We start from the raw sequence: 237090 nt of genomic DNA on the forward strand, positions 1-237090 counted from the left end.
AGGCTCTTAACACATAGTCATGCCGCTAGTTCTTTCTCGTTAATTAGGTATCAGCTCACCCACAAGTCACCCCCTTAAAAAGCTTTGCTTTTCTCTTCCCACCTCTGCTGAGCAATTACTACATGCCTGGCACGGTACCAAGTGCTCTAGATCTGTGAACCATTTAATACTTCCACCAACCCTATGAGGTGGGTACTGTAGGAGCTCAGAGAGGGCAAGGGACTTCCTCAAGGTCACACAGCTGAGGAGTTGTGGAAGTTGCGTTGCTTGGATTTGAACCCAGGCTTCCTCTAGAGCCCCATTCTTAATCCTAGGCTATGTTACTGTTCTGGTCACCCAGACTAAGATAGCATCCTCCCTGCCCCAGTCACTGTCACATATCCCTGTCTTATTTCCTTATTTTGTTTATCACTCACTGAAAATATCTTGTTCATTGTGTGTCTCCTGGCGTGAAGACGGGTTTTTTTTCCTCCTTATTTACCACCATAACAGCACAGTCAAGACAGGGCCTGGCACACAGTAGAAACCTTTAACTGAGTCATGTTAGCTGACTTTTTTTTAACCTTGAATTATTAGTTAAAAGTGTATACTGAAGTATGAATGGGTGAAATTATTTGATGCCTAAAATTTCCTTTGAAATACTCCAGTTAAAAAAAAAATAGCATCAGAGAAGAAATAAGATTCGCAAAATACTGACCATTGGGTAAGGTTGGGTGATAGATCAATGGGGTCATTTTACTATTCTCGCTGCTTTTGCATGCTTGAAAAGCTCCTTAATAAAGTAAAAACTATTTTTTCCCAAAGCCTGTCAATTGCTCTTAGGACAAGATAAACTTCAACCTTCAGGACACACAAAAGTCGTTTGCTGTCTCGGGGTAGGAAAAAGGAGGAAAACAAAGCTAGATGCAGCCAGTTTCTCCTGTCATGGGGACAAATGTTAGGAGATCCCAGGGGAGGCAATGACTAAATCATCCATGAAAGAAGAAAGGCTATCACAGGCCAAAAAGCAGTGGATTGGGGTTCCAAAGGATGCGCAGGAGTTTATTAGGCAAACCACAAAGGCATTCTAGACAGAGGGCACGGTCTATCCAAAAGCAAAAACATTTTAAGTGCCTGACACGCTGATTAAATTTGGATACTTTCAGCTGAACATTAAAGACAATTTATTAGGTTGCACTTATAAGATGATGAGAGGTACATGCTCCTGGATTGGTTAAGTCAGACTCTGTAGAATCATCAGGGACTCAGATTTCCTCCATGTCTTTGTTGTGCCCTCTTTAGCAAGTCTGGCAGCGTTGCCCTCAGGCTCACTGCCCTCAAGGCTCTGAGGACAACTTCCAAATGAAGAAGAAGTGGCATCTTTCTACCAAGAAGAAAACCCTTCTCAGAAGCCCCCAGCAGGCTTCCTCTTGTGTTTCACTGGCCAGGAATATATGAACCATCAGTGAGAAAACAGGACCACCATGACTAGCTTGGAATCGCCTTAATCCTCCTTTGGTGCTGGGCATGCCTCCCTTGAAGCACTGAGCCTCTGGAAAGGTAGGTAAAGGCTACATGGGGGCCCTGATGGGAGGCAAAGTCCAAAAATAGTGGGAATCCAGTGCAGTTTTTAAAAAGAAAGCGATTTGATTGGATCTGTGTCTTTTTAAAGGACATGCCTTGGGGAATAGGAAGTCAGGCATGAAGTCAGAAAGACCAGAGGGGATTGCCTGCTTCCAGGAGATGAGGGCTTAAATGTCTCCTATCTGCCCCTCCAGATCCTTTCTCCACCTTTCTCCCTGGCTCTCTGTAGCCCTCAGAGATTTGCCTACCTGGGCCACATTAAAGGCTCCTGTATCCTAGGCCTTCCAGCCGTTCAGCCAGTGGGCAGAACTGAGAGAACAGAGGAGGGAGTGAGAATGCATTTGGGGTGTTTATTCCCCAGTTCGCTCTACCGTGCCCACACCTATGTAACTAGTCCTTTATTAGACCTTCCTCCATTTGACCCAAATTTGATGTGTCATCCACTTCCTGCTGGGACCCTGATTGATTCAGGTAACAAGGGATCATGTTGTCAAGGGACCCCTGGCAGGTGAGGGAGACTTATCAGCCATTTGCTTCCTTCATCGTGTAGCCGACAGACTAGACCAGCTGTCAGCAGTAGAGCAGAGCTGCTGGCCTGGGCTATTCCACTCCCACCGTGTCGTTTCTGTAAGTTACAAGGGTCAGGAATAAAGGCATGAAACACCCTTCAAAATTTACCTTTTTCTCTTCAAGTAAAATTTTTGTTTGATTGCTTTCTTCCTAGCATTTCTATTAGAGAATAGAGGAAGCTTGCCCCTCAATGCCCCAAAGGAGAAAGTAAAGTTCTAACTAAATGTCATCCCTGTCATTTACCTTGGGATAAAAGAGGAGGTGGCCGCTTCAAAGGGGGTGAAGCAGGGAGCTGGTGCAGCCCACAGAGTGTAGTGAGCAAGAATCTTTCTCTCTGCACCTCCTGTTACGGGTTGAATTGTGCCCCATGCCAAAACATATGTTGAAGTCCTCACTCCCCATAATGTGGTGTTATATCTCAGAATGTGACCTTATTTAGAAATAGGATCTTTACAGAAGTAATCAAGTTAGAATGATGAGGTCACTAAAAGAATACATAGGCAACAAGCTCCTTGACATTGATCTTGGCAATGATTTTTTGTGATTGACACCAACGGCAAAGGCAACAAAAGCAAAAATAAACAAGGAGGGCTACATCAAACTACAAAGCTTCTGCATAGCCTAGGACACATGAGCAAAATGAAGAGGCAACCTACCAAATGGGAGAAAATAATTGCAATTCATAAATCTATAAGGGGTTAATATCCAAAATATATAAAAACGCATACAACTCAATAGTGAAAAAAAAAAAGATAGAGAGAAAAAGAGGATCTGTTTTTCCAAATAAAACATACAGATGGCCAACAGACACATGAAAAGATACTCAGCATCACTTACTGTCAGGGAAATGCAAATGAAAACCACAATGAAGTCACTTCACAGCTGTTATCAAAAAGACAAGAAATACCAAGTGTTGGTGAGGATGTGGAACAAAGGGAATCCTTGCGCACTGTTGGTGGGGATGTAAATTGGTGCAGCCACTATGGAAAACATTATGGAGGTTCCTCAAAAAAATGAATAGAACCACCACACGATACAGCAACTCCACTTATCCACAGGAAATGAAAATACTAACTTGAAAAGATGTAAGCACCCTCTACGTTCGTTGAAGTCTTATTTACAATAGCCAAGATATGGAAACAATCTAAATGTCCATTGATGGATGAACTGATAAAATGTGGTGTATATATACAATGGAATATGACTTGGCCATAAAAAGAATGAAACATTGCCATGGATGGAACTTGAGGGCATTATGCTAAGTGAATTAAGTCAAACAGAGAAAGACAAGTACCACATGACCTTGCTTACCTGTGGAATTTTAAAACAAACAAATAAATAAGACTCATAGATACAGAGAGCATTTTGGTGATTGCCAGGTGTGGGGGTTGGGGAGAGGGTAAAATGAATGAAGGTCGTTCAAATGTACAGACTTCCAGTTATAAATGAAATAAGTCAAGTGAAATACCTCAGTATATTTCTACAAATACTATATACCAAAAACTACAAAACATTGCTGAAATAAATCAAAGACGATCTTTTTAAAAATGGAGACACATACTGTGTTCAAGACTCAACATAGTAAAGGTGTCAGTTTTCTCCAAGCTGATCCATAGATGAATGCATTTCAAATCAGAATCCCAGCAAGACTTTTAATAAATAGACACAAGCTGATTCTAAGACATATATGGAGAAAGGCAAAGGAACTAAAATGGCAGAAACAATATTATGAAGAAAAATAAAGCTGGTAGCGTCACACTCCCCAGTTTTCTAGTAATCCAGAAGGTGTGATATTGGCAAGGGGACAGATACATAGATCAATGGAATAGAATGGAGAATTCAGAAATAGACCCACATAAATATGGCCAATTAAGTTTTGGCAAAAGTACAAAGGTAATTCATTGGTATTGGACCAATTTTTCAACAAATGGTGTTAACACAATCGGTCATTTGTATGTTCATGTCTGTTTTTGTAAACAAAACAAAAAAACCTCACCCTAAGCCTCACACCCTATACAAAAAATTAACTCAACTTGAGTGATAATGATGAGTCATACATTCATCAACTCAAAGAAATGTACCACTCTGGTGGGGTATTTTGATAATGTTGGCGCCTACGCATGTGTGGGGGCAGGTAGTCTGTAGAAAAATCTCTATCTTCTGCTTAATTTTGCTGTGACCCTAAAACTGCTTTTTTTAGAGTCTGTTTTTTTTTTAAAGAAAAAAAAAACCTCAAAATGACTGTAGATCTAAATGCAAAATATACAACTCTAAAAGAGAAGAAACAAGGGAAAATCTTTGTGACCTATGGTTAGGGAAGGTGTTCTTAGACGTGACACCAAAAGCATTATCCATAAAAAGAAAAAAAAGATAAAAATCAAAATTTAAAACTTTGCTCTGCCAAAGACACTGTTAAAAAAAATTAGAAGATAAGCCACAGACTGGAAGAAAATATTTGCAAATCACTTGCAAGATTTTTATCTTGTATCCAAAATACATAAGGAACTCTTAAAACTAAACAGTAAGAAAACAAATCATTTAAAAGTGGGGAAGAGACTTGAATAGTTACTCCACCAAAGAAGATATGCAGATGGCAAATAAGTACGTGAAAAGATGTTTGACCTCTTAGTCATTAGAGAAATGCAAATTAAAACCATGATGAGATATATACATCTATCTAAATGGCTAAAATAAAGATTGTTGACAATACCAACTTCTGGCAATGATGCAGAGCAACTGAAATTCTCATGCATTGCTAGTGGAAATACAAAATGGTACAGCAACGCTTGAAAAACAGTTTGACAGCTTCTTATGAAATTAAACATACATTCACCATATGACCCAGCAGTCCCACTCCAAGGTATTTACCCTAGAGAAATGGAATCTTAGGATCACAGAAAAATTGGTAATGAATGTTTATAGAAACCCCAGTTCAAAGTTGTCATAAGGGGTGGGTATAGCTCAGTAGTGGAGTGCTGTGCTTACATTGCACAAAGTCCTGGGTTCAATCCCCAGTACCTCCATTAAAAACAAACAAACAAACAAAAATGAAGTCATCATAAACTGGAAACAACTCAATATCCACCAAAAGAAGTGTATATTAAAACACTGTGATACATCTGTCCAATGACACGTTACCCAACAATAAAAATGAACCGAACTACAGATACACGCAACAAAACGGATGCATCTTAAAAATATTATGCCAAATGGGATACGCCAGACATCTAAAATTACATACTGTATGATTCCACTTCCATGACATTCTCAAAAGGACAAAATCACATGAATGGGTTATAGATCAGTGGTTGCCAGGGGTTAGAAGTGGGTGGAGGCTGTGACTACAACAGGAGAGCAGGAGGGAGTTGTTTGGAAGTGGTGGAGATAGAACTGTTCTGTCTTGATTCTCGTGGTTACGTGAATCTGTACATATGTTAAAACTCAGACCTATACACACCAGAAACATCAATTTTACTGTATATAATTTTTAAAAATTTACTCTGGTTAGAAAATACATGTATGATTTTAATACTTTGAAATTTGTTGAGACTTGTTTTATGGCCCAGGATGCGGGCTATTTTGGTAATGTCCCCAGTGCACATGAAAAGAATTTATATTCTTCACATTAGTGTGTTGTGTTCTATAAATGTCACTTAGGTCAAGTTGGAAAATAGTGTTCTTACAACTCTTCTACAGTTGTATTGGTTTATTTTTGTCTGCTTACTCTATCAGTTGTTGAGAGAATTGTTACCATTTCTGCCTATGATTGTTGGTTTGTCTCTGTCTCCTTTTAGTATGGTCAGCTTTTTTTTTTTACACATATTTTGAATTTGTTAGTTGCATACAAGTTTAAGCTTGTTTTGTATTCTTACTGAGTTGACTCTTTCATCATTATGAAATATCCTTCTTTATTTTTTGTAATACTTCTTGGCTTTAAAATAACCACACCAGGTTTCTTTTGGTTAGTGTTGACATGGTGTATCTTTTCCTAATCTTTTATTTCAGTTTTTCAGTGTCTTTATGTTTAGAATCTCTCTAATAAGCAGTATGTAATCAAGGCTTTTTAGGGTAATTTCCCTCTTCCACTTACATCCCTTGTCACCACCACTTCCTGATTTCCATCACTGTACATCAGTCTGTCTGTCCTTGGATTTCATATAAATGGAGTCATACAGATGGTTCTCTTTTATGTCTTCCTTCTTTCACTTGATATAATGGGTTTTTTTTTATGTTGATGAGTGTATCAGTAGTTCATTTTTCTTTATTGCTAACGGATAATCCACTGTGTGAATGTACCATGGTTTATTTATCCATTCTCCTTTTGATGAACATTTGGGTTATTTTGATGAACAGTATGAGGCTATTTAAATAAAGTTGCTATGCACATTTTTGTATTTGTCTTTATGTGGACATATGCTTTCACTTCTCTCATATCAACATCTAGGAGTGAAATTGCTAGGTTGCAGGGTGTGTGCACATTTAACCTTGTAAAGAGTTCTCCAAAGTGCTTGCATCATTTAATATTCTCCCAGGAATGCGTAAGAGTTCCATTTGTTGTATTTCCTTGGCAACATTTGGTGGTGCCTGTCCTTGATTTCCACGGATGGGGTTCAGAGCAGATATACCACTCTGGCACATGGATAATTTTGAGCTAAAAACAAGCAAGGATCAAAAGACTCTGAACCTTTGAGCTTTCCCCTTACTGCCTTAAAGAATTTAAGATAGGTGTGTCCCTGGAAGGCACTCTCACCATAGACAACATACATGGGAAGATATGAGTTAGGGGTGGAAGGGAGGAACTTAGCAAGGCCCATCTGCTCAAAGTCCTGTCTGTGTCCTGGCTGTGTTTTGGATGGCCCTGCAACATGTTTACCAAATGTCAACCCTTCATCTTCCTGTGAATTCCCTTCCTCCCCTATAAAGTCTCAGACCCCTACCTACCTCCTTCTCCTTATTCCAGAGTAATAGATACATCTTATCTGGCCTTTCTGTCTTTGGAATTCTACATGCCTATGTGGATTCCCCATGCACACATAATAAATTTTATTTTCTCCTGTTAATCTGCCTTATGTCATTTTAATTGCCAGCCCAGAGAGCTAAGAGGGGGAAGAGGAGGAAATTATCCTCCCCTGGACCCAACACTAGCATTCTAGTTATTGTGAAATAGTATTTCATTGTGGTTTTACTTTGTATTTTGCTAATGATTAAAAATGTTAAGCACCTTTTCGTAAGTATTGGCTGCTTATATGCCTTATTTCGTGATGTATGTCCTCTGGTCTTCTGCCCATTTTTCTTGGGTTGTTCATTTTTTAATTGTTGACTTGTTAATACAAATACATTATCAGCTATGTGAGCTGCAAGTATTTTTCCCAGCCTGTGGCTTGTCTCCTCATTTTTGTACTGGTGGATTTCAGTGAGCAGAAATTTTTAGCTTTGATGAATTTCAATTCATCAATTTTTCTTTATAGATAGTGCTTTTTGTATTCTTTCTAAGAAATCTTTACCTACCTCAGATCCATATATATTCCCCTGTATTTTCCTCCAGAAGATTTGTGGGTCTGAATTGTATGTTTAGATCTATGAACCATCTCAAATTAAGTTTTGTATTTATTATATAAAATTCATATTGTATGCCAAGATAAGAAAAACGTAAACAAAATTTTTCTCTGACCTTTTGGTCCTGTTCACTCTCCTTTAGTGTGAATTGTGCATCTGCGTTAAACAGACCTCCTTGGAAGATAATTTTCCTTCTTAATCTTGTAAGGGGTCAGGGTGACCCAGTACTTGCTCTGTACCTGTAGATCTGGATCATGTAAGCTCTCAGTACATTATTCAACATATATCCTTCGTCTCAAAAGATTTGTATAAATGTGCTTTGACCTCTACCGGGCTGAACAGTCCTCAGAGCTTTCTGAAAGACTGTCTCCTGGATCGTAATCCTTCAGGTCGGCTTGAATAAAATTTTCCCTTTCTTTCTTAGATCGACTACTGATTAGTGTTTTGGCGGCAGTATATAGAGTGAAATAGGGCTGAGGTTCTTTTTTTTTTAATAGTAGTTTGTGTCTACTAATCCCAGACTCCTAATTTATCCCTCCCCTCCCTTTCCCCTTTGGTAACCATATGTCTGTTTTCTATGTCTGAGAGTCTGTTTCTGTTATGTAAATAAGTTCACTTGTGTCATTTTTTTAATATTCCACATATAAATAATATTATATGATATTTGTCTGTCTAACATACTTCACTTAGAATGACAATCTTCAGGTCCACCCAAGTTGCTGCAAATGGCATTTCATTGTTTTTTTATGACTAGGTAGTATTCCATTGTATAAATATACCACAACTTCTTTATCTAATCATCTGTTGATGGACATTTAGGTTGCTTCCATGTCTTGGCTGTTGTAAATAGAGCTGCTATGAACATTGCGGTGCATGTATCTTTTCAAACTGGAGTTTTCTCCAGATATATGCCAAGGAGTGGGATTGCTGGATCTTATGGTACCTGTATTTTTAATTTTTTAAGGAATCACCATGCTGTTCTCCATAGTGGCTGCACCAAATTACATTCCCACCAACAGTGTAGGAGGATTCCCTTTTCTCCACACCTTATTCTGCATTTATCATTTGTAGACTTTTTAATGATGATGTTTTGACTGGTGTGAGGTGATACCTCATTGTAGTTTTGATTTGCATTTCTCTGATAGTTAGCAATGTTGAGCATCTTTTCATGTGCCTATTGGCCATCTGTATCTCATCGTTGGAGAAATGTCTGTTAGGTTTTCTGTCCATTTTTTGATTGGGTTGTGTGTTTCCTTATCTATGTCTTTTAAAATGCCTGCTGGAATTTCATAGGAATTGGTTAAGTCTGTGAATCAATGTAGAGATAATGGACATCTTCCAATCCATAAACATAGAATATCTCTCCCTTAATTTGGATCTTCTTTAATTTCTCAGAAATATTTTTGTTGTTTCCAGTGTAGAGACACTCCTGTTCAAAAGGAGAAAGAGAGGCACACAGGAGCCCACAGCAGTTCTGAAATCCATCAGGGCCTCTGCTGGTGGTTCCTTGAATGGGACGCCGGGCCAAGGAATTAATTCTCCATAATTCTCGGCTTTGCCATCAGGGGTCTTAGTTCCTTTTCAATGAAAGGTAGTTTGCATTTTTAGCTGAGTAGTTTTCTCTAGCTTTTCCGTGTAGATTGAAATTTGGGGGTCTTGACACCTTTTTTATTTTGTGTTGTTCCTATTGCTTTCAATCCACATTGGTGGTGTTTCTGCCACCACAATTCTCTTAAAAACTTTGTGGTCTCTTACATATCTTAGTGGGGCTTCCTATTGAACAAAGCCTCAAACACAAATATCTCCAGGACAGGTCTTTCTTTAATTTGGGTTTCTGCTGAGACTGCTTACAGACAATGTCCTTAAACTTCTTCGAAGCTATAATGTAGAAGATTCTCTAAGTAACTGCCTTAGGTCTTTCTAAGGTCTTAAAAGATTTTACATTCACCCTCTTGTTTCCATCTTTAAACTGTTTTTTTCTTCCTGGGGGTGCCCTGGATTTGATCTTTCCCCAAAAGATATTTCTTAATTTTCAAATCATTTTTCATCTGGAGAAACTGTGAATTTTCAAACCCAACAATTCCCAGCTCTCTTTTTAAAAACAGTTCTTCCTTTAGCTTATTTCACTCCTCCCACATTTTACTTTAAGCAGAAAGAAGAAACCAGGCGGCTCCTTTTTTTCTGCCTGAAAATCCTTTTAGTTACATCACCCATTTCATCGAGTGTATTTTCTACTTTCACATTACCACAGGCAACAATATTGCTAAAATTTCTTCCTCTAGATTGTAAGGATTTCCTTTCCTCTACTTTCCAGTAACATTTTACTCATTTTCTTTTAAGTCCTCACCAGAAGTTTCCCCAAAGGCCAGAAGATTTCTTCTGCTTGCCTGGCGGAGAACCCTTTTAAGCAGAGGTCTCAGAAGATGGCTCAAGCTACGGCTACCTGCTGTGCTGTCCACGTGGCGCACACGGAGCCCATGTTTCCTTATGAGGCACCCAGCGTATAGCAATGCAGGCTGCCCACTGCTCCTGCATTTTCCCCTTGTTTCCCTTTGTGCTTTGCTCAAATACGCCAGGGAACAAATCAGCAGGTCTGCTTCATACGACAATGTCCAAGAACATATGAGAAATTGTATTTAGTGGTTTCTTTGAGAATGCAGAGCTCACTCTTCCCATTACGAGACGAGAACTTGCCATTTGCAGCAGCACTTGCTGAGAAGGTCTCAAAACTGGATGCTGTGTTTAACAACAGCTGGTCCCAGCCCCCTGCCACTCAAAATGTGGTCCTTGAACCAGGGGTAATGGCTTCACCTGGGAGTTTATAAGAAATGCAGAAGCTCAGGCCCCACCCCAGACCTTCTGAATCAGATCTGCATGTTAGCAAGTTTCCAAGGTGCCTCGTGCACGTCCAGGTTTGAGAATTACTGGTCTAACCAAAGCTCAAGCAGAATGAGGACTGTGAGCTCTAGGCTAGACCCTCACTGCACCTCACTGAAGACTCCTTCCTCACCAATGAACAGGGGATTGTCTTAATGAATTGCTGACAGATGTCTGGACTCATTCCACACCATGCAGAGTGCAAAATCAATCCTTAAGGAGCCTAACTGCGATCACCCCCTACATTCTAGCACGTAAGATTCCTGGGTTCACCCCTTCAGGGAGCTCTCAGGGAATACCTTCACTGGTCAGAACTTCCCTGTCTGGCAAATGAATAAACTTGGCACTTGTTATGTTGATCACTGTAATGAACTTTGTTCTTCATTGGCAATTGCTGCTACAAAACGTTCCCATCACTGGCCTAAACACCTTGTCCAGGGCTGACTGTGGCCTAACCAGCATCACAAGGGTTTCCCTGATGAGAAGAATCACTGGGAAGATGAATTGTGAGGTGGGTACACAGAATGAGTTTGGGTTGAGTGAAGAGTAATCAGAAGGGAGAATGGCCTAGAAAAAGCGAACTGAACTATGACCACCTGTCAGAAGACAGCACATCCCCATCGGAGCTAAAATCATTGAGATTCAGATGATCGATAAGAACATCATTGAGATTCAGATGTAAATAGATGTAAACAAATCACTGAGATTCAGATTGATGTCTGCCTGGAAACCCCAATAATACTGGCTTGTTCTTTTTTTCACTACAATAGCACTACTTTTAGCCCACAAAACACTGAATGAGCCAGGCCCTCTCCAGTGGGTGCTAATGGGCACTGCTCTCCAATATCAATGTGCTTCAGAATCATGCTAGGAGCAGGCTCTTGGGCCCCACCCCCAGGGCTCTGATGAGCTGTCCAGGAATCTGTAATTTAAATAAACTCTCCAATCAATTGTAAGTATTCGTGTTTCAGAGAAAATTGGTTTTCGCTTCTCCGTCATGTATGAAGGATCTGGGGGCACAAGGTTCTCCACAGTAATCCCACCGAGAGGAAGGAAAGGGTCTTGTAGCCTGCATCCTGGCTCAACACACGACCTGTCACAGACTCCTGGAGGATGTTTGCTGAGGAAATGAGCCGAGGTCCCCACCCTACCTGCCCTGACACCGCGGAGTGGGCACCAAGGGAGGGAGTGGGCTCAGGCCAGCCCGCCTGGATGCAGAGTTCTGCTACCTTAGCCACGGACCCTTTCTTCCCCCTCACTGTGCCCTGGTTTCCTTGGATGTAAAATGAAGTCAACTAAACCCCGGAGTAAACACGTTACCATATGAAAACATGACAAATGGAGCCTGGCACAGAAGTGCATTCTCAATACAAGCGTAAGCTGGCCGTGATGGGTACTTTTATGCTGTTTACATGGGATGCCCATTATGCTTCAGGCACCTTGCTAAATGCTTGGTACACATCATCACATCTCGTCCCACCAACCCTTTGGGGCAGAGATTACTGTACCTATTTACCAGTGACGAAACAGACTCAGGGGAAATACCTGGCCCATGGTCACAGGTTGATGGAGCCAGATGTCTGTCTTCTGAGCTTTGCTGTGGCAGCTGTTTTCAAAGTGGGGTCCCTGGACCAAGAGCACAAGCGCATCATCATCACTGGAAACAGAAATACAAATCCCCCAACTCCGCCCCCAGACCAACAGAACCAAAAACTCTGATGGTGTAGCCAGCGCTCTTTGTTTTAACAAGCCTTGTAGGTGTCTGATTGAGTTCTCGTACAGATTAAAGGCTGAGGACCCCTGTGCTGAGGATGCTGGGTGATCTGGCCAAACCACATCATCTATAGTTCCCTGCATTTGGGAGGCTCACCAAGGCTTTTCAGTCTCTAAACACAGAAAATAAAATGAAGCAAGTGAACTTAACTGTATATCAAGTTGGAGACATCAACTTGAGCAGAGAAGAATTATTTTAAATGACTTTAAAAACATAAAGACTTAATGAGGAACCCTTCGTGGGATGTATCTTAAGGAAAAAAGAACTACAAAGCAAACCAAAGCTGAATTCAGTAACCATATTATGGTAACAGTCTTGTTATTGCTATTTTAGAACTGTTAAAAACAAGAGAACAGGAGAAAAAAGGTAAATGACTTTTCATGTGTTCAACAACAACAAAAGAAAATAGAAAAAAACCAGGAGAACAGGCCCAAAATGGAGTCGCTTGTGCTTAGCCCCATGTCACCAAACCAACACTTAATTCGTTTCAGCTGTTCTAGAAATGCTCCTCTTAATTGAGTTCATCAGGAATCATCCGATTGGTGACTCCCTTAAAAGAAGATGCCCCTAAAGGAAAGTGACCTTGCCACCACCAACTCCCTTTTTCCTAGTATAACTTCCTTGTTCCTGCTCTCTTCTGCCTGCAAAAGTCTTTCTTTTTACACAGCTCCTTGAAGCGCCTTCCTGTCTGTTAGATTGGATGCTGCCCAATTCATGAATGGTTGAATAAAGCCAATAACATCTTTAAACTGTACTTAGTTGAATTTCATCTTTTAACAGTTTTGGTGGCAGTGATGGGATCTGAAGGAGGTGTTAATACCCCCGAACCCGCAGTTCTTAGTCTTTCTCGCTATTTCCGAGGGCTGTAGGTAAGTTCTTCTCAGATCCCAGTTCTCCTTTCTTTGCACTGGGCTCCCAGTCTAATTGGCTTTCCAGTCCAGGGTTAACAGGTCAGTCTAGACTGATGGGAGGCTCCAGCAGAGTACCAGTCCCTAGCCCTTGGCAGTCCACAGTCCTGATCTGCTGGGTTTTGCTGGTTCTTTCCAAAGTTGCACTTTGGGAACTGCTGGCTTTGTTGGTGTGCACCTGAGGACCTTCCTTTTTTTTCCTTTTGCACAAGGCCTCCTTTTGATCAGCCTACAATACCTTCTCTTTGGTTATTGCTGGTGTCCACGGTTCTGATTCCTTGGTTACTGTTGATTTCTGTTCATGTGCACATGAGGCATAGGAGTAATAGATCTACTGTTAGTGGGAATCTCAGAAGCCAACCCACAAAAATTGGTGGGCATGGATCAAGCACTTTAAAGCTGTTAGAACCTAGAGATTATCATACTAAGTGAAGTAAGTCCGACAGAGGAAGACAAATAGCACATGATATCATTTATGTGTGGAACCTAAAAAAATGAGACAAATGAACTCATTTACAAAGCAAAAGCAGATTCACATTAGAGCACTCACCACCTAACTTCTAGACTCATGTGCTAGGATAAGTTGGTCACAGAACGGGTTATGTTGCTGGTGGATCCAACCGGTGTTCCAGGTTCTTGTCCCGTCCCAGAAAGAATTCAGAGACAAGACTTAGAGGTTAAAAAAAATAAAGTGAAGATTTATTAAAGGATGGATAATACACTCTCAAGGGGAGAGCGTGCAGGCTCAGGTGAGCACCTGCCCTGAGTTTCTATGGCAAGTGAGCTACATAGGGTATAAAATGTGCAGACTATTAATTGAGGAAGGAAGGGCTTGGGGTTGTATTTCCTGATTATCATCCCAACTCCACCTTCCCAAAGGGAGGAGGGATTTTTGTCCATTTTTAGTCTGGATCAGAAGTGTCATGGCATCAGTGCATGATGGGTATTTCTGACCTGCAAGGCTAATTTTATTGAAATGAGGGTATAATGAGCAAAAGGTTACATTCGGACACTGGAAATTCTTGCCTTTTCTGACCTTTCTTTGTTGGTCTCCAGGCCAAAAGGTGTGGCCCCTTATCAGTCCAAAGATTCCTGCTTTTCTTTCTCTGCCCAGGGACCCCTGGTGCTTACATGATATATGTTTTCCTGCATTTGACTTGTGCCCCTCCTTTCTGCCCAGTTCCTGCCATTTGGTCTGTGCCCCCCTTTCTCTGCTCATATCTAGCTATCTGCTTGCTCTAAAAGTTAGATTGATACTAGCTCACCTGCTACCCTCAACAAAATTTCTGTGCAACAAGATATACTGTAAAATGCCAGAGAAGTCCCTAACCCAGTGGCACATCCCTCTTAGGTATTAACTTGGCCCCAAGAAACCCAAGGCTTATCTAGAGAAATGGGAATCCTCAAGTTTCGAAGAGTTGAGGACACCACCTTCTAGCACAACTGCTTATTTCATATCTAAGAACTGTCGTCCCGGAAGCTATCTAGAAAAATTGCAAAAATCTTACTAAGATAACCTAGAACTAAAATGCCCATAATGGGGATCATTCCAGTTAGATAAGATCATTCATTTAAGAAGTGCACTTGAAAGTAAGGCTTCTCAGGTGAAAAAGAATATGAAAACGAATATATGTATGTTCATGTATGTCAACTGAAGTAAATGCGCAGCCTAGAAGTTGAGAGGTAGGTTTTATTTGGCGGGAGGACTCGAGCCTCTCAGAACGCCCTGAGGGACTGCTCTGAAGAGGTAGGGGAGGAGCTAGGATATACAGGAGCTTTACAACAAAGACCAGATAGTTGGAACAATAAAAGATTACTTGTTATCTAAAGAATACCAGGCATCTCATTCCTTTGACGAGCATCTAGCTATCTAGGGCCAGTATCTTGTCCTTTATTAGTCTGAGTCCCCTCAGAGTGCCCCACTGTGAGCCGCTGCAGAGGCTGGGCTGGAGGATTTTCTCCTCTAGGCGGGGGTGGTGGCTGATGACTTGATGGCTTCAGTGTTCTTTGTTCACTGATACGGTTTGCAATATTTTTCGTTCACATGTATGACTGAAGCATTGTGCTGCACACCAGAAATTGACACAACATTGTAAACTGACTATACTTCAATAAAAATATATATACTAGAAAAAAAAGAAAAGAAAGTAAAGTTTCCCAAATCAACAACCAGAATGGGATTTAATTGGCATTGAAGAAGCCTCCAAAAGTCTTCCAAGATTTCAAAACTGTGAAGGAAAAGCCCAGCTGGGCTAACAAGCTAAGTCACAAATCTAAGTGTGACAAGTGTCGGATTACTGATCTGAGTTCTGCTGGGCTAACTCGTAAATCTAAGTTAATAAGTGTCGGTTTGCTGATCCCCTGTTCATGTTTTTGTTAGTCAGCTGTATTTTCAAAGAGACATATCTGGCCTTGAAATGTCGGTTTGCTGCCTCACTGCCTCTACTTTTGTGATAATGATGTTGCTAAAGCTGGTCCATGCCTATTGGCCGAATACCCCAAGCTTGTACTTAACCCTATAAAACCTGATGCGCACGTCTTGGAGGCGCTCAGAGCTTAGAAGCAGAAGCCCCTCTGAGCCCGCCGGCGTAATAAATCCGAGTACTCCAACCCTCCGAGTGGTGCTTGCTTCTTGGCTGGCCTGTCATTTCCGTAACAAAACAGCTTCATTGAAAGATCCATTGCAAAAAGCTAATGAAAAGCTAAAGACGTAAGAAGTACCTAGAATAAGAGATAGAAGACCAGCGTGAGTCCTGCTACTCGCCCCTTGACCCCCTCTGCCTGAGTACTCACAGTCTGCTCATCCTCAACCTGACTTGCCATTCCTCTCTGAAGAGACTACAAGACGGTAAACAGTAGTCCTTCAAGTTAGTGACTGTATGGCTGCAACAGCTCCAAGGCCAGAAATCTAAAACACACGGGGATGTTTTATTTACTTGTTTTTCCTCTTTTTTTTCAAATGAAGGGGAGGTAATTTATTTATATTTGGAGGTGGTACCGGGGATTGAACCCAGGACCTCCTGCATGCTAAACAGGCACGCTACTGCTTGAGCTATACCCTCCCCTGCATGGGCGTGTTTTAAATTGAGAATTTAAACGGAGAACATAGGAATTTCTTGATTTCCATCTTAGTTGACGATCTTCTCCCTGATAGAAAGAAGGAAATTGGGGATAAAGTAGTTGGACGATGGGTCAGCCTATGAGATCATTCAAATTGCAACCCACGTCTTTTGTTTGTTTGTTTGTTTTCACTTTGTGTGTAACATTTAATAAGCTCAATCTAAATCCAGAATGATTTACATAAAAGGATGATGTTTATTTAAACAGAGCTCAATGCAACCCAGGTCTCTGAGGAATTAAAAACAGCCGTCCTAGTCTTACTACAAGAACAAAAGCCCACCCATCCTTTTTACCATTTCCCAAAACTGCCCTATTTATCTTTTCCGTAAAATTCTGAGTTTAGGAAACAAAAGTCTTTCCTGGAGGAATTTACATTCTTTTTCTGTGCCTTTTGAGATTTTAAAGTTCTAATTGCTCTTCTCTAGGAACTGAGGGCAACACTTTGAAATGCACCCTTCAGGGAGTTCATTCTTACCTGGAGGGGAAAAAAAGAGGAAAGGCTATGGTGAGAGAAGGTGCCTTTTAAGTAGTCTGCCTGGAAAGCAAAGATTTTGTGTCTTACCAAAATAATTTACTGTATTTGACTGTATTTACTGTTACATTTATCAGGCCTTTGATCACTTAAGAAAACCCTCAATCTTAAAAGAACTAAGGATTTGGGTTTTGGGTTTTTGTTTTTTTTTTACAATTATGTAACTTTCTGTACTTGCCTTTGAAGTCTTGTCACTCTGTTTAAATGGATATTTTTGACAAACTTCCCTTCTCAAAATCAAATTCTAAATGAAGTTTTTTTTTACCTTGAACCAACTTTGGGATTTTCCAAAGGGCCCCTAGAATATTTGTTCTCTCTCCCTATAGAAAGAGAAATGTTGAGCTAATTGGCTCATTTGATATGTTAAATTACATAGGAAACATTGTCATGTAAGAAGTGATGTTTAGCTTATATTTGTATGGGTATGTTATTAACACAAGTGTTCCAGAAATTATATAAAATTCCTAAGAATCTGATAGAATGTTATCAGTCATAATTCCAGTTATCTTATAAATGTTGGGTGTCAAAAAATGTAACGATGAATATATATATGTTCATGTATAACTTAAAATTTGTCCTCTACACTGGAATTTGATACAACATTGTAAAATGACTATAACTCAATAAAAAAAATGTAAAAAAAAATTGGGTGTCACAGAAATAACAAAATTTCCTTGTCAATTCCATTATAATAAACTCTCATCTGATCTCCAGCTGTGGGCATTTTAAAGTCCTTTTTCATTTACAGGCAATTATTGTTTTAATTTAATGCTTTTGCCAAAGTGAGATTCTTGGAAAGGACTCTACCAAGTAGTCTTGATCACTACCACCACTGCCAAATTACAAGGTGTCAAAACTTAGGTACATATTTCATAACTAAAGAAGACCCCGCCTGTCTGGCCCTGTGTAAACGCCAGAAACCCCAAAATCAAGTTGACTAGAAAGAGAGGTGGCCAATATTGAGGTAGACTGCTTCCTCCCAAGAAGTCAGATTAAGAATGTTTCCTTCCATCCCTCCTTCCTCCTCTGACCATCCTTTTCCTAATTCTTCCATCCTGAGGGTCTTTATGATTCTTTTCTCCACCTTTTGCCTTGTTCTGGCCTGGAAAGATAAGTATTCACATATCTCAGGCCATTTGCAAAGGAGGAAAAAACCCAACTGTTGGATTTGCTTTGATGCTGCTAATCCTGTCGTTCTTTATGCCTGCCACAAACTTCTCCTGATTTCCAGTGCCTCTGTTTCTCTGGAACAAGCTTGCTGGATAAACATTTCTGGAGAAGTGGAGACATAGTTACACGAAATACATGAAATGCAAAAACAGGCCAACTGGCTTAAGAAGTGTCCCAAGTTTTCTAGCTGGTTTGCATCATAGGGACCCTGGCTCACGAATACTCTCCAAACCATGGACATTGTTTTGTTGCTCATAATATTATTGTCTTCCTCATAAGCTTGGACGCTTAAAAATTTTTTTAATGCATGTGGGAAGCCATTGACAGATGGTCTCTAACTGACTCGAATGATGAAAGAGAACAGAAGGTAACCTGCTCCAAGAATACAAGCCTGACGTCACCGCCTATGACTACTACACTGAGACCAGACGAGGCAGTAGTAACTGTGGGTCATGTTAACACTGGATTTTTTTGACCAAACTTCTTGAATGATCACAGGATGATCAAAATGGGGAACTGTTGAAATAAATTTCTGGGCCAAAGATGGAGCCACTCCTGCCAAGGGTGCCATGTCAACAAACCAAAACTTAGATAACTTTTGTGTCTCTGTAAATGTTCTGCTTGATCAGAAACACAGTATATCTAGTCAGTCAACTCCAAACACCAAGCCAACTCTGGGCTCTATACTTACCTCCTTGTTCTTTATTCATTTTCTGTTTTTCTCTTCCTTGTTCCTTATTTTTTATCCTATGTAAGTGTCCTGCCTTCAGCCCCATTTTGCCGGTCTCTGGACCCTTTGGACAAACACTGGCCACTTCATGCAGTATTAAAGTTTGTTTTAACACCTGAAGTGTCTTTCTTAATCTTTATTTTTTTTCACATCACTAACCTGTTAGAGATAAATACTAAAGTATTCACAAATTAAATAATAAGATGTGCTTTAAAATAATGCTACTGGATGGGGAAACATTGATTAAACAAGATAGATTGGTATATGTTGATTATTTTTGATACCAGGTAATGGATGTATGAGTGTTCATTATACTATTGTCTCCATTTCCGTGAATGTTTGAAACACTCCATTAACAAAAAAAGAAAAATAATATGGGGCTTTTTTATCACAGAATTTCAAGCCAGTCATGAGCCCCGGTTTCTTCAATAAAATGGGCTGACTGTTGCAGCACTATAATCACAGGGTGTTGTGAGAAGCAGCGCAAGCAAACTGCCCTAGGAAATGCTATTTTATTAATACTTACTATTATTGCTATGGTTGCCAACACTAATTTGTTGCCCCCAAGAGTTCCCGCCTCGTCTCCGGTTATGGTTCATTGCACGCTTTTTTCCTGGTTCTTTCCCGTTAGTTCCCGCGCTGCCCACCCCCCACCCCCCAGTGGTTTAGCCCGACTTCCCCGGGAAACCCCGGGGTGGGCGGAGCACTAGGTTTCTGTGAGCGGCCGCGGTCCCCTCCGCGGAGACCGCTTGGACCGCTCCGCGTCGGGGTGGGCCGGCGATCGTGGGGCAAGGCGCGAGCCCTGGGCTCTGATTGGTCAGCGCCGGCGTAAACATCCGGCAGGGTGGGGCGGGGCCGGAAGTGGAAGTGGAAGGCGGTGGCTGAGGCGACTCGGGAGGTTCCGGACTCGGAGTGGGTCCCTCCAGGTGCCATGGGCCGGGCTGAGCCGTGCTGAGGGGGACGCGGGGCGCTGAAAGGGACGCGGGGCTAGGCCATGGCGGGCGCTCGGGCCGCCGCGGCCGCCTCGACGGGGTCCTCAGCTTCTTCGGGCAACCCGCAGCCGCAGGAGCCGGGGCTCGGAGAGCTGCTGGAGGAGTTCTCCCGGACTCAGTACCGGGCCAAGGACTGCAGCGGGACGGGCGGCTCAAAGGTGAGTCCGGAGTCGAGATAAGCAGGAGGGGAAGGTGTCTGGCTTGGGAAGTTTCTGAGGAAAGGCTGAGGTCAGGGGTCAGAGAAAGGAGAGAGAGGGAAAGTTCCCAGGGTCTGGAGCCCAAGAGTAAGGGTCGGGTTTAAAAACCTAAAAGGAGGAACTGGGGTCAGAATAAGCCAAGGAAAGATGACCTTTTGTTTGAGACAAGGAGTTTGGAGGAACCATGTTCAGAGATTAGGGAGGAGGAGCTGAGGAGGGTTATTCCCCTGCATCAGGTGTGAGGACCAAAGCCCTCAGGTCTAGATTTGAAAATGTCTAGAGGATTTCTTCAGGTTAGAGGGGAGAATGAAGGGGCTGGAGTGTTGGGGCAGAATGGAGCCAAGAGATAAACCGAGTGTGTCGCCTCCTTACACGGTTGCAGCATGACTTGAAAATTAGGCCCATCCCTTTCCTTCTCCCATAGAGCTGGAAGACAGCCCACACTCCCTCTGTTTCTTCATCAGAAGCAAGTCTCCTCTTTTTTCTTTTTACCCCTATCCTTGGGATTCCCTTCAGTCCCCTTATTGCCAGACTTGGAAGGCTTCCCATTCTAGGCACTGTCTGGCAGTCTGTTGGGAATCTTGCTGACTCTCCCATCTTTCATTCCACACGTGGTTTTGGCAGGTTTAGCATCAGGTTTTCCAGTGGGATTCTGTTTCCTGGGCCATGAAACTGCTTTGGCTCCAGGGGTTACCTATGCTGGGACATACTGTAGTTGGCATCTGCTAGTGTCTGGAGTGACCCAGGGAAGACTTGAGTAATGATGGCTCTTCCCCACTCTCCAAACGGGGAAGTATTTTTCAGTGCTTAGCCTGAGGACCACTTGTTTCAGCATCATCTGGGATCCTTATTAAAAAGAAAAGTTCCTTGGTCCCACCCGGTCCTACTGAGTGAGAATTTCTGAGAGTGGGAACCTGGAATTTGTATTTTTTAACAGGCTTCTTAATGATACTCATGTACTTTGAAATTCAAAGATTCCTAGTTTAAACCACTGTGAGTTTTTCTTTTCGCATTGGTCTTCTGGGTGACTAGAGGGTTAGTGGTTTTTGCTGGGCCCCTCTTCCATCTAACACACCCTTGAAGATTATGGTTGTCAGAAGTTATACCCGACTTTTCACTGTAGCTGGTGTTAAACTCTTGATCTCTTGCAGGTCTTTTGCAGATTTCTTGAGATGTTACAGATCTTACGTCTTTCTCTTAGTAGGTCTTCCCCTGAACTGAGTAAACAGGAGCAGTTTTAAGGGAGCTTTTTCTTCTATTTCATAAGCAAATTGTATTATCAGCTTTGTCTGCAGCTTGTACTCATTACACTAACTAGAGCTTCTAGGTGCTGATCTATGGCCGGAGAATGAGGAAGAATCTGCAGCCAAAGGAAGATAATGGATTAGTGCCAGTTAAAGTAAACCTAGAGCAAGAGTTCTTCATATTTTGTGGATTGTGGACCCTCTTCAGAATCTGAGGAAAGCTGTAATCCTGCCTTGAAATGCTTAACATACACAATTTCACTGCAGAATTGAGAGGATCGGAACTTTGGGTTCTTGACCCAGCAACATGTCTCTTTCCAGCACTGAATTATAATCACAGAGGCATGGTCATTCCCAGTGACCTCTCCAGGTCAAGGAACACCTAATTCTCACACTCAGAACCCCAGAATCTTCTTTATGCTCAGGTCTCCTCCTCTGTGCAGGTGGAGCGCATTGAGAAGAGGTGTCTGGAGCTGTTTGGCCGAGACTACTGTTACAGCGTGATCCAGAATGTGAATGGGGATATCTGTGGCCACTACCCCCAGCACATCGTGTTCCTGGAGTACGAGAGTTCTGAGAAGGAGAAAGACACGTGAGCATCATGTAACACAAGTGGGCCCATCCAGGGAGGCCTTGACAGTTCGTCCGCAGGGTCAGGAAGTCTGCAGCAGGGCAGGGCTGACTCACTTTCCCCAGGTGTTAAGCCTTATTGGCATCTCTGTTTTCTTTGGATAGATTGGCCAGGTAGCTCAGCGTAGAAGTCAGGGTTGGGAGTCTCAGCCATGGGCTCCTATTTCACTCCCATCCTGTAACTCATTGTTCTAAGAGCTGACTTCACGGCTCACCTCTCTGAACCTCAGTGTCCTTTTTAAAGAAAGTGTGAGTGAGAGGTATGCTTTGTCGACATGCTTAAGGGCAGTTAACCATATATAGATCCTAAGAGCATGAGGTCCAGGGTTAGACTGCTTCACTCTACATGCTGGCTGCCCCCCACTTGCTGGCTGTGTAACTAACTTGGGCAGATTATTAAACCTCTTTGTCTCAGTTTTCTCATCAGTAAGTTTCTACCTGTAGAGAAGTGGTTGGTGTATTTCCTGCTGATAAATGAGGTATTACAAGTCTGATGCGTTTGCTGTAAGAATTAGAAATAAGAACTACTAATTAAGTAAGTTTATTGAAGGCCTACCGGGACCTTAGTTCTTTCTGTCTTTCTGACAGCAATTCACACCTGAGCAGACACAGAGCACCTGGCCCAGGATGCAGCCCATAGGGAGTCAGTAAATGGTAGCAGGTGTTTGACACTGAAGTAATCACAACACTGAGGCTCCAGGAAGTACTTTATGTTGATCTCAAAGTATGTTCCCCTAGTCTCCCTGCTCGCTGTTGATTTGAAGGGAATTCTAGGAGCTGCTGACAATACTGTATCTGTGGAAGCCTGGCCCCATGGCTGCACTGTTAGGATGAGTGCTATGGTACAGCCACGTGGCAAAGGGCAGCAGCTCTCCCTACTCAGAACTTACCTGCCCGTGCACCCACGACCTGGCTAGAGATTCTGAATCTTGAGCACCAGAGCCACTGAATCAAAAATCACAGCGTAACGAGATGGCCCAGTGATTTGTATGCACAGTAAGGTTTGAAAAGCACTGTTGTGGAGGGGGAGGATATAGCTCGGTGCTCTACCACCACGGGCTTAGCATGCATGAAGTCCTGGGTTCAATCCCCAGCACCTCCATTAAATAAATACATAAATAAATAAACCTAATTACCTCCCCTCCCAAAAACAAAACAAACAAAACGTGCTGCTGTAGATAAACTGGGAAAAAGAGTCACTTCTGCCTGGGGGGGTGAGTGGGCAGGCCCTGTGATGGAGGTGCCTTTCAGCTGGAATTGGAAGGACGAGTAGGAAGTAGGAGTTTCCCTGAAATGTCCTTAGTGACCAGCTTGCGTAGGGTCTTGATCATCAGGCCTAGGAGAGTGGACTTGGGTGTTAGTGGTTATTGTGCTAGTGTCCCCTGAGCACTCGTCAAAATCACAAATTCCAGGGCCCCTGAATTGAAATTTCCAGAATCTACGTTCTCAGAGAGCTCCCTGGGTGAGTCTTAAATTTTCTGTAGCCTGGGAACCACAGTGGACCTGGGAAGGCTTTACAGCAGAGGAGGTGCCAGGTCGGAGGAATTTCCTCATCTGAGTGTGGTGTCTGTAAGTGTGCTCCCCCATAGGGTCGTGGTGGGTTCACTCAGAAGACGGAATGTCTTAAAAAAGCAGATGATGCAGCGATGATAGAAACTGTATGCCTGTCTCTTCTTTCTGTCACCACCACGGCCCTCCCACTTTGTCTAGCTGGGTTTTGCCTTACAGGCCATGACACTACCATATATCCAGACTGAGTTACACAGGGTAGAACTGGACTCAGGAAGTGATTTTGTCCCGTTAACCAGCCTCCCCAGTTTAGCTCATCATCTGGGAATGCAATCCAGGATAAGAATCTCTGAAAGGCCAAGACATGTGTTTGTCAACAAGACCAGCTGTTGCCATGTGGCCGACCCCAGGGATCCAGTTGGAAGCCCTACCAGAGAGATGAAGTCCCTTTACCTTTAGGTCTGGTGGGTAACAGACCAATAAATGAGCAATGACAGTTGGCCAGATAAGAAGGCCAGAATGAGGGCAAGTGAGGCACTGGGAGTTAGTAGTTAAAGTTCTTCCTCCAGTTCCAGCTCGTGTGTGTGTGTGGTAGGGGGCTGTTCTCCGACACCAGCTAGGGGTCCTGCAGTTCAACTCAGTTCTGATACTGTCTCCCCAGAGATAGCAGCAGATCCCACAAGACAAGCATGAATATACAAGCGCACTTTTATTCATTCAGATACACGCATCATGTGTCAGACACAGCTCAGTGCTTAGCTCAGTAAGAAAAAGATCCTATGGCCAAGAGATCACGAAAGTGAAAACAGGAACCACTGAGAACAGAAACTGAATTCGTTCCTTAAGCAGGGGACCCAGGAAAATAAACCACCAGCTAGCCTAACAAGAAAATGTGAAGTCTGACTTCACATGAGACTGCCCAGAGCCCCTAAGAGGGAAACCCTGGCCTGATATCTACCGCAGTTTTGTGGAGAGTTTGCTGAATCGAAGGATTCAACCTGGGAGAATCAAAGGCACTTTCAAGGCATTTAGAGCTGAGGGAGCTACTGGTGTGAGCTCGGTGAGAGTCCCTTGAATCAGATGGCCCTGACCACATCGATGCAAATGGCCTGGGGCCACCGGAACGTGAGAGGAAGACTGCTGTGAGCAGTACTGTGTGTGCTCTCTATTTTATATTCTCATGGCATCTGAGTTCAATTAGAAGGTTGTTTCATGGAGGTGCCTTTTTATTTCACAGAGGATCTAAGTGAGAGGAAGGTTGCAGAACTTGGTTTTCAGTGAGCAGTGTGTTTTCTAGGGCCTGGCTAGTTGGCTCAGGTCATCCTACAGGCGCCTTGAAGAGGCACCCTTGCCTCTTCAAGTTTGCCATTCTTCCTTTGAAAAAGGAAAAAATCTCCATTATAGAAATAACATCTTATGTAGTCACTTCTCTATTATTTGAATCGGTTATAGTAAGGATGTAATACTTTTGTGATTTAAAACAAAATAAAGATTTAATAAGAATGAAAAAGATAACATCTTAAATCAGAAATGAGAAAAATACACCATTGGAAGTGTAAGAACTCTTCCTTTATCTATCCCTTGTTCTCTTTCCAAGATCAGCAAACTTTTTGTCCAGGTGTTTATTTGAAGCCCCTTTTTAACTTCCAATTTGAAATCCTTACTTGTAGTTATTTTGTTAGTAACTGGCTTGAGAATATGTCTATGAAGGCTACTAAGAAATTAGCAGTGTTTTTGAAAGGCTATTAATGCCAACAGCATCCAGATATGCTTTAAAAAGTACCACAGATGTTTCGAAATCACTGAACTCACTCATTCTGAAATAGTCATTTGTGTGCACGTGCTGGGCAGTATCATGGGAGTCCTCGATGGACTGGGCCGTGGAAGGCATTAAACACCCTCAGGGACTTGACCTGGAAGCTCACCCCTTGTAGGGAGGGAGCATGAGTGACTTCCTCTCTCCTCGGTTACCCTGCCTAGCTGGGATAGCTTCCCACTCTCACTGTCCTGCCTCTTGTTTCTCTTGCTGCCAGAAGCTCTGGCTGGTTGATTTCGAGCTTTTTGTTAAGAATTGGTAGGTGAATCTATGAGAGTAGAGCCTTATTTTAGGGGTCTGCTGATCTGACATGATTTAATGTAGGGGTGACTTGCTTAATGTGAACCTATTTTTTTCACCTTCTAGAAGCTCCCTTACCAAACCTGTTGCATTAATGACTATGCTTCTCAGTGCCACCTGTAGCTTCTCTCCTGCTTCCTTTGCTCCAGCACTGGCTGCCCTGGTGGCCTTTTGGACTGTTAGAAGTATTTGGACTGTTGGTGAGGTAGAGGCTCACAGCCGTGTGGAATGTGAACCTTCATCTCATCCTGCCCTCTGAAAGTTCACAGAAATGGCCCTGTGATTTCCAGGGGGTCCCCAGCACACCTGTTTTCTTACTTTGGGAGTCAAAAACTGAACACTCTAGACATATTCAACATTTGGTTTGCTCTATGTATTTCTGTATTTTATATACGTCTTCAGGGTAGCTCACTTTGTTTTTCATCTTAAAGCGTCTGAAATCAGGATGATTTCAGTTTTAACATCTATAGTATAGCCTTTTTTTCTTTTCTTTTCCTGAAGAACTTTATATATCCATGGCCTAGAATTTAGGAATCTGAGCGTTTATTAAATGAGTATTCACACACACGCAGACCTAATGTGGAGTCTGCGTGAACACGCACACACACAGTGCACGTGCAGAAGCAGGCTGACCTGCCCCTCTCGCCCCCCGTTAGGTTTCAGAGCACTGTGCAAGTGAGCAAGTTGCAAGATCTGGTCAACCGCAGCAAGACAGCCAGGTGCAGGGGACGGTTCGTCTGCCCGGTGATCCTGTTCAAGGGCAAGGTAAGAACACGGCACGGCCTCGCACGCGCGCTCTGAGACCCTCTCGTGGGGGAACTGACTTAGTGCAGAGCAGAGGATCATCTTGTTCTTGGCATTCACCAGCCTAGTGTCAAGTGGTTACTGGGTCCCTGGTGCTCCGGGAAGCACAGAGAAGCAGACCAATTCTGATACCACTGTCGAGGACGAGTCTAGGTACGGGAGGGAGCATCCCACCAGAGTCCCCCACCCTACGTTCCCAGGCCAGGCTGCCTGGGTTCAGGTCCTGGCTGTGTTACTTCCTGCCTGTGCAAGGCCTTCCTCTCTGTGGACTGGGAAAAATAACCTCGCCTACATCAGAGGTTTATGAGTAGAGTAGATTAAGTGAGTTAATACATTGTTGTTTGTTCATTCCTTCAAGCATATCATTCACCAAGTGTTTACTGAATATGTATCATGTTCTGGGCGCTGCTTCAGGTCTTAAGATACATCAGCATATAAAGTAGACACAAGTCCTTACCCTCACGGGGCTTGTATTCTAGTGACTGATGTTAATTGGCTCCCCAGTATGATCTCATGCACCTCTTTATTATCCTTTGGTGTATTTGATGGTCCCATTTTGCAGATGAAACGAAGGCTCAAAGTGGTTCAATAGATTCCCCACGTTTACTTCACACAACCTGAGAGCTGGGGTTTAAACTTACGACACAACTCTCTCAGGCTGCCACACTGCAGGTGAGGGTCGCACGGCGTGGTGGGAGAAGACCTCCCTCCAACCAGGGCAGGCAGCAGTGTGGACGGACAGACATGGCCTCAAGAAGTGGGCGGGCGTGGTGCGGCCGAGGTGCTGGAGGATAAGCAGAATGCTGGCTGGCAGGAGGGAGGGAGGGTGCTCCCGAGGGGACAGGCATGAGGGAGGCCGGGAGACTCCCTGCCCGACTGGAGTGGAAGGTCCACCTCAGAGCCGAGGGTGGAAGGGAGTGAACACAGGAGGCTGACTGCGGCCGGGGTGTTTACATTTACCCGGAGAGCCTCTGATTTCTGAGCAGGGAAATGCAGGACGGAAATGGATTTTTTTGAGGAAGATTAATAATCCAGAAGGAGTGGACTAACGTGGGGAAGCCTGGAAGAGGGGAGGGGAGCAGGGACGTAGTGTCTCTTCATCTAACAGTGCCTGAGTGCGGGCACTCCAGTCCTGGTGGCTCACGGGCTCCGGCTCCAGCCTCCCAGTGTGAGTGGGCAAGGGCCAGGGCAGTGGGGAGGAGAGACACCAGGCTTGTTTCCGTCCCTTCGTGCGTTTCTCTCATAAAATGGAAGAAGGACAGATGTGAAAGGGGAGGTGGGAAAGCAGACTCGGCCGCAGGCCTCCATGGGCAGGTTGATTTTAGGGAGAAATATGTACGGAAGTTAAGTTCCAGAAATTGATCATCTTCAAGCTATTTATTCCCTCTTCCCCTCTGAAAGGTTGCTGTTCCTGTAAGTTATCAGAACTCCAGTGGAAGGACCACTGCTCCGTGGAGCATAGTGCTGGTCGCTAGAAATTAAGTAGGAAGTACCCAAACCAGTGTTGCCCAAAGTGTGTTCCGTAGAACAGTAGTTTTAAGGATATGCTTGTGAAAGGCATTACTTGTCTAGTAAGAGTGAGAAGTAACTCATCCTTGATCAGCCTGACCCCCGAGCTCCAGATTCATAAAGCACGTCAGTACGTGGACGTTGACATAGGAGAGGCTCTGAGAAGCCCGGGGTGGCTTTGTCTCGTCTGGTATTTCTCACCCGTTGGTCTGCAGACCTCAACGAAGGGACTTTTCTGAATGCACATGGGAAAGGCTGCCCTGACCAGCTTAGTGCAGAGGGACGGGATGGTGCGTTGTGAGCATTTACGGACCTGGCAGGCCTGGGAGAAAGAGTCCTCGGGCAGCGGATTGCGGAGGGAGGGCGATGAGTTGGAGGGATTATTGTGAGGAGACTGAGGCGGTAAGTGTTGCTGAGGGCTCTGCCGTTAATCCTGCTTTCTCCTGCCTTTGCTCCATCTTGTGCAGGAGGTGTGGTACCGTTTCACAGCCTGTAGCTTCCCCTGGCTCAGTTGGTGTTCACTTGCTGAATACCTGCTCATATGTGCTTTATTCCAGTTGTGTGTTTGAACACCTGTCGTCTCCCAGCACCTAGAAAAGTGCCCACCCAGCTTCTGAGTGCAAGCCCCGTAGGAAGACACTGGTCTTGGGGGAAGCAGTCGTGGACCCTGTGTTAGCTTCTAGGGGACAGAGGACTAAGATGGTCCTTGTCCCCATGGAGCTCAGCCAGTGGAGAAGGCAGACCCGTGAACTAGAAGGACCGTGTCTGCTGCTGTGAAGTGGGGAGCTAGCTGGTCCTCAGAGATGGGGCTCCCAGCGGGCCGGCGGTGGCAGCGGGGCTTGTTACCAGGACACCCTCGGAGGCACCTCCGCCTGCCGGCCTGGGGAGGGGAGCGGAGGGGTGTTCAGAAGTGTCTGCTTCCTGCTTCCTCCAAAACTCAGTTCACGGTGGCAAGTGTGGCTGAGGAACTAAATGTTTGATTTTATTTCATTTCAGTTAATTTACATCTTATACCTGAAGCAGTGTAGAGTATTTTTGGTAAAACACAACTTTATTTTGGGATGGGATTACATTTCCCTTTAAATGCTGAAAACATGCTAGTTGAGATGTGCTCTAAGTGTAAAAATGCACACTGGATTTTGAAGACTTAATCCAAAAATTGTAAAATATTAATAATTTTGTAAATGATAGTATGTTGATACAGTATTTTGTATTTATTGGGTTAAATAAGATAAATTATTAAAATTAAAAGAAAAACTTAGTTCAAGCATTTAAGGGTGAGATGTTCTCCTGTGCCGTTTTCCCTGTCAACTCTTGTATTTGACTTTTAGGTGATTAGAATTGGGACAAGTCGTCTTTCTCTTTGTTTCTTCCCTTAAGAGATGGGGAACAGAGGTCAGCCACATCTGTTTTGTGTGCCAAAGTTGGTTACTGCATTAGCAAAACCCGCAGAGCAACACTCCTCGTGCAGAATTAGCAGCCACTCCTAATTAGGTAAATGGAGAGCATTCAGAGGGCATCTTGCTTTTTCAGTCGGGAGCTAAGCTGAAAGTACAAAAATGGCAGATTATGGAGCCGTGAGGCCAGAGGACAGGGCCAGGAGTTACTCTCTCCAGTGGGTACAGCTTCCCCCAGGCGCTGGCTGGGGACTTTGCTGCCAAGGTACCAGAAAGACAGGGACAGGTCAGATCGAAGGGATGTGGAAGAGGAACTGGGAGCAGAGAGAGGAATCTGAAACTTGAAAAGAACTTAAGAAACAGTCTCAAAGCTCAGCAGCCAAAGAGGGGTGTGTCTCCTCTGAAGTTTTAGCAGAAATAATGCAAAGAAGAGTGAAATTTGGTGCCAGCAGCTTAGGTGATGCAGAAGGGTGGTATGGTCACACATACCAGTTGAACCACACACCCCTCACCCCCATTGTCTTGCTCTCAGGAATCAGACCACCCTTCTTCTGTTGGAATTTTGGGGGTCCTCAGCCTGGGAATTGGCCCTTCCCATCTGCAGCTCCCCATTGTGCTGCTCCTGATTGCCGGTCCCTCCAGAGTAGGGTCTGTTCTCGAGGCTGGGGATGGGGCCAGGGATGGACTTGAGAGCCCAGGAAGCCCTGGAGATGTAGGTAAACTCTAGTGTGTACATTTGTATCTGGGGATAGTTTGTTATCATTTTCATCAGATTTTCAAAGTGCTTTTGGACCCAGGACCCCCCCCAGAGTGTATCATGCTCGGGCCTCAGGAATCTCCACCCGAACCCTTCTTCAGAGGCTTCCCACGTTGGTCCTTGTGCCCGGCACTGACAAAGCGCCCCACCCCACCCCGGGTGTTAGGCAGGTGGCTTTTCTATTCCCTGCCCCCTCCTGCAGGCCGCTTACCTCAGAAAGCCGGGTGATGACAGCGGTTCTCACCACACCCCTTTCCTGTAGCCACAAAACCATTTCTTTCCCACTGCCTTACAGGTGGAGAAGGAGGAGCCCTCGGGCAGTATTTTGCAGTCTTCCAGGGACCCTCTGTACGTGGCTGGGCGGTGTGACCCTTTCAGAAACACCTTCAGCCTGTCCCAATGTAATCCCAGCCACCCTCACTGCTACCCCAGCCTTCAGCTACACCCTGTGATCACTGGACGTCTCCTCCCATTCCCCCAACCTCCTGGATCTCCTCAAACACAATTTATGAAGATTCAACCTTAAAATTTGACAGTGCAGTTCATGCCACTTGCCTGGTTTCTAGAATGATGAGGAAAAGAGTGAACGTATACGTAAGCACAGTGAGAGCTGCTCCATTTCCTTGATGTAGAATAAAGAAGATAAAATTTCTTGGGGGGAAAAAAAAGACCCTGACCATTTCTCCTGTAATCAGCCCTGCTACTTCAAAGGTTGCTCACCCCTGCACTGGACAGTTTGTTCCAGTGACGGTAAATGTATAGGCTTGGGAGGTCACTGAGCTGGCTCACATCCCAGCTTGCCCCTCACTGCCCCCTCCAGTGCCTCTCATTCGGGGGAGAGAACCCCTTGATAGTGGCTGGAGGTTAAATTCTAGGCATACTTCGGACTGACTGCTGTGTCCTGGGTGCTGAGAGAACTTTTGCGGCCTGCTCCTGCATCCGTTTTGCTGGCCTGGAATAATCAGAGTCCTGGGTGGTCCCCACACTGTGTGCTGTTCAGAAAAGCAGCTGACTGTTGGTCCGAGGGCACAGACTTCCAGTTATAAGATAACTAAGTTCTGCGGATCTAATGTTCAGCATGGCGATTATAGTTAATAATACTGTATTATATCCTGGAAAATTGCAGAGATGATCAGAAATGTTTTCGCCACAAAAAAGAAATGGTAATTATGTGCCAGGAGGCCACCGGTGGTAGTTGTGGCTGTGGTGGTAATGAATTTGCAGTATGTAAGTGTATCAGATCGGCATGTGGTACACCTGAAACTTACCCCATGTCACGTGTCGATTATATCTCAAGAAAGCTGGGGCAAACAGCCAGAAAACTCCGGAAAAGCATCTGATGCCGAAAATGCTGTTTTTCTCCCAGCACATTTGCAGGTCGGCTACGCTGGCTGGATGGGGAGAGCTGTACGGGCGCACTGGCTACAACTATATTTTCTCAGGTGAGTGCTGAGCCGCACCCCCTGTGACTAAGAACCAGAGCCCAGTCGTGGAGAGTAGTCACCTGCGGCTGCAGCCGTGGTGGTAGAGGGTGCGCATGAGCTGGGGTAGCCCAGGGGCCTTCCTTTCGTCACCTGAGGAGATGACTGGGGTGTGGAGGACTGCCGGGCTCGCGAGGCCTCTGATGCTGCGAGAGATGGGAGGGTGGTCCCTGGGGTGGCGCCTCGGGGAAGGAGGCTGGTGAGGACACCCCTGGGAGCCCCCCTGGGTGGTGCTGACCACAGGTTTCTCGGTAGGGGGTGCAGATGACGCCTGGGCAGACACGGAGGACATCACGGAGGAGGACTGTGCTCTTCGGTCAGTGCCAGGTTACGTGTCTGGGCTTGTGTTGGGGGTGGGCTGTCTGACCAGGCTGGTCGATTTCATACTGACTCTGTCGCTGGTCCAGGTGACTTGTGACTTTGTCCCTGGTCCAGGTTAGTGGATTGGCTCCCTTCCGCCCGCTGACAAGTCCGTGTCCCTGGAACAGGGTTGTTGAAGTCCATCCCACAGCTTCACCCGGAAGCTGACTTGATGGTACTCGCCAGGATCCCAGAGAGTGTGCACCAGCCCTGGGGTTCCTGGTACCATGGGTCCAAGACATTGCAGACACCTGTGTGTGTCTTCAAGCCCCACAGTTTCCAGGGTGTGGCACGGCACCCTGGCACCGAGGCCCAGGGCAGGGGGAGAGGTGGACACTTGGAGTTCCACGGCTGTGTGACGGGCGCTATAACAGCGGGATACAGAGGAGTGTGTTAGGGCCCCTTACATGGAGGGAATGGGCTGGCTCCCACTCGTCCTCCCTCCTTTCCACCTACCTCCTGTTCAAAGGCCTTGAGAAAACGACACTAATAGATATTTTGGAAAAGCTCCCTAGCATGGTCTGTACACATGGAAATCTTTAACTGGTGTAAAGCATCTCTGGAATGCACACCAGCACCCTAGTCAGGTCGGGTGCGCAAAATCACAGCTTGGTGCACGAAAAGGCATCTTGCTGTGCCCGGCTTCTGCTCGTTCATTCCAAGAGCAGCAGCTCTGGCTTGTGCTCAAGAATGTTCAGCTCTTCCCCCGAGATCAGATGACCTCTGCCCCAGCCAGGCCGTCTTCCGCAGCGTCCACTGTTCCTGGAGTCTGCTGGAGACAGTACAGCAGTGGGGAATAAAAAAATTATAATAATGGTGACTGTTTACTTGTTCTACTTTTGCCTTTATCTGTGTGACTGATCCAAAGGCAGCCTGGGGATTAGGAAAACGTTATCTTCTTGCGTCATAGGCTGTGTAAGTGGAGGGAATTCACTTGCTAATATTTCATAATCACTTGATAAAATAGCTCTAAAAAGTCCACCTCCCAACAAGATTTTCAGTCTGTTACATTATAAGTAAGTCATATGGCTAAAAACAGTCATAAATGGTGGAAAGGCAGCAGGGTAGAGAGAGAGAAACGAATGAAAGCTCAAAGATTCTATCAGCCACTAGCCTGCTGCTTTTTAGAACTCAGAGATTATCTTGAGTCTTCTGGCTTAACATCAAGCAGTGCCAAAAAGCCCTTTCCCGGTCCAGCTGCAGATTGCTCCTCTTTGAAGTTCATCCCAGAGAGCAGGATAATCTCTTAGAAAGTCACCTTTGCTGGAACCAGTGGTTCTGTCTTGGCCCTCCCTCCGTCTTCCAGAGAAGCGAAGCAGCAGCTCAACTGTAGAAGCAGTGATGCTCATACTTCCTCGAGCGCCCCCCACCCCACCCCAGCCTCTGGGAATGAACGCACAGTGCAGCCTCTCCCTCGGCTCTTTGTTTCAGAAGCTCCGACACGCATCTTTTTGATAAGGTCAGAGGATATGACATTAAGCTGCTCCGGTACCTGTCAGTCAAGTACATCTGTGACCTGATGGTGGAGAACAAGAAAGTGAAGTTTGGCGTGAAGTGAGTACAGGGTGCCCCCCATGAAGTGAGCAGAGGCTCGTGGGGTCGGGGATGGAGTCGAGCCGCTCCTCAGGGCGCACTGCATGCCCGGCCTTGCGCTGAGGGCTTTGTGTGCAGCCTCCTCTCTCTATCTTCACCTAGCCCTGCTAGGCAGGTTCTAGTGTCCTCCCCTTGGAGGGGAGAAACTTAAGCACAGAGAGGGTAAGTAACTTGCTTAAGGTGGTCCAGCTAGTACCAAGGGAGCCGGGAGTCTCCAGCCTGTGCCCTGCCACCAGCATGCCACCTCCGAGAGATGGGGATCTCTTTAAAGTGGAGTCAAAAAACCAGTACTTACTTGATTTTTATGTCCCGCATGGACCCCATCTTCACACGATAAGGCAAAATTTGAAAAAAATGGAGCCTGAGTTAGGGTGATGACATTGTGGGAGTTCTTTCAATGTGTTGTTTATTTTTTCATAATATTTACTTTTAATTATGCTGAGTTTGTCTTAGGCACACTGAGGCTGAGTTACAGATCAGCTGTCTGCAGATGCCTGACTCCTGTCCCTCCCTCGTCTGTCAGAATATTCCTGCATCTCCTGCAGATGCTGTTTGGGAGGTCCCCAGTGAGCTTGGGAGAAGATGGTAGAGGCAGGAGTCCCCTCAGGGCCCCTCCGACAGAGTCTCGGTTACTTGCTTTCTTCTGAGTCCGCCCTCCAGGTCGGGATGGCCGTGCAGCCTTGTTTGAGGCGTGGACAGAAGGTAGTCCTGCAACTTCGTGCCCCTGTTATGGGTGCTGTGGCCTTAGTGGGAGAGGAAGCTCTCTCTCCTGATCAGCCTGGGGAGCCGGCAGAGGAGTTACATTTCTTACTTGGTCAGAGTAAGCCCTGCTGAAGGGAGTCATTCCTTACTCTGAAGAGTAGGCTCTGTAGCCGGAGGAAGATCTTAGCGGTTGCGGTGCTCATGGGGGATGGTGATGCCATAACACGCTGTGTCCTGTCTTGTAGTGTAACCTCCTCCGAGAAGGTGGACAAAGCCCAGCGCTATGCCGACTTCACGCTCCTCTCCATCCCGTACCCAGGTAGGGGCTCGTCTCAGGGTCTAGTCGAGCGACAGGCTTCCTAGAACTGGGGGCTCTCGGAGTGACTCTGCACTTAGGTACACAGGTGCCCCTGAGCTTTCGGGGAGGATCTGATGTCAGTCAGCCTGGGACGCTGTGGTTCTGGTCCTCTGCTCTCGCACGTAGGGTAGGACGCTGGACGCTGTTCTGGAAGCGGCTTTCCCCTCAGAGGGGCCGGGTATCGAGTCCTGGCTCAGGTGCTCCCTGCTACAGCCTTGAGCGACTGACTTCACCTCAGGTGTTCTCAGGGGTCGCTGGGACTGGCTGAGCCTTAGCTCCAATTTCACTGTGAGTTTTACATGAAGTCGTGTTGGTCAGACTGCTCTGTGTGGGTAAAGTCCTGTTTCAATGTGAAGTGACAGTGTTAGTCCTCCAAGCCAGCGGCTCTGCGCTGGTGCTGTGGTGGTAGAGGACATGGGAGCTCTGCCCCAACTGTGCCTGGCTGGTGGCCTCGCCACGTCGCGGAGCACTTGGCTGTGTTGTCACCTGGCCGCGATTGTCTCCGGCGCACAGACGTGTGTGTGACTTGCGGCCAGGGCGGTGTTGTCTACACTAGAAGCTAACCTTGCATGGGTCCAGTTGTTAGCACTGCAGCTCTGACAGTACCTCCTGGTTCAGGGAGATAACATTTGAGCCCTAACATCAGTGTAAGACTCTGTCAACAGGCAACAGGAGGCAGACTCTTTCTCCTTGAAACCTCTCGGCCTCTCAGCACCCGCATCTGCCTTCAGTCCTGTGCTGGCTCTGGTCTGCCCGTCTTGGAGCCAAGTGGCCAATAGTAGGAGCCGCTGGTGACAGCAAGTTGCTGTGTAGCTGGGAGGCCTTCTCATCAGAACCTCAGGTTTATCCAGGGCTGCTGGTACCCCAACCATGACCCCTGGTCGCCTTGCTCTCTTACAGAGGCCTCCATAGGACTCTCTTCCTTCCTCTTCTCTGCTACCTTAGCATTTGGCTGCAGGTAGAGCTGGGCGTGGGTCCCAGCCCCAGCGCAGTGTCCTTGAATGAAACAAGTCCCTTAATTCTTCCTACATCTAATTCATCCTCTGTAGAGTGAGGATGAAGGTGCTTATTTCAGGGTAAAGTGCCTTACCTGCTCCTGGCAGGTGCTCGGTAAACACCAGGTGGAGTGACGGGTACGTGGGAGGAAAGGCTCACTCTGTGAGATGCAGACTGCGATGGTGACGCATTGGGCTCGGCGGCATCAGAGCTGGGTCACGACAGGGATGTCTCCCCACCACCCCGCTGGGGCTCCGCACTGGAGCCATTGGGTAGCTCTAAAGCTGGTTTTCAGACCAGGCTCCCAACTCTCAGGAGATGCTTGGGGCCCCAGACGGAAGTTACTCTGCTGAACAGGACAGGGCTGTCCTGACTGAGGAGTCAGGCATCACTCTATTTATATTCAGGTTTTAAGTAGGACTTGGTTTAGAAAAAAATTGTTTTGCTGCAGGACTGTAGCACAATATCCTTTCTGCTATAATTTGGCAACTTGTTACAGGACTTCAAAAATACTAACACCGTCTGACCCAGTTACTCATTGGGCCGTACTCCAGCTAGCCTGGGGCCAGAGGTGTTCATCCCGGTGTCGGTGTACCCCCATCAAACACGGGGAATGTTCTCATTAACCAGAATAATTACTGTCAGTGGCGGCAGACCCATCAATAGTAGAATGAGATATTACAGAGGCATAGAAAAATGCTTAAGGTGCTAATAAAGGAAGTTAAGTAGAACACTCTCAGCTATGTAAGAGAGAAGTGCTCACACAGAGGGGTAAGAAAGAAATAGGCCGGATGGTAAGATCATGCACTCTATGGTCTTCCCCTCCTTTCTTCCCCAAATATTTATATACTGCACCTAATAGTTGTGTGTATCGAGGAGTGGGTGAGGGGGATCAATGAAAATCAGAAAGCTGTGGGTGGGGGAGATGCTGTTGCACCCCGAGATTGGGGACCGGAGAGGCACTTTTTACTGGCTGTATTTACATTCTTGAGTTTCTTTGCATGCCTGTGTTGCTTCATAAGGAGGGAAGGAAACAATTACCATCATCCAAACCATGCCCAGAAATGCGCTTTGTTTCGGGGTCTCCGTTGAGCCCTCTGATGACTTTGAAGCCCAGACAGGAGCTGTGGTGGTGTTAGTTGTACTCTGTCAAACTAACCGAGGCTTAGAAACAGCCCTTGAAAATGAAAAGTGTTCTGGGAGCATTTCCTTCCAGGCACTGAAATAGATGGGGCCAAAAACTCCCCAGCACCAGTCTAATTGGTTTCCTTCTTGAGTGGGTGGCTGTTCTCACTTCACTTTTGATCCCAAACGTTGGCCTCTCAACAGGCTCAGAAGCCTATTCAGGTAATGAATGTCAAGGCGTTGCCCTTGGTACTAAGTCTATTTTAATTCTATTTCTCACAAAAAAATTACTTCTGCATCATACACTGGTCAGAGCTCAGCCTGGAGCCTGCCGTGTTGATTTGAGCACTCAAGTTTGGAAGACTGAGCACTTCACAGGAGCGCTGAGAAATAATCGGTGTCTCTTCTAAACCTGGGCTCATAAGCTCAAGGCCTCTGTCTGGTATTTATATTTCTTCTTTCTCCCAGTGAGTCGCCCAAGAATAGACTGAAGTGTTAGAGCTAAGAATTTTTTCCTGACTTGCCAGTGAGCAGTGAGGCCTAGGGGTGAGAAGGCAACAGTGTGCAGGATGAGGGCCAGGTCTGCACACCATGTGGGCTGGATCTCCAGACCATCCTTTCCGAAGGAACCCTTTCTTTCTTCCCTGGGATGGTCTCCGACAGGAGCGTGGCCCACGAACAGCTGGAGAATTCCATGTGATTGTTCTTGGTCCGTGGCTACTTGGACAGACTTGACAAGACTATTTTGTTGCCTTTGGGGACTTCACCAGACTTGGACGTGTGACCTCGGCCCTGTACCCCCGGAGTTTGTGCTGGCTCTGGTTGAGGAACTGAGAGCACCTGCAGGAAGCTGCTCTCGGGTCCCCTCTTGCACTTGGGACCACAGCCACCGAGCCCCAGGCCACTCACTGCCAGGGGCAGGGGTGTGCCTCGTTCTCCCAGGGCCATCGTGTGCTGTCATTTAGTGCCATTTGTAACAGTGCTGTGCCACCTGTTGTATATGTACTGTTTCATTTCATCCTTAACCACTTCACAAATGAGAAAATCAAGGCTTAGAGAAGTTACCTTGTTCCCAGTCACAGAGCGGAGTGAAAGGCTGAGGCTTGAAGCTGGAAATGTTTCCAAGGCCCTTTTCTCTCCACTCTTCTCTCTATTTCTGAGGCCTTACCCTGGTGGAGTTTCTGGTAAGTTTTCTAGTGGGTGATACAGAGAGCACCTGCTGGTGAGGCTTGTTGGAGGTGGACATGTCTCTCAGGCACCTGTCACGTTTCAGGCACTGTCCGTGGTCCTGTCCTGTGTGTTCTGGTGTTCCGTCCTCGCTGACAGTCTGCGAGGCTGGCACAGGCGGACCTCACTTGATTGCGCTTTGCTTTATTGTCCTTCACACGATGCATTTTTTTTTTTTTTAACAAAGTATATGTTTCTGGCAACCCTGTGTCAAGTCTTATCAGTGCCATTTTTCCAACCACATTTGCTCAATTCATGTCACTGTCACATTTTGGTAATTCTCACAATGTTTTGAACTTTTTCATTATTACTATATTTGTTACGGTGGCCCATGACCAGTGATTTTTAATGTCACTGAAGGCTCAGCTTCCAGTCAGCATTTTTTAACAGTAAAGTATTTTATACTTAAGGTATATATACTGGTTTTTTAAGACTTAGTGCTATTGCCCAGTTAATAGATTAGTGTAAACGTAACTTCTGTATGCTCTGGGAAACCAGAAAATTCATGCAACTTGATTTATTGCACAGTTCGCTTCACTGCTCTGGCCTGAGACCAGACCTGCAGTATCCCCGAGGTGCGCCTGTATCAGGGAGGAGGGAGGGAGTCCTTTGTGACTGGCAAGTGCTGCCAGGGCTCACGTAAGCCACGCTTTTTGTTTGCTGGCTGTTGGCACTTCGGAAACATGTAGGACAGAGGGGCTAGCAGTGAGGGAGAGGTGACCAACAGCGGGTGAGCACAGAGGTACGCAGGCTGGCGGTGCCCCCTTGGGAAGGCCTGTGACTAGAAGCCTAAGGGGCATGGGAGGCTGGTTCCTGGCTCCCGCCCATCAGGCCTGGTCCCCACTCGTGTCAGCTGGGGCCTCATCTGAAGCGTGTTGTGGAGAAGTGTGAGCTCATGGCCTCCGCCCCTCAGCACGTGGGGGCGTCTCAAGAGACTGGGCTAGGAAGGGTGGTGGTGTAACTCTGCCCTTCTCTTCCAGGCTGTGAATTTTTCAAGGAGTATAAGGATCGGGATTACATGGCTGAAGGGCTCATTTTTAACTGGAAGCAGGTATGAGTGGTGATACCGCACCTGGGTCCTGGGCTTCTCTGTGGAGGGAGGCCAGCTAGTAATCTTTGGGGGAAACAACTGCCCTTTTCCTTTCTCTTTCCCCCTTAAAATTTCTCCTTCTTTAAAGGAGTTTTCAGGCACAAGGTAGGATGCTCCACCATCTGTGTGAAGAGTGGGAGCAGCATTCTGGTCCTTCCGCAGTCACTGGGAGCGGGCACAGGACCTGCCCCAGGCCGAACACTGTGCTTGGTCACATGTATCTCAGCGGCAAACCCTTGAATGGCTGACTGAAAAGCTCCACTTGGCAGCAGCATTTGGTTCTTTTAAGTTTTAAGCTGTCACTTCCAAGGTGCTGCAGGCATCTGGCCTGGAGAGGGCAAGCACTGTGGAGGGACCTCCTGCCTGCCCGTGGTAGCCACAGCTCCAGGGCCTCCACGTGCCCTGTCACCGTGGCTTTTCCTGGTGGCCAGCCTGCGTCTCACGTGTCTTTCCGTCCCCAGGACTACGTCGACGCCCCTCTGAGCATCCCCGACTTCCTGACTTGCTCTCTGAACATTGACTGGAGCCAGTATCAGGTGAGGGGCCTGACTGGAGGGCAGTGTAAGGGAGGGAGTCAAGGGGACCCCAGGTGCGTGCCCCACAAGTCCCTCCGGCAGACGTCTGAAGGCCTAGCTCATGCCCTCTGACCTCTGGCAGCCTAGGAACAGAGCGGCTGCTTATCTGTGGAACTCTCTGATTTGCTCTCTGAGCTTTCTGAACATGCCTCCCTCAAAGATATGCTTCCACCAGGGCCTTCTGTTTCCAGAGGAGGGCCTCATGGAACCTGCTTTTCAAGCTCTGGGCTTCAGTGACTTTTCTCATTTTTCCTTTTAAATGCGTGTTTCGTCAGAGGAAGTGCAGAGCTACCTGACCTCATTTGATGATAGAAACCTTAAAATTCTTCCGATTGTGCGTCTCTCCTCTGTCACCATCTGCCAAGGGAGGGGCCCCGGTCTTACCGGATGGATCCACGTCTACCACATTTGGCTCACTGTCCAATCCCAGGGTTCCTTAGCAGTCTCCTTGCCACGTGTTTCAGCCAGGACAGGCAGCCTTGTTCTCCCCGCAGCCTTCCCCGCGTCCTTCCCTCTACTGGGCTGGCCCCTCCCAGCCTCCTCTTGTCTGGCTGACACACTGTCCAGTCCAGGAAGACGTCTCTGATGTGCCTCCTCTCCCCCATCGCCAGGGGCTTGAATGCCTACATTGACGTGCCCATTAACCCCAGGGCATGTCCATCTTGGAATTTTCCACTGGGTTGTAGTCACTGGTTTAGAGATCTGCTTCCCCATTTTTGCTAGACTGAGCTCCAGGAATTTGGGGAACCACGGCTTGTGCTTCTTAGCACCGGAATTGGCCTGGAGCTGGGAAGGCTGACCCATGAGTACCTAGAAGCATCCTGTTTCCCTCCTCTTTTCATCTACCCCAGGTTTGGACAGCTGCTGTCCAGCCTTGAGCTCGTCCTCTCTCCCAGAGGCCCGGCCCGCACGTTAGACAGCTCTGTGCTTCAGTGTAACCTTGAACTTTGTTATCCTGGTAGCAGGTGCTCTATAAAGACAGAGGCCGTGCTTGGCCTGTTTTGTCTTGTACATCCAGCCCCTGGTCACAGACTAGATGCTCTGTAACTATCTGAACAGGTTAGACTGCTGTTGGGTCTTCTCTCTACAGGAGAGCAGGCGGGTTGGTTCTTGTGCCCAGAAGCCTGGAGAAGGAACAGCCCGGGTGGGGCCCAGGCTGTACCGAGACAGGCAGAGTGGCCAGAGGAACCTGCTGGCCTCCTCCTGGGCTTGCTATGCTGAGCTCTAGTCGGGCCCAGCCCAGCCCACCTTCACCCCCCCTTCTGGCTCCGTTCTTTCCCCTGGTGCAGATGGACTGGATCTGAGAACTCCAAACTCTCTCAGTATGACATGACCATCGGGCTGTGTGAACAGTGTTGTATTGAAGCTGACAAGGGTGTCTCTCTCAGGGAAGGGTCCTGTGGTGTGAGAGGTTCTTAGTGGGTAGCGGCCCTGGATGTGACCCCCGCTTGCTCACCTCTTCTCACAAGGCTCTGTGGTCTTGAGCAGGTGACCTCACTGCCCTCTGAGAGTGGGGTCGATGACACCTGTTCCTGAGTTGCGGCGAGGGTCAGATACGATCGCTGCATGAATGTGTCCTCTGAACTGCGGTGCTGGACTGACGTAGGATGATGATTAGGAAGTAGGCTCCCAGCTTGCTGACTCGAGGGGGTGCACGCTGGTAACACTGCAGGCACAGGAGCAGGAGGGTAGGGCTTCCTCCCATGATGTCCGCCTCTGGTGTTGCTCAGCCACTTGGTCTCACTGGGCTCCTCTCCCCGCCTCTTCCTCAGCCAGGTGTGCGCTCTGCCCTTTCAGCCCCTTCAGCATGGAGTCCTCCTCCTCGGCCCCCAGGTCCGCCTGTCATCAGCTCCATTAGGCTGCTGCCAGGGCGCCCGGCTGGGGCTCTGGGCAAGGCCTCTTGACAGTCCACGCCTGTATCATGTGTGCCTTCCTGCAGCCATGCCAACCTCAGGCTGTACTGAATGGAATTGGCCACAACCCACAGCACCCCCGGGCTCTCCAACACTTACCCCAATGCTCAGTTCTCAAAACGCAGGCACTCCTCCCCCACGTCCACAGCCAAGTGCTGTCAATCCTCAGTCTCGCCCCAGTGAAACTCCCCCATCCTCGCCTCTGTCTCTGTGCCACTGGCCTGATGCAGGCCACCATCATCTCGGTGCACCTCCTGGCTGAGCGTGGGGCCACACTGAGGGGCGCCTGACTGGAAATAGGGACCATAAAGCATGTGAATAGGGCCTGGCAGAGAGCAGTGCTCAGGTGATGGGGCAAGATTGTCATAGTCCTCCCTTCTTTCAGAGCTGCCGCTGACTTTCCTGTTTTCCTTAGAATAAGCCCATGGACCCTTCCATGGCCCACCCAGCTCCACGGGGTCCAGGCTTGTTCTTGACTCACTGGCCATCCCCACCCTCCTCTCCTTCCACCACACTGGTGCCTTTCAGCCCCTTAAGGGGGCGTTGCTCTCTAGATTTGCACATGCGGTTATCTCTGCCAGAAACACTTGCCACCTTTCCCTCCCCCCTTTCCATATGCATGTCACCATCTCTGAAAAGCCTTTGTTAATGGTCCCTGTGGATTAGACTAGGCCCACCTTCCAATTACACGGTCCCTTGGCATCCTAGACGGTTCCTTTTAGTCAGCACACGTGCAGTGGTTCACTTGCCTTCCCTTCCCAGCAGCCCTCAATGATGTTCACAGCAGTGTTCCCAAGTGCACAAGCAGCCGCACGTGTGTGCAGCTGGATGGCATTCCACAGAGGGCTGCTCTTTCCCTCTGTGCCCCAAGACCCCCTCCAGTGGCTGCTGTTCCCCAAGGTGGCCCCTGACCAGGAACAGGTAGTGAATGTACTTTCTCCTGGTCCCAGAGCACTAAGCCTTAGGGATGCATAGATGCCAAAATGGCGCTGGGCTGACTTTAGGAAAAGAGGCAACAGCATAACCATCACCTGCATAGTAAGGATATTGGCCAGTGGCCACAGAAGGAAACTCCACAGAGAAGATAATGGGGCTGGGCCTCTGAAGGATGAGTAGGTGTTTGCCAGCCAGGAGAAGAGTACTTCAGGCATAGAAATATAAGCCAGATGCCTGGTACTCAGCTCTGCACCCAGAGGCTTCATGGACCACAGAGGATGAGAGAGTAGGAGGTGAGCCTGGATTTCAGTGCATTTCCCCGGTCCTCCTCACCTTCTGCAACCTCCTCAGACCTTCGTTTCCCACTGGTATCAGAGGAGGGGTTCCTGCAGCGTATCCTGTGACTACAGGGCTGGGTCCCTATGCCAGCTCGCTTAGCTGTGTGACCCTGGGCCTCTACCAATCCAGTGCTCCCCGGCCTGTGGTTCCTGCCCCAGCCCTGAACGCAGAGGCCAGCGGTGTCTGCCACCACTCGGTGGTCATGGTGTCCCCTTCAGATAGCCACTGTGGCTGTGGGACTCTGCCGACCTGCACGTGGCCGCCGCCTGCCGTCTCCTAGGCACCGCAGTCCTCCCCGCGGCCCTCTCGGGCCCCTGTGCCGTGGAGCCCGGCCTCGCTCCCGTGCTCCTCGCCCCCAGGAGTCACGGTGCGGAGGTCTGTCGGCAGAGGAGTGGAGAGACCCCCGAGCCCCTGTGGTAGTAACGCTGGTAGCGCAGCGCGCCAGCAGCCTTCTCCAGAGCTGCTGAAAGTGGGTCAGCACTCTCCAGGGGCCGTGGGAGGTCAGGTGAATGAGCCTTTTTTAAATTCCTGGGAAAACCATTCCAATCACAGGTGCTGTGCTCGCCCTCCCCGGGGGAGTGCTCTGTGGCGGGCGAACAGCGCCCCCTCTGCGCAGCCCCAGACACTGCCAGGCAGTCGCGGCGGGAGGCCGGTCGCGGCGGGAGGCCAGCCCCCGCCGGGGGAGGGGCCGCGGAACTGGGTCAGGCCCCTCCGCGGAGTTCGGGCTCCGAAGTGGACTACTTCTGAGTGTCGTGTCTAGACCTTCAGCTTGGCTACAGCAGAGGTTCCCATCTCCACGGCTCTTGCTTATTTTCCATCTCCCACCTCACGGGCCTCCTGTTAAAAGATTTTTGTCTGCCAAACAGACTGCTTTTGTTATTCATCAAAAGACAGAGTAGGCAGTGAGTAGCAGTAAAAAGCAAATGAAACGTGATTGATGAGAAGGTTGGTATTTTCCTTAATTTCTGTGATATGATAGCAGGTCAAGGAATGGCTCCTTCCATTTGGTGACAGTGGCCATGGGCTCAAGGCCCTTTGTTTGCTCCTTGCCCGGAGCCCAGGGCTCAGAGGAGGCTACCATCCAGCTACTGCTAGTGGGCGCGGGGCTGTGGGCTCCCCAGGCCCCTGCCCGGCGTCCCCGGGCCTCACCCTCACACTGGGTAAGCGTGCACCGAGGGAGGGGCTGTAGCTGGGGGTCAGGGAGAGGTGAGGAGTGAGATCTCAGTGAAACTGGAGTTTGGGACCTGTGGCCTTTGACTAAGAGACTTGAGTATTTGTTGCCTCAGAGTAACTCTTAATATGCTATTTTTCAAATACTTTAAATTCTCAGTCTGAGTTAAATACCTATTTCTAGACTCCTTTTATCTTTTTTCTCCAACAGAATTGGGACCTGGTGCAACAAACACAAAACTACCTGAAACTGCTGCTTTCCATAATCAACAGTGACGGTGAGTCGGCCTCTCCCCGCCTCAGGCCATTGGATCTTCTGGGTGTTTCCAGGTCATGACACCACGAATGCATTTACTGGGGCCACACACCTACCTTTTGCTCTATGGGAGAAGGATTTGGGGATTCCCTTGCCCATTGGCAGATTTATTTCATGTCTGCCAAACCCCAAAAAACAAAATTATGAACTTGTTACCATCTGAACCACACACAGGGCATTTGTGCCCTGGGTCAGCTGGCCTTTGAGCTTGGAGCATCAGCCATGTGTGTGGGGCTGCAGTGGCCTCTGTCTAGTTCAGAAAGGTGAGAGGAAGGCAGCCTGGCTTCTTCATGGGCACGCACTTAGTGTGGGGGCCTGTTCTCTGGATGGTGCTCTAGCTAGTTTGGCTGTTGCGGTTGGATTGGTCGGGCCTCCATGCTCAGTGTCCTAGGGTGGTCTGACTCCGACTCCCCGATGTCAGTCAGGACTTTTGTGGGGTTGCACTTGCTTGAACAAGGAGAAGTTAATACAACCAAGAAGGCCCAAGAGCAGAGCCAAGTGCCTAACAGATACCTCAGAGACTCTCCCTGTCTCATCCCAGTTGGGTTAGCTTCATGGCTGGCAACCATTACAGACTTGTGTCCTGACATCTTAACTCCCCCAAGGGAGATGGCTTCTGTCCCAGAGCTCATGATCATTGGCCCATTTTGGGTCAAATGCCCACCCTTGAACCAGTCACTGTGGCCAGGTTGGCAGAAACATCACACGCTGCCCCTGGAGCTAGGCTGGGGTTCCAGGGTGGCCTGGCTCTCACGCGAGGCCAGGGTGGTGGCACATCCCCTGCTCATCAGCCAATGTTTGCTTCTCTCCTGGGCCTCCTGGTCTGTGTCCCTGTAGACGACAGCGGACTCCTGGTACACTGTATCTCTGGCTGGGACCGGACCCCGCTCTTCATCTCTCTTCTGCGCCTTTCCTTGTGGGCTGTGAGTACGCGTGGGCTAGGCTGTTGGGGTCGGGCGCATTCAGAGGCCCTTTGGAAGTGCTGGGACTGTCTCTAGAAGGCAGATGAGATCTGAAGTGAGGGACCCCAAGTGTTTGGGTGTTGTGTTTAACCCTGTCCCTGGGGCTGTTGGGCAGCCTGTTTGTCATTGGGTCTGTGGTTGTGATTCAGTTCCTGAGACGAGGAGGGTCTGTCATGGGCACATCTCCCCGTCTCTTCCAGGACGGGCTCATCCACATGTCCCTGAAGCCTGCTGAGATCCTCTACCTGACCGTGGCCTACGACTGGTTCCTCTTTGGGTGAGCCTGTGGGGTGGGACCAGTGCCTTGGGAACCACCTGTCTGTGTGTGTAGGCGTGGTGGCTCCTGTGATAGGGTGGAAGGTGGGGGCAGTCCCACCCCTTTGGGGAGACAGAGGTGCTGGTCAGGCCCACCTGAGGCTGTGGTGCCAAAGCCATGGGCTGTCCTTGTGGCTCTGGTCCCCCTTTGTCCTTTATCCTCCTTTTCGGGCGCTGCTTGCTTTGATCTCCTCGCCTTCTTGTTTCAGGCACATGTTGGTAGATCGGCTCAGCAAAGGAGAGGAGGTGGGTACCGGCCACTCCGCAGGCACATGTCGGGGCTCCGTGGGCTCAGGCCCTTGCACTCACGAGAGGGACAGGATGACATCCTGTTTGGTGTCCACACTTGGGGGGCAGTTCCTTGCTGGTGTGTGCTGGGATCAGGCAGCGTGGTGGGAACAGCACCATACCACAGCCTGTGTCCTCCTCTCGTGGAGAAGACACGCACCTTTGACCTTTGTGTGTCGGTCCTCCTCCCCTGCTGTGCCATGCTGCTTACAGATGACCTTGTTTACAAGTCCTTTTCTGTGCCCCTCATGCTTGCAGCTAAAACCCGGGAGCTCTTTCCTGTCCTCTCTTCTCTCATCACACCCACCCACCCAACTTTTAAGCCCCAGGGCTGTCTGCAAGCAGGGTCCTGCCCACTGCTCGCCACCAGCCCAGGCCCAGACCAGGCACGGCCACGGGCTCCAGGCCCCCTTCCTGTCCACGCGCTGTCCCTCCTTCCTTCTCTCTGCCCTGTCCACGCCCCGTCCTTTTTGCTGCTTTTCGCACGTTGCCTCTTCTGTACACTTGTTTTTCAGCCTGTTTTCTCTGCACGCAGGCCTGGAGTCAGACCTGAGTTTAAGCCCTCCTTTGCCACTTATTACCTGGGTGACCTTGGGTAATGTGATTAACCTTGAGTCTCCCGGTGGTGCCACCCCTGCTGCCTCACGAAGGGAATGAGTCCAGAGGCCCAGTGTGGGAGCTGCACGCAGAGGTGGCTCTTTCCTGTCTGCCCCCTGTCCTCCCTCCCCTCATTGTCCTGAAGCATCTTTCTCACCCTCCTGAGGCTGCCTCTTTCTGGGCATCTTATCTGTGCCTCCTTTCGTTCCTCCCTCGCAGCTGCTCCCCCTCCCCTTCCAGCTCTCTCCCTCCGAGCACTTACCGCATCTGCCAGGGCTGCCGAGCTTAGAAGCCTGTTCCTCAGAGGCCTCCAGGACCTGTCAGACGCGGTGACTTTGGCATTGAAATTGGCACTTAAGGCCCTTTCGCAGCCTCTCATTTTGAGACTTACCAGTACTGGCACTCAAGAACATTCCCCCATCCCCAGAGCAGGCCTGATTCCGCCTTCAGAGACTCTGGGCACAGATAAGGCGGAGCCCAGTGGGGTCTGGATTCCAAGCCTGGCCATCTCTCAGCGTCAGCAAGAGGGTGTCCTCAGCTTGGGGGGCAGGTCTTCAGGGAGCAGGCTTTTCTCTTACCCCTCCTTTCCCTCCCCCCAGACACTCAAAACCCTGATACGTTAAAAAATAAAAACAAATGTAAAGCTGGGGCCTTTTAAACAGCGCTCTGTCCCCCTCTCTTGCCTTTGAGGTTCACAGAGCACATTAGCATATTAAAGACTAAGAAGCCTGTGGTGAAGACTCCTATTTAACTTTATATAAAAAACGTTTTCATGCTGACCTGCCCTGACCTGGGCACCCTCACTCCTTTCCCATTCTTTGAGGAAGTCCTTTATGGCTCTGGGATGCTGTGTAGGTATTACCCCAGGTGATGGGTTAATGGACTGCACCTTTCACAGTCACTGAGAAGTTTGTTTAAAAGCTGCAGAGATGATACCTGTGTGCACATCACACGGCCTGCTGGGCTCGGGTGCTGGCTGGAAGGGAGAAGAGAAAATTTGCTCACGGATGTGGGCTTGGGGATGCCGGGCCAGAGGCTAGGAGTCGCCCCCTGCCTTTGCCCTCCCCAGACCCACAGCTTCTGAACAGCGTGGGCTGTGGGCCGGACAGTGGCTGCCCTCACCCCTCGTTCTCCTGAACCTCTGTTCCTGGGTGTTTCCCTGCAGAGCTGCTCCCTGTCCCTCCCGTTGTGTTCCTGCTGGGTCCATTCATCTTGCCCCCAGATTCTCTCTCTCCCAGCTGTCCTTCCCTGTTGGCCTCTTGCCCTGGGGTCCTGAGGAGAGGCCGTGGGGAGAAGGTACTCTTCTCCTCGTCCTTTTCAATAGCGTGTGTCACATGCATGTTGAATTTGAACATGGTTTGAAACATCGCTGGCTTACCGTCTTGTGCTCTCTGGAGCCCCTTTTTTCCTTGTCTCAGCCCAAGCACGTCTGCCCAGCCTGCTGCGCCCTCTGTGAGCCCTACCATTTCTACACCAGAATGTCCGGGGGGGGTCTCCAAAGCTGGGGGGTGACCAGGGCCACTGCTGCCCTCTCCTGAGAGTTCTCCCACCTAGTTCTCCCCGGAGAAGGCGAACTTCTCACGTGCTGCCTTTTGGTGTCTTCTTCAGATTTTCTTCTTCTGCTTCAATTTTTTGAAGCATATCATCTCTGAGGAGTTCTCTGCTCTGAAGACACAGAGGTAAGGAGGACCTTGTCTCACACTGGAACCAAGGCTCCGGGAAGGGGTGAGCCAGGGCAGGCAGGGCCCTGTTCACCATCTGATCCTTGCCCCGCTTCCTGCATCTTGGCAGGCTGGCTTCTGTCCCTGCCTCCCCTCTGAGGGCAGGTAGCAGTACCTGGGGAGGACCAGTGGGTGAAGAGGCCCATCTCGTGACTAGGAGAGCAGGGTGCGTTGCTGCAGGGAAAACCAGCCCCAGGGCAGGGGGACGCCCAGCTCCCCGCGCCCCTGCTGAGGCAGAAGATTCTCCTGCCTGCGCTGACTGCTGCCCTCCCTGGGCTGCAGCCAAGGTGTGTCTGTGCAGCCCACCACTGGAGAGTGGTCTGCTTCCAGCCAAGGGGACGCAGGGGTCTTGCCTGGCGCTTGGTTTAGGGCCTCTGTGAGAGTTGGCGTCTTTGCTGCGTTCCCTTGCCTTCCAATCTGAGCTCTTGGTGTGTAGGGCCGGACTTGAACTGTGAACAAGCCCTAGGGGCCAAGCTGACAGGGAGGAGGCAGGCTTTCCTTGCCTCCCCGCAGTGGGCTTGGCCTTTTGCAGCTCTCTCGGTAGGACTTGTCTCCACGGGTTGCCAGTGAGTTGGAACTTCTTTCCCAGGTGGGCGGTGTAGCGGGGACAGAGGAGACGCTGGCCCAGTCTGGAATTCAGTATTCTGACTTCTGTTACAGGAGGAAGAGTTTGCCAGCCCGGGATGCAGGCTTCACCCTGGAAGATATCTGTATGCTGAGTGAGTCACAGACCCCAGCGGACTTCCTCTAGGCATCTTTCTTAGTACAGACCATGTAGAGACTGTTCCAGAAACTTCTTTTTTTCAGCTGTATGATGTGGAAGAGGTGAGGGACCTGTAGTAGGAGAGGATACTGTGCTGACCGATGGCACTGGCTTCTTTTCAGGGCGAAAGGACCGTGGCAGCACCACCAGCCTTGGTAGCGACTTCTCTCTGGTCATGGAGAGCTCCCCGGGAGCCGCCGGGAGCTTCACCTATGAGACCGTGGAGCTGGTCCCCGCAGGAACACAGACTCAGGCAGCTTGGTGAGGGGCCAGGCTGGAAGTAAGCTTGCTCACAGCTGTGGCCCAGGGCTGCCAGCTCCAGGGAGCCCCAGGAACAAAGGGGCCCCTGGCAGCAGGCCTGAGAGCTCAGTTCCATGCCCTGCTGTCTCTCTTGGGCCTCAGAGGCCAGCCATCTGGTTGCTGAGGGCACTGCCCTGGTGGCCCAAGAGCACAAAGGGCCGGAGCTCCCTGTGGATTGAAGAGCGAGGCTGCGGGGCTGGGCAGACAGGGTGGGGTGAGGGGAGGCTGGTGTGAAAGGGACTCCCTAGGGGAGCACCCTTGTAGCATTGGCCTGGGAGGTGGGGGGCCAGCTTAGAAAGAGAAGGAAAGGGGGGAGGACAAAATGATGATGGGGAGTTGGGAACCTGTTTGAGGGTCAGCTCCTTTGAGAATTTGATGATTTTTCTCCCCAAAGGGCTCAAGATATTGTACAACATTTAGAGGGAGAGGCAGTGACTGAAGTGTTAAGATTCCGTTCTCTAGCGTGTGCTCTGAGGCCAGTTGTGGTGATCCCACAGTCCCTCTGTGAAGACCCAGCTGTTGCTGACTGTGGCCGAGCCCAAGCTTGTGCTGCGTTGTGTGCCTGCTCCATTGTGGCATGTTTCCAGTGGAATAAAAACTGGTCCCTGAGATTCAGTACAGCGGCACACGGCTTGCCTGAGGTGGCCCCTTGGCCAACAGCCCTGTCTTTTCACTTCAGGAGGAAGAGCCACTCATCCTCTCCACAGAGTGTGCTCTGGAACCGGCCACCGCCCCCAGAGGACCGCCTGCCTTCCCACCAGGGGCTGGTAGAAGCCAAGTCCTCCAGCTCCTCATCCTCGAACCATTCTGACAACTTTTTCAGGATGGGTAGCAGTCCCCTGGAGGTCCCCAGGCCCAGGTGAGGAGCTCCAAAGTCCTCATGGTGGGGTGGCTAGCCCTTCCCTCTTAAGAAGTCTGGAGAGGGGTTCCAGCACCGCAATTGGTACCCGAGGTGATGTGGACAGGGGCATGTGGTCTGGTGGGCAGTCAGGAGGCCAGAGGGGATGACAGGCTTGCAGGCTCACCCACTGTTTGGAGGATGGTTTTATGTTTGGATACAGAGCAGGAGCTGGATTGTAGAGTGGTTTGAGACTCCTCCTTCCGGGAGCCCTGGCGGATGGGGAATCCAGAAGGTGCAGTAGTTGTGACGTGATGGGCAGGGAGTTGGGGCTGCCTCCAGCTGTTGCCTTTGCCGGGTCTCGGCACTCTGTGGATTCCACATGCCTTGTCTGAGTTGGTGAGGCACTGAGGGGAACAGACAGGGAGCTAGGCTAGGTGTGTGGCTAGGACAAACCTTGCGAGGCTGCCTACCTGGAAAGGGACAGGTGTGGCTGGAGGGTACTGCAGGAACAATGTTTCCTAGATGAGATTAAAGCTGAGCACAGGGGCTTAGGATTGAGGGATGGTCTGGCATTTGGGGAAAGCATTTCTTTTTTGTTTTTAATGCAGGGAGTAGTTAGATTTATTTATTTACTTGATGGAGGTGCTGGGGAACCCAGGACCGCGTGCCTGCTGGGCATGCACTCTACCACTGAGCTATATTCCCCGACCCCAAAGCATTTCTTAGCTGACCCCGTACCACTTTTTGCACGTCATAGACTCAGGAAAGAAATCCTGTGAATTACTTTGTTTTCTGAAGCCTTGAGAATGTCCCTTCTGGAGAGAACAAAGAACAGTATGCGACTTAAGAGGTCCTTAATAGATTCCAGGGAGAACAGGACGTTTAGCAGAAAGATGGTGCGCATTGGGGTCCACTCCAGATTCAAGCCCCACTCTGTCAGGTACTGCTCCAGAATTGTAGGTCTTTCCTTTAGCAGGCCTGTTACCAAAAAGGAAACTGAGCCCAGAGGTCACAATCAAATTATAAGGAAAGACCCCAGACTTCTGTAATTCTCCTCCCATCACTGTCCTCTGGTTTTTCCTTTCTGGGCAAAAGCAGACAATGGAGGAAGGTGGGGAAGAGCACCGTACCCCGTGGGCTGAGCGGTCAGCTGTAGGTGAGTAGGGGCTGCACTGGCCGGTGGGCTCCTGTGCGCTCTCTCACCTCTGGAGCTGAGCCCTTCGGCTCAGGGCATCACCGTGTCTGCGGCGCTGTAGCGGAGGCTGTTAAACAAGGGCCGTAACCCTTCTGCCCCCCCGGGCTTGGTGAAGGTGATGGAGCAGAAACAGTGCTGGGCAGACAAGCCCACGTGCCCATGCTCCGACACTTCCGCCGTCTGTGCCTTCCGCTGTGCCACCTTGTCCCCACGCCCCGCTTCCCGCAGGGCTGCTGTCGGGCTGCTGGCGGTCGGCTGCGGCCCTGATGACCCTTGCTGTTCTGGACAGGGGCTCTTGCCCATCGCCCCTGCCTCCTGCCTATGCAACGTTGCTGGACAACTAGGAAGGAAACCAGAAGATTCCCCCTGTCCTCTGGGTCCTGCCCTGGTCTTACCTGTCCAGTTGACGGTTCCCCCAGTCCCAAGGCAGCACCCCATCACCTCTTCCCACACCCGAGTTTTTAATCATTCCTTTCTGCCTGACAAAAGAACCTAGCTTCCAGTCTTGTGATAGTTTCCCTCAGTCTCACTGGTAGTCGGCCACCCTGGCCCCTCCTGATCTCACGGCACCGGGAGCTGGTCCCTGGTCCAGGCTGGGATCGCTGGACCAAAGTGGGGCACAAGGCCTTGGAGAGGCATGAAGTGGACTGCTGAGGTGTTTGATAGCTTTGCTGGTCTATTCTGGGAATGCCTGCTTGGAGTCAGGCGGGGGGACAAGGTTTTGAATTGGATGCCTGTTAGCCAGAGGTTTTGAAAGACTAGATTATTCAGATTCGGAGCATTCTAATTATGTATTTCCATTAACATTAAAATTAATTTAGTCTCTTTTATCTTAAAGTGCCTGAGGGATCCTGTCATTAGCTTTCCTGCATCTCTTAGGTAACAGTAGCCAATCAGCTTTTTAATGCAGCAGGGGAACTATATGGAAAGAAACCGTTTAGCAAAGCTCTCTGGCAGCCCAAATTCCCCTCATAATGTGAATTCTCTGGGTTTCATATGCTCCAGATTCCCAAATTCCACAAGCATTTTTCTTTTGAAACAGGACTTCCCTGTGAAAGGAATTGCTGAAGCTTTGTTCAGAGTTAAGAAATAAATAGATAAACGAGGTCCTACTGTATAGCACAGGAAACTATACTCAATGGTTGTGGTAACTTGTAATGAGAAAGACCATATACATATGTATAACTAAATCACTGTGCTATATACCAGAAACTAATACAATGTTGTAAATCAACTATACTTCAATTTTTTTTTAAGTTTTTTTAAAAAAATGAAGTATCAGTTTGGGAAGAAAGTTCTGTGGGGTGCTGATTCGTATCCAGTTCCCAGACCCATACCTCTCACTGGTAAGATTGGTGGCCCTTTTGCATTATTAGCTTCTAATTGAGCTGCGTTCTGGACCGTTGTTTTATCTCTCATCATCTGCAGGGCTGGGGGCTAGAGAGAGGCAGGACCAGTGCTCTGAGCTCACACGCCTGCCCAAGCCCTGGTCAGTAAGTCACCCGGCTCCGTGTGGTTTGGTCTCTGCTTCAGAGCCAGACATCTTTGGGGGTGGGGGTGCTGGCACATGCCTGAGGAGGGAGTGATGGTGCTACCGCTGAGCCCAGCTTGAAGTCGAGCCACCTGAAGAGCAGATGAACTTGACGGAAGGACACCCCGCAGCCTGGCTGAATAACTAAGTAGCAACGTAGGGACCGACCTCTGCTGCCCACCTGGCTGCTTTTCCCCATCCTCCACCCCCTACCAACTGCTTCATATGCAATGAGCTCGATCCAGGCTGTGTTTAAAGAGGCAAAGAAACCAGACTGCTTTCTGTTACACATAGGGTTCCTGGCCCATGTTTGATATGCTCTTGCATGAGGCTGCAGCTCCAGACCAGGGATGAGTGGCGGGAAGCCTAAACACGTTGCCAGCTTTAGACAAAAAGAAAATTTGGAGCCTCAAGAGACTTCTTGGGCTGTTGCAGGAATGCAGAGGGCCCTGGTTGAGACACACACCCGCCCCAACACTTGAAGTCCAGGCTCGGGAGAAGTGATGTTTCTTTTTTCAAATCTAGTAAAGCCTGTCCTAGCCATCTCTGAAATAAGATGTTCTGTGAGGTCAGATCTTTGTTGAACTGAAGGATTCTTCCCTGAGGCCTCATTCGCTGGGACAGAGGCTGTGGGACCGTAATCTGGAGGCCTGGAGGTGGTCAGGGGCAAGTATAGATTAGGTGACATCCAAGCTCTCTCATAGTCTTGGATCCTAGGTTTTGGCTCAAACATTCATTTCCTGTATGACTTCAGGCATGTCACTTGATAGCTTTGGGTTTCTGTTTTCTCATCAGAGGGTTAGGCAACTCCCGGGTCTTTCTTAGCTGTGAAGCTTCAAGCCCTTTATCAGATCAGGTGCTTTTAGAAGCAAACCCATCTTAAAGGAGTTTAAACAGTAAAGGAAAACTGTTGGTTCATGTGGAAAAATCCATTGGAAAAAATTCAGCCTCAGGCACAGCCTGATCAAGGCTCCAACTCCATTACCCTGTGGTTCTTTCCCCTTGCCGCCTTCCTTCCACATGCTAGCTTTGTCTTCTGGTCAGTTGCTCCACGTGCTTCCTTTCTCACATCCAGGGATCACATGAAGGCCTCTTTTCCAACTATTAATCAGAAATCTTGTGTTTTATTCCAGTTGGAAGTTCCATGCCAATCCCTGAGGCCCTACCCCCACCCCTTATCAGAAAGGAAGATCATTGTATTATGGGGCTAACATGGGTTTTGGTCAGACCTGGGTTTCGGTCCTGGCTTTGCCACTGGCAACTGTGTGACTTGCAAAAACTTTTCATCCCATCTTTAAAGTAGGGCTAGTGATCCTGGCCTCCGTAAATTTGAGTTTAAGTAAAATGATGGAGCAAAGTCCCTGGCACATGGTAAATACTTACCCTTTCCACAAAAGAATGTCAGGGCACTGGGCAGCTCAGTAAAAGGCCAGGCCAGGCACCTCAGGTCAGGCCTCTTTCTCTTTGCCTTCGCTGTGTGGACTGGGCCAGCTCTGCTTGTCTGGATGTACCCTGTTCCGAAAAGACTAGCTAAAACAGACCGGCCTGAGCTGGCTCACGGGGTTTGGGGAAGGATGGGAGTTGCAGCTCTGTTGCTGCTGTGAAGATGGGCCTAGGTCATATCGCTGAAGGGAGTGAAATGTTGGCAAGAATCCAACCTCCTGGGCAGAGGTCTGAGCCCGGGGGATGAGGGCAGGTGACCTTGGAAGCACTGTCAGCTCCACAGTATCCCATTTGAGGGTGGTTTGTCTCAGTGTTTCCTCTGGTCTTGTGGGTAGGTTGGTGAAGATGGAGCACAGACCTCTTGCTGCTGTGTTTGTGCTTGTAAGGGCACAGGGCAGAAGAGCGCGGGAGCTTCTTAAGGCTGACTGTGTTACCTGTGTACTGAGGCTAACTTGATGGTTTTCCCGCCTTTGACCAGGCAGGTGCAGGTGCTTCCTTTCAGTGACTGTTTCCTGTCACCTCAGGTGCTCCCTCTAGTCAGCTAGTCAGACTGGCACTTGGGAGTACCTCTGCTTAGCACAGCCCCTTGCTCTCAAAACCAGGAACTAAAACAGTTTTTGCAACCCCTTCTTTGACGAAAGCCTCAAGCAGGAAGAATCATTTGGAGCCTGTGTGCTCACTGTTAGAGAAGATGCAGAAGATGGCTGCTTCCTGAGATGGCTTTATGCCCCCTGGGATCACATAGCCACTTGCTATCTGTGCTGCCTCCTCCATGCTACAGCTGTCCCCTGCTGCTTAAAGCACGGTTCTTGCCTGGTGGTGCTACCTGCCAGACACAGGAGGTACAGGGGGCGAGCTTAGGGGACCAGGAATCCTTGCTGGGAGCTTCTCTGTAACCGTAGTCCATCTGTCTGCTGCTTTCCTGTTGGCAGTGTGTGTCTGGTAGTCTTGAGGGAGTGGGTTTGGAGCAAAGAAACTCCCATGTTCCCTGCCCCAGGATCCCTCATCACCCACCCCCAGCCTCCTCAGCCTCACATTCCTTTCATTCCCTCAACACTGCTGTTCAGCAGTTGTTTTCCCACAAACTGCTGAAACTGGAAAAGAAGCTCTACCTTAGAGTTTGAACAACAGATGAGATTTGTGGAGCCAGGCTGACCTCAAGAGGGGCTGTGCTGACTGAAGACCCCAGCATGACCCTGAGGAAGCGCCGGGCAGGCACCAGACTGTGGTGTGTGGCTTGCTCTTTCCTGGGCAGCTGTCTCTGATTTATGGACAGCTAAGGATCACCAAAGATACAGTGTCTGGCCTGAGCCCCCCCCCCCAAGTTTCTCTGCCTAAAAAGAAGGAAGCCCTGCTTTGTTGGTGACCAGGGCTTCCACCAGGTAGCAGACTGTGTCCTGTCTCATCCCCAGTGCTGCTCTCACACCTTCCAGAGAAGAGCAGGAACGGTGACTGTGACAAGTCTGTATGTTACAGAGGGTTCCAGTTCATGGCAGCTTTAATGTAGAAGGCCACCTGTTGTCCCTCGTCTTAGGGTGGCCTGTTGTAGGACAAATCTGTGATCAGGCTTGGCTTTAAGAGTCTCTTCCTGTGCTCACTAGCCGTGGGGCCTTGGGCAAGTGTCTTCACCTGTCTGGGCTGCCATTTCCCTGTCTCTTAAGATGGGGATGATTTCGGATCACCAGAGATGCAGTGCTGGCCAGAGTGCCCTCAGCTTGGCAGCTGCTTGAGGGTAAGACTGGCCTGATGACCCATGTGGACTGCACCTCAGGCTGGGAGCCCTTGACACCAGCCACCCGGGTGGGCCAAGGTCAATGAATTTTTCAGTTCCCCGCCCCCTATGCCACCGTTCATGCTTCTGCTCTGTTTCTGGGTCCCTACGGGAGCACCTTCTGCTATTCTTGAATTAAAGAATAAAGGGTCAGGCATCAAAGATGCTGCAGCTCTGGGGATTGGGACCTGGGATAGCTAATGGAAGGACCTTGTTTGATGTCTCCTTATCTCCTCCCGTTCCCCCGCCCTCACCGGCTGGGCTGCTGTCCAGACAGCAGAGAGGGTTTGGCTGTGAGTGGGGAGGAGGTGGCAGTGGTAGGTTCCCAGTGCAGCTTTCCTTTCCCTGCACCCCCAAACCTGCATCTGAAAAAGAACTGATGAAGCTGTCAAGTTGCCTGCCTGATTCATCCCTTCCCTCTGGGCATAGCCAGTGAGTTTGCTGGGTTGATGCTTGTGAATACAAACTATGGCTCCAGGAAGGCGCTGCCGAGGAGGAGGAGGGCCTTGGGGCTCCCATCACCTTAGTCTTCAATCTAGGTCACCACCCTCCACCATCCCCAAGAGGCTTATCTCACTCCTCTCCGACAGGACCTCGGAGGCTCTGGGTTCTGTGTCACCCACTCTGCCAGCCTGCGTGCCAGGGAGTGTGGGGCGATCGTGGTTCCTGGGGCATCCAGCCTTGCTCACTTCCTTTTCGTGCGGTTGAGATTTCACTTGCTTCGTTGGCCACCAGGACAGGCACACCCTGACCCTGGGCTCGGTGGCTGACTCCCCTCTGCCACCGTGCTTCGCGCTGGTTCTGCTGCTCCCGTCAGTCTTGGCGCGAGGCCTTATCCTCGCAGCTGAGCCTGCCTTCCAGTCTGTGGTCTTCTTTCTCGGTCACAACCTCTCCAGCCGTTTCTGCACTTTGGTGAAAGTTGTTGACTTTACAGATGCTCCAACAGACCCTTGTGGCCGTGTCCCAGGGCTGCCACAGCCCCCCCACCCCACCCCTCCAGGGCCTTCCGTCAGGCATATGACTGACTGCATCATCTCCCCTCTCTCTCCTCTCTGCCCCAGATCAGTGGACCATCCCCTGCCCGGATCCTCTCTCTCCACAGACTTTGGCAGCTGGCAGATGGTAACAGGCTGTGGCAGTATTCAGGAGCGGGCTGTCCTGCACGCAGACTCCTCTCTCCCTTTCAGCTTCCCGGATGAGCTCCCTAACAATTGTCTGTAAGTGTCTTGCTTGAGAAGGCAGGATGCCCCCCTGCCCACATCAAAAGCTGGTGAGCAGTCAAGAGTGCTGGCTAGGAGTGAGGCAGCAGCTGGCCCCAGGGAGCCGGCCTGGGCTCCCTGCCCCTCAGTGTCTCAGCTAAGTATACCTCGCTGCTCCTGGACCCTCATGGGCTGCTCAGGAAGTGCGTTGCGGTGTGTTCACTCTCTCGAGTCTCCAGAACCCATCCATGGGTGTCTTGGGGCACACCCTTAGGGAAAGCTGGCTGGGCTGTAACTATAGAAGATTCTATTTCTGTCCAAGGCTTTGCCTGACATGAGAAGCCTTTGAAAGCAGAACAGTGGGGTGGTGAAGGTAGGTGTATGGTAGAGACCAGAGCCACAATGGAGCTGGGTTAGCCCAAGGGCTGGGCTCCTCCCAAGCAAAACCAAGGTTTCTTTGCTGTCCCCTCCCCACTTTTGTCATCTGCTTTTGCCTCTGGTCAGGAAGGAAAATTGGATGGGGATTCTAAAGCCAAGGCCTGTAAAATTCTCTCCCCTCAGGGCTCCAGTCCTGGGATTCCAGCTCTTGCAGTACATCCACTTGAGCAGCCGCCTCCGTGGCAGCCACCTGCCCCCAGCCTGCTCTGTTGTTTCAGGGATGTCAGGCGGGGGAGAACCTCCAGCGGCCTGGGGGGCAGGATCTGCTGCTCGGCTGTGGTTGCCCGAGGACTCTCACTTCCCCCTTGGGCTGAATGGACTTCAGGGTGCTAGGTGTTTGTCACCACTACCAGAATCCAGCTCGTTCCCCCCAGTGCTGGCTGACTGGAGGCAAGTTGCTTTTGGGAGTTGAAAAGGGTCCCTGCTGAGGGCAGGCAGGGGCAGGCCTTGGGACTCCCGGATGGTGCTCATAGGTCCGGGCCTCGCAGCTAGGGAGTAGCCAGGGACTTCAGAGGCCACTGGCATCTGGCACAGCCTTCTCTGTAGCCAGATCCTTAAGCCAGAAGCAAGAGCTCTACTTCAGCAAGACAGCCTAAGAGCCAGTTCTGGAGGAAACAGATCTCTGCCCCTGCTTGATAGCGCTCCTCACTTACCTGACATTAGCCACCGAAATGGGCGACTCCAGCCCCAGATCCTAAAATTTATGCCTTGGGCAGCTCTCTGAGTTCCAGGCTGGCCCTCAGGTTCTGGATGGTTCCCAGAGGAGGGCTAGGTTCTGTGTGATCCCGTGGCTTCAAGATTGTAGGACCAGGGTGTGGTCAAGGTGGATTCCTGATGAGGTTGAACAGTATGTGGGTTCAGTATTTGGGCTTTGGTATCAGAAATTTGATCTAAATCCTAGCTGTTAACGCTCACCAGCTATGTCTTGGGGTATCAGCCTTGCCTTCTGAGCCTGCTGGCTCATCTCTTTGAGAGGGATTGGCACTGTGGTAGCTCTAATCTCTGCCTGCCTGTGTGTATTATCTGGGCTCCAGTTTTCTTGCCTCCAAATAGGTTGTGATCTCTCCCCCTTATACCTCCCAAAAATGGCGGGCACTGGACCTTTGGATATTCCCTGTGAATACAAAGTACTGATCTGAATTTCTCCTGGTTATGGTCTCCTGCCTGTGTGAAACCTAATTCGGAAGGGAAGAGGATCTGGGGCCACAAATCTCCCCCAAACGCCAGGAGAGCCTTTGGAGTTGTTCATGGTGTTGCAGGAATGCAGTATCAGCCCCATGTTCTTAGAGCTGCTGTGAGAGAGGTTTGACTTGCCTTGACCCTAGAACCTGCTGCTTCCAGCCCCGCCCCCGTCACTCCCACGGGTCTTCTTTCCTTGGGACTCTTCTCCCCACACTTACCCAGGACTGTCATTTATCCTCGTATCTCCATCTCCTTCCCCAGGCCCTGGGTGTAAGTCATTTGGGCTTGGAAACTGAGGGCATTGCTGCTGCTTCTGACAAATTCACAGGAGGACTTACCTAGGAGTTGGTCTTCTGTGGAAAATTTTGGAGTAATTTAGTGTTCAGGACTGGCCTTGTTGCTTAGGTGAATGGAAACGTGAGTGCTCATCCCTTGTAGATCTGTGACCTTTCCTCTGATTCCAAGTCCCTCCTACCCTTAGACTGCATAACTTTGAGTCCAGTGGTTGGCTCTGGCTGGTTCCTTAGGGCTTTTCTATTAAAGACCCTTCAAGTTACCATTCAGCCGCATATGGAATTCACACTTGGATAAGCCTGACTTTCATTCACTTGTTCCCCTTCTTGACTTACGATAAGTGTCTGTAGGGGCCAGGGAAGGAAAAGCAGATAGAATCAGAACAGGAATCCTGCTGGAGAAGTTTACCTTGGGACTACAGTGACTGAAGGGGTAGCTAGAGCCTCAGGGGTTTCTGGCAAGGACCCTGGCCTCCTCAGATAGAGACGGCAGCCTGAGAGCTGAGAGATAGTTTAAGAGGGGAACAGGGCCACATATTTGGGGCCTGAACCACAAGGGGGCTACAGCCACAGGGCAGATGCTGGCACTGGCTTAGGAGTAAGGATGTTGGATGCTGCTCCAGGGTAATGCATTCATTCTCTCTCCCTCCCTCACCACAGGCTTTCAGCCCTGAGTGAGCGGGAGACTCGGCTGCAGGAGGTGCGCTCAGCCTTCTTGGCTGCGTACAGCAGCACAGTGGGGCTTCGGGCAGCAGCCCCCAGCCCCTCCGGTGCCATCGGCGGCCTGCTGGAGCAGTTTGTCCGTGGTGTCGGACTTAGGGGCACCAGCAGCAGCACCTTGTGAAGCAGCCAGCCCACGACAGCTTCCTGCTCCTCTCACCTGAGCCCTGAGTGGAATCAAAGCCATGCCCAGCCAAGGGGTGCTTCAAAGTCAGGGGAGAGTCTCCTCCCCTTCTCCATCATGCACATGGCAGCCCCGAAGCTGAGCAGGGCTAAGGACATGGTTCTGCAAGCCCCAGCTTCCTGACTGGTTTCTGCCGCCCCACCTGTCACTGCCTCCCACCCACTCTAGTCTTTGATGAGATTCCTGTCAACTCTCAGAACTGTGTGGGGTTTCCCTGGGGCCTAGTGGAGGCCAAGACTTCACAAAAGATCTCCCTTCCCATTCTTGTTTCCTGGGGAGGAGGGGTCACCTGCACTGAGAATGAGGCAGTTTGACACATCACAAAATAAAATCAAAGTCTTTTTGAACAGCTACTTTTGGCATCATCATTTGGTTGCTGTCTTTGTGGAGTTACTTGGAAGATGCTCACTATCCTTTCTTGTGCTAAAAGTTATTTTTATGGAAGGGGGCAGATGAAGCAGGGTAGAGAACGGGAGACCTGGGCGTGCCTCTTAATTCCTGAGCCACGAGAGTCTCCGGGGAGATGGGGACAGGTAGTCACAGGTTGTTAAGGTGGAAGCAGTGGTCCTCAGGCCTGGGTGGGCCCTCGTCACCTAGGGAGCCTGTTTATTCCTGCAGATCTAGGGCTGCCTAAAATTTAGACTTGAAGTTGCTGAGATCTTCATTTCTCTGGGAAGAGGGTGGAGGGAATTTTCATTTTTAATAAGTACAGCAGACAGTCCACTCCTGGTACAGATGACCTGCAGCCCCTGCCATGAGGAGCCCTGCCTATAGTGAGGGGTTGGCTTCCGGGACTTTGGTGGCCTTAGGTGATGTGGGGAAGGTGGGTCTGGCTGCCCGCCACCCTCATCTACAGTATGACTTAAGAGTGGGTTGCATCCTCACAGGGTATGTGTGCGTCTCGAACACCATGGAGGGTTCAAAGACATGGGCAAAGAGCTTTGCACGGTGCTGTAACAGCCACCACTTACCCAGCTCTGACTCTTAATACAAAGGAGGTCATCAGCGTGAATGCCCAGAGGAAGGAAATAACACCAGTGAACATTTCTTGAGTACTTACTGTGTACAATCCCCTGTGCTTAAGTCCTTTCTGTGGATTATCTAAAATTTTACACCTCAAGTAGGTGCTATTATGGCTTTAGACTAGTGAGCTGACTGCCACAGAGATGTTGAGGAACTTGCCCAAGGTCACACAGCTAATAAGAACAAATGTGTAACTCTTCCTATTCTGAGGAGGGAGGGCAGCAGTGGGAAAGGGAAGCAGATTGTTGAGGGAGCAGCTCAGGAAGAGGAGTCTACCCCAGCAACCACCAGGCACCCTGAACCTTGAGCACCTCAGACAGCTCTCACGGGGGAGGGGGAGGGGCTTGGGTTTCATCCCAGTGGCAGACGGGCTCGAAGGACTATGCCATAGTGTGGGTTGGATTTCGGGTCCTGTAAGGTTCCTGGCAGGCTCGAGGTTGCTCCAATGGGGCGAGGGCCACCCGCAGGGCCGGGCGGGGCTGTGTTGCCATCTGGAGCCACTGCGCCGGCGGCCACAGTGAAGGCGCGAGCAACGAGAGCGCACGCAGGGCTGGAGGGAGTGCAGCCGCTGCCGGCGCCGCCGCCGCCGGCCCCGCCGCTGCCGCTGCCGCCTCCCCTAAACAGCCCCGGCCCTAGCAGCCCCCATGTCGCAGCTTCCCGCGGCTCCGGCCAGCAGACCAGCCATGTCTCTCAGCGGAGCCTCTGAGCGCAGCGTCCCGGCCACCAAGATTGAAATTACCGTGTCCTGCCGGTGAGCGGGCCACGCTGGGGAGGGCTTAGGCACCGCTCCAGCACCACCTCGCTTCGGGGCTTGGCGCGGACAGGGACTAGACCCCAGGGGAAGAAGAATCCGGGGCCAGAAAATCGCGGATGCAGACTCAGGGGAGTCGCTCGTGGACTTGGGGAGGGGGTTTCCTTGAATAGCCTCAATCGCAAAAGAGGTCTCAGCCTGCGGGCTCAAGGTGTGGGTCGCGGGGATCCAATAGGATATGGGCCCCACGAGGACAAAGTTCTGGGGGTAACCCTCTTTCCTGGGCCCTTGGAGGCAGTATGGACGTGTATGCGTCCAGTCCGCAGAGATACAGGTCTCAGGCTGAGATTTCCGGTGTTGTCCAGAGTGCTGACAACGCGGACTCCGGCTGGGGATAGTGAAGGGAGAGGGAGGAACAATTTGAACCCCATGCCTCCCCATGTACCCATCTCTGGGCAGGGTGGAGGCGATGGGCTCCAGGATGATCCACCCCTTGTCCGTCTGTCTGTCACTTTCTCTAGGAACCTGCTGGACCTCGACACCTTCTCCAAGTCCGACCCCAGTAGGCGTCGCCAGCGCCGGGAGGGGGGAATCTTGGGGTCCGGTTGCGACTGAGGGGCGGGGATGGGGTGCGGGCCAAACTGACGTCCTTCCCTCCCCGCCCCCACTCCCGCCTGCAGTGGTGGTGCTTTACATGCAGAGCCGGGCCAGCCAGGAATGGCGGGAGGTGAGACCTAGAGCCCTCACCCTGCCCAGAGCCGCCCCCGGGAATCACCCGCCCCCTTGCAGACTTTGCGCTGACTCTCTGCTCCCCATTCAGTTTGGACGGACCGAGGTGATCGACAACACGCTGAACCCAGACTTCCTGCGCAAATTCGTCCTCGACTATTTCTTTGAGGAAAAGCAAAACCTGCGCTTTGATGTGTGAGCCCCGCCCAGAATTCTGGCTTGGACCGCCCCCCTAACCTGGATCCTCCTCCCCCACGCCCACTTTGGTCACACTCTGAAGGGCTCCTCTCCAGCCTTAGCTCCGCCCCCAAGTCTAGGTTGGCCCTGCCCTTAGGTCAGATCCAACCTAGTTCACTTCCCAGGCTTGGTCTTGCCCTCCCAGTCAAGGACACTGCTCCGCCTCCGTCTAGGCCCCGCCCCTGACACGACCCCGCCCCCAGCAGGCCCCTGACTCCCCCTCGCCCCAGGCCTGACTCTGACCCTGACTCCTGCCTGAAGGAGGTCCTGGTTGAATTCGCGTCCAAGGCCACCCTCCCTCCACCCACAATTTTAACCAGGACTCGAAATCTGACAGCTTTTCCAGGCTCTCTCCCACCAGCCCCGCCCCACGTTGGTCCACTCTCTTTCCAGGTACAACGTCGACTCTAAAACCAACGCCTCCAAGCCGGTGAGCGACCATCCCCTTGCGGGTTGGCCGGGCACACATGCAGCGCTCAGTGTGTTAAACGACCCCCTTAGAACCCTCCTACCCCTCAAATCCGATTCGACCTTCTTCAGCCCCAAACCGCCCTCCCTGCCCTGCCCTCCTCTCCGGTTCCTGCTTTGGTTCCCCGCCCCCCCCCCCCGTGCCTTTTATTCACTTCTCCTCTTCCTTCTTGACTGCTGCTGGGGCTGCTGGGACCCTCAGAAGGTGAAGCTGAATTGGGGTGGGCAGGGGTGGGATGAGTGTGTGAAAGGGTGGGGTCGCATCATGGCTTAAAGTGATGGCAGGGCCATCTCCTTGCCTGGGGATCCCCTCCCTCTCCTTTAAACCACGGGCTGGGTGGTTCCGCTGCCTCCAATTGCCCTGGTCATGCAGCAGTATCACCAGGGCTGGGATGGGACTCTGTGCCCCAGCCCCTCCAAGCCTCGCTGATTCTGTGTCTTGGTGTAGGATTTCCTGGGACAAGCTTTCCTGGCCTTGGGAGAGGTGATCGGAGGCCAGGGCAGCCGTGTACAGCGAGCCCTCACGTGAGCTGAACTGGAAGGGGAGCGGGAGGGGGGAAGGATGGGTCCCCAAATTGTCCTCCCAAAGAGGCTGCTGACCCTATATCAGTGGAGGTTGGGATTTCCCCTGGTCAGGAGCCTTCAATGGCTCCCATCACCCTCGTGGGAAAATCCAGTCTCCAGGGCTTTGCTCAGGTCAGTCTCAGGTCTGACATGTCTTCTCCCTCTCTCTCTCCTCTCTTTTTCTAAGGCTGATTCAGACTTTAAGGTCCACTTCCAATCCCTTCTCCTCCAGGAAGCTTCCCTCACTAAATCAAATCCTCTGGAATTTCTATTACATTCACTCACTAAATATTTATTAGCCCATTTTGTATGCCATACCCTGTGCTAGGCACCAGCGATTTATCCATTCCACAAATACTTCTGGACACATACTCTATGTCAGCCACTGTTCAAGGGGCTCGGGTTGCAATGACCAACAAAACAAAGGTTCCTGCCCTCAGGGAGCTTATTCTACAGAAGGGGGAGAAACAACACAAAGTTTATGTAATAAGTAAGTAAATTACATAATATGTTAGAAGGTTTTAAGTGCTGTGGAGGGGGAGGCAAAGTAGAACAGAATTAGGGGGATTGGAAATGCTAGAGGGTGGGAGTTGCAATGTTCAACAGAATGGTTGAGTACGTCTCATGCAGAAGTAACTTCGGAGCAATGACCTGAAGGAAGTAAGGGAGTGAGCTGTGCAGATATCCACAGAGGGATGTTCCAGGCAGAGGAAACTGCCAGTGCAAATGTCTGATAGGTTCAAAGAGCAGCAAGGAGGCCAGTGTGAGTGGAGCTGGATGAGCAGTGGGAGGAAAGGAGGAGGTGAGGGTGGAGCGCTCACAGTTAGGCCCTTGTGGCCCATGTAAGGACTTCAGCTTTTACTCTGAGTTGGGAGTCATTAGAGGGTTCTGAGCAGAGGAGTGATATGATTTGACTTGCTTTCAAGGGATGATTCTGCTGCTGGGTTGAGACTAAACCTTGGGTGGACAAAGGTTGAATCAGGGAGTTATTTTACAGTAATTCACAGTGCTAGCAGCAAAGGAGGGGAGAATTGCAGATTCTGGGTGTATCTTGAAAGTGGAGCCAACAAATTCCTGACAGATTGAATATGGATGTGAGAGGAAAAGAGAAATCAAGAATGACACCAAGGCCTTTGGCCTGAACAAATGGAAGGATGGAGTTGCCATAAACTGAGATGATTGAAAAATAAACTGAAGGAGGGGTAAGCTTCAGGGGGAATTCAATCAGTTCAGTTTGACATGTTGAATATCATTATTTTAATTTTTATTAGGTGTCTGAATGGACAAGTCAAATAGGCAATAAGAAACATGAATCTTAGATGCTCTTTAAGGAAGTGAGATGAGATCACTAAGGGAGGGAGGAGAGAGAAGACCAAAGACTGAGACTCTGTGAGTTGGAACTAGGACGGGAGACTGAGAATGAGAGGGGAGGGTAACCCAGAGAAGGTGGTGTTGTCCTGGAAGCAAAGTGCAGGCATGTATCAAGGATGAGAGAGTGACCAGGCATGTCAAATGCTGCTGCAGGTCAAGTAAAGTGAGGACTGGAAATTGGCCATTGGAGTAGCAAGGTGGAAGCCGCTGGTGACTGTAACAAGCAGAGTTTGGAAGAGGAGACGGGAGTGACAGCCTGGTTGGAGAGGTTTAGAAGAGAATGGAAGAAGGGAATGGGAATTAGGAAATTGTCAACTTGTTTTGCTGCAAAGAGGAGAAGAGAAAAGGAGAGGTGGCTGAAGAGGAAAGTGAGAGGTCAAGAATTGGTTTGTAAAATTGTTTAACATGAGAAAAATCATACCATATTTTTATGCTCATGAGAATGATCCAGTAGAAACTGAAAATTTGACACAATAAAAAGAGGAGAGAATTGCTGGAGGGATGGCCCTGTGCAGGCGAGAGGATGTGCGATGTAGCACACAGTGGAGGGACAAGTAGGCCCCTGGATTGTCGTTTATAGCAACGGTAGGAAGGCGCTGGTGTGTGGGTGGAGACACTGGGGGCAGGGTAGGTGTGGTGGTGGGTCTGTGGACATTGTCTTCTGGTGGCTTCAGTTTTGTCAGGGAAGTAGGAAACAAGGTCACTGGCTGAGGCTGAGGACGGAGGAGGAGGAGGCTCTTCGCGTTGAGGAGAGAGGAGGAGTGGAACTGCCATCTCATGGAACCGGAGAGTGAAGGGGCCTGGTCTGTACAGTTGATTAAGGACCCCTTGAGGTTTGTGGCCATGCATTTAAAATAAAACCAGTTAGCATGAATGTGCATTTTCCTCTGGCCATATTCAGCTGCACAGGTGCAGCATGGGTTAGGCAGAGGATCGGATTTAACTAGGGCTGTGGTTCTGCCAAATAAGTATACAGAAGTGAGAGAAGGGCAAGGAAAAAGGAGCAGGATGCAAGAGACTGATCATTACAGCCCGAGTGACTGTGCTTCACGCTGGGTGAGGAGGTGAGGGAGAACAGTGAGAAGGCAGTAAGATCGGCGACTTGGTTCTGGATGTGCAGGTGGAGAGTCCCTGTACTCATCACACTCTGCCTTTTTAAAGCACAGAGAGTCAGAGATCAAAGGAGCCAAAGAAATTGTTCAACAGTCTCATTTTAAAGATGGGGAAAATCACATAGCAAGTTGGAGTCGAGACTTGACAAGTGCTAGCAGTTGGGGATAGGTGTCCCAGTATGTATCCTTCAAGTACATGGAAGTGTCCCTTCTTGAGTCAGAAGAAGATAAGGCTTCCCTGCTCTTTTTGATCTCACTCTTCTGTCTTCAGAAAGCACAGCATCTTCGACCTCACAAACCAGCCCTTTTGCCCTGGGTCTGAACAGAAATTCCTCTCCCTCGTTCAGGACTGCTACATCACACTCTAATTGCCCATTGGCTTTGACATCCCACCTCCCCCTGAAGCTCCCTGAAGGTAGGGTCTAGCAGAGCCAGAGAGTGCCAACCAGCCAGTTCATACCTAGCACAGTGCCTGGCGTACAGTAGGCACAAGGTCTGCTTTGAGAAGTAGAACCACCTTCATATCTACCAAGCTTACCAATTACTTTTCCTTTCATGCACTCATTCCGATCGCTTCACAACCCTGAGAAGTGGGCAAGATTCCCATTACCTAGAGGAGAAAACTAAAGCCCAAAGAAAGGGGAAATAACCTGCCCAGAACTCTAAATCCTATGCCTTTCCCACACTACCATGATGAGATGTCCGCCCAGGCTAGGTTAGCCCCTTTCTTCCAAACTGCAGACCCCTCCCCAGTCAAAGTCAGGCCCTTCCCCAGCAGGAGCCGCCTAGGATGGAGGTGGGTACACTCAGGGGACTGTCAGTAAATGGCAAACTGCATCCCCTGGCCCACCCAGTCCCAGGCTGGCCACCCCAATCCTTGTTTCCTACTCTCCCCCCCTCTACAAAGAGGCTTTTTCTGCTTCCAGGGGTGTACCAGGCAAGAAGTGTGGGACCATATTGCTGACCGCAGAGGAACTTAGCAATTGTCGGGTCAGTAAGGGCCACATATTAGACCCAGAAGGCTCTCTTCTCTCCCCAGACTCCCTTTAGTGGGCTGTCTGTGTGTGTGGGCAGTTTGAGTGGCACTAGCCCAATTTCATCCTAGGATATTGCCACCATGCAGCTGTGTGCAAACAAGCTGGACAAGAAGGACTTCTTTGGGAAATCAGACCCTTTCCTTGTGTTCTACAGGAGCAATGAAGATGGCACGTGAGTCACTGCCCCTGTTGTGACCATGGGCCCATAAGGGCTCTTAGGCTGGGGCATCTCAGACTCCACCAGGACCTGAGCACTCACTTCCCTCTCCAGATTCACTCAAGGCAGCACACAATATGCGTGTGTGTGAATCTCCAAGAGTATCAAGCCCTGTCTCTGGGCTCAGTCCTACCCTAAAGGCAGGTTCCAGTCCTCTTGTTCTTCTCCAGGTTCACCATCTGCCACAAGACAGAAGTTGTGAAAAACACGCTGAATCCTGTGTGGCAGCCCTTCAGCATCCCTGTGCGGGCATTGTGCAATGGAGACTATGACAGGTCTGTTTCAGCATAAGCTAAGGATTAAGGAGACAAGGACATGACAATGGGTTTCCTGGGTCCCAGAATCAAGGCAGAAGTGTCATAATAGCATTAGAGCATCCTGCTTAGTGAGAAAGAGATTTGGGCATGGAGACGGGTGCATGAGGAAGCAGATGTATAGTCACATGGATGCGTAGGTGAGTAGGTGAATGGATGGATGGATGGATGGATGGGAGGGAAAATGAACAAATGAATTAGCAGATACATGGATGGATGGTCAGATGAATGGATAAACTGGTGAATGAATAGGTGGGTATATGGATGTATGTATAAAAGGACTGGTGGGTGGGTAGAAGGGGAGATGGATGAATGGATAGCAGGTGAGTGGATAAGTGGACTGATGAGTGGATTAGTAGTTGGACAGATGATGGATGGATTAATGGATGGATGAGAAAATGGATGATTGGATGGATGGGTTTATGAGAGACTGGTAGATACTTGGAGAGGCAGAGGGATGACTGGAACATCAGGAGGATAAACAGGTGAAGTGACAGGTAGATTGACGAATAGACATATGAATGAATGGTGGAGGGACAGATGGATTAGTGGGTCAATTTGTTCATGTATGAGTGTAAAGTAGATAGGCTGACCATATAAACAAACAAATGGGCAGCATGAAGATAGGTGGGTGGATAGAAGGATGGAAGGGACCATAAGTGGATGGTTATACTGATGAATGGATACTCAGATGGACAAATGTCAGATGGCTGGGTGGTTGGATAGATGAATGGACCGACAGATGGATGCATACATGTATCAGTGAGTCAGTGAAGGGCTGGATGTATAGTTAGATGGGTGGTAAAGATAGAGGATTAATAGGTAATCAGATTGGCAAATGTATGGGTAAATGGGTGGCTAGATGGATAGACAGATGGTTGAATGAACTGCCACATAGATCGATGGACATACGGGATGACTTAGGCATAGTAGTTAAGAACATGATCTTTGGAACCAGGACGTCTGAGTTTAAATTTCAGCTCGGTCACTTACTAATTATGGTCCTTAGTCAAGTTACTGGTTTTTGTGCCTCAGTTTCCTTATTCAAAAATAACAATAGTAGTTACTTTGTAAGGTGATTGTTAAATTAAACTAGATAATGTGTGAAAGTTCTGAGAACAATGCCTGGAATATACCAAGACTCATAAGTAATGAAGAATAGTAATAGTACTACAAACGACAGTAATAATAGTGGTAGTGGCGGTAGATAGTTGGGTACGTGCTTGGACTGATGAACGGCTAGGACAGACGGGAGGAAGGCTGACAGAAGGACAGATGGGCAGATGGGGGATGATCTGTGTGTAGTTAAGTGGGCAGGGGCATCTCAGCTTTATCTCACTCACCCAGCCCATGTTTATCTCCTGCATTCCAGAACAGTGAAGATTGATGTGTATGACTGGGACCGGGACGGAAGGTAGCACTGCCCCACATGATACCACCTTTCCTGTATTTAACCCAGTTCCCTAAAAAACTACGTAGTACATTCGCCAGGAGCCCCAGAGTGCCCCTGGGAGCCAGGAGGGGTGAGGACAAATGCCAGGACCTTGGGTACAACTGACCCCCTCAGTTGTCTCTCTGGTACACTCTCTCTTCCCCTCTCTTCCCGTTAGTTTGGTCCCACTTCTGGGACCCTGCAGCCCAAGAAGAGGCAGGGGATAGTGGGACTAAAAGACTGGTTTCAGGGGTAGCTCCAAGCCAGCAGCAGCGGCTGCTCACCTGTCCCTGGCCTCCTTGCAGCCACGACTTCATCGGTGAGTTCACCACCAGCTACAGAGAGCTGAGCAAGGCCCAGAACCAGTTCACCGTGTATGAGGTGAGAGCTCCAGCCCCGCCAGGTTGCCCAGGCCCTCCGTCCTGGAGTGTCAGTCTGTGTTCCTCTTCCTCTGCTTCCCACCGTCACTGTCACCTTCTTCACTTAGGTACTTAACCCCCGGAAGAAATGTAAGAAGAAGAAATACGTCAACTCGGGAACTGTGAGTGCTCCCTAGAGCCCCGGCCCTCCCTGGATCCTTCTGTTTCTGTCCCCACTGACACAGCATGACATGACAAATGTTGAGGGTACGGGAAGGCTGTGGACACAGATTACTTGGATATAATAATGTTGGGTACAATGTGGCACCACTGTTTTTCTTTCTTTTATTCTTTTTCTCTCACCTAAGGAAATTTTTTTGATCTTTACTCTTTTGCAGAATTTTTTTGAAATTCTAAGTTATACTTCCCAATTTAGTATACTTCTGGAAATCCAAATATATATCTGACAGCTTCCCCTTTTTGCCCTTTCAGAAACTGTGCAGGGTGGGGCAAAGCGGGGCGGGAGGTGGGATCCAGGCGCCCCTCTCCCTTGTTCCACCCCAACTACCCTTTCCAAAGTAGCCGGCTGCCTCTTCTGTCCCACAGGTGACACTGCTCTCCTTCTCTGTGGACTCTGAATTCACTTTTGTCGATTATATCAAGGGAGGGTGAGTCACAAGCCAAGCTCTGGGCTGAAAGTCCCAGTTCGGAGCCTCAGTTTTACTATTCATTAATGATCAGGGTCCAATGAGATCATGAAGATAAACTGTAAACCACTTGCAAAGTATAAAGTGCTCTGTAAAATGCAGAGTGCCACCCATCTTAGTCGTCTCCACGGGGCTGCCTTTCAACCCTGGCTTCCAGTACCCCCTGGGAGGATGCCAGACCAGTGGTCTCAGAAGTGTCCCCAGTAGCCTGACTGGGCCCCAGTTAGAACTTATGGGCAGGCAAGAGGGACAGGCCGAGAACAGAGGGAAAGACAAGCCGACTGTAGGGGATGTTCCCCTTTGTTTAGTGGAGGCAGGCAGACCTGGGGAAGGTATTTTTCTTCTCTGAACCTCACTCTTCTCCGATGTAAAAATGGAGATATTAATTAGTGTTCAGGGCTATAGTGAGGGTTAATTTAAATTATATGTAATATACTTGTCATGCAACGGGCATTTAATTCTGCTACGCAAAGTGGGTCCCGTGGCCAGCAGCATTTGCATTACTTGGGAGTTTGTTAGAAATGTAGAATCTCATGCTCCACCCAGACCATCCAGATCGTATTTTGCATTTTGACACAATTCCCAGGTGATTCATATGCACACTAGTGTTTGAGAAATTCTGGTGCAATAAGTACTAGTCCCTCACTTCTCAATCCATCTATTTCTCCAACAGGACACAGCTGAACTTCACAGTAGCCATTGACTTCACAGCTTCCAATGGTGAGGCATGGATGGGGGAGTGGGGTGTGGAGGAATTCTAAAGATCAGTGGGGACTGACCTGGATTCCCACCTGGGGATGAGCGTTCACCTATTCTGGAAGCCCATGCAGCCTGATACGGGGGCAGGAGTGCTGTGGGGAGATTATTGGGTGTAAGGGGGCCACCTACCTGAATGCATACAAAGATAGGCCGGTAAATAGATCGATGATCAAGGTGACCATGAGGTGGGGCTTCTGTTTCCCTCCAGGGAACCCCCTGCAGCCCACCTCCCTGCACTACATGAGTCCCTATCAGCTCAGCGCCTACGCCATGGCCCTCAAGGCAGTGGGAGAAATCATCCAGGACTATGACAGTGACAAGCTCTTCCCAGCCTACGGCTTTGGGGCCAAGCTGCCTCCAGAGGGACGGATCTCCCACCAGTTCCCCCTGGTATGGTATGGGCCAAGCCTAGACTCCATGCCCTGGCATCTGGCCCACCCAGTCTGTCAGAATTCTTCTCCTTATGTTTCCTCTAAGGTTCAAGGACCTGTAGAGCAGCGGGAGCTAGGGGAGGTGGCAGAGCAGGGCCAGAGTTTGGGGGGGAGCATGAAGGAGAGTGATGGAAAAAAGAGAGAGTGAGCTGGGATCAGAGCACTCCTGGCTGTGCCCTGCGTGGGGTCAGCCCAGCAGGGCATCTTCTCTGCAGAACAACAATGATGAGGACCCCAACTGTGCAGGCATCGAGGGCGTGCTAGAGAGCTACTCCCAGAGCCTGCGCACAGTGCAGCTCTACGGGCCCACCTGCTTCGCACCTGTCATCAACCAGGTGGCCAGGTAAGGGAGCTGGGCGGGCTTGGGGAAAAGGAGGGGACCCAGACTGGAGACTGCTCTCCCAAGGGTAGTCAAGACTGCTCTTGGGTGAATCTGGGCCTTGGGGAGAGGGGGAAAGTTTCAGTGTTGGTCAGGCTCTGGTATAAATATGTTACATAATGCCTTATTCTGAGGTAGAGAGGATGTCAATAAACTACCCCATCCCCACTCCCTGGGAACAACCACCCAGGCCTCAAGTTTGGGGAAGACAGAAGGGACTATAGCACAGCGGACAAGGCATAAGCTTTGGCATCAGACCTGGGAGTGATCCCCGGGTCTACTACTCACTAACCACGTGACTGAAGCAGCTTAGCTTCTCTGAGCCTCCATCCATTTCATCCTTGTAAATGGGTAAGAATAGATAACAATAGCATTTTTTTTTTAGTGGAGGTACTGGGGATTGAACGCAGGACCTCAAGTCTGCTAAGCATGAGCTCTGCCTCTGAGCTATTACCTCCCTCTAACAGGACTTTCTTTATTGGGTTATTGGGAATGTAAAAGTAGACAACAATATGAGAATGATCAGCACAGTGCCTGGCCCACAGCAAGTGCTCCCAGAGGATTAAAATGAGCTCAAGTGGTAGATTAAAATACAGAGAGTAACTTCTGAAAACAGAAGAAAGTGCCTCTTTAGCCCAGTAGATAGTGCTTCAATCTCTTAAAAACGGACGAGTAACTCCAGATTTTCAGAATAAAAGCATACAAAGAAAATCCAGCTCACATATCAAATGATTTTTTTAAATACAAATAAAATACAAGACAGAACTAAGACCAAATGTATGTAAATAAACATAAATTGGATAAGCTCACCTATTAAAAGAAAAAGCCTCTCTGATAGAATAAAAAAAGTAATAAGTAGGCCCTACTGTATGCTAAATAGAAGAAACCCACCTAAAACAAATGACCTCAGAAAGCTTGAAAGTAGAAAGATGAAGCAAAAAAGGGAATAAAAGTGGAAGGATTTTCAGGAGATTCATATGTCCAGAGGGTACCTTTTTCTCTAATAAAGATTAGTTTATTTTTCTAACTCATGGTGAGGATAATAGTTTCTTTAATTATAAAAGTAACATAACATTGGTGTAGAAAATTTCAAGGAGGGAGAAATTAAGAAACAAAAAAAAAAAAAAAAAAGAAAGAAAGAAAAGAAGTCTCCCAGAATGCTGCCTGTGGGAATGTGGACATACATTTAGTTCTTGACAGTCTTTTCCTTACACACCGCAATGGCAGTCGAGTTACATGTAATATTTCACTACTGACTTTTTCACTTAATAATGGAACCTAAGCATATTTTTTTGTTGTTATTAAACAGAATTCTTAAATACTATCTTGGGAGAGTTCACTGATTCATTCACTTGGTAAAGGGGAATGTAGCATGAATGTGGGCTGTGCAGCTAGACTGGCTAAGTTAATACACCTACTCTAGCCCTTACTAGCTGTGTGACTTTGGGTGAGACTCTTAACCTCTCTGTGCCTGTTTCCTCAACTGTAAATGGGGATAATAATATCCACATCATAGGGCTGTTGTGAGAACTAACTAAAGTAGTATTTGTCAGGCGCCTACAACAGTGCCTGCCACGTCATAGGTGCTATAGGTGTTAACTATTACTGTTACTATTATTATCATTATGACTATTCAAAGGGCATCTGCATGTGCTCAGTTCTCTGCTGGGGCACTGGAGACGCACAGATGAATCAGATCTAGTCTCTGCCCTTGGGAACTCCTGCCTTGGTGCAGGAGATAGAAATATAAATAAATCATTACCTTCTGTAAGCCAGAGCTTCCCAGACTTTTCCAGCAAGTCGCCTGTTGGCAGGAGCAAATGACTGCTTCCCCTAGAGGGACCAGGGGGCACAGGTGAAAGTAGCAAGCTGAAAATGTCTTTGAAATCCCTGTATTTTATCTTAAAAATTCATCAAATTTTATATTCTTCTTACATTGTGTCCATGTTTGCTGTAATTTAGAGGGGAAGGGGTGTTTTAAGTGTGCTTAGAATCATCTGGCTTTATCCACGAGATCATACAGTAGAATGGATGCTCCAGGTATCTTGTGGCCTTGGGCATCCCTGGGCACACATGCTGGTACCCTTAGGGGTATAACAACCCATCTGGAAGGGCAGACAGCCCATCTTGGTGGGTGGCATCCTAGAAGGCAGAGGAAGAGGAGGAGAGTCTGAGACAGCCAAGTCGGCCTAGTTGTGGAGGGGACTACTTGGCTGGGTGCAGAGGGCGAACCAGAGTTTATCAGAGGAGGAAGTGCAGAGTAGGCCCGGAAGAAGGAACTGCATGTGAAAAGCACAGAGACATTAAGGGGCAAGCAATAATTATTTGCAAAATGAGTGACAGGAATGGTACCAGCCCAGGCCTATGAGGAGGCTGCAGCCACAATTCAGGAAGGCAGCGGGGGCTGCTCCGGAGGATCATGGCCCACTCCCACCCAGGACCCTAGGCAAACTGAACTATAGCTATTTAACTTCTCTGCTTTCACCATACTTTCTTCTCATTGTTTGATATCAAGCTTAAATACCAGCACTGTGCAACAGAACTTTCTGCAGTGATGGAAGTGTTCTGTATCTGTGCTGTTCAATATGGTAGCCACCAGCTCCATAGGGATATGGAGCACTTGCAGTGTTACTAGGATGAACGAGGAACTGAATGTTTAATTCTATTTCAATTAATTAATTTAAATGTCAGTAGGAGCTGGGGGCTACCTTGCTGGATAAGGCAGCTCCATCCTTTCCAAGCCACACAGGGCTTCAGACTGGAAGTCGAGAGACCAGGGTCTCCCACGGCCTCTGTGCTAACTGAGGTCTCAGTTTTCGTATATGTAAAATAAGAGGAGTGGACTCAGGGACTCCTGAAGTCCTTTTCAGATCAAAGAATCTTGGACTTGGAGACTGATGATGAGAGAAGGAAAAGAGCTCTGGGAGCGGCTGTTAGCCTGGCTGAGGACGCAGAAGCCTAGGCAATGGGATGTGGTCAGTAGAGGGGAGAAGGGAGAGAGGAGAAATGGATGAGAGAGGAAAGAAAGGAGGCCTTCAGTCTTTGGTCGTGTGTAGTTGGGCCTGCCCCATCTCAGTCACATGGTCCACTCTGCTTCCCTTACCTCCTGGGCTCCAGACAGGGTGGGCTTCCTCCAGTACCACTGTAGGGCCTTTGTCCCTGCTACTCCTTCTGCCTGGAATGAACCCCCCTTCACTTGGCCCCTTGTCCTTCCTCCTCTCCTTCATCCTCAACATTGTTTCCTTAAAGAGGCCTTCCCTGACCTTCTGGGCCACGTCAGATCCTTTACGCAACACTCATGGCAGTGTCTCTTTCTATCCAACTCTCACCACAAATGTAATTTTATAGCTATTTCTATGATTCTTGCATCCATTTCCCTCCTCAGGAGGTCTGGATAGGATTTGTTTTTTCTCACTGTGAACCCCCAATGCCTAACACAGTACCTACCATACTAAGTGCTCTTTAAATGCTGCTGGAGAAATGGCAGGCAGGGCAGACAGCCAGATCTGGGGAAGGAGCATGAGCTTCAGAAGCCCTGGTCCTTGCCCACAGGTTGCACACTGGCCGAGGGAGCTTTAGGGATAGGGTGTTCCCCTGGCCTCTCGGGGCTTTCAGCTGGATTCTGATCTTGGCCTCTCACCCAGGGCTGCAGCCAAGATCTCTGATGGTTCCCAGTACTACGTTCTGCTCATCATCACCGATGGGGTCATCTCTGACATGACACAGACCAAGGAAGCCATTGTCAGTGTGAGTCTGAGGAGGAAGGCTTGGCAGGGGTGTGTGTTGGGGGGCACTGTTAATAACTGTGAAGGGGTGGAGATTTTACCCTACATACAAGCTAACAAGTTAGCCTTCCAGTTTCATAGATGCTAGCAGCAGACAAGACCTCTGGATCAGAGGCAAAAGACTTTGCAATTCCTAGCAATAGCAGTAGTTCAGCTCCCAGCATTTGCTCTGATTCTCTAAGTTCCAGTTCCCACAGGTTGATGTGCAGAGGGCCACATACCGGTACCCACAGTGGGTTGCATTATTGAACAGAAACCCTGAGCTTAGGGAACGCAAGTCTATTATAATGGGCAGTAAGCATGCCTGCCCTTTGTTCCAGTTTAAGACATTATATCATACTGACAGTAAACCTGCCCTTCACTCTAAAGGAAGACATTGTATCTTTCAAGGCTGTTGCATGTGCAGACATCCTTGAAAAGACAGTCTGGCACAAAGGGAATCAGTGCCTCGGCCTGTAAGATGTGCAGAAACATCACACGCACACGCACACGCACAGAACTGTCTCCCAACTGTCATCTCCCTTGTTATGCTAGCTCTTACCCCAACCATTTACCCTCTTTTCTTCACAGGCCTCCTCACTGCCCATGTCTATCATTATTGTCGGTGTGGGACCAGCCATGTTTGAGGGTGAGTAAGATGGGGGGCGTCCGTGAGTGGGACCGAGAACTGGGGAAAATAAGGGAGGATCTGGGCACACAGGCCTGCCTTACAGAAAAGATAGGATGGATGTCTGTGTTGAATCTTGGCCAAGTCACAGACCCCTGAGCCTGTTTCCTCATCATAACTGAGGCTGTTGATGCAAATACTTCCCTCCCGGGGAGATGGAATGCATGGGAAAATATAATAATAACTCCATCACAATGCCTAATATTTGCAGGACTTTGCTGCAACCATTAGACATTCTCATGGTGACTCCAAGGGGGAGCTAAGAGGGAGGGGGGCAGCGTGGGTTGGTGTGGGAGAGGCCAATCAGCTGAGGGGTGTCTTTTCTGCAGCGATGGAAGAGTTGGATGGTGATGATGTGCGCGTGTCCTCTAGGGGACGCTATGCTGAGCGGGACATCGTTCAGGTAGACCTGACCAGGCAGAGGAAGTCATGGAACCAAAAGGCATGGTGGGGAGGAGAGGCTAAGTTAGCAGCCATTCTCCCTTACTGCCTTTTTAATCACTTGCTTTTCTCCCCCTCACTCTTCCGCCTTCCTACATTCATTGAACAACTTCTTTTTGAGAAACAGGCAGGTTGCTGAAGCCATTGTGGAGTCACAGTTTAGGAGATCCCCAAGGCTCCTGCCCTCTAGTGGAGGCAACCAATTATAATCACACAGCTAAATAATAGTTCATTAGAATGTGATTTAAGTGCTCCAGAGGAACGGCAAATGCCACTCTGGGAGTCTGTAACAGGGACCTGATTGGGTACGGTCGTCAGGAAAGGCTTCTACGAGGAAATGACATTTGAGCTGAAACCTGAAGGAGGGGGTATAAGCATTACAGGTAGAGAAGCAGCATGTGAGAAGAAGGCTCAAAAGAACTGGCCCAATCTGGAGAAGGCAAGAGACCAAGGCGGCAGGATCACAGTGAGTGAGAGAAGCAGGGAGCCAAGGCCTTGCCAGTGGTGGTAAAGTTTGGGGCTTTGTTCTAAAAGAACTGGAGCGCTCTTAAAAGATTTGACATAGGGGAGTGAGATGGTCAGACTTGTATTTTAAGACATACAGAGATGCTGCGTGGAGAGTGGATTATAGTAGGGCAAGAGAGAAGTAAGGAAGCCTTTGCAGTAGTAGAGGGGAGACAACAAGGGTCTGGGTAGGAATGGAAACAGTGAGGATGGAGAGAAGAAGCAGGTTCAAATGATTTTTTAAGAAAAATTTACAAGAGTTGATGGTTTGATTTAACGGTGATATGAAGGGAAGGGGGCTTCAAGGATGACTCTGAGTTTTCCAGCTTGAGCAACTGGGTGAGTTATAGTCCCATTTACTGGGAAGGGGAAAGCTGGAGGAGCAGCAGATTTGGCAGAAAAGCCCAGAGCTCAGTTGTGAACATAATGGGTTTGAGGTATCTAAGACAACTGAAGGGAGACGAGATATGAGCAACTAAATATGAGGCTCTGGAGGCCAGGGATGGATGTATAAATTTGGGAGTCATCAAGGAATAGTGTTTTTTTAATTGAAGTATAGTTGATTTATAATATTATATTAGTTTCAGATGGAGAGCATAATGGTTCAGTATTTTTATAGTTTATACTCCATTAAAAGTTATTACAATATAAAAGCTATTAATTCTCTGTGTTATACAACATATTCTTGTTGATTATTTATTTTATACACAGTGGTGTATATCTCTTAATCCAGGGAACAGTCTGTAAAGTCATGGAAGTGTATGAAATCACCCAGGAAGAGAACTGAGAGAAGGGACCAGGTTTAGAAATCAGGTAGACCCAGGGGAATAGGGGGAGGAAAAAAAGCGTCCAGAAGAATGTAGTGTGTCCAGAGTGGGATGTGTCCAGAAGATTATGGTCAAATGTAATGGAAAGCTAGAGGAGTCAGCAAGATGAGGACTGACAGTCGTTGCCCTCTGGACTGATTTGGGAACGTGGTGCTGTTGATATTGTTAGCAAGAGCAGTTCCAGCAGACTGCCTGAAGCCAAACTTGAGTGGGTTGAGGGTGAACAGAAGGTGAAAAAAAAATGGATAGGGAGAAAGCAAATGTAAAAGGCTCCTCAAGAGAGGGGGTGAGAAATAGTGTGATATTTGAAAAGAGATGCTAGGGGTCAAAGAGGACTCCTCCCCACTGCACCCTTCCCCACCCCCCTCTCTCCTGGCCACCACCCACATATGATTGTCTGTGCTTGTCCCAGTTCGTCCCATTCCGAGACTATGTCGACCGTTCGGGGAACCAGGTGCTGAGCATGGCCCGACTAGCCAAGGACGTGCTGGCTGAGATCCCAGAGCAGCTACTGTCCTACATGCGCACCAGGGACATCCAGCCTCGCCCTCCACCCCCTGCCAACCCCAGCCCAATGCCAGCTCCAGAGTAGCCCTGCAGAGCCCCCCTATCCAATGCCTAGCAGTCTGCCTGCCTGCCCACTTGCTGCTTCTGCTGAAAGCCAGAGGCACCCGGAGCCCTGGACCTCACTGAGAGGCCAGCTTGGAGGATCAGTGCTGGCTGGTCGAGCTCTCTACCCTCTCACCCACAGAAGGGCCTGGCACTGTCACCACCTCCCTGCCTTCATGCCAATAATAAAGCTGATCTTTACTCCACCTCTGTCTCATGGGTCTTGGGGAGGGAGACTAGGGGACCCAGGGCCTGGGGCACAACCAAGAGAAGGAGGGAGCAAGGACAGATTCATCTTGGGTTCATCCCCATCCTAACATATATTGATTTAATCACTTCTTCAAACATTCTTCACACACTTTAAGCAATAAATTAAACTTTATGTGTGTACATTTTTTTCTGAGGAAAGAGGCTCGTAGCTTTTATCAGATTCTGAAAGGGATTCCTGACCTCAAAGAGGGTCAGCTGTAAGATTACTCAGTGTAACTCTGCTCTAATCCATCTACTCTGACTTTTTCGAGTGAGTATTCACTACATATCAGACACTACATGCTAAGTGATAAGCATCATCTTATTTAATCCTCACAACAATCCCATGAGGTAGGCACTATTTTATCTCCATTTTACACATGAAGAAACTGAGGCTCAGAGGGGTTAAGTAAGTTATTGAAGAGAACCCATCATTTTGACTCCAGATCCCAAGATCTTAACCAGCAAATCAGATCAGTGTCGATTTTATTAGGATGTTTTGGGGAAGATACTGCATATGAAAACACATACTTTATAGTGGGTTGAATGCAAGGTTTGTATTAAGATAAAATAGAAGTTTCCAATGCTTTGGGCTTTGCCTCAGAGCCCTGGAAGACCCTTTCATGCTCCTCTTGGATGGCAAAACTGGAGAGGCTCAGGAACAAGCATTGTTTAACAAGTGGACTCTTCCTGGCACCCACGTCCTCCGAAACCCCCAAGAACTGACAATGGAGTTTTCGAGCTCCACTTTACGAATAAGTTATAGGAGGTAGGAAGAACTTAACAACTTGCCCAAGTTCACATAGCTACCAAGTGACCCAGTCCATTAAAACCAGCTCTGTTCGTAGCCATTAAACATTTCCCGCCAACCTTAAGGATTCCCAGCATCTGAATCCCATTTTAGGTACACAAGCCCTTTCATACCCCACCAGCCCCTGCACCGCCCCCAATCCAGAAGCTACTTTCGGAGCCACACCTTTCCCTCCAGCCCCGCCCCTTTACCTTTTCTAAGCCCCGCCCTTTCCCTTCAGCGTGGCCTCCTTTTTCCCAGCTCTATCTTCCCCAGCCCAGCTCCAAGTTCCGTGCCCATCCAAAGCCCCGCCCTTTCTTTCCTGGGGCCCACTCTTCTGTTTAGTCCCACCCTTTACCCGGTGCTCAGCCCCTATTCGCCATACTGGGGCCAGCTTTACCGATGGCCCCGCCCACTCGCTGCAAACCCCGCCCCATAGACTGGTTTATTCTCTTCCAACCCCGCCCCGCCCCTACCCATAACTCCAGGTCTCCCTTAGGCTCTAGCCCGCGTCCCTCTTGCTCCTGGCCCTGCCCCCAACCCCGCCCCGTAGCTCCGGCCCCGCCTCGCCGCCTCCCTCGGAGACCAAGGCCAGGTCCCTACCGCAGCCGCGGCGCCAGCAGGAGGGAGGGAGGAGGGAGGGAGGAGGCAGAGGGGGAAGGGAGAAGGGCGGGCTCCTCACGCCTAGTCCCGCGCTCACCGTCCGTGGCCGCAGATTCGCTACAAACGGTCCGACCACTCCGGATACCGAGTACCGGGACTTCAGTCTCCAGAAACTCAACTCTAAGATGGAGGTGCTGGAAAAGCCCTGTGGAGTGTCCAGGGGCCCTTCCGAATCTCGGAGAATGGCCTCTCGAGCCTCAGTGGGCGGGCGGGGATCTGTGGCGAAAGTGCAGCTCGGCAGCGCCGCGGCGCCGCGTTTACCCTGCGCAGACGCCGTCGCCGCCGCTGCTGCCGCCGCCGCTGCCACTGCCTTTGCCGCCACCGTCTCAGCCGCCGCCGTCCCCGCGCTGCCTCCGGGAACCTCCATTGTTCCGGCGGCGCCGGGTCCCGAGGCCGAGCTACTTAGGGGCTCTCGAAAAGGGCGGCGGCCGCCGGAATTGAGACACCGGGGCGCCGGCGGGACTGGGAGCGGCAGGGGTCAGCGCGGGAATCCCGGGGAGCCGGGCCAGAGCGTGGGGCGGCAGGGGGCCAGGGTGGCTAGGTCTGCAGTCTTTGGAGTTGGGGCTCCCCTCCCCGCCCCGTCTTTCCCCGCCGGCCTCCCCAAGTGGGGTCGAAGCCCCGGCGGGCGTCCCCGGCGATGAGCCCGGACTCGAGGTGGCCGGTGAGTGCGGGCCTGGGACCAGGGCGGGAGTGGCCAGAGGGGAAGGGGTAGGCTACTTTCGTGGGGCGCGCACTGAGCTGCCCGGCCCGAGTGTCCCTCGGGCGACTCTGGCCCAGAGAACTGACAGTGCATTGGTTCCCAGCCGGCATCCCGGGGCTACAGTGTATCCTTCGGGGCTGCCTGGGCCAATGGCAGGAGGGGAGCCTGGTTTAACTTGTTACACTTCGACAAAGGGGAAACGTAGCCGCATCCGGGAGAGGGCTGCGGGCACCTCCTGGGCCTGGCCTGATCCCTCTGGCCTCCGCCCCCTACTTCCTCCAGCCCTCTGAGCTCCTGGGCCAGATGCCACCGCCATACTCTAGGGCCTGGGGCCCTCCCCACGGGCTTTCAGATCTGAATTCCCATGTTTCTCCTCTGTGCTTCTGCTGCTGAGTCCCAGCGGGACATTTGCCGGGGGCTCTGTGCTGCCTAGGGAGCCAGGGTAGCAGAGCTGCTGCGTTCACCAGGGACCCATCGTTGAAAGAGGAAAGCTTGTTTGTGCCTTTGATTGGTTTGTGTTTAAAGACACAGCTGCAGGTAGAATGTAGGAGCAAGTTGGAGTCAAAGGAGTAGTTTTAGTGCTAGGGCAATCAGGGGCTTTACCAGAGAGGCTGGAACAGCTCACTAGATTGGTTAAGTCGCAGGAGAGGGGCCAAGAAGGGTCACTGTTATTCAGGGAGCTCAGGGTGGCTTTGCCTGGAATGGTGCCAAGCTCATAGTTAAATTGTTGAACTCAACTAGGCCTGGAGAAATTGGGGCAGTCTCTGACCAAGCTGGACTTCCTGGGGGCTGGTGCCATCTGCTGACTCCACTCATCCAGGAAAGGAGGAGAGGAGGAAGGGAGGGCCTTGGGGACCAGCATGGAGCTGAGTGTGCCCAGATTGTCATGTTCCTGTTTGTACCCTTGGGCCTGGTACCACTCCCAGGGCCAGGGCATAGGCTTACCCTCAAGACCTCAGAAATGAACTAATTTTTCCTATAACCCAGTGATTTCTGCTGGAGCCCAGGACCACATCATTGGCTACCCATTCAAGCTTCTATATGGGCTGACACTAGCCTTCAGCCATCACTCTCAGCTCCAGATCTGGTGATCTTCCCATTTAGCTACTCATTCAACAGGTTATTTATTCATTTGCCAGAACTACACTACATGCCAGGCACTGGAAATACAGGCATGGGTAGGCTTCGGTGTCTGCACTGCACAGCCTCCAGTCTTAACAGGAAGAGACAGAGAACTTCCATTGTGGTGAGTGCCATGGTGGAGGTGAGAATGAAACCATGTGGAAACACAGCTCCCCATGGGAGAGACAAAGAAGTAATAACAGAAGAAGTGACATTTGAGCTAGGTTTTGAAGAATGAGTAGGAGGTCACCAATCAGAGAAGATAGAAGGCATTCTAAATAGAGAGCATCTTGCAGGAATAAGAAGTTATAACATTCAGGGAATGGCAGTTTGCCCTGGGTGGACAGAAGTACAGCTGTAACTGGTGAAAAGAAGAATCTAGAAAGGAGAACTAGGGCCAGACAGTGAAAAGAACACCCCGAATATCACCGTAAGGAGCTTGGATATTATCTTGAAGTAAGTGGGGAGCATCAGGAGACTTTTAATCAAGAGGCTCACATGATCATTGCTACTTGGTAAAAAGATCATTCTGGACACATTATGTGAGATGAGGCTAGAACTGAGACATAGGGCAGGATGGCCAGGGAAGAGGTGATAAGGCTCAGACTGTGGCCATGGTGTGGAGGAGATGGCATTTGGAGATGCTGGCCAGGACCCTTGAGGAGAGGGAGGGCTGGAGAGATTGGAGTGGGCAGCCAAGCAGTCTTCCCCAGGCCAATGCTAATTGATCTGTACATTCTAGATGTGACAGCATGGGGGTGGACTTTGACGTGAAGACTTTCTGCCACAACTTGCGGGCAACTAAGCCGCCCTATGAATGCCCAGTGGAGACCTGCCGCAAGGTCTACAAGAGTTACAGCGGTATTGAGTACCACCTGTACCATTATGACCACGACAACCCACCACCCCCACAGCAGACTCCACTCCGCAAGCACAAGAAGAAGGGACGCCAGTCACGCCCGGCCAACAAGCAGTCGCCTAGCCCCTCAGAGGTATCGCAGTCACCCGGCCGTGAGGTGATGAGCTACGCACAGGCCCAGCGCATGGTGGAGGTGGACCTGCACGGCCGCGTCCACCGCATCAGCATCTTTGACAACCTGGATGTGGTGTCAGAGGATGAGGAGGCCCCCGAGGAGGCCCCCGAGAACGGCAGCAATAAGGAGAACACCGAGACGCCGGCTGCTACTCCCAAGCCAGGCAAGCATAAGAACAAGGAGAAGCGCAAGGACTCCAACCACCACCACCACCACAATGCTTCTGCGAGCACCGCGCCCAAGCTGCCCGAGGTGGTGTACCGCGAGCTGGAGCAGGACACCCCTGACGCCCCGCCCCGGCCGACTTCTTACTACCGGTAAGGCCCCCTCCACCTCCCGACTCTGGAGAACTGGTCAAGCGGGGCTCAGGAGGCAAAGACAGGTGACAGGCAGCAGCTCACGGAGTGGCTGGGATGGAGGGTAGCAGAAGCACACTGGGCCCGCCGGGCAGTGAGAGGAAGCGTGCCCCAGCTAATGACGGTGGCACTTACCGTGCACGGCTGCGTGCCCTGTGTGGGGTGGCCCTTTCTGTGCTCACAGGTTACTCAAGTGGGTATTGTTCTCATTTCGCAGATGAGAAAAAGGACCAGACCTACCAAATCACGTGCCAGTAGATAACTGAACCAGGTTCAAACCCAGAGCTGACTCCAGAGCTGCACTATGTCCACAGTAGCAGAAGCTCCAGTTATTTTTTTTCCTGACCCTTTCTGTTCCATCACTGTGTGACCTTGGGAAAGGCATCTGGCTTCTGCTGGTCTGGTGACCCCAGCTGCAGAGGAGGTGTAGCTTTCCTCTGCCAGCCTATAGGTGCAAGACTAGGGACACTGACTTCATAAGGTCCTAAAAGCGATTTGTAAATCTGCAGAAGTAGTTTTCTTATTGCTTGTTCTATTACTGTCACCCATTCTTTAGCATGTGTAAGCAGTATTTGTATCACCTATGTCTTGTACTTCTCCAAGGACCCTTTTATTTGTTTCACTTAATTTTTTCTTGGTACCCTACTTCCTTCCAAAAATTAGTCACAGTGGCTCCTAATAAAATCACAGGCATAAGGCTAAATTCCTTTAACAGGAGGTAAAAAATTGAAGGAGTTGGGGAAGTATGACGGTGAAACTATATACAGAAACCCTAGCGGAAGGATGGAATAAAAACCAAGTGTGAAACTTCTCCCTGAGAGTCTTGGCATCCAAGGCAAAGAGGGCGTTCGGATGAGTTAGTTAAGCAACAGTCTTTGGTAACAGCTAATCAGAAGGCCTGATCTCTGAGAAGGGCTTGTTGTAAAGGTTCTTATGTGAAAAGTAGTTTTTACCAAAAGCGCAACCCACGTGATGTTATATTAAATCTCACTTCTTTTTAAGCAAATCTTTGGGAACCCAAGTGATTTGGCCCAGTGTGTCGCTTTCCTCCCACCCCATTCACACATCAGCCAGTCTCCCCTTCCTCTCCTCTGTTCTTTGGTCTGTCCACCCCAGCTCCAGCTCCTTCTGGCTTCCACTGTCTCTCCTCTCTGTTGGTCCTGACTGCCGTGCTCACCCCTCTCTGGGCCTGCCCTCCCTCCTGATGGCTCTTCAGTGTGCTCTGTGCTCTGATAAGCAGCCCAGCTCAGCTCCTTTTTGCTCCTTTTCTTCCTCCCTCCACTCAGATTCACTCTTTCCTCCTGGGGATTAGATCTGTTCTCCAGGCAGCAGTTCTCAGCTGGTGCACTGCAATCAGTTGGGAGGTGTGTTGCATGTAATTTGTTGCTACTGTTAGCAGAACTGCCTGTTTTGGAAATGATTTGCTTTTTATATAAATTTGAGAAGATTTGAGGTCATCTCTCTAATAATACCATTTTCTCTTGCTCGCATCTGATGTGCTTTCTTGAGGGGGAGAGAGAGGGCGGAGTGTCAGCTGGTGTGCCAGGAATTGTACATAGCATGCAGCCTACCTTATCTGTGCTGCAGTCTGTAATCTGGGTGCACCGTGGGAGTGTGTTATGCACCACCACGTAATGTCGCGTATGCCGTGGCAGAAAAGAGGTTGAGAGCAGGTGCCAAGGCCTAGAAGGAACCAGATGGTTCACACTAGCCCTGAGCCACACCCTTTTTCAAGGATGAAAACATTAAAGCCATCTTGGGGAAGAGGTAAAGGACTAAGGAAGGCGCTGCTTCTGAGAGACGTAGCATTTTAGCATTTTAGTCTCTCCTTTCTTCCACTCCCAAAATGCCTTTCAAGTGAACAACTGAGCGCCTCTTTCTGTGTGGTGAATCAGACATGGTCCCTGCCTCTGTCCAGCAGTGGAGAAGTTAAGACACATGAACAGTACAGTACAAGGCAAGGTAGGTCAGAGCTATGCAAAAACTAATGACAAAGCTAAGATAAATTGAGTACTTGCTTCATGCCAGGTACTGTTCTAAGCACTCTACCTGTATTAACTCGTTTAATGTTCACAACAGTGCATGAAAGAGGTTAAGGTTAGCATCACCTCCTTACAGATACAGAAACCAAGGCTCGGGGTGGTTAGCTCCCTGGCCTGCGGTCGTGTAGACCGTGGCTCTGGGGCCCTTGCCCTCTTGGCCTGCTCTGTTCCCCAGAGCCCCATTTTCCTTGTGGACAGGAGACAGGAGCGGCAGGAACTAACATTTTATCTAGGGCCTGCTGTGTGCCACCTGATTGAGCCCGCTTGTTTTTGTAGTTCCATTTAATCCTGACAGTGTCTTTGGGAGTAAGCAGTGTTATCCTCATTCTACCATCGATAAAACAGGTTCAGAAAAGAGCACGGATGTCCTGAAGGTCACAAAGTAGCAGAGCCAGGATCTAAACCCAGGTTTCTTAGAAGCTGAAGTCCTGTTCTTTCCATCATAGCTCCCTGTAGCTGTACAGGGTGGGAGTCAGGCTGCCTAGAGCGTACATGTGTGGCCGAGGGTGGGGAGTCTGCTCTGTACCCCAGGCATGTGGAGCAGCCCTCTGCTCCAGTCCCGCTGGCCCCATGCGTGCCAAAGGGTGGAGTTTAAATCCTTGCTCTGCCATTCCTGCTTGTGTGGCCTGTCTGTGTTGGGCAGTTAATTAACTTCTCAGAGCTTCAGTCTCCTCACCTACAAAGTGAGGGTATTAAGAACACTGACCCTATGGCTGTGGGGAAAATAAATGTGATAACTTAGTACCGTGCCTAGCTCACAGTAACTGCTCAGTAAATCTTACCTATTCTGACTCATCTCCCAAGGCTTTTCAGAGAGCAAAGACTACCCAGAATTTGAGGGAGCCCTGAGCTGATACTGGCACCAGCTGACAGAAGACCCACAGCAGCTCCATTCAGGGACACGGCCAGCTAGTGCTAAAATAACTTATATATAATTTGCAGGTGATAACTGAGGACCTTCCTTCCCCTGACTTTGCACCATTACCCAGACTACCCCAGTAATGGGTCCTAGCTGCACCACCCTTGTCCCTTCAGGGGTCTGGCTGAGCCTCTGCACCTAGAAGGAGACAACGTAGCCGCTGGGACACGAGCTTTGGAATTGGCAGGCCTTGGTTCATCTCTCAGCTCTACCACTTTCACAAGAGACAGAGGGCTAGGGCAGGTGAATTAACCTCCCCAAAGGTTAGGTTTCCTTTTCTGCAAAACAGGAATGACTGTAGGACTGGTGGTACCTGGGATTGAGTTGAGGGTAGAATGAGACGACACATATGTGAAAGCACAGGTCTGGCACAGAGTAAGCGCTCAGCACCTGGAGCCCGTTGTCTCTAAGGGAGGGAAGGCTCAACCATGTGATGCCAAGCTGCCTGTGTGCACTGCAGGTACATCGAGAAGTCAGCAGAGGAGCTGGATGAGGAGGTGGAGTATGACATGGACGAGGAGGACTACATCTGGCTGGATATCATGAACGAGCGGCGGAAGACGGAGGGTGTGAGTCCCATTCCACAGGAGATCTTTGAGTACTTAATGGACCGGCTGGAGAAAGAGTCCTACTTTGAGAGCCACAATAAAGGCGACCCCAATGCGCTGGTGGATGAGGATGCTGTGTGCTGTATCTGCAATGATGGTGAGTGCCAGAACAGCAACGTCATCCTCTTCTGTGACATGTGCAACCTGGCTGTGCACCAGGAGTGCTACGGTGTCCCCTACATCCCTGAGGGCCAGTGGTTGTGCCGCCGCTGTCTGCAGTCACCCTCCCGTGCTGTGGACTGCGCCTTGTGCCCCAACAAGGGTGGTGCCTTCAAGCAGACAGATGATGGGCGCTGGGCCCATGTGGTGTGCGCCCTGTGGATCCCTGAGGTCTGCTTTGCCAACACGGTCTTCCTGGAGCCCATCGACAGCATTGAGCACATCCCACCAGCTCGCTGGAAGCTGACCTGCTACATTTGCAAACAGCGGGGCTCAGGGGCCTGCATCCAGTGCCACAAGGCCAACTGCTACACAGCCTTCCATGTGACATGTGCCCAGCAGGCCGGCCTTTACATGAAGATGGAGCCTGTGCGGGAGACAGGTGCTAATGGTACCTCCTTCAGCGTCCGCAAGACTGCCTACTGCGACATCCACACCCCCCCAGGGTCAGCACGCCGCCTGCCTGCCCTGTCCCACAGTGAGGGGGAGGAGGAGGAGGATGAGGAGGAGGATGAGGGTAAGAGCTGGAGCTCAGAGAAGGTCAAGAAAGCCAAGGCCAAGTCCCGGATCAAGATGAAGAAGGCGAGGAAGATCCTGGCAGAGAAGCGGGCGGCGGCACCTGTGGTGTCTGTGCCCTGCATCCCGCCACACAGGTATGTGGACAGGTTGCTGTGAGACGAAGTTGTGTTGGAGACTGACAGCCCCTGAGTGGAGTAATAGGGTTGTGTTATCTTCTTCCCATCAGGAGCTACATAGAAAATTTTTTTAAAAACAACAAAAACAATTTCAAAAGAAGTTAGATCCAGCAGGTCACTTGTCTTTTACATTAGGAACCAGAAACTTCATCTGGCAGAGCTAACAGGTGTTTTAAACTGCCTTCCATTTTGATGGTGTGGTTTAAGTTGGGAGAAAAGATAGAATAGCCCCAGCCCAACAGAAGCAGTTGTCTGACTCTGAAGGGAAAAGTGGAACAAAAAAGGGGGAAGGAAACACGCAAGGAGTTGTGAAATGGTTACCGCCACAAATAAGTCCAAATGAGGGCTGTGATGTTTTTGACTTTCTCTTACGCTCTCTCGCCGATTTCCTGTAGCTTACTGCTGTGCAGTAGTACTGCATCTTAAAAGCCTCCCAGGCTCAGTCTGAGTTGGGTCTTCCAGGGTCAGACAGAACTCTGGGCTTCAGTGACAAGAGCACTCATAGGGGCCAAGCTCCCTGACCCCCTTGGGGAACAGGGTTTGGGATCTGACTTAGTGCTGGGAGCTTGGCTTCCTGTCCGCTGAAGGCCGTTGGTGGCTCCATTTGCTTTTCTGTGCTTTAAGCCCAGTGTCACAGGCCTTTTTGACAGTAGATTTAGTCCCTATTCAGCCCCACTCAGAAACTCTCACTGGCCAGAGCCCCCTGTTCTGCTTAAGAAAATCAGGCCCCAAGAGTTTTTTTCTCTTTGCTCCCCTGCTTCCTAGGCTCAGTAAAATCACTAACCGCCTGACCATCCAAAGGAAGAGCCAGTTCATGCAGAGGCTGCACAGCTACTGGACGCTGAAGCGGCAGTCACGGAACGGGGTCCCACTGCTGCGTCGCCTGCAGACGCACCTGCAGTCTCAGAGGAACTGTGACCAAGTCGGGGTACTGTGTCAGATTCCCTGTGGGCGCTAGGAACCAGTGCCGGGGGGGGACGAGGACTGAGATTTGTGACTGTAGTTTCCAGTGTCTGAGGGCTTGGGCTTTTTCCTCCTTTAAGCTAACCCTCAAACCAGGCTCAGGATGCAACCCTTACAGAAATGCATTGTTCCTAGGTGTTCATCCATTCATTCACAACATGCACATTCCAAGCACCGACTGTGCAGGGCCCAGGGGACACGTGGGTTGAGGAGCTTCCACTTCAGTTGGCGAGCCTGCCAAAAAGTCACTCTGCTCCCTCCTTTGGCTTTACCTGCCCTCGATCCCAGTTTACAGGGGTTCTTTTGGTTCTCCTTCCCTCTCGCTCTCTCATCATCTCCTGATCTCCCTTTTGCGTCTACAGAGAGATTCTGAGGATAAGAACTGGGCCCTCAAAGAACAGCTTAAGTCCTGGCAGCGGCTTCGGCACGACCTGGAGCGAGCACGGCTGCTGGTGGAGCTGATCCGCAAGCGGGAGAAACTCAAAAGGGAGACGGTGAGGCTCCTGAGCCAGCTCTTTTTTATGGTGGGGAAAGCAGATCCGGGAAAACCGAAAACAGAAAAACCATGTGTCTCTTGGCTGGGAAGCAACAGGGGTGATGCTGGAGTCAAGTCTCCTAGAGCTCAGTGTGCTCTCAGGCTCACTGAAAGCAGAATGTCACAGGAGAGTGTGAACAGAATCCTAAATTATGTGATGCAGGTAGCTGGTGTTGGGCGTTAAGAGAGGGAAAGTCCAGAGTGGTCACGTAAACCTAGCTGCAGGGAGTGGAAGGAAGACGAGTTCCCAAATCAGCTGCAACCATCTCCTCAGACCTCTCTGCCAAGGGACTGGCCCAGGCCTGGCTGATTGGGCCTTTGTGTGTGTCAGATCAAGGTCCAGCAGATCGCCATGGAGATGCAGCTGACCCCGTTCCTCATCCTCCTTCGAAAAACCTTGGAGCAACTCCAAGAGAAGGATACAGGCAACATCTTCAGCGAGCCGGTCCCTCTGTCTGAGGTAACCGAATTGGACGAAGTAAGAATCCCTTCCCCTCACCCCACCTTCTTTCTGTTCCTCTCCCAGTTGGACCCCTGCTGCAGGTCTGGGCCAGGGACTAGGAGGGGGCCTTGAAGAGAGGGGCTGGTGGCTCTGGGGCTCCGGAATGGACTGGAGCCACATGCATCACCTGGACTCTGTCTTGTCCCTGTCATACCTCAAGGCCCAGAATAGGAGGCAATCTGCACTCCTACCCCAGAGGCAGGGACTGAGTCTGCCAAATGAATAATCCCAGGGCAGGAAGACACTTTCCAGGTGCTGAACCCTAGAACGGAGAATTTAGAAGGCTCAGCACCTAAAGAACCATCTCTGAAGCCCTAGGTCCTGACTGGCAGACTCTTCTCTCTAAAAGGTATAAAACGAGAAGCCTGAGGCAGCAGCCTTCCTATAAATGTCAATAATAAGTTAAGAGAGCTATAGGAATGCAAGGTGGTGGTATTTCCAGAGGATTCCTCTAGCCATTTTCTTGCTAAAGCCTCATATGGCTCTAGAAGGTAGATAGAGCTGTAATTTCATTACTGTTTTCCAGGTGAGGAAAAGAAGGCCCAGAGAGGTTAACAGACTTGCCAAGGTCACATAGCTTGTGACTAGTAAAGTCAGGACTAGAATCCAGCTTTCCTTTCCCCTGAGCTGTAGGCCTGCCTCTAACTGTGGTGGGAGGAGGTTGCTGGATACATTCCAGGGGGTGTTGTTAGGAACAGGGGTTCGGGGGAGTGAGGAGCATACCTCCACTTAGCTACACCTGCCGTGTCCTCCCAGGTGCCTGACTACCTAGACCACATCAAAAAGCCTATGGACTTTTTCACCATGAAGCAGAACTTGGAGGCTTACCGCTACCTGAACTTTGATGATTTTGAGGAGGACTTCAACCTCATCGTCAGCAACTGCCTCAAGTATAATGCCAAGGACACCATCTTCTACCGGGCAGCAGTGCGGCTCCGTGAGCAGGGTGGTGCTGTGCTCCGCCAGGCCCGGCGCCAGGCAGAAAAAATGGGCATTGACTTTGAGACGGGCATGCATATCCCCCACAGCCTGGCCGGAGACGAGGCCCCACACCATGCCGAAGATGGTGGGTGAAAAGTCACACACACGCATAGAGGCCAATGCCAGGGATGAACAGCTTTCCAAAAGTCCCCTCCTGGGAGCAGGCAGTATAGGCAGGAAGCAGCTAGGCTGAGCAGTGGCAAGCTATCCCCAGGAATGCTGTCCAGGAAGCCAGACTAGGTGAATGGACAGCAGTCCTCACCATTCCACATCTTGGTGCTGCTGTTTTACAGCCGTTCCTGGTGAGAAGCGGAAGGGAGAAGAGTGGGTTTCTTGCTGCCTGCCCAGGTTTAAGGGGCCCAGAGGGCTGCCCTGAGCCTGACCTTTCCCCCCATCCCCACCCCCAGCAGCAGAGGAAGAGAGGCTGGTCTTACTGGAGAACCAAAAGCACCTGCCAGTGGAAGAGCAGCTGAAGCTGTTGCTCGAGCGGCTGGATGAGGTGAATGCCAGCAAGCAGAGCGTGGGCCGCTCACGGCGTGCAAAGATGATCAAGAAAGAGATGACGGCCTTGCGGCGGAAGCTTGCCCACCAGCGGGAAGCTGGACGGGATGGGCCTGAGCGGCATGGCCCCTCCAGCCGGGGCAGCCTGACACCCCACCCAGCAGGCTGTGACAAGGACGGGCAGACGGACAGTGCCGCCGAGGAGAGCAGCAGCCAGGAGACAAGCAAAGGTCTGAACCCCATGGCGTGGTGGACCCCAAGGCCAGCCAGACTTTGACTCTGCAGCAGACGCTCGCCCCCTGCCATCCCCTGGGCAGAGGTCCCTCCTGCACAGCTAGCTGCACTTTCCCCTCATTCCCCAACTAGGGGCCTCTTAGCTGCCTCTCTGGCTCTTTGTGTGAGACAGTGTTCCCAGCTTCCTGCCCCTCAAATTATCTCCCCAAGTCTAGCTGGACTTACAGTCCTACACACCCAGGGCATACCCTGGACATATGCCCTTCCCATACCAGGCCCCTCACCAATCTCCTTCTCTCTTTCTCTGCTCCAGGCCTGGGTCCCAACATGTCCTCAACCCCCGCACATGAGGTGGGCAGGAGAACCTCAGTTCTGTTCTCCAAAAAGAACCCGAAGACAGCTGGACCGCCCAAGAGGCCGGGCCGGCCCCCCAAAAACCGGGAGAGCCAGATGACCCCCAGCCACGGAGGCAGTCCTGTGGGGCCCCCCCAGCTCCCCATCATGGGCTCCCTGCGTCAGCGCAAGCGGGGTAGGAGCCCTCGGCCCAGTTCGAGTTCAGACAGCGACAGTGATAAATCCACAGAAGACCCCCCAATGGGTGAGCCTCTCCTTCACCCAGCCCCCCAGTAGAGTTAGCAGAGCTACCATTCTTTCCAATATAACTCCCACCTATCCCTTTATTTGCCCATAATATGTCAGTGCTATAAGGACCCTTAGGAATCCTTTAATTCCTTCACTTTACAGATGGGGAAACTGAAGCCCAGAGACACTGACCCAGCTTGATTCCCATCCAGGGCCCCCTCCATTGTATCACTTTACCTTTTCTCTTCTTACCCTTGTTGGGGAATCTCCTGCCCTTTAAGCCATTTGTGTCCTAAGGCCAATAACTGCCAAGGGAAGTGTGAGGGGTGGGGCAGGGCTGTGGCCAGCTGTGGTGGACACTGCCCAGCACTAGCTCTGCTGGCCAAGGTTGGAGGAATTTTCCAGCACAGAAGGGAAAGCCAAGCTCTAAGCCCCTCTTATCCCCAGTAGATCTCTGATCTACATCTTCCTGACCGATTCCTTCCCTCCTCCCCCTCCCCCCAACCAAGACTTACCAGCCAACGGCTTCAGCGGTGGAAACCAGCCAGTAAAGAAGAGTTTCTTGGTATACCGTAATGACTGCAGCCTTCCCCGGAGCAGCTCCGACTCTGAGTCCAGCAGCAGCAGCAGCAGCAGCGCTGCCTCAGACCGGACCAGGTACCAGCCCTCCAGATCAGGCCTGCCTCCGGGATCCCCTTCCAGATTTCCTTATGGGGAGTGCGGTGGCAACCATCCCAGCTTAGATTAAGGTGGCTCAAGCCAAAGGTTCTCTGCAAAATAAATGGAATAGATGAGACTGTCACCATAATGGAACACAGGGGACCATCCTGGGTTAAGCCCATATTTTAGAACAGGGGGCATAAACTGATGCCTTGTGGCCTGGATTTGTCCTGCAGACATATTTTGTTTGGCCAGCATGTTTTTTTTTGTTTTTTTTTTTTTTAGTGAATCCAGAAGTACCATATAAAATTCCCAGTTTCTGTATTCTCTTTAAAAATCAGATCTGGCTGAGTACTATTCCATTGTATACATATAACCATGTCTTCAATTCTGACTAGTGTTGCCTTAAGATAGGGCGTCACTACTGCTAAGTCCAGCCCATGTCAGTCATATCACCCCCAAGTCCCTGAGGGCTGTGAGTTTGAAATTCTTCAGTTAGCCTCTGCTTTCCAGAAGTCTTAGCCCCTGGGGGCTTAGAGAAGAGAGGATACCCACCATGGCATTCCCCCTACATCTTCCCATCCTTTGAGTTGAGTTTCTGTTTTGTCCACAGCACAACACCCTCAAAACAAGGCCGGGGCAAGCCCTCCTTCTCTCGGGGCACATTCCCAGAGGACAGCAGTGAAGACACCTCAGGCACTGAGAATGAGGCCTACTCCGTGGGCACTGGCCGCGGCGTGGGCCACAGCAGTAAGTACGCCCGCCCAAAGCCAGGGATGCTGGGGGCTCAGTGTCAGGGCCTTATCAGCCCCCTGGCTGCTGATCCGCCCCCTCTCTCCCATTCCTGTGAAGTGGTGAGGAAGAGTCTGGGCCGGGGAGCTGGCTGGCTGTCAGAGGATGAGGACTCCCCCCTGGATGCTCTGGACCTGGTGTGGGCCAAATGCCGAGGGTATCCATCGTACCCAGCTCTGGTAGGCTTCTGCTTTTTTTTTGTCATACCTCTTGCCTTCTAACCTCATGACACAGACTCAAAATTAGCAGACTTTTCCTACTCTCTGCTGAGCAGCAGAACACAGGTATTTGGCAGATAGACACTGAGAGGTCCCTGGTTAGTTGCTCCATCTTTCTCTTTTTCTTCCCTTTGGCCCTTGGGCTCTGAAATAGTTCAGCCTGGGAAGAAGCCAAGGGTGAGCATTGCAGCCCTAGTTGTATGATAATCTTTTTCTGTCTCCACTTCAGAGGTAATCTGGAAATTCTTGGATAGGGTAAGCCTTGGGGAAGGAGACTGAACTAAACCAAGGTCTTATTACACCCTTAGATCATTGATCCAAAGATGCCCCGGGAAGGTATGTTCCACCATGGGGTTCCCATCCCTGTGCCCCCACTGGAGGTGCTGAAACTTGGGGAACAAATGACCCAGGAAGCCCGAGAGCATCTCTACCTCGTCCTCTTCTTTGACAACAAGCGAACCTGGTAAGGGAGGAGTGGAGCATTTGGTGTGACTCACAGCCACAGATGCAACTCTGGGTATGGGGGCAGGCTGCCAGAAAACTCCAGCAACAGACAGACTGGGCTATCTATAAGTCACTGGGGGAAGGACTTAGATCTTTGAGCAAGTCGTGTCCATGAGTCTGAGAGACTGAGTGAGCAGCAGCTGACAGACAGCTGTAGCTAGAAACCAAGTGACTGTGATAAATGTGGAGGTGGCTCCCCACCTAAAGTGGCTTCTAGACTTAGTGTTCCTACCTCTGCCTCCATGGTAACAAGACAGGGATAAAGCAGGCAGAATCTTTCAGGCTCTGAGTCCCTGTTCCATCACATTATGTATGTAGTCTTTTGCTCTTGTTAATTGTAGAGGATATTTATTGTCAGTTTGGTCTGTCTGGAGCCCACAAGACAGGGCACCTATTTCAGGTTAGGTCAGGGCTCCTTTCTTCACCCATAAATACCCTGTGGTTACCCCCCAGTGTGACTGTTGACTGGGCTTTTTCATCACTAGGCTAAGCAGTTCCTTAAGGGCATGGACTGCCTCTCTTGGTTTCTGTAATTCCCACCAGAGCCTGGCCCAGACTGGGCACTCAGAAGGTGGTTCTGAATGAATGATCAAGTGAAGAAGGCTGGTGCTTGTTACTTTCCTACAGATAAGAGATGACTCATTTGATCCTCACCTCATCCTACAGGCAGTGGCTGCCCAGGACTAAGCTGGTTCCTCTGGGTGTGAACCAGGATCTCGACAAGGAGAAGATGCTGGAAGGCCGCAAATCCAACATCCGCAAGTCAGTACAGATTGCCTACCACAGGGCTCTGCAGCACCGCAGCAAGGTGCAGGGCGAGCAGAGCAGTGAGACCAGCGATAGTGATTGATACTGTCCAGCACAACCCAACCCACAGTGCCCTGCCACCTCCCTCCTTCCCTTTGCTCACTGTCTTGGAGTGGCACCGGCCTCTGCACTGACTCATTCCTGGTCTTGAGGCCAGTCTCAGGGGAAGCTGGGTGGGGGAGGTCCCTCCCGCCCTGAGTGCAGCTGGACTGTACAGAACACTCCAAGGGCCCATGGCGGCTCCACGCAATGAGAGAGGAGGTCCCACAGGCCAGAAAGCTCCAGAGACCTCACGGCATTGTAGCGCAGGGTGGTAAGCCAAGGTTAGGACACTGCGTAAAACAGGCCATCCCATCACCTACGCCTGCTCGTGCCAGGAGAATCCCTAACCGCCTAGTGGCCTGAGGCCTCTGAGGTGGTAAGGTGAGGGGGCATCTGCCCAGCCTAGCAGTGGGATTGATGTCTGTCCAGCCTGGAAGAGGGGCACTAGGTGACCCCCTCCCCTGCTGTTGTAAATACTGTAATTAGCGGAGAATTTAAATTATTCTCATTTGTAACTGCGTTTCCGGGTCGCGCCAGAGTCATTTGGTACTAAAAAATACAGGGGCCTGTCCCCATTTCCCTTCTTCCCATAGATTCCCCCACCTTTCAAACTGGTTTGTATTTATTTCAAAGGAAGAAAATATATTGATTCTTAGAAAATGAATGGTCTGTTTGGAATTCTTGGTTCTTGCTTTCTGCCAAGGCAAAGAGATGAAAAGGTAGGTTCTGTCTCCCAGGGATGGTAAATAATTGGGCCCAAGTGGTTGCTGACTGCTGTGCCTGCTGCATTTATAAGATAACAGCAAAGATAATATGAGAGCTCCTACTTCCCATGCACTTAACTGAGTGGTAGACCCTGTGCTGAAGCACCTTTAGGTACAGTTTTGTATAATCCTTGCAATAATTGGGGCAGGGTAATAGAGTAGTTGTCTCCACAAAGACACTGAGGTCTAGAAAAATTGAGTAACTTGCGTAAGTTCCCACAACTAGGAAGTTACAGAGCTAGGATTTGAACTCAAGTTTGTCTGTCTGCAAAGCTAGCTCTTTAACCAGTATGCAGATCTGCTGGCAGAGTGTACTGCCCATTCTTTCATAAACTGCAGATGCTTCAAGTCCTTGCCAGTGGATCGTCCAAGTGCTGCTTCAGAATCACTATAGCTGTGACCTCCTTTTAGCTTGGGACCAAGCAGGTTTCATTCATTCCCAACCTTGACACCTTCTCTTCCAATTTAAACATTTATTGGAGAAATGCTCTCCAAGCGCTGTGGGTGTGCATGCCTACAGATGAAATGACCACAGGAAGCAGCTGTCCCGGGGCCTTGCAGCTTCTTCCAGGCTCCCAGGGGGCCCCAGCTAGGAGCTTTGGATGGGTGGGACACAAAGATAAATCAGCTGCCAATCTTGCCCTTGAGGAATGTGCAATCTAGTCATTCAAAAATCACTGGGCTAGAAGGGGAAAAACACTCAAATAGAGTTCTTGTCTCCTTGTTTTTTATTTATTATGTAAATAATAATATTTAATATGTAATAAATATGTAATTATGTAAATAATAACCAATAATATGTAAATAATTTCCAGAAGGGAGGAAATTACATAATCTTTCCTGGGCCAGGCAGCCGGCCCTGGCAACTGGGCTACCCCGGGGCACACACTGGTCCGTGGTCCTGTAGCCTCCCTGGGCTGCCGGGCCCTGCCCCTACACATGCCCCAGTCGGCAGGGGGGTGCGAGGCAGGGAGGCCCTAGAAGGAAAGAAGCAGCCGAGGCAGCCAGAAGGCGGGGACAGTCCCTGGACAGGACAATCCGAGGAGGCAGACCTCTGAAGGGTGTAGTCTGTGAGGAGGCCTAACGCTGCTCAGGAAGAGGCCTCGGAGGGGGCCAGCTCAGCGCAGGAGCACGAAGGCAGAATCCTCGGGCGCCCGACGCTGTGGAGACACCGCAGGGGCTCAGCAGGCCCAGAGGGGGTTCATGGGAGGCGGACTGAAGAGAGCGAGCATCGGCCTGGAGAGGCTCGGTGAGGAAAGCTCCCTGAGGTCGGCGGGGGACAGGACTTGGTTCTGCGGGCCGGCTCTGTGATGAGGCAGTGAGGGCTGGGGCCTGAAGGCGCGGCGACCGGACACCACGCCGTGCCGAGTGCAGACAAACCCTGAGGCCAAGAGCGGGCAGCGAGCCCGTCGCGCGCCAACCGCTGAGGCGCCAAGGAAAGGCCTGCCCACTCGCCGCCAAGCCGGATTCTCATTGGCCCCTCTCATTCCTCCGCGGATTGGTTACCTTTGGATCCAATTAGCCGGGCTTGAGCCCTACTTCCGGTGAGGGAGTGGTCGGACCCCGGAGAAACCGGAAGTGTACTCTCGAGCGTGCTTCCTAAATTCACCGCAGCTCAAGGGACAGTGGTTCGAGCTTCGAGACGGTGGAGGAGGGGGACCCTACAAAAGGAGAAAGGGCGGGAGGGTCGGGACAGGAGGTGGGACAGAGTTGGGGGGGACGGGGCTTTGGGAGACGGCAAGGGGCGGGGCCTGCGGGGAGTGGAGGAATTAAATAAAACTGGGCGGGCCTTAAGAATTAAGAGTCCATGACTTGGTGGGCGTGGCCTTGAGAAGCGTGGCCTTGGTGGGGGTGTGGTCTCTTGGCTGCGAGAGGAGCTGTTCTGAATGGGCGGGTCCATAATGGGGCGGATCCAGACGTGGAAATGTTAGCCCTCTCCCTTCTGCCGGGTAGCATGGGGCATCGTACTCTAGCCTCCGTCCCTGCCCTGTGGGCCTCCATCCCCTGTCCACGCACTGAGCTGCGTCTGGACCTGATTCTGGCTTCTGGACAGTCTTTCCGGTGAGTCGTCCTGGCTCCTGACTCCTACTACTGCAGGTCAGGGGTGCAAAGGAACGTTGTGGGTAATAGAAGGAAACTATGGGATACAAGAGACTAAGGCACGGGTAGTGACCCTGTTTACCTCCTATATAATTACGCAGGTAGTAAGCCTGCGCAATTTTGTTACTATCATTAAATTATATAATCGATGTAAAAGAAAGCATTTTTTGTAATTTGTAAATCAGTTTTGTATACGGAGCAGCTATAGGGTGGGAGGGCCCCAAAGCGTGCAGGAAGGGACTGAATGCTAGGTCTGCCATGTGCCTGGGGGCTCAGGTGGATGGAGCAAAGCCCTGCGCACTGGAGTGGCGTGCTGGCGGACCAGGTATGGACACTGACCCAGACTGAGGAGCAGCTCTACTGCACTGTGTACCGAGGGGACAAGGGCCGGGCTGGCAAACCCACACTGGAAGAGCTAAAGGCCGTGCGACAGTACTTCCAGCTGGATGTCAACCTAGCTCAACTGTACCACCATTGGAGTTCCGTGGACCCCCACTTTCAAAAGGTGGCTCAGAAATTCCAAGGTGAGTGTAGGGCCTGGAGCATGGGTTGGGGTGGTTGTAATTTGGTTAAGTTACGCAATTTCACCATCTGTAAAATGAGGATTATCTCTACCTCATAGTTTTAGAAGGATTAAAGAAGCTAATACATGTAAAGTGCTGAGATTAGTGCCTGACACATAGTAATTATTATTACTGTTATTACTGTCCTGCTGACCACCATAGTGGAGTGACAAGGAGATTGAGCCAAATCCTGGCTGTGTGACCTGGGGCTGGTGACATCTTTCATTCTTTTAAATGTTTACAGAGCATCTTCTTTGTGACTGGGGATACAACAGTGAACAAAACAGGCACAAATCCCCACCCTCATAGTGCTTACATTGTGGCTTCTTCATCTGTGGAGTGGGATGATAACCCAGACCTCACAAGATGCTATGAGGAATGAGAGCTCTAGTGTTGCTATCTCTAACAAAGCGGACTCTCATTCCCCTGGGATCCCCCTGGAGCCTTGGTGCCTAGGATCTGAGGATGAGAGGAGGCCACTCCCAACAGCAGATGCTTTCTGGTCCCCAGGTGTGCGACTCCTGCAACAGGACCCCATTGAATGCCTTTTCTCCTTCATCTGTTCCTCCAACAACAACATTGTCCGCATCACTGGCATGGTGGAGCGGCTCTGCCAGGCCTTCGGACCTCGGCTCATCCAGCTTGATGATGTCACCTACTATGGCTTCCCCAGCCTGCAGGCCCTGGCTGGTGAGTAGGTTGCCCCCAAGCCCTCCAACAGCTTTAAGGGTTTGTTCAGGACTCCCCTGGTGCCTGTCTCCCATCTCAGAGCTTCATGCCTTCCCAAACACTGCCTTCATCCAGAACCACCCTGCCTCATCTGATTAGCTCCAGGTATATCTCGTCTTCCTTATCTGTCCCTGAAATGTCAGCACCTGTGCTTTTTGCCCCATGGGTTCAATGGCTCATCAGAAAACATCTATATACAGTGTACAGTAGCTTGGGATTAAGAGCACACATTCTTGTCCCCAGGTGTGCTACTCCTGCAACAGGACCCCATCAGCAGGAGACAGACTGCCTGAATCTGAATCTGAGCTCTGGCACTGGACTTCTAGCTGTACGACCTTGAGCACATTATTTAGCCTCTCTGTGCCTTAGTTTCTTAATCCGCTGAATAGGGTAACAGTAGCCTCTATCAGCGTTGTCACGAGCGTTGATTAAAGGAATACACAGACTGCACCTAGCACAGTGTTTGACAACAATTCTGTATCCAAAAACACACATGTTTTTCCTTGCAGCTCTGTGGGGCAGTCGTCTTACAGAAGCAAGTATGTCAGTTGTCAGATGTGAGAAGTAAGCTAGAGGAAGTGCCTGGGGACTGTATAGCAAGGAGACAGCCCCCTCCAGAGAAGAGAGAATGTTTTTGATGCTCAGAAACCCAATCTTGGGTCTCAGCTTCCAGCTCAGTAGTTATAAAGACCTCCAGAAATTCATTCAACTCTCCAAGTTTCTGTTGTTTATAGAACAATTTTTATCCAGAAGGATTTGAGGGATGAATAAAACAATCATGAGGTAGCGTAGTATTATGGGTTAAGAGCACAGGCTTGGCGTCCCAGACCTCAGTGCAAGATCCCACCTCTACCATGTCTGTTCCTTTTTTCTCCCCCCAAGTTATCTTTTATTTATAATAAAAAGGTCATTTTAGCAAAAGACACACTGAGAAAAGAGTCGCTGTGACCCAGCATCATGTCCTTTCTTGAGCAAGTTTTTATTTGACCTCTTCTAAGCCCTCATTTTCTCCATCTGTAAAATGGGGAATTGTTGTCAGGGTCCTTGAGAAAAATAAGCATGATAATGTACCTAAAGCACTTTGCTCCAGCGTGATACCCAGCACTTGATAACGGAAGTTGTTGCTATTATTATGGCTATTTTTTTAACATCATAAATGTGCACACCCTTTGGAAAGGTTAAGGAACTCAATGGGGGTGTTCCTCCAGGGCAGCAAGTCATTCTCAGTATCTGCCCCAATGCACAAAGCATAGTAGGTACTCAGAAAACATTTGTAGAGGGGCAGAACCCAGGCCTTACCCCTTTCCTTTGTACATGCAAGTGTCCTGGGGTCTCCCAGAAGGTGCTGAGGTGGGAGAGAGCTGCTTAGGAAAAGCATTCCTATGGGGTGGAGGGCTCACACACTAGCCTGAGGATAGGAAGGATTTGAGAATGCTTGACCCCTGCTGTCCTCCCCACCATCCCCCAGGACCGGAGGTGGAAGCTCAGCTCAGAAAGTTGGGCCTGGGGTACCGTGCCCGTTACGTGAGTGCCAGTGCCCGAGCCATCCTGGAAGAACGGGGCGGACTTCCCTGGCTGCAGCAGCTGCGCAAGGCCCCCTACGAGGAGGCACACAAGGCCCTCTGCACCCTGCCAGGGGTAGGCACCAAGGTGAGGCCCCAGGGAGTAGGAGCTGGCCTCACCACCCATGCAGAGAGTGGCAGAGATGGAGACAAGGCAGGCCTGAGAGTTGAATGTGGGCTTAGCTTCTGGAGGCAGAGCGGGAGGAAGAAAGGATACCAGCAGATGTTTTATTAGAGAAAATGCAGAGTGCTGCAAAGGTATAAGACATTGATTGCACTTTGAATGCATTTTTAGAAAAACCATTTGTTCAAGTACATATATACACTGCTATATGTATGTGGAAATTTCTTGAAGGAATTATAGGAAACTTAAGAATGGTTTCCTTTGGGAAGACAGATGAGATGTTTCCACTTTTCATCTTGTTCTTCTCTTAAAATTATATGTACTTATAAAACTTTTTGTTTAATATCAACAGGGTTAGCTATCAGTAAGATGATGGGAAATGTGGCATTTAGTGGTTTCTTTTTTATACTTCTGTGTAGTTTAGAAATGAGTTTTTGTTTAAAGAACCATTTTTAATTGGCCCTGAACTCCAGCCCAGCAGTAAATCTTGGTTATGCATCTTCCTAGCAGTGTAACTTTGGCCAAGTCACTTCACCCTTCAGAATCTCAGTTTTCTTGTCTGCAGAAAGCCAGCACTCTCATCATAGCTGCTTTTTAAATTATTAATAGAAAATACAATAATAGTAACTTCGGTATAGAGAAGGACGCAGCTGGCTTTGGGGTTAGAAGGAAGTTGCTGGCTGGGTCCTGCCATTCCTCCTCTGTGGCTCACTCTGTATCTATCAAAGGTGGCCGACTGCATCTGCTTGATGGCCCTAGACAAGCCCCAGGCTGTGCCTGTGGACATCCACATGTGGCAGATCGCCCAGCGTGACTACAGCTGGCACCCCACTACCACCCAGGCCAAAGGTCCGAGCCCCCAAGCCAACAAGGAACTGGGTAAGGAGAGAGAGCGGGATGTCAGGGCTGGCAGTGGGCTGACGTGGTGGGAAGGTCCCACACCTCTCCCTGAAGCCCCACCCTTGTGGATGGGGAGCCGGAGGGGCCAATTAATGTCACCTCATCACTTCTGGTTTAGGAAACTTTTTCCGGAGCCTGTGGGGACCTTATGCTGGCTGGGCCCAAGCAGTGAGTGTCCCTAGGTGTCCCTTCCTCCTCTAGCCCAGACCCTATACAACTTCTCCCCCAGCCCTGAGTCCAGTGGACTCTCGTTGCCCTGGCCCTGTCCCTCATGAGCGCTTCTATCTCCCTACACTGCCGCCAGCCCCACTGGCCCTGAGCCCAGTGTGCCCTCACTCCCCTCAGGTGCTGTTCAGTGCTGACCTGCGCCAAGCCCGCCGAGCTCAGGAGCCACCAGCAAAGCGCAGAAAGAGACGCACGGGGCCGGAAGGCTAGGTGGGGGCACTGGACACAGGGATTCCCCAAACACCTCCCCCTCCACCCCCTACTTCTCTCCCCAATCCGGTCTTGTTGGAAAGAGGGCTCCCTGCAACTATCGCAGGGACCAGGCACCCTCAAATCAAGCAGTTTGGCACCCTCAAATCAAGCACAATATAGGGTGTGGATTGTCGGGGGAACAGAGCTACCTGTGGTTTTAACCTCTTCCCTTTATTACAAGAAGGAACAATAAAATAGAAACATTTGTATGGAAAATGCGGTGGAGGTGTGGTAGGGAAAGGGGTGCAGGGAGGGGGGCCGGGTAACCTGCCAGTTCAGAGAGGGAAGGGGAGCAGGCTGCCCCTGACCCTTCCCACACAGGGGCTCCTGACCCCGTATCCAAGCCCCTAGAGCTGGGGGGGCAGCGTGGGGGGCAGTTCCGGGCCAGGCTCCACGCAGCAGTCTCGACAGCAGCAGCCAGCCACCGGCCCTACAAAGGGAGAGAGAGCAGAGCTGGCTGTAGTAGACCGTGCACTCTGGCCCAGGTGCCCTCTGTGGACCGCCCACGCCCTTCCACAGAGCCCTGGTCCTCACCCCCGGCTGCTGATGTCAGCAGCTCCCCGTGGCTCGCCGTCTGTCCCTGCCCATCCTGGCTGGTGCCCAGCTGTAGCTTCCTCATGTGCCGCACCACGGCCGTGGCATTGAAGGCTTGCTGTGGGCACAAGAGGGAGAGGGACTTCTGAGAGAGCGGGGAATCGTGGGGCGGGGTCTGATGGTGGAATTCTTGCCGCGGTTCTGTTGTTTTCATTTAGGGGATATTGGTTGATCCCCTAAAAACCCCTGAAACCTCTACAAGGTTTTATTAAATTATATTCAGCCGTATTCTATATTGACACACACTCACACGTCTATAAAATATATCTATATAAACAGACATGTATAACTTTATATATAATTAATTTGTATTCACACAATAGTAAACACTTCATATAGCATTATGTGTCAGGCATTATTCTAAGCACTTTACATAATAATCCACTTAATCTTCACAAATGTCTTTGAGGTGGGCACTATTACTGTCACCGTTGTCAAAGGAGGAGACCGAGGCACAGAGAGGTTAAGTAACTTGCCCAGATGTGTATGTAGCATTCTCTGTTCAACCTATCCACAGAGCTGTCCCCCAAAATCACCATGTCCCAAACCAGTCATTCCCCAAAACAAGTTTCTGCCCCTGTGATCACCATCCACCTTGTCCCTAACTGGAATCTTAGGCCAGCCCTGGATATCTCCTCCTCTCTCCCCCAACATCGATTCTTACCATCACTTCTTGTCAATTTTGCCTCCCAAACGACTTCTGAACCAACCAGTGTTCTATGTTCCCATTGCCACTGCTCTGGTCCAAGCCCTCACCGTCTCCTGACTGCACCTCTGCCACAGCCCCCTAAGGGGTCTCCCAACCTTCCCTCTGTGCCTCTCTGCATCCTTTCTAAAGGGCAAATTCCTGCTGAAAATCCTGGGGCTCCTCGGTGCCCTCAGGATCACATCAGTGCTCCACCGTGGCCCTTGAGCCCCCAAGCAGCCTGGCCCCAACCTGTGTCTCCAGCCTGGGCTCCTCCCTGTAGCCCCTCCAGTCCAGCCAGGCTTAGCACTTGCACTGCCCTGAATGACCACACTCTCTCTTGCCCCTGGTCTATGCACACTAGTTCCCTCTGCCGCAGACATCATTCTGCTGTGCCTGACTAATTCCTACTTGGCTGTCACGTCCAACAAGTCTATCATGTCCTTACCACCTTTATACCCTTTCAAGGACCCTGTAGCTTGGATTAGATGTCTCCTTAAGAATTATACACTGTTCTCCCTCTAGACTTGGAAGTCACAGACCATCACTGGAGTAGAGTAGGTGTCACGCAGCACTAAATGAGTGAATGTGTTTCTTCAGTAGCATCGCGGAGCATTGATTGTGTGCGCCACTTGGTGTTAGCTGCTGTGTGAGCTGAGGCCTGGATGGGAGTGGGGAGGAGGCCTGGGGAGGCTGGGACCCAGGACTAGGGACATGGGCTCACCTTCCACTTGCTCTTGGCAAAGTTCTTCTTGATCTGCTCGCTCACCGACTGGTGAATATTCTTATCTAGAGCCGTATCTCCTGCAATCCTAGGATAGGTGTGTGTGGAAGGTTGTCAGTGAAGGCAGAGGCAGGCCTGGGGGCCCCACACACCCCCAGCCCACAGCTTGTGGGAGCTCTCACCACGGGTGCTGCAAGGCCTGCTCACAGGTGAACCTCTTCTCTGGATCCTTCTCCATCAAGTGCCGGATGAAGTCTTTGGCTGAACCCCCAAGACAAAAGCAAAGACAGCATGGTGGTGCCTGAGAACACCCCCAAGATAGAACCCACCTCCTCAGGTCTGACCTGGTGTTGATGGAGGCTGGATCTGCCTATGCACTGCCCCACCCCTCTGTCCTCTTTCTCTAAGCCCCTGCCCCACCCCAGCCCTCCAGCGCTCTCCTTTCTCCCTTAAGGAAAACATATTATACTCTGTGTATTTACACTGATGTGTAAATGATTGATAATGGCTACACGGCTTTGCATACTAATTGAAGGCACAAAAGGACAGATGAAAACATTAATGGTGATGTTCTAGACATTAGGAGGTCAGTGGGGGAGGTATTTTCAAAAACACTGTTTGAGGACTGAATGGATGAATGCCGACAGTTTCTCAGTCCAGGGGCCAGGCAGAGGAAAGCACCCGGGGTAGGGTGTCTGGCCTCGAAGACGGCTCTTAGTCTGGGGGGGTGGATCTGACCAAAGGAAGGCAGTGAGGAGCCCCGCAAAGCAGGTGAGGAAGGCACCCAGGGGAAGAAAGCAGGACCCCAGATACCAGAGTCAGAGATGTCGTCCCAGTAAGGAGAGTCGAACTCATACTCGGCCTTCAAAATCTGTTCAAAGAGTTTGGCATCATTCTCGTCGTAGAAGGGAGGGTAACCACAGAGCCTGGGCACGGAGAAACATTCTCATTTCCACTTTCAGTGCAGGCATTGGCTCCGGGATGGAGCTTGGGGCAGTTTTAAGGGTCAGGCAGGACCCGCCGGAAGGAGTTTCCCCCTTTACAAAGGAGGGAAACCTACCCCTCTCCGCCTTGCTCACTCCTGTCCAGCTACACTGGCTTTCTGTTCCTTAACACGCCACCATCTCTCCTCCCTCAAGACCTTTGCACTTGCTGTTCTGTCTGCCTAAACCACTCTCCCTCCACACCTCAGTGTCTGGCTCCCTCACTTCATTCAGGATGCCACTCAAATGCCACCTCCTCAGAAGGGCCTCCCTGACCTCCTCCTCTAAAATAGCATCCCATCCCCATCTCCCTACCCTGCTGGCTTTTTCTTCATAATATTTCTTACCATCTGACATTGTTTTATAGATTTATTTACTTGTTTATGGTCTGTCTCTCGCACTAGAGTGTCTGCTCCCTGAGGACAGGCACTTTGTTTGCTCTCTGCTAAATCTCCAGTGCTCCACACAGTGCCAGAAACCTAGTATCTATTGAAGGAAATGTTAGTCATTGATTGATAGATGTAAATGTGGATGGCAGGAAGGAAGAAATAGCAGAGAGGAAGAAGAGAGCAAAGTAGGGGAGAGGAGAACTTTAGAGCCACGTCCTCAGTGGCCAAGCCCCCACTCACAGGATATAGGCGATGACCCCAATGGACCAGCAATCCACCGCCTTGCTGTAGGGCTTCTGGGCCAACACCTCAGGGGCTGTGGAGGGAAGGGGACATATTGGTGACAAATCTCTGCCCTGCAGCTCTTGGTTCCTCCCCAACGCACAGTCCCAGCCCAGAGCCCTCCGCACCCACGTATCCTGGGGTCCCGCAGGCTGTGGAGAGCACACTGCTGGGGTCCTCCATCTTGGAGAGTCCAAAGTCGGAGATCATGATCTTGGAGTCTTCATCCAGGCTGTAGTATAGCAGATTCTCTGGCTGGGAGGGTGGGAGGGTGGGGAAGGGTCAGTCAGAGATGGCCAGAAGCCAGGAGAACTTTCTAACTCCCCAAGCACCCCCTGAGAAACAGCGGGTCCCCCAGAAGCCACTGTGGCTTCACAGCTGCTTCACATGGTTGGAATACAATAATAGCACAATTCACCTTTGTGTCCACTTGAGTGTCTGAGCTGGAGTGGGGAGCGGGCAGCTTAGGGCTTACAGGGTCATTTTTGCAGATGGGAAGCCAAGGCTCAGCAAGGGGGTGAGAGGTGCCTAAGATCCCACAGGAGTTTGCAGAAGCCCCACCCCTGGGTGCCCCAGCTCCCCACACACCCTCACCCCCCACCTTGAGGTCCCGGTGTACGATGCCCAGGTCGTGCAGGTACTTGACGGCATCCAGCACCTGGAAGATGAGGCGGCTGGCATCCCGCTCTGTGTAGAAGCCTTTTTCCACAATTCGGTCAAACAGCTCCCCGCCCGACACCCTGCATCCGGGAACAGAGCAGTTGCCAAGAGAGCAGGGGAGGCAGAGAGGCCAGGGCGGGGGCAGCGGGGAGAGGTGTGAGGCAGGGGCTGGGCCACTCACAGCTGCATGATGAGGTAGAGGTGTCCCCCGCTCTCGTAGATGTCGTCCAGGGCTACAATGTTGGGGTGCTTGATCCTGAAAGGAGAAGTCAGTTGGTTCAGAGCTGAGGACAGCTCAGCCACCTTCCCACCCTCATCTTGAAGACCATCGCCTGCAAACCTGGGTAGAACAAATCAAGGATCTGGGTCCCAAACGGAAAAGCTGATTTACCATGATTTATTATAGTGTAGCGGGAGCAGGAAGGCACAGAGGTTAACACTGGGCTCCGGCACTGGAGAGACCTGGGTCCTCATCTGCCTGTGCCTCTGCCTCATGCTGGGGGGTGGTGGGGGGCAAGTCTTTTCAGCACCTTATAGCGCTGATCAGTATATGATTTTAACATCTGTGTTTATAAATTTGTCAGCCTCCCTACTGGAACATCATCCTCATGAGACCGGGAGCCTTAACCTGCTCACCACTGTTCCTCCAGCACCGGGTGCAGAGAAACTGCTCACCAGTAGTCACTGAATTGAGTGTAACCCCTCTAAGCCTCAGTGTCTTCATCTGTAATATGAAGTCAATGAGAGTACTTCTCTCAGAGTGCTGGGGTGAGGATCACTTGAGAAAATGCAGGTAAGAATCTTGGCACAGTGTCTGGCACACAGTAACCACTCAGTAAATGAACCAGTGATGGTGACTGAGTTTGATGGAAGATCTGGCTTTGCCACAGACTTGCTGTGTGACCTTGGGCAAGTTAAGTCCGCTGCCCTCTCTGGGCCTCAATCTTCGTGACCAATAGTGGAAATGATTATTTCATCCCTGCCCAGGGTGGTTGGAAAGCTCAGGGGAGAGGCTGGAAGTGAAGATTGTATATAAGCTTTACAGCGAGGGCAGCAGGTTTCCCATCAGCATGATCAATTCAGAGACCACGTGGTTGTTGATTGAGTAAGGGTGCCAGCAGACAGGCATTTTTAAACTTGCTGAGTGTTTTAATATGTGGGGAGAACGTGAGGTAGATCTAGAGACAACATCAGTTGAGATAAATGGGTTCAAGATATGGTCAAGGATTGACTTTTAGATCTGATTGGACTTTAAATTACGGTAAATAAGCAGTGGCATCTCAGTCACATCTGTCATGTTAGCTGCTGTGCCAGGCACTTGAAATAAAGGACCTCTAATGCGCTCTACACCCCTACCAAGTGGAGATTATGACCCCATTTTACACACGAGCAATTTGAGGCTCAGAGAGGTTAGATGATTGGCCCAAAGCACAGGTAGGAGGAGAACGGGAGGGGTTAGGATAGGGACAGGACATGGGCCACGCACTTGTGCAGGACAGCGATCTCATTCTCCATGCTGCCCTCCTTGCCCTCCAGAGCCTTCTTGGCGATACATTTGATGGCCACCAGCTTCTGAGTCCTCTTGTCTTCTGCCAGGATCACCTCCGAGAAGGCCCCTCTGCAAGGAAAGGGATTCTTGAGGTGGGAAACTGGGACCTCAGCTTCCCTCCAGCCTCTCCTCCATCCCTCTATGGGTTATGTGACCACCCTCAGACCATGGAGGTGGGGTGCGCCTCCTTCCCTGACTCATTCACCAGCCTGGTGTCAGAAGTGACCCAGCCTAGCCAATCAGAGTAGTCTATCCCCTGGCCACAGTAATTGGGTCCTGTGATGTAAGCCAGGTTACTGGCACTTTGAGAATGAGGTAGGTGCTCTTTCCTGCTAAGCTACTAGGATGTAAACCTGGAGCATCTTTGCTATCACTGGGGGAGACCCTGCTTGAGAATGAAGCCAACACAAAGGAAATCAGAGCTGAGAAACAGTCAAAGACAATTTCCTGATAACATCATGTGAGCCCCTGGATTCAGCTGTTCCTAAAGTTTACCCACTAGGCTTTTTATTATGTGCATGACAGATTCATTCCTTTCTCTGCAAAAGCCAATTTGAGTCATGGCTTATTTAACACCCTTTAGAACAATGAAGAACCATCAACATCACCTGGGAACTATTTAGAAGTGTGGAGTCTCAGGCACCACCCACCCTAGACATATTAAATCAGAATCTGCCTTTTAACAAGATCCTCTGGTGTATGCTCACTGAAGTTTGAGAAGTGCTTCTAACAGGCTCTTAGAAAGGAACAAACACACTCACTTGCATTAAAGTTCACTGATTAAGAAGGGTTTACTAGAGTATTCTTTCAAGGACTCTTTGCTTTCCCTGGGTTAAGAAGTCATAAAGAAAATCATCTGTCATGGTGAAATCTCAATCATCAGAATAACTAGTGACTGTAATAGCCTCACTGCTGATTTCTGGTCTTGTCCATCTCCAACTGAATTGAAAATCTGCCAAAAAGTCTTAAATGTCTTCCTATGGCTTGTAGGATTAAGTCCAAGTCCAGTCTCCTTAGCTTGGCTTTCAAGGCCTTGTATGACCAGGTTTCTCTCTCTTCTCAGCCTCTTCTTTCACACTTCTCCCAGCCTCTGATTACAAGCTCCACCAGACTTTACCTCTTTCCGCACATAACATGCCTCTGAGCCTTTGCTTATGCTATTCCTTCTGCCTGGAATGCCTTCTCCCTCTCTGACAAGTGCACTCCTACCCATCCTTCAGTCCCCAGCTCTAATGGCCCCTTCTCCAGAAAGTTTTTCCCCACACAGAAGCCACTGCTGTCTCTGGGCTCAACAAAGTCCACATTCCCGACTTAAGCTGGAACACAGCTCACACCCTGTTGTCATTTTCCATGCGTCTGTCTCCCTCACGTGTTTGGGATCAACTTGAGGGGCAGAGATCAGGTTTGAGTCATTTCTGGATTCCTACAGCTGAGAAAAGAGCCATGCCCAGCTTCAGTTCCAAAACCTAGGCCAGAAACCCCAGTTCTTGGCAACAAGTTTCAAAAACTGGCTCCTTCATTCACTTCTACTTTCTTCTCTTCACAGGAACCCAGAGCTGTGGCAAGAGCAGCTCCTGTTCCACCCCTTATCAGCCAGAAGTGAAAAGCCAGGGCCAGTCAGGCCATGCAGGGCCACCACGGGGCCTGGAAACAGGAAGCAGTGATCAACTGACCAGAGGAAGTACCACCCTGGACTCAGCCACCCCAGCCATCCAGGCCCAGGAGTGAGGCCCTTCCCCACCCCCAGCCCCGCCCCAACCCACCAGCTCAGGGACGATTCCCTCTTTGCTCCTGCCCTGAGACTCACGTTCCCAGAACATCACGGAAGTCGTAAATGTCCCTAATGTCCTCCGCCTGCTTCCAGATGGGGCCTTCCACTGTCCCTGGCATGGCCCACTGCCCCCTGGCCACAGCCAGGGCTCCTGGGAAGGGGAATGGAAGAAGGCTCAGTGGGGCCCAGCCTTATTCGTGGGAACTCGCTGGGGGCCCCGTTCGGCCATTCAGCCCACATGTATTCACTCCTTGATTCATTCATTTGACAAAAATCATTCAACAAACATTCATTCACTCACTAGTCATTTCTTCACTCAGCAACATCCATTCAGCATAACCTTATCCATAGAGGAAAATCCTTCCGGGTGGCAGCAAAATTCTTTACTCAACAAAGTCACTCATTCATTCATTTATTCAGCTCACCTTCCAGTTTCTCCCTCTCCAAATCCAAACACTCGGGGGACACTGACCTCTGGAAGGCCAGCAGAGAAGACCCCAGAGCAGCTTGTAGAAACACACAGTCCTGAAGGATCCCCCCCGTCCCCAGAACTAGCGATGTCCCAGCCCCACCCTGGGTATCGCAGGGGTGTTCTCCTCTCCCTCCTCCTGCCTGCCAGGCCTCTCGGAAATCAGGTTTCCGGCAGCCTAGCCTTCCAGCAATAACTCAGCCACGTTTTTAAATAGCTCCTTCTGCACTGTTACCACAGCAACAGCAGCCACAGCTGGAGCTCCCCAGGCCTCCTGTTACCCCCTCTCCCTCCTGACTCCCCATCTGGGTCCCAGCAGCCTAAGAAATGGTCCTGCCCAACCTGTCCCCTCCTGGCTTCATCTCACCCTGATCCGGCCTGTACTTCTCTCCGTTGAGACCTCTTTCAACCAGCAGTAGAGGGTGAGATTTCTCTCCCCAGTTATCGGATGGAGAATGGGGAGACTGAGGGCGGCCATGGATAGGGTCTGGGTCCAGAGTTGCCCAGTGACACCCTAGCTAAGCTTGCTGAAGGCAAAGGCCTTGGAGGAGGCTGCCCTTAGTTGGTCCTTCCAATATACAGACTGGGACCCATCCAGAGAACAGCCTCTCAGCCCCATCCCAGGCTCGCAGAAAGAGGCCAAAACAGAGCCCAGCGTACCATGTGACCAGAGAGGGCACTTTCCTTCTCTGTTTCTTCTATGGGAAAATTCAGGAAAAGTACCCTGACTAGAGCCCCTGGTGTGAGATTGCACTCCTTGGATGGGACTTTGTTCCCCGGGAGGGGGGAGGCTGGCCACCCATCCCAGGGGCAGAAACTTATAGGAAAGGAGACTTTATGGCAATATCTGAAGGCAGAGTTTTAAAACTCACCTGGAGGCCTAGCAAATATGACCCTCACAGTTCTGCACATATCCCTACATCCAGATACATCACACCAAAATTTACCCACACCCCTGAACCCAAATACCTGCCCCCAGATCCAGCACATTCCATCCCCAGATACTCTGACACCTGATCACACATGCACGCCAGGACATCCACACTCACATCCAAACACACACTCACCCAGGCCTCCCTCTCACACCCCGAAACACACATCCTCACACACCTTAGCAAGACCACACCTAGACACACACACACCCCTCACCTGTATACCAGACCTTCCAGATTCTTTCATATGCTTCACCTTCCAGCTCCTGTACACCTAGAAGCTCTTAAACTCTGAATCCAGCCCCAACTCCTTACACACCTAACTCCAAATATCCTCAGTATACAATTGTATACCCGCCAACTCTGACTTCCTACCCTTTGAGCCAGATACCAGCACACACGACACCTGGACACACGTCTGCGACAAAAATACTGATTCCCAGACATCCCCACCCGGACAGATACCCTTACACATCAGCATACCGCAGCTTCATATCTGATTCACTCTCCTGTGCTAAGACATTCGCATACCAAAACAGCCCCCACACATCCGCACCCCCAAATGCCCAGTCCTTCCACATTCAGGCCCTGCTGAATGCAGACACACAGCCCTCCCCACCCCTCCCCACCTTCTTCTTTTACCCAGTTTCCCACCGGCCGCCTGGCACCTGCTGGGCCTGGGACAGAGGTGGGGAAGAAAGGCCCAGCTCTGCCCGTCTGGAGGCCAGCACGCCCAGGCACCCCCTCCCATCCCTGGGGGAAGGTACCAGCGGCTGAGGGGTCCCGCCGCCCGTCACTGCCCCGGGTCGGGGCGGCGCGGCTCCCACGCTGTACCTGCGGCTGCCCCGCCGCGGGGCTGGCTGGGAAGCCCGAGTTGGCTGGTGCGGAGCTCCGGACGCCCGCCGCCGCTGCTGCGCGCCCGGCCCGCCCGCCCGCTCTCTCGCTGGGGCTCGGTTCGGGCTCGGCTGGCTCCCTCCTCCCGCCTGCGGCTCTGATGTCAGTGGAGGAGGAGCCTGCGCCGGAGGGACTAGGGACTGGGAGGTGAGGCTCCGCTCCGGGGCTGGGGAAGGGGCGCAGGGGGCGGGGGGAGCCCAGGGAACCCTTAGTTCAGGGCCTGTCCTCCGCTGGACTCTTCCCAACCTTCGTCTCCCGACAGGGTCCCAGTTTCACAGAAGGAACAACTGAGGCACAGAGAGATGAAGGGTTCAAAATCAGCAGTTGGTCAGAAGCGGAATCGAATTCGAACCCAAGTCTGTGTGGTGCAGGAAGCTGGCCAGTTTCGCCCTTTGGCCTTGCTGAGTTTCTTTCAGGCCAGTTCTGGGAGCTCCTTTAGGGAAGGGCTCTATCCACCCCTTCCCCCCCGGCCCCCGCCACCGGAATTACGCCCTGGGAAGGGTTTAGGAGACTGATGGAGGTGGAGGGATGGGATAGTAGGGAAAGGACTAGGCAAGAGTTGGCAATGAAGAGAATTGAGGCAGTCGTAGGAGAGGGCCCCATTTGACAGGCTTGAAAACTGAAGCCTGAAGTCCCTCTCTGAGGCAGAGCTAAGGCTTTAATTCCCTACACCTGCCGGGTGAAACGGGTGTGGTGCCCTGAGGGACTGGGGCTGGGAGGGGAGGGGGAGGAGGGAGAGTTAAATCAGGATCCCAGAGGAAGCGGCCAAGGATGACCACGTGACTGGGTAGGCGCCAGGGGCCGGTGGCTCGGGGCCAGGTTAGGGAGGGGAAGCACGAAACCACTCCTGGGGCGGCAGGCAGTGGGCCAAGGGACTTGACCGAAGTCCTCTTGTGCAAAGCCTTCCTTGGGAAGAAGTGGGGGAGCAAGTCCTAAGAAGTAGCGGTGGGGCCAGAGAAGGCCTGTTGCTGAAGACCCACCCCCTCCACCTCCATCACCTCCCAGTGCTGCTCCCAGTCTTGAAGTCCTGCATTTTCCTGCTGGAGATGGGGAAACGACAATGCTTACTCCAACTCAGTTTCAACTGGTTTTCCCCTCTCTTATCTTCAGGACTATGTCTGAGAAAGGTCCGTTATTTAGGCCCATTAAACAGTGAGAGGGGAAGATGGCTGAGGTTCCCGGAAAGGCTTTAGAGACTGACTTATCTGAGTCACACTTTACCTCTCTGAGCCTCAATTTCTTCGTTTGAAAAATGGAAATATTGATGACTGACTTAGAATTCCCCTGAGAATTCTAGGAGATAATGGATGTGAAGTGCCTGGAATACCATTGGGGTTCAAAATATGACAGGTAGACTTTACTTTTACTTTAGTGTAAACTGAGGCTCAGAGAAGGGACCTGAGTCATCCAGGGACAGGTGCTAAGGGACAATTTCCATCCCCCAAGTCTCATTGCCACAGGCTAGATTCTTTCACTTGTCAAGTAAGAGAATTCCAAACTAAGCCAGCTTCACCAAAGAGAAACCTATGGCTCACTATGACAGAGGCAAGACTGAAGGAAGGACACCGTGGATCAGGGTCTGAGACTGGAGTTGGAGACACAGTACTCACAGGATTTGCTTTCTCTCGCCTCTCCTTGTCTCGATTTCTCTTTACACCTTGGCTTCCTCTCCCCTGCAGAGTGATCTCTACCTGGCAGGAAGCCTGGTGTGAAGCAGTCCCGGCTTTCCAACTGAACCCAGCCAAAGGACAGCTACACCCAGTTTCACGTGTCAGTCTCAGGAAGGACTCTGATGGAGCAACGTGCCTACCCCTTTACCCCCATAACTGCTGGCTGGGGAGTGAGGTACTGTACCAGGTAAGGGCGCTTTAATGGTCAGCCACACTAAAATCACAAGGAATGAAGACGGCTATCTTGCCTAAAGGAAACAGCAGTGCTGGGCAGGCACTACTAACAAATCCATCCCAGCCCTGCTCCCATCAGTCAGAAAAAAAGTGTTAATATATTTTGGTACTTGTTCTTCCAGACTTTTTTGGATACGTGTACAGCTACGTATTTCCTCCTACAGCTCCCACCCCCAGTGAGCATATTTCAAGGTACGAAAACAAAAAGTGAGTCAAGGAAAGTCAAATATATAGGGGGGAAAAAAGTTAAAGGAAATAATCCCTTTCTCCCCTTTGCTATTAAAACATGACAAAACAGCTCAGACATCTCTATCAATTCTTGAACCCAACAGAATATAAGCCATTAGAGGAGTGAATAATTTTTTAACACTAGAGAAAATGGAAGAAATCATGAGGGAAAGAAAGATGGACAGGTTTATTTACAAAACATGAAAGTATTTTTAACTTTAACTTCTGTTGCTGGAAATAAGTAAAAAAAAAGAAAGAAAGAAAAAAACCCTGCTCTACTCTAAAATCATAGCTAACGGTAAAAGGCAAACTTCAGACTGGGGAAATGTTTTACAGACAATGGGTTAGTATTTCTATTATGTAAAGAACACATAAAGTTGATAAGAGACTAAGAACCCAATAAATGGTCAAAGGAGACAGATGAAACACAATGACAATGGAATATTCTCTACCTCATAAGTAGTCAAGGAAGAGCAAACTAAAAAAAAGAAGCCATTTATAGCCTTTCAAATTTGAAGTTTAAAAAACTGGTAACACTAAAAGCTGGTGTTAGTGTGAGCAATGGATATTTCTACATTTCTGGTGGGAATATGACCTGCTAAATGTCTTTTTTGGAAAGCGGTTTGGCAGTACGCATCAAAGGCTTAAATGATGTCCACGCCTTTTGACCCAGGAATTCCTCTTTTGGGAATCAATTTCAGGGAAATAATCCAAAATTAGAACAAAGCTGTACTCTCCAAGATGTTTGAAGAAATATTTTTATAACAGCAGAATTTAGAAGAGATCACCCAGAAGGGAATGATTAAAAAACATAAGGTGCATCCATCAGATGTGATATATTTCACAGCTCGTAAATTGATGGTAATGCAACGTACTTAAAAACAGGAAGAAAGTGCGTATAATGTCAAGCAGGTGTGCAGTTTGACAACTTCAATGTTAAACGCAAACCACAAATTATTCATAGCAAAGAGCGGAGAGGAACACCGCAGATGTTAATAATGGTCAGAGAATTATCTGATTTGGTTTTGTTTCTTTTGCTTCTCTCGACGTGTTTGTATTCTCCACACATTTTTTGTTGAGTAATACTAACTTTATAATCAGAAAGTCACTTAAAAAAATTATACCAAAAGCAGTGGGTGTGTACCAATTTGATGTTCAGTTATTTAAATTATATTTTAACAACAACAAAGAAATAGAATGGATTTAAATGTATTCATCACATCTTTTCATTTTTGCTGTTGAGACAGTAATGGTGCATTGGAAGGTTTGGAGTCAGACAGATCTGGGTTTAAACTCCAGCTCTATCCTCTTACCAGCTGTGGGAACTTGGACAAATCATTTCACGGCTCGGAGCCTCAGTTTCCTCATGTAGAACGTGGCATAATTACACCAATAATCATACCTACTTTGTAGGCTTATTTTGAGGATGAGACAACTTAGAAAGTGCCTTTCACCCAGTAGGCTAGTTCTCCTGTTGTCTCTTGGGTTCCCAACACATACTTGGTACACAGTAGGCACTCAGTAGGAAATGAGACCCAGGAGAAGAGTCTTCTTCTTTTCGAGGCATCAGCTGCCCTAGGACAGCTGCTTTCAATCTGGTTTCTCTTTCCATTCCTGAAGCTCCACAAGTTCTGGTCAAGCTCCAAATCTGGGATTTCCCCTCCACCTTCCTGGTGCCGACCCCTGCTCCTCACCATCTCAGGAGCAGCCTGTCTTCAAAGGCTCAGAGTTCCCTTTAACATTTACCAGACCTCATGATTTCTCTTGGCTGACACAGGCATCTTCTGGGGCAGTGATTCTAGAACTTTTGCCTGATTCTCACCCACAATACATACAATTTTGTACGTGGTGGTGCTGGCAGGCCCAGAGAGGGACGTTTTGAATAGGGCGTCCAAAGTCTGAGCCCTGGCTGACAAGGCTGGCTCAGTACTGTCTGTCCGATCCGGCCCTTCCCCTTTCTGTATTCTAGTTTCCTCATCTGTAAAATAAGGGTAATAGGATTACCATGCTTTCAGAATCCTTGACCTCAAGAGTAAAACCCACGTTCCTTAACCCACCATTCAGAACCTGTCCCAGCCTGGTCTCAACCTACTTTCAGCCTCATCTCTCATCCTTCCCTCCCCCTCCCCACACCCAGGGCTCCAGTCACACTCAAGTTCTCACCTCTCCCTAAGCAGGCCAGTTGTTCGCTCCTCTGGGCCTTGCCAGTCCTTTTGTTTGGAATGTCTTCTGCAGCTTCCTTTCCACATCCTCCCTGAAGGCTTTCCTGACCCGCTAGGCCGTTCTTCAGCCGTTCTCTGTCCTGGGTCCCTGCAGATTTTGTACATTCGTCTATTACTGTTTTTATTGTCTTGTGCTTTGATTGTTGGCCCAGCTGTCTCCCCATCTTGGAAACGTTAGTCACCTACTTAGCTCTCAGCCACGGCAACAGGGTCACTGAGTAAGGAAACGGAAGTATGAATAAGGAAATGCAGGCAAGTCGATGGGGTGAATAAATGAACTAGGTGAGTGAAGAGAAGAAATGATGACTGAGTTAATACGTGAGTGAGTTATGCTCCATTTGTGCTTAGTTCTCTCCATTGAGTCCTGAGCCGCAGACCAGGAAAGGAATTTACTCTCTGACCATGTTTCCACAGAGTTCCATCTAGCACTTCCCTCTTAGCAGAACTCACCTGGGACCCAGCATCCCCCAGTCAGACTGCTCAGGAGCTGGCAAGGCCTGGGGACCCAGGCTGGGTCTTGGTCCCTACGCCAGGGCTTAACTTCCACCCACTCCTGTTCTCACTTACCCTAGTGTTTCTGAAAGTCAGTTGTAAGGTATTTGGGACTCAGGACAAACGACGATGGTGGAAGATTTTCAGAGCCAAGACACAAAAGGCTTTTTCATCAAACTGATGATAAGGTATCAATATTGTTTCAAATTAAAATTGGAGCTTTGATGTGCTGGAACTAATCCCCACCTCCTCACAGGGAACCCAGCTTTCTCCATACCCCATGAAGGAGGCCTTCTTTGGCTCCAGCAGACAGGAATATGGCTGTAAGAAGGGACTCCCTGTCCCGCTGTGGTTGTCAGCTCTTTCAGGGTTGGTGCTATCAGGGTGTTAACTGTTCCTGCACCAAGGCTGTGTATCCTCAGAAGGCAATGAACCTTTCTGAGCCTTGGCGTCCTCCTCTGCAGGGTGGGCAGGTGGCTGTTCCCCTTGTAGGTGTGTGGTGAGCAACAAGTAAGACATGGGAGTGAAGGGTCCAGCACAGTACCAGGCAGATGGTAGGTGTGCAGTAGAGAATAACTAGAATTCTCACAGCTGATCCTTAAAAGTTCAGTCTTTTCCCTAAGGAACCAGTCAGTCTTCTAGGGTTCTTCCTTCTATTTATAACTTCTCCCTTCCCCGCTCGCAATTCTACCTAATTTTGGGACTTCAGCTCCCATCTTGCCTCCTCCACAAAACTGTCTCTGTTCCTAGAACACTTTACTAATGACGCCTACCATACTTATGGTCTGTTCTCATGAACATGGAAATGAGTAGTTAATTAAGAATAGGGTTTCTGCAGGCAGGGCTGCTGTGTACGGCTGCACAGGCTGTGCACTGCTTCAGCCTAGAAGTGCCATTCACAGACTGAAAGGGGAGTGGAGCCCCGACAGGTTATGTAACGAAGAGGCTCTGTCTGCAGGTCAAGTGGACTGAGTATGAATCTTGGTTCAATCACTTATCAATTGTTTGAGGAAGCAAAGTGTGTAACCTCATAAGACTCAGTTTCCTTGTCTATGAATGGGATGTTATTAGTACCTACCATGTGGGGTGGTTGAGAAGATTCAGTAGCTTGATGAGTTTAACAGTGCCTTGTGCAGGGCTGAATTTCCTGAGCAGTTAATTTTATGAGTTAATTCATGAGATTAAGTGTGGGTATTTTTTCTCTCTGAGAAGGGTATACACAAGCTGGGGTCAGTGAGTCACTGAAAACCTGGCCCAGCGCCCCGCCCCCGCCTGTAGTAGGATGCAGGCCCTCACACTGTCCTTTCTCTCAGGACCCTACTCCACCTTCTTTTTGCCAATATCCACTTTTATTAGTCAGGTCTTTTTTAGTTGACAAATGACAAAACTCCAAAACAAACTAGCTTAAGACAAAACATCTGTGGGCGGATGTAACTGAACTCCAATGGAGGATCCGGGGGCCCAGCTACATCATGCGAATTCGGTCTTCTTCTCCATCTCCTGGCTCTGTTTCTGTGACTTGGGCTTTATTCTCAGGCAGGTTCATCCCTGTGGCAGGAAGATGGGTTACTGGGTGGTTCAAGCTTATATTCTATGGCTTTTCATACAAAAGAGGAGAATTCCTTTCTCTGAGCAACCATGGAGCAATCTTATGAAAGGCCTCTGATTTGCCCGGCTTGGCTCACATGCCCGCTCTTTGGACCAATCATTGTGGCTGGAGAGATGGCAGCCTGAGACTGGCTAAGCTAGGGTCATGCGTCCACCCTCGTCTGTCAGTCTCACAGAGCCACATGAAACGGGGAAAGGGCAGTTCTCCCACAGGAGAGGTACTGCGCATACAGGAATGTTGGCTGTCCTGGCCATGGTTCTTTATGGCTCAGTTCACAGGTCGCTTCCTCAGGGAAACTTCCACTCCCCTCCTCCATGTGGACCTCAACCTTCCCACAGTAAATTGCAAATGACTCTCTGACACTATAGTTTGGGAACAACTGAAGACAGCGACAAGAGCGTAATTATTCATCTGTAACTCCCAGGCCGAGCTTCCCACCCGGGCTATGGAAGGGACGTTGTTGATGGTCTTTCCGGCCTTTTTCTCCTTCCTACTCAGATCTTTGTTGAGTTCCACCCTCTCTCTACTGCCTTAGGCTTAGTGAGGAAGCAAACTCCATTCTCATGGGGAATGGTTGAGTCTTCCAGTGACTGGTTCAGGAATGGGCGCATAGGGCCTAGTTTGGTCTGGTGGGACGTGAGGGTGTCTGGGAAAGGCTTTGTTATCTTTTGGGTGGGCCAAGGAAGCCAGCTGGCGCCTTCCTGCCCTCTCTCATGCTAGACGTAAATGAGGAAGCCTTTGGCCTCCATCAGTCAATCGCTACTGGCTGCCACTGCACAGGTGGAAGGGACCCCACTTTAGGAGAAACCCTCGATGGCCCTGTTGAGTTGCTGGATCGCCCAATCCTGGATGCCATCTGCCCCAAGACCACCAAACCCCTAGCTAACACACCTCCTTCTTGTTAAACCACTCTGAGCTGGGGTGTTTGGTTACCTGCAGCCACAGGTATCTTCAGAAAGTTCTCCCTGAGTGAACGACATGGGTGAGTGGCCGCAGACTGAGAGCCACCAAGCACGCCCTCCTAAACTTTGCCACCCACACCAGTTCCTTTCTACCCCACAATAACAGGCATTCAAACATTCTGGATGCTTTTTAAAAAACCACAGCAGTTACTTTATTCTTAAGTTTGCACTTTACAAAACCACAAGGGAGAAGTCCTTGAGGGTGAGAGGGGTGAAGGAGGGGGGTGGTGAAGAGGGGGATGAGGAAGACCTAGAAATGAAGCCCCCTCATCGTGGGGACCAAGCAGGGGCTGGGGCCCGGCCAGCCCGGCGGGGCCTCCCGTGTCCTGGCTGTACAGAGCTAGGCCAGGAGGCCTCAGGGAAGGGCCACAGCCTCTAAAGACTGCTGCCACTTGACATTAGACAGGCTGCCACAGGCCACGGCTTCTGCAGCCCAAATAAGGAAGTGGGCCTCCCCCTCTCAGGCGGGGTGAGGGCTACCCATCCAGCAGCTTTAGGATGCTCTCACGCTCCTTCAGAGTCTTCCAGGCCTGGTCCTTCTCCTTCTTGGTGGGAGTCCGCTTCTTCTGCCGGGCAGCCATGATCTTGCGGAAGGCGTCCATGACCTCGTTGTCTGCCATGCGGACACGCTGCCTCAGCTCCTGTCGGCTCACCTCCTCTTTCGCCAGCCTGTGGGGACCAGCAGGCCGTGTGCCATGGGAAGCCCACCAGAGTAGGGTTCCTCCCCCTCCCAGACTGAGCCCACCCACCACCCCAGGCTGCCACTCCCATGGACTGTTTCATACCAAAAAGCAAAGTTACTGAGCCACACTTACATGGTGCCAATGTACCAGGTACTACCTTACTTCAAAAATATTAGCTCAATCAACCTTGAGGTAGGTGCTATTATTCCTGTTACCAGTGAGGGACCTGAGGCTCAAGGACATAAGAAATGCCTCAAGATCCCACAACTAGTGAGTAGGCGACCTGAATCAAGGCAGGGAGGCTCCAAACAATCTTCTTTAAAAGGTCCCGGTGCCAGCAGAAGACCTGCTTGCTTCAGCATCCACATTCCAGAGCAACCTCAGGGTCTAGGCAGACCCAGGTCTACAGGAGGTGAGTGAGATACCAAACTGAACCCTCGGAATGGAATCTGACTTATAAATTCAATTGACGGTGGAGCTGGAAGGTCACTTAGAGATCTATCTCGTCTAACCGGTTAATTTTTCAGATGGAGAAGCTGCTGCTCGGGGCAGGGTTGTGCCTTCTGATACCCCCAGGCCAGTTCCTTCTCTGCCCATGACTTCTGCATCTGCAAGTCCTACTTCTCTCTCTCTCACCCCTCCCCCTCCCCTCCTCTGCACTCTTTCATCCGTATTTTCTTCTACTTGCCCTTGAGAGGGAACTAGAAGGAGGCTTTAGATTCAGCCTTGGGCTCAAGTCACAGCTTGGCTGTTTCCGGACTGTGTGACCTTCAGCAGAGCACTCATTTCACTGGGCCTTTATTTCCTCATCTGGTAAACAGGGAAAAATACCACCTACTCCCTAGGTGGTAGTGGAGATCAACTAGGAGGGTGTACACAAACTCCCTGATACCAGATAGGCATTCAGTATGCCCTCATCCTTAAATGCCTTAGAAGCTGGTCAGCAACTTCCTCTCTTTCCACTGGCCTTCACCAACCACTCATGGCGACTGCAAGCCCTTTGCCCTGCCTCTCTTCCCAGCCCTCAGTCTGGGAGACAGAGTGGGCCAAATGGACGAGTGTGCCCTGCCCTTTTGGGCACCTGTCTAGGAGAAGCAAGGAGACTTCTCTATCTTCCCAGGAAAAGGGCAGCCTCTTCCTCCAGGTATCCCCCCTACCCTTGTTGTGACCAACGCAGGGCAAGACAGATAGGAATAAATACAAAATGAGAAACATTGCAACCAGTTCCTTGAAGAACTGGTCCTAAAACACTGGTTAGTTCCTGGCGACGGGCTGATAATAATCACAGATGTCCAGCAAAACCTTAACAGTTGATAAATCGAGGTGGAGCATAATTGGTGTTTACTGTACTACTTGATCAGATTTTCTGTGTCTATGAAATGTTTCACAACACTTTGGGGGGAAGTTAAGCATGGAAAGACTTGCCTGTGGTGAAGCTCCTGGAAGGTGACCAGCGGTGGCCAAAGCCTCGCTGGCCACCCCTGGCCGCGTGCCCCGCCAGCACCCACCTCAGCAGGTCGTGTTTCTTGGTGCGGTTGTGGGCACTGAGCGCCTTGAGCTCGGCCTGCCGTTTGCGCAGTTCTGCGAGAACCTCGTCCTCCGAGTCCTCTGCGGGGCGGTCCTCAGACTCCAGCAGGCCCTGGGCGATCAGCTCCTCCTTGATGCGGCTCTCCAGGGACTTGGTGTGCGGCACACTGCCGGGCAAGGCAGCGCGCAGTTCAAGGGCCAGCTTGGAGGGGGGACCCCTCAGAGGTGCCCAAGGTTAGCAAGCACCTTCCTATCTCTTTGTGCACCCCGACCCCAGAGCTACCTAGTCATAAAAATATAGACAGACACACCTGGTCTTGTTTCAAACACAAGCAACATATATCAATGTTATGTAATATAAAATACAGAAAAGCCTATAATGCCAACGACCCAGAGAGAACAACTATTACTTTATCTGTTACTATTACACATACTACTATTATCTTGTTATGTGTTATACACACAAAATATATATATGTATTTTATGTCATTAATACTATATATTCCAAACTTTGTTACACATTATTTCCACTTTTACTATGTACTATTTTAGCTTTTTTCCCCTTATGTACACACATTTAAATCTGTCTCAAGTAAAAATAGGACCCTTGCTGTCTGTGCTGTGCTACAGCTGACATTTTCCCCTTATCACTCTATTGATATCATTTTTTCATGTCAATTAACTATATTTCTCTAATATGATTCATAGTTGCAAGTTATTTCATCACATGGAGTTATGACAGTTTAGCCAACCATTCCCCTTCAGTTGGACATTCACTACTGACAGTAAGGACAGTGCCACACTGAAAGCCCGGTTGCAGGTCTGTGTGTGTGTGTGGAGATGCTGGGCCAGCACACACATCTGACTTTTGTTGGGCTTCATGATAATGTCCTCAGCCTCTCTATTAATAAAGGCTGTCCCAAGCTGGGATGGACAGAAGCCAACAGAAGCAGCGGCCAGACTGTGGGGCGTGGACAGGGTATCACTTACCTGAAGGGCTTGTTCTGATTGCGGGGAGAGGTGCTTGCCCCGTCAGCGCCCGACTCTTTCCCAGACATGTCGGGAATGGGAGAGTCCTCCATAGGGGAAATAATATTTTCCTGGAAGAGCATAGAGATGGATGGAGGGAGAAAGAGCTGTAGTCTTGCCCTTTCCCTGCTCCCCTCTGACCTACAAGGACAGTTTCTGCAGACCAGAAATACCCTTTTCTCTTTCCTATTCCACTCACTTTGGGAAGCCTTCCCAAATGGACTCAGAAAAGCTTCGATCGTTTAAAAAAATCCTTTTTGGGGGTACTGATACAGAAAGAAGGGAGCACAGAAGAGTGATGATAACATTCAGCAACAGGAACGAGAAGACCTGTTTGTCCATGTTTGCAGTGCACCAGGCGCTGAGGTAAGCGTGCCGTGCCAGCGGCTGCTAGCTGCCCCAAAGCCGATCTCGCCTTTCTTCTGTAGTCGCTGGGCTTACAGCGGACTGTAAGCTGCCCGGATACACCACACTTCCCAGCCTCCCTTACAGTCAGGTGTGGTCATGTGACAAGTTCTCTCCAGTGGAAAGTGATCAGAAGAGATAAGAGCCACGGCCAGTGATGACCTTCACACGCTCCTCCTTGCTCTTTTTCTGTGGGCTTGGAGTGGCAATCACACTTGGAGTGACCTTGTGCAGAGTGTATGTTTGAGACGGCAAAGCTGGGGTCCCTATCTGATGGTGGGGAACAGAGATCTCCCCCACCCCAACTTCAGCCAACCTAGAACATGTGCCCAAAATGTTTTGTGGGAGAGACACTGTTGTGTTTGAGCCAGAGATGAAACTGAGGCTCAGTGAGGTGAAGAGACGTGCCGAAGGGCAGCCAGTGGGCATAAAGGGACCCTGAACCTGGGTTTGAGTCCTGTTTCTAATTATTAGCTGTGTGACCTCAAGCCAACAGTTCCCTTTTTTCAGCCTCAATCTTCTTAGGTGTAGCACAGGGCTAACCACTGTCTTTGCCTCTAATGAGAGGATGTATTGAAAGCCCCTGCACAGGGCCCTTAGCCAACACTCAGCAAGAGTAACTGTGGAGTAGCGGCTACCTTGAGGGGAGGTTAAAATTTGGAGGGGCTTCTAGGATACTGGTGTTTCATTTTGTGATCTTGGGGCTAGCTGAACAAGCATGCTCATCTGTGGAGACTATTAAGCTCTATGTTTATGATCTATGTACCTTTCTAAATGTATAATATACGTCAATTAAAAAATAAACATAGAACATTGAAACAGAAAGTAAATGTAGTTCTTTTTTTGGGTTGGGATGCTCACCTCCACCAAGGCCTGCAGGAGGCGCTGTGTCAGGGCACCAAAGGGGCATCCGTCTTCCGGCTGCTCGTGCTGGGCCTCAGACTTCTTTAGCAGGGCATCCACATCTGAAGCGGGCAGAGAAGTGGTGGACAGGTAGGCTGAAGTTCTGGGAACTCAAATCCTGGTTTGGGGAGGGCAGGGAGGTGAGGGGTCTACCTTTAGTGTCCAGTTCGGTCAGTGGCCCCATGAGGCCTTTCTTCTTGTCAGCCACGGCTGCTGCCCGGGCTCCATCCTTCTGCTCCTCCAGCAGGTCCTCCTGTGCCCAGCGTTGGGAGTAGTGCTTCCCCAGGGGCGGTATCTGTGGGAGACACCCCACCCAGCCCGAGATGGGTAAACACGGACCAGCCATGCCTGGGGTATGTGGGGGCTATCTGTGCACTTGGGACTGCCAACAGGCTCTTCGTCCATTCCTCACGCCTTCACTTGTCTGTCTCCCAAATACCCAGCCCAGGGCCGAGGACTGTGCCTGGTACAGGTGAGAAGAGACGAAGAAGACAAAACCTCTCCGCTCACAGTCTAGTCAGGAAGCCAGGTACGTAAAGAACTGAAACACACGCTGAGGGCAATATGGAACAATTTCCAAGATACAAGGTGCAGAAGGGTGTGTGTACGTGGATCATCCCAGATGATAGCTATTGTCTCCAGAGAGAACTGGAGGCCTGAGGGTCAGAAGTGAGAGGGAAATATTGTTTGTGCTGCCTGAACTTATTACTGCCTGAATGGATTACTTTTTCAAGTTAATTTTTTAAAAATTCAGACAAGTGAAGTGACAGAGGTAGGTCAACGGGTGGTAGCAGCACAGAAGACAGACCAGCTTCCTGCCGGAGAATCTGCAGTCATTTTGGTAGCAGTAACATGCGGTCAGGGGCTTGAAGGGTGTCAGATGGCCAAGCAGAGAAGTGCATGAGCGGAGGCCCAGAGATCAGCAAGGACCGAGTGTGGGCCCGGGGTGAGGGCAGGGTGCTTGGTGGGGCTGGTAAATACAGCAGTCAAGAGGGGGCGTGGCCAAGGAAACTAGAGAGGGGCCCTGGGACTGTGCCACCAAGGACTGAGACCTTGGACGTGATTCTGGGGGTAACGGGAGCCAGGGGAGGCCTGGGAGCAGGGCCACATCATGAGCACATCCGACCATGACAATGGGAGAATGCCCCACCAATGCTTTCCTGTATTTTCTACATTTTCTGTTATGGAACCTCCTTTATTTTCATCATAAAAAAAAGTAAATTTTTACACATTAAAAAAAAGGAAAAAGCCCCTCTACAGGCAGGAAAGTGTTAGAGGCCATTTAGGTAAAAGCTGATGAAGGCTTGAGCCCCAGCAGAGGGGATGGAGTTAAGAGGGAAAAAGGGAGGGCCTCCCTGAAGATGCCGCCTTAGGACATGGTGACCATTTGGATGGGGGCAGAAGGGAGGAAGCTGAGAGTTAGCACCTGGGTGTCCGGGTGGGTTAATGGAGCAGACAGGAGGCTGGGCAGGGCAGGGGGAGATCTTTGATTCTGAGGCACCTCGGAGCCCTCTTGTTCTCCCTCATATCTATCTAGGCCTGGGGTCCCTACCTTGTAATGTTCAGCCTCATCTTCTGGGGGTTTCAGTAGCTCCTCTAGCGTGCGCACCTCCTCACTGGTGATATCAGCACAGTAGGGCTCCACCGAAGCCCAGAATCTGCAGGGAAAAGCAGATCTTGAGTGGGTGCCCATGAGCCCTGGCCCCGGGCCCCTCCATAGCCTTCAATGCCCGAACTCCGAGCCCCATCTATGTTCCCTGGCCCAGACCTGTTGGGGGCGTCATTCTTGGGAATACGCGGCACGTCAATTGGGTCATCAGTGAATTCATATTCCTGGATCTTGGGTTGAAGGTTTTTGGATTTGGGTCGCCCAGGACCAGGGCCTGGCCCATGTCCCGCCTTCCCTTCCAGTTTCTGCTTCTTGGGCTTCCCATGTTTAGGGGGAGCTCCAAGCTCATGGTCCCGACCCAGCTTCAGGAATCGTCTGTCACCTTTTTTATCCTGCCAGTCGGTGAGGATCTGAAATTCACAGAGACTGTCACTGAGGGAGAGAAGGGAAGACACAGGATGGTTCCATCTCCTAGTGAAAAATTAGGATCTAGAACTCATGAAGGCTCCAAGTCTTTCCCCATCCCCTTTCTATCTAGCAAACTCCTACTCATCCTGCAAAACTCAGCTTCTTTTCTGTGCCCATCTCATAGGATTTTACTCATACATTCTCATCTTTCGATTCACTTGTTTGCCTGTGCTAGTTCACCTCTGTAACACCCAAGCCAGTTACAGCATTTAGCAAAAAGGTCAAACAGATGATCACATCTCAGTGCACGTTAGACCTGGGAAAATATGCCACTGGTAACTTTTTGGTGAAGGCAAGCAATCCTCCCAGCAAAACTTCACTTCAAAAATCACCACAACTGGGAAGCCCTCTCTGCATCAGTTATCCAGCTTCTTAGATGCTAAAATACAAGTGATTGTGCCACAGCTTCGCTCAAAAAGCTCCAGTGGATTCCCAGGGACCACGAGTTAATTTTATTCATCTTTTGAGGTCCAGTTAAAATGGCATCTTCTTCCTCCGTAAGGCTGGTCCTTCATACCTCCACTTGTAGGCCTATTCGTAGTGTTTGGTCATAACTAGAAGAAACAGAGTACCTTGTCTCCCCAGCAAGTTTATAAGCTACTAGAGACCAAGAAGTTCATTTTAGCCATCTCTGTCCCCTAGGATCTGGTATAGCACCTGGCACACAAGGCTCCGAGGATGCTTATGCCATAAATAGAAATAATCAGAGTCATAGCAATAAATAACGTTTGACATGCTTACTTAGTGTCAGACATTGGGCTGAGCCTTTGCAAAAAGTCTGTCTTTTAATCCTCACAAGAGCTCAGAGGCAGGCCCTATTATCCAGCCAACTTTGCAGATAGAGAACTGAACCTCAGAACTAGCAGATAATTTTCTCAAAGTCACACAGCTGGGAAACAGCAAGTCCACAGTCCATCCCTAGAAAGTGCTTAGGCCAGGATTCAAATCCTCCCCATGCCAGTTCCCCTAGGACTCCTAATCACAACAGCACATCACCTGGTACATGTCTGACTTCCCCTCCCTTTGGTTGGCAAACTCCCTGAAAGCCAGAATTGTTCTAATTACCTCTCTCTAATGACTAGCACAGGACCCAGAACATCGTGGGAAGCAGGGGTCAAGAGATGCTTAGTGAATCAGAAATCTTGCAATTTATGAGGATCATGCACATTCCTGCGTATTTTATATGTCACACAAGCCCAGTTTGGGTCTCTATCCCCCTATGCTCCCCTGCCCCAGGCCCCAGCAGATGGGGATCAGTGACCGATCCCATTACTTGTCATAATCCATCCCTGGTGATGTCCCCTCTGTGGGATATCACCTGGGTTTCAGCCTCGAGCACCCGCAGGCGTCGGCTGGCAGAGGAAAGCAGGGTCTCAAGCTCCAGCTGCAGAGTGTCCAGCTCCTCGATACCGATGCCATCATCCTCAGAGCGGGCCAGCACCGCTGTGTAGCGGGGACAGACCTTCAGGTGGTCCACAGACTTGAAGTCATGGAACTGCAAGGGGCAGTCCTTCAGCTCACTCATGGCCCAGGATAGGGGACCCTGTGAAGCTGGAGAGGAAAGGACGACTGATGGAGGAAAAAGTGTCATGAGAAAAGTCCAAGGGCTCCTTCCATCCACGGACAGCCTCACCGAGAAAGCCAGGCTTCAGTATCCTGTTGACAAGGTTGATGGCACAGCTCCAACAGTGCACTGCGCTAGATGCATTTTACTAGCTTCTCATTGAATTCCTCACCCAACCCCATGAGCAGGGACCTTGGGGATCTCCGTTTTACAGATGAGGAAACTGAGACTCTGTAAGGGTGGGTACATGTCCAAGCTTACCAAGATACAGTGTGAATCCAGATAGTTTTGAGTCTTTGCCCCTATCCACCATGATATACTATGCCTGATGCTCTTCCCTTCAGTTCCAGTCTTCCTGCGTTCTGCTAAGCCCCAGAGTTCCAAGCATCCCATCCTTATAACGTAAATGTTCTTTGTGCCTCCCAGTCTCTCCTTGTCTCACTGCTGCCCACCTTTGTCCCTTCTCTTTGCATCTGATAGTAGTTAAGAATGTGGGCTGGTAAGCCATATACCTGGATTCAAGCCCAGGCTTGAGCATTCTCTGCTTATGTAGCTCTGAACATGTTAATTAACTCTCCTCTGAGTCTCGGTTTTTCCATCCATAAAATGGGGACAAAAGAGTCCTCAGCCTGTTTCCCCATAAGAAGTCTGAATCTGTAAAGTGGGGATAACAATAGTACCTACCTCCCTGGGATGTTCTGAGGATTAAGAGATGATGCCCGTCAAGAGCCCAGTTCAGTGCCTGGCACAGAAAAAGTGGGACTGGTTAATGGCTGGCCCCACCCATGGATCGCCCCGTGTCCCGCCTTCAGGGCCCCCGTCTTCTAAGGACACCTTACCGCGGCCCCCACCCCCTCTACCTCCTCCTTGCGGCCTTGTACGGCCCCCCGGCCGCGGGAGGGGGCGGGGTGTTCCGGTCGGTGCGAGCAACCGCCCCGGAACTGGCTATGGGCGGGCCCCCTGCAGTTGACGCGGGGGCGGGAAGACGCGAGGGCCAGCCCCTGAGTCTTGCGGGGGGTGGGAGGGGGTGAGAGTGCGGGCCGAGAGCGAGCCCGCTGAAGGTGGGATAGAGAGAGTACGCCTCGGGCGTACCCTAGGGGACAGTCCGGGCGCCGGGGGGCGGGGCTCGGCGGCCGGGTTCGCGGTCGGGCAGTGAGTCCCGCCGAGCCCGGAGGGCAGCAGGTAGGAGGGACTCGGAGAAAGGATGGGGGCGCAGAACCGGAAGGAACGAAGGGCTCCTCCGCCTCGCCTTGTCCTAATATGGTGTCCAACCTGAGGCCGGGCTGCACCATTGCATGACTGTGAGGGAAGACGGCAGCAAAGACGACAAGAAGGCCAAAGTCACAAGCGAGAGCTGCAGGGGTAACGGGAGAAGCTTGAGTAGTGATTTTAAACTTCAGAAGTCTAAAACTACCAACACAGTCCTAGCGGAAAAACTTCCGAGGGGTCAGGTTTTCCTAGCCTCCCCCTCCCCCGCTCGGAGCACAGATGGTACCGTCCGAGAGCCCGGGCGGAGACTGCGGCTGCGCTCCTCGCGAAAGGGCAGGCGTCGCGGGGCTGGCCACTTCCGCACTTCCGCTTTCCGGCCCAGCCAGCGCCCGCGATGGTGAGAGAGCCGGGCCCCGGGCCAGGGACCCCCGCTGTTCTGCCTCAAGGCTCCGGGTTTGGGGGAGATGCGGCTTTGCAGCGGAGAGGCCTTGGCCGAGGGATGCTGGGGGTGTGGGGGCACCGTGAGGCTGGGAGGAGGGTGGGGCGGGGACCGAACTGAGGAAGGGGCGGTCGGGGGGCCGCCCTCATAAGAAGCAGGCCTTTCCACTCCATAGTCTGGCTTTTGAAACAGGTCGGGGATACTGAGGCACGGAGGAGGCCGGAAGTGGGCTGGAAGGCACGTAGTAGGCCTCATAGCCTGTAGTAAGGTCGCCGAGGCATGTAGTAGGGCCACCTCCCCACCCAGGGTAGACCTTCACAAAATCCACTCTCCTGTTCTCTCTTGCCCGCTTGACCCCACAGTTCTTTGAGGGAAGCGTCCACACTTCCTTATCCCATTCTTGATGTTGCCCAGCCTTGTTTTCCCACTGAAGGATCTTTTTTTATGCTGCTTCCACCCAGGCCCTTTCCTGGTCAGAACTCAACCGTTATCAGCCTTACTGTAGAACGTAAGCTCTGATACTGCTGATCCCTCCCTTCCTGGAAATCCCATTTGATAACTGGGTGTTCCTGGCTCTTGAGACTTTGGCTCACTCACTACCTTCCTTTTCTTTACACTCTCCCTGGCGATAGCTATTTAATATACAGGCCTTCATGACCACGTGAATTCTGGTGATTCCTAAATCAGCCTTCCTAGTTCTCTGGAGGTTCACCTGGATATCTTAAAGACACCTAGAAATTAGATCTCCAGATCAAAACTCATCTTCTCCCGCTAAACTTGCTCGTCCTCTTGTGTTCCTAATGCTGGCTTTGTGTCCTTTTACCTCAGCTGGAATCCTGGGATATTCTTCTAATTGAGGCCATGGCTCTTGGTGTTTTAAATATCAAGGTTGTTGAGGTATTACATGAGGATGTACTATTCTCTTTGTGAAAGGGCAGGCGTCACAGGGCTGGCCACCTAAAATTCACGCTTCTCAGGTATGCCGTCTGTGAATTTTGACAGATACAGTCTTGCTTGTCTTCCATTGCCCCAGGCCAAGCTTTCATTAGTCTCTTTAAGTAACCCTCTCTGCCTTCTGTCTCACTTCCCTCTCCAGCCCCTTCTCCACAGATTCGCCAGGCAGCTGTAGTCCTGTAACTTCCCCCTCAGAAAGCCCTAGCAGTTCTTTACCACCTTAAAAGAAGAGCTAAACTCAGTAGCCTGGCATTTGAGATCCCTGATGACTCTCCTAAGCTACCATTGCGGCCTCATCCATTGAATCTAAAATGCTTCCAATATACAGAACATTGTACTCATTACTACTTCTAGAACTCTTAATGTCCTTTTTTGTTATTCTCATCTTAAGTTATTTCTATCATTCATTCGTTAGTAAGACACTATATGTAAGGTACTGACTGAACTAGGTGCACAGTTTGTAGATTTGAATAAAATAGACATGGTCTATTGACCATGAGGCTTACTGTCTAGTGAAGGAGAAATTACTTTATTAAAGACATATGAAGGGGGTGTCATTTTAAGTTATAAATGCTGTGAAGAGGGAAGTAAAGAAAAGCCTCTCTGAGGAAGGAAGGGCCTTGCCCTGAATAAGCCAAGCTCTAAAAGATGACTTAGACAAAGAAGGGGGAGAAAGGACTGCAGATAGATAGTTCAGCATAGGTGAAGGCTTGAGGTGAGAAAGAACTTGGCTAATACAAGGAACTGGAGATAGGCCCGTGTAGCTAGATGCTGTTCCTTCCACTGGAAATGTCCTTTTTCTACTTATTATTGTAAAGTCCTCCTAATCTTTTTTCCATCTCCAAATCAAAATCAGTTTCTTCTGCAAATATAATTTGTAAATCTACTTCACATTTCACTCCTTGTATTATAGTTACTTTCTCTGCCTCCCTGGCCCAGTTGAGCTGTTTAAGGGTAGACATGGCCCCCGTCATCTTTGAATTCCCAGCCCCTACCTAGCTCAGTGCCTGGCACACTGTAGATTTATACGTTTGTTGGCTCAAAAGGCAGATTGAGGACAGTCAATCACCTGTGTGCCTTGAGACCAGAGTTTCTCAACCTCAGCACTGTTTGGGGCTGAATAATTCTTAGTTGTGCATTGTAGCAATGCCAGCGGCACCCCCACCCCCAGTTGTGACAATGAAAAATGTCTCAGTGTTGCCAGATGTCCCCTGGCAGTCAAAATGGTCCCTTGTTGAGAACCACTGCTCTAGACTTAGAATGAAAGTCACCTTGAAGGCCTACTCTGTTCTGCTCACTGTGGTGCCTGAGAGTCAGGCGTCGACAGTACTGCCTGGCTCCTGTGTAGCTGGAGTAGGGGACCAGAGGGTTTGCCGAGACAGATTCTGATCCTCCCTTGGGGTTCTTCCTGCAGACTGCCACTCTCCGCCCCTACCTGAGTGCCGTGCGGGCCACACTGCAGGCTGCCCTCTGCCTGGAGAATTTCTCTTCCCAGGTCGTGGAACGACACAACAAGCCAGAAGTGGAAGTCAGGTAGGGAAGGAGAAGGGGTGGGGGTGATGGGTGCTGCAGCACCCAGAGATGGCTGTTGTCTAGAGGGTGCCATGAACTTCCATCCTGGAGTTGTCAGGACAGCTACAGTTCACGTATTTTGTCTTGCCGCCAAGTGAACAATGGTTCCCAGTTTGAAGCTGAGAAAATAGGGTCAGTGGGTTAGTAGGACAAAACCCAGGGGAGAAGCTACTCTGGAGCCAAGATTACTTGATACAAGGAGTGACTTTATTGAGCCCTCTGGCAGTTTAAGAGAAGACCAAGGTTTAGTTATCCGAGATACCATCTCCATTCCTTTCTAATTGAAAGCTCGAGGATTCCCCCAACCACCACCACCACCAACCTGGACTGTCATCCCCCTGCTCCAAATGTTCTGTGCTGTGGGTTATTTTCCTCTTACCTAACTTAATGTTTTATAAATAAATTATTCTTTTTCCCCTGTAAAATTTAATCTGGGACATACACACTGAGATAAGTGATGTTACCACACTAAGTTGATGATTTGAATATAAGAAAACTGACCAGATATTAGATGTGTCATGTTGTCCTACTTAACCTATTTGGTTTCCACTAGACATTTTTTTCAAATCTTTTTATTGAAGTATAGACAGTTAACAATGTTGTGTCAATTTCTGGTGTACAAAACAATACCTTAGTCATACAGGAACATACATATATTCGTTTTCATATTCTTTTTTAACCATAAGTTACTGCAAGATATTGAATATAGTTCCCTGTGCTATACAGTAGAAACTTACTGTTTATCTATTTTGTATATAGTAGGTAGTATCTACAAATCTCAATCCCCCAATTTATCCCTTCCCGCCCCCTCCCCCACCTCCACTAGACGTTTTTCAAGGTTGACAGTTCACAGACACCACCTCCACAATTACCAACCATTATAGATCTCTAGGGTCCAGAGGCATCAAAGTGGGAACTGATCTGAGAGGGGTCTTAGTGCCGAATAAGTAAATCATTCTGGATTGATCATTAGCAGAGGCCAAACCGTTTGATTTTAGCTTGTCCTTGTCTCTAAGGTTCTCTCCTCATTCCCTAAATGGTTTGCCTATAGTTAGTAACAGAAGAGCCGTAGTTTGTAAAGCTCCTACAATGTGCCAAGCACGCTATTAGACACTTGACCCTGTTTGATCTTTCTCAGTCTTCAGCAGTGAAGTAGAAATCAGGCTCATTTTTCAAATGAGGAAATTGAGATTCCAGCAGGGTAACTTGCCCAAGGAAAATAACAGAGGCGTCTGGATTTCAAAACCTTTCGCCCCGACTCCAGAGCCTGTGCTCTTTCTGCCGGAGAACACTCTCGCTGGCCCCCACCTTGGAGCACCCCTGCTTGTGAGTCTCCTCTTCCTTGGACTCTGTGGTCCCAGATAGTGATTCTAGGACCTGCCATGGGGTCTCCCTGAGCGTTTTGTCCTTTTATAATACAGAGGCCTCTGTGACTTTGTGTTCTCAGGAGTAGCAAGGAGCTCCTGCTACAACCCGTGACCATCAGCAGGAATGAGAAGGAAAAGGTTCTGATTGAAGGCTCCATCAACTCCGTCCGAGTCAGCATCGCTGTGAAACAGGTGAGCTCACCGCAGCTCCCTGCCTCCCTGAGAGGCCAGAGACCCCTATCCGAGAGATCATCGTGCCAGATTCAGGGTGCAGAGAAGCCCAGGCTCTGTTTCCAGGGAATGATTTGCCAAACTCATGAATTCAGTAGGATAAAGAAGGAGTAGCCCCGTCTCGCAGGCCTTACTCTGGATTAGGAGGTGGGAGATGCAGCAGCCAAGGCTACGGGCCAGTTTGTTGTCAGATCATAGAGACGTTCTTTTCTGAATTGGACTTATTCTTCAGTCCAGTTCAGAAAAATAAATAGTACCGGTATCAATTTATAGCTGTAAACTCCAAAAGTAAGATTTAGGCTTAAAAATGAAGTGCGGTTTCTTGTGTTTCCTCAGACAATGTTTCACAAATGTCTGACCCTCCCACTGCGCCCATAATTTCTGCCACATTTATGTACCCTCTGGACAGTTTCTTACTTAATGGATTTCTTTAAATTGATTTATTTTATTTAAATTTGTTTGAAAAAGAAATTTTGTGCCATAAATGGAAAAATATGACTTGACAAGTACAGGGCAATTCTAAAAAATAAGCACAATGAAAGCAAAACAAGGTTGTTAAGTTTAGACTAGACACTTTTGCCTATAGAAAGCTGTAATGCTAGGGCCTGCTCTCTTTGTTAAAAGGGGAGATTAACAAATGTTGGGGGCAGTTAAGGGCATACCAGCACCTTGTTGCAAAATTCTTCCTTCAGAAATATTCAGCAGGGAGAAACTTTGGGGATTGATGCTCATTGTCAATCAAGCAGAGACCACCGAGGGTTTTCTCTGATAGCCTTCATAGTATGTATCAGATTTTGGAAAATGCAGGACTAGTGAAATGAGAAAGGAAAGGGCAGTTTTGAATATAGTTGTGGACTCTGGAAGGAGCAGGCGAAAGATCTGGGCTTACCAAAATTACCTTTCTGGAATGGGTGAAGGTAAGATCATGATAATGCCCCATGAAATTGGAGGGCTCTGATGTAGTAGACCCTCCTTTCAGTTGGCAACCGGTTACCCCATGATTTACAGTTCAATGATTGTTCCCAGTACCAAACCCCACTGGCTCCAGCAAACCTGAGGGAGGTTGGAGTCAGGAGACCAGGCTATAGATTTCTGTTGCCTTGAGAGTTGGCTTTAAGGAAACACCTTTCTCCTTTGCTCTCACCAGGCTGATGAGATCGAGAAGATTTTATGCCACAAGTTCATGCGCTTCATGATGATGCGAGCAGAGAACTTCTTTATCCTTCGAAGGAAACCAGTGGAGGTGAGACCGTGTGACCCATTTGTTCATAATACCCAGGATTCTACTACTGAGTCCACTATCCCTGGCCTGGGATTGTTTCTGGAACCAGGACTGCTGCTCCCCCAGCTGTAGGGCACCCATGGCCTGACCTGAGAGTTGGCTTCCATTTCGGCTGGCGTGAGAATAAGAGGGATAAACTTAGGAGCAGTTGTGTCAACCTCAACCATGGAAAAGGCAAAGAAGATACCTTCCCGGAACCCATAGTCTAGCAGCAGAAAGGGCAAAATGAATCAGAAATCCAGGCTCTGCCACCAACTGAATCATTGTCTCTCAAGGCCACAGTTGACATTGGGTCAGTTGTTGCCTGACTTTGTGCTTGAGTCCTCTCCACAGACTCCCTGCCAGATTGACTTAAAACCCCCCGTGGCTGAGCCACTACCACACAGAGCAGCAGGCCCCATCATCAGGCACATCTGACGTGCTAGCCAAGCTTGTCCTCATCCTGAGCAAAAAGCTTTCCTGGTCCTAGATCTGATCTCCAGGGACACCCACAGTAAATAAAAATTGCTCTTTTCCACACAGCCCATCTGATGGTTAAAGACCTCAGTCCCATCCTTCTCCCACAGCATCTCTGGACTAAATGTTCCTGTTGTTTGATGAGATTCTTCTGTAACAAGATTTCAGGTCCCTTCACTCTCCCTTGACTCATTCTGAATGTAACTGTTTGTGCCACAGGTAGTCTTCAGAGATGTCTGATAGACACAAAATTCTCAACTGGGTCAGTTCCTTTGGATCCAGCATAGACACTCCACCAGAGTAGGTGGGCTGCTGACTGCAGGGCATGTAGCTTGGGAGGAGGTCACAGGCAGCCGGAAGCACATGACTGAGAGAACACATAGAACATGGCCAGCCAAGTGCCCCCCGGATGCTGATTCTCCCCTGTTTCTTCGCTCCCTTCTCCCCACTGTCTTCCTTCCCTAGGGCTATGACATCAGTTTTTTGATCACCAACTTCCACACAGAGCAGATGTATAAACACAAGTTGGTGGACTTTGTGATCCATTTCATGGAGGAAATTGACAAGGAGATCAGTGAGATGAAGTTGTCGGTCAACGCCCGTGCGCGCATCGTGGCCGAGGAGTTCCTCAAGAATGTAAGTGAGGGGCCTTCTTGGTTTCCTTTCAGAAGTAGAAAGACCCATAGGTTGTGCTGAGAAGTTAGCATCTGGTGGGAAAGCAGTGTGTGTGAATATTTCCTGAGGCTTTTAGGACCTTTGGTGGGCAGCGGGTCAGCCAGGTGCCTTAGGGCAGGAGGAGAGCTGCAGGGCATTTTTCATCCCTGGGATCTGGGAGATGCCTCTCTTAATCGCTTATGGGGACTTAATCGCCCATTACTACATCTCAAAATGTATGGACGTGGAGAGGGTATAGTTTAGTGGTAGAGCGCATGCTTAGCATGCATGAGGTCCTGGATTCAATCCCCAGTACCCCATTATAAATAAATAAATGAATAAATACATATATACATACATACATACCTAATTACCCCCTCCCCCAAAAAGGAAAAAAGTATGGAGTCCTTCCCTGTATCTATTTCAAACCCAGAGTGAGGCAAGTTAAATCCACATGTGAATTTTCTAGGAATATAGGACAGTTAATCATAATGTAATTCCACTTCCCAAACTGACTTGAATAGTTTACTTCAGCGTCTGTTTCTCAGTCATGAATTCTTCAACCTGTTTTCCATCATTTTTCATGTCGTAAGCCCTCCAGATCCCTCTTCAGCTATTTGTGCCTTCCTAGTGGAGAGAACTGCAGCCCTCTGAGGAGGACGAATTGTTTACATTAATGAACTGATGACACAGTTGTTCTTGTTTAGATGTTCAGGACATGCCTTCTTTTTTTCCTTTCTTTTTCCAAACAATCTTCAGTTTGTTGACATGTTCCGCTCAGAGTTGACTGTGATCCCTAGATGGTAGAATTAGTGTTTACTCCTACTGGCAGACAGATCCAGCCCAGAAGGAGCTCAGATTCCTAAAAATGGAAATTACATCCGCTTCCCCTGGGCTTTAATTATACTGCGGGCAGCCAGTGTACAGAGCCTCTGTGCTGTGCACCCAGGGGAGCACGCTTGTTTGGGTCACACAGACTGTGGAGTCAGACCACCAATATGTGTGTCCAGCTCCACTGCCTCCACGGATATGTTACAAAAACCCTCAACTAAGCCTCAGTTTCCTCGGCTGTGAAATGAGACTGTTAGTATGTACCTTGCAGTGTGGTTGAGCAGTTAAATGAGGAAATGTATATAAAGCATATCACCTGGGTCATAGTGAGCTTTCCATGCACTGTAGCACCAAGGTTAAACGACTGGGGCACTGGGAGTCCTCTAAATTCCACTGATGAAAAATAGTTCCTGTCCCAGTGTGATATTTGGCTCATTCACTCAGCAGTTGTTCAATTATGATAATTGCATTTCAGCTTAAAAAAGCACATTTTCGCATCTCAATACCTAAAACAGTCTTTTTTCTCAGTTTTTTATTCCATTCATTTGTACGAAGTACACCTTTCTCTAATGTCCTAATTTTACCAAGAAACAGACGTGAAAATACCTGTCAACACTCAGCACATAACATTTTTATATATTTCTCTTCTATGATGCCGAGATATTTTAAACAATGGTTTATCATAGGTCCCCTAAAACAATCTTTGAATCAGGTTTTATCCCCATTGCACAGATGAGTAAACTGGGCTCTGGAAGTTAAGTCACCTGCCCAGAGTGCCTCAGCCAGTAAGTGAAGCCACCAGGACTTGGAGTTAGATTTTCAAACTCAAAGGTCTAAGATAGTGCCTGGGCATCTGGCCAGGGTGACACACTCAGGTGCGTGTCGGGATCTGGCGGGTAATGCACACGAGTGAGGTAGGCTATGTGGGGACCTGGTGAGCACGTGCCTCACCTGAAGAGAATCACCACCACACAGCTCCAGCCCTCCGTGGCTTCACCAAAAGAATCTCAAAATCTGGATCTGTATGCAGTGTTGTCTATGTTTTCAAGGTTGGCAACTGATTGATACTCTTTTAAATACTGTGTGGGCCAAACAGTGCTCATCTTTGGGCTGGGTTTTGCCTGTGCGCCATTGGTCCACAACCTCTGTCTTATAAAATGTCCAGGGCTGGTCTAGGCACCATGGGGGATGCTTGAGGGCAGAAAGCACTTCACGGGCCTGTCTTGCTTGTGGGGGCCTCCCAGAGCTTGATACAAAGTACCAGAACCTGAGTCCCTCTGCCCTTGACTCTCAGTCCCCAAGCATTTGCATGTGAGCCCCTCATCTCTAAAGAAGGCGCCCTCAGTTCACCAAAGCAGGCACTGTGGCAGGGCTTTTTGGCAGCCTGCATGGCAAGCCCACATCCAAGCCCATGTCACGCTTAGTTTTTTTGCCTTGTCTAGTGCTAGGTTTTAGGGCCAGTGCCTCACAGGTCACCGCTGCATGCTGGCTGAATTAGAGCGTGCTCACAGGGTGTCCTGGGGCCCAGCCCTGTCCCTCAGAGATCTGACTATAGTGGCAGCTCTCAAGTCAGCCCACTTCCCCAGAGCAGGCCTGCCAGGATACCGTAATAACCACCATTCACCACCACCTCTTGGTTCTCTTGACAGTTTTAAACCATCTGGCTGGATCTCGTGGCCATCCCCCTCAGCCTTCCCCGTGTCTCTGCGAAGGCGTCCTGGAGTTACTCCCCAGAGTGGCAGCAGCGGCGGCAGCAGCGGAGGGGAGCTGAATCGGGGTGGGCGTTAGATGCGGGAGGGGGGTGGTGTGCTTGCTAGCTGGGCAACAAAGCAGCAGTGGACCTGCCCCAAGGCCACACGTGCCTGGTCAGGCTGGCTTCTGATGTTCAGTCCCCTGGGCCGGGACAGATTTTTTTTAACGTCTTGAAACTTAAACTCTGTGCTTGTAGGAGACTGTAACCTTTTTGTCTTTTTTTTTTTTTTTTAAACAAACAACCTCCATCTCCAGTGGCTGTGACTGGTCCCAGTGATTGTACCTTATTGGTCGCTGTGGGTCTGGGCGGGCCTGGAGCCAGAAGGCGACTACTTTTCCTCCCTGGAGCCACCCCAGGTGGGGAGGGAGGGAGGTTTCAGACTCCAGTTCCTCTCCCTCGTCCTCTTATTTCCTTGGGCCCAGTAGAAGCAGTGGGGACCCTCTGCCAGCTTCCTGAGCTCTGCCTGAAGATGGCCACCCAGAACTGGCTGGGGACAAGGGCTGAACTGGTGGCCACCAGCCACACCTAGGAGTTGGGCCCTGAAAGCTAGGCAACCTTTGGCTGCAGGGGCCACTTGGTGCCCTCCCAGCTGAGAGGAGCCGCTGTTTCGCCTTGTCTGTCAGTGCAGTGCCTGTGCTAGAGGTGGAGAGGTGAGTCCTCCAGAGCTTCCGGGCTGGGGCCCTTCCGTCTGCTCTGGCTTCTCTGCTCCCACGCTCGCTGTACCTTTTCTTATTCTGGTGGATCCTCCCTCCCCTAATTAAAGTCTTTTCTTGCCCCTTTGGGGCTGCATGAGGTCTGTGCTCTGTGTGTATATGTGAAGGGAGGGAAGATGGGGCTTTTTCTTCCCCAAGACCATGTGGCTGGCACTTGGGCTTGGGGGTCCCCACCAGAGGCAGTCTCTTGATTGGCCCCTGACATTAGCCTGGCCAAGGGCCCTAACCCAGAGACTCCCTGTTTCTGACATTGCTCTCTCTGCCTATATAGAGGTTTGGTCCTTTTCACGTATTAAGCTCATTTGGGCTAGGACACTTAAGAGAAAAAATGATCCCATTTCATGGCTAAGGAAACTGATGTTCCTTGAGATGCAGCAGCTTGCACCAAATCTCCCAGCTAGTGAGCAAGAGGGTGGACTGCAAATCCAAGACTTCTGCCTCTACCTGTGCTAAGACAGTAATCACTAGCCACATGTGGCTATTTAAATTTAAATTATTACAAATTATTTCAGCTTTGCTGTATGTTTGAAACTAAAAAAAAATGAAAAATTTAATTATTACAGTTAAAAAAAAGTTTAAAATTCACTTTCTCTGTCCCACCAGTGCTCGTTAGCTACAAGTTACTAATGCCTATCATGTTACACAGCACGTAGACAGAACATTTCCATCACTGCAGAAAGCTCTGCTGGACAGCACTCGACCTCAGTGACATGTTGAAGTTAAAAAAAAAAAACCAAAACTAAAACTCTTAGGTTTGAGTCCTGATTCTTGCTGCTGAATCTTAGCAAGTTAAATTCTGTGCCTCAGTTTCTTAATCTATAAAGTGGAGATAATGTAAATCTGACACAGTACCTGCCATGTAGGTACTGAATAAACAATAACTGACCTTTCCACCAGCCTAATAACCAAGCTGTTTGATAACGTCAATGTGCTAGACATGAGGGGTGACATCCCTGTCTGGCCCTCCATCCCTGTAACACTTGAGGGGCCAGTAAAAGGGCTGGATGTGTACAAAGGTGCACTGAAGTGTTTCATATTTATTAGAGAAAGTCTATTTATGGAAGAGGATGTCAGGAAAAGTTTCAGAAGGGTTGGCTTTTGAGCTAAGCCTTCAAAAAAGTTTCTTCCGTATGGCCAAAGGGGTCTTTTGCAACAGGACAAGGTAATGTTAAAGGGAGGAGGGGCTGAGGGTGGGGACAACTTGGACAACTATCATCCCCTTTATGACATTACCTCTGTGACCTCCCCCTCCTACCTTGCAGAATTAGGTGTGCCCTCCTCTGGGGCTCAGGGCTATATCCTAGCTTTGCAGTGAATATTAAAGGTGCTCACAGTGAAGCTGGATGTCCAGAAGATTATGGCAGCTACTCATTCAACCCTCACAGGACAGCATTGCCTGGGTGAGCCAGCCAGAACTCTGATTTGTCACAGCTCCATCTCCCAGGGTTCAAAGTCCTTAAAACCGTATTTGCCTACCAGTGAGAGCAGACTGGTTGGTTGCCAAACAGCCGGATCTCTCCTGAGGGCATGCCTTTTGGGAAGCCCAGTTATTAGCCGAAAGATCAGGAAGGGTGATCTCAAGTGGCTGGGGCTGGCTGGACAGTCAGGTGGAGGACCCACCTTCACTGTATGGGCATATCTACTAGTGACTGAACAAAGATGGGTTCTTGGAATCTGGGTGGGCATTGCTGGAGTTTGCCTCTCAAACTGTCCGTTTGGTACTTGCATGACCAATAGGCAACTCTTGAGTGATAACATGGACTTGTATTTAATAGTGTTTATGTGTAAGAGTGGGGCTTTGGTATACATATAAAAAAAAAAAAAGTGGGGCTTTGGAGTCAAACCTGGGTTCCAACACTGCCTCTGCTGTGTGACTGAAAACAAACTCTCTAACATCTTGGAGCTTTGTTTTTGAGGGTAACACTTTGCTACTACCTCCAAAAAGGGTGCTTACGGTCTTGTCTTGAGGGCTGTTGCATAACTTCTGATTTTCCTGCAGTTGACTCAAATAATTATCCTTTTTTTTTTTCCTATTTCCAAGTTAACAGCGGCTGTAGGGGACAGGGGGGCGTTCTGCACATTATGATTATCTCCCATAATACTGCCCTGGTTTTCAAATCCACTCCCAAGGACGTTATCCTAGCCCCATCTACCAGGCCCTGCAGATCTTTCCCTCTTCAGGGCTGTTGCTGAGACTCCTGTCCCTGGAATGCTTCCCCCCGCCCCCGGCCAACTCCTCACCACCTTTGCCTTCTGCAGGCTTCAGCTTAAATATGTCATCTCTTAAGAGAGGACATCTTACCTAAAGTATGCCCCTTCCCGATTTCAGTTCATTGCTTGTTCATTGACCTTATCATACTTACAGCTGTTTTATTCCTTTGTTGTTTGCTTTTTGTTTCCCCTCCACTGGGCTGTAAGCTCCGTGAGGTCAGGGACCATCTCTAGCTTATTTTTCTGGTCCCCAGCACCTAGCCCACCACCTAGCGTGTGGTCGTCTGTGAATACTGTGGAATGACTGAAGCCCCGGCAAGCGCTCCGTAAGGAATCAGGACACTTAGTAACTTGCAGACTAGTGCTCTGCGCTTCCACTTTCAGTACCCTGTTCATCAAGGGTCTCGGGCAGCTGAGGCCCGGAATTCTGCCCACTGGAAGGAGCCCCGGAACCCGCTACGTGTGGCCTGACTGCTGTAGAATGGTTTCCAAGGCGACAGCAGAGGGCGGGGCCTCAGAACGGAGGGCCCAGCTGGGGCCCCGCAGGGCCCTCCCGCGAGAGGCGGCAGCGTACGGAGGGGAGGCGGGCTCTGGGGCCCTGGGGTCGCGCGCGCGTGTGCGCATGCAGTGCGCATGCAGGGCCCCGCGCGGCGCTGCTCCTCAGCGCAGGGGGAACTGGGGGCCGCGCACAGGGGCTCCACCGCCTGGTACCTGCAGGAGCGGGGCCAGGTGTGCAGCTGGCCGCGGAAGCCGCAGCCGCCCGAGCCCCGCACCAGTTCCCCCGGCCCATGGCCCTGGGCGCACCACTCCGAGTTCCGGCTTCCCGAGGGGGCTTGGGCAGGCGGCCAACGCCGGGCCGGCAGCCCTGCCTCGGCGCGCCCCCTAGGCTGCGCCCTCGAGTTGCTGAACCACGGCAACCACGCCCAGGGCGTCGCGGATCCCCGCTCCCCGGAGCCCTCGCCCACCCCGGCCCAGGAAGACGCCCCTTCGCAGGACGGTGAGGCCCCTTGCGGCCTGCCCCTCCTGGCCCGAGGCGGTGGCAGCCAGGATGAGAAGACTCGGGGCGGATGGAGGGGGGGTCGGGAGAGGAGCGGTAGAGGATGGACATCCAGATGAAGGGTGCTTACCCCAACCCCTCCTCTGCATCTTTCTGCAGGTTCCCTTGTCCTTTGGGGAGGATTCTCCAAGACGATTCACCACATGGGCCGGCTCAGAAACGCCAGGATCCACGTGGAGAGGGCTGTGAAGGTTGGAGGGGGATGGGGAAGGGGGGGTGTAGAAAGGGCCCTGAGAGGCTTGGCCTGCTTCCATGCACTATTGTCTCCCATCCTTAAAAACCAAAAACCTTGATCCCACACCCATTTTCAAATACCTCTCCATTTTTCAATACCCCATTCACAGCCAAACTTCTTGGCAGAATTGTGTATTTCTTCACCTGGAATTCACTCCCCTGCTCCTATCACTGTGGTTCCCTGCCCTTCCCCACTCCCATTGGGAACCACTCTAATCAAGGTCGCTAGTGACCTCCAAGGAACCAAATCCACCAGTCAGTCCATTTTATGTCCTGATCTTGGTTAGGCACCTTGTGTCATTCTGCACTGCCCCGCCACATACCCTTCCCTCTTGACTGCACACTCCTAGTTTTCCTTTCTCCCTCCCTGGCGGCTACTTTTCAGCTGCCTCTGAAGACTTCTCAAACATTCCTGGTTCCCTGGATCCCTCTCCACACCTGTCTCCTTGGCTGTGAGTCCAGTCAGTGTGTGTGCCCCCTACAGGCCCTTTCCAGCCCAGCCTGTCCTCTAACTCAGAGCTCCATAGATCCAGCACCCCCCTCCCCCTTGCCATGTCTTCCCAGGGAACTTAAAAGCATTTCAAACCCATGTCCCAAACCAAACTCTTGATTTTCCTGCCCAGAGCTGTCCTCCTCACTACTCTCTGGTCTTCTCCATCTCCATCTCCCAGTCGCTCTAGCCATAAATCTGGTCGTTCTTTTCCCTCACTCACACATCTAATCCCATCAGCAAAACTAGTCTCTATTTCAAAAACAAATTTCAACTCTATCGACTGTAAGCACCCTCATTCTAGCTATTGTGATTCCTCCCCTGCACAAACCACGACAGCTCTCTGACTGGTCTCCCTGCTTCCATCCTTGTCCCCTCCATCCATTCTGTGTACAACAGCAAGACAGACTTACAGCCTCCAACCATGTGACTCACTCCCTCCCTTCGCATTACTGCTTCCTGCTGCTATTAGTATAAATCCAAGTCTGTTCCAAGGTCTGCAGGGCTTTTCGCAATCTAGCCACTACCTGTCAGGTCTCACCTCATTTTCCACACTCCATTCACCCTGCTTTCCTTTCAGTTCCTTCCAACCTCTCTCCAGCCTCAGGACCTTTGCACATGTCTTCCCCTTCACCTGAACTGCCATTTGCCCAGCTCTGTACGTTCCTGGCTCCTTCTTAGCCTTCCTTGACTGTGTTTCTCTGGGTCTCCATTAAGTGTCCAGTTTCTCAAGCCAGCCAGCCTGGATTGAAACTCCTGCTTTTTCACTTAACCACTGTGTGGCCAAGCTACTCAATCTGTCTACACCTCTATTTCATAACCAGTTAAATAGGGATAATAGTATCTATTAAAAATACATACTATCGTTAGTAACGTATATAAAGTAAGCGCTTAACGTGTAGTAGATGCTCAATGAATATTAGCAAGTAAATACAATTATTGTCATTATTACTATGCATATGTCATTCTCTACTTGTTTACAGTCTGTCTCCCCTGCTGGAATATAAAAATTGCCTCAAGGCAGAGAGCGTAGCTCTCAGGTTCACCATTATACCCACTGTGTCCGGCACTTAGGCTGCGCTTACTGAATGAGTGTCCTCCTCTCACCTTACAGCAGAAGAAGATCTTTATGATCCAAGGCCGCTACCCTGTGATCCGGTGCCTCTTGCGCCGCAGGGGCTGGGTGGAGAAGAAGATGGTCCATCACTTGGGTACCACCCTGCCGCCACAGCTGAAGGACCTGGATAGCTCCGTCATGGGTGACAGTGACACCACGGAGGATGGTGAGCAATACCCTTAGGGACCTTTCCACCAGCTGCCCCTCCTGAGTCCCTTTCATTTGGTCCTCACTGTCCCAGAGTTGAGGCTTTGAGATGGGGCTATGGGGCAGGGACGGGGCCTTACCAGGCCTGGATTCTGCATCCACAGAGGATGAAGATGAGGATGAAGCATTCCAGCCACCACAGCTGCTCGACTTCGATGATTTATTGGAATTTGATGACCTGCGTGGGACACATGATCTGATGGTGAGGACTCAGGGGGCTGGGCAGGGGTCTGCTCCGCTGCAGGGAGAGCACTAGAGTCCAGCTGGGTGACCTCAGACAAGTCTTTTCTTTCTCTGAGCCTCGTTTCTTTCCCCTTCTGTAGTGAAAACTGATTAGTTCTCTGCAGCCTAGACGGGCCAGCAGAGTGGTGAGGGACACAGACAAGGCTGGCCTGGGAGCAGAACTGTTTGCTGGATTGTATCTGGCATAACCTCCATGCCTGGTAATTCTCCCTCCCAAATAAAAACCCTATAGTCCATCTTCTTTGTCCTTGGCAAGTGAAGGCTGGAAGGAAGGACTTTCAAAGTCCTGAAAGGGGCTGATAATGATGGCATGTAGGATATGTGTGTTGAGGTGAGGACACTTGGCTTTGAATCTTGGTACTGCCTCTTACTAAGTTGAGCTGTACCAAACTGCCATTTTTGTATATCAGGAAAGGTTGAGGACTGGCAGTTTCATATGGCCCAACGTTGTGAGCCCTTGGACAAGTCACTTAGCCATGCTGTGCCTTAGTTCCCTCATCTGTGAAATGGGGTAACAGTAGCACCTACCTCATAGGGTTATGGTGAGGATTAAATGAATCAGTATGGAAACCTGAGAACAGGGCTAGGCACATGATGTTGTTTTGCTTGTCAATAATCCTACCTCCCAGAGTCGCAGGGAGGATGGAGAGAGGCAGAGCCCATGAGACAGCCTCTGTCACATGCTGTATGCCCATCAGCTTGGAGTCCTGCCTCTAAGCAAGTCACTGATGGCCGAAAGTCAGAACAAGGTGTGGCATTGGGTTGTGGGGCTTAGTTACTGTCTAGGAGCGCCTGGCTAAAGTGCCTCCTGCTTGCTGCTCCCAGTGTGCTCTGGAGACAGAGATGTCTTTTCTAACCTTACGCAAAGATGGCATGTGGGCTAGAGGGCACCTTAGAAGCATCCTCTCCTTCCATTCACCCACCTTGCTCAGCAGGATGGGTAGAAGCCTCCTCAGGCCTTGTGCTGCCCACACAAGCCTCCCTGTCTCCTGCCCTCTCCCTAGTCACGCATGGTTCGGAACGAGATCCCCTACTTCATCTGGACCACTCGGCGGGACGTGCTGGACTGTCGCTTCCTCTCCAAGGATCAAATGATAAACCACTATGCCCGGGCAGGCTCTTTTACCACAAAGGTGAGCTCCCAGGGAGCGGCTAGGGCATCTTTCAACCCCCAGCCCTGGGGCTAAAACCCCGCTCCCTACTCTCCTTGTCAGTGAGAGTTCTCAGGAGATGGAGGTATCTAATTCAATGGGATTTGGAGTCAGGCAGGCCTGGGTTCAAATCTGACACCTGCAGTGTGTCTGGCATGTGTAGACATGGTAACTAAGACAGATTCCAGGATCCAAACGGGATCCAAACACCAACTCCAATGACTGTGAGCAGGAGGACCCTTCTCTCCTGAGCAGAGGATATCTGGCTGATGGACCCGTTGTATCTTACCTGAGTTTGTTAACAGGCGACTTCACCTCTCTGAACCTCAATTTCCTCGTCTTTAAATGAGAATACCAGTAAGACCTATCTTCTAGGGTTATGACAGGAATGAAGGGCCTTATTTTGGGGACCTGCTAGTATATTATTGGTGTGGGCTGGGAAGGATTCCTAGAGAAGGCGGGTATTTAAGACTTTGAAAGGGTGGAGAGGAAGGACGTGGGGTGTTCTTGGCCGAGGGAACCACACAGGCAACATGTGGACGTGGCCATGAGCGGGTGAAGCCCAGCGAGTGGGGCAGAGGCTCTGAGCACGTCCAAGCAGGGTCTCCTTGAGCTGCCTCAGCGTGTGCCCAGTGTGCAGAGTCCCTTGGAGGCCCTCTGGGCAGGTCCCACCCTGCCCGCTCAGTGGCTAACTCCATAGGTGGGTCTGTGTCTCAATCTCCGGAATCTGCCGTGGTTTGACGAGGCCGATGTGGACTCCTTCTTCCCGCGCTGCTACCGCCTGGGGGCTGAGGATGACAAAAAGGCCTTCATAGGTAAGGAGATGCCAGCCCCATGCCTGGACCATCGAGCTGAAGGATGGAGGGCTAAAGCCCTGGCTGGTGTTGGCGAGCAGAGGGCCCCTCTCATCTGCTCCGGCAGATTTCCTTCTCCGTCCCCAATCCCTATCTTTCCCTAGCGTACCTCCCCTAATGAGCCTCCTGCCTTGGTCAACACAGACCTCCAGAAGAGCTTACGTAGCTTATCTTATTTTCTAGAGCAGGACCTAAAAGTCAGTCACCTCGTTGAGTTTGGAATCCAGAGTAGGTTCCAAGCCTGTATCAGATTCCACTGCCTAGCTCAGCTTCCAAATCTAGAAATGGTTCTAGACTTTGGGACTTTCGAGCAGAATAGGCTCCAACTCCAGAACATGTTCTCAATTCAGGTCAGAATTTGGATCGGGATTAAATTAGTTTCCAAATCTGAAACAGATTTTGGGCCTAGGTCTGGTTCTCAGGCTAGAATAAGTATCAAAATGGATCAGGAACTGAAGAGAGAAATCAGACAACAGGTCCAGGCAAGATTCTGAGGGTAGAACATGAGCCAAATCAGGTCAGATTCTGGGTCTGGTTCTAGAGTTGAAAGAGGGGCCAGGTTGCAATCTGGGTTCTAGAGTCAGAAACAGTAGTCAGGTTCCGGATCCAGAATGGGGCAGGTCATGATCAGGTTCCGGAACCAGAACAGACCTGGAGCCTAGGGGCTGAGCAGGTATCCCCTGCCCTGGGAGCAGAGGACTTCTGGCTGACAGCTGCCCGCAACGTTCTCAAGCTGGTGGTAAATTCCCAAGGGAAGTCGTATTCTATCCAGGCGGACGAGGAAGAGGCCCCAGGTAAGCACTGTGGTCACCTCCACTCCCCCAGCCTTCTATCCTCCCACCCAGCCACATATCCGTCTAGCTATTCATCCACGTATCTGTCTTTGTATTTTTCACATCCATCTGCACATCCACCCCTCTTCCTACCAACCCACCTGTCCGCCATTTGTCCATCCATCTACCTGCCTGCTCACCCACTGATCTCACGTTCACCTACCCATCCATCCATCCATCCTTTCCCCTACATCCACCCCTCTGTGCATCTACTCATTCACCTGCCTTGTCTCAGCTCCACACTCCCATCTATCTGTCCCCTCCACCTTCCTATCTGCCTGTCTCCCCTTCCACAAACCCACCTGCCCATCCACGTGCTCCTTTTCCATCCTGTGATCCTATCTGTCCTCTGGTCCATTCACTCATCCCTTCTGTCCCAGCCACCCACCCGTGTGTCTTCCTATCCATTTATTAGCTGACGCACTGTCTCATTCAGCCCTCATGTGGGCCTGACATGTGGCCGAGCACTCTAGAGTGGACAGACTGCAAGGGCATGGTCCATCCCTGCCTGTGGGGAGCTCAGGTCTGTGAGGAGAGGAATCAGTGGAACCATGTAGCTTGACATGGCCTGAGGACCCCTGCGCCTGGTGCAGGGGGACACAGAGAGTCCCTCACTGCCCGGTGTGCCAACCAATTGCTTACCCTTTCCCTCTCTGGACTCAGCTCCACCTCTCAGCCTCCATCCTGTACCTGAGGGGCCCATCAGCCAGGGATTTGGGGAAGTGAGTGGCAGCTCTGCCAGGAGGAAGAAAATCCCTGGCTCTTCCAGAGGGAGCCCTCCCCACTGCTGTCTCCTGGGAGTGTCCGATGCCAAGGGTGACTGTTGTGTGTAAGGAGCAGGGGCACAAGGGCCTCAGGAGTGTCAGCGGTCCCAAGCACAGAGAGGCTGCAGGTGTGTGCTGAGATGCTTTCAGGACATTTAGGGTGGAGCCTCAAGTGAGTGACAGGTCCTGGGACAGTGGGGGCCAAAGGCAAGCACTGGGGTCACAGGTGAGTTTAGAACAAGGCCTCAGGTGAGTGACAGGCCCCAGGGCAGTAGGGGATGCAGGTATGTGCTGGGCCTTGGGCGTATTTAAGATGAGATCTCAGGCCTTCGGGCAGTAGGGGCTGTAGCATGTGTCACGCTACCTGCCTTGCATGTGGGACAGTGACAGCCCCCCTCCCTGTCTCTGCAGGAGACAAGCAGCCCAAGAAACAGGAGAAAAAGCCAGTGATGGTGTCCCCAGAGTTTGTGGATGAGGCTCTGTGTGCCTGCGAGGAGCACCTTAGCAACCTGGCCCACATGGACATCGACAAGGACCTGGAGGCTCCGCTGTGCCTCAGCCCTGAGGGCTGGTCCCTCTTCCTTCAGCGCTACTACCAAGTGGTCCAGTGAGTACCTCTACAGCCCGGGCCATGGGGCCCGAGCAGGCGCCCCTAGCTTTCAGGGGGCCTCTGAGTACTGAGCTGATGCTCAGGGACAGACCCTCTCTGTCTAGTGCAGCCACCTCTCCAAGCCTCCCCATTTTGTCCACCCTATTATTCTCCTGCTCAAGAACGCTCAAGAGCTCCCACTGCCTTCGTAATAGGGTCCAGAGCACTCTGCCCAGATCTTGGCAGAGCATAGTCACGAAGATCATGGCCTGTGCTGTCAGGTAGACCCGAGTTCAGGTTCTGCCTTTGTGGCTTCCAAGCTCTGTGACTTTGGGAACATCACTCAGCTTTTTGAGCTTTGCTTTTCTCAGATGCAAGTAGATTTCAAGATAGAGTCTGCCTCAAAGTGGGGGATTAGGCAGGATAATTTGTATAAGGTGCTCAGCACAGACTCCCCGTGTTCACTTATGAAATAAGCCTCTGAAGTCATTGAGGTTTTATCTTGGAGACCAGTGTTTCCCAAAGTGTACGACACAGGCTGCTAGTTCTACAGGCTGTGAATAGATTTTGTGAAATAGGCTTTTGTGGTCAGTCACCTTTGGAAAACATTGGGTTAAATAAAATTAATTAAAATAGGTTTCCTTGATGCAGATCTTTTCTGAACCCATCTGTAGTACAAACTTCCAAGAGGCGTAGAGTGTGCAGTATGTCCTGTACTTAGGGGACCACAGCCCCCCGCCCCAAGCATCCTGAGCAGTTGTGTGTTCAGAACACGCTTTGGAGAAAGGTTCTTGCTCAGAGGAGAGGTGGATCGAGATGAGCCTGGGGCTGCTGTGGGGAGATTCCATTCAGCAGAGCTTGCAGGAGAGACTCGAGGCAAGAGGGCCCTGAAGGCAGAACACTACTCGGCATAGGCTGAGCCTTTCCTGTGTGTCAGACATTGCTCCAGGCTCCAGAAGTGAAGCCGAGCCCCTGCCCTCAGGGCACACAGCTCAAGCGGGGAAGCTTGCAGCAGGCTGCGGGGGTTGCTGAGGGCCTTGGCTGGCGTGGTATTAATAGAACAGAACAGACAGAACTATGGATGGATGATTTGTAGTGGAGATCAAAGAACTAATTAATGAACTTTGAACGAATGACTTACAAAGCAAACCCACGTCACTGATGAACAATCCATTTGTATCTTTTAAAAAAAATTTGGGAGGGGGATTATTAGGTTTATTTATGTATTTTTTAAATGGCAGTACTGGGGATTGTACCCAGGACCCCGTGCATGCTCGGCATTCGCTCTACCACTGAGCTATACCCTCCCCCTGTGTTTGTGTCTGTTTTAAATACTGGAAAATGAAAAGTAGGTGACCCTGTACTGTCCCCTTAGCAGCCGGAAAACAGAAAGACGCCCTTCTTAAATTAAGAATTATCAGGACTGAGTTAGAGCAGTAGGAGGAAAGAGTGTCAGTCCTTTGCATTTCTGGATGTGGGGCAAGTTGAGGGGTGGAGGGACCTCTCAGAAGTCAGGATTACATAAAATATTGCATCATGTAGCATTATATTGGTTAGTACTGATCGTTGGCGTCTATTAATTTATTCAGTATTTATGGCTGCTTCTCAACTTTTAAAAACAAACCCATGACTCACCAGCGAGGCTTTTTTTCAAGGTTTACTTTCCACAGAAACACTGGGTGTTTTTTGTTTTGCTAAATATAAAATCATATTGTCATACTGAATATACTTTTTCAAATTGCACGTGTCCCTGCCACCACCCTGTGACAGTTCCCTGGGCCATATCACATGTGGGCTGAGCAGATTCTTGAAGCCACGGCCACAGAAAAGTTTCCAGCAAACCTTCTGGAAAGAGAGGGGCCAGGACGTCCGTGTGAGTCGGAGGCTTTGCCGCGCCCCTTCCTCCTGGCTGTCCCTGGGCCGGCGCTGCTGCCACCTTAGTAGAAGAGAGAGAAGTTCTCCATGGCTGGAGACACTCCAGAGGCTCAGATGTTAAAGAGACGTTCAGTGTCTAGTGGAGGCTTCCTTCCTATTCAGTCAGAAGAAAAGAAATGGGAGAGGTTGGCTGAGACAGCCTTCTGGGGTATTCTGTGACTTGGTTTAGTTCAGGACATTTTGTAGGGAACAGAGTCCGTCTTTGTCCATGAACCCTTGTCTGTCCAGCCCAGTTGCCGAGGCCAGCTCTTGCCAAAAGACTTGCTTAAGCAGCCATTCATTCGTTAATAACACACTTTTAGGGAGTGCCTGATAAGTGCCAGGTGTACGGTAACAGCTCCAAAAAATGCTCCTGCTCTTACAGAGCTTACCTTCCAGTAACAGGCAGTCAGCAAGTAAGTGTAGGTGATGGGAGGAGAGATAAATCAAGGATATGTATGATACAGATGTGCTCAAAAAGAATTAGGTGAGGAAGGGACCTACCCATTACACAGTGTTTGGTTCAGATTAGGAGGGGAATGAACCCCAAAGCACCTGTGGATGAAAGAATCAGGCAGGATGGAGTTTGCATCCTGGCTTAGCCATTTAACTCAATATGTGGCCTTGGGCAAGTGCCTTAACCCTCCAAGCTTCAGTTTATACTTCTCTAAAATGGGACCACTAGCACCTCCCTGGAGGTGGATCAGTGATAATATATGTAACGCCTTCGGCACAGTGCCTGGCACATGGTGGCGGCTCATCATTGATGCTGATACGATTAAATTCTGCCAAAGGCAGTTTTAATAGAAAGGAAGGTGGCACAAGGTGGCATGTTGGAGTGGAATTTCCCCATCATCTCCCATTCCAGTGTCCTGGGCAAGGTAGAAATTGGGGGACAGCTCGAGGGTGGGGTTGGAGGTCTGGAAGAGACCTGTCTGGATCTCTAGGGCGAGGGCGTGACCAAAGCTGGTTGGACCATGGCCAGGGGGGCCTGTCTCCCCTTGCCTTGTCCACCAGGATGTCCTCAGGCCCAGCCCTGCCCAAGTCCCATCGTCTCCCCACAGCGAGGGGGCAGAACTCAGGCACCTCGACACTCAGGTCCAGCGCTGTGAGGACATCCTGCAGCAGCTGCGGACCGTGGTGCCCCAGATGGACATGGAAGGAGATCGCAACGTCTGGATCGTGAAGCCGGGAGCCAAGTCCCGCGGACGAGGTGGGGGTCAGCCCCTACTTCCTGTACTAGCACCCTACGGCCTGCCTCCCCAGCTAGAGGCCAGGGAAGTTAATAGTGCAGGCTCTGTTGGAGCCAGACCGCCTAGGTTCAAATCCCAGCTCTGCTACTAATATGCTGTGTGACCCTGAGCAAGTTATATCACTTCTCGGAACCTCACATCCTTCATCTGTGAGGGATGATGTTAATCCCCGCTATGAGGCGAGGATTAGATGAAATACTGCATCTACAGCTCAGCACAGTGCCTGGCACAGTAACCGCCCCGTGAGTGTTCACTGCTGGGATGATGATGCCAGCTCCCCTTCTCGTGCCCTGAGGGTTGGGGTTAATGCTTTAGGCAGGTCTGGTGGTACTCGCGTGCAGCTGGTTGTGATATAAGGCTTTCAGATTTGGCCAGTGCATCCTTGTGAGGTGTAGTACAGTGGTTAAGGGTATGAATGCTGGGAGCCTGACTTTCTGGGTTCAAACCCAAGCTCTGCCTCCTATATCCCTAAGACCTGGGCAGATTAGTTAACCTCTTCTGTGCCCCATTTTCATCATTGGTAAAATGAAGCCAGTAATACCTACCCGAGAGGATGAAATGAGTCTCATATACGGAAAGTACCTAGATCCTGTGCTTTTACAGAGTAACTGGTATACAAGTGGTATTATTTTTAGCTGTTATTCTGACTGCTCAGCATGAACGGAATTTGAACAGGGCAGCCGGCCTGCTGGGGTGGTGTATTAGCACGGCCTTTAGAAGATGGCTAAGAACTTCTAAGACATAGAAAACAGACTTTTGGCAGCTGATGACTCGAAACGCTGCCCTTGGGTGGATTTGTTCACATCCCAGTGAAGCTGTTGCAGCCCCACACACTGTGGGACATCCCTCTTGGGATGTCACTTCAAAACCAGCATCATCGTCTTTTCTTCTTCTACCTTGGAAATAGTTTTGTTGGTTTTCTTCCAAGTAGGAAAATATGTATTTGTTATTAAAAAAAAAATCAGTCTAGAAAAGTAAAGAGAAGCAAGCAAAGGTACTGTTGATTTCACTGAGATAACTGCTGTTCACCATGTGGTCTGTTGGTTTCTACTTCCTTCTGTGCATCCTGGAGAGTGTATGTATGTTTTATTTTATTTTAAACAAGAACATACTATCTTGTAGCTTCCTTTTCTCATTTATCGTATCTTTCTATGTTAGTATTAACTCATTTCTTTTTTGCACCTTTCTTTTTTCTTGATTTTTTTTGTTTGTTTGGTTTTTTGTTTTTTGTTTTTGTTGTTGGGAGGAGGTAATTAAGTTTATTTATTTTAATGGAAGTATTGGGGATCAGACCCAGGACCTTGTGCATGCTGAGCAGACGCTGTACCCCTGAGCACACGCTGTACCGCTGAGCTGTCCCCTCCTCATCTTTTTTTCTTTAATAGTAGATCTTGGAGATGACTCCATTTCAGTACATCTAGGTCGGCTCCCCCGTCCCGCACCCTCCCTCCCCAGTTTTTAGCTTATTGTTATGGACACCTTCGCACATACACAAAAGCAAAGAGAGGAATACAATGACTCTCCATGTACGTAGCCTCAGATTGTGTCAGCGTTTTCTCTCCATTTTTAGCAAAACATAATTGGAAGTGTTTATGCAATATATTTCATTGAAAATCAGGGTACACATTGTGAATATACAACTCAGTGAATTGTCACATGGTGAACACACTCTTGGAAATAGCACGCAGATCATGAAATAAAACATTACCTGTACCCTAGGCGGCCCCCTCCCATGCCACCTCCCAGTCTGTACCTCCTCACAAGGGGAACCCCTATTCTGACTGACTAATACTGTAGATTAGTGTTGCCTGTTCTTGAATTGTATGTGAAAGTACAGTATGTGCTCTCTTACCTCATTCTATTTTATAGCTGCAGAGTCTAATCTTATTTAGATGTATTCTAGTGGTCTTACCTGATCCTTTTCTCTTTTTTTCCCCCATCTTTCACTATGTTCTTTTTTTTTTTTCTGATGTGCAGTCGATTTACAATGTTGTGTTAATTTCTGGTGTACAGCATAGAGATTCAGTTATACATAGATATTTATTTCTTTTCATACTCCTTTTCATTATAGGCTATTATAAGATATTGAATATAATTCCCTGTGCCATACAGTGGGAACTTGTTGTTTATCTGTTTCATATATAGTAGTTAGTATCCGTACCTAATTCTTTTTTTGGCGGTGGGGGGAAGGTAATTAGGTTTATTTATTTATTTTTTAGACGTGGTACTGAGGAATTGAACCCAGGACCTCGTGCATGCTAAGCATGCAGTCTACCACTTCAGCTATACCCTACCTGCCTAATTCTTTTCTGATGGATCTTTAGATGGCTGCCAGGTTTTTTCCTATTTATCTGGTTATTGATTGATTAATTGCTATTATAGGCAACACTGTGATAAACATCCTGTGCAGGTATCATAGTAGTCTTTCCACTTAACTTTCTTAGGATGAATTCCTAAAAATTAAATTGCTGGGTCAAAGGTCATGAACAGTCTTAATCTTTGGCCATACAAGGCATCATGTTATTGGGATGATCAATAGTGATCAGTCTGGCCATTTGAGAAAGGATCTGGCTTGGGAAGCAGGCACGAGTTATTCTGTGCCTTTGGCAGGTGATCAGGCTGCTTTGGGGGCCAAACTGTAAAGGGTGAGATTGATTTGTGAATGTGTGCATATGTTTCCACTGTGATTCCTACTGTAGACCCTTGAACAACAGGGGTTTGAACTGCATGGTCCACTTATATGTGGATTACTTTCACTGATTACAAACTACTGTACTACATGGTCTGTGATTGGCTGAATCCATGCTGATAGAACCATGGATACGGAAGGCCGACTGTAAGGTTATAAGAGAATTTTTAACTGCTCAGAGGAGTAGTGCCCCTATTCCCTGCATTGTTCAAAGGGTCAACTGGAGTTATCAGCATTAAAGTGATGCCTTATTAACATAAGATACTTACCTTCACTCGTTACAAAACAGATAAGATAAGATAGCATTCTACCTTGGAGAATGGCAAAAAGGAATCATCACAGGTGTTGGTGGGGTGTGGGCAAACACGCAATCTCATATACTCTTGCTGGGAGTGCAAAGTGGTAAAACATCTTTGATAATGTAAAATGAAAAATACACATACCCTTTGATCCAGCAGATTTACCACTAGACGTGAATTCTGCAAATAAGAATGATATGAGTTAACGTTTACTAAATGCTCACCATGTGCCAAGCACTGTTCCAATTCCTTAGCGTGTTCAAATGCATAGAATCCTATGAAAATGAGGCACACACAGACTTTCGTAACCTGGGAGTGTGTCCATAAGACCTGGAAGCAGCACTTAGCTGCTTCTATGGAAGGGATGTTTTTTATTGTATATGCTTTGTACTGCCTGCTTTTTGTTTCTGTTGTCTTATATTCCATTAATTATTGTGAGAAACCTCATCAAAGTCATAGATGCACATGGTTTTTTAAGAAGCCCATTAGGGTTTGAATTTTTGCCTGTGCATTTATTTATTTTCATCAAACAAAAGTGGTTAATCAAAAAAAAAAATTAAATCCTTAGCAGATTCTCATCTTTCCCAAAGGGAACGAGGAGGAAGGCAGTCTTACCCACTTGGTCCCATCAGTTCTGTGGGGATGAGAGCTTGTGATGAGCTGTGTTCATAGTCGCCTGACTCATCTCCCAGCCCAAGCCTGACCTGATCCCTTGTCCCTCCGGTTCTTCCTTAGGCATCATGTGCATGGACCACCTGGAGGAGATGCTGAAGCTGGTGGACGGCAACCCCATGATGATGAAGGATGGCAAGTGGGTGGTGCAGAAGTACATTGAGCGGCCCCTGCTCATCTTTGGCACCAAGTTTGATCTGAGACAGTGGTTCCTGGTGACTGACTGGAACCCACTTACTGTGTGGTTCTACCGCGACAGCTACATCCGCTTCTCCACACAGCCCTTCTCCCTGAAGAACCTGGACAGGTGAGCCTCGCCACTATTCGCATGAGCCCCCAGTCTAGTTGGGGAGCTGGCAAGGAACAGCCATTCCCATGTAACGCTCCAAACAGACTCTGCAGGCAGGCAGGCAGGCCAGCCATCCAGCCATCCAGCCATCCTTCCATCCAGCAGACACCTGAGTACGTACCATGTGCCAGTCACTGTTCTAGGCACTTGGGACACAGTGAACAAAACAAGAGCCCAGCTCTCAAGAGTTCACATTCCAGCAGGGAGAAACAGACAGGCAATGAACATAATAAGTAAAATCATGTAATAGGTTAAAGGTGATAATGTGTTATGGAAGAAACAGAGCTGGGTAAAGGGGTTCAGAGAAATGCAAGCGGAGAGAGGCAAGTTGCAACATTCACTTGTGGGGTGAGAGAAAGCCTGTTGAGCCTTGTGTTCAAATTCCATCTCTGCAGCTTCCAAGCTCTGTAACTTTGGTCAAGTCAAAACCCATTTAAGCTTCAGTTTCCGCATCTGAAGAATGGAGGCAGTGATAGGAAACTAAGAACTGTCAGTTACTGAGTGCCTGGTGAGACAGGTGCTAAGCACTTCATGTATAGTATCTCAGTCGTTCATGAAAATCCAGTGAAGTGGGTACTGTTGGTACCCCCATTCTACAGATGTGGAAGGAGTACTCAGGTTAAATGACTTGCATCACATCTTACCAGTCGGTGATGAAGATAGGGCTTGAGCACAGGTCTTGGTGACTATAAGGCCCTTACTCTTAGCCACCTTCTTATCTTCCAGGCACTGGGAGGGAAAACTGACACTGTCACAAAGCGCTTAACACAGTGGCCCCCATAGTTAGTGCCCCCGGAGAGGCCCTCAGAGCAGACGGGTTGTGGCCCTAGAAGAATGTGATGGACCTTTGTCCTCCTTGTCCTCCCCAGTAGGGCCCCGCCTCAAGTTGAATGGTCCAGGGTGTGCAGGGCTGCTTCTGGGGTTGGCTTGCCCTCCCCACATTTGGGTGGGAGGGCCCTAGGGGGCCAGCCCTCAGCTCTCTTCTCCCGTTCCAGCTCTGTGCACCTGTGCAACAACTCCATCCAGAAGCACCTGGAGAATTCATGCCATCGGCACCCGCTGCTGCCTTCAGACAACATGTGGTCAAGCCAGAAGTTCCAGGCCCACCTACAGGAGATGGGGGCCCCGAACGCTTGGTCCACCGTCATCGTGCCTGGCATGAAGGCCGCGGTGATCCATGCCCTGCAGACCTCCCAGGACACCGTGCAGTGTCGGAAGGCCAGCTTCGAGCTCTATGGCGCTGACTTTGTGTTTGGGGAGGACTTCCAGCCCTGGCTGATCGAGATCAACGCCAGCCCCACCATGGCGCCCTCCACGGCTGTCACTGCCCAGCTGTGTGCTGGCGTGCAGGCCGACACCCTGCGCGTGGTCATTGACCGGCGGCTGGACCGCAATTGTGACACGGGAGGCTTCGAGCTCATCTACAAGCAGGTAAGGTAGCCAGGCCTGGGCAGGACCCAGGGAGGCTGCCCACTCTCCCAGGCCACCCCATAGTGAAGCTCAGGGCTCTGCGGTCACAGAGTCCTCATCCTCTCACAGTGACTGGGTGCAGCCACTTCATCCCCTTAGGCCTCCATTTTCCCATCTGTAAGATGGGAATTCTGTTACCATCTTTCTCATGGGATTTGGGAGATGAAATGCATTAACACTTGTGGATAATATTTCTAGAGAGGCCTATAGCACACTGTTAAAAGCATTGACTCTGAAACTTTCCTGGGTTCAAGTCTCTGCTCAACTTCCTAACCTCTAGGGGTTTCAGTTTCCTCATCTGTAGAGCAGGAATGAAAATGGTACTTACCTCAGAAGGTTGTGAAAATTAAAGGAGTTGATACAGATAAAGCACTTTAGAAAGTGCCTGGCACACAGTTAAATGCTATACAGGTTTTAGCTATTGTTGGTACCTAATAAGATGTTAGATGTTTGACGGCGAATGCCGTAGCTGTAATGTGCCTCACATACAGCAAGTGTCAATTAGAGGAAGCTGCTATTATTATTATTATTATTATTACTATTATTTTACTCACCTTGTTCCAAAAAGAGAATGGAGTCCACTTATCAGAATAGAATAATATTTTTAAAAATCAGTCAGAAAACCAATTTCAGGGGTTTCCAAGCTCTGCAAATAATTCCTTGAGGCAGTTAAATTAAGTGTCCTAAGCCTCTGGTTAGGGTTCTGCTTCCATCAAAGTCTGACCACAGCAGAGAACGTGCTGACTGATTTCATGACACTAGTGTCCTGGTCTCTGTCACAGTTACTGATTGTATCTTAAATTGAGACTTTGGCATTTTGGCTTCAAACAATATAAAGGGGGAAATATAACAACAGGAAAATAAGATAAAGCCAAAGGAAAAGAGAACGTTCTAAGGCAGTGGTTCCCAAATGCTGGTTCACAGACCAGAATCGCCTGGAAAGCTTTCCAAAGATACTGATGTCAGGAAGCCCCACCCCCCCGAGATTGGCCGGAAATGACTGGTTTAGGGACTATGCATCTGCATTTTTCAAATGTGCTAGTTATTCCACAAATCTCTTATAGCTAACTCTTTTTTATTTTGTTTTGTGAACCATTTGTAATCAGGATTCACACTTAGCCTTGGTTGTTTTGTCTCTTTCATCTGTTTTTTTAAAAAATTTTTTTATTGAGTTATAGTCATTTTACAATGTTGTGTCAAATTCCAGTGTAGAGCACAATTTTTCAGTTATACATGAACATACATATATTCATTGTCATATTTTTTTCGCTGTGAGCTACCACAAGACCTTGCATATATTTCCCTGTGCTATACAGTATAATCCTGTTTATCTGTTCTACATTTTGAAATCCCAGTCTGTCCCTTCCCACCCCCCACCCCCTTGGCAACCACAAGTTTGTATTCTATGTCTATGAGTCTGTTTCTGTTTTGTATTTCTGTTCTTTTTCTTTTCTTTTTTTTTAGATTCCACATATGAGCGATCTCATATGGTATTTTTCTTTTTCTTTCTGGCTTACTTCACTTAGAATGACGTTCTCCAGGGACATCTATGTTGCTGCAAATGGCTTTATGTTGTTGTTTTTTATGGTTGAATAGTATTCCATTGTATAAATATACCACATCTTCTTTATCCAGTCATCTGTTGATGGACATTTAGGTTGTTTCCATGTCTTGGCTATTGTAAATGGTGCTGCTATGAATATTGGGGTGCAGGTGTCTTTTTGAAATAGGGTTCCTTCTGGATGTATGCCCAGGAGCGGGATTCCTGGGTCATATGGTAAGTCTATTCCTAGTCTTTTGAGGAATCTCCATACTGTTTTCCACAGTGGCTGCACCAAACTGCATTCCCACCAGCCCTGTAGGAGGGTTCCCTTTTCTCCACAGCCTCTCCAGCATTTGTCATTTGTGGACTTTGGAATGATGGCCATTCTGACTGGTGTGAGGTGATACCTCACTGTAGTTTTGTCATCTTTTTTTTTTAAGTAGACACTCCTACTCAGAAAGGAGAGGCAGGGTGGGAAGTACACAGGAATCATTGGTCCATAAAGTTGTGAAATCCAGCCTGGCACATAATCCTGCTTTTGCTCTTAGGACCCATTGTTAACTTCCTGGGAGTTCTCCATGGCTATTGCTTCCATTCGTTGGGATCTCACTTCAACCCAGAGTCATCCTCCCTCTTCCAGGAACATGTGGAATAGAAGTGATGAGAGTGGGCATCCTTGTCTTCTTCCAAATTTTAGTGGGAAGGCTTTCAGTTTTTCACCATTGAGTATTATGCTGGCTGTAAGTTTGTCATAAATAGCTTTTATTATATTGAGATATATTCCCTCTGTACCCACTTCGGTGAGACTTCTTATCATAAATGCATGTTGAATTTTGCCAAATGCTTTTTCTGCATCTATTGAGATGATCATGTGATTTTTGTCCTTTTTTTGTTGTTGATGTGGTGTATTGTATTGATTGATTTGCATATGTTGAACCATCCTTGTGTCCCTGGGATGAATCCAACTAGATCATTGTGTATGATCTTTTTTATGTGTTGTTGGATTCTGTTTGCTGATATTTTGTTGAGGATTTTTGCATCTACGTTCATCAGTGATATTGGCCTGTAATCCTCTTTCTTGGGAGTGTCTTTGTTTTTGGTATCAGGGTGATGGTGGCTTCATAGAATGAGTTTGGGAATACTCCCTCATTTTCAATATTTTGGCAGAGTTTGAAAAGGATTGGTATGAATTCTTCTTTGTATGTTTGGTAGAATTCCCCAGTGAAGTCATCTGGTACTGGACTTGTTTATAGGGAGGTTTTTGTTTTTATTGCTGATTCGATTTCATCTTTAGTGATTGGTCTGTTCAAGTGGTCTGTTTCTTCTTGATTTAGTCTTGGTGGACTGTATGTTTCCAAAAACTTGTCCATTTCTTCTAGATTGTCCAATCTGTTTCCATATAGTTATTCATAGTATTCTTATGATTTTTTTGTATTTCTTTAGTATTGGTTGTAATTTCTCCCTTTTCCTTTCTTACTTTCTTTGTTTGTGTCCTCTCTCTTTTCTTCTTGGTGAACCTAGCCAGAGGTTTGTCGATTTTGTTTACTCTTTCAAAAAACCAGCTCTTGGTTTGATGAATTTTTTTCTGTTGTTTTTTTAATGTCTCTTTGATTTATTTCCTTCCTGATCTTTATTATTTCTTTCCTTCTGCTAACTTTGGGTTTTGTTTGCTCTTCTTTTTCTAACTCTTTTAGGTGGTAGATTAAGTTGTTTATTTGAGATTACTTTTGTTTTTTGAGGAAAGTCTATCTCTATGAACTTCCCTCTTCGCACTGCTTTTGCTGCATCCCACAGCATTTGTGTGGTTGTGTTTTCATTGTCATTTGGTCTTTTATCTCACAGTATTTTTAATTTCTTTGTTGATTTCATCACTGTCACATTGGCTTTTTAGTAGCATGTTGTTTAGTCTCCATGCTGTCGGTTTTTTTCTCATTGTTTTTCTATAGTTAATGTCCAGTTTCATAGCATTGTGGTCAGAAAAGATGCTTGAAATAATTTCTGTCCTCTTACATTTGTTGAGGCTTCTTTTGTGCCCAAGTACGCAATCTGTCCTAGAGAATGTTTCATGTGCACTCAAGATTTCTTTGGCTAGTTGGGTTCTTATGTGGTTCTGTACATCCATGCCTATTTTAGGACTGCTTTTTCTATTTTTGTGAAAAATGCCATTGGAATTTTGATAGGGATTGCACTGCCTCTATAGATTCCTTTGGGTGGTATGAACGTTTTAATAATATTAATTCTTCCAGTCCAAGAGCACGAAATACCTTTCTGGTTTTTGTGTGTGTGTGTCTTCTTCAATTTCTTCTATCAGTATCTCATAGTTTTCAGTGTACTTTTACCTCCTTGGTTTAATTTATTCCTAGGTATTTTATTCTTTTTGATGCTCTTTAGTCTCTTTTAACCTAGAACAGTCCTACAGCTCCCCCCCCCCACCCCCGCATTGGATCTTTTCAAGGGTCCAGGCTGGTTGCTTTATGGAACTGTCCCACATTCTGGATTTATCTGATTATTTCCTCTTGATAGTATTTAGCTTTTTATTCTGTTATCTGAATGTCCTATAAACTAGAAGTTAGGTCGAACAGCTTGAGGTGGTTCAGATTGCACATTTTTTGGCAAGAACACTTGAGAGGTGATACTGGGTACCTCTTTCAGCATCACGAGGCACACACTGTTGGAGTGTCTCATGATTAGTGATGCTAAGTCTGATCATGAGGTTAAGGTGGTAGCTACCAGCTCTCTCCATTGTAAGTTGTGTCTTCCTCTTTGTCAGGATCAGTTTCTTTTTCAGGTGATTCCTTGGTGATGTGCAGATGACACATTTTCCTGTCATCCTTTTTACCTACTTGTTTTGATATTCAGTTTTGATTCTTGCCTGTTGGAGAGTTGCAAAATGGCAAATTTCTAATTCTGTCATTCCTTCTACATTTGTTAGCTGAGATTCTTCCATAATGATGAGCTTTTCCTCATCAACTGACTTTCCGTGAGCTCTGATATCTGTCTTTTTCACAACCTCCAAGTGACTCTGATGTTTAGATAGATTCTAATCAGGATCCTTTGATGACACAGAAAATACTGCAAACTAACCCCAGGTTAAAAAGAGGGTTCCTAATGAGACACAGGGAGCTCTTACAGCTTGGCTGAAAAGCTTGGCTTAATAGGAACTGAAAATGGAATAGGAGCTCTTTTCTTGGACATTTTTCTCTGCCTCCCTCTGCATACTTGCTACTTCATTCTCTCCACAGATTGCCTTCTTTAAGGCTCCTTGTTTCTGCTTCCCCATGTCTTGGGTTCACACGAGGATTTAGGCAGACTCCAGGCCTCTTATCCTTCTGGTTGTCATAACTCCTTCTCTCAACAGAGAACCTGGCTCATCTCAGGGGGCTGTCCGTCAGTGGCCTGTGGAGGGGAACACACACATTCCAGCAGCACCCAGGCAGTTTAGGAGGGCAGGGGTGGAGGGGTGCAGGTGGGTGCGTGGCTAAGACTCCCCTACTCCTCTGGGTTGCTCATCCCAGGGCTCTGTGACCCTCCAGGTACTGACTGGAATCAATCCTCTAAGGCCAGACTCCTTAGAGAACAGAGATGGGCTGAGACATGGGAAATGTCTCAGAAATGTCTCCTGACCAGATGCCCCAGATATTAATTCCATCTCTCTCTGCCCCAAGTCCTTCTTGGCTCAGGATGCCAGCACATTGTCTGAGCCGGCCTTGTCTCCTCTTCTTCTCCACAGCCTGCCGTGGAGGTGCCCCAGTATGTGGGTATCCGGCTTCTGGTAGAGGGCTCCACCATCAAGAAGCCACTGGCAATGTGTCACCGGCGGATAGCGGTCCACCCCACCCTCCCTCACCTGCTGACCCAGCGAGGCTCTGGGGAAGGCAAGGACTCGGGGACCCTTCCGCACAGGTCAGCTTCTAGGAAAGTAGCTGGGGCCAGGAGCCTGGGGCACACTGAGAAGCCAGACTCCACTGCCACCACCTCGGCCCCTGGAAAGGGAAAGAAAGGCAAGGCGAAAAGTGCCACAGCCCTGGTCCGCCCCAATCTCCAGAAGTGGGACCCCTATGGCTTGAGGATGGGCTGCATTTTCACCTTGGCCTTTGCTGGTGGGGACAGGCATCCCCACCCCTTGAACAGATTGCCATTGAGTCTGAAGAACCCCCAGGCCCTGGGTCAGACCACTCCCCCAAAACACCCCAGGGTCCCAAGGCAATTTCTTCCTGCTCTCCAGGCCTCTCCTGACCGCCTGGATTTGCCCCCACCCATAGCCCCACCACACAGCCACCGGTACTAAGTAAAAGCCACCACTTCCAAAGTATTTTTTAAAAATCCACTGTCAAGTGAGTATTGTCCCCTCCCAAGTAGTCACTGAGCAAGGCAGTTGTGCTGCCTTCCAGGACTCAGCCCCAGGCTGATATCTCTCCAGAGCCCAGAGCTTTTCCTGCTGCAGTGCTCTGTCTCTGCCTCCATGCAAAGTCACCTCTGGGGGAGAGGAGCTCTGTTTGTACAGCACTTAGCGGTTCACACTGTGCCGCTACCTACCAGCTCCGTTAGTCCTCACAAGCTAGCGAGGTAGGTGCGATTATCCCCAGCCAAGGTATCAGGAAGTTTAAGGAAGTTGCCCGAGGTTGCACAGCTCAGAAGGGGCAGAGCTGGGATGCAGCCAGCACCAGGTCTGTTGAACTCCAAACCCTGTGTGCTTCCCACGGCTCTGGAGGAGGAACCGGGAGGGTTCCACGTGCCCGCACACGCCCCAGCCTTCAGCTCCCTCGGCCTCCCTGCTCTCCGTGCACACCTTAAGGGGCAGCTGGCCAGCCTTGGGTCCTCCCCAGGCCCTCATGGCCCCTCTTGCTCCCACAGCCCCTAACCACTTTCCCAGCCTCCACACCAAGGCCCGGCTGCCTTCTCCCCGTGGGCTCCGACCCCAGGGGCGGGGCCTCGGACTGCAGCACAGCAAGCTGGTGGGCTCTAAGGCCCTGTCGACCACACGCAAGGCCTTGATGACTCTACCTACTGCCAAGGTTTTGATTTCCCTCCCACCCAACCCTGAGCTCAAGCTGGCCTCCAACGTCCTGAAACCAAGAAAGGTGGGCCTTGAAATCTGACCCGCACCCTGGCGGGCAGTGCCGAGTACCGGGATCAGGGCTGGAGGGCACAGGTAGAGGGCAGCTCCCAGACTGGCCTGAGCCCCAAGGGAAGGGCTTGCATCCCTCAGAACCCTCTTCCTGGACAGAGTCCTGATCATCTCTCCCCCTTCTCCCCTCCTTTCGCACCGAGGCTGTTGCTCCCCAGCGCCTTCATGGTCCCCAACTTGGAAGTAACTTGTGGCCTCAACCCTGTGAAGTCGGAAATCTTCCTAGCACCCATAGGGAGATCAAGGCCAAAGGCAAGTTCAAGGCCAGACTCTGTGACAAACCCAAGGCTGAGGCATGCCTTGTGAAGACACTGAGCCTTCCGGGACCCCTGGCCTTTATCAGTGCACACCAGGGGCTGGGGGGCCTGAGGGACGTGTGGTTACAGAAGCCCTTGCTTCGGTCCTCACTGCCCCTTTCCTGGATGCAGCACCAAATAAAAAAGAGCAAGTGACATATTTGAGGTTTGGCTCCCTTTCTGCAGGAGGGTGAAGAGAGGGTAGGGTGGGGCTCGGTACCCCAAGGTCCAGAACAAGAGCTGGAGACCATCAGTAACTCCTCCATGAAGCAAGGCCCAGAACTCCCACCCAGCGACAGACATGGGGCACCCTGTTCAGGAACTCCCCTGGCGTGTCTGATCTCTGGGTGGGGGGCTAAGCCTCATGGTACAGATGGAGACAGCCTGCACGAGGAGACACGCCTTTCCCAGTATCGCATGACAGTGAGCAGAAGGCTGGGACGCTTCACCAGGACTGCTGACCACTGGGAGTCTCCCCAGTCCCTGAGCCCAGAGGAGGGGCTGGGCTGGCAGCAGAAAGACATCTAATGGGCATGAGATTTCACAGCAGGGAAGCATAGACCTTTTTCAACTCCAGCCCATCCCCAAAGGAAGTGGGTCTGTCCCTTCCTCAGCAAGGGGCCAAGGTTACCTAAAAAGGAAATAGCCAACCAGCCACGGCCATCTGAAAAACTTTGGTATTTCTAAGTTGTAATGGGTTGAATGGTTTGGTACCTCCCACTCCCGGCCCTCTAGAAAGATATGTCTTCTTGGAACCTGTGACTGTGACTTTATTTGGAAAAGGGGTCTTTGCAGATGTAAGAAACTTGAAGGTTTTGAGATGCGATCATCCTGGATTATCTGGATGGGCCCTAAATCCCAGGACAAGTGTCCTTCTAAGAGAATAGAAGACACAAATGAGGAGGCCATGTGCAGTTGGAGGCAGAGGTAAGTGTGATGCAGCCACAAGCCAAGAGATGCTTGGAGCCACCAGAAGCTGGAAGAGGCAAGACAGGATTCTCTCTTAGAGCCTTCAGGAAGAGCACAGCCCTGTCAGCACCTTGATTTCTGACTTCCGGCCTCCAGAGTAGGAGAGAATCCATTTTTATTGCCTTAAGCCACTCAGGTTGTGGTAGTTTGTTAGATTAGCCCTGGGAAACTAACACACTAGTCAAAGGAAGATACAGCTCCTCTGATCTGGACATTCTTGCACAGCTAAGCCAGGAAACGCGTACACGCAGGCTCACAGCCGCACTGGTAAAAACTGACGGCCTCAGTGTCTACTAACAGTCGAAGGGAAAAACCGCGGTACGTGCAAACTCTGGAGTTCCAACTCCAGCTGCACAACAGATGCGCCTCACAGTGCAGGGAGAACAAATCACAAAAGAATACGCAGCACAACGCCATTCTGCGGAAACCTCGGGAACAGGCAAAATGAAATACACCGTTTAGGGACTCACATATGTGGTAAAACTTTAAAAAGCAAGCGAGGAAAGAATCCTCTCAAGTCAGGGCAGTGGTTTCTACCCAAGATTGAACAATAGAACCCCTTCCAGAGCTTTTTAAAAAGATTTGATGCCAGAGTCTCCATCTAGACCATTAAACCAGCATCTTTGGGGTGGGGGCGTGGGGAATTTTTTCTTTAGCTTCCTGAATGGGCAAGGGAGGGGATTCTAATGTAGGGCGAGGGTTGAGAACTGCTGTTTGTTAAGAGAGGAGAAGGATGCTTCTACTCTGTACTGAGTGATGGTTACATGAGTGTCATCTTTTTTTGCGGGGGGTGGGGGGTGTCAGCCCCAGATTTAACATCTTCAGTTACATGAGGTCCTGAGAGTGGTCAAATCCATAGGGACAAAGGAGAATGGTAGCTTCTAGGAGCTGGGGGTGGAGGGGGATTGGGGAGTTAGTGTCTAATGGGGACAGTCTCAGTTCTGCAAGATGAAAAGAGTTCTGGAGTTGGATGGTGGTGATGGTTGCATGACAGTGTGAATGTACTTAATGCCACTGACCTGTACACATAAAAATGGTTAAGATGGTACATTTTGTTACAATTTTAAAATCTAACATTTTCTCTTAGCCAGCATTGGGACAGAAACAGCCAGCTTTAACAACCACATATTGAACTCAGCAGAAAGCACAGTCCATGATAAACATTTACTTTCTCAACAAATCCTCAAAATGATAATATGAGGTAGGTACTTTTATTATCTCAAGTCCAGAGAGGTAAAGTCATGTGCCCAACACCACACAGCAGGTGACCTGGCCAGGATGCGATCTCTTAGGTTTGTCCAATGCCAGAGCCCAGGATCTCACCATGGCCTTACTGCGTGTTGGGCACTGACCTCCCTCTCCTCAGGCCTGACCACAGCCCATCCTCCCACCCCCCCCACTGCCTTCCAGTGGGAACAGCAAGAAGAGAAGGGGGACTATTGGTAGTGGAGCCCCAGGCACTGCAGGGTCCTGGAGAAGTAAGAGGGCAGAGGTGCCAGAAGCTCGATGGGTGCATCCTGGGGCCTGGCGCCCGGGAGGTGGAGACGATGCAGGTGGAGGTGCAGGGGCAGCTGGGCAGCCTGGGAGGGGGTCAGGCGGAGGCGTCTGAGGAGGGCTTCATCCAGGACCTGGGATGGGAGAGACATGTCAGCATTCAGCCAGGTGAGTTGCCAGCATCTCAGAGCAAACTGCAAGGGAGGCAAGTACTTCCTCCCTCTGTCCACATCCATGTTCTTCATCACCTCTGTCCACACACACCCACACACTCACACACACACTCACTATGGCAGGGACTGGCTCGGGGTTCACCAAATCCGCCTCCTGGGCATTTGACTAAACTCCATCCCCCTGCCCCTCTCACAGGTTGGTGAGGCCATGTGACTGAGCTCGCAACGGAACGGGAGTACAGGTAGGTATGGCACTCCCAGACCTGGCCCGAGGAAACCTCCCACATGAGCCTGCCCTGTCTCTCCTCATCTGCTGTCTGGACAGCAACAGCCTGCGTCCCTGCGTGACTGCTTGGAGCAAAGCCCATCCCTACCCCACCCCCAGTGACTGGACTTACGTGGAAGGAAATTATTGTGTTAATAAGACCATGGAACTTGGGGTTATTCTGTTAGAACAGCTAGAGTTACCCAAATACACAACCTCTCTTAGCTCTTGTACCGAAAAGAATGGCAGACTTAGAAGGGCCTTTAGAAATCAGCCAGTACAACTTCCTTATTGAACAGATGGGCAGATGCAACTTAAGAGAGGGAGTGTCACTTGCTCAAGGCCACACAGCACGACAGAGCTACACATAGCCTTGGACGCCCAAGCTGCATGGCTAGTATCTAGAGATGCTGTGCATCCCCTTGCCCACCCCACTCCCAGAAGGCAGCAGGCAGTGGGGCTTAAGTACCTGTCTTCGGGGCTTGGTGCTCTCAACTGGCAGCAGAAAGCGCTGGCCCAGGACAGTGCCCACGCGGGCAGAGTACGTGTGGTCCCCAAGCACAGGGCAGAGCTCTAGTACCATGTGCACCGGCAGCTGGCTGGGAAACGCTAGAGGACAGGAGAGATGGACAGATGGCAGGCAGTGACTCTGTCTGTCCCACCCAGTAGTGTCCCTCCCCTTTCTTCTGGGGAAGTGCCACCCCATTCTCAGATCATGTTAAACAACATGTGAGTGAGGCGGACGCTGCCGCCTCTGCCTCTGGAGCGGGATGCATGACCAACTCTGGACAGGCAGAGCTGTCAATCCACCGGCCCTGCGGGATTCGTTCACGAAGAGACGCAGCCCTGAATTTATCGTGACGCTACCCGGAATGAGGAACACTCCTGCCAGGGTGCGACACTGGTGGGGTGTGAGCGTGGAGCTGCTGCGAGCCTGCCACCCCAGCCTCCACGGGGCAGAGCCTGTGGGAGGAAGAAGCCAGCACGCAGGAGACAAGAAGAGATGCAGAAAAAGCTTCCTGGTGACGTCCTCTGAGCCTCTGGATGCAGCCAGGCCTGAACTTTAAGTTATGTGAGCCAATAAATTCCCTTTTTTGGTTTACACCAACTTGAACTGGTTTGGGGAAACTTACATGGTACGAAATGTTTCACGTATGTGAAAATACAGTCAATAGGTAAGTTAACCTGGTGGGTTAGATCCAACTGAAGAGAAACCTACTCACCTGGAAGACAGATCTAAAGATTACCCAGAATCCAGCGGGGAGGCTAATCAGCCAGTACAGCTCAGGGGTGGGCGCATGCTTAGCATGTGTGAGGTGCTGGGTTCAGTCCTCAGCACCTTCATTAAAAAACTTAAAAAAAAAAAATCAAGGACCACCCCACACCAAAAGAAAAAAGATTACCCAAAATACAGCAGAGATTAAAAAAAAAAAAGGTGAAAAGAGATACAGCGAGTAGACGGAGAAGGTCAAGGTCAGACCTGTCAGACATTCAAAAGGAGAGACCAGGGAATGCGAGAGGCACAACATTTGAAGAAAGAACATTCCAGGACTGATGGAGCACAGTCATCTACAGATTCGGGAGGCGTCATGAATCCCAAGCAAGACAGATAAAACTAAACCCACACACTTGGATTCAGCATAGTCAACCTACAGAACACCAAAGGCAAAAAGAGGATCCTGAGATCAATAAGAGAAAAATATTTAGCTGCAAAAGGGTGACCATCAGACGGACAGCAGAAGTGTGGCCTCCTTGGCCAGAGCTGGTCACACACACCCTTACGGTCCATCAGGTGTTCCCCAGTCTGCCGCCGAAACCACCACCTTCCTCCCACCCTCTGCCTCCCCCAGCCAAATACAGCTGTCAAGTCTGGCTGGGGCCCCAGACCCACCTGTCAGTGGCTGCAGCTGGACCAGGGCACAGCCAGAGCTTGTGGCCACTAGACGGAAGTGGCTGATGGTTTTCTTGACACCTTCCACAATGTCCTTTCGGGATGGGGACTTCACTGGAACTACCTGTAGGGTCAGCCCCCAGGAATGAACGCGCTTCACACACACCTGGGAGCTACCCCCAGATCCTCCCTGCTCCCAACAGACTCAGGACAGGGCCACAGAATAGGCAGTGGTCACTCCAGGGAACTGGAGGGCCAGCCACCCCAAGTTCTATACCCTTGACTCCTCAGTAGGGGTAATATGTCTCCTCTTCCCACCCAGACCCTGACTTACAAGATTGACCCCATCCATGTGTTCCAGTTTCAGAGCTGCTCGGATCTTCCCCTCAGAAGTAGCGGGGATCCCATCAGTGACGGCACTGAGAGAGAGGCAGGAGGAGGTCGCCGAGTGGCTTGCTGGAACCTCCCCACTGCCCTGGAACCTCCCAACTCCTCTCACCAGTAGGTGGCTGTGGGTCTCCCAGCTCTCTGTGAGTGGGTGAAGAACTTCTGGAGGCGGCTTGCTGTCTGGGGACAACTGGAGAGGAGTACGAGTCCAGAGGTCTCCCTGGAGGAGGGAGACAAATCACAAGTTTAAATCACTTGGGCTCACCCACAAAAAAAGGAGGCCCCCCCCCCAGGAAGAAACACTGATCTGCTTAAGGCAGTAACACCAGGACTATAACCCAGACGTCTTCCTGAGAAACAAGTAAGTCTTCCCCGTGTCTGATAATAAGATTGCCTAGCTTAAATGTGTTTCTCATTTTGCCCTGGCCCCCAGGGAGTTCAGGGCCAAATGACAATTACCACCAATTGCTGAGTGTCTGCCACATGCTAGGCACTCTATTATATCCCCACAAACGAGCCCATGAGTTCACAGAACTGCAAAAACATGTCATTTCAAGCACCATCTCTAACTGATGGCAATTAGAGGAAAGAACATCATGGATCAATCAGTAGTGCCTGCCAGGAGTATGGGGTTGGAGAAGTGACCACACACTGAGCATAGGTATTATTAGTTCCATTTTATGATTAAGGAAGCTGAGGCTCAGTGAGGGTTCACGCTTTACCTAAGATTACAGTTTGTGCAGAAGGATTTGAACCCAGATCTGTCCACTTCTTCCTCCTTTTCCTTGTATCCCACCTCTGTGATCCCACACCAAACCATGGAAAATGTCTGTTTATTCCCAAGCAGCTATGCCCCCATCCCAGATAGGTAGGCATCCTCCTGCCTTCTTATCACCCCTACCACTTACTTCCCAGATGCTCGGACAACCTGGAGCTCCTTCTCCCCGAGCCCCAGGGACTGGCTCAGTTCCGGTAGCACTGAGAGCAACGTCAGCTCTCCTGGTTTTCCTGGGGGAAAAAAAAAAGAAGAAAAAGGACAAGTTGCTCCCAAAGGCAACTGTATCCCACTATCCCGTCTCTTCACTACTTCCTTCCTTAGAGACATCAAAACCCCATTGACTGTGTCTCCTTCCCTTCCGCATACCTGTCACTGGCAGACCCTGTGGCTTGTTCAACGTCACCAGAGGTCCTGAAACATGTGTTACATAAATATCAGTAACAGCAAAAGCAGTACTTAACAAAGGACTTTCTCATTTCATATTATCATATGGTCCCACTATACCTCTCAGACATGAGTTATCAACCACACCCTGGACTGAACTTTCTGTCTCTTTTTAAACGTGCTGCCTGCCACCTCAGGGCCCTTGCACTTGCTGTTTCCTCTCCCCTAGGTTTTTACATGGCTGGCTCTTCAAATGTCACCATCACAAAGAGGCCTGACTCCTCAATCTACTGTCTGCTCCTCTCCTGCAGTTCCTCACCATGGTAACACCCTGTTTTAATCATAGCCCTCATCACTAGTAAGTACCTTGATCATTTATTTCCTGGTTAATCATTTTCTCCCACTGAAATGGGATTACAAACTGACTCCAGAGCCTAGATATGACTCCATAGCGTCAATAAACACTTTATTGGGGGCAATTCCCATTATAGAGTGCCTACTATATGCAAAGCTCATCTCTCCCCAACTCTCCCATCCCACACCCCGTTCCCCATGATGCAGAGGCACAGAGAGATTATGTGGCTGGTCCCAGCTCCCAGGATTTGACCCCAAAGTCTTTAGGAGGGAGCCCAGCCAAGTCCCCAGGAGGGTCAGTTGAAGGCCGCGCCCCTTCTGGGTCTCTGCAGCTGTCCCTCCCACCTCTCACCTTTTTGGTCCACTACAGCTACCTTCAGTACGTCAACCAGCTCCTCCCGACTGAGGCTCTCTGGCCGCAGCAGCCCAGGGAAAGGCTGGTTCCCCACGGGTCGGAACCATTTGCTGGAGCCTCGAGGTTGCAGCTGATGCCTGGAAAAGGTAGGGTAAGTAACAGGGGAGTCACTGCTTCCCGATGTGCCGCCCATTCTTAACTCCACACATCTCTTCCCAAATCCCGCAGCCTCCTACAGATGCTTCGGAAAGCCCTGGTTGAGCTTCCCGAAGACTCAGGTTCGACTGGCCCCATTGCACAGAGGAGAGAGTTGGGGCTAAGAGAGGCCAACTGACTAGTTTAGAGTCACACAGCAGAGCTGGATTAGAACCCCTATCTTCCTAACTCCAGATTCCGCATGCACCCTCTCCCGGCCCAGTCTCCCTCCTATTTGAAGGGAGAGGTAGGTAATCACCGGGCCTTGGTGGCAAAGCCTGCGGTCCCGGGCGCTACGTGGACACCGGGACCTCGCCGCCAGCCACCCCAAACTTGGCCCAAAACACGGCAGCCACCCATCTCCGGTGCGAGGGTAGTGCGCATGTGTCCAGGAGGACAGCCGTCCCGCCCCCGCTCGCCCTCAGCGCGCCGATTGGCCAGATTGACTGTCAATCGGAAGAGCAAGGCTTAGAGTGGTGAGAAGGCGGAGCTTTGCTTTCGCCCGGGAAGGAAACGCGTAAATTCACGTCGCGCTTTGGAGAACCTAAAGGACAGAGGCAAGGAGTCGTTTACTTAGGATCAGAGGACCTGTCTTAGGACATAACCAGGACAAAAGGTCAAGGTTTTCAATTACCATTGCAATTCTTAGGAACCTTCTGATTTCAGAATACCACCGTTGTGCACAATTTTGTAAGGCAAGTTGGAGAAAAACAAAAGCAAAACCAAAACAAATCTCAAAGCCCGAAACGTACATTTTTCTATGATTAGATCTATAGAGGATATAAATCTGATACAACAGCAGTGTTTGAATGCTAACTCTGCTAGTCCTTGGCATCTGTGAGCTGGAGACACATTAACAAGACTTGCCCTACTCACAAGAAGTTCACCGTTAAGATCACGGCAGCACAACCCACCTTGCTAACGCGGTGGAAATACTGAGAGAGAACTAGGAGCCCGGTGAAATCAGAGAAAGCTCCCCAGCATGGGTTGTGATCGACGTGCTGTGAAGAATTAATAGAAATTCACCTGGAGGAAACGGTGAGGGGAGGAGGGCCGGCAGAGGGAGACAGCAAGAGGAGAAGTAAGACGTTAAGTACAAAAAAGGCAAAGAACAAAATGGGTTCTATCCTGAAATTACAGCTATAGAAAGCTCATATGCAACCTGTGTATTATTTCGTTTGTTTACTAAGAAAGTGATAACTTTCAGTTCATTGTTTGCCGTAGTGAAAGACTGCAGAAAAACCAACATTCATTGCAGAGGAGTGGCTAAGTCAATTGTAGTAGATACATATGCCGCCGTGAATTCAACAACCTGTCCGTCTACAAGTGTTGATGTAAATCAATCTCCAGAATATATTAAATCAAAAAAACAAAGTGAAGGGCAGTGTGACTAGAATATGCATGTGTGTGTGCAAGTGATTTTATATATATTTATTATATTTATATACATCTGCATTTCTGAAAGGACACTCAGAAATGATGGTTGCTTCCAGAGAAGGAATCAGAAGTGAAAATGTGAATAACAACTAATTATTTTTACTCTTTGGGACTGCTTAAATTTTTTTTACCTTATTGATATATTTCTTCTTCGCACACACACATACCCCTAGTTTACAAATCTAAGCCCCATATAAAACTGTACCGTTCATAAAAAAAAAAGTTTAGTAACATTTCTTAATTCAGTTTGCTAATTTTTTTATTGAAGTAGTCAGTTACAATGTGTCAATTTCTAGTGTACAGCACAAAAATCTTTTTAAATAATAAAAATAAGTGGAAATAAATGCTGTAAAAGACTGTATGATTCTATTTACATGACATATTGGGGGAAAAAAAATCAGTGGTTGCTAACGGACGAGGATTGACTAGAAAGGGGCATAAGGACAGGGATGAACCTGGAGATTGTCATTCTAAGTGAAGTAAGCCAGAAAGAGAAAGAAAAATCCATGTATCACTCATATGTGGAACCTAAAAAAAGGAAAAAAGAAGACACTAATAAGCTCATCTACAAAACAGAAACAAACAAACAAACAAAAAAAACAGAAACAGACTAGCAGACATAGTAAACAGTCTTATGGTTACCAGGGGAAAGGGAGTGGGAAGGGATAAATTTAGGAGTTTGAGATTTGAAAATGTTAGCCACTATACATAAAAATAGATTTTTAAAAAGTTTCTTTTATATAGCACAGGGAACTATATTCAATATCTTGTAATAACCTTTAATAGAAAAAAATATGACAACAAATATATGTATGGATATGCATGACTGGGACATTGTGCTATACACCAAAAATTGACACATTGTAATTGACTGTACTTCAATTAAAAAAAAAAGAAAGGGGCATAAGGGGACTTTATGGTGTGCTGGAAATAGTGGTTACATAACTGCATAAGTTTGCCGAAACTTATTGAACTGTATACCTTAGAAGGGTAGATTTATTGTATGTAAATTATACCTCAAGAGACTTAATTTTTTTAATTCAAAGATTTATATGATCAATTTTTATATAGTGCAAAATTCAGACAGGTCGGCAAGAAATATGGCAAAAATACAAGTTATTTTATCTTGTTTTGCACTTGAACGTTACTGAGCTTTGTTGCAAGGTCCCACAATATTTTAGAACTCCTCTTCTGAAAGGTCTCCTATGCGTTCATAATTTGCAGCTTGAGCAAAGCTGGCAAGACTAAGGCAGGACACAGCTTACCTTGCCTACAGCAGACTGTTCCTCCACTGGCCATGCTTGGCCCTAGGTTAGTCATTCCTGCACTTAGACTGGCCCTGCTGTGGCTTGAGTTCCCTTGCTCTTTGGAATTTTCCACACATTCCAGCTTCATCAAAGACTGCCCTCTCCTGTTCACTGCCCACAGCTGATGTGACTCCATTAACCTTCTAGAAAAAAAGGAAGAACCTCATTTTCCCTGGGCTGGGAGGGCTCAGTGCCAAGAGACAGCCATCACTCCTTCAAGACCCACGTGTGAAACTCAGAATGTCAGAAGGAGGGCAAGTTGAAACAAATTCCAAGCTTCGGCCGCCCTCCAGCTCAACTCAGTTTATAACTAACTTCACAGGAGAAGTAGGCCATAGCTTCAGCCAAGGTTGAATGGGGATAGCTTCTTTGCTGACGCAAAGATCATGTCTTCATGCCAGAAGGCCCACCCTGTGGACCAGGACAGCACTGAGCCAGCCCTCATGTAACTGCGTGAGCAAGAAAGCCCAGAATAGAAATGTTCTTTGCTGGCTCTGACCGTTCCTCCCACTCATGGCTACAGTGGATGGGTCAGCTGTCAGAAATAACCCTCTAGACTCTAGCTTTGGTAACATAGGCCTTTGTCTTAGTATTTAATAACCCCAACTAGGCTCTCTAGTTAGAAATGACATATTTTTTAATCTGAGAGTCACCAACTAAACCACAGTCACCTACAAACTTAGCCTTTTCATGCTTGTCTTGTTGGCTTTGCCTGTTGTTGAAAAATGCCAGCTCACACTGATGAGAAACTAACACTTTGTGGCTACCTAACAGCTCATTTTGAAATCCTTGGATTGGGAGTTCTGAACATGAAAGAAAAGCTGTTTGACAGGCTAGGGAAGCACTGATAGAAAGCTGCAGTATAGCTTGACCACCTAAACACTTAAAAGCTTGTAAAAAAATGTGACACTGAGAAACTAGAAGACTGCCTTAATCCCACCCTCCCAATCAGAGCCCTTCTGGTAGGCAAGTTTATTTTGGAAATGTCATTCACTGTATTGGTTACATGGTCTGTTCAAGTCTTAGATTAAGCAGACATTAGTTTCAGAATCAACTGCATTTTTTTTTTTTTGGTAGAAGAAATGCTGTTTCCTATAATCCTGCATGATGGAGAATGGTTGACAATAAAGTCTGTCTTCCCCTTAGACCTTTCCTACCTTCCAGATGGAACCCCACCCTCACCTTGTAAAGAACAGAAGCAAAGATGTATCAACCTAAATCATTTATTGCGAACTCTGATGTCACACATTCGTAGGCTTGACAATTGACTCAGGAGCATTTGGGACGGGAGGCCAGGAGGCAGGTGGTGGAATGAAGGAACAGCGCGTGCAGACAGGTTGCTGAGGGGCAGACTTCATGCCGTAGCCTGCTGGTGCGCAGTCTAGTCCTTGGCTGGGCTTTCACTGCAGTATCTTCAGACGGTTCGGGATGAGGGACAGGCCGTTGTCCCTGGGGGGCTGCCCTCCCTCTGTGGCGTCCAGGAGCTGCCGCAGGTAACAGGAGGTGCCAAGCAGCATGTGGCCTGTGGCCTGCATGCTGAAGAGGACCCAGCGAAGAGCTTCCCTGGGTGGAATGAGAAGGCACTAGGGTCAAACCACGAAGAAAACCGCTTCCTGTGTCCCCTAAAGGCCTGCTCCCACGTGCTGTCTTCATACTTCTATAAATTACAGAGTGATGTACAATGGACCAGACGCTGCCTTCCTTCAGCAAATGCTCTACGAGGGAACTCACGGTGGTACTTTAATTCAGATGTCCACAACCTCCCTATTCTCATGCAAAATTCAAGCTCATTTAATAAGGCCTCTTGTCAGGAGGGGATGCCTCAGTGGTAGAGTGAGTGCTTAGCATGCATGAGGTCCTAGGTTCAATCTCCAGTACCTCCATTAAAAATAGACCTGTGTATATGTCCATGTATGACTGAAAAATTATGCTGAACACTGGAATTTGACACAACATTGTAAAATGATTATAAATCAATAAAAAATGTAAAAAAAATTAAAAAAAATAGACCTAATTACCTCCCCAACAAAGGAAAAAAACATTAAAAAAATAGTGTTTAAAAAAATAATAAGTCCTTTTATTTTTCTCATCCTGCTTTCAACTGGCCTGATTGACATCACATGACCCTGCCTTTCACCACCTCTGTGCTAGACTCTGAGGCCCTTCTGAGGCGTTTGCAGTCTAGCTAATTTTCAGAGTGCTGGTCGTGAAGCTCTCCAGTGTCGCAGTGCACTGAGAACGGAACTTGAATCAGACAGGGCTGAGTTTTGATCCAGTCTCATAAGCTGGGTGAACCTTGGCAAACTGCTATAGTTCTGAGCCTCAGCTTCCTCATCTGTAAAATGGGATCATGCCACTGTGGTCGCACGGGGGTTAGGGAGGCTGAAATAACGTCAGTCGCTTAACCCAGGGCCTGATGTGTAGAAGAGCAGGGAAATGTGGGGTCAAGAATAGCTGGTTGAATGCTTGTCTGTTTAACCGAATTCTTACCCGAATCTGTTTAAAAGAAACGGGTGAGGGTATCTAGTCCTAGGGGGGACCAGGGAGAAGAAAACAAAAGGAAAATAAATCCTTCCCGGCTGATGTTAAAACTTGTCTTCCCTTAATCTTCATTCAATAAATAAACTTGTGACTGAGGTGAAGTGGGGCAGAAAAACAACTAGAAGATTATAAACATCTCTACATGAAAATAATTTAAAAATGTAAAGGCTATGCCTGAGAAGTATAGCTGTTTCTCAAATTAGACTGAGACTTCAAACCAGCTGTCCAGACATAAGTGGGAATGACATTCTGTCACGTGCTACAATATGGATGAAACTTGAAAACATTATCTGAGTGATATAAGCCAGACACTAGAGGGCAAGTGTTGTATGAGTTACCTAGAGCAGGAAAATTAACAGAGACAAAAAGTAGAACAGAGGTGAGCAGGGCTGGGGGGAGGGGGTGTGGAGAGGTTGCATTTAATGGGTACAGAGTTTCAGTTTGGGATGATGAAAAAGTTCTGGAAATGGATGTACAAATGACCATTGCACAACACTGTGAATGTACTTGATGTCACTTAAAAAAAAGTGGTTAAATGGTAAATTTTATGTCATGTGTATTTTACTACAACTAAAGAAAAAAAAAAAACTTGCCCTCACCACTAAGTCATCCCACTGATTCCAGTTTGCTATTTTTTTTCTTGATACCAGTGTGTCTACTTTGTTTAGATCTGAGAGTCCCACTTCCCCTAAATGGACTGAGTTTAAAGGCTGAAACTTCTTGCTGTAGATTTTGAAATCTGCAGACTGCTGGGAGCATGCCCAGATTAAGACGGGGCAGGATATGGTAGAGGAGGAAAACAGAATGAGGTTCAAGTCTGCATCGAGTGTCGTCTGTGGCAAACAGAACCACTCAGCCTCAGGTCGCTCATTTGCAGATTGGGTACACAGAGAATAAACTCAGAAAGCCGAGGTGGTCTGGTATGCCCTAGCCACATACATTCTGGCAGAACTCTGGGGACCCAGAGTAGGACATCTCAGAAGCCCCCTGAGAACAAGGATCATACACATTCTTCCACAATTATTTGAATTACTGCTGTGTGCCAGCATTCATCAAGGTACTGGAGGCAAGAGAAATTCTTGTTCTGACATCTTACTTATCTCTGTATCTTTAATTTACAGCATAGGGCCAGGCACACAGTGAGTGCTCAGTAAATAATAAATGAAGCAATCGGGGAGGAGTAGAATCTGTCAGAAGAAGCTGGCAAGAGGCCGTGCTCTGCTGCTCCCCAGCTTTGCGGCTTTGGACTAGTTGGATGCCTCTGCCTCAGTGTCTACATCCACCTAATGAGGTAAGAATTGTCTAGACCCCACTGGAGCAGCTGGGTTTGGAAACACTACCATAATAATACTTGTCTGATGATTTAGCATATTCGCATGCTTCCTGTGATGCTCAAAAGTAAAATAAAAAGTTTTTTTTAAAGTTCATTAGACAATACAAATGACTATTGTCCATAGATATGCAAATTAATTCTGTTCTATGGAAGGACAATCATTGCAACCCTCCCACCCTCGTGGAAAAATCCAATTTTGTATTTATAAGTTTATCTCAGCATTCCTTTTTTTAAAATTGAAGTATAGTTGATTTACAGTGTTGTGTATCTCAGAATTCTTGATGGATCTATATGTAGGTGAGGCTTTTTTTTTGGTTTTTATTTTCTTTAATTGAAGTATAGTCAGTTTACAATGTTGTGTTAATTTTTGGTGTACAGCACAGTGATTCAGTTATACTTCATATATCTATATCTACATATCTATATCTAAATCTGTATCCTTTTCATATTCTTTTTTCACTGTAGGCTATTACAAGGTATTGAATATAGTTCCTGTGCAACATAGTAGGACCTTGCTATTTTTCTGTTTTATATATGGTAGTTAGTATCTGTAAATCCCGAACTCCCAATTTATCCCTTCAGTTTCCCCCTTTCCCCTCTTGCTCTGTATGTCTGTGAATCTGTTTTGTAGATAAGTTCATTTGTGAGGGTGGGATTTTGAACTGATTGTAACTTCTATTGGTTCTCTCATTAATTAAGTTCAGTAAGCTCTTTGACACATGTTCATTTTTTTAAAGGTTGGTTAGAAGACTATTTAGGAAAACTTACTATTTTAGGTGAAAAAAATTGTTGTTCTAGTGGAAAGTAATGAGTAAAGCTAAACAGATCCAGGTTCCACCAGCAGGAGCACATGTACCCCTTTGGCACACACTTCCATAAACTAAAACACAAATTCAGCTGTAAGGTTCTAGACAAATGCTAACTGTCATGCCTTGTCAGAATGAACACCAGTCCCAGGCCCTGGAGGGGCTGAGGTCCACGTGAGAAGACAGGGCCTCTCCCATTGCCGTGTACCCACCCTGTCCACACCTAATCCCGATTCACTCACTTCATGATGCGCTTGGCCCTGTAGCAGTGCAGATCGTAGGAAAGGGAGTATGTGCCGTAGAAAGTCGCCTTCACGTTCAGGCAACCAATGAAGTCCTGTGGGTTCACCTTGTACAGGTCAAAGGTTACGCGGGCCACATCGATTTTCTTGGCAGGCTTACGGGAGAGGGGAAGTTGGTACCTAGTGCCCTGCATCAGGACAAGCATGTGGTTGGCATCCCTCAAGGCCTTCCCCCAGGCTCCCAGTATTCTCCCCCACAGGTGGAACATCACCTGCTCTGACGGGGGCTGCCATTTCTGCCCCTTATGGAGGACCATGAACATGGTGTCCTCTGCCAGAGATTGGAAATACTCTTCTGTCTCTACAGTTGTGCCGTCTTTCTCCAACACCAGGAAGAAAGGCTTGTCTGCCAGCATCATGGTATCCTGGACCTGGAGAATAAGGTAAGTGATGCTTCTGCCGTCACATGTAACCATGGAGCTGACATGGGGAAGCCCCACATCACCTCAGCTGCCAGGGAAAGAATGAGTTGGGTGGGGTTTCCAGGATGGGACTGGAACCCAGGGCTCTTGCCCTGGGATCACCATCCAAAGACCCTGTATTATGGTATCTCTTGGTATCTGGCTTCATGGTTAATGTTCTAGAATAGTGCTGTCTGATAAAAATATAATGGGAGTCACATATGTAATTTATTATGATATAATTCACATGCTATGAAATTTACTCTTTTGAAGTATACAATCCAGTATTTTTTTAGTATATTCACAAAGTTGTGCAACTCCCACTACTATCTAACTTCAAAACATTTTCAACCCAAAGAGAAACCCAGGACCCGTTAGCAGTCAGTCCTCATTGCCCAGCCCTTGGCAACCGGTCCTCTCCTGTCTATTTCTATGGGTTTGCCTATTCTGGACATTTCATATAAATGGAATCACACATTATGTGGTCTTTTAATTTTTTTTAATGTGGTCTTTTTAGACTGGCTTCTTTCACTTAGCATGTTTTCAAGGTTCATCTAAGTTGCAGCATGATTGTTTACTTTTTATGGCTGACTAATATTCCACTATGTAGACATACCACATTTTTAATCCATTTTTCAACTGATGGATATATGAATTCTTTCTATTTTTTGAATATAATGAATTATACTGTTATGTACATTCATGTACAAATTTTTGTGTGACACATCTTTTCCATTTTCCTGGTATATACCTAGGAGTGGAATTGCTGAGTCATATAATAACTCTACATTTAACTTTAAGGAACTACCAAACTGTCTTCCAAAGCAGTTGCATGATTTTATAGTCCCACCAGCAACTTGTCCACTTCCTTATGAACACTTGTTATTGTCTTTCACTTTAGCCATTCTAGCAGGATAAAATGTTTTTGATTTGCATTTCCCTAATGATAAATGCTGCTGAGTATCTTTTCATGTGTTGTTAGCCATTTGTACATTCTCTGGAGAAGCATCTACTCAAATTCTTTGCCCATTTTCATTTGGTTTTTTCTTTTTATTGAGTTATGAGAGTACTTTATATATTATTGATACTAGACCCTTATCAGATATGTGATTTGCAAATATTTTATCCCATTCTGTGGGTTATCTTTTCCTTTTTTGTTAGTGACCTTTGATGCACAGTTTTTAATGTTGATAAAGTCTAGTTTTTTTTTTTCCTCCTTTGGTTATTTGTGCTTTGGTGCCATAGCTAAGAAACCAAGGTTATGAACACTTATGTTTTCTTCTAAGGGCTTTATAGTTTTAGGTTTTTGATACATTTTGAATTAATTTTATACGTAGTATGAGGGAAGGATCCAACTTCATTCTTTTGCATTTGGATATTCCATTGTCTCAGCACCATTTGTTGAAAAGATTATTCTTTCTCCATTGAATAGTCTTGGCATCTGATCAAAAATCAATTGACCATAGATACATGGGTTTATTTCTGGACTCTCAATTCTTTTTTTTAGTAACTTTATTTATTTATTTTTTATGTCCTTTTTTTATTGAACTAGTCAGTTTACAATGTGTCAATTTCTGGTGTACAGCATAATAACTCAGTCTTACATATACATACATATATTTGTTTTCATATCCTTTTCATTCCAGGTTAGTACAAGATATTGAATATAGTTCCCTGTGCTCTACAGTAGAAACTTGTGTATCCATTTTATATACAGTAGTTAGTATCTGCAAATCTCAAACTCCTAGTTTATCCCTTCCTATCCCCTTCCCCTCCCAGTAATCATAGGTTTGTTTTCTATGTCTATGTGGACTCTCAGTTCTGTTTAGTTGATTTGTTGCTATGATGGGCTGAATGATATCCCCCAAAATTCATACTTTGAAGTCCTAATCCCAATACCTCAGAATGTGACTGTATTTAGAGACAGTGTCTTTAAATAAGTAATTAAGTTAAAATGAGAGCATTAGAGTGGGCCCTAATTCAGTGTGATTTATAAGAAGGAAAGGTGTCCTTACAAGAAGGAAAGATTAGGACCAGCAGACATACACAGAGGGAGGACCATGTGAACATGGAGATGGCCGTCTACTGTCAAGGAGAGAGGCCTCAGAAGAAACCAACCCTGACAGCACCTTGACCTTAGACTTCTTGTCTCCTCCAGATTTGAGAGAAAATACATTTCTGTTGTTTAAGCCACCAAACCTGTGGTACTTTGTTATGACAGCCCTAACAAACTAACACAGTGTGTCTGTCCTTATGTCAGTCTTGATTGCTGTAGATTCATAGTCAGTTTTAAAATCAGGAAGGGTGAGTCCTCAACCTTTGCCTTTTTTTCATGATTGTTTTGACTATTCTAGGTCCACTGTATATCTATATAAATTTTAGCATCAGCTTGTCAAAATCTATGAAAAAAGTAGCTGAGATTTTGGTGGGGCTTGCATTGGATCTGTAGATCAAATGGGGAGATATTGTCATCTTAACAATATTAAGGCTTTTAATCTCTGAGCACACTTGTATTTCCATTATTTAGGTCTTTTTTTTTCTTTTTTTGGGGGGTGGTAATTAGATTTATTTATTTATTCATTCATTCATTCATTCATTCATTCATTTAATGGAGTTACTGGAGTTATTAAACCCAGGACCTTGTGCATGCTAAGCACACACACTACCACTGAGCTGTACCCTCCCTGCTTCTTGAGGTGTTCAGTTTAACTTCTTTCCATGATGTTGATTTTCAAAGTATGTCTTACACTTGTGTTAAATTTATTCCTAAGAATTTTATTCTTATTGGTGCTATTTTCAGTGGAATTTTTTTCTTAGTTTCAGTTTAAGATTGTTCATTGCCCATTTATAGAAATACAGCCCATTGGAGCTGCCACTAGAAAGGAAACCTTTTCACCATCTGAGCCATGAATTCAATCCCTGCTGAACTCCCAGCTCATGACCTGGAGGCCAGAGGCAGCTGTCAGGGCCAGGGCTCAGCCAGGTTCCCTGTGTTGGGCTGTTGGAGGCAGGTCTGTCCCTACCTTGAGGAGGAGGTCCTCGAGACTGTGAGCCACGATGCCCTTCCGCTCACTCCGGTCAGCACTGCTTACTCTGTAGGGTCGGGCCCTGCGGGCCTCGGGGCTGGGCTTCGGCACCAGCTGCTGGGTCACCACTGAGGTGCTCATGGCCACACATCTGGGGGTGGTTTGGAGCATCAGAATGAGCTATGTGCTGCCTCCCAGCCCTCAGCCCACAGCAGGGTAACTCAATCCCCAAGCCCTCTAGGCTGACTCATCATATTCCTCCCCCCACCACCCACCAAGCCTGCTCTAGATAGTATTCCTCAAACGCCTGCTAGATAGTAAACCTTCGTGGACACATATCAGTCCCCCGGGCATCTTGTTAAAATGTAGATTCTGATTCAGTAGGTCTGGGTGGGGTCTGGGGTTCCATGTCTAATGAGTTTCCACGTCATATTGACACAGCTGCTTCTCAGGCCATGGGAAGCAGCAAGGTGAAAGAATACCATCCCACATTTGCCCAGATTCCACCTTCCTCCCTTGGCCTCATTCTTCTCACTCATAAGGTGAAAGGAAGTGGCAAAGCTGAGGTCAAAGAAGACAGTTTGGAATTCTGAGATACACGATGTTGAACTAAAGGAGTGGAGGGGACCTAGGTTTTGGAGTCAGGCAAACTCAAGTTCGAATCCTGGCTCCTCTACCCATTTGCTAGGTGATTGAGAGCGCCCACCCTGTGCCTCAGTTTCTTCATCTGTTAATTTGATGTAATAATCCCCACTTCCTAAAGTTGTGAGGTTTAAGTGAGAGCAAGAATGAAAGCACTCAGCAGTGTCTACCTCTTTCGACTCAGCGTGTGATATGGGGTGAGGGAGTGGCAGCGGCATTAACAACCCCCCGGGGGCTTGTGGGAAGGGCAGCAGCTCAGGTCCCACTCCAGACCTCCTGAATCAGCATCTGCATTTTAACAAGATGCCCAGGTGACTTACGTGCCCACTGACATTTGAGAAGGCTTGTCCTACAGCTCACGGTGGCTCCCCATCCCTTCCATCCTTGGCTCCTCTCACCTGGAGAGGGACTTAGGGTAGAGGAGGCTGAGGGACTTCATGGCGTATTCCATCCTCGTCAGCTGGACAGTGTTGGGCCTGGGAAGGAAGGAGAAACAGCTCAGTAGGTTGGAACTGGAGGCTTCCCTCTCATCTTTTGACACAGTGCAACCCCACCCCCATCCAGCAAGCCTCCGCTTTGGTCTGCCCTCTCAGATATCCCCCAGCCCTTCTCCACTGTGACCCAGCTCAGCCCCCTCAGCAGCTGCTCCTCCCTCCGCGGCACTACTCACTCCATGTTTCTCTGGCCCTGGCTCTGGTCACACTGAGCAGGGACCCCAAGTCAGGACTGAAGAGGCCCTGCCTGGCTAGTTCCTGTCCTTGGGGGCAGAGTCCACTTTATGCTGGCAGAAGGCGAGTCACACCACCTCGCACTGCAGGGGACCTTCCCTCCCATAAGCCTGCTCTCTCCAGTGGGTCCTTGAGCAATCGGAACCCCTCCTGAGGCTTCCCACTGACCAAAGGGACTTTGTACCACGATGGAATCATCTTTGTCTGTTCTCTCAAATACCAAAGCTGCTAGCCCCATGTGGTTACTGAGCACTTGAAGTGTGGTTAGTACAGTGGAGGAGCTGGATTTTCTATTTTATTTAGTGTTAACTAATTTAAACTTACACAGCCGTGGTGGCTCAGGGCGGCTGGCAACCCTCCTGGACAGCGCAGCTCTAATCGATACTCCTGGGCTGCCCGCTGCTCCTTCTCTCCTGAGCAGAAAGCCCGAGTTTCACTGCTTTCCGCTGCTCCGAAAGCCTTCTCAGACTGCTCACAGCATTCCCCCTTCATCCTGCTCTTCCTGCTTGCTTGCCAAGTGTGCCTCGGTGTCCGTTTCTGCCCTAGCCCCCCACCTGCCCTTTCCCTGGGCCTCACTCTGAGATGTTCTCCCTTTCCCAGCTGCAGCGCAGAGCAGGGGGTTCAGGGAACGCATGGCACACAGCCCCCTCCCCAATCTTCCCTTCTGACCGTGCAGTAGACTCCCCGGGCCAGCCTGTCTTCAGCCTCACTCCTCACTCCTGATAGCACAACTTGAAAAAGCGCCACCTCACCTGTTCTCCAGGAGCCAGGAAAAACAAAACAAAACAAGCAAGCAAAAAAATCCCCCCTACACACAAAAACTGGCCCAGAATAAAAAACTCCTTACCTCCCCGTCACAGCCTCCTAACCTCCTTCCACTTCTGCCCTGCTCAGCCCAGCCCTCTGTCCATTTTATTTCCAGCTCCCAAGGCAGCCCCTCCCCTGCCTTCAGCCCCAGCTGGAAAAGAGTGTGGGCAGCGAGTGTCCAGCTCTCACCCTTGGGATTTCTAAGCAGCCTAACTTCCAGAAAAAGCCAGAAAGAAGGGGAGGAGGCATGTTTTGAAAGCTTTGGGGCAGGGTATGCCCAGGACGCGTTATTGGGCACAGAGGGCACAGGAAACAGGATTTTGTGGATTGTGGTCCCAGTTCTACCCATGTTAGCTGTTTGAGTGTAGACAAGTTCCCTTAATGTCCTTGAGCCCCAGTTTCTCTCACTTGTGCAACGGGATAATGATTCCTGTGTTAAAGGACTGAGGTAGGATTCATAATAATATAAGTAAAGGGCTTTGTTGGGGAGGGTGTAGCTCAGTGGTAGACAGCTTGCCTAACATGCATGAGGTCCTGAGTTTAATCCCTAGTATCTCCATCAAGATGAGTAAATAAACCTAATTACCTCCCCGCCAAAACAAAACAAAAACAAAAACGAAAGTAAGGAGTTTTGCAACAGAGAAAATAGATAGAAGCAAATATTGGTGATGTTGATAATATAATTATTTAATAATAGCAGAGACCAAGACTAGCTAAAATATGTAATGGTTAAGAGTGTGCAATCTGTGACCCAGCAATTATATGTATACATACTATAATACCTGGAGTTATATATCTCTCTCCAAAGGAAATGAAAATCTATGTCCACACAAAAACCTATACACAAAAAAAGACACAAATTTACAAAACAGAAACAGACTCACAGACGTAGAAAAAAAATTTATGGTTACTAGGGGGGAAAGAGGGTGGGAAGGGATAAATTGGGAGTTCAAGATTTGCAGATATTAACCACTATATATAAAACAGATAAACAACATGTTTCTGCTGTGTAGCACAGGGAACTCTATTCAATATCTGTAGTAACCTATAATGAAAAAGAATATGAAAACGAATTTATGTACGTATATGGATGATTGAAACATTATGCTGTACACCAGAAATTGACACAACATTGTAAACTGACTATACTTCAATTAAAAAAAAAACTTATACATGAATATTCAGGGTGTTATTCATAATAGACAAAATGCAGAAATAACCCAAATGTTCATCAGTTGATGAATGGATAAAAAAATGTGGTTTATCCATAAATGAAATATTATTTGTCAGTAAAAAGGCTATTTTCTCCTACAGTACATGGATGAACTTTGAAAACATTATGCATAGGGAAAGAAGCCAGTCCCAAAAGATCACACACATATCTGTATGATTCCACTTGTATGAAATGTCCAGAACAGGCAAAGACAAAAGCTTAGTTAGTGGTTTAGAGCTGGGGCTGGGGAGTGGAAGGGGAATGGGGACTACTAGTGTGGATTTCTTTTTTTTTTTTTAGTATTTATTTTTGTTTGTTTTGCTTTTGTTTTGAGTGGGAGGTAATTAGGTTTATATTTTTACTTGTTTTAATGGAGGAACTGGGGATTGAACCAGGACTTCATGCATGCTACAATGTGCTCTCCCACTGAGCTATACCTTCCTTTCCCCTGGATTTCTTTTAGGGGAGACAAAAAAATGTTCTTATCTATTAATGTAACCACAGCCTATTTTGGTAATTGCTCCAAATCTATTTGGAGGTTGCACAACCCTTCAAATATACTAAAAACCATTGGATTATATATTTGAATGGGTATGGTATATGAATTATACATCAATAAAGCTGTTTTTTAAAAAAGACTTCCAGCTCATCTTTTTTGGCCCCTAGGGTGTTTCACACTAGTGCATCAGAGTCACATGGAAGGCTGGTTAGAGATCAGATTGCTGGGCTCTAGGCAGAGTTGCTGACTCAGTGTGTCTGGGTGGGGCCTAAGAAAGTGTATTTCTAGCAGGTTTCTAGGTGGTGCTGAAGCTGTGTCTCCTTAGGGACCCCGTTTTGAAAACCAGCAGTCTAGCACGAGCTGTGTGTTGTAACTCATCTAAGCTTCAGATGGAGCTGACAAATGGGGATTAAAAATAACTCCTTTACTGCTGGGTTGTCATGAAGATTAAATGAGAGAAAAATGAAAGGTACTTGCTATTGAGCTTAGTGCATCTCTCAAGCTCAAAAAATAGCTGTAATAATAATAATAATAATTACATCTAAATCCTTCCCTACAGAAGCTCCCAGGCAACCATCATTCATTCACTGAGCAAATATTTATTAGGCACTTTCTGTATGCCAGCCCTCCTAGGGGCTGAGAATACAGCAGAAAACAAGACAGCCTTGTCCCACACTTCAAGGAGCTGACACTCCTGGAGGAGAGGGGAGCTCAGACCTTGCACAAATATGCAAGTAAACAGGATAATTTTAGATAATGATGTTCTGGGAAGAAAACAAAACAAGGTGACATTTTAGCAAATGGCTGGAGAGCTGGATTGGCCCGTGGGCTTACGGAAGGCCTGAGAGGTGAGCCGTCAGCTAAATCCCGGCTGGTGGAAGTCAGTCTTCTGAAGACCAGAGTGTTTTGGTCTGTCTGGGCTGCTGCAGAGAATACCATTGGCTTATACACAATTGACATTTATTTCTCATAGTTCTGGAGTCTGGCAAGTTCAAGATCAAGGTGCTAGTAGCTTTGATGTCTGGTGAGGACCTTCTTCCTAGTTCACAGATGGCCTTCTCTCTGTGTCCTCCCACGGTAAAAGGGCAAGAGAATCTCTATTTTTTTTAAAGAGATAATGTCCATTTGTTTTGGGGTTTTTGTTTGTTTAAGAGGGGAAGGTAATTAAGTTTATTTATAGATTTTTTTAAAATGGAGGTACTGGGGATTGAACCCAGGACTTCATGCATGTTAAGCATGTGCTCTTCCAATGAGCTATACCCTCCCCTCTGGGATTCTCTTTTAGAAAGACAGTAATCCCACCTCCCTAAAATCCCACCTCCAAATACTGGGGATGCGGTTGCAACATATGAATGGGGGTGGGGACACACATTCAGTCTATAGCACTCCTCTTGGGAATGGAAGCCAGCCTTTTGAACTCCTGGGTTGTGTGTGGTTGGAGGGGAAGGGAGGGAGGCATTCAAGGCAAAAGAAACATCATCAAAGGATTCCAGAAGGGAATGAGCAGGGTGAGGAGACAGGAACATAAATCACTAAACTTTAAGGCAGACCAAGAGCCAGAAGGAAAAATACTTCAGGGAGGAAGCTCTGGGGAAAAGGTTGGGGCCCATCCCTTGGACATTCACGCCTCAAACATTTATTGAACATCCAACATGTGCTTAGTGTCTCCTGAGAATCCAGTGGATGACTCAGAAGCATGCTGGCCCTGACGCACACTTGGTGCATCATGGAAATCACACACAGAAAAGACAAAGACAACCACAGGCTAAAGTCAGCGGGTAGCTGTTGGGGTGGTGGATGGCTTCCTCTCTTTGAGGAGCTCACGTTTGAGTCAGGGAGGCAGATGTCTGAGCATGGATCTCAAATTCTGAAATGCATAAAGTCATTTGAGATACCTTGGAGTGGAGAAGGACTCTAGCTATGAGTTAAAACTGAGAAACTATAAAAGAAAAGATTGGGGGAGGGTATAACTCAGTGGTAGAGTGCATGCTTAGCATGCATGAGGTTCAATCCCCAGTACCTCCTTTAAAAATAAAAAGATGATATGTTCAACCACATTTAAACATTCTGCATGTTAAACTTGTAACACAATAGTAAAGCCAAAAGACATACAATAAATAGGAAAAATATTTGGCAACTAATATTATAGACAAGAAGCCCTTTCTGTAACCATGCAGGACTGTATAGGGCCTTCCTGGGACAGATCCCTCCCCCATATCTTCTGCTTTAGTTCCTCCCTGAAGTACCTAAATAATAATATCTGATATATTTTCTGAGTTCTTGCTAAAACCACCACCAAATGGAAGAAATTAACTACTTGATGATCATGAGCACCTACTGGCACCTAAGGATTGATAATATTAAACCCCGTGAACTGCCCTGTTACCATCAGCCAATCAGAGAATTGCCCACAAGCTGATCACAGACCCCGAGACACCCCTCCCTCACCTTGCCTTTAAAAATGCTTTGCTGAAACCCATCGGGGAGTTCGGGTGTTTTAAGCACTAGCTGGTGCCCTACGATAAACGCTGCACTTTCCTTCACTACAGCCCAGTGTCAGTAGATTGGCTTTACTGCATGCCGGCGAGGGGACCCGAGTTGCGTTTGGTAATATCTCCTCTCTCCCTCTCTCTCCTTTCTTTCTCTGCTATCTGTTTATAAATTGAGACCAATGATGTAGTAGAAAAGTGGGGAAGGAATATGAACACAGTTCAGGGAGATGAAATACAAGTGATTCTTAAATATATGAAAGATGCTTCAGTTGTTTCTACCACAATTTTGAAATTTTCTTATGTATTTTTTAAATTGTGGCCAAATGTACATGAGAGTAACCATTTTTAAGCGTACAGTTCAGTGGCATTAAGTGCAGTCACACTGTTGGGCAACCGTCACCACAGTCATCTCTGAACGTTTTTCATCTTCCTTTTCATTTCCGTAGCCATTAAACAACTCCCCATTCCTCCTTTTCCCCAGCCCCTGGCACCACCATTCTGCTTTCTGCCTCTACTGAATTTTTCTTTCATGGCCTTGACAATTTTTAAAAGTGTAGTGTAGTTATCTTGTAGAATGTCTCTCAATTTGAATTTATCTGCTGTCTCTTCATTAATAGATCCAGATTTAGTATTTTGGGCAAGAATGTCACAGAAGTGATACTCTGTGTATCATGAGGCAGGAGAAGTCAGTTTGTCGCACTCGAGGGCAAGTTAACTTTGATTACTTGGTTAAGGGAGTGCGTGCCAGGTTTCTGCACTGTAAGGTTACCGTTTTTTCTTTGCAGTGATTCATCCATGAGGAGATAGTTTGAGACTGTGTGGATGGATGATGTGTGCTTTTGACAAAGCCACAGAACCTTTGCACGCATCAATTTCCCCATCTGTGAAGTGAAGACTGAGGCGTCTTAAACTCACACTGGTGTTGAGGAAAGTGAAAGTGCTCGAGAGGTTGGAGCATCTGCAGTCGGCCATGCAAAGATGCCAACACTAGGGATTACTTTCCTGCGCGACCCAAGTGCATGGACGGGTAGAGACGGCCGGGGCGGGGCCGAAAAAAGAGAGCGCCCGCCTCGGTGTGCGCGTGCGCGTGCGCGTGCGCATGCGCAGGGCGTGACCACAGAGTCGGTCCTCCAGAGACAGAGAGGCCGGAAGTTGTCCCCACCGGACCGCTGGGCTGTCGGGTAGCTGACCTGAGGCGGCTTGAACCACATCTGTCGACAGTTTGGCGTGGTTGTTGTGGCCAAGGGTCAGTGTGAGGGGCTCTGGGGTTCTGAGCGGGACAATGGCGTCTCGGGCAGGCCCGCGAGCGGCCGGCACCGACGGCAGCGACTTTCAGCACCGGGAGCGCGTCGCCAAGCACTACCAGATGAGGTAGGAAGCGAGACGAGGAGCCTGCAGGGCCAGGGACGCGACGCCGTCCCGGCCTCGGGGTCTTGCTCCCCAGCCTGCCTCCGCGCACCTGCCAAGTCCCCTCCTCCCGGAACGGCCTGGGACCGGTCCCCAGTCCCGGAAAGCTCCGTCGCTCCCGTGAGCTCCACCCCTCCATCATTCTGTGCCTTGAGGGGTCCGGCCCCGCCTGAGCGCTGCTGCCCCGCTGTCCGACCTGGGGGACCTACTTTCTAATTGAGCCTCAGTCTCCTCAAGGGAGAAAAATACAAGGGAAAAATACCTACCTTTTCGGTTTTGGTGAAGAATTAGCCAGTAAGTCGCGTAAAGGACGTAGCATAAAGTCTTGCACAAAAGTCTGCCCAATACGTGGTAGCTGTTCTATTTTGGGCTGTTTGGGAGATGTGGAGCCTAAAGTTCATGCTTGCCCTGCCTAAAATGAATTTTATGAACCAACCCCTTCCCCCGTAAGGGGTGTTTTCTACATTCGTTTATTCGATCAACAAATACTTATTGAGCTTCTATCCGTCATGCATTGTGCTAGGCACTGAGGATATACGCGAAAGCAGCCCTGGTCTTGGTGTGCATGTTATACCGTTAATTAAAAAGTTTATTGACAAAGCTGGTCCCCGCCTTCATAGAACTTGAAGTCTACAGGTGATTGGTTTCCAACACTACCCCCCCCCCCAGCCTTTCCACATTTTCCATAATGAATATTTTTAAAATTAAAAAAAATTGTTGTTAAAAGATTTTCTTTCCTTTTATCCATTAAACTTTCCCAGAATCTTTTCCACATCTTTTTCTCCAGAGTTTTAAAGAATGACAGGTTCTTTGGACCCTCACTTTACTCTTATCCTTAGACCCTTGCCTTAAGGGACCTCACAGCCCAAGCCAGTGTTTTCATGCCTGTTCAGAGGAGAAACTCTGTCCTCAGAGGTGTGAAGGGGCTACATTTAGGACCTGAGAGAATTCAAAGAAGAGAAATCTGTGCTTCCTTTAGATGAAAAATGTACTCTAGCTGGGGAAATATGGGCAGCCTGAGTTGTTTTCTTTGCTGTCAATACCTCCCTCCATAGGCTATACTCCAGTGCTGCAATCAGAGTCATCTTACACAGCCCTGAGTTACTCTTCTGCCTTTTAGCTGGCTCTTTCATTGCGACTTCAGATCCTGCTACTCCCTTCCCCACCACAGCGTACTCCTTCCACACCCAACCACTTGCTTTCCTGGAACACAAATGCTCGTGCCTTCTTGCCTGCATGCTATTACCTCTGCTTGGACTGCCCATCTCCACCCACCCCTCAGAGCCTAGCTCCAGTATCAGCCTTGGCTAGACAGCCTTCTCGGACAGCTCATCCCCAGCCAAATTGATAACTCCTTCCTGTGATCCTGTCTATTTCACAACATAGACTTACTAGATCTTTTCCAGTTTGTTTTGTAATTATTTTCTTTGTACCTTGTGCCCAGCCTCCAGATAGGAACTATATCTTATTCACATTTGTCATAGTGTCCAGTATGGTTGCATGGCTTAGAGTTGGTGGTAAGAAAATTTTCAATGAAAGGTACTTCTCCCTCTGCTCTGCCCCACAGCGTGACCCTCAAGTATGAAATCAAGAAGTTGATCTACGTGCATCTGGTCATATGGCTGCTGCTGGTTGCCAAGATGAGCGTGGGACACCTGAGGCTCTTGTCGCATGATCAGGTGGCCATGCCCTATCAATGGGAGTATCCCTATCTGCTGAGCATTGTGCCCTCCCTCTTGGGCCTCCTCTCCTTCCCCCGCAACAACATCAGCTACCTGGTGCTATCCATGATCAGCATGGGGCTCTTTTCCATCGCTCCCCTCATTTACGGCAGCATGGAGATGTTCCCTGCGGCACAGCAGCTCTACCGCCACGGCAAGGCCTACCGCTTCCTCTTTGGTTTCTCAGCCGTCTCCGTCATGTATCTGGTGTTGGTGCTGGCGGTTCAAGTGCATGCCTGGCAGTTATACTACAGCAAGAAACTCCTAGACTCTTGGTTCACGAGCACACAGGAGAAGAAACGTAAATGAAGCCTGCCTGACGGACTGCTGTGTGAGGCGAAGCCTGGGCCTCCCTCCCAGTGGAGTGAGAGGGCAGAGGAGCTGTTCTAAAATCTCCGGTGATTTTGGCAGCAGCTATGTTGGCACCTAGTGCAAGCTAGGCCCAAATTCTGGAAAGCTCCGTCTGTTGCCATCAGCTGGTGGTGAAACTGTGTTCAATGTATTCATGGTTGGTGGAACTAGGTGATCAGCAGCTGTGAAACAAACTTCAGCTGGTTGAAGTTGAGGTCCTTCAGGGTTTTTCTTTTAAGACTGAGCTTCATTCTTGCCTCTTCCTGGTCATTCTCTCCACTTCCATCCTTCACCCCTTAGCCACCGAGACCGAAGGAGTTAGGGAGTAAATCAAATTCTGCTTCCATCTATAGGTCACAGGGCAGGAAACATTTGGGAGGCTGCTTCCCCTGCAGGCTGTGGTCTCTACTGTGAAGCAGTTTAATTAAAAAGACCCTTAATAAAGTAACAGCTGCCTTGTCTACCCTGTGCCTTGTGTTCAGGATTTGACAGTGTGTGAAAAGTGTATTGTTTGAGTTACCTTAGACACTAGGAGCTTGGTAGAAGCTCCCTGAGAAACCTGGCAGTGGCCGTGGGGAAGTGAACTGGGCGTAGGGAACCGAAGTCATAGTTGCAACCCTGCAGCTGATTGGCAGGAGCTACCATGGGCCATACATTTAATCTCTACCTGTAAAATGGTCCGTTCTCATTTATCCAGCTTGGGTTATGGGCTCTTCTTTTGGTTGGATATTCATGTTTATCATTCAGTGTTAACAATGTCGGTTATGTGTCTAATACTGTATTATGGTATCCAAAAGGATTTTGAAGTATCCTGCATATAGAGAATTTGCAGTCTTTGTGAAACATGGTATGCATGTGAAACTAATGAACACAATAGGTAATGATGTGGAGCAGATACGTGAAAAATAGAAGTGGGAAAGAGATCCGTGAACTCAAGGCCTTTTCTAAAGGTTTGGCACAGTTATTATTTATTGCGTGAAAGGTGTATATCCCTTTGCTCTTCACCTGCTTGGCTTTATCGTGTTTGGATGATGCCCAGATCTCTAACCGCAGATCTTTGCACTCTCCAGAGTTGGTCATTCTTTTGTTCTATAAACATTAAGTATGTACTCAGTCACTCTTAGGTACTGGCAGTGCTCCTAACTACGCAACCGCTTCCTCTAGGTGTCCTGATTAATCATTTCAAACTTAATGTGTCCCAAACTTAACCCTTTGCCTTCTACCTCGTACCCGTTCCTCTTCCTCATACCTGTGTGCAGGTGAGTATACCGAGAGTGCAGCTCTGGATCATCATCATTAAGTCCCTACTATGTGTCATTATTTTTTTCAGCAACTAAAATTCCCCAGTCTCTTTCTGACATTTCCAAAGTGTGGTCCCAGGGCATCGCTCCTGCTTTATCTCCAGTGCTCTCACTCACACTGTCTATCTCAGTCAGCAGAACCTCTTATGAATCCCCTTAATGGTTCCATATGTTTTCAGTTTCCTTAAAACTTTCCCATTTCCACTTTCATACTCTTTTTACTACTTATCGTTCAAGACCTAGTTTATATGGTAATTCTGGAGCCTTCTGGTTCCTTCAGTTCAAGGAGTGAGGGTTCTTTGAACTCACATGACATTTTAATTTTACCTTTTCTGTTGACAGAATGACTAGTTTACATGTCTTTGCCTTACCCCTTGCCCAGCATGGAACGTGTAGTTGCACTCTGAGTTGACTGGGTGAAGTAACTTGTCCTACTGTAGACTGTTTCACAGAGGAAAGAACTAGACTGAGGCAGGGGGAGAGTTTGGAGAGCAGAGAGGAGCAGATGGATATGAGTTGGTGATGGAGTTACATGCATCAGGCACAGACTGTTAATTTTCAAAGAATCAGGATATTACTAATTATAGTTCTTAAAAGAGCTTAAAATGTGTTTGATTATTCAAATGGTACTTTACAGTCTTGGGGTGCTTTTTAGGACCAATTATGAAAGTTATTGTCACTGCAGAAAAGCCAGTTGGTTCATTTTCGTTTTCTACTTCTTGGGTTGTTGGGATTCTGCTTTTCCAATCATTTTTACCCCCTGCCTCATGGTTGTAGTATTCCCTGAAGCAAACAAGAGCCCCTTTGAAAGGGATCTTGATTTACTGGTAAGACCACTGTTTTTGGGCCAGAAGACAGAGTCAAGTACCAAGACCAGCCCTGCCTAATTCACAGGATTGTTTTGAAGCTCAAATAAGGTAAAGTCTTGTGAAGGTGCTTTAAGAAGTATGTAACACTATATAAATGTGAGGAATGGTTGTTATACTCTGATGTTTACAGAGCTAGAGGGTGTAGGCATTTTAAGAACTCTTAGGGAGCATTGAGTCCATGAGAAAGGCAATGTGTAGTGGCAAGAACACAGTCTGATACTAGACTGACTCAGGTTGGAAGTCTAGCCAGACATTTCACAGCCTTTTGCCTTGAGCAAGATACTTGAGACTCTGTTTCTGATCTAACACACGGGGATCATAGTAGCTACCACCCAGGGTGGTTGTGAGGATTAAATAGAATAATATATATAAACAGTATAGTACATAGTAGGTGCTTAATAAGTATCAAAATCCCTTCCCTTGATGAGCAGTGTTGGTGTTTCCCTCTCAGATTGTGGCTCCGTGCCTCTTCTCTTAAGCATAATTTCTTGCCTCTGTATTCTGAAGGTTGATCCCTTCTGGAAGAGCAGAGGTAAGAAAGGGGCGCTTATGTAGTCTTGGTTTTCATTGGTCTTACCGGTCGGCCCTCCCTGACCAGGGAGCCCTGACAGTCGGCACAGTTGCCCCAGAAGACCTTAGGAATCTGCCTTTACAGGAGGAGCCTGGAGATGCTGCCATGTTGTCTGACCAGAGTTCACGCACAGCGCACGGGTAAGGCTTTGTCAGGGAAAACAGCCTCCCAAGGCCCCCCGCGGTGCACGCTGTACCTGAGTGCGCTCAGGGGCCTGCCAAGACCTCCTGAGCTCCTGGCTTGGTCCCCAAGTAAAGGTTGTTGGAGCATGGGATCTGGATCGGCTCATTCAAACCACAGGTGAAACGCCTTGGCCGTTTTCCAAGAGGACCGGGCCTCTGTGCTGCAGGCTCACCGCACACCTCTGTTGCGTTTACTCCAGTTGGCCACCTCCTATTCCAACCACGGAACTCCTCCCTTGTATACACTTGCCAAAAAATCCCTACTCTCCTAGCAGTCTGATCACTGATAACTCACCCCGGTAAGGCCTACTAGTCCGTTCTTCCCAGCTATTCCAGTTTCTTCCTTCACACTGTTAACCCTGCCAGCTCATCACTTCAGTCAGTCTCGAACTTCTGTGGACCACAGGGCCCAGAAACCACAGATCTCCCCAAGCAGTGAGTTCTGGCAAGAATTGCTGAAAAGCATGGGGGTGGGTCACAGCTCTCCATTTTGTGTATGGACAAGTTAATCTTCCTAGTGTTTCCTAGTCTGTAAAATGGTTTCATAAAGATTGATCTCAAGGGTTGTAGGACCAATAAAGTGAGATAATGTGAGCAAAACACAGGGCCCAGAGCCTGACAGTAGGAGTTCGGCAAATGTTGATCTGACCCACTCCCGTTCCCCAGGGTGTGCTGGAATGTGCTTTTTACCTAAAGCCCTTTTTGGAACAGGCTTCACAATAGCTAAGTAAACCAGCAAAACCATAAATAAAATGCAGGTCTCCTTTTCTCTCTTCTGTCTGCCATTCTTGTTTCTTCCTCTGCTTTTTCTATGTGCTCCTTTTCCTCCCTTTGTATTCTTTCTCTCTTTGTGTATGTATGTGTCTCTTTCATTTCTCTTCTGTTTCTCCTACCATACCTTAGCCGGGGTCAGGGAGCAATTAACCAAGTGCCTTCATTGTGAGAATCAGATCAAAAGATAAATGGGATCAAAAAAGAAAAATGTTCTAGAATGGAACCTAGTTTCTCACTTCATGCCCCCAGCATTAGAAAACACATTATCAGTGTGGATCTAAACCACTGTGGGTTAGGCGAAGGTTTGGCAAGACTCCCTAGCCTATCCTTGGTATGGCAAGACCATGCTTTCCTTCACGTCTGACTGACTTGTTTGCAGTGATGGGCTCTAAGGCCACAAGACGGAGCTGTGCCAGGCAGGCCCTTTTGGGTTCCCAGGAGCAGAAGAGAGTGAGGCAGTGGGAGGAGAGGCCATAAAGGATGGTAGAAAGAGAAATGAACTGTGATAGGCTGGCAGAATCGGAGCTCCTTGGGCTAGAGACCTTGACCTTGACCAAGTCATTCTCCTTTCGGCTTCCTTATTTCTCTATGAAATGAAAAGTTCTCATTTACCTGTCTCATAAGGTGGTTAGGAGGGTCAAATATGAAAGTGCTTATGCAATGTATCATAATTGCACAAAATGTATCATAATTTACATTTAGACGAAATGTATTATAATTTACATTTATTCAACTACAAAGCACCTATTTCATGACACCCACTGTAGGCACTGGAGAAATGTAAAACATAAACAGTCCTTCCAAGGAACTCAAAAGCTAGAGGATAATGGGTACAATGGGGTCGCCAGACAGTGGACCTGACTTAGGAACCAGAATTGGCCTAAAGACAGCTATGGTCAGGCTACGGAAAGGTGCAGAGGGACAGCAGCAGTCTCAAGATGCCTTCACCCAGAAAGTGTGCCCCAAACTTTTCTTTCCACTGCGTGTGTCACCAAGGTGAGGGCTGAAGCAGCTCAAGCACTCCACGAGCAGGAGGAAGCTGTGGGACGGTAGGGAGGGTCCCCACAGAGAATGGAGCGTCGTCAGCATCGGAAACCACACGAAACCAGGTCAGTGCGTGGGGCCCACAACCTCAGCTCCAGGGCTCAGCATGAGCACCGGGGCTTTCTGAGCAGACGGTACTGATTAGTGGTTCCTTGAAGCCAGAGGCCCCCATGGCAGAAGGGCCGTAACTGGCCAATGAGGAGAGAGAAAGCTAGGCACTGAGAGTCAGCCAGGTGGGAACCAGGGTGCAAATGGGGACATGTGAGGTTTATGTGCATCCATAGTGCTTTTTTGTTGTTCTGCCCAACTCTCAATGGTGCCTCAGTCAGCTCTGTCTTTAGCACCCAATGCAGAGTAGTACTTAATAGCTCTGTTAATCCTCTAAGTGAGAGGATGAAGCATGCATCCAGGGGAGATCCAAGTGGAGGAGTGTGTTAAGGGGAGGGTGAGATCTTCAGGGTGTTGCAGGAGTGGGAGGGGTTAAGAAATGGGTGCAGCCTGCCATCCCCCTAACCCTGTGCTGGCCGCTTTTCTGTTACTTCTCTGCCAGAGCAGGAGCCTCTTACCCTCCATGCAGGAGGAGTGGGGTTTTGGTGGGACAGGGGTCCCTTAGTTCCTCCGCTTGGAGAAGAAGGAATGTGGCTTGGCTGGCTGGTTGGGGTCGGGGCGGAGCTTTGGGGCAGGGCGGGGCAGGTGCAGGCTGAGGCAAGGGCTCGGCTGGTACTGCGCTCCCTGCTGCTGCACTGCAAGGCCCTGCTGCCCACCTTCAGACCGTCCAGCCATGTTCTGGGTGCCTTGACCCCACAGAAGCCCATGGGGAGCCCCAGACTAGCAGCTCTGCTCCTGCCTCTCCTCCTGTTGCTCATTGGCCTCTCTGCCTCCGCTAGGATTGGCTGCTCCTACCTTCCCTGCTGGAGCACCCGCTGTCTGCTGGCCTCCCACATGGTAAGGTGCGCCTGCCGCTGCCGGGTGGAGTCACCTGATTGGCACAGGCTGGTAACGCTCCCCAGTCTCCTGCCTGTCCATTCCTACCACCCAAGGCCCTGTGCTCTGATGGCGGCCTCACTCTGTTCTCTGCACTGTATTAAAGGGGTAACCAAGGTCCTGGTGCACTGAGGGCATGGGCAGGGTGGAGTGGAAAGAAAAGAGCCAGAGTGGATGGGCTGTTAGCTTATGGGCCTCTGAATCAGGTGATATGAGGCAAAGACCTCAGGGAGAATGTCCATGAGAATCCCTACTAATTAACTTCTGTCCTTTCTTTTCCCTACTGGGCCCTGTGCCTTCAGGATGACAGTTTCACTGGTGAGTCTGACTCCCTGCCCTGCTCCTCTTCCCCATCCTTCCATTCTAACTTTTGGTTCTCAGTCTGGAAAGTCTCATAGTATCAATGAAAAAGCACAGGGTTTAGAATCAGGACGAGCCTGGATTTGCACTGTAATTCCGCCACATAGCCAACATGTGGCTGCAGACAATGCTCTTAACCCCTCTGACGCTCCATTTCTGAGGGGTACAGAGCGCGATAGAAACGACTGTACAATTAGAACTGTTGCCCCTGAGCTGTGAGGAGGATTAAATGAGAGCCAGGTAAATCTCCAGGCAGCCCCCCCTTGACTGATCCCTCCCCCTTGTCAGTAATGCAACAATCATCCTTCCTATTTTATGGTACATTCTGCTTTACAAAGCATTTCCCACACATTGTCTGATGTGATCTTGACAGCAGCCCCGCTTTATGAATGAGGAAGCTGAGGCTTAGAGAGGTCTGTAACTTGCCCCAGGTCTCTCGGCCAGGATATAAGTGGCAGAGCTCAGCCTCAAGGCCAACTTGTCTGAGGCAGGAGGGACCTCCTGGAACCCTACCATTTGATTCCCTTTTCATTTTTCACAGGACAGCCTGTGCAAATTCCTTGCTGTAACTGGCCAGCCCGGCCCCTCTCCCCAAAGCCTTGGTGTGCTTGGCTCTGCCACAGCCCCAGCTGTTGGTGCCTACGTCTCTTGTCAGGTCCCTCAGGTATGAGAAACAGCCCTTTGGGCCTGTTGAGGAGGAGATGCAAATTACGGGTGTACTCGGGGGCCCCTTACGCAGAGGCAAGTGAAACTTGCCCTAGAACAGGTGTCTGTCCCGTTGCCAGCCTTGGCAGAGATTTAGGCCATCCTGAAACAGCACACCGTGACTGGTATTTGTGAGTTCAGTTGTGTTGTTTTGTGAAGGTGTTTCTCCTTTCAGCTGGCACCAATTCTTGGGATTAGAATGTTTTCGTTCTGTGAGTTTACTATTATTACCTTCTACTTGTAAAGTAAGACCTGTCTTACTCAACTCTATTTTCCTTGCCTAGCTCAGTGCCCAGGATATACTAAATGCCCATATACTGCTTAAGAATCGACAGTTTCTAATTTTTCACTGTTACATATAATGCTGCCATGGACATCTTTGTATACATATAGCTTTTTCTCTACTTAAGAAATTAAACCTTTTTTGATTGTGGCCTAACTTTTAGGACTAAAGAAGTTTGATATTATTACCCTCCTTGATAGGAAATGACCGACTATCCAACACCAGGTCACATCTCCAGGTAGGGAGGGCCCGTGACGGGCTGGATAGTAAATGTGTCATTCTCTATGCAGGTCTTCAGTGGGGCTGGTTCCACCTTGTGGTGCAGAAATCCAAAAAGTCTTACAAGTTCCAGTTCTGGTCCTGTCAGACACACAGGATGCCGGTGTCCACCCAGGTACTCTCCCTGCCAGTTTCAACCCTGCCCTTTTTGGCCTCTCATTCTGTTCTCCAGCCACACGAGAGATCTGGGAAGCATGGAGATTAAGTAGACTATTCTGCCCATTACACAGTTAGGAACACTGAGGCTTAGAGGTTGAGCAGCTTGCCTGTGCTGCCCCAGGTTCCAGAGTTCCTGATTCCTGGACTAAGGCCAACCTTGCTCTCTGCCTGCAGAGGAAGCTGCTGAGTAGCCGTTGCCTGTCTGAGAAGGACCATCACATCTCCATCCCCTCCCCAGACACCTCCCACAAAGGGCTGCGCTCCAAAAGGATGCAGCCTTCAGATCCAGAGGCAGTGGAAGGTCTCTCCAAACCCGACGCACGAAGGCTGGGAGGTAGGCTCATCGTGTGACTGGGGATGATGCAGGCAGGTAGCGGTGGCTGTGCTAAGGCCAAGAGACAAGCTCCCCAAACCCCTCTTCTCCCCAGGGCCCGAGTTCTCCTTTGACTTGCTGCCTGAGGCACGGGCTATTCAAGTGACCGTTCCTCCAGGCCCTGAGGTCAGCGTGCGTCTTTGCCACCAGTGGGCACTGGAGTGTGAGGAGCTGAGCCATCACTTCAGTGCCCAGGTATGGAGTCCTATCTGTCTGTAAAAGCCAAGTCACATGTTACTCATTGCACAAATAGGGAGACTGAGGCTCAGAGAGGGACAATAATTGTCCAAGACCTCCTTACAAGTCTGCGTGCCTCGCACTGAGACTTACTTGGACTTTACAGAGTACAGGGGGCCTTGTCACCTGGCAGGAGAGGGAAGGAAAGGGCAAGCAGAGACCTGGGGCAACCATGAATGCCTAGCAGAGAAGTGAATATGGCCCTTAACCCCGGTGAGAGGCCCCAGTGAGATTCAGGTTACTTTAAGGGGCCTTTTCAGTTCCCTCAAGAAGCTGTTCTTCCTGGGAAAATAACAAAGTGGTCACATCTGTCTCAGTACCCTTCCATCCCCCTCCCTTTTGTCACTGCCCCTGAGAGAATGTCCCCCATTCTCCCAGCCCAGACCCTGGCTCCCCACCTCTACCTCCAGTTGTCACGGGTGCCCTTGTATACATTTGGCACCACTTGCAGAGACTGAAGCAGTACCCCTGAGTCCCTCAGCTCTCTTCATTCATAAAATGGTGGTGACACCTCCCGAGATCACCGTGATGCTAGCATGTAATTAACTGAGTTGGTGCTTCTAGCACCTGACACCCTACCTGGCATGCACTAGGGGCTCAATAAATGCATATTCCTTTCCCTGTCTCCTCCCTCCCCCCATTCCATATATTGAGCCACCTAGAGCAGATGGTCAGACTACAGAGGAAATTTCTCAGTGGAGGAGAAGTCTCACGTAAGAGGAAAAGTAGGGTGTGCTGGCCACAGTCGCACCTTCCTCCTGCCCTTGTCTAGGGTGCCTACCCTCTTTCGCAGGCATCTCTTCTCTCCCTTTGCTGCTTTGTCCACAGAAAATTGTGTCCGGGGGCCACACGGTAGAGCTGTCTTATGAATTCCTCCTGCCCTGTCTGTGCATAGAGGTGAGCAGAGGGACAGGTGTGGGTTGTCCATGGCCCCACTCCTGACCGCCCTGATAGCATAGTTGGTCAAGACTGTCTCCAGTAAGCCGGGTTTTAAAAGGACTGGGTGCTAACAAGATGCTTGGGAAGACTGATGCGAGCATGACTGTGAGTCACACAGTGTGTCAGGGATGGAGGTGCCCTGCTGATCATGGGACATTCTTGGGGGTGATTCCAACCTCAGTCCCACCCAGACCCAGCTTTCTTGGATTGAGACCTGGCCTCAGGCCACAGAGGCAGAATAGACAGCTGCCTTCACTGTGGATTCTGGGGCATCAAATTGCCAAAAGGTTCCAAATGGCCCCAAAAGTCTCACTCCCACTAGTCTCCATGGCAGGCCTCCTCCTCTCCTTAAAAGTCTGAGTTGCCTGGCATCAAGCCTCCGTTGGACTAGACAGGAAAGGCAGGGGGCCTTGTCACCCAGGAGGAGATGAATGGGAGGGTGCAGGCAAGGAACACCTGCCAGGGGTGGGGGACAACCACTGGGTGTTGGGCAGTCCAGAGGGAGGGACCCCCAGGGCACTGGGCACCTTGGGGATCGCTGAGAGTGGAGGCCAGGGAAGGCAAAAGTTGAGGCATGCGGACCTCACGATTTGTCTCTTTCTGGGGTGAGGTTCTCCTCTCCAGGAGAAGAGGACTCAGCCCTTCACTCACTGATCTCGCTCCTGTACTCCCGAGTTCCTCCCCCAAGTGCCAAGTGCCACCCACCCTTTCCCCCACGCCACTCTGCTCCCCGCTCAGTGCCCTGCCAGCTCAGGCAGCTTGCATCGGGTCAAGGTCAAGCCAGAATGAGTTTCAAGTCTGAGTGATGTAGGAAAAGTTATTCCTCTGACCCTCCTTCCCTGCTCCCCTGTCTCCACAGGTGTCCTACCTTCAAGAGGATGGTGTGAGGCGCAAAAAATGTCCCTTCCAGAGCTGGCCTGAAGCCTGTGAGTGCTGCTCGTGTGACTCCTGTGCACGCACAGCCTCTCTCTGTCTCTCTCTCTCACACGTGTGCACACGTACACACTTCACACATGTGTTGGAGGAAGTCCCCAGAAGGCATGCGGGCGTTTTCTCTGGAGTCAGTGGGGGAAAGTCATGGGTTACCACGTCTGCTGATCAACCTGCCCATAAATCAGAGTACTGAACCTTGTACTAGGCACTGTGGGAGGTTCAGGAATATGCAGCCCAGGAGGTAGTGCCCTAAGAGGATGGACTAGAAGATCTGGGCTCACATCCTAGCTCTGCCACTTAGTCTTCTCTGAGCCTCAGTTTCCTCATCTGTAAAATAATGATAATTGCCCTGCTTCACTTTCCAACTCCTTATTTTGTAATTTTTATTTTTTTAAACTTTTGTTATGGGGGATGATTAAGTTTATTTATTTATTTAACAGAGGTACTGGGGATTGAACCCAGGACCTTGAGCATGCTAAGCACGCGCTCTACCACTGAGCTCTACCCAACTCCTTATGAGGCTTGAATTCAATATCATATGTGAAAGTGGCTGGTGACATCTGTGCATATTGTGCCCAAGCTGAAGAGACAGGATCCTCAAACATGACAGCTGAATAGCACAAAGCAGCCTACGGTCCAGGGCAGGGTGGCAGTTAAGAACGAGACTGTGGGCATGAACTCAGGAGAGGGAGAAGTCCATCAAAGCTGTCGTGAGCAGAGAAGGTCTCCTAGAGGAGGTGACACCTGAGCTGGGCTCAGAAAATGGGCAGGATTTAGAAAGAAGAGAAGGAAAGGGAAGGCACTCCTGCTTCTGAGAGGAACCTAAGCAAAGATACGAAGATTTTGAGTCTGGGGAGCAGCAAGGAGCTGGCCAGGATGGAGGCGCAGGAAGGAGAGGAGACAGCTAAATAGAAAACGTAACAGGAGGGGCCGGAGGACGCATGCTCACTTATCAGGCACCTAGGCCAGGGCCGTGCCAAGCACCTTCACAAACATCGCCTGGTGCCCTGGGGATAGGACTCGGGCCTCCCCAGGCCTCACCCTCTGCCCCTGCTGCCTGCCCAGATGGCTCGGACTTCTGGGCGTCAGTGACATTTACTGACTACAGCCAGCACAGTCAGATGGTCATGAAACCGACACTCCACTGCCCACTGAAGCTGGAGGCCTCCCTCTGCCAGAGGCAAGGCTGGAACACCATCTGTGAAGACCTCCCCAATGCCACGGCTCAAGAGTCAGAGGGGGTGAGTCCGGCCTCCCAGGACCCGGGTGGGCAGGGCTGGGGCCTGGGGCCCTGCTCCCTGACTCCCTTCTCCCACCACAGCAGTACGTCTTGGAGAAGGTGGACTTGCACCCCCAGCTCTGCTTCAAGGTACAAGCATGGGCAACGGGACGGGGAGGGGTGTGCGTGGTGCCTGGAGCTTGCTGACTTGCCATTCTTGCGTTTCTCAGTTCTCTTTTGGAAACAGTAGCCACGTTGAATGCCCCCGCCGGACTGGTGAGCCAACAAGCGACCCCAGCTGGGACCCCATCCCACCATTTCACCCTCACCTGACTGTGACTGAGCCAAACTCAACCCCCGCCCTGACTTCTCTGTCCACTGCAGCCCAGCTCCTATCACCTTCCGCCAACAGGTCTCTCACCCGATGCCCTTTCTCACCCCCTGGCAGCCCCCTCCTGGAACGTGAGCATGGATACCCAGGCCCGGCAGCTGATCCTTCACTTCTCCTCACGGATGCATGCCACCTTCAGTGCTGCCTGGAGCCACCCAGGCTTGGGGCAGGACAGCTGGGTGCCCCCTGTGTACAGCGTCAGCCAGGTATGGCCCAGCCAGGGCTCGGCCCCCACTAGGACCTGTTGATTACAGCACAGCAGGTGGAGGCCAGCAAATCTCTAACTGACATCATCTGGTTATTTATTTACCTGAGTGGTCTTTGTTCAGCTGCCTCCTCTGCCAGTCAGTGGTGTCTTCGATAGAGCAGTTTCTCATCCTTTTAGTATCTGAGTCTACAGGAGTAAAGAGAGGCAAGAGGCTGGCCCTCCCACCCCCAGGTGTTCTCTGGCCCACTCGGACTGCCGCTGCATTTTATAGCGATCGATGCCTTCTCTTGAACCCAGCTGTCCTCTACCCTGGCTCCCCTGCCTGCCTCCACAGGGCGTCTGGCAGGAGTTCTCTGAGTATCTTTGGGAGGCAGGGCCCTGGAAGCTGAGGGCTCTTTGCTGAATACTGTAAACCACTGACAGGCTTAACCCTATTAATGTAAACCAAAAACAGTCTGACTGGCCGACTCTTTTCTGTATATCTGACATAAAAACCACAGTCAAGCCGCAAAACCACAGCAGCAGGCTGACTAAGCATGGCCAGCTCTTTTGAGTTCTCTCTTACTCATTTGCAGCTTGTTTGTTTAGTACTCTATGAGGGCTCCCAAGCAGACAGGTGGTAGCAAATACTTAAGATTTAAGACAAAGTCACATGGGATCATCTAAAATTGAAAGCTAAATCCATGGACTCCTTTCTGTGGGCTGGGAAAAGACCACCTTCATTGAGTTTAACCATGATTTGAGAGCCACTGCATCAGGACCTGCCTGGGGTCTGGGACAGGGGCTGGGGTGGCGGGTAGGGAGTGGAGGGTGTTCCCAAAGAATGGAAACTGATCAGCTCCCTAACCAGCACCCTCTTCACACAGGGTAAATCCACATCCTGCCTGTAGACAGATGGCTATCAGTTCTGCCCAGTTCATCATGTATTTCTTGAATGCTTACTCTGGGCCCACTCTGTATTAGGTCCTGGGAGATGGAAGAGAAGTATATGACACAGTCTGTGCCTCTAAGAAGTCCACAGTGTCATAACGGCTGCTACTAGTAAATGAACCCACCCTGCACTGTGTGTTATAAAGGGCACTCAAGTGCATATTCCCATGTGGTGCTTTCAATAACCCAGGAAAATAAAGATTATTATCTCTCATACGCAAATGAAGAAACTGAGGCTCAGGGAGGAAGGTAGCTTATCTCCACGCAGAGATCCCATGCTGGGAGCCACAAAGGCAAGAGTTTAGCCTGACTTTGTTAGCTGTGGTCTCCTGACTCAAGTTGTAGAGTCTTTAAGTTCTTTCCAGTGGACAAGCTGCCCCTTCAGGTGTGCAGGACAGAGAAGGGAGGCAGTGTATAATTAGCCTCCTGGTTTGTGAGCTGCTGGAGCAGAGACAATGTCTGTGCCAGCCTTGCCTCCTCAGGGCTTGGCACAGAGTAGGCCCCTAGAGTGTGTTTGTTGACCAGGGCCCAGTTGCCTGATTAAGGTATGTCTGTGCAGCAGTTCAGATCTGGGAATGATCAGCAGAATCTGGGAATGAAGCCTGGGAAGGCTTCTTCTTTGGGTGGCACTGGACCCTAAGCCTGGGTTGGATTTGGGTGAGGGGGTGTGGAAAGGAGGAACACAGGAGGGGCAAACACTCCGAGGCTGGACAGAGCCCACCTTGCTTCTGTGGGAACATTCCTGCTCTTTGTTCCAACAGACTCAGGGCTCAAGCCCAGTGACACTAGACCTCATCATTCCCTTCCTGAGGCCGGGGGATTGTGTCCTGGTAAGGAATCCTGCCCTCCCTCTGCATACACTCCCCTGGCATCTACTCCACAGGTGGCATGTGGGGCAAATCCAGTCTGCAACAATGTTTGGTCAGGCCAGCATGATGTTCAAAATTGGAATTTGCTGCCACCCTTTGAATATTGGGAGATGTCATTTTATAAAGCTGTTTTCTGACATCTCGTGAAAAATCAGAAAACCTGGTGCTTTGTGTCCACATTCAGGCCTGGTGATAATGGGCTGGAGCTCAGTGGTGTCTGACTACTTCAGTCAGGACCTGTGCCCTCCAGGCCCTCATGGATGCCCTGGTAAACTTTGGGTTTACTTTTTGAGTTTGCCGCTCTTGACCTTGTTCTGTGCCCAGCTGGAACTGCACGAGACACAGACCCTGGGCTGGAGGAATTCCCTAACCAGGGAGACTTCCCTTCTCCAACCCCATGCCTCCTTCTACTTTCCCTGGGAGGAGGGGCTGCCCTGGCTCACAGGGGTGGGGGGCTCTGTGCCCTCAGGTGTGGAGGTCAGATGTCCAGTTTGCCTGGAAGCACCTCTTGTGTCCAGACGGTGAGTTCTTGGGAGGGGAAGGGGTAAGTGGGAGGTTGGGCACTGAGGAGCTTGGCTGGGCCTCACCCTGCTTGACTCAGTCTCTCATAGACGCCTGGGGCTTTTGATCCTGGCACTGCTGGCCTTCACCACCCTCTTGGGCGTTGTTATGGTCCTCACCCGCCGTCGCCCACTGTCAGGTAAGCTCACTCGGGGGGGATCCTGGGCATTCAGACCTTCTTGGCTCCTAGGTTAGTTGACCGCATCCCTCTCCTACCCAGGCTCCCTTCCCAGACAGCCACTGCCCTGCCGCTGCGCCTAGCTGTTACCCGAGGCGCTGAGCCTCAGGCTGCCTAGTGAGCGGGAATGGTTCAGGCAGGGCAAAGGTCCCTCTGCAGGTGGTTCACTGTGCCCGTCTCTAGGCAAGAGGCTAGTGAGGCGGAAATCCAGCCTGCCCTCGCCCCTTCCTGGGCAACCAAAGGCACCCTATAGGCTAAAGCTGCATCGGGTGCCTACCCCCAGCGCAGATAAGAAACGGGGCGGGCACCCTATCATGTAGCCCCGAGGCCAGGGAGAAGAGGGCTGGGCTGTCTCGGCCCCCTACCCCGTTCCTCTGTTTCTCCCACCTCCAGGCTCGGGCCCAGCGCCGGTACTGCTCCTGCACGCGGCGGACTCCGAGGCGCAGCGGCTCCTGGTGGGAGCGCTGGCTGAACTGCTGCGGGTCGCGCTGGGCGGCGGGCGCGACGTGATCGTGGACCTGTGGGACGGGACGCGCGTGGCGCGCGTGGGCCCGCTGCCGTGGCTCTGGGCGGCGCGGGCGCGCGTGGCGCGGGAGCGGGGCACCGTGCTCCTGCTGTGGAGCAGCGCGGGCCCCAGCCCCGCCGGCGGCCGGGATCCCCGCGCCGCGCCCCTTCGCGCCCTGCTGCGCGCCGCCCCGCGCCCGCTGCTGCTGCTCGCTTACTTCAGTCGCCTCTGCGCCAAGGGCGACATTCCCCCGCCGCTACGTGCCCTGCCACGCTACCGCCTGCTGCACGACCTGCCACGCCTGCTGCGGGCGCTGGACGCGCGCCCTTCCACCAAAGTCACTGGTTGGGGCGGTCTCGGGGCCCGATCATGCCTGAGGGGTCGCCTAGAGCTCTGTCGCCAACTGGAACGCGAGGCCGCCAAACTTGCAGACCAAGGCTAAGCAGAGCTCCAGCGCAGTCCGGATATCTGTGGCCACACTGGCGGGAAGCCCACCGAGTGAGGCTTGTACACTGGAATCCTTGGGGTGCCTTCTCCGAACTACTGGCCAAAAAGCCTCACTCTGCCTTCCAGCCCCGGAGCAGAGCATCTCACCCACTGTCCCCACCCGTTTCCCACGCGTGTCAGGCTTCTGCCTCAGGCTTATGTTTCCTCAGAACCCAGGGAGAGTCACTGTTTCCTGAGAACTCTGACCCCAGGCCTGTTGCGGGTGGGGGACCGTCCCACTTCCGCTCTCCAAAACGCCAGAGAGAGAGTAGTCTGCACATGCTCCAGTCCAGGCGGGAGAGGTTGGACAGGGGTGGGGAAGGCAGGGAGAGTGGCAGTTCTGAGTGGGAGGTGGCTCTTGAGGGGGTCGGGGGAGAGAAAACCCCTTTGGGAGCCAGGGATGCCCCTTTCCCAGACCAAGGAGGGAGGGAGGTAGGGAGGCCTCTGGACTCAGGGAAAGAGGCTTGGGCCCTGGGTGGCCAGGTTGAAGAACGGACTGTAGAGCTAGAGATATAGAAAGATGAATAAAGGCAAACACGATGGATAAACTAAGAAACACATGGTGCTTCTCCAGTGTGCCTGGGATGCCAAGTTGGGAGAGGGGTCAGCAAGACCATGCCTGGGGGTGGTTATGCATCATTTTGTGGCCCAAATCCTCCACGTCCACACCCACATCCACATCTGTCACCTCACGAGCAATGCCTCTGAGAAGGCAAAGGAGATCCCAGAAATCTTGATCCTCGCTGTGATTCTTCAGAGAGAAGAAAGGAAAACACAGGTTCAGAAAGGTGGTATGGTCCATTGTCAGGCAGCCAGCCATGCCAACAGCACAAGTAGGACCCTGTCTACCTGGCTGTGGGTCCTGGGTTCCTCCCCCACAACACCACACTTGCGCATAGGCCAGGAAGTGGTGAAAAGCCCACTTTCTGGTGCCCCTTCTCCCTGCCTTTAGAGCTCCTGTCCCACAAGGGATTAGTCAGGCCCAAGGAGTATATGTGAAGGGACCTGGGGTGCCCAGTAAGAGGGGACTCAGTGGCCTCCAAGATTCCAGAGTCACATGGGAAGCAGAAAAGCCCCAGGATTGCCCAGGCCCTGGGGTGTCTCCTCCTTGGGACTCCCAGGGTGAGTAAGAGCTCCCTTACTCAGCCATGAGGCCACCACCCTGTCCAAGAGCCCCTCCCAGCCAGGTGTCAGCAGAGAAGAAGGAGGAGGGGACAAAAAGAGGGAGGAGGCGAAGCCACCACTCCAGGCCGAGACTGCTGGCTCCCAGTCCTGGTGTTGGTGGGAGGGACAGGGCGGGGCGGGAACAGCTGCCTGGCTGCCTGCCGGGAGCCAAAACGAAAGCACTTTGGCTGGGACGGGAGTCAGGACTCCTGGGAGAGGGAGTGCGCAAGCTAGCCAGCTCCAGGACCCCAAGGCTGGGGAGGGATTCCCGCCCCTTCTGCCCACAGGCGCGGGGCTGAGTGGGAGCAGAGGTGCGGCGTCTGCCCCCCCCTCGGGGGGGGACAGGACAGGGCCTCGGGCCTGGGTGCCTTCTGACACCTGGAAGATGCCTGTGTCCTGGTTCCTTCTATCCTTGGCACTGGGCCGAAACCCTGTGGTCCTCTCTCTAGAGAGGGTGGTGGGGCTTCAGGATGCTGCCCGCTGCTCTCCGGTGAGTCTGGGGACTGGGGAGGGTTAGAGAAGGCTCAGGGTTCGGTCTGCGGCCATTGAGGCCCTAGCCTGGCTCCTGTCACTGCCATCGCTGTCAGAACCGCCCTGGCTGGTCTGTCGGGTGCTGATGGGGTAAGAGAAGAATGGGGAGGGGGCAAGAGCTGGGTCTGTCTTCTTCCGGGAGGGACCTGGAAAAGGGAGCCCCAGAATGAGGTGGGCGAGCTCGGGGCCTCAGGCAGGGAAAGATGGTGATTAGATTTGGAGGCATAAACTGATTCATCTTTACCTCCTTCCCAGGGCCTTTCCTGCCACCTCTGGGGTGAGTAGCCATACTTTTAGAGAGAAAAGATTTTCCCAGTTTATCGGGGCGGGGGGGTAGCTGTTCAGTCCCAGGCCCGCACCACCCACCCGCAGTCCAGGAAGAGCCCAAAGCTCCTTGGCCCTCTGGGGGTGTCAGGTGCAACCAGACACTGGGTCTGACCAGCCTCAGCTCCCATCCCGCCCTTCGCACACAGATGGTGATGTGCTCTGCCTGCCTGGGAGCATCGTGTCCGCTCCAGGCCCCGTGCTGGTGCCCACTCGCCTGCAGACAGAGCTGGTCCTAAGATGCCACGAGGAGACCGACTGTGACCTCTGTGTGCGTGTGGTCATCCACTTGGCTGTGCATGGTGAGCCTGTCATCCTGTGACTGTGCATGTGTGCACGTGAGTGTTTCTGGGATGGGCAGGAGGCCCTGGGGGGGCTGCACTGGGCATCCTCAGTATTCGCTGCAGGATACTGGCTGACAGACACCCCAGTTTAGCGTCGTCTCCCCATCCACCCCCAGGCACCAGGCCTGGCCTCTGCTTCTCAGCCCTGAACTTTCCAGAAGGAAACCATACCCAAAGCCAGAGCTGGGGCCTGACCTGAGCCTTGCTCTCGGGTCCTTCCAGGGTCCTGGGAAGAGCCTGAAGATGAAGAGAAGTTTGGGGGAGCAGCTGACGCAGAGCTCGAGGAGCACGGGAACGGTGAGGAGAACCCGGCTGGCCCGACTGCCTGTCCCTGGAGCCTTGCCTGGGGCCCTTGGGCCTGACCGCCCCCCTGCCCTGTTGCTCACAGCCTCTCTCCAGGCCCACGTCGTGCTCTCCTTCCAGGCCTACCCTACTGCCCGCTGCGTCCTGCTGGAAGTCCAAGTGCCCGCTGCCCTCGTGCAGCCCGGTCAGCCTGTGGTATGCGAGTTAATGATGATAATAACCAGCTTCAAAGATGAAATGTGTGAAGTGCCTTCACGTGCATTCTCTCTTTAAGTCCTGATTCTGGCAGGACTCTGGGCAAGTCCTCTCAGTCCTTTATGCCTCAGTTTACCTGTCTGTAAAGTGGGACTAAGAATAGTCCTGCATCATATGGCTGTGATGAGGATTAAGTGAGTTGATATATGTAAAAACACCTGGGATAATGCTCAGTGTGGAAGGACCTTGGAAAGTTTAATTTTTACTTTCTTTTGTAATCCTCAAAACTCCCCCCTTGAACTAGGGTTTGTTATTACCCTTGTGCTCCAGATAGAGAAACTGAGGCTTCCAGAGGGGAAGTCAGTCTGTGGGCTGGATCCACTTCTCCAGACCTCCTGCCGTACCATGTCCACCCCACGTGCACCATGGTGCCAAGTGTTGGGGCTTCTCCCGACCTCAGGGGGCCGCACGTGGGTGGAAGATGTCTCTCGCCTCGGGCCAGGTTGCTCAAACCCTTGACTTCCCCTCCTGACCCTGGTCCCCAGCCAGTATCCTCTTACCTGGAAAATAATGGGACAACACTGCTAGCCCACCTCACAGGGCAGTCATGTGGCCCACCGAGACACTGGGTGTAGGAACCACTTCTGTGTGGAGGGGCTCCCACATTTGCGCCGGGGTCTCTGATGGCTTAGTTTTGGCATGTGACCCAGAACAGCAGAGATAAGGCATGGACTTATCCCTGCCCTGCCGCCACCCCTCCTGAGATGTATGCTCCTGGAGGCCCTTGAGGACACTTTTATGGCAGAATTTGGGGCCATACAGTATAACAGTGCTCAGCTGGGACTAGGGTAGAGGGTGAGTGGAGCGGTCTGTGGACAGGAGCCCAGAGTCCTCGGCCTCGATTCTGAGCCCTACACCACCAGCCTTCCACCACCCTCTCCTCACAGGGCTCTGTAGTATTTGACTGCTTCGAGGCCGCCCTGGGGGCTGAGGTGCGAATCTGGTCCTACACTCAGCCCAGGTACCAGAAAGAACTCAACCTCACGCAGCAGCTGCCTGGTAAGTGGCCCCAGAGCCTCAGGGGCCCCAAGTGCTGCCCTCCACCCCAGTCACTCTCCCTGCTGGCCCCTGCTCTTCTGCTTTCACACTCTTCCCAGGCCCACTCAGTCTCACTCTTGTCCTCCCTAGTCCCAGTCCCTTATGCCTCCTCTCCCCAGGTGACATTGCTTCCCAGTGCCTGGGGAAGGTATTTTGGGCCCTGGAATAGATGTGGGTGGTATTTAGGGAACAGGGAGCCCTTCTCAGGGCTCCCCATGGGTTGGATTGCCCCCCTCCTTTCTTTGGCTCCCAACCCCACTGGAGCCTTTTCTGTGATCTCTTCCCAGACTGCAGGGGGCTCGAAGTCCAGGACAGCATCCAGAGCTGCTGGGGTAGGGGCTAGGGCCAGCAGGGCTGGGAGGAGGGTGGGGCTGCTTCTGGAGTGTGAGGGACCCTCGGAGTTGACTTCCGGTCTGGTTGCCACATCTCAGAGGCTCTCAGACTTCATTCATTCATTCATTCATCCATCACACATGAACTGCAGTAGCTCCTACTTAGTTCCAAGCACTAGGAATATAAAGGTGTATCTCTCAGTCCTCATAACACATTTATTAGGGACATCTAGAGGCCCTAAAGCATTGTCAAGATTGTGGTGCACCCCCATATATCAAAATTAACATAATATTAAACCATAAAATGGGGGCTAAGAAACTCAAGGTTCTGATGACTTTTCCCATGCTATTTGGATTTTATTTTTGTTTTGTTCATTTTTTTTTGTTCTGTATATTCTTTCCTATCATGGCATAACATACAGAGAAGTGGGTAAATTGCACTAATTTTAATGTCCATTTCAGTTAATTTTTATATATGTGTGTACCTGCATAACTACCAGCCAGATCGAGAGATAAACACTGCAATGTTTTTTGAATCCTTAAATTATTTCAACTTCATTTTCTATTTAGTTTCTTAAACTTAAGCTTGCTGCCTCTTTGGTAATTCATTTAAGACCACTCAGCATCTGGAGCTTTGAGGACACAGATACACATCATGGATTTCATGCTTCATTCTTTCAGGAAACATTGATTTACTCATTCATCAGACACTTATTGAGTAATTACTCTGCCCAAAGAATAGCCCTAGGCATTAGAGGTAAACCAATTTTTAAAAACTGACATAATAAACAAAAAACCTGACCAAAATTCATGCTCTCATAGAGGGAGTCAAGGTCAGGGTAGGGGTGATGGAAGATACAATAAACACATAGAAATGTGAAATATGCAGTAAGTTGGATGGTAATTAGTGCTATGGAGAAAATTCGGGGGAGGGGGATAGGGAGGTTGGGAGCTGCAGATGTCAGTGAGCAAAAGACCTGAAGGAGGTGAGGGAGGAGATGCGGGTGTCAGAGGGAGGAGGGTTCTATGCAGAAGGAATAGCCAGTGCAAAGGACCTGAGGCAGGAGTATGTCTGTTGTGTTAGTAAGGAGACCAGTGTGTCTGCAGCAGATTAACTAAGGACAAGAGTGCTAGGAAATGAGGTTAGAGTGGTCACAGCAGCCAAATTGGGGAGGGCCTTGAAAGCCATTGCAAGGACCCTGGCTTTACTCTGGGAGTGATGTGAGGGCCATCAGGAGGTTCTGAGCAGAGAAGAATGACTTATTTTACAGTGGTTACAGGATCTTTCTGGTGCAGAGGGAGAAGCAAGGAGAAGAGCTGTCTCAAGACCACGTACTGGGGCCTACGTGGGCTTGGCCTTGGGATGTGGCCAAAGTCTGGTGCAAGATGGGGACATAGGTTATGCCCACCAGGGGCCTCCTAGTCTAAGGGGTTTGAAGGAAACTCCAACGGGTCAGTGGATGGGTATGACCCAGGCTTGGGTGTGCAGAAGAAGTGAAGGAGGTCTGTCTCTCTGCCTCCCCACAGCCCTGCCCTGGCTCAATGTGTCTGCAGATGGCGAAGATGTGCGCCTGGTGCTGGATGTCTCTGAGGAGCAGCGCTTTGGCCTCTCCCTGTACTGGAACCAGGCCCAGGGCCCTGCAAAACCCTGGTGGCACAGAAACCTGGTGAGGCCTCCCCCTCCCCAACTCCATTCCCACTCTAGGCTGATGCCCGTGCTACGGATGCAAGTACATTATCAAAGGGGATCACTGGAAAGGACACAGCCACCCACACCCAAAGCAAGGAACATTGGTGGAGAAACGGCTGCCTGCCTGGTGGCTCGACTTTGGCCTCCAGCGTTCCTCTTCCTCATCTTCTCCAGCTTCTCCCCTCTGCTTGTCCCGCAGACTGGGCCACAGACCATTACGCTGAACCACACAGACCTGGTTCCCTGCCTCTGCATTCAGGTAGGAGCAGAGTCCAGCTGGGTGCCCGGGGAAGGGGATCGGGGAATTGGGAGAGGGTCCCCCTTTCCTTCCTGGTCTCCGCACCTCCACAGTCCTCTCTGAGGTGGAAACTATGGCTCCCTAAGGGGACTGGCCCTCCCTTGACCTTCACCGTTCAATGTCTTCTGCCACTGCATGCCCTGAATGCTCTCCCTTTCGCAGATAATGAGGGCCAAGGAGGGCAGACAGTATGGGCTGAATGAATGCGTCCCCAGGGCCTAGCAGAGGGTTGGCTGGGTTGGATGGAGCTGTGGAGTCCTGTTTCCTTTCCAGGTGTGGCCTCTGGAGCCCGACTCCGTCAGGACCAGCATCTGCCCCTTTAGAGAGGGTGAGTGGACCAACAGGCCTGGCCAGGGTGGGAGCAGTGTGGGCCGCCGCGTGCCGGGCTGGGGGTGCACGGTGACCCCGCCCTCTCCCTGCAGACCCCCGTGCACACCGGAACCTCTGGCGGGCTGCCCGGCTGCACCTGCTGCCCCCACAGGGCTGGCGGCTGGACGCGCCGTGCTCACTGCCCGCCGAGGCCACACTGTGCTGGCAGGCTCTGGACGGGGGCCCCTGCCAGCCACTGGTCCCTCCGCTGCCTCGAGAGAATATCACTGTGAACGTAAGTGAGGCGGCGGGAGGTTCCTGGGGTCGGGGAAGGGTTGGTTCCTGGGGATCGCCTCTCATGGCCCCACCCATGACCCTCTTTTTACAGAAGGCTCTTGAGTTCCCGTTGCTGAAAGGCCATCCCAACATCTGTATCCAGGCAAGAAAGGGGTGCCAGAGAGCTGGGCTGGGGGAAGGACTCCTCAAGGACCCCTAGATGAGTCATTGTCTTCTGGATCCACTTCATCCTTGGGTCCCTGGAGCAAAGTGGTAGCCGGCTTCCTCTTTAGGAGTTCCACTATTTACTTTAACAGTCCCTGGGACCCTGGGCACTTCACCTCTCTGAACACCAGTCTCCTCACCTGTTTAGTGGGGATGATAATAATCTCGTCATAGTTATGAAAATTAAATAAGTGCCTCACCTTAGCGACTGGCACAGACTAATTGCTCAGTAAGTATTTGCTGCTTTGATTATTGCTATAATTATCCTATTTCCCTACCTGCAGAAGTGGGTTTGCTTTACAACTCCAAAGGTTTGTTATAAAAATATTAATTCAAGATTTATTGAGCAGCTACTATGTGCCATGCACTGTTGTAGGCACTTGGGAGAGGTGTCAGTGAATAAAACCAATAAATGTTCCCACCCTTGTAGAGCTTATGTTCTAATGGAGAAAGGCAGACTACAGACATGAGTAAATTATACAGCATGTTAAAACTAGAGGAAAAGGTGGGGAAGGATAAAGGAGGGTTGGAGTTGCAATTTCAAGAGGGATGGTCAGATAAGGCCTCTTTGAGAAGGTGGGTTGATGAGAAGGGCACGTATGAAGTGCTCTGTCAGAAATGAAAAGTGCTAATTTAGGGTTGTAGGGCCCTTTAGCACAGAGGACCTCACAAGGCTGAGCCTGAGAAAGATGGAGTGATTCCTAATCACTCAGCCTTGAACCCAGGTCTGCCTTAGGTCAGGTCCAAAGTCCAGACCACCCCTAGCCTAGCAGGCCTCCCTCATCTGTCCCTCCTCTGTTTTTTCTGGCCCCAGCCCTTGCTTTTCGACATGCCCCTAACCCTGGCCCCTTCTAAGCAGGTGAACAGCTGGGAGACGCTGCAGTTGCAAGAGTGCTTGTGGGCTGGTGAGTGGGACTGGGGGTGCTGGGGCGGGGCCACTGCAATAGGGGTGAACCCTGGAAGTTCCTGGGGGTGAAGGTCAGGCATGCAGCAGGGGAGTGGCAGTCCCCAACCAGATTGGGTCTCACTCGGAGTGGGCTCTTACCCTTTCCAGACTCTCTGGGGCCTCTCAAGGATGACATGCTGCTGGTGGAGACACGAGGCCCCCAGGACAACAGATCACTCTGTGCCTTGGAAGCCAGTGGCTGCACCCCACTGCTCAGCAGGGCTTCCACGGTGAGGGCTGGGGGACCCTCCTCCGTGTACCTCTCCGGCTCCATCTCAAGCTTGCTCTTAAATGTTCACTCTACTCAATTTCCCTTCCACTGTGCCAGGCCCTCTGCTGGTCTCTGGGGATGTGGGGGTGACTCAGACCAGGGCCTTGTACTCAGTGGCCTCTCAAAAGTCTCCCAGCCCCTCCACTACCCCCCCCAACTCCACTATTCTGCCCAGCTGTAGCCTGGTGGTCTCCTAGTTGTGGTGCCTCTAGGTGACAGCCCCCACCCCTTGACTTGGCAGAGGGCAGCTCGCCTTGGAGAGCAGTTACTACAAGACCTGCAATCAGGCCAGTGTCTGCAGGTGAGTATGTGGCAGGAGGGCCCTCCCTAATGCCCAAGGGCAAAAGGCCTAAAACCCTGTCTTTAACCTCTTCTACCTCTTCCTGTGCCTGGCCGAGGTTACCAAGGAAATGCACTCTTCCTGGCAGGGGCCTCCTCACCACCCCTCTAGCACTCACCCGCCAGCTCTGTGGACTTATTTTGTGTCTAGCCCTGGGGAAGCTAAAAGTTGAAGAAGCATAGTTCCTGTCCCCAAGGTCCTCACTGCTGGCTAGAAACCAGCATTGGGTTAGGATAGTCAGTGATCAGTGTGCTAAGCTCTGGGTTCCAGGGAGAGCTTCAAGAAAGGGTGTCTTCATGTGGGCCAGATCTGCCATGGAGGCAAGTCCAGGTAGTAGGTCCAGCATTAGCAAAGGCAGAGCAGCTTATGACAACCTCCTGTGTGTCGGGGAAAATATGCATAGTTGAGGCTGGAAATTTGGGACCAGAACTTGGTGGGTGTTGAAGACCAAATTGGGGGCTCTGGATTTGGTTTTGTGTCTTACAGCTGTGGGATGATGACCTGGGAGCATTATGGGCCTGCCCCATGGACAAGTGTGAGTATTACAAGAATTCCCCTCCTCTCTGTCCCAGGAGCTGGAATCTTGACAGGAACCATTCCTAGGGGCAGCACACACAATGGCCTTGTCCTTCCCTGGCTCATATGAATCAAGAGGACCATTCCTTCCTTCATTCAGAAATCACAAGGAGCACTTGCAGGGATCTCAGCATTACCAAAGAGAGACAATCCCTGCCCCCATGCCAGCTATAGAATCTAGAAAGACATTAACTAAACAGTTGTTTAAGAAGTGTGAGCTACTGAAGCATTCACTACAAAGCAAAAGTGTTCAAAGCCCTGAATGCACATAATGGGGACCCAACCTAAGGAGGGTGAGCAGTTCAGGGGGAAGGCTGGAGCTAAGCTAGCCGAAGGGGCTAGAGATGCCTTTTGGGGAAGATTGTGGGGTACTTTCTAAGGAACTCCAAGGTGGTCGGTGTAGCTGGAGGGTCTTGGGAGGCAGACCTGTCACGAGGTGAGGATGCAAGGACCATGTAGGGCTTTGGGAGCCAATGGAAGCAATTTGGATTTTATGTGAAAAGTAGTAGGGGCTTCTTGAAAGGCTGTAATCAGATTTGTATTTTTAAAAGATCTCTGGGGCTGCCGTGTGGTAATGAACTAGAGGCCAAAAAGAGACCAGAGACACCAGTTGGAAGGCTGTTGAAGTCATCCAAGAGAGTGAGGCCAAGGGTCCAGCAACCTTAGGCTTAGGGGACAATAATATTAGCTGACATTTGAGCACTTACTATGCCCAGCATTGTGTTCAGTGCTTTATGTGTATTAATACATGTAGTCCTCACAACAATCCTATGAAGTAGATGCTGTTGTCCCAATTTTACAGAGGTGAAAACTGAGGCAGAAGGTGAAGTCACTTATCCAAGGTCACCCAAGTAGGTGGATCTATATTCATACACTGGCTCTGACACTATGAGCTGTGGACTTTGGGCAAATCACCTCATTTCTCTGAGCCTCAGTTTTTCTCCTTGGTGAAGTGGGGTCTCTAACAAATCTGTCTTCTCCCCTGGGTCTCCTAGACGTCCACCAGCGCTGGGCCCTGGTGTGGCTGGCCTGCTTACTCCTTGCCGCTGTGCTTTTCCTTCTCCTCCTTCTCAAAAAGAACCATGTGAAAGGTGAGCGCTTGCCAGCTTCCCATTACCCAGGGGCAGGGCTGGAAGCTGGCCAGGAGAAGGCGGTGGCTGGGCTCACGGGCTGCCTCCGCTCCTCTCCCCTAACAGGGTGGCTGAGGCTCTTGAAGGAGGACGTCCGCGTGGGGGGTGAGTTGTGAGCCAGCGCCGGGCGGGGGGCCGCCCCCAGTGGGCTGGGCCTCCGGCCAACTCACATCTCGCGCCCCGCTCTGTTCTCTCCCGCAGCGGCCGCCAGGAGCCGCGCGGCTCTGCTCCTCTACTCCGCCGACGATGCTGGCTTCGAGCGCCTGGTGGGCGCCCTGGCGTCGGCGCTGTGCCAGCTGCCGCTGCGCGTGGTCGTGGACCTGTGGAGCCGCCGTGAACTGAGCGCGCAGGGGCCCCTGGCCTGGTTCCACGCCCAGCGGCGCCAGACCCTGCAGGAGGGCGGCGTGGTGGTCCTGCTCTTCTCGCCCGGGGCCGTGGCGCTGTGCCACGAGTGGCTGCAGGACGCGGCGTCGGCGCCCGCAGCGCACGGCCCGCACGACGCCTTCGCCGCCTCGCTCAGCTGTGTGCTGCCCGACTTCTTGCAGGGCCGGGCGCCCGGCCGCTATGTCGGAGCCTGCTTCGACAGACTGCTGTCCCCGGACGCCGTGCCCGCCCTGTTCCGCACCGTGCCGGTCTTCTCACTGCCCTCACAGTTGCCAGACTTCCTGGGGACCCTGCAGGGGCCCGGCGCCCCCCGCCACGGGCGGCTCGCGGAGAGGGCGGAGCAAATGTCCCGGGTCCTCCAGCCCGCCCTGGACAGCTGCTTCCGGCCCCCAGGGACCCCGGGGACGGGTCGCGGGATGAGGCCTGAGGCAGAGGAGAGGACTTGAATAAAAGCAGACGGTATTTTTCTATCTGTGTCTCCCAAGTGTCTCTGTAACCCAGCGGATAGCCGGGCCCGCCGCCCGCACCCTGTATCGCAGCGGCCCTTTAACACCCAGACAGGTGCAGTCCGGCGACGCCTCTGGTTGGCTGGCGTGGGGTGACGCAATGGCACATGGCCTGCTGCCATTGGCTGTGGCTCGGGCTCCGCCTCCCGGACTGCGGAGCAGGCGGAGGGCGCACGTCTTACGCAGCCCGCGGCCGCGGCGGCGTTGGGGAGACTGAGCTGTCGGCGCCCCGGGGCTGGGTGGGTCATCTCTTCCTCTCTCGAGCCTACGCGGATCTGGAGACTCCCTTGCGGGCTCGTGGGCCGCGCCTTTGCCGCCTGCAGGCCCCGAACCTGACCCCTTCTCTTCATATCCGGATATGGGTTCCTCCCCACAAGACCCTCCGTCTGGCGTCTTCTCCCTAAATACTTAGGAATCTGACCCATTCTCCCTAATTCCGCCGATCCGGCCCGTAGGAGCCATATTCCGACCCTAGAACAATGGGCTGACTCCTACGCCCTTGCTGAGGATCCAGACCACCTCCCCCACGGTGACGAGGATAACTTATTACCGTCCTGGAATTGTAGAATAGACTCCTTCCCCCACCCCCCACCCCCGTCTCCCCTCCCTTGACCTTACCGTAGTTCCGCCTTCTTTTCTTACAGTAACACAGATCTGGGCTCCCAGACTCGAGACACCTCAGAATCAATCCTTTTCTTTTTCACTTGGCTCCTCCAGCAAACCTTTCCCACGTCCTCTATCTACAGGTGCCCAGCCTGGGAAAAGATGGCCCCATGGTCCCAGAGGGGCCTAGCCCCAGCTCTGCTCTGGGGCCTGAGCCTCTTCCTTGGCCTCCCAGCCCCCGTGTGGGTCCAGCCCTCTCTGCCTCCCCAGGCTTCTCCCCCCACTGAGCCCCATCCATGTCATACCTGCCGGGGACTGGTCGACAGCTTCAACAAGGTGGGTGCACCAGGAGTGTAATGGCGGCGTCTCAACTACTCTAGCACAGGGGTTGAGAGCTGGGAGCTCTGGGATAGAAGTCTGCATGCACTCATGTCCCAACTTGGTTACTTACTGGTTGTATAGCCTTGGGTAGGTTGCCTTCTGTGCCTCAGTTTCCTGATCAGTGAAAGAGCTAGAGTGTGCCAGGAACTATACTTGGCTATTACTAATTTTTTCCATTTCCAGGGCCTGGAGAGAACCATCAGGGACAACTTTGGAGGTGGAAACACTGCCTGGGAGGAAGAGAAGTTGTCTAAATACAAAGACAGGTAAGGAAGAAGCTGGACGGATGGGTTTGTCTACTTCACATCCCAGTCTCTGCTATGCTGGTGGAGACTCTTTGGGAGCACTTATTCAACAGTATCATTGAACATCTGTAGGACAGCAGTAAACAAGCAAAATCCATCTTCATGGAGCTTACATTCCAGTAGAGGAGACAGACAGTGAAGAAGTAAATAAAATCATATCAGGTGAAGAACAGTAAAGCAGGGTGGACTACAGAATGGTGAGAGATGTGGCATTTGACATACGACATTAAAACAGAGACCTGAGTAGGGAGGGAAATAGCTCAGTGGTAGAGCGCATGCTTAGCATGCACAAAGTCCTGGGTTCAATCCCCAGCACCTCCATTAAAAACAAAACAAAACAAAAGAACAGAGACCTGAGGTGAAGAGCGAACTGTGTGAAAATCAGGGGAGGGATTTGGAAAGGGGGGGACTGAGCTTGGTGTATTTGAGAAGTGGCTGGATTTGGAGTGAGCAGAGGGGAGAGTGGTGGGTAGGACGTTTGGAGTGGGAAAGTGATGTGGTTTTATTTATACCTTTAAAAGGTCACTGACACTGCTGTGTAGCGAACAGACTCTAGGGTGCCAGGGTGGAGGAGCAGAAAGACCAGTCTGGAGGTGGGTGCATAGTCTAGGCATGAGGGCAGCAGTGGACATGATGAGAAGGGGTCAGATTCTGGGTGTATTTTGCAGATAGACTGATAGGACTTGATGATGGAATCATTATGGGATGTGAGAGAAAAAAGTAGAATAAAAGTTCCTCGGTAGGTTTTGGGCCTGAGTAACTGGGTGAATAGTGGGACTGTTTTCTGAGATGGGCGAAACTGAGGAAGGAAAAGATGTAGGGAGGTCATGGAATCAGGCGTTCTCGTTAAACTTGTTGGGCTGAGATGTCCGTAAAGAGTCAAGGAGAGTTAGATTTAGGAGTCAGGAGTTCGGGAGAGAAGTAGGACTGGAGACGTGAATTTGGCGGTCATCAGCATAGAATCAGCATATAGTCAAGTCTTGGGACAAGATGAGATTATATTGAGAGGAGAGCCTTGAGCCCCAGGCCCTCCACGTTTTCAGTGTCAGATTGAGGAGAAGGAATCAGCAAGGCTTGGAGTTAGACCTGGTTGTCAGTTCTGACTATACCCTAGGGAAGGTCACTTCTCTCTGATCCTCAGTTTCCTCATCTGTAAAATGGGGATATTAAATACCAACTTTGCCTACTTCATAGGATTGTGGTAAGGATTAAACTGTGATGCCCACTAGAAATAAAAGTTTTATTATTATGTAACATTTTCCTTTCCTTCAGTGGGCCTGTTTCTTCATTTGGGAATGAGGAGATTGACCAAGATAACCTTGAGAGCACTTCTAGCTCTATAATGGCTCCTTTTGTTTTGTTTTGTTTTGTTTTGTTTTGTTTTGTTTTGTTTTGTTTTAAATCACCTCCTCCTATATGCCAGGCACTGTGCCAGACCTGTTATATATGTATAATACGTTTAATGTACATGTATATTTAAAAGTTTTTTCATTGTGGTAGAATGCAATAGTATAAAATTTACCATTAGAGACATTTAGTACATTCACAGTGTTGTGCAACTGTTACCATTTTCTAGTTCTAGACTGCTTTCATCGCCCCTAGAAACTCTATTGCCATTAAATAGTCACTTCCCTTTCCCCCTCCCCTAGCCTCTAGCATCCACCAGTCTGCTTTCTGTCTCTGTGCTATTTGCTGATTCCATTGGAATCATACAATTTGGTCTTTTATGTCTGGCTTCTTTTACTTAGCATAATGGTTTCAACGTTCATCCATCTTATAGCAAATATCAGTACTTCATTCCTTTTCAAGGCTTAATAATATTCTGATGTGCGGATAGACCACATTTGTTTATCCATTTATCAGTTGATGGACATTTGGGCTGTTTCTACCTTTTGGCTATTGTGCTTAGTATTGCTGTGAACATTTGTGTGCAGGTTTTTGTTTTAACACCTGTTTTCCATTCTTTTGGCTATGTACCCAGAAGAGGAATTACTGAGTCAGATGGTGATTCCATGTTTAACTTATGAAGGAACTGCCAAACTGTTTTCCATAGTGGCTGCGCCATTTTTCATTCCCACCTGCAGTGTTGGACCATTCCAGTTTCTCCACGTCCTTGCCAGCACTTGTAATACGATATGTTTTTAACCACATCTACCCAGCAAGGGTGTTATATTCCATTGCACAGATGCAGGGACTGAGCTATCTTACAACAAACCTGCAGGGAGTATTGTCCCCATTTTACAGATGAGAAAACAGGTTTGGGAGAGGGTAAATGACTTGCCCAAGGTCACACCACTGGATTAGAACCCAGGGCTGTCTGACTCCCCAAACCAGTACCCATGCCATTATGGCCTGTAGCCTTTCCTTTGACATGGTCTGGCACGAGGAGGGGCGGGAGGGGAGACGGTGAGGAGGGTGGTAGGTGGGCTGGAGTGTGGCCCTAACGCTCATCCCTGTCTGGTTAGCGAGACCCGCCTGGTAGAGGTGCTGGAAGGCGTGTGCAGCAAGTCGGACTTTGAGTGCCACCGCCTGCTGGAGCTGAGTGAGGAGCTGGTGGAAAGCTGGTGGTTTCACAAGTGAGTGGTCGGGGCCTTCCGGGGGCGAAAGGTAAAGCAGGGGGTGGTAAGCTAGGGGCTGTGTCCCCATTCGCCTCCTTCCTTCAAAGCCAGGTGCGCTCAGGACTCACTGGGGGACCAGGCTCACTCTGAGCTTCAGTTTACGCCTCTCCCAAATGGGGAAGGGGTGTTGGTCAGGCAGCCTTTGGGTTTATGCCCAAGATGGGCTGTTTCACAGATTCTGAGGGAGGTGGGGGGGCAGCACCTCTGACACTGTCTCAGTCCCCGCGCTGTCCCCCGCTTCAGGCAGCAGGAAGCCCCAGACCTCTTCCAGTGGCTCTGCTCCGATTCCCTGAAGCTCTGCTGCCCGCCAGGCACCTTTGGGCCCTCTTGCCTTCGTGAGTTTTTCATGTTCTTCTTGGGAGATGGAAGGGGAATCCTGGGGCTAGGGATCCAGGCCTGGCTCTGTCCCTAGTTGGCTGTGTGAGCTTAGTCTGCTCAGATAACTTCTCTGGACCTCCATGAACAGGACCCTGTCTCACAGGGCTGGTGAGGTGAACAAATCAACGGAGAATGGCCCTGGAAAAAGACACAGGGCTAGACCGAGTCAGATACAGCTGTGGTTTCTATCATGCATTTGAGAAGTGCCCCCATCCTTCCCGCCATTTCCCATGCCTGGACCAGCCCAGGCCCCATGCCCTGGACTAAGGTGACCTTCCTAGGGATGGGCAGAAGCCCCTGTTTTCACCACCGTTTTCTGCATACAGTTATGAGGCAGGGGCTGAACTTACTACTAGCCTTTTTTAGAAAAATCTCTCTGGAAGCAGTGATATAAAGAATTAGCAAAAAAAAAAAAAAAGATTAACAACAAAGATGGTCAATTCAGTCTTTATAAAAGAAAAGATTTATAAATAACATAACTGTTCCACAATGGGGCATTGGTTAAGTAAATTGCGTACAGTTTTATGACAGAATATTATGTCATCATTAAAATCATTTCCTCTCCAGAAATGTTGACAGATATGGGGATAATATTCTCTACATACAAGATTGTATTTACAGTCCCACCTGCTTTGGTGTCTGCCCACAGCCTGTCCTGGGGGCGCAGAGCGGCCCTGCGGTGGCTACGGGCAGTGTGAAGGGGAAGGGACACGAGGGGGCAGCGGGCACTGTGACTGTCAAGCCGGCTACGGTGGAGAGGCCTGTGGCCAGTGCAGCCTTGGCTACTTTGAGGCAGAACGCAACGCCAGCCATCTGGTATGTTCGGGTAGGTAGTCGAGAGGCGCAGCACTGGGCAGGGGCACTTGGGGTGCCTGCCTACACACCCTCATATGTCCCCCATCCCACTCAGCTTGCTTTGGCCCCTGTGCCCGCTGCTCGGGACCTGAGGAATCAAACTGTTTACAGTGCAAGAAGGGCTGGACCCTGCATCATCTCAAGTGTGTAGGTGAGTGGGGCCCTGCCCTAGGCCTGGAGGGGCAGGGAGGGGTCCTGGGCTTGGTTCCCCATCAACACACACATCTCTGTGCTAGACCAACCCGGTCCCCACCTTCATGGAGATCTCAACCTGGTTGGGAAGGCAGAAGAGTAACCAGGTACTTACGGTACAGACTGATGGTTTTACAGGGAGAGATGTACCTCTTCCAGCTCCATGGTGGGGGGGGGGAATCAGGAAAGGCTTCTTGGAGGAGGTGTCACTTGGGTCAAGTCTTGAAAATTGAAAAAGGGTTAGCCAGGGGAATGAAGATACTGAACTTGGGACAGGAAACCTGGGTTCCAGACTTAGTTTGATCCCTGCCTAGCCATTTAGATAGAAGAGGATAAAAGCTAAGCTGCTGTAACAAAAAGATTCTCAAAGACTGTGGCTTAAAGAATATAGAGGTTTATTTTTATCTCATATCACAGTCTCGAAGCCAGTCGTCCAGGCTGGCAGGGAAGCGCTGCTTGTCCCAGTCATTAAGAACCCAGATTCCTTCTGTCTTATTGTGCATTCATTCCCTTGGGTGTTGGCTTCCTGGTTGAGGCTGGGTCACGAGCACCTGCGTGTTCCATGACCCAGCATTCAGGAAGTGAGAAAGGGAAGAAAGTGCACGGAGGAGTCCACGTCTGTTGTTTTAAGGCCAAGCCAGAAGTGGAGCACGTCACTTCTGTTTACATCCTGCTGGCCAGAATGCAATCACAAGGCCACACTTGGCTGCAAGGCAGATTGAAAAATGTCGTCTCCTGCTGGACGGCCCGGAGTCCAGCTGCACCTCTGTGTGCGTGCTGGTGGACAGCCTGTGGTGTCTGGACCACTGGGGACTGGGCTAGTCCCTTCGCAACAACCCAGGCCTGAGCTTCCCCGTTAGTGAAATAGGGACTGAAGTCCCCACCCTACTGGCCTCTTTGCAGACATTGATGAGTGTGGCACAGAGCGAGCCAGCTGTGGACCCGACCAGTTCTGTGTGAACACAGAGGGCTCCTACGAGTGCCGAGGTACGTGCCGCTCCTGCACAGGAAGAGGGTGGGGATGGTGGGAGGAACTGCTCCACGCCTTTCCCCACAAACTTCCACCTTCCCAGGTACCAGAACTTCTCCCCATCTCCTGCCCAGAGCTCTTCTGGAGCAGGGCTTCCCCTCAGGCCTACGGGCAGCTCGCATCCTTTTCTCCTCTCCTTTCTCCAGACTGTGCCAAAGCCTGCCTGGGCTGCATGGGGGCAGGGCCAGGCCGCTGTAAGAGATGCAGCCCTGGCTACCAGCAGGTGGGCTCCAAGTGCCTCGGTGAGTGTCCTGCTGGTAGGGCTCCGGCACCCGGGGGGGCCTTGCCCACCACAAATTGAGAGGGGCTGGAAGGTGGACAGGGCGTGGGAAGGAAGGGTGGAAGGTTGCCTGGGCCGGGGCAGAGGGGTGTCAGGATGTGAGCAAGACAGAGTCAGGGGCCCTGCCCGTGGGATCCTGGTGGCCAGGCCTCTGATCCTCTGCGTCCTTCCTCAAGATGTGGATGAGTGTGAGACAGTGGTGTGCCCGGGAGAGAACGAGCAGTGTGAGAACACGGAGGGCAGTTACCGCTGCGTCTGTGCCGAGGGCTACAAACAGATGGAGGGCATCTGTGTGAAGGAGCAGATCCCAGGTGAGCCCCATGCTGGCCCCAGAAACCTGGGAGGGTCACCATCCAGGGGGCAGGGAAGCCCTGCCTCCAGGCCACTGCCAGCCCTTTCCCACCCCCACCGCCACCCAGCCCTCGTGTGCTGCACTGGGACCTGAACCCCACATCTGATCCCCAGGCTGGCTTCTGTTGCCCTCACAGCTCCCAGGGTGGAAAGAAAATGGGACTTGGCCTCAAGTCATTCTGCCTCCCCAGGCCTCTTTCCTCATCTGTCCAGTGGGACTCATCCTTGCCCTGCCACTGAGAGCTGCCGTAGGCCATGGGTGTGATGAGACCAAAGACAGTCACAGTGATGATAGTGACCACTTCCACAGCTCTTAACCCTGTGTCACACGCTGTTCTAAGCATGCTGCACGTATTAACTTATTTCTCCCCTAAAACCAGTCCAGTGCTGTAGCTATTATTCTCATCCCCACTGGTATAGTGGAAGCTGGGACACAGAGATGGAACAACTTGCCCAGGGCCACCATGGCAAGCAGGTGGCAGAGCTGGGCATTGATGCCAGCACTCTGGCTCTGGAGCTGGGCTAGCACACGTGCTCTGACCCAACTCGCCCACCTGGCCTTGGGCAAACCTCTTCACCTCTCCGAGCCTCAGGTTCCCATTTAGTGAGACAGGGATAATAGCTGCCCCTCTTGGAGTTGTTTTCAGCAGCAAATGACATCTTGTGCTGGTGTGCCCGGCAGGCGCGCAGCAGCAATGATCAGGCGTGTGGGAGGCTCAGGGAACGGGGGCTGAGTGACAGGCGCTTCTCTTGCTCAGAGTCAGCGGGCTTCTTCTCGGAGATGACAGAGGACGAGCTGGTGGTCCTGCAGCAGATGTTCTTCGGTGTCATTATCTGCGCTCTGGCCACGCTGGCTGCCAAGGGCGACTTGGTCTTCACTGCCATCTTCATCGGGGCTGTGGCGGCCATGACTGGCTACTGGTTGTCAGAGCGCAGTGACCGTGTGCTGGAGGGCTTCATCAAGGGTAGATAATCCCTGCCACACCTGCAGGATCTCCTCCCGCCTGGGCTGCCCCCGAGGTAGGACTCTCCCGCCTGGACACTTGAGGCACTTGCTTTATTTTTGAGAGTGGGGTAAGTACCCCCAGCCCACCTTACAGAGCAGCCCAGGCACCACAGCCTGGGCACGTGAGGCCTCTGCAGTGGAAAAGCAGCCCCGGGGTGGGCGCCGTGAGGTCTTGGCCCGAGTGCACTGGGCAGGCTTCACAATGTGTGTGGATTTTTTAAAATAAAGTGTCTCCTCGTGGTGGCTGCTAGTGAGCTTTGGCCCCTGCCCAGAATGGGGAGGGGTCCCTGCAGGGATGGGCCCATCACAGCCCCCTCCTGCCAGCTGCATGCTGCCAGCTCCTGTTCTGTACTCACCTGCCCCCCAGCCACTGATTTATTTATTGATTCATCTCAGGAAATAAAGGTCTTGGAAAATGGAGAAGCTGCAGTCTTACTACCTGCCCCCACCTGCCATGAGTTGGCTTGAGTTTCTGAGGGCCCCTCCACCCTTGGGGAAGTTTTTTAAAACCCTGGGAAATTGAGGGGTACCCCCATGGAAGACAGAGGAAAGGCTTGACCATGAAGGGGTGTTAGGAGAAAGGGGGATGGAGGGACCAGGCTTAGGAGTGGAACTTTCTCGGTTTAGTACCAGCTCTCATTTGCCAAAGGACCCTGGACAAATGGCTTTCATCCACTCTTTTCATCTATAATGGACACGAAAATACTTTCCACTCAGGCTTAATGTGCGAATAAGTAAGGTGACGAATGTGAAGAGCTGAAGACAGTGTACAGCAGATAGATGTTCCATAAAATATTGGGAGCCATTATTTCTAAAGCCTGCAAGGGTCCAGCGCCATTTACTCTGCAAGCCCTCCCCTCCACAGTAAACACAGGACTTGCAGTTACTGGGAGGTGGGCCCTGCTACCTCTCCTCTGAACAGGATCCTGCGTGGCCAGAGGGAGGCATGAGCGAAGTCCTAAGATTTATTTCTTTGGCACAAAGGACAGTCTGGGCAAGCAAGCCTCATCTCCACTGAGGAGTCTGGAGGCGGGGGGGGGGTGTTTGGGGCACCTGGACCCCATTTTCCATTCTCCAGTCGTGCATGTCCACCCTGTATTCCGCTTAAGTCACGGCCTCTGTGCAAAATACTGGAAAAAAATAGAGATATTTAAAAAAACAAAAATCGGGGTGAGTTCACCCAGGCTTGTCTCCGGAGGCTGCAATCAGGTGGAGGCCCAGGAATACTCCCGAAATGTTTTGCAAATATTCAACTGTCCCGGTTGGTCATGCCCGTGTAGGGCCATCGAGGCGGGGGCCCTGGTCCTGAGTTTCTGGACCCCCTCAGAGTTCGATGGTGTCACTGGAGGCGCTGCGGGAGTCCCCGGGCTTGCAGGGAGGCTGGACCCCACTCTGCGGCTCCCCAGGCTGGGCAGGAGCAGGGGCAGGAGCTGGGGAAGACAGTAGCTGCACGGTGCTGGGCAGCTCGTCCAGGGGCAGACTGTCCACCGACGACAGCCCGTGGCGCCACGGGTTCCAGCTGATCTTGAGTGAACCCCGTGAGAAGCTGTCCGCGGAACTGCCAGAAGCCGCCGGGTCAGGCTCGTCCACCACATGTTGGGGGACCGGCCCGCGCATGCGCACGTCGCTGAGCGACCGGCAGCGGCCGCGCAGGAGGGAAGAGCCCGAGCCGTCGAGCTCGGCGTCGGGGTGGCTGCCTCGGCGTGGCCGCAGCGCGCCCCCGGGCGGCGGGGAGGCCAGGCCGCGCAGGCCGCAGCGCCGGAAGACGCTATCGCGCACCAGGTGCTCTCGGAAGAGCGCGGCGTCGATGCTGCGGCTCAGGTTGATGGGTGACGGCGGCCGCAGGTCCAGCTCGCTCATCGACGGCGCCGGCCCCACGCTGCTGCGGGACAGCTCCGGACCACCCTGGGGCCCGCGGCCCAGCGACGCAGAGGAACCCCAGGCGCCTGAACTGGGCGTGGCCGGCGGCCCACCCTCCGCTGGGTTGCGGATGAGGCTCTTACTGATGTCCAAGGTACCTGGGCCGACGCCACTGGGCCCCGCATAGCAGTTGTTGGGCCGCTCAGGCACCTCGGTCTTGCCCGAGGGCGTGGGGCACGCCAGGCGCAGGAGCTTAGCCCAGCAAGCGTGCTCCGTGGGCGGCCTGGGCCGCGCGGCGGCCACAGCGGCCAGCGCCAGGGTGAGCGCCCACGTCAGCTCCAGCAGGCGCAGCCAAAAGTGGACGCCCCACCAGGCCCACGAGAAGCGGCCCACCCGGCCCGGGCCCGGGTACAGCCAGAGCGCGGCCGCCAGCTGCAAGCCGCTGGCCAGCAGCCCCAGCGCGCCCGCCACGGCCAGCAGCCTCGGGCCCGGGCTAGCATCCCAGCCCCTCGGCCCGTCCAGCAGGCGGCGACGGCACAGGCAGAGCGTGCCCAGAGCCACGGCCGCGCCCCAGGCGCACGATAAGCCCTGAGCCAGGAGGTTGAGCGCAGGCCTCACCGACAGCAGGTCTGTAGCGAGCAGCCCCACGCCGTGCACCAACGCCAGCGCTCCCAGGAGGAGCGGGTTCTGCAGCTGCTGTGGCAGCCCCGCGCCCAGGCCGAGCAGGGTCAGGGCCGCCAGCGCAGTGAGTAGCAAAGGGAAGGGCAGATTGTACAGCACCAGGCCGGCGCGTAAACCCAGCCGTGCCTGCGAGCCATACGGGTCGGTGAGCATGTAGGCGGATCTCAGCCCTGACGCCACCAGCACCAGCACCGCCGCCACCAGTGCCAGCCGGGGCCCCGCAGGGGCGGCTGCCAGCGAGGCCAGTGCCAGCAACGCGGGCAGCAGGAAAAGCACCCCCACCCCGTAGACGTGCAGCTCCCAGGAAAAGCTCAGCACCCGCCGCAGGGGACCCCAGCGCAGGGGTGGTGCGGTGGCGTTGGCCGGGGGGCTGGAGGCTGGGGCTGATGCCATGGAGCTGGCTGAGGGCTCCGGAGGGGGTGGCTGGCCCAGGGCGCGCTGCGTGGTGACCCGAATGAGGCCCCGGCGTGACGTCGAGGGGGCCTGGACAGGGGGTGCTGGGGGATGGCTTTGGGGGCGCCCAGGCCACTCCTCGGCTTCATCTGCAATAATAACAATATTAAAATAGCCCTTTGAGAAGTGCTTGAGATTTTCCATCATTCTCTGGTGTGGTGAACAAGTTGTTTAACTTTTCCAAGCACATGTGTAAAATGCGAGTTGCAACAGCACCTCCCTCATGGGGTTGTGGTGAGAGTAAATGTATAGCTTAGTGCCCAACACCCAGTAAGCGTTAAATGGATGTGAGCTATTATTCTTATTAACATTCCCACAGTTCTCAACAGGGGCTGCATATTAGAATCACCTGAAGATAAACTCAAATCAGAATCCCCTGGGCCTGGGCCTGGGCATTGGAATTGTTTAAAAACTCCTCCAGTGACTTGTAGGAGTTGGAGAATCACTGCACTAAATACACCTGTTACGTTTAAGAATTTTCTAGCCCCCAGAGTGCAAATGAATTCTCCTGGAGTATCCAGTGAGTATTAGTTTATTATCCTAAGTTGTTTGAAGGCGTTCTTTACCAGTTCCTTTAAGGAGGTGTTTGTCCCCATTCACTCCCCTCCCCACCCCCCGTATATACCTCACACAGGTTCTTAGTTAATAGACAGAGTACCCGCTCTCCCCAAACCCCCAGGTGTGCCCTCACCTGGCTTCAGGGCTCCCACAGGGCTCTCTGTTCGGTTTGTAGTTGGGCCAGGGTCGGAGGGGCCAGGGATGAGGGACTTGGGGGTACCTGGGGCCTCCACTGCTCCTCTCACCCGCTGGGGGGAGATGGGGTCTGCTCCATTCACTGCTGCTATCTCTGAAATAACAAAAGCAGTCATCACTTTGCCTGACTTCCTGGCGTTCCCCAAAATCTCATCCCCCCAGGAGGGAGGCACAATCACCCTCATTTGCCAGAATGAGGAAAGCAGAACCAAGAGGGACCAGAGGTCATGTGGAAACTGGGGCATCTGGCTGCCCTGGAAAACTGCCCCCCCCCCAGCCCTGCTCAGCACCCTCACTTTGATACCCACCTGGCTTGAGCTGTGCATCAGGAGTTTCTGTGGCTGGAGGACCTGAGTGCTGGGGTCCTGGTGAGTCCCTGACATCAGGGAGATCAGCCAGTTTGGGTGAGGGACTTGGAGAACTGACTTCCCAGGTCTCCCCATCTCCAGCCTTCTTGGGGAGCTCCAAGGGCAATTCCTCAGCAGGAGGAAGGCTTCTGGCCAATGCCAGGTCTGGCTGGGACTCAGGCTCCTGAGAGGATGCCCCCTCAGCTGGGGATACTGAGCCAACATCAGGGGCTGCTGGATCCTGCTGGGTGGTGAGGGGACTGTGAGCTGTCTCCTGGACGTCCTCCTCACCCTGGCCCTGTCCTTCCAGCACTGGCCTCACAGTAGTGCCCAGGTGGGGAGCAAGCGTGTGGGGAGGGCCCTTGTGTTCCCAGGGGGATGTCTCTGAGACCCTGGTCTTGTCTTTGGCCACTACCAGACTCTCATCTCCAGATGGCCGCTGTCCCACTTGGCCTCCAGGCTCCCCAGGGGTGGGGGGAACCGTGGCCGTCTCAGTTTGGAGCGTGGAAGTTGTAGGGATCAAAGTGACATGGGGGGCGTCCACTGGATAGGGGACAGGTGCTTCTTGCTCCATAGGCTCCTGTGGTTCAGGAGGTCCTGTCCAGCCCTGAGAACTTGGCCCTCGAGCCACCTGGAGGTCATCAGTTACTGGGAGTCCTTCTCTCTGAGCCCCATGGGCTGCTTTAGGTCCATGCAGGGCTAGGCCGAAGGAGTCTGCGCGCCTCTCAGGCACTTCCTCAGCAAGGACCTGGGGGACACTGGAGTCCCCGGGGTTCTTGTCTCTGGGCTCCTCCCAGAGGAAGTCGAAGGCCTGGGGCTCTGTGCCAAGAGGGCCCTTGGGGTGGGCTCCTGGGATCAGATGTGGTTCCAAGTCCTCAAGTGGCCGAGGAAGGCCCCGGCCCAGGGCAGGGCCAGACCCCAGGGACAGCAGCAGCAAGAGCAGCAGGAGGCCACACACACAGCCCCACGGGCTTTGGGCCATGGTCCACTCTGATGCCTGGGCCTAGAGCCCTCAGCTTCCAGTCTTCACTGGATGAGCCTAAAAAAAAAAGGAGAGTGTGGGAGAGGGTAGAGCTCAGTGGTAGTGCGCATGCTTAGCATGCACAAGGTCCTGGGTTCCGTCCCCAGTACCTCCATTAAAAAAATAAATTAAACCTAATTACCACCACCCTAAAAATTCCTCCCAAAATAAACAAAAAAAAAAAAAAAAAGGAGAGGGGGATGGCACATGAGGGTTGGGCCTCCCATGGCTGCCCCAAGGGGGCTGGTGGGAAAGAAAGGAGCAGCCCTTACCCCCTGCCCGCCCCTTCCTGTCCAACCTCTTTATTCTGCCCAGAGTGACCTTTTAAAACTGCATCTGTGGTCACGCCACTTGCCCTGCTCGCAAACGTTCAATGGCTCCCGACTGCCCTCAGGAGAGGGTATCAGCTCCTCCCCTGGCCTTCTAGGGCCACATCAGGCTGCTCACATATCCCTCAACACCCACTACACTGTCTGATGCCCCAGGCCTTTACTCCTGCTGTTCCCGTAGGCTGGAATGCCTCTCCCTTCACCTGCACTTGCTGAAATCCTAGTTTGTTTTTTTTTAAATCCTCTTCTTGAAGGCCCCGCTCAAACATCAGAGAGGTAGAGAGGGAGAAGAATATGCCCTTGCCTTTGAGGAGAGATCTGGGTTTGAATCCCAGCTTCGTCATTTCCTGGGTGAGTTACTTTACCCTCTGCATCATGGTTTTCCCATCAGTAAAATGGGTTTAAAAATCGTACCTAACTCAGAAGGGTTCTTCTAAGACTTGCATAACACAACACATGGGCCAGGCCTGTAATAGGAACTTAATAAGCATTAAAGCCCTTTTACTTTTCCCTTTGGTCAGAAATCTTTTTTTGCCACCAGCCCCCTTAACTCTTTCAACAAATAATTTCAGCACATACTGTGTGCCGAGCCTTGGGATAAAACAGTGAACAAGACTGACAAGTTACCTGCCCTCAGGGAGCTGGCATTGTAGGTAGGAAACAGACGATCAATACTTGTAAATAAAGCGAGCTATGGTGAACATAAAATGGGGTTAAGAGAGAGAGGGATGGGGGCCTACTTTACTCAGGGGTGCGAGAAAGCCCCTCTCAGGTGACTTTCAGCTAAACGTTGAATGGGAAGGAGTCAGCCACGTGATGATATCAGGAAAAAGCATTTGGCGGAGGGAACAGAAAGGCCCTTCAGCAGGAATGAAGAGCACAGCAAAAGCAGGAGGAGGGAGCACAGGGAGATGAAACCAGGGGGCAGGGGCCTTCTCAAAGCTGAGAAAAGGCACCTGGATTTTATTCTAAAAGTGTCCCAGGAATCCAGTGGAGATGTTAAGCATGGGAGTGACCAGATCTGCTAAGTGTTTTAAAAGGGGGAGAGAGGCCAGTGCAGAAATCAGGTAAGATAGGACGGTGGCTTGTTTCAGCTTGGGTATTTCTTTCCCTGACACCCCCTCCACCCCTTCCGGTCACCCTGGTCACACAGGGTGATCATCTCCTGTCTCCCCCACCGGCCTGGGGCTTCTCGAGGGCTGCATCTCTTATTTGTTGCCTCCAGGTGCATGATCCCCAGGTGGATAGTCTGGGGAGGCAGGAAGGGACCCCCAGCCAGGAGAGGGGGGATAGCAGCTATGAGACCCAGTGCCCGGGTATGTTTAGTGCCTGTTCCTTCCCTCGGGGAAGCAGGTGTGCTCAAAGCTCCCTGCTTCCTAATCCTTGGCGGCTCGCAGACACCTTGAGAAGCTGAAAACTCCAGGTGCTCTCCCCAGGGAAATGCCCAGGCCCAACAGAGCTTGTGGATAATTTCAGGGGGTTCAGAGACCCCCTTAAACCTATCCTCCAAAACTGAGCTTTAGACTCTGTCTTGTTAGTTCATTTCTCAAACATTCGCCAAGCCCCTTGCTCTGCTCCGACCCAGGCTAGGTGCTGGGGACCCAAAGAGAAGTCTCCGTTCCAGTGTCAGGAGTCAGAGTGAGCTGAGGAGGCAGGACTGAAAGGCCACTAACACAGGTCCTGGTTAATAATAGTACTCTTGTGTGAGCTCTTACCCACTTAGACGCCTATGCTAAGCTTAGCTACATGTCCTGGATTTCATGCACCTTTCCCAATACAAGTGGCTGTGGCTACACCCGTTTCACAGGAGAAAAAAGCGAGGTTCAGAGAGGTTGAGTAACTGCCCAAGGTCACACAGCCGGCGAGTGGCCATACTAGGGGCTGTGAAACCCGCAGTGGCTCATTTTACACGGGGCGTTGGAAAGCTTTGCAGAGGAGGAGACTTCAATGGTAAGCATATACCATCTGCTCACCACCCCCAATCCAAGAGATGTAGTCATCTCTGGACTAGGAGGGGGCTGCCCAGCCCTGGGTTCCAGCTGCTGAAGAGAGATTTTTTTTTGGTTGGTAGGGGGAAGTGGTTCCCCTGCCCCAGGGACTAGGGAGAGGCCAGCCTGGAGGCAGGGCGAGGGCCGCCGCAAGGCAGCCTCCAGGAGCTGGTCCATCTCGGGTTACCTCTCGCTCTCCATCCCTCCCCTGGCTCCGCGCCTTCCCGCAGTGTCCCCGGTGGGGGTGGGCGCTCGTGCAGGCCCAGCCGCTCGCGCCTGAGAGGGGGGCTGCAGGCCATGCTCCCTGCCTGGGACCCCACCATCGCCTCCTCCCTAGTCCAGCTCCTCACCTGGGCTCCGCGCCGGCAGGCAGCCCCCGCGTTCACCTTGCGCGCGTCCCTGAGGCCGCTCGCCGCGCCGCATCCTCCGAGATGCTCAGACTTGGCTAACAGAGCCCGGCGCTGCCGATCGCGATCGCGGAGCCCGCCCACAGGAGCGCCATCCCCGGTTAACCCTTTCCCCTTAGGGGTGGATTCTTCTCCCAGGCCTGACCTCTCCTCTCTCAGATTCTCAGGGCCAAGAAGAGGACCGAGGTCACCTCCAAGCGATGTGGAAATCACTTCCGCAGCATCCCTGCAAAGGGGCAGCCAGTCTCTGGGACGCCTCCTGGGATGGCGAGCTCACTTCCTTTGCATCTCTAGACCTATCTCCTTATAGGGATACATACAGGCTACATACGATCTACAGGTTAACCCAACCTACAGCTTGACGTGTATCCTTCAGTTTTTTTCAAGGCACAGTCACATGTATATTTTAAATGGAAATGAGATCACACTGTACATATTGCTCATATTGTAACTTGCCTTTCCGCCCTTCACTTTGCAGTATATCCTGCACACTTTCCATGTATGTTTCTACAGATCCGTCTCATTTCTTGCATTCACTATTGGAAACTGCAGCATATGGTCAGCCTGTCATTTTTATTTATCCAGTTCCCGGGGTGGGACACGTATGTTGTTCCTAGCCTTTTGCTAGCAGGAATAATGAAGCAGGGATATTCCTGCCTAGACATTTGTTGTGCACATGCACTAGTGTACCTTTCAGATAATCTCCTACCTGAGGCACGGTTAGGACTCTGGGTCTGCACATTTTTGGGTGTGTCTGTCAAAATGCTCCTGCTCCCTCTTTGGACAGCTCCCGGTGTACTCAATATCCCCCCAGAGAAATGCCCACAAGGAATACATTTGGTTATTAAATAGAATGTAAAATCTGTATTGGCATGGAGACATGTCCAGTGTCGATTGTTTGTTTATTTAAATTTCACTCATTTGAATTATAAAAATAATATAAAAGGATTGTCCCAATTCAAGCAACATGGAAGTATTCAAAGAACATGTGAACTGTCTTATCCTTGGCCTCTCTGACTCTGCACCCCAGATGTACCCTCTGTTAATACTGTTTCCTTTGTATCCTATAAAAATATATATGTGCGTGCATTTTACAAAATGGGATCATACTGTGCCTAATATTCTGTAACTTTGTTCTGCCTTACGCAGACATATGTTGGAAACATTTTTAAGGCTATGCGTACTAGCCCCACCCTTTTTTTCAACCAGCTGCACAGTGTTGCATGATGTGGGTGTTCTATCAGTTTCTCAAACCCTCCCAACATTCCCCTACCGATGAGTAATCAGGTGGTTGACAGCCTTTTTTTAGCCTTTAATTTTCCCTAGAAACAGTACTGCAGTAAATATCTTTACATACTGATATACGCATTTTTACTTGCTGATATTCTAAATTCTCTCAGATAATTATTTGTATGATCCCATTTTTGTTAGTATCTGTCTGTCTGTCTATCTATCTTATGCTTAGATATTAGAAGGTAAATAGTGGTTGATGTGATCTTTATCTAATTTTGCTTTTCTGTTTACCAATATTTTATACAACCATGTATTTCTTTTGTGATTAGAGATAAGAA

At 50.0% G+C, this 237090-nt stretch overlaps 15 protein-coding genes and 2 long non-coding RNA genes across 67 annotated transcripts; 11 read left to right on the forward strand and 6 right to left on the reverse strand.

The window, feature by feature from the left end:
- The first annotated feature begins 19652 nt into the window (after positions 1-19652).
- On the forward strand, positions 19653-60232 carry MTMR14 (myotubularin related protein 14). Of its 6 annotated transcripts, none has more exons than XM_006206830.3 (19): positions 19653-19950; positions 21677-21825; positions 26145-26253; positions 31322-31397; positions 31692-31752; positions 33228-33350; positions 34337-34410; positions 38778-38848; positions 39349-39423; positions 44032-44098; positions 44974-45059; positions 45299-45375; positions 45623-45659; positions 47907-47977; positions 48680-48738; positions 48905-49043; positions 49762-49941; positions 56925-57080; positions 59636-60232. In XM_006206830.3, the coding sequence occupies exons 1-19, from the start codon at positions 19795-19797 to the stop codon at positions 59817-59819; spliced, it is 1950 nt and encodes a 649-aa protein (XP_006206892.1). In that variant the 5' UTR covers positions 19653-19794; the 3' UTR covers positions 59820-60232. The 6 variants fall into 6 exon arrangements, with proteins under 6 accessions (XP_006206892.1, XP_015096922.1, XP_015096923.1 ...); XM_015241436.3 differs by having other exon boundaries at positions 33231-33350; XM_015241437.2 differs by having other exon boundaries at positions 56930-57080; positions 59636-59774.
- A 1353-nt stretch (positions 60233-61585) lies between these two features.
- On the forward strand, positions 61586-78808 carry CPNE9 (copine family member 9). Of its 2 annotated transcripts, XM_072940824.1 has the most exons (20): positions 61586-61653; positions 62175-62215; positions 62334-62380; positions 62474-62577; positions 63013-63049; positions 63536-63612; positions 67061-67124; positions 67240-67343; positions 67559-67663; positions 69075-69116; positions 69440-69515; positions 69622-69675; positions 70100-70161; positions 70874-70920; positions 71168-71349; positions 71606-71733; positions 75414-75516; positions 76125-76182; positions 76551-76624; positions 78406-78808. In XM_072940824.1, exons 1-20 carry the CDS (start codon positions 61586-61588, stop codon positions 78583-78585), a joined length of 1653 nt encoding a protein of 550 aa, XP_072796925.1. In that variant the 3' UTR covers positions 78586-78808. The 2 variants fall into 2 exon arrangements, with proteins under 2 accessions (XP_072796925.1, XP_072796924.1); XM_072940823.1 differs by lacking the exons at positions 61586-61653; positions 62175-62215; positions 62334-62380; ... (1 more) ...; positions 63013-63049; positions 67061-67124 and having other exon boundaries at positions 63584-63612.
- Positions 78809-80351: 1543 nt separating this feature from the next.
- Positions 80352-95924, forward strand: BRPF1 (bromodomain and PHD finger containing 1). Of its 9 annotated transcripts, none has more exons than XM_072941790.1 (14): positions 80532-80965; positions 82869-83477; positions 86938-87897; positions 88705-88867; positions 89265-89396; positions 89769-89915; positions 90696-91005; positions 91328-91651; positions 91969-92253; positions 92747-92894; positions 93511-93647; positions 93750-93868; positions 94216-94370; positions 95078-95924. In XM_072941790.1, the coding sequence occupies exons 2-14, from the start codon at positions 82879-82881 to the stop codon at positions 95259-95261; spliced, it is 3663 nt and encodes a 1220-aa protein (XP_072797891.1). In that variant the 5' UTR covers positions 80532-80965; positions 82869-82878; the 3' UTR covers positions 95262-95924. The 9 variants fall into 9 exon arrangements, with proteins under 9 accessions (XP_072797889.1, XP_072797891.1, XP_072797892.1 ...); XM_072941791.1 differs by having other exon boundaries at positions 91331-91651; XM_072941792.1 differs by having other exon boundaries at positions 89769-89897.
- A 1654-nt stretch (positions 95925-97578) lies between these two features.
- On the forward strand, positions 97579-112750 carry OGG1 (8-oxoguanine DNA glycosylase). Of its 8 annotated transcripts, none has more exons than XM_072941800.1 (8): positions 97579-97669; positions 97978-98085; positions 98401-98648; positions 99198-99377; positions 100885-101066; positions 101831-101981; positions 102121-102170; positions 102348-102695. In XM_072941800.1, exons 2-8 carry the CDS (start codon positions 97979-97981, stop codon positions 102435-102437), a joined length of 1008 nt encoding a protein of 335 aa, XP_072797901.1. In that variant the 5' UTR covers positions 97579-97669; position 97978; the 3' UTR covers positions 102438-102695. The 8 variants fall into 8 exon arrangements, 5 of the variants coding, with proteins under 5 accessions (XP_072797901.1, XP_006206890.1, XP_072797900.1 ...); XR_012060779.1 differs by lacking the exons at positions 97579-97669; positions 102121-102170; positions 102348-102695 and adding exons at positions 107381-107589; positions 109892-110069; positions 112674-112750 and having other exon boundaries at positions 97743-98085; XR_001459290.3 differs by lacking the exons at positions 97579-97669; positions 102121-102170; positions 102348-102695 and adding exons at positions 107381-107589; positions 109892-110231 and having other exon boundaries at positions 97743-98085.
- Positions 102632-112481, reverse strand: CAMK1 (calcium/calmodulin dependent protein kinase I). 2 transcript variants are annotated; one of them, XM_072941797.1, is made up of 12 exons: positions 112352-112481; positions 110153-110267; positions 108283-108414; positions 106978-107052; positions 106738-106876; positions 106265-106391; positions 106095-106170; positions 105296-105408; positions 104665-104743; positions 104483-104570; positions 103014-103131; positions 102632-102909 (listed from the first exon to the last, which is right to left on the reverse strand). In XM_072941797.1, the coding sequence occupies exons 2-12, from the start codon at positions 110233-110235 to the stop codon at positions 102827-102829; spliced, it is 1113 nt and encodes a 370-aa protein (XP_072797898.1). In that variant the 5' UTR covers positions 110236-110267; positions 112352-112481; the 3' UTR covers positions 102632-102826. The 2 variants fall into 2 exon arrangements, with proteins under 2 accessions (XP_072797898.1, XP_072797899.1); XM_072941798.1 differs by lacking the exon at positions 110153-110267 and having other exon boundaries at positions 112352-112478.
- Positions 112751-119952: 7202 nt separating the features above from the next.
- TADA3 (transcriptional adaptor 3) lies at positions 119953-129234 on the reverse strand. Of its 3 annotated transcripts, none has more exons than XM_006206825.4 (10): positions 129110-129234; positions 128702-128759; positions 127772-128004; positions 126145-126395; positions 125929-126034; positions 124530-124671; positions 124335-124438; positions 123030-123139; positions 122020-122205; positions 119953-120497 (listed from the first exon to the last, which is right to left on the reverse strand). In XM_006206825.4, the coding sequence occupies exons 3-10, from the start codon at positions 127976-127978 to the stop codon at positions 120305-120307; spliced, it is 1299 nt and encodes a 432-aa protein (XP_006206887.1). In that variant the 5' UTR covers positions 127979-128004; positions 128702-128759; positions 129110-129234; the 3' UTR covers positions 119953-120304. The 3 variants fall into 3 exon arrangements, with proteins under 3 accessions (XP_006206887.1, XP_006206888.1, XP_015096906.1); XM_006206826.4 differs by having other exon boundaries at positions 128878-129223; XM_015241420.3 differs by lacking the exon at positions 129110-129234 and adding an exon at positions 128857-128956.
- A 41-nt stretch (positions 129235-129275) lies between these two features.
- On the forward strand, positions 129276-139557 carry ARPC4 (actin related protein 2/3 complex subunit 4). Its single transcript, XM_072941823.1, has 6 exons — positions 129276-129623; positions 132034-132152; positions 133639-133750; positions 134937-135032; positions 135993-136163; positions 138662-139557. The coding sequence occupies exons 1-6, from the start codon at positions 129621-129623 to the stop codon at positions 138665-138667; spliced, it is 507 nt and encodes a 168-aa protein (XP_072797924.1). The 5' UTR covers positions 129276-129620; the 3' UTR covers positions 138668-139557.
- Positions 139558-140404: 847 nt separating this feature from the next.
- Positions 140405-165001, forward strand: TTLL3 (tubulin tyrosine ligase like 3). Of its 15 annotated transcripts, none has more exons than XM_072941809.1 (14): positions 140405-140878; positions 142846-142937; positions 144585-144753; positions 144899-144996; positions 146042-146170; positions 146889-147003; positions 147738-147836; positions 149051-149246; positions 152207-152355; positions 156119-156362; positions 157400-157835; positions 163148-163418; positions 164272-164498; positions 164689-165001. In XM_072941809.1, the coding sequence occupies exons 1-14, from the start codon at positions 140836-140838 to the stop codon at positions 164995-164997; spliced, it is 2577 nt and encodes an 858-aa protein (XP_072797910.1). In that variant the 5' UTR covers positions 140405-140835; the 3' UTR covers positions 164998-165001. The 15 variants fall into 15 exon arrangements, 13 of the variants coding, with proteins under 13 accessions (XP_072797910.1, XP_072797903.1, XP_072797905.1 ...); XM_072941802.1 differs by lacking the exon at positions 140405-140878 and adding an exon at positions 142245-142686; XM_072941804.1 differs by lacking the exon at positions 140405-140878 and adding an exon at positions 142245-142686 and having other exon boundaries at positions 164704-165001.
- Positions 165002-166955: 1954 nt separating this feature from the next.
- RPUSD3 (RNA pseudouridine synthase D3) lies at positions 166956-172616 on the reverse strand. Its single transcript, XM_072941819.1, has 9 exons — positions 172346-172616; positions 171889-172028; positions 171165-171209; positions 170929-171028; positions 170133-170240; positions 169968-170052; positions 169634-169757; positions 168212-168351; positions 166956-167438 (listed from the first exon to the last, which is right to left on the reverse strand). The coding sequence occupies exons 1-9, from the start codon at positions 172468-172470 to the stop codon at positions 167247-167249; spliced, it is 1059 nt and encodes a 352-aa protein (XP_072797920.1). The 5' UTR covers positions 172471-172616; the 3' UTR covers positions 166956-167246.
- LOC107033773 (uncharacterized) lies at positions 170200-180195 on the forward strand. Its single transcript, XR_012060782.1, has 4 exons — positions 170200-170381; positions 171412-172037; positions 178493-178662; positions 180120-180195. It is a non-coding gene; the product is annotated as an uncharacterized lncRNA (long non-coding RNA).
- CIDEC (cell death inducing DFFA like effector c) lies at positions 176081-190594 on the reverse strand. Of its 5 annotated transcripts, XM_072941820.1 has the most exons (7): positions 190536-190594; positions 184934-185022; positions 184280-184357; positions 183237-183390; positions 180025-180183; positions 179753-179940; positions 176081-176393 (listed from the first exon to the last, which is right to left on the reverse strand). In XM_072941820.1, exons 3-7 carry the CDS (start codon positions 184330-184332, stop codon positions 176231-176233), a joined length of 717 nt encoding a protein of 238 aa, XP_072797921.1. In that variant the 5' UTR covers positions 184333-184357; positions 184934-185022; positions 190536-190594; the 3' UTR covers positions 176081-176230. The 5 variants fall into 5 exon arrangements, with proteins under 5 accessions (XP_072797921.1, XP_072797922.1, XP_015096916.1 ...); XM_072941821.1 differs by lacking the exon at positions 184934-185022 and having other exon boundaries at positions 190536-190565; XM_015241430.3 differs by lacking the exons at positions 184934-185022; positions 190536-190594 and adding an exon at positions 185457-185809.
- Positions 190595-190742: 148 nt separating this feature from the next.
- JAGN1 (jagunal homolog 1) lies at positions 190743-193560 on the forward strand. The gene is made up of 2 exons (XM_006206821.4): positions 190743-190991; positions 192595-193560. The coding sequence occupies exons 1-2, from the start codon at positions 190903-190905 to the stop codon at positions 193055-193057; spliced, it is 552 nt and encodes a 183-aa protein (XP_006206883.1). The 5' UTR covers positions 190743-190902; the 3' UTR covers positions 193058-193560.
- Positions 193561-197504: 3944 nt separating this feature from the next.
- Positions 197505-205295, reverse strand: LOC140686818 (uncharacterized). Its single transcript, XR_012060783.1, has 2 exons — positions 205013-205295; positions 197505-197835 (listed from the first exon to the last, which is right to left on the reverse strand). It is a non-coding gene; the product is annotated as an uncharacterized lncRNA (long non-coding RNA).
- Positions 198356-208987, forward strand: IL17RE (interleukin 17 receptor E). Of its 4 annotated transcripts, none has more exons than XM_031686244.2 (16): positions 198356-198785; positions 199127-199142; positions 199726-199848; positions 200463-200566; positions 200785-200944; positions 201039-201178; positions 202049-202117; positions 203019-203085; positions 204158-204333; positions 204414-204461; positions 204542-204587; positions 204760-204908; positions 206602-206670; positions 207179-207230; positions 207311-207409; positions 207842-208987. In XM_031686244.2, exons 1-16 carry the CDS (start codon positions 198477-198479, stop codon positions 208393-208395), a joined length of 2181 nt encoding a protein of 726 aa, XP_031542104.2. In that variant the 5' UTR covers positions 198356-198476; the 3' UTR covers positions 208396-208987. The 4 variants fall into 4 exon arrangements, with proteins under 4 accessions (XP_031542104.2, XP_072797916.1, XP_072797917.1 ...); XM_072941815.1 differs by having other exon boundaries at positions 204417-204461; XM_072941816.1 differs by lacking the exon at positions 199726-199848 and having other exon boundaries at positions 198357-198785.
- Positions 208988-209748: 761 nt separating this feature from the next.
- On the forward strand, positions 209749-219645 carry IL17RC (interleukin 17 receptor C). Of its 5 annotated transcripts, XM_072941824.1 has the most exons (19): positions 209751-210093; positions 210390-210411; positions 210608-210760; positions 211025-211099; positions 211191-211300; positions 212248-212359; positions 212686-212730; positions 214258-214397; positions 214620-214679; positions 214992-215046; positions 215141-215322; positions 215416-215466; positions 216388-216433; positions 216583-216704; positions 216987-217046; positions 217572-217620; positions 218657-218752; positions 218858-218896; positions 218993-219645. In XM_072941824.1, the coding sequence occupies exons 1-19, from the start codon at positions 209989-209991 to the stop codon at positions 219619-219621; spliced, it is 2151 nt and encodes a 716-aa protein (XP_072797925.1). In that variant the 5' UTR covers positions 209751-209988; the 3' UTR covers positions 219622-219645. The 5 variants fall into 5 exon arrangements, with proteins under 5 accessions (XP_072797928.1, XP_072797926.1, XP_072797925.1 ...); XM_072941825.1 differs by lacking the exon at positions 218858-218896 and having other exon boundaries at positions 209750-210093; XM_072941826.1 differs by lacking the exon at positions 212686-212730.
- Positions 219646-219794: 149 nt separating this feature from the next.
- Positions 219795-228103, forward strand: CRELD1 (cysteine rich with EGF like domains 1). 2 transcript variants are annotated; one of them, XM_072941830.1, is made up of 12 exons: positions 219795-219920; positions 220428-220620; positions 220849-220931; positions 221492-221563; positions 223436-223546; positions 223832-223923; positions 224616-224792; positions 224877-224972; positions 225917-226000; positions 226190-226285; positions 226500-226634; positions 227433-228103. In XM_072941830.1, exons 2-12 carry the CDS (start codon positions 220447-220449, stop codon positions 227645-227647), a joined length of 1335 nt encoding a protein of 444 aa, XP_072797931.1. In that variant the 5' UTR covers positions 219795-219920; positions 220428-220446; the 3' UTR covers positions 227648-228103. The 2 variants fall into 2 exon arrangements, with proteins under 2 accessions (XP_072797931.1, XP_006206882.1); XM_006206820.4 differs by lacking the exon at positions 221492-221563.
- Positions 228104-228771: 668 nt separating this feature from the next.
- PRRT3 (proline rich transmembrane protein 3) lies at positions 228772-235531 on the reverse strand. The gene is made up of 4 exons (XM_072940826.1): positions 235463-235531; positions 231736-232813; positions 231366-231521; positions 228772-230763 (listed from the first exon to the last, which is right to left on the reverse strand). The coding sequence occupies exons 2-4, from the start codon at positions 232754-232756 to the stop codon at positions 229004-229006; spliced, it is 2937 nt and encodes a 978-aa protein (XP_072796927.1). The 5' UTR covers positions 232757-232813; positions 235463-235531; the 3' UTR covers positions 228772-229003.
- Between the last annotated feature and the right edge of the window lie 1559 nt (positions 235532-237090).

This window comes from Vicugna pacos, chromosome 17, assembly GCF_048564905.1.
Source record: "Vicugna pacos chromosome 17, VicPac4, whole genome shotgun sequence".
Lineage (NCBI taxonomy): Eukaryota > Metazoa > Chordata > Mammalia > Artiodactyla > Camelidae > Vicugna > Vicugna pacos.

What these genes read in the sequence shown, in the direction of transcription:
- MTMR14 (XM_006206830.3), top strand. Translation starts at nt 19,795, where the DNA reads ATGGCGGGCGCTCGGGCCGCCGCGGCCGCCTCGACGGGGTCCTCAGCT. An exon ending in TGATCCTGTTCAAGGGCAAG is followed by an intron (nt 26,254 to 31,321) that starts GTAAGAACACGG and finishes TTTTTCTCCCAG; the next exon opens with CACATTTGCAGGTCGGCTAC. An exon ending in GGAAGATATCTGTATGCTGA is followed by an intron (nt 48,739 to 48,904) that starts GTGAGTCACAGA and finishes GCTTCTTTTCAG; the next exon opens with GGCGAAAGGACCGTGGCAGC.
- CPNE9 (XM_072940824.1), top strand. Translation starts at nt 61,586, where the DNA reads ATGTCTCTCAGCGGAGCCTCTGAGCGCAGCGTCCCGGCCACCAAGATT. An exon ending in GAAATTACCGTGTCCTGCCG is followed by an intron (nt 61,654 to 62,174) that starts GTGAGCGGGCCA and finishes CACTTTCTCTAG; the next exon opens with GAACCTGCTGGACCTCGACA. An exon ending in CTTCTCCAAGTCCGACCCCA is followed by an intron (nt 62,216 to 62,333) that starts GTAGGCGTCGCC and finishes TCCCGCCTGCAG; the next exon opens with TGGTGGTGCTTTACATGCAG.
- BRPF1 (XM_072941788.1), top strand. Translation starts at nt 82,879, where the DNA reads ATGGGGGTGGACTTTGACGTGAAGACTTTCTGCCACAACTTGCGGGCA. An exon ending in CGGCCGACTTCTTACTACCG is followed by an intron (nt 83,478 to 86,937) that starts GTAAGGCCCCCT and finishes TGTGCACTGCAG; the next exon opens with GTACATCGAGAAGTCAGCAG. An exon ending in CCCTGCATCCCGCCACACAG is followed by an intron (nt 87,898 to 88,704) that starts GTATGTGGACAG and finishes CCTGCTTCCTAG; the next exon opens with GCTCAGTAAAATCACTAACC.
- OGG1 (XM_006206828.4), top strand. Translation starts at nt 97,949, where the DNA reads ATGTTAGCCCTCTCCCTTCTGCCGGGTAGCATGGGGCATCGTACTCTA. An exon ending in GCTTCTGGACAGTCTTTCCG is followed by an intron (nt 98,086 to 98,400) that starts GTGAGTCGTCCT and finishes CTGGGGGCTCAG; the next exon opens with GTGGATGGAGCAAAGCCCTG. An exon ending in GGTGGCTCAGAAATTCCAAG is followed by an intron (nt 98,649 to 99,197) that starts GTGAGTGTAGGG and finishes TCTGGTCCCCAG; the next exon opens with GTGTGCGACTCCTGCAACAG.
- CAMK1 (XM_072941797.1), bottom strand. Translation starts at nt 110,235, where the DNA reads ATGCCAGGGACAGTGGAAGGCCCCATCTGGAAGCAGGCGGAGGACATT. An exon ending in TCGTACACCGGGACCTCAAG is followed by an intron (nt 106,392 to 106,737) that starts GTGGGGGGTGAG and finishes CCACCCTCCCAG; the next exon opens with CCAGAGAATCTGCTATACTA. An exon ending in CAGGCCTTGCAGCACCCGTG is followed by an intron (nt 104,571 to 104,664) that starts GTGAGAGCTCCC and finishes CACCTATCCTAG; the next exon opens with GATTGCAGGAGATACGGCTC.
- TADA3 (XM_006206825.4), bottom strand. Translation starts at nt 127,978, where the DNA reads ATGAGTGAGCTGAAGGACTGCCCCTTGCAGTTCCATGACTTCAAGTCT. An exon ending in TGCTCGAGGCTGAAACCCAG is followed by an intron (nt 126,396 to 127,771) that starts GTGATATCCCAC and finishes TGTGAATTTCAG; the next exon opens with ATCCTCACCGACTGGCAGGA. An exon ending in AAGAATGACGCCCCCAACAG is followed by an intron (nt 126,035 to 126,144) that starts GTCTGGGCCAGG and finishes TTTTCCCTGCAG; the next exon opens with ATTCTGGGCTTCGGTGGAGC.
- ARPC4 (XM_072941823.1), top strand. An exon ending in AAGCCAGAAGTGGAAGTCAG is followed by an intron (nt 132,153 to 133,638) that starts GTAGGGAAGGAG and finishes TTGTGTTCTCAG; the next exon opens with GAGTAGCAAGGAGCTCCTGC. An exon ending in TTCGAAGGAAACCAGTGGAG is followed by an intron (nt 135,033 to 135,992) that starts GTGAGACCGTGT and finishes TTCCTTCCCTAG; the next exon opens with GGCTATGACATCAGTTTTTT.
- TTLL3 (XM_072941802.1), top strand. Translation starts at nt 142,323, where the DNA reads ATGCAGGGCCCCGCGCGGCGCTGCTCCTCAGCGCAGGGGGAACTGGGG. An exon ending in CAGTGACACCACGGAGGATG is followed by an intron (nt 144,754 to 144,898) that starts GTGAGCAATACC and finishes CTGCATCCACAG; the next exon opens with AGGATGAAGATGAGGATGAA. An exon ending in TGACAAAAAGGCCTTCATAG is followed by an intron (nt 147,004 to 147,737) that starts GTAAGGAGATGC and finishes CCCTGGGAGCAG; the next exon opens with AGGACTTCTGGCTGACAGCT.
- RPUSD3 (XM_072941819.1), bottom strand. Translation starts at nt 172,470, where the DNA reads ATGCGCACTACCCTCGCACCGGAGATGGGTGGCTGCCGTGTTTTGGGC. An exon ending in ACATGGATGGGGTCAATCTT is followed by an intron (nt 169,758 to 169,967) that starts GTAAGTCAGGGT and finishes CTGACCCTACAG; the next exon opens with GTAGTTCCAGTGAAGTCCCC. An exon ending in CCAGCTGCAGCCACTGACAG is followed by an intron (nt 168,352 to 169,633) that starts GTGGGTCTGGGG and finishes CCTGTCCTCTAG; the next exon opens with CGTTTCCCAGCCAGCTGCCG.
- CIDEC (XM_006206822.4), bottom strand. An exon ending in TACCCTAAGTCCCTCTCCAG is followed by an intron (nt 183,391 to 184,279) that starts GTGAGAGGAGCC and finishes AACCACCCCCAG; the next exon opens with ATGTGTGGCCATGAGCACCT. An exon ending in AGGGCCAAGCGCATCATGAA is followed by an intron (nt 176,394 to 179,752) that starts GTGAGTGAATCG and finishes CATTCCACCCAG; the next exon opens with GGAAGCTCTTCGCTGGGTCC.
- JAGN1 (XM_006206821.4), top strand. Translation starts at nt 190,903, where the DNA reads ATGGCGTCTCGGGCAGGCCCGCGAGCGGCCGGCACCGACGGCAGCGAC. An exon ending in GCCAAGCACTACCAGATGAG is followed by an intron (nt 190,992 to 192,594) that starts GTAGGAAGCGAG and finishes TCTGCCCCACAG; the next exon opens with CGTGACCCTCAAGTATGAAA.
- IL17RE (XM_031686244.2), top strand. Translation starts at nt 198,477, where the DNA reads ATGTGGCTTGGCTGGCTGGTTGGGGTCGGGGCGGAGCTTTGGGGCAGG. An exon ending in TCTCTTGTCAGGTCCCTCAG is followed by an intron (nt 199,849 to 200,462) that starts GTATGAGAAACA and finishes TTCTCTATGCAG; the next exon opens with GTCTTCAGTGGGGCTGGTTC. An exon ending in ACCCCCAGCTCTGCTTCAAG is followed by an intron (nt 204,462 to 204,541) that starts GTACAAGCATGG and finishes TGCGTTTCTCAG; the next exon opens with TTCTCTTTTGGAAACAGTAG.
- IL17RC (XM_072941824.1), top strand. Translation starts at nt 209,989, where the DNA reads ATGCCTGTGTCCTGGTTCCTTCTATCCTTGGCACTGGGCCGAAACCCT. An exon ending in AATCAGGCCAGTGTCTGCAG is followed by an intron (nt 217,047 to 217,571) that starts GTGAGTATGTGG and finishes TGTGTCTTACAG; the next exon opens with CTGTGGGATGATGACCTGGG. An exon ending in GGAGGACGTCCGCGTGGGGG is followed by an intron (nt 218,897 to 218,992) that starts GTGAGTTGTGAG and finishes TCTCTCCCGCAG; the next exon opens with CGGCCGCCAGGAGCCGCGCG.
- CRELD1 (XM_072941830.1), top strand. Translation starts at nt 220,447, where the DNA reads ATGGCCCCATGGTCCCAGAGGGGCCTAGCCCCAGCTCTGCTCTGGGGC. An exon ending in GCAGAAAGACCAGTCTGGAG is followed by an intron (nt 221,564 to 223,435) that starts GTGGGTGCATAG and finishes CTGTCTGGTTAG; the next exon opens with CGAGACCCGCCTGGTAGAGG. An exon ending in GGTGGGCTCCAAGTGCCTCG is followed by an intron (nt 226,286 to 226,499) that starts GTGAGTGTCCTG and finishes TCCTTCCTCAAG; the next exon opens with ATGTGGATGAGTGTGAGACA.
- PRRT3 (XM_072940826.1), bottom strand. Translation starts at nt 232,756, where the DNA reads ATGGCCCAAAGCCCGTGGGGCTGTGTGTGTGGCCTCCTGCTGCTCTTG. An exon ending in TGATGCACAGCTCAAGCCAG is followed by an intron (nt 231,522 to 231,735) that starts GTGGGTATCAAA and finishes TTGTTATTTCAG; the next exon opens with AGATAGCAGCAGTGAATGGA. An exon ending in TGTGGGAGCCCTGAAGCCAG is followed by an intron (nt 230,764 to 231,365) that starts GTGAGGGCACAC and finishes TTATTATTGCAG; the next exon opens with ATGAAGCCGAGGAGTGGCCT.